Source organism: Pezoporus wallicus, unplaced genomic scaffold (genome assembly GCF_028554395.1).
Source record: "Pezoporus wallicus isolate ANWC-B61680 ecotype Strahan unplaced genomic scaffold, APGP_CSIRO_Pwel_v1 contig_6714, whole genome shotgun sequence".
NCBI classification, from domain to species: Eukaryota; Metazoa; Chordata; class Aves; order Psittaciformes; family Psittacidae; genus Pezoporus; species Pezoporus wallicus.
The window spans coordinates 2461191-2704983 of record NW_026637486.1 but is presented as its reverse complement, the minus strand read 5'-3'; the positions used below and the strand labels follow the sequence as shown (position 1 = coordinate 2704983).

The 243793-nt window shown below is 42.7% G+C and overlaps 5 protein-coding genes and 1 long non-coding RNA gene across 20 annotated transcripts; 3 read left to right on the top strand and 3 right to left on the bottom strand.

Moving 5' to 3' along the window:
* The first annotated feature begins 590 nt into the window (after window positions 1-590).
* Window positions 591-119723, top strand: EML6 (EMAP like 6). Of its 7 annotated transcripts, XM_057405811.1 has the most exons (42): window positions 1456-1682; window positions 37466-37625; window positions 45187-45285; window positions 47341-47409; window positions 50026-50211; window positions 52055-52190; window positions 55554-55755; window positions 61377-61514; window positions 63838-64094; window positions 64752-64964; window positions 65834-66001; window positions 66869-66975; window positions 70859-70977; window positions 71589-71775; window positions 72437-72542; window positions 76686-76779; window positions 80994-81094; window positions 82934-83136; window positions 85253-85364; window positions 86093-86220; window positions 87560-87701; window positions 88860-89012; window positions 89280-89411; window positions 90749-90837; window positions 91535-91711; window positions 91824-92025; window positions 92236-92362; window positions 103652-103730; window positions 104884-105013; window positions 105625-105723; window positions 106942-106962; window positions 107327-107500; window positions 108200-108408; window positions 109890-110047; window positions 111129-111243; window positions 112380-112568; window positions 114215-114387; window positions 114977-115139; window positions 115905-116008; window positions 117133-117286; window positions 117598-117698; window positions 119546-119723. In XM_057405811.1, the coding sequence occupies exons 1-42, from the start codon at window positions 1486-1488 to the stop codon at window positions 119568-119570; spliced, it is 5898 nt and encodes a 1965-aa protein (XP_057261794.1). In that variant the 5' UTR covers window positions 1456-1485; the 3' UTR covers window positions 119571-119723. The 7 variants fall into 7 exon arrangements, 4 of the variants coding, with proteins under 4 accessions (XP_057261796.1, XP_057261797.1, XP_057261794.1 ...); XM_057405812.1 differs by lacking the exon at window positions 106942-106962; XM_057405813.1 differs by lacking the exons at window positions 106942-106962; window positions 107327-107500; window positions 108200-108408; ... (7 more) ...; window positions 117598-117698; window positions 119546-119723 and adding an exon at window positions 106867-106925 and having other exon boundaries at window positions 592-1682.
* A 2420-nt stretch (window positions 119724-122143) lies between these two features.
* On the bottom strand, window positions 122144-170043 carry RTN4 (reticulon 4). 6 transcript variants are annotated; one of them, XM_057405819.1, is made up of 9 exons: window positions 169496-170043; window positions 151680-151736; window positions 148422-150875; window positions 133464-133671; window positions 131119-131257; window positions 125487-125556; window positions 124817-124863; window positions 123588-123646; window positions 122144-123209 (listed from the first exon to the last, which is right to left on the bottom strand). In XM_057405819.1, the coding sequence occupies exons 1-9, from the start codon at window positions 169944-169946 to the stop codon at window positions 123167-123169; spliced, it is 3528 nt and encodes a 1175-aa protein (XP_057261802.1). In that variant the 5' UTR covers window positions 169947-170043; the 3' UTR covers window positions 122144-123166. The 6 variants fall into 6 exon arrangements, with proteins under 6 accessions (XP_057261802.1, XP_057261803.1, XP_057261804.1 ...); XM_057405820.1 differs by having other exon boundaries at window positions 148422-150758; XM_057405821.1 differs by lacking the exon at window positions 169496-170043 and adding an exon at window positions 168588-168606.
* A 1493-nt stretch (window positions 170044-171536) lies between these two features.
* LOC130597367 (uncharacterized) lies at window positions 171537-187934 on the bottom strand. Of its 3 annotated transcripts, XR_008971745.1 has the most exons (7): window positions 187164-187934; window positions 185688-185788; window positions 181363-181481; window positions 180885-180947; window positions 179644-179832; window positions 176339-176395; window positions 171537-171655 (listed from the first exon to the last, which is right to left on the bottom strand). It is a non-coding gene; the product is annotated as an uncharacterized LOC130597367 (long non-coding RNA). The 3 variants fall into 3 exon arrangements; XR_008971747.1 differs by lacking the exon at window positions 185688-185788; XR_008971746.1 differs by lacking the exons at window positions 171537-171655; window positions 176339-176395 and adding an exon at window positions 176927-177748.
* Window positions 187935-224719: 36785 nt separating this feature from the next.
* Window positions 224720-226900, top strand: RPS27A (ribosomal protein S27a). Its single transcript, XM_057405850.1, has 5 exons — window positions 224720-224821; window positions 225110-225164; window positions 225306-225391; window positions 225913-226044; window positions 226722-226900. Exons 1-5 carry the CDS (start codon window positions 224774-224776, stop codon window positions 226869-226871), a joined length of 471 nt encoding a protein of 156 aa, XP_057261833.1. The 5' UTR covers window positions 224720-224773; the 3' UTR covers window positions 226872-226900.
* Window positions 226901-227461: 561 nt separating this feature from the next.
* On the bottom strand, window positions 227462-236834 carry MTIF2 (mitochondrial translational initiation factor 2). 2 transcript variants are annotated; one of them, XM_057405833.1, is made up of 13 exons: window positions 236385-236834; window positions 235746-235851; window positions 235101-235272; window positions 234495-234655; window positions 233762-233938; window positions 233100-233239; window positions 231985-232109; window positions 230871-231075; window positions 230006-230258; window positions 229163-229303; window positions 228211-228375; window positions 227871-228011; window positions 227462-227712 (listed from the first exon to the last, which is right to left on the bottom strand). In XM_057405833.1, exons 1-13 carry the CDS (start codon window positions 236607-236609, stop codon window positions 227543-227545), a joined length of 2181 nt encoding a protein of 726 aa, XP_057261816.1. In that variant the 5' UTR covers window positions 236610-236834; the 3' UTR covers window positions 227462-227542. The 2 variants fall into 2 exon arrangements, with proteins under 2 accessions (XP_057261816.1, XP_057261817.1); XM_057405834.1 differs by having other exon boundaries at window positions 235746-235887; window positions 236385-236513.
* A 4616-nt stretch (window positions 236835-241450) lies between these two features.
* On the top strand, window positions 241451-242956 carry LOC130597361 (prolyl-tRNA synthetase associated domain-containing protein 1-like). The gene is made up of 2 exons (XM_057405849.1): window positions 241451-241563; window positions 242237-242956. Exons 1-2 carry the CDS (start codon window positions 241477-241479, stop codon window positions 242672-242674), a joined length of 525 nt encoding a protein of 174 aa, XP_057261832.1. The 5' UTR covers window positions 241451-241476; the 3' UTR covers window positions 242675-242956.
* The last annotated feature ends 837 nt before the right edge of the window (window positions 242957-243793 follow it).

Sequence of the window (243793 nt, the reverse complement as noted above, 5' to 3'; positions counted from 1 at the left end):
CTGCCGTCCTGCCGTGCGGGGGGAGCGGGCAGCGCCCGGCCCTGAGGCCGGTCCTCCCTCTGCAGCACCGCCCGCTCAGGCGGCTGGGGAGCCAGGCTGAGGGGCGGCGGTAGGGCATGGGGTCATGAGAGGTGGTACTCCCTGTGGAGGCTGGTGATCTGGGTGTGAGGAGAGGTTTTACTCGAAAGCGCGGCGTCTAATCCGTGAATGGCGGGTTGTGTCGCTTGCATGCCGGGCAGTACTGCCGGCACTAAAACCCTTTATGTAAGCCGGTATCAACACACTGCTCCTCAGTCTGGGCACACAGCGAATGTGAGGTGTCTTGTGAGGGGAAAGGTAACGGGATTAGCCTTGTAGCAGGTAGTTCATTCTTCCCTTCCATGTGGCACTATCCTCTGTGAATGAGGCTTTGCGTTTGCTTCTCTGATTTTAGCATTCTCTTCCCTGCGGTTGTGGCCGAGCTTCGGAGGGTTCTGTTCGGTTTCTTGTTGAGTGATACTATAAAGTGGTGGATGTCTTACCACAGACAACAGGCACTGTACTGGTGATACCCATACAAACCGTGCTTTAGAAAAAGGAGAAGATGAGCAAGGATGTGTGTATTCCTTGGGAATATTGTTCCAACGAATGACTAAATAAGCACAAGCCCCCGCTACTTCATGGCAAACTGGAGTGGTTTGTGACTGAGAAATGGGAACGTAAAAGTGTTTTAATTACATCGTTGCTATAGACTCCTAAAGGAGGAAGTTTGGGGTTGCTGGGGGATAAGGAAAGGTGGGGTGATATTGCCATGCTGGATGTTGTATACGAGTCTTCTCTTTTAATAGCATCTCCTGTGAAGACTCAAGGTCTGATGCTGTGAAAGCTTAGAGGACCCTAGAGCCCCCAGAACCGCCACAGCACGGCTCCCAGCAGTGCCTCCCCCGTTCAGAGCAGTCCCTTTACATTTTAAATACGCGTACATTGTGCAACTCAAACGCACGGCTTTTTGTGTGTGTGTTTTTCAGTTCGCACCCAGAGGTAGATAGCTTAAAAAGCAGAGCACCCAGGAAGCCTCTCGCAGCGAACCGGCAAGGTGCAGCCTTCGGCAGGTGCTGACGCACAGAAGTTTCTTTGCTTTCGGAAAGATAAAGCCCCGTCTGCTGCCCCTGAAGGTGCATTTCTGCGATCTCGCCTCTCCCCTAAGAAGTTACCCGGGTGGCAGCGGCGGGGCCGCGGCTGCTGCTCGCCCTGGGCAGCGGCAGCAGCAGATTATGGTGGCAGCGCAGCGGTGAGGAGCGGCGGCAGCGACAGACCTGATCCGCGAATGCGTTTTCCGTTTAAGCTCGCCGCTGGGAAGTGCCACCTGAAGCTCCGCTGGGCAGCGATCGCTAACGTTTTAAAGGGGGAAACCCCGGAGGGGGAAGGAGTTGAGGGAAGGAGGGGCAGCGCTCGGCTCTGTGTGTGCCGGGGGGTGGAGGGAGGGGGGAGAGGGGATTGGTTATCATGGCGGATCGGACGGCTCCTGGATGCCAGCTCCGTCTGGAGTGGGTTTACGGGTACAGGGGTCACCAGTGCCGCAACAACCTGTACTACACGGCAGGCAAAGAGGTGGTGTACTTCGTGGCTGGAGTCGGCGTGGTTTACAACACCAGAGAGCACAGCCAGAAATTCTTCCTCGGGCACAACGATGATATTATCAGGTAAGGGGGCTGACTTTGCTGCTGGTGGGGTGGGGTGGGGTTTAAAGGGAAGGGAGGAGAATGCAGGGCTGGCAGAATACCCCCTCCTCGCTTCCCACAGCTCAGCTTGTACCTGCCGTTTTAAAGCAGCTCAGATCTCTTAGCAGCAGCCTGTGTGAAAGCTTTATTTCTAGATACCGTTCATGATCGTTATTTTTGTACCAAAGCTTCAAAATGTTGCAATAATAAGAGAGAAGGTAAGTTTTCTCCATTGCACTGCACCAAAAGCAAAGCACTTCGTTTCGGTAAGGAAATGCCCTGGGAAGCTCTTAGTGCAACAGTGCTGCAAAATCGTGGTTCCAGCACCTTGGTCTTCCCAGAACCGGGACTCTAGCTCGCCAATTTTGATGTCTAGAGAGAGCAAGTGTAGCTCTGCTTATGCTCCACAAATCCCAGCACAAGAGTGCCATAAATCTGGCACATGGGGCAAACTAATCTTTTTTTAATATCCGGAAAAATTCAATCAAAATCAAGTTTAGCTGTTTCTACCCCAGCCAAAGAGCCCCAAGTGTGCTGGTGCAAGATGGCTACAGAAGGACAGGTCTTGAGCCTGGTCTAATCGGGTTTTGTCTCTTTCTTTCAAATTTTGCCTGAGAAAGAAGTGGATTTGGTTGATGATGTTGTCCTGCAGGAATACTGATTTTACTGCATCTCACAAAATAACACACTAAAAACGTGGTTGCAGAGTTCAAGGTGGTCTTTTAAGAACTCTGTCCAAAATGCACAAATTGACATCATAGGAAATTAATGTTTTATCTGCTACTTTATGGCAGAAATCAGAACGTAGCGTATCCTTACGAAGGACGTTGCGTGGTGACGGCACTCCTCCAAGCACAGCTAACTGCTGCCCTCCCTATTCACCTAATACAGCATGAATGAAGTCTTGCCTTGATGATGTGAAACCAGAACAGCCCCGGGTGACTCATGGTGCAGGAGTAGCGTGGAAACATCTGCTGAAGTCACAGCTTTGACACTCGGCAGCAAAACCGCATAAATGTCATGTAATCATTCTGGAGTTCACAGAAAGCCATCCACATTTCCCAGTGAGAGCTTTTCCCTGCCGTGTATCCTGGCAGCATTCTTCTCCTCCTCTTTGTAACATGTTATAGCAGTAGTATTTTGTGAAGTACAATGTGTACAGTGTGTGAAAGTTTATTCTGGTTTCAAAGGTATTACCAGTTCTAAAAGGGTATTTTAAATAGACACATGGCTTCTCAGGTCCTTCAGGGGAATGAGTACTTCAGATGCATTTGCATTGTTGTGAGATGAAAGTTTTTCTTGTATGCACGTAAGTTTTGGTACTCTGTGGAATATGAAGTGCAATATACAGAGTTATATTTCTGAGTTCTGATTGAACTCTCATTAGATAGTAGAAATACAATTTGTCAAGACACAGCTGAGTATCTAGAGTAGCCCACTGGTGTTTGGCTGGACAGCAATGCTTTGGTTCTCTCACCTCTTTCTTCTTTCTTTTTGCCTTTCTTCATTTCTTTCTCCATTTCTTCTTTCTTCTTTCTCTCTTTTTCTAATATAGCGTCAGCTGAGTTGGAAGTGATTCTGTTACACTTGACAACACTCCCCCTCCCCCCAAAAATTGCATTGTACAGATTCTGTGGCAACAGCCTGTTGAAATCAGTGGGTGATTTGAGGGAATCCTATACATCCAGCTAATGTCTTGGAAAGATGAGTCTTGGTTTTGATCTGCAACAAGATCCCAATTTTGTGGGATAACTGTAGTTTCAACAAGGGATGAAACATTTAGGTCCATAAAGCACAAGCCGGACACAAATAGCAGTTAATTTCAGCTTTTAGTGGCCAAGAAGTGTTGCTGTTACATGGGCTTTAAGGAAGTGGAGAATCTCCAAACTGTTGCTAGAATGTTCTGTTGTTTGCACCTCAGAGTGGTTGCCTCTTTTGCTGTTGATGCACTGTGCGGTTGTTATCAGTGTAATACCCCATCAATGTATGTACTTTTAACTAGGTGGTTCCTTGTATGGTTATCACTGATATGGCTCATAAATAAGGGAATTTAAATACTCATGTTTTAGGCTTCACAGCTATCATTCAATCGAGATAAATGGGGTGAATGTACTTGACCCAATCTTCTGGTTCTGTTGGTATTTACTTGCTGAGACGAGGTTCTAAGCAGCAGTGATACATGTGCAGTCCAGCAGGGTGTAATTCCTAAAGAGAGTTGAATCATGATTTAAAAAAAGAAAACATGCAGATTTGGGGAAATACTGTGAAATCATTAAGACTAGACGATCTTGAAGGGGGAAGATCTGCTTCCAAGCACTGCCATTAATTCCTCCTGTGTGGAAAATAATTTCCTCCTGTGTGGAAAATAATTTATGAATTCATGATGCAGGGTGGTGGGAACCTGTGTATGACCTTGAAGTGTTTATTAAAGTCACAAAAGTGGATATTTGTCCTTGGAGAAAAAGTTCAGGTGTTCAAAAGTGTATGTTTAATGTGTTTTTACAGCTTTAATAGTTCTGCCTCTTGTTTTGTATCAAGATAATGCAGTTGGACATAATTTAGTTTGGGCTACAGTAATCTAGACTGTATTGGATTAATGGAGAAATGCTATTTCTCCCAAGATTCATATTTGAAAAGTTCTATTTGCCTAAGGAACATACAGCACTCGGCTAATAAGGTAGATGTGCAGAGTATGAGCAAGTGAGCTCTGAAGTGTTCTGCTTCCTGTGCAAAGCCCCTGCAAGGTGCTGTGCTTCCAGACTCTTCCTCTTTATAACATCATGATGAAATAAGGTCTTGTACAACTTCATTTAACTTGGAAGTGAGCTCTGTTTTGTGAAGGGGTTGCACTGAGTAACCTCCAGAGCTCTCCTTCTAACCTGAAGGGTTGTAAGCCCTATGGTTTACCCAAAGATCTGTGCTTCAGACCACAAAGCAGTCATGAAGTGTCTTGCATGATAGCTCTGTGTTTGATTGTTCTTGAAGTGTGATCTAGCTGAAGCATTATAGCCAACATGTAACAGCTGTGTGAAAGCTATTGCAACATCTTAATGCAGAAAGTGTCATGTAGACACATCATTACATGTGTAGCTGATTTTCACTGAATTCAGTCATTGGTGCTTTGCAGGATTAGGTTTCAGGAGCTGTAATGTTGACATAAGGGTATTGTTTTCCTTCATAACTAATTGCAAAGTGGGCTTCTGCAGCAGCTCGTTCTGCCGGCTGCAAATTCATGTATTAATGAGAATCATGCGATTCATGCAGCACCACTGCCATCAGTGGAATTCATGCACATGTGGGATTTATGTTTATTATAACCACTTACAAGACTGAATCATTAGTTTTGACAGCAATTAAACATTTTCAAAGGAACAGAAGGTTTTCTTACTTTTATATTGTGCATTACCTGTGTTGCAGCAAGCAATTAGATCACTCCTCTTTTTTCTCTTGATGAAGTGTTAAATAGAGGCAGTTCTTCCCTAGAATTTTTCTGCAATTTATGCATGCAAAAGCCAAAAAAGCTTTTCACAGAAAACAGCAAAAATCAAAATATAACCTGTTGAGATACTTATTATAATTTAAAAATAGTTGATTTTGTTTATTTTTACTGAATTCATTTGTTAACAGAAGTTCGTAACTTCAGAAAGGTTTTCTGATAGTGTAGTTGGTATGTCTCCCTGCTCTTGTAGTTCCAAGAATGTCTGCAGTATTGAACAGCTTTCTTCACCATGTCAAAAGTTAGTGAGAGAACACCTTTGACAGCATGTTAAAGACTTCACCTGCACTTTTTAAATATGCCAGTTTCTTGTGATATCTGATATGTTGTGGTATTGAGCACAGGACACTTCATCAGGAACTGCAGTGATAGGACAAGGGCTGATGGGCTTAAACAGAGGAAATTCAAGTTAGATATAAGAAAGAAGCTCTTTACTGTGAGGGTGGTGAGGCAGTGGAACAGGTTGCCCAAAGAAGTGGTAAATGCCCCATCCATGGTAGTGTTCAAGGCCAGGCTGGACAGAGCAACGTGGTCTGGCAGGGGGTTGTAACTGGGTGATCTTAAGGTACTTTCCAACCCAACCATTCTATGATTCTGTAATTCTGTCATTTACAAAAGCACATTTTGCCCTCCAGTAGCCTCCAAGGGAGTCACTTGTGAGACGGTGCTGCAAGAGAACGACCCCTTTCTCAGGTCTCTCTGCAGTGCTTGCTGCTTGGCTCAGTCCCTGGGAAGCCATCCCATTATCTATGGATGCCAAAGCATGTCGTTTCTGAAAGGCTGCTTATAGTGTAATAGCAATGTCGGATTTATCAGAATATTGCTGTAAGTACTCTGGCGTGTGTGTTCCACTGTGCTGACAGATTGAGATTAGAAATGCGGATGTGCCAGGGGTGATGAGATTTGCTGGGCTGCGAGAGTGACTGGAGGCCTGGTTTGTTCTTTAGAGTGATGGTTTCAGGAGACAGGGTGCATATTGGAACATGATTGCAGGTTTTCTTGTCTTTCTGCAGTGAGGAAAAAAGAAATATGAGGCTTGAAACAATGCTGCTGACTGTAGTAAATGTAATTTTGGAACAATTAAATTGACAGCAGAGGTATTCAAATCAAAACCTCAGAGTTAAAATAGCCAATTTATACTTTAAGTTTCTATTTAACGCTAGGTGTTGTAATAATATTTCTGTTCATAAGGTATTGCTTACATGAAAGGTTCTACAATACGTTATGTTTAGTTGCCACCATTTGGGTGGTAAGCAAAAGCTCTTGTTTGCTGTAGAATGATGTTCAAGTTACTGTGGTTATTACTTAGTATAAGTGCGTGGAAGACTGTTCTGTCCATAGCTTGTGCTAAACCTTGATTTCTATCTCGGAAGGTACATGTACAGTACAGCTGAAATGTAGTGACCCAAAACACAGCAAAGTAGCAACAAAGCTGTCTGTGTCTTTCAACAACAGAATTTCCAGGCCTGTTTTTGGTTTTTTTTTTTTTTTTTTACACATTGACATGCAAGTTCCTATGTCAAAAGACATGACTTTGGAACAGCTAGAATGAAGTAGAACCTGAGATCATGTGTACTAACCTGCTTCGGAAACTGTTTTGAGACTGTAGGTTGTTAAAGGAGTTTCATATTAAAGAAATTAATCCCCTGTAAAAACTCCTTTAATCAGCTTACTGCTTCTTTGGCTTTCAATCTCATAAAACCTAGGGAAAGTGCCATTTATTTCATGGGGTCCTGGTGGCTACTTCTTTTGCTCTGCTGGATTGCTGTGCTGCATTTAGATTTTAAGTCTCCGCTAGGGCATGAGCTCTTCTAATTTTTTCTCCAATACCTATATTAATGCATGAAACATTAGAATATATAGTTACAGTATGATATTGAACGGGATGTTGAAAACACATAGATCAGTTAAAAATGTAGAGAAACTCCAGAGGCATTTGTAGCAACCTGTCTATGAGGACAGTTATCACTTAGCTGCACTATTTGAAGAGTGGGGTCTGTGTACACCCTAGTGATACATCAGGTATGGTAGCAGAGGAATATGTAAACTTTATTGCTTGTCCAGTCACAGCTCACTTGTCTGGACAAGTGAAAAGATGTTTTCTATTACAAATCACAAATGGAGTTTTGAGCGTTTAAATCATCAGATTGATGTAACTCCTTTTCAAAATGGAAAAGAAATAAACATGTCCAACAAAACAGGAAGCCCTTTTATACCTCAGTAGAGTAAGTTTGCATCTTTACAATGTTTTTATCTTTTACAGCTGAAAGACAGACAAGTGTTTTAAGTCTGTATCAGCTAGCATATTACATTTTCATTGGATTTGTGTGAAGCAGAACCTAATATGCAGCTTATTAAGTATCAAGATTTATCACACAAAACTGAGTATCCAGTTTATTAAATATCCAGATTTTCACAAGCATTAGTCTAATATTGGAATTTTGCAGTTAGAGAGTTCTGTCACATTATTTTGCCTTTATTTCTCCACTCCTTACAGTATCTTAAACTTAAATCAACCCTATTTTCTACATTTGCTCTGTGTTAACTTTCTGCAACTCTTTTACTTGTTACACTTCAATTTGATTGAAGATGACTAGGGATCATCAAGTAGTGCTGTGCAACTGATGTTCAGCAGGATGAAAACTCATAGAAAATGTTTGATATGAGAACCTTAATTTCAAATTATCTTCTTAGTTAGAAGAAGGGAGGAAATTATGGGTTTGTATTACCATTTTCTGCTAGAAAACTTCCTGTCAAAGTCTACAAATTTATTTTTTACTGACGTTTATAAACTGTACCTTGTAGCACAGAAGAGATCAACCTCCATGAACTATTATTCCTATCTTTCTTAATGACTAAATGGATGTCAGAGGCATTTATCTAGGCAATTTCCAAATAGTTACTTTCTTTCTTCTAAGTCTCGGTTAGGTTTTTGCAGGAAGATTCATATCTTCCATTTAACACTTTGTGGAAAAATAATACTGTGTATTTCAGCAATGAGCATTAAAAATTCAGACTTTTGCCCATGGTTACTTGTTCATAACTGAGTATTGCAAGGAAGAATTGTGTCTGGTGGTGGCTACAAACATCCTTCCAACATTTTCACCACTCAAACTGAGACTTTTCAGGTAAGCAAGTGCAAGTTGCTGTAGTCTGTGCTTTGGGCTTTTCCTCAAGGATGCAAATGCTATTTGGTGAAAGTGGATGAGAGTTGTTGGAGTTTGTACTGCATTGCAGAAGAAAGCTCCTTTGCTGTAGTATCTGTTTGGGAGTAGAAGCAGGGGTTTCAGTTTGAGGGAGATTGGTATTTAATTTTAAACCCCAAAGTCCTGGCGAAGAAACTGCATCAATATTTGTGGCAATATTCCCCATGTGCTTCTGTAGAAGGAAAAACTGCTGAAACTGGTTTTGGGTACCATAAGTACTTCTGTGAAGTGTCCTCAATGACTTTAGCACTATGCTTGCACCTAGCATCCATATGCTTTCTACAGCTCCAAGTGTTTGAATGCTTCTCTGCGCAAGTAGGAGGGGGTTTAAGGTCTTTTAAAGAGTATTCTGCTTACTTGCCTACCACTCCGTTCTTTAGGAACCCTGATAAATGGCAAAAGTGCCTACTTTTTTTCCCACTTAAAGCCTCTTCTTTGGAATAGCAGTTTGTTTTTCATGAGATGCATGTCTACCTCAAGAACATTTAGTTTTCTGGAGTTTCTGTCTCGGAGACATTTTGAATTTTAATTCTTTTTTCGAGGTGGTATTTATAATGGACTTGGAATGAGACTTCCAAAGCTTAAAGCCAAATAGAGACCATGTGTTTGTATCTGTCTTGAAGCCTGACATGATGAACCAACCTAAGAGATCCCTAAAAGAAACATTGTTCAACCCTGATGTGTCTTCAGGTACACTGGATGCATCCAGGGAAGAACATTAATAGCACTTCTGTCTGGAGTCATTGGTATTGCAGGAAAAGGGTTAGATGCGTTGTGCAGATATGCTGGAAATAAGTTACTAATGTAGGTTTCACCTAATTTCTAACTCACATTCTGAACAGAACTGTACAAGTTGTTAAGAACAGCTTAATGAAGTATTATTCAAACAAAACACAAAACTATTGCTATTTGTGTGACTGTGTAGTGGTGATGTTCTGGGTTGCACGTTTGCTTTTGCAAGTTCATGAGCTTTTTGCACTTACCAGACATGACTAACAGCATAGTGACTCAACTCTGGTCAGAGATGGGCTTGATGACTCCAGATTTCAATGAGTGTGGTGTGTTGCTGTACACATTCAGATTTCAGGATCATTGCTGAGGTGTTTTGAGTGTACTCATGAGTTTCTGTTATAAAACACATCAAGTTTCTTTCAGCAGTCTAACAGTACAATGAACTTTGGTACACTGTATCTTACTGATATAATTAATGTTGATGCTGGCATTGAAGTCTGTTCTATCTTTTGTGACAGATGGATTAGAATACACTGAAACTATGGTAATAAAAATAGAATATGAAATAAATTATAATCAGAGAGATACAACAGGATTCTGGTTGCCTAATACTCCTTGTTACCAAAGATTTAACTGAATTTTCATTGGGAATTTTGCGTGCCTTCATTATTTTTAGCAGACCTGAACATTCAAGGGATAATCCTACATGGAAGTTGCTGACTAGTAATACATTTTATAGATCATCATACTAATATTGATGAATCCACATCAAAATTGGACATGTTTTTATGCAGAACGTCTGCTTCCTCATCTTGAGAAATTGTCTTCCATATGCAGAGATAAAAATTGCAAGTGGCATTTACTCTTACACTATTTTTAGTAGTCAATTATTACTTGCAAATATTAATTGCAAATTAAGGGTATTTATAACAGCTTTGAGCAAGAACTGAACTTGTTACACTGTATCCTGAATTCTTCACATTTCCCTCTTTTAAAAAAGAACTGTTTTTTATTCTAGAAACCATTGTTAACTCTAGTAAAAAAAAGACAATCAATAAAATATGCCTTCCGTTTATTACAGCTCTACTTGCAGTTAAGGTTAGAGCATGTGTTTCCTTTCACCCTGACTAGTCAGATCACACTTCGTTCTTTTATGTATCTTATGACATGCTTAACAACAGTAACCTGTTGTCACAGTCAGCTTCTCTCTGACCAGAAAACATAACTTGAATGTAAATTTCCTTAATTTTTCTTTCATATCTCCAGTTTTTGAACATTATTCATAAGGTACCTAAAGAAATTTCTGGCTTAGTTCTCCAAATGCTGGAATCTGTGTTTAGCTGGAAGTTGAGTTTTCTCTTCATCTTTCTGTCTGTCAGAATATGGGAAAGATTATTATGTGTATGTGACAAATGACAGTAACAGGACCAACAGTTTGGCCCTGTTTTTACTGATGTTGAATATGTATTTGTGTGGCTGCATTTAAACTGGATTTTAGCAGTAAGTCTAGAGCAGATACCTGATCCCTCCAGGATTCTGAGATGACATTCTCATCCGTATAGAAGTGATATATGCATTGTTTCCTAAACACCTATTGAATACTGTTTAGTGGAACTACCCTTTCTGTTAGCAGCTCTAAACCAAGTTTGTAATATGCAATTATAGTGTTATGCAGATACAGTGATTACTACATGTGGGCTGACTCCACTACTTGTAGAGTAGTTCAATATTATACAATTACTACTTTTTTCCAAGTGAAACTTGCTTTATCTACCCAGTAACAAAACTCTTGCTGGTGCACTGTTCACAGCTCAGAAGACATCATCTAAGCAGCAGCTCTGGCAGGTGCTGGATTATTTTAAACTGGAAACTTAAAAGCAAGCTACTTTTAGGTCACGCTGCACATCTGTGTAAATAGGTTTGCTATTCACTGTGGTGGTCTTCTAGACATTACCTTCTCTTTTTGTCATGGTTGGGGGTTGGTGCACTCAAGACAGTGACAGTGAAAGCCGATGTTTGAGGAAGAGACAGTAGCTGCAGAATATGGTGAAGGGTAGGCTTCTGCTGGCAATGGAGCTCTGGAAAAACTGATTTAGTTGTAGTTGCAGCATTGAAAAATACATTACTTTATAACCTATGAGTAGTCGTGATGAGTAGTGTATTAGATGCATGCATTTATTAGTGGTGGTGGTAAACCACTGCTTTGAACCCAGCTAGAAGTGTGAAAGCTTTTACATTTCGGCTATCAAATGTATTTTGATAAGTAGATGAAAGAAGGTAGAATTGTTTAATCCACACTATATAACTATAGCCATGAACTGTAGATAACAAGATTAATCCATGCAATTAGCTTCCATAGCCTCTAATGTAAACGTGTACTAAACATGAAAGTACTTTATTCCTTGCTAAGGTAGACTTGAGTAGGTCTTTAAAACTTAGACTTTTCTAAGCTAAGGATCATAATCTTAAATTCACTTGGCTAATTGTTGGGGTGTTTTTTAGTTGCTGTGATGCTAGTATTTCTGGTTGAGAGAAATTATTGACTCAGAAATAGAACTAAGGTGACAAAATGTTCAGGGACCTCAGCCATAAATCCCTGTAAAGCAAAAGACAAAACTGACAGTCATAAAACTTGTGTAAATGTGCAGGCATAAGGAGTAACTACAGTTTTAAGAAAAACCTGAGGTGTTAAAGAATATTGCTATGATAAACGCCAGATACTGACATTTTAATGGAGTTTGTATTTCATTAAATCTCTCATATTCTATCTAGAGATAGAATGGCATCAAAACATGCTGTTTCTGATTTTGTTTGTGGGTTGTGCTGTGCCTGGAATTTTACCGGTGTCTGTAGCCAACTACAAGGGAGATGTTAATTACAGGAAGGAGTACAGAGGCACTGAATTTTCACAGTTGCACTCTATTTAATTGAGGAGCAAATTTATATCCCTGTTCACTTTATATGACTACTATACAGGTTTTTGGACTACTCTGGTATTCTTAAAGCTTATAGATTGCAAACTGTTTGGCTGTTCTTGTACAGAGCTTCTCCCATCAATTTTATTTTAGCTGAAGAGGAGCTGCTAGCAAAATCACTTTTGATATGAAAATGATTCTCATATGATTAATGTCCTAGTCTGTATGGCAGCCTCAAATTACTTACAGCCTTTAAAAATAATTCTTTGAGCTTTTTAAATGATCCTTATACCATTTTTAAAATTACCTTTCATAAATTCAAGTCATTCCTGTCAGAACCCTAGGAGTTTTATCAAAAAAAACAAGAAAATAGACCCAAAATACTTTCTTCGTTTGAAATAGAACTTAAGAGTTTTGAAGGTTTGCAGTTTGCTTTGCTTTGGTTTCATACTTACTTTTCTCTGGGCTTCTATCAAATTTTCAGGTTTATACATTTTTATCCTTTTTCTCCTTGAAAAGAGATTAATTTCTTGGAGAGAGAAATAAAATACAGCATGAAAGTTATCATCTTATTTCAGTTTTGTTTACAGAGTGAGTGGAGTGCATGCTACTCGTTATGCTAGAGGAGGTCTCACACTGATTTCTGGCTACTCACCTCTAAGGCATTGCTTCTGTATCTCAGTGCCAAGAAGGAGGCAATAAAGAGCTGTTCTGAGCAGCCAGCAGTATCCTTATAGCAGAACCTATGGAAAATAATTCCTCAGCAGCAAGAAAATACCAAAGTTATAAATGTTGGTACTTTTTAAGGCTTTTAGCAGAATATGCCCTATTGTTTGAATGTCTGCTCTGTAGATGTATTCTAGAATAATAAATCTTCAAAAGCACATATGGCAAAAGCTGACAGGTTTCAACTCTTGCACCAAACCGGTTATGTCAGTGTATATTTTAACACTTTCTTTTGCAGTGAGGTTAATGAATTACCAGAGAAATCATAAATAATAATATCATGCATGTACAGAAAATTCATGGCTTGAATTAACCATGAAAACCAGAACTGGGTAAGTTTTTGGAAAGCTTGCCCACTGGGTTTGTGGGTAGGTATATACAGAAGCATTAGGTATGATACCTCTTGCTGTAATAGGTAACTTGCACAGGTGCAGTTTCATCCTCAAAATACTTTCATGAAGAGTAGGTATTTTGTTCAGGAAACCTGTAGGAGAACATAAGAGCAAGTATGTATCTGAACTGTATACAAGGACACAGGAAATCTTTAGAAGCTTGTGTATTTTTAAAGCTCTGAAAGAAACTAATATCTTAGTAATGCAGAGACCTGTTTCTTTTCCGTATGTCCCTGCACAAAGGCCACTGCTATTTCCCACTCCTGGCTGTCTGCCATCATATGGTTAAATCTGGAAGTCTGATAAGCCAAACTGAATGCAGTTGATTAGCTCTTTCATTGAAACAGCACTTCCCTAGTATTACATTGGGTTTATGCTCAAATATTCTGTTCAGTTTTAGCCTCCAAATACCAGATAAGCTATCAGTAGACCCCACTTTCTTTGTGTAAGGGGAGAGTGCAATGCTTTGATTGCTGAGGCAGAAGTAAATGGAAAAGATGCTGTCGAGAGAAAGATACATTTTGTTCTTCAGATGAACCTGGCAGTTGTGGTATGGAGCCTGCTTTCTCTCCTGCTGTGATGGAGAAGGCAAAACTCCCTGTAACACCCATGGTACCATAAGCTGGAGAAAAACCACAGTATTAGAAAATGGCAAGCAGTAAACCAGATTATTACTGCTGGAAACTGCATGCTGCCAGGCACGTGAGTAATTGCATGAAACTCTTCAGTCTCTGAACCTAAAATTCAGCAAAAAAGGTCTTGGATGAGACCTGCTCCCCGAGATTTCACAGGAGGCACAACTCCAGGTTCAGAGTCTCTGCTTTGAATAAGTTGTGAAGAAATCAAGAGGAAAACAGAAATAATAACAGACAAGGGAGTGAGTCATAGTGCTTACATAAAAACATCAGAAGTCATAATTCCATGTTTGTTAATATAATTCCTGGTATCGGTCTCACCAGGACATGTTTAAAAGGCATCCTTTGGATGACTGTAATCTCTCTCGAATGCAGCATTTCATGGAGTTTGGTAGTGAAATTACTTCAAAACACCAGCTCTTTCCTATTTGTGCTTGTGACTGGCTGCACATCCAGTAAACCCCAAGCAAAATTAATAACTATATGGAGAATTAATAACTTCATGTTTCATAAAAGGATACATGTGTTTTGAATAATGGGACTCTGTATTATGGGGGTGGTAGTGCTGCCAGTTCTACTGAGCTAAAAATAAGCTGAGGCTTTTTTGTGAGTATCTTCTCAAAGTGTCTGATCAGTTGTTCACCAGAATGTGAGGATTAATGGTTCCAGTGACCATAATATAACGGTCAGAAACTTAATACGGAAAAATTTATCTACTTCTGTAAAATATTAACTTAACTACATGGTATTATTTTGTATTTGAAACTTACTGTACTTACATTTTATATCAATTAATTTTTAAGGCAATCCCATCAACATTGCTTAACTCAATATAGGTCAATGTCAAGTCAGATTGTGCATTTAGCCTGTGGGATTTGAACAGAGTGTCAAGTGTTTATATAGTTTCTTTTTGTTATCAACCTTAGGTGCTGCTTGAGAAACTAAAGTCAGGAGCCTGTTTATTCAGTTGTCAAAGGAGAGCTGCTTCCAGGCAGGCAATTCAAACCTCTACCAACCTGTTGCCTAAAAAATCCTTAAAAGAGATACTGCACGATCTCCCTTCATGTGTTTTTTTTCCAGCTATCCATTTGTATCCAGCACAGAAGTGATCTGATTCAAAGACCGTGCGAAGTTTCCAAACTCTGTCTTCATTTCCTGCTATCTCTCTTATCTTTCTGTGCAGTTACCACAGACATAATTTGCTTCTCAGCTATCACGGTGCCTCTGTGGGCTCTACCTTATGTGCTAACATATGAACGGCTCTGTTAACACAGATGGATCTTTTAAAGCATTTGGAAGTAACTTCATCCGCAGTATCTAAAATTTCTAGAAAATACTTGAATTTGCAGCGGCAGGAGTCGTGGTGTATGTCAATCTTGTGGCTTAACTGTCTGTATGTTATGTGTTATCACACACAGTGTGATAGTGCTGACTGCAGTTACCTCTGCCGTTTGTACAGTAGACTGGTTAGATGGAGTTTAGAACAAATAAAAGACTTCCAGTTGTATAAATGGACATGCTAGGTTTTACATCCTCTTTTACATGGAGTTTGTTTGCCCAGGATTGATCTTACGTACTTTTCTGTGCAGTGTTGTTGGTCTTTATTTTTATTACATTAAACAAACCAACCTCTTTATTGTCTGTCTTGTCAGACTTTTCTTGCTCCAGTCATATGAGGAATTCTCTGTTGTTCACGTTGTGTAAATGAGGATTTCTATTCTTTGCAGTATTATTGGGGAGGGACTCTTCATTAGGGACTGTAGTGACAGGACAAGGGGTAACGGGTTCAAACTTAAACAGGGGAAGTTTAGATTGGATATAAGGAGGAAGTTCTTTACTGTAAGGGTGGTGAGGCACTGGAATGGGTTGCCCAGGGAGGTTGTGAATGCTCCATCCCTGGCAGTGTTCAAGGCCAGGTTGGACAGAGCCTTGGGTGCCCTGGTTTAGTGTGAGGTGTCCGTGCCCATGGCAGGGGGGTTGGAACTGGATGATCTTAAGGTCCTTTCCAACCCTAACTATTCTATAATTCTATGATTTTGGGTGAGAAAAAGAGATTCACTTTCCAAAACGTGGTGAATACATGAGTGTGCCCAGTCACCTGAGGAGATCTTAGATCTGCATACATGGCTGACACTATTGTTTTGGTAAATGCCTGTCTTGAAGAGTATCTGAAATCTGGATAGATAGTATTTTTCTCTGAGAGCTGGCATCATGTGAGAGATGTTTTTTTGTAAGAATGCTGAGAGAGCAGTGTCCATGTATCTGAGCAAGGAATGTTTTGGCACTTGTGTCTTCTTCAGTATAATTCTATGATGATATTTCAGTAAACAGTTAGACCTGGGGGTTGGTCATAAGACAGTTTAAATCAGGAATAAACATGGTATGTTGTTTTTCAGCACAGGACACATTAAATCCAGTATGAATACACTGTTGTTTAAATAAGACAGCTTTTTAGAATGCACTGTTTCTTGCTGTATTAAGCAGTTCCTTGATGGAATTACTCTGGCTGTCCGCTGTACACAGTGTATTGCATTTCACTTTTCCCCTGCAGTATCTGTTATTTTTCATTCTGAACCTATGGGACTCCCACTGCCTAGAGGTGAATGTTCTTTTACCTCATCATTTAGTCTGGTATAAATTACTTTATACATGATGACAGCTCAGTGCACTGCACAATCTGCCTTCTTCCTCCCTATGAAATGGAACTGTTTAATCAGCCTCACCCCCTGGAAGCTGAGCATTTTCTGCAGTTGTCACACTTTACTTACTACCAGTTGAGTAGTAAGTATATAGTTTCTTTGTACTGATCCACCTCATTCTGCTGTCAGGATTGTGTTCTGGGGGTTTAATATTATTTTTTAAATATACTCACACACTATATATATATATGTATGTATACACATAGATTATTATACTAATATATATAATATATATGTTTGGCTTTCAAATGAATTCTTGACTAAATGTTTTACATAAATGTTCAGTATTAACAAAGCCCCACACCCCTATTCCATGTTATAGCATCCTGTGTGCTTTGGATTTATGGGCAATTGAGCTGATGACAGCCACAGTATGCAATGTCAGTTATCTCTAGATAAGCAGGAGTATGTCTCTCTCAGAAAGATGTCCATACAGCAATAAATTTGGGAACAAGCCTCCCTTCAGCTTTCCAAAAAGTCGATTTCACTGTAAATTCAAATCAATAGTGTTAGAACTCTTGCCAATGAATTACAGTGATTGTGGCCACATCTGCTTTACTCCTTTGGCTTCTAGACGCTCTCCTCTGCACTGCTGATAGCAGTGATGAGTGATGCTGTCCCTGCCTTCAGTTTATGGATGTGCTGGACTTAACCCTGGAGTTGCTAAGCAGTTGGAACTAGAGATGTTCAGTACTGGCAAACCTGAGATCTTTCCTAGTTGTGATGGAATTTTAGGCTCCTTGGAAACATCACCAATGAAACAGAAGCTCTTGCATCGTGTCAGGATGGCGGTTTTTGGCACTGGTATGTGGTAGAAATTAGGAAAAAGAAAAAAAGTGATAGTCACCCAAAAAAGTGATAGTCACAACTACAACTTGTTCTTTGTGGACTGATCTGCTGGCTTTATAACATGTCCAAATCTAGTGCACTGGTAATAACATACACCCCCTGAAATCACCAACAGAAGAGCTTTGCTATATTTACACATAAATCTAAGGCATGAGCACAAGATATTACATTCTGCTCAGAAGCTCTTGGGCATTTTTAGCTCTTCATTGCTTTCTGCAGACGGATCATGGCATTTCACATGTCATTTCCAGTTAACTTCTGTACTGATTATTCCTGTAAGAATGTTAGCATACTCTTTCCAACATGTATTTCAGTTTATCTTCTGGCTCCCCTTGAGCCAGTTAGGTAGAACTAGTTTCCCGTTACCTTTGGCATCCACCACACCAAATGGAACAGCTTCAGTGGAACTGAAATGAAAGTACGTTTGTGTCTCTCCTATTTTGCTCTTGGATTGCTCCCTGCTGTGGGGCTTCCCAGGCTCAGCTGTTCGTACAATGTGACAACATATTTCACCTATGTTATTTTGAACCCTTTAGTGGGTGTCCTTAATCAGCTTTTCCAGAAACTGATAAAAATCCCTGAGGTACTTAGTTCATAGGAAAAGTTGGCAGCCTCTCATAAGTTTTGAATGTCATTCTGTTGTTAGACATTCAGTCTTTATTTTTATTAATTAGAATCTTCATTTATATCCTAAAGCGTACTCCTGATTTAGTAATTTTCCTTTTTTCTCAAACTTATTGCACTTCTTGTACTGTTGTAAAATGAAAGCTCAGCTGACACAGTCAATAAAATGAGTGCTTCTCAGGAGCCTTTGGGGAGATAACTTCAGAGTTATCAATTAATCTCCCACACAGCTGCAGCAGTCCGCTTTGAGTGATGACCCAGTGGTCACCTCCCTAAAGGCTTGCTGAAGGTCTCTTCCGTGCCCTGACTCAGAGACATTCTTTGACTAATATGTGGAAAGTTTCCTTGCTGTCTTATCTTCTCTTAATTCTGTTCAGCTTCCATCCTTTTTTTTTAGGGGATCTATTTTCACTCTTCTATGTTAATCTAGATATTAATTTCATAGTTCCTTGCAGTCAACATAAGATGATATCCCTTGGGTAAAACAGTCATTTGTCATGAATCTGCATCGTTCATCAAATCTTTAAGAGTTAGATGTGACTCACATAGCTGAGAGATTTATTTCTCGGAAATGAGCTTCAGTTGTTTGCAACCTTTCAATACTGGGAGTACTGTTGGGCCAAGGGACAACTGATTTCTTCTAAAAAAAAAGCAGTGAAGGCACATGGTTCTCCAGCCATAAGAATAAATAGCATGGGACAGCTTGCATCCATGCACTTGCCTGGTTTTCCCTCTCAAAAGGAAATAACACCATGCATGTCATCATAAGAAAATGTCCATGTCATGTTTTGTCTTTCAAACCTTGTCCTGGGTTTGGGAAAGAGCTAAAGGCCTCAGGCTAAAACCGCTGCTGTTTCAGTAGCACAGATAGTAGTAGGTCAGTGCTGACCCCATGTTTCGACAATAGTTTCTTTGCTAGTATAGATGTAGCTATTAACAGAGTTTATGATGAATGCTTGGGAATTTAATATCCAACTCCGAATAACTAAAGTCAATCAGGAAATTGGTAACAGATGTATCTGAGAGTTTGAAGACCCTCTCCTGTTGGAATGCTGGGATGATAGCAGATTCACATCAAGCCACAGTGACATATATACACACACGCACACACACATATATATATATGTATAGGTCCTGGAGGTATGGCAAGGGAAGCTGTATACAGAATGGACAATCAGCCACTCCAGAGCTCCATCACTTGTAGAAGCTCTCAGGATCATGCTATGCTTCTCTATTTTCATATTTGTAAGAGTAGAATCACAGGATCATAGAATAGTTAGGGTTGGAAAGGACCTTAAGATCATCCAGTTGCAACCCCTCTGCCATGGGCAGGGAAAATAAAGCCCATTACATCTTTCCTCTTCTCTGCTGCCATATGAACTGAATTCAAACACGGATAGATCTGAAAATAATTTCTGTGGAAGCTGTGTGTGTACAGTACTATTACCCAGACCCAGAAAAGATGGCTTTCCCAGAGGAGCAGAGAAAACATCGGCATTAATATTTCCCACACTTCAGTGGCTGAACTGTTTAGTACAAACTATTCAGACTAGCATAAACCACAAAGAAATAATGGAACATCTTCCCTAGGTGTTGATATTTTTATTTCCTATACATGTCCATAGTCTTGATGTTTCAGTGGATGTCGCTCATATTCAGCTGTACATCAGAAACAGGTGAAATTGGCATCATCAATGGAAGTGTTTCTCCTGAAGAAAGGACGGTTTCCTTTGGGGATTGTTTCCAAAATACTCAACTGAGACCTAAGAGAGATCATCTTTATACATAACAAGCTATTGCCACCTGCATGGGAGGAATGTGTGTATTATCTGTCAAGAGATTAAATGAAAATGTAAAAGCAGTCCTCTTCCTAGACCTACTAGAGAGATGGGAAGGTGGGTTTGAAATGAGGAATTGTTGGAAAAATGTATGGCAATCTTCAGTTTTGGTGGCTTTGTTTAACACTGTTGAACTGCACCTGGTGGGGTATTTAGGTTTCTTAATGAATATAAAATAACTGAACATACAGATTTATTCTGTTGCATTCAAGAAACCAACAAGGGGTGACACCCTGTAGGACCCTGTATTCGCCGACAAGAACGGGTCAGGGATGTCAAGGTCAGGAGCAGGCTTGCTTGCAGTGGCCATTGAGGTAGTGAAACTCAGGATCCTGAGGGGCAGCAGTGAGGAAATTGAGATTGCAGACCTGGATTTCAGGAGAGCAGACTTGGGGCTTTTCAGGGGCTGCTTCACACGTGCTGAATCTTGCTATTGCTACTCTGGCTTTTAGTCTCATTAATCTTAGTTTCAAATCTTTCTTCAACGTGGAACACCTGCTTGCTTTAACATTGATAGACTGTCACATATAGTTCATAAAATAACAAAAAAAAGCAGAGTGAGCCAACTTTTCAGCCACATAACTTGAATGTTATTAAACTTAAACACAATCGTTTCCAATGAAATAAAAAAGAGTATTACCTAATGCCATGTAAAGAAGAAAACACCACTTTTATTTTTCTTTGTTAAGGTGTGTTCCAGTCAGGTTATGAGGCTCATTTCCAAAGTAAAAATACAAATGTTTCTAAATATATTTATGACTTCATTATGAGATCATAAAAGCCAAAGTATAGAATTTTACTATTTTAATATTTAAATCATGAATCTGAAAAGGAAACTCTGGCTTTCAGTGTTTTTTTAGGCCTGGGAAGATCTGCAGATCTTTTTTTACTTATTCCAGCTGCCCGCATAATACCAAAATAAGAGCAAATTTATGCAAAACGCAGTGTACAAATCAACATATATTAAAATTCTAGTTGTTTCTCCACTAGTCTGGTATTTTTGCCAGTGAGAAGAGAAGAATGTGGATAGTGTGTCTCACATCAGTCGGATGTATTAATATTCTGCTTTCAGAAACACAAAAGTAATCAGGCAATGCTGATGGCTGAGCTGCAGGTGTCTGAGTGCTGCAGACTGTAATGGTCCTGGGCATATTTTCAGCTAGCCAGCTTAGGTGCCACTTGCATGGAATCCCAAAGGACAAATAGCCTTAGTTTTATTATTCCTTCTATGGCAAATCTGGGAATTCCTCCAATGCACTGTCACTTAAAATATGTCTGCTTCCCATTTGATCTATTTGATCTACACTGAGAGCACAGCACAAGATGTGAATACCCAAATCAGTTCAGAAGCTGTTTTGTAGCACATTTTAGAAGCCATGCCTGGGTATGCCAAATGTATGCAACATCCCATAGACCCTGTAGATGCAGTAATTTGAATTAGGCAGATTTATTGCGTTCAAATCTTAAATTGCATTTTAATGAACACTTAAAACATTATGATAGTGTAAGCAATTATTGAGAAAACAGCATATTGATTTATTTAACTCCTAGTAGTTGTATTTGCTCTCATATGCTTCTATTCTGAGACCAATGAAGAATGAAATATGTATATAGTTGCTCTAGCTTTGCAGCCAAAGCCTGAAACATATTAAGTGAGACAGCCTTGTTGTGTTTCCTTCTTCTGCTTTATGGAATGTCACATTTATGAATGTGGTGCCAAATAATACATTTGGCTTGCTTCTTGAGAAGAAAATATAATGATTCTGTGATTCTAGGCACTCTCATCCTATTCTTTGAGTTGTCCTGGTGGATTTTAGCTGGCATTAAGGTAGACAGCTTGAAACTCTTTGAACATTCTTATCTATCATTTCTATTGCTTTTAGCAATACTAATTCATGAGTCTTCCCTTTGTAGGTTAGAGACTCCTGGGAGAAGTAGATTCTGCTGTCATCTGCAGCCGAGGAGCTGGTGAATCTCAGTGGAGAGCAGGGGCAAGGGATGCCTGAGGCACCCACATCTTGCCTTTCATACAGTACCCAGGGTACATACCCTGGGCTTCCTTAGATTCAAACTATATACTAGCCTGTGTGTGCGTGCTCTTTACGTTGTATATACATTGTTATGCACATATGTATAGTCTTAATATGCTTTCAGTTATCACAAAGATCAAAGGAAGTCTGCATATTCTTCCTAAATATCGTTAAAATGCTATGTTGGTATTAACAGCTGATTCTTGGGATTATAATCGCAAGAATAAGATTTTATATCTTAGATGTCTAAGAAGTAATTTGATTTTTCTAGTCCTGATGAACTGCAGTTTCTTATCTGAAAGTACTGCTCATGCCCCCATTAACCTCAAAAAAAAATATATTTTTAGAGCATATATATCCTTATACAGATTCCAAAAGGAAAAAAAAAATCAAAGAAAGAATTTACTTTGGCTTGTGTAATTAGTAATAACATTTACATTTGAAGCTGCTTCTTTCTTTTACTTTGTTAAACAATAAATTATCCCTTTTGTGGCAGGTTGATGGAAAAATCTAGTCAAACTTTCTAATGGGCTTTCTGCCTCCTCAGGCAGTCTGCTTTTGTATGGAGCACCAGAGCAAGGTGAACTTGATGTACTCAGTAGCTAACAAAGCCATCTACCTCTTTATCCTTTTTATTATTACTATTGGGGGCTATAGGGATACTGGGGATGGACACTTCATTAGGGACTGTGGTGGCAGGACAAGGGGTAATGGGTTAAAACTTAAACAGGGGAAGTTTAGATTGGATATAAGGAGGAAATTCTTTCCTGTGAGAGTGGTGAGGCACTGGAATGGGTTGCCCAGGGAGGTTGTGAATGCTCCATCCCTGGCAGTGTTCAAGGCCAGGCTGGACAGAGCCTTCGGTGCCCTGGTTTAGTGTGAGGTGTCCCTGCCCATGGCAGTGGTGGCTGGAACTGGATGATCTTAAGGTCCTTTCCGACCCTAACTATTCTAGGATTCTATGATTGTATGATTAGAAAAGCATTAAAAGTACTAGCATAACATGGCATTAGTAACGTAACATTCAGTAATATCACAGGAAATTAACCTTTTGCTGATAAAAATTTTTATATATAGTTCAGTTCTAAAAATGACCAGTGTGAATTTCTGTCTTTCAACAGATATGGGTGGGAGAAACTTGTTTAATACACATGGTTTGGGCTTTTACACTTCTGTGGCAAAGGGTTATATCTTCATATTCTTAGAGTCATTTCTGTAAAGATAAACTTAACAGTACTTGTATGTGTTGAGTGAAGGGAGATTTTTAAGGGCATTCATGTATTTGTCTGGGTCTTACAGCAGTTTCAGTAGTTTTAATAGGAAATGTAGGTGTCTCATTGAAGTATAGCAGCGTTAGGCTGAGTTTTGTTAGCCAGTATCCTAAAACATCACTCTTGTAGAAACTTGGCAGAATTTGACTCTTACAACACTTTGGTAAAATGACAGTTTCTTGAGATTCTTTGAGTTATGGTTCTCAGATTGCTTAAGGCCACAGATGGTATGGCCCAGATGTGGTCACCATTTACCTGCAGTTTGTGAAGAAATAACTCCAGGTTTCCTTCACAGATCTCTGTGGCATCTGCCCTTGTTTGTAGTGGATGTTTTTCTATACTGCCTTCAGGAAGAAAAGGTAATTCCTTTGTTATCGTGATGAAAGGGGAGGCACTAAACTAACTGTACATATAGTTTATGGTTTACATAAGCTCTTAAAGTCCTTTAACCTTTACATTTCCTCTGTGTGAATAACAGCTAGAAGGAGGTGAGATAAATCCTTTGCTAGTAAACTTCCATCTAGCAACAGTGAGGAGCTGGGGAGATTTTGAGCTCACAATTTCTGAAAAGAAGCAGATCTTGCTAGTCCCACACACTTCTGTTGCTGCAGGATTCAGGAACTCTGATGTCTTTAGACATTCTCACCTCCAGTCCTCCCATTCCCAGTTTCTGCATTTAGTGTAATAGAGATGGAGTCCTGATGCCTGTGTTTGGGATCTTCAGAGGATTCCACTAGCAAATAGATACATCATCATGGAGACTTTCTGAGATGTGTGTTGGCCTTATTTAGGCTTATTTTCACAAGTGAAGCTTCTTCAGCTTGAGCACCTGATTTAGAAACATTTTAAATAACTGCAGATAGTGCCATGAGCCAGATTCCAGTTAAAATGGTGTCCTTTCATTACCTTTGATTAATAAGGAATTGATTTCAGTATAAGGTTTCAAAATGAGATGCCTTTTCCCAGACATCTGAAAACTTCCACTTGACAAGGTGAACACCTTAACTGATGATCAGAGAGCTGAGAGCTGGGCTTGTTCAGCCTGGAGAAGAGAAGGCTCTCGGGAGACCTTATAAAAGCCTTCCAGTACCTAAAGAGGGTCTGCAGGAAATCTGGAGAGGGGCTTTGGACAAGGGCCTGTAGGGACAGGCCAAGGGGAATGGCTTGAACCTGGCAGAGGGGAGACTGAGCTGAGCTCTTAGGCAGAAGCTCTTCCCTGTGAGGGTGCTGAGGCGCTGGCACAGGGTGCCCAGAGAAGCTGTGGCTGCCCCATCCCTGGCAGTGTTCAAGGGCAGGTTGGACACAGGGGCTTGGAGCAAGCTGCTCTAGTGGAAGGGGTCCCTGCCCGTGGCAGAAGTTGCTTTAAGGTCCCTTCAACACAAACCATTCCAGCATTCTGTACATGTGGTGTTTAGTGTAATGCCTGTGCCTTGGACACTAGTGATTCCACTGTGAAAAAGATCTGGACTGTAGAATCAATTCCGTGATTCCAAACCAGTGTGCACTTGAATTTTAGCTTTTCCTGGTAACATCCAGCTCTGTCTGTGAGGACTTTCTGGTGTCTACCATTGGCTAAGCCCACATTTTTCTCAAATGAGTCTTTCACCTCTACTTGACCACCTGAACTTGAGAAACCAAAAGTTAGAAGGGGCAAAAAGCAATTAAATACCTGCACCTGGGCTTGCCGGGGCTTTCAATTTGGAGCATTTGTGGAGCAGCTGGAAGAGGGAGGGAGCAATAGATGTGGGTTATATGCAGAATTCAGTTGTTAAACTGGACTCAAAGAAGGTGCTCCAAGACCTGGTAAGCATTTGTTTTGCTTATTCCTGCTTTTCCAAACAAACCCCAAACCTTAAAACATTTTCTAGTTTTGTTTGATGAAGAAACTGGAAAATAATTCCTCACATCTTTCAGTATTTTTCCCCTTTCAGTGGCAGATCTTTCACTATTTAGTGATTCAAATCAGCAGTAGGTTAAATCACCTGAGTTGCAATGACTGACAAAGGCTGTGGTGGAAAGAAGGTTAAAAGGTGTAAGCAGTGGAACATTCTGGTCATCATTAATTTCTAAGTGTGTTTTGCTGCTTTACCTGTCTGAATTTTCTGCGCAGGGTATTGGTGTGTTATTGGTGAACCGAGCTGTCGGGTTCTCCATGATGCTGCTTAACTTCACCATCAGAAGTACAGCAGAGTATGGTGTAACCAAGGCTTTGGTTTTAGTACTTACTTATTTTCTGTTATGGTCTTAAAAGATAATGATATTCAGCTGCTGTTTGTTTAATAATAGGCTATAGCTGGGTGACATGCTTTTGGTGCAGGGCAGCAAGAATAGGCTCTGGGAAACCAGATAAACTCTGTTAGGTAAGAAGGTTTGTGCCATCCCTTCAAACACTCCAGGCCAGGCTGGATGTGGTTCTGAGCAACTTGATCTAATTGAAGATGTCCCTGCTCATTGCAAGGTGGTTGGACTGGTGAGCTTTAGCTCATCCCTTCCAACCCATGATTCTATAAGGTTAAAATTTAAGTCTAATGCTGGGTGGGCTGTAGTAGCTTCTTGTCATTGTAGTTGGCAACTGAGATACAGAACCTTTGTGTATATCTCATATAAAGCAGACACCTAATACTTAAAATCTTCAGGGTATGTAGACAATATAAAGCAAGATAACAATGGTAATTTATTTTAGTAAGTGCACTTCCTGACAAATAAAATTGCTTCATGGATTTTTGTATAGAAACTTTTATTGGTTTAACTGCTAGGAAAAGGGAAAAGGGATTTATAACATGTATGTGTTAAAAACAGTCTCTGAGTTTTCAGGAACAGTGTTTGCATCTTTGTTTTCCGCAATTACATGGTGAAACAGGATTTCAGAAGCCTGGTAAGAGGCCTCATAAAACTGGTATTCACAACCATGCTACTGACACACTGTAACTAGAAATTTGTAGTATGGACCCATTTAATGTTAAATATGGCTTCTGCATGCTCTGCAGTGCTGTCTGCTCTGATCCTTCTTGTTATTCACTTCATGCCAAAAAGAGCAGGATTTCTCTGCAATCATACAAAATTTGCTTTCCTATTTCTGCTATTTTTCACCCTCTAAAATACAAGGTAAGATAGTTTCTCTAAGAACCAAAAGGAACATGAGCTTTCAGCTGACTACAACGAAATGGCATTAACAGTTCTGTCCTTTTTGCAGTTCTTAAGGGAGCAAAATAATTCAGTTTACACAAAGCAGAACTACAACTCATAATTACAACACAGTGTAGCTGAATCTCAGGCACTCCACCATGATGACTTAGAAGTTTGACGACGTTTTATTGCTGCCTAGCAGCAGTCCTAAAACTGGGCCACATCCATATATATACAGCCAATGTGTCAGTGTTACACGTCTTCTACTACAGCATGCTCAACAAAGAGAAACTGCTAGTTACCAAATTACCACTTGGTAGTGGAGATACTTCCAGTTCCTCCGCACTGTGGGAGATTCTGCCCTTCATTATACCTAGAGGTCTGTGACCCTATGGAGGTGTAACTGGCTGCAGAATATGGACTGCTGTCATTCAGAAAGTACAAAAGCAAACTGAAGTGCAATTCCTTCTTCAGCGCAGGAAGGTTGTTTTATCTCCCTCGGTCTGACCTGATGATCATCCAGTGTAACAATACCCTATTTTTGAACAGGGACAAAATTGCAGGTCTTGTCTTCACATTTGTGTGAGATAATGAGAAATGTGATGTTCAAAAGAGGCAAAAGCATCCTCAGGAGCACTGAAAACTCCCCATAGGCTAGGGCACCTAAAAGTTAATGTTTTTCTCCAGCCACATTTAGTATTGCCACATTTATTCTGTGTAAGAAGAGTCATCATCTGCTTCTGACTGATCAAGTGCAGCTCGATGTGTGTTTGTTTGCTGGATTATTGAATCAAGTGCTTGCTTTTCTATACTTCTTTCCATTAAAGTGCTTAAACTCAAAACGTTGTGTGTCAGGATTATCATGAGAAGAATACCAGAGTAGGATGCAGCTCTAACCCTATGCAGTCATGGCACTTGAAGTAAGAATAGTTTCCCTCAGCTTAAAACCCTTCTCCCTGCTGACCAGTTAAAGGCAAACCTTTGCAAGCAGTATTATCCCCCCAGTGTGAATCTTTTAAAAGCTGATGGGATGTCAGATCATACAACTTGTCATAGGTGCAAACAGACCCAGGGATTTTAACAGGATGAGATGAAATCTCTTAAACTAAAAATGAAAGTAGGAGTAATCCGGTAAAGTTATGACAGGGGCTGGGTGCTTTTCCTTGTTCTCTCCAATACTTCCAGTTTCTCTTTAACTGCTCTTCTCTGGGCTTTTTGGTTATTTTGGTCACATCTTCTATGTTTTATTCATTTTGAACTCCATCTTGGTGCCTCTTTCTATTAGCTGTGTCTATGTCTGTCCTGTTTCCATGATTTTCCTCCCATTTCCTCTCTTCTCTTTCTCAGATGTTTCTGCAAGTATTTTGACTTGGCTTGTGTCTTGAGTGATCTGCATATTTGAGTTACAGCTGCATTCACTGATGACTGTTAGCTGTAGAAAAAGCAGAGTAGATCCAGGAAATCCCAAAGCAGCTAATTACCAAATCAGCCTGTGGAAAGAATACCTTCAGCTGTGCTGTCAAGCATAGTACCCATCTGCAGCAACACTGGTACAGCTTGATTGACATCATCATGCTGTGGGCTATTAATCAGCTATTTGCTGTTCATCGTGACCACCAGCTTTAGAGATGTTGGCTTAATCTTTGCCTCAGTTATGATCACATCTCTGCACTGGGAGAAAAGGCACAGCTACATCAAGTCCATTTTTAGTTGTTTCAGCCCTGGAGTGTGATGGAATCACAAAGATAAACAGTTTGATTACCAGCAACCATGCACAGTTCATGTCATCTGTTTGGACTGCACTTTGGAGCTGGTATTTCAACAGAGTCATACTGAAATTGGGTGAAATAAAGGAGGCTACAACATGTGACAGTGGCCTTGATTTCTTAACTTACAGGTTTTATCTGCTGTATAAATTGCATTTTCAATCCCAGTGCTCACACTGGCCTTGAAATTCTTTCTACCAGATGAACGTGAACGTTTTGCTGGTTTCTATTGAGCAATACTAAATTTGCAGCAGTTCATAATCAGTTTTCTGTGCACTGTGTTAACCTGATACCATTTATGTTGCTGGTTTTATCTCAACTTCATAGACCGAGAATCTACTTGATGTTTTGTTGTGCATTATATTTCAAAATATCTTACGTTGTCCATTTAACTTTCATAAATATAGAATAAGGAAGGGGGCAAATATAATGCTAAACTAAAAAGCTCTTTCCTGCCCTTGTTTTTAGTCTCAATTCTAGTATGATTTTCTTTAGAGTGATTGATCCAGCTCCGTCTTCCTGATTTTGCCAGATCATGATGGTTAAATCCAGAGATATCTGTCATAGTATTTATTTACATGTCTTTTGGCCAGAGTCTTTACAGTCTTTTTCAGTGGTCGCTATGATGTTCACACTTACATACCTGTAATATTCAAGCAGGCCATGACTGAGGCCATGCAGCAAAAGGTTATCCAGAAATGCTTCAGGTATCTGAAAAGTCTATTCCCTCTTCTTTCTAATGTACAGCTTTGGTACCTTCCTGCTCTGTTTCTACACAAAACCAGCCCCACTAAGTTTTCTTCCAGACCAGAAGTACTATCACTGTCCTGGCTAAACTCCACACATCAACACAACTTTATCCAGCTGTTTGCTTAGCAGCACCACCATAGTTCTCTCAGCATGGGCCAGCACCCTCTCTTTCCAGTATGTCCTAGAACAGTTTGGGTTGGAAGGAGCCTTCAAAGCTCACCCAGTCCAATCCCCCTGCAATGAGCAGGGACACCATCAGGATCAGGATGCCCAGAACCACCTCCAGCCTGGCCTTGAATGTCTCCAGGGATGGGGCATCCACGACCATTCTGTGCCACTGTTTCACCACCCTCATTGTAAAGAGTTTATCCTTCATACCCAGCCTGAATCTCCCCTATCTTCAGGTCTTTCTAGAAGAAATAGCCATACCGTGCTACATTTGAAAATTCCCAGAAATTTCACAGTTGTGTCATTTGGGGGATTATTTTGAGATATTGCAGCATGCTGCAGTCATCATCATGAATGCAAAATGTAATTAGACCCAGATGACAACTCTGTGCATGCATGTAAAAGATGAAGGGCAAAACTGGCATATGGTAGTTTAACCTCAGCATTACCCAGTAGGGTCAGTTTGATGTAGGGCAGCTGATAAACACTGCATGTTTTCCCCTGGTCACTCACTTGTTGCTCAAAAACCACGATTCATGAGGCTACCAACAGTTGTTTCTCCTTACCTTTCCATGTCATTAAATGGGCTTTGGATAACATCTCCTTGGACTTCTTTTCACTGGCAGAAGCTCAGAGTTGCAAAATATCCATGAGATACATATGGAATAAATATGCATGAGGAGAATATATCACTAGAGAACTGTGTGACCTTTGTGCTACCTTAGCCATGTGTGATGAGGAGCCACAGTGCTGCAGTGCCCTTTTATTAAACCTGCCAAATGTTTCTCTGTGTACTGATGCATGGGTGTAAATCAGGGCTGGCCCTGATTAAAATGCAGAAGGCTTTTGCTCAGAACATTAAATTTTAAGAGTTTGGGGATTTTTTTTCTCTTGCTTCTTTTTCCCTTCTGTCATTGGGGAAATTTTAATCCCTTGATCAAAAGCAATTTAGTCTTTAAATCTGGCCTGACTCTGTGACCCCCCTGTAGCTCCATGGTGCAACCACAAATCCCATGTTCTGCTAGGCTGCCTACACAGCCTTATGGGCCTGGTCTGTTAGGGCTTCTAATAAGCACTGAGCAGCTGAACAAACCCTATTGAAGTGTGGTGGAATAACTCCATAGGCTTGAACAACAAACGCTGGCACAGGGAGCGGGTCGGCAGTGATTTCTCAAGGACAGTTTTAGAGTGGCAGGAATGATTATGCTTCTGTCACCATTCCACCCACCATGAGAAGTAAAATCCTTGTCAAAATGCCCCTTGCAGTCCCAGGACACCTTAAGTATACTTTAGCATAACAACAGCTATTAATGTGTGTGCTTTAAAGACCTCTATTAAGCCCTGAGCTGCACATCCTCTTCATAAATGATTAATCTTAGACTCAGTCGGTGGCCAAGACCAGTCAGGAGTGCCAAGCCTAACACAGTGATTTCCAATCCCAGGCTGCATTGGCTTCATTCTGAGCTGGAGGTGTTCACTTCCTCTGACAAGCAGATTAGTCTGCGGCAGGCCACCCAATTCAGAAACTGCTGCTGAGCAGGTGAGCCAGCACTGGCTTGTTCTAGGTGGGAAGGCAGTGCTGAAGGGTGACTAAATGCTAGGACCTCTAGCTCTATCACTTTTGTTCTTGCACCAGGAATATGGAGGGGAAAAGCAAGCAGCGGAATAGTTAATAAAAGCTTCGACCTGAAAAATGCCTTATTTGCCAGATGGTCTTAAAAACATATTTCTTTAAAAACATATGCTGTTCTGTGTTATAAAAAGCAAGATATTACTATATAAATATCAAGCCAGTAAATAAATTGTCATTGCCCTTACCCAGTGGTGTTCCCATCAAGGTTTATAGTCTAATTTTTTCAGGAGAAATATGTTCTGTCCTTGAGTTTGCAAGAAGTTTGTGGCAACATTTCTATATTTTCTGTATAGAAATGTCTGTATTTCAATGTATTATTGCAGCTATATGTTCACATGTATAAAAAGTAATTCAGTTGTATGAGTGTGCGCATTAATTGTATTGTAGATGCATACACACACACACACAGAGTCTCTGCACGTATCAGAGCCACCAGAGCAGACCTCTGTTCTCCCAGACTGGTTTCCTCTGTCTGCACTGTGGTACATGCCAAATAGAATTGGTTATCCTGGCGTGTGATGTGCCTGCCAGCTCCTCACAGCATGTCGGGTCACAGGCTTGCCCTGGAAGAGCAAAAGGTTGGGAGCTGTGTACACGCATAGCAGACTCCATAATTAAGACCCTGATTTTGTGGTGTTTGTGTTTTGGAAGTAATCTCTAAGGAGAACATACACAGAATAAGCATGTCAAATTCCTGGCGTTTCCTTCTCAACGCTCCTCTCCATTTTAACAGCATGATCTAGTGGGGTTTGTGCAGGTCGCTTTGTTCTTACCTTGTTCCTCTTCCCTTTTCCTCCCTCCCCTTTCCTGCTGCAGTCCCCCACATTTCCAGTTTAACTGCTGGTCTTTATTCCCATGCTTCCTTTAGAACTCAGGCTGCATCTTGCCTTATTTTGCTGATGATAGTGCTCTGCCTGTGCAGTCTTCCCTTTTGACCCCACCACTGAGGAAGAAACTCATTTTGTTCTGTGAAGTGAGGACTTCCTGAAGAGTGTTTGTGTTCTTTGCTGATAGGTGAAGACAGCTCTGTCCTTAGCGCTGTGTGAGCAGTAAAATGCAGCCGGAAAGCTCCCTGGTCTTTAAACATGCCCATGGTCTGTCAGCCTCTTGAAAGTGTCACTTCCTTCTGCACAGAGAGCTCACAGCGCAGAGCAGAAGGAGACAACAAAGAACATACCTGCTGGCGCATAATGGCCTATTTCAGGGCAGGCTTGGAGCGCCTTGGAAACATGTTTTCTTCAGAGGTATTTTTTGCTACAAAGTCTTAAGAAAAACCCGGAGTTGTGTAATTTATCTGTCCGCCATCCAAGCGTGGCACTGTCAGTGCCCTGAGTGCTCAGCAAGAAGTTTGACCTGAATTCTGAGGAAAAACCCACTTTGTTCTCTGTTGTGCTGAAATGTAGGGGTTTAGCAGATTTTGAGCACAAAACCAAATGATTTCATTTGTTTCTGAAGAGAACAACACAGATACAGACAGTAGCTGCATCTCCCCAAGTCTTCATTGTCACTGTAGCATTGAGTTACATAAAACTGCATAATTCATAGAATTATAGAATGCTTTGGGTTGGACCTTAATCCTGTAAAGGTCTGTCTAAACATGAAAGTTATGGCAAATTTAAACCAGGGTGGATTTGAAGTAGAGAATGATTTATCAGTGTCTAACAGTCTAGAGCTATTTTAGAATAGCATCAAATCTGCTTTAGGTGGAAAACAGCCCTAGCACTGAGGGTGAATCGAATTGTCAAGAGATGGGGAAATCCAGAATCCACATTGATTTCATTCAGAACTGGAGGTGTTTACTTCCTCTTTCAAAGAGCAGTCCTTGTTTGTCAGGTGGGATGTTCTGGAAACTAGTTTTAGTTTGTATGAGAGGTGTATGTACTTGATTCATGTTAATCAAACGAGTAAATAGGATGGTTATAAAAAGGTTCATATTAATGTGACATTTATGAATAGAAAACATACCTTGAAAAATTACACACTCTATAAAAGCAAATGTTCTGCCTTTGGCTGCTGCAGTGAAAAAGTGTTTTGGCTGTCTGATAAATAGGATAATGTAATGATATATTTAAAAGACTTAGAATGGTGAGTTTTTAACTTCTGTCTCTTCTCTGATCCACCCATTTCAGCATCTCCACAAACCTATCAATTCCATGTGTATGTATTAAAGATAACAGCGTTGCTTGCTTTCTGCAGCATCAAGGAGCAATTATCTAATGCAAGTAAACTGCTGTGAGTCAAAATGTGGTTTTACTTTGATTACTTCAGACTTTTTGGATGTATTTCAGTATTGAGAGTAACAGCAAAGTCTAATTTAGAATGGGCCTCTGGAGATCATCCAGCACAACTTTCTCTTGGGAGTATGACCTTGGATTAGGTTATCCAAGGTCTTTTCAGGCCAAGTAAGTCTTGAATCATTTCTAGCAAGGGGCGTTCTTACTGCTTCTCTAGGCAACCTATCCCAATCTTTAGTTGTTCTTATGGTGGAGAACATTTTCTTGTATCCAGACAATTTCCCGTGAAGCAACTTGTGTCTCTTGCCTTTTGTCCTCTCACCCTGCATCCTCATGAAAAGAGCACCTCCACCTTCTCTATAACTGCTTTGGATGTTCTGGAAGGCTGTCATTAAATCCATCCTGAGCCTTCTCTTCCTCAACCATCATCAATTCCTTCATCCCTTCATTGTTCTTCCCAGGCATCCATTCTTTTTAGCACGTGCAATTCTCTGTTTCCTTGACTGTGTGCTTTGTGAAGAAAAAAGTGTTTTATCCACAGTTTGGGAACAATTTCAATACACAAATTACAGTTGAATATTCAATTCAACTACTTGAAGTAGATCACGTTCCATACGTAAACTGTTCTACTTAGTTCCATCTCGGTTTAAACTCAGTGTGTATTGTATGTACTTAAGTGTATGGAACCTGTTACAGAAAACCAAAAAAAAATTAAACACAGGCAAGAAACAGATATTTTCAGTCCCTTCAATTTCCAAAGTGGTTACAAAAGAAGAAGAAAAACCTGGAGCGGGGTATTATTGCACCAGAAATTGCAGAGGAAGCAGGAGTTTACCATCTGGCAGGGCCTCCAGACCAGATGGATCCACTAATGACTTTGATAAAGCATTTCATCAGACCCTGCTGGAACACGACTGGCATCTTTAATCATCCTACATTAATGGGGTTCCAGCCTTGGATGCTGCTGATCTTGGAAGGGGAGGATAAGGCAAAGTTCCCCGAAATCTCTTCTTCCTAATAGACCATTCTATTAATAAGGTGTAATGTTAAAATATTACCTTGGTTCATCTTAAATGGATTGTTTGCTTAAAAGAAGTACCCATTGAGGCACTTTTATTAAAGCCCTTTTTTGCAAACACATCAGAGTGCTGTAGGAATTCACTGTTAGCTCTATGCACACACAAAAACATTCAGCTGCTCACAAGAGCAGACTGCCAGGAATCCTTTACTTGCTTTGCCTTCCAGAAGAAAGGGAACATGCACTTCCAAAGAAGTTGATCTCAGCATCTTACCCTATGTGTGCCGCTGCCCCTGTTACTCTGCCCACTGAGAGACGGTCGAGTTGTGCGAGGAAATAACTGCCACTACCAGTAAGCAGTACCAGCAGTAATTGTGCTACTTTTATCCTATCTCTTTCTTCTAACAAGAGAGTGTCCGCTTCTTTTTCCCTTTTCTTCTGAGATTTCTTCTGCCTGCCCTGCTTGGATCTTGTGGGAATACAGCCTGGTCAGTGTGGCACTGCATGTGCTGCCATGGCTGTCCTTGGTGCCCTGCTGATCTTTCCTCGTAGAGCAACCCTGCTCTCACTGCTCATTCATAGTAAAGCCATTGCTACTGTAATGTGTATAGTGTGCCTATGGGAAAAGCATGGGAATTATGTGAATTATGTCTAAGAGAAATGCTCCTGGTTTTAAGATCATAGAATTATAGTGTATCAGGTTGGAAGGGACCTCAGTGATCCCGTGTCCCAGCACCCTGTCCAGCCAAATCTTATATATTTCCAACACTGGGAAATCCTGGGGACATTATTCCAATGGCTGATGTTCTCATTGTGGAAAATTTTGGTGAAAAAGTTGTGTGGTGGGACTGTGGGAGGGGAGAAATTAGGACTTGCTTGCAGATGTGAAGCCTACAGTGGTCCAGCCATTCCCTTTAGCTGAACAGCTCTGTTGTACACTGATGTGTCTCCCACAGGTACCTGCAGAGCTGTTGCCTGTGACTTGAGTTGCATAAGAATTGTGTTTCTAGATGCTCTTCCTGTTGAAAGGAATAGAAAGTGATTCCCTAATAATTTTTTTCTCTGCCACGAATTGCTGTTGTTTGATTCCCTAATCTATTCTAATCATATTTTCATGTTGCACTGATATCATAGTAGTTTGGTATTTTCCAGTGGTGCAAATAGTGAGGTTATATCATTATAAATGGTGTAGATACAGGATATTTCCTTAGAAAGGTTGAATAAATGCACCTAAATGCAAAACACAAGCAATGAAGTTCATACTCATCTTAAAAGGCAGGGAAGGTTGTGGAACCTGTTCCAGCAGATATCTTACAACATGAAGACGGGAAGTGATCCATACAATAGATACAAGGTATAGCTGGACATACTATTTTAATATTTTAATACATAACAAAGATGTAAATCTTACATACAGGTATCTGAGATTTGTTCTTGAAATTGGACTCATGTAACCCACTGTTCTGTCTGCCAAAAATAAGCACTTGGTTATCTAAGAGCCAGACTGAATGTAGGCGGTCGTAGTGCATTGTAAAGGCTGTTAGCAGGAGATGAATGTCCTCAGTAGTTCTGAAAGACCAGACTGCTTATTTAGGTGCCAAAAATTGGTATTAGTTCCTAATTTTAGCTCCCCCACTAGTTGACTTCATGCATCAGAAAGGATAAAACAAATAACAGATATGTTCAGTACAGACATGTTTATGTTGTAGGAGATGTTCTTGTTCTTAACTTTATACGCAGGAATGGGAATGTAAAATGTAGAATAGGTTAAGTATATAAGTTCTAGTATGTGAAAACTTAACTGTACAAAGCAGGGGTAGGTGTAATTAAGCTGCAGTTCTGCTCTAGCAGTGAGATAGAAGAGCCCAATTAATCTGTTCAATCTGGTTCTTAATGAAGAAAAGTATTCTAACGTAATTATAGGTATCACGGCTTAAGTATGGTGGAGTCATCCTTTATTCCCCTTCTGGGTTTAGAATTGAGGTGAGCTACTTGACACACAGTATAATGTAGAATCCAAGCCTGTGAAGGAGAAGAGGAATGAGCAAGTGCAGGAGCAGATCAAGCAGTTTTACCGGGCATTGTGTTCTTTCTGCGTGAATTGTTCTTTAACATGAAAAATTGAATACATGCATTTGTGAAATGTCCTCAAGTTTTTTGATATATTCTTAGTAATTAGTACTGTCTACTCCTGGGATAGCAGAAATCCTCAGCTTCCCTAAGCCATCTGTTGAATGTCAGTTTATTGATAGGATATTTTTCCTTGCGCCATCTGTAGCTCGCTCAGATATTGTTCAGATTTCTTTCCTGGCTAACAGTGTCAAAGTGTCTTTGTGTTCAGATTTCCTTAGGATGGGGTTTTATTATTAACATCCCCAAGCTACATTTTCAAATGAGATCCTCTGGGGTTTGTGAGAAAACACCGCAAGGGCTGAAGAGCAGCTTGACAATAGCTGAGAGTAATTGCAAAGAGGAGCTGTTGGTACGGTGCCACCAGCCATAGCCTGTACTCCTCTTGTTAATGTGGGATGAAGTTTGCTAAATGGCAGCCTTTTGTCTTCTGTGCTCCAATGAAAATCTGTTATTTGGGACGAGGAAAACAGAATGTTATGGTTTATTTTGAAATGATGCTGCTGCTTCGTTCCAGAAAATGTTTGACATCCAAGAGAAATGCTCCCGACACAACAAAATGGAAGTAAATGTTAGTGTTCACACTTGAATGGGGTGTGAGAAGGTTTGCAGATCTCTGAAGGATTGTGAACAGACGTACAGTTGGATTCTGCTAATATTGCCTCCATCAGAGTGCAGCTTGCAGTAACACAGCTCTGTGCAAATGCCACAGAGAATGTTTAATAAATGTCATTTTCATTGTCAAAGCAAGCTTTCTGGATGCTTGTGAAGTTAATAGCTGAAAACCAGAAACAGTGTTTGCAACTCTGGCACCTTTCTGGGATTTAAGCAGTAGAAATACTGCTCGATGTGACAGTTGTTGTGCAAAGTACCATTTCTAACTGGCTGTTAGAGAAAATGGGGTAAACTGATAAAGGTACAGTCAATTTTACCTCTCCTTAGGCAGCAGTAACTAAAAGATCTGAAAATACATATGTCATTGTTCAAGTATAGAAGAAACAGTATATTTCTCTGTCTCTTCTGAGGTTACTGTCTTTAAACATGTGAAGATGAGTGTTTCTTGCATGTACTTTTCAGAGTGAAATATATCCATTATTTAGGCACTGGGCCTTATTTCAGAATGTTCAAGCTGATGTATAAAAGAGGAATAAATTGTAGAAACTCATCCACTGACTTTATAAAGCTATGAAAGACTAACATAAAAGCCTGTGTTTACTCAGCTTCTTAACCAGTATTCAGAAATTCTCTGGCTATGTTTTCCTTCAGTTTTCCAGTTAAAATATTATTACATGAAAGTTGTACCCTGCACTAGCCATGTTGGTCTCAGTAAAACATTATTTGAAGTAAACAATGGGATAAACTGAGTTTGGAAGATGGGTTTGATCATCATTCCAATGAACCAAAAGGAACTGAAGTTTTTGAGAATTCAAACATATGAAGTTATATTGTAATTGATTTTTTTTTATATTTTATACTATTTTACTGACCCAGAAAGTGTATTATAACTTCACCTGTGTTCTATTTCAGCCTTGCAGTTCACCCGGATAAAACCTTAGTAGCTACAGGGCAGGTGGGGAAGGACCCCTACATCTGCATCTGGGACTCCTACCGTGTACAGACTGTGTCTGTCCTCAAGGATGCACATACACATGGAGTTGCCTGCTTAGCTTTTGATTCAGATGGCCAGGTTTGTATATCTTCTTTCTCTATGTTGTGAATTTAGTTTGATTTCTGATTCTGGAAGATACACATAGTATTTTATGTTTCGGAAGCTGTATGGCTGTAATGCTGAAACCTCTATTACAGTTAAATTGTTAATCATAGAATCCCAGGCTGGTTTGGGTTGGAAGGGACCTTAAAGCTCATCCAGTTCCACCCTCCTACCATGGGCAGGGACACCTTCCACTAGACCAGGTTGCTCCAAGCCCTATCCAAACAATTCCAGGGATGGGGAATGCAAGGTCTGCAAATACAGCTCTTTCAAAGAAGGTGTTTTTGAGATTAAAATCACCACCTAACACACAAGTCAAATGGAAGCATTGGGTGATGGACAAATACCCATAGAAGAAATGGCCTGCTGTGGCTCAAATGTCAGAGCTTCACCACATTCTTGTCACGTGCTGCTCAAGGAGATCGGTTCCTGGCAAAAGCCTCACAATAGTGCAGCATTTTTGGCACAGGAACTCCAGCAGTCTCACTGCTGGGAGAGTCTCCTTGGCTGGGGTGCACAGGCAATTGTATAATGGGGTTAGGGCACAGAGCGTCTGGCTTTGTACAATGTGATTAAATTATATTGTAATATGAGGCAATATTTAAAATATAAGTTAATGATGAGGTATTCACAGCTAAACACATTGATTTTTCTATTTTCCTCCCTGGAGGCAAACCATTAAAATCCCTCAGTTGTCAGTGAAGTAGGAGGAAAATAGATCTACAGTCCACATACACCTGAGAAATAGCTCCCATTCATAGTTTTATAAATATCTATCTGTACGGTTTTGTCCTTACTGTGGTCATACTTCATAGCTGGTTGCTGAAGTTATTTCTAGGAATGCTTAGAGCTGATACCTGGATCCTTATTGGATCCACACAGATCCTTATGGGGGTTTGTATTTACTTATGTGTCTCAATTGCATCCCAAGAGGGCAAACTGCCTTTAGGTGGTGTTCTTAAAATCATGTGCTAGATAGGTAGCTGTCTATTGAGAGTGCTTTATTGTAATTCCCAGCTACTCTTCACTGACCACACAGTGCTTTTATTACTCTTTTTGAGATCAGAACTGGCCATACAATTAGTAAAATGTATTCTCAGATGAAGCAAAAGTACTTTTTGTTGCACATTATCTAAAGATTAGTCTGAAATTAAGGACATCAACGTAAGCAATTGCCTTTAACACATTTAAAAAGCATTGGGTAACTTGAATTGCTAACAGCACTATGGATGATATTTCCCCATTAAAAACTGGAACTAGCTTTCTATTTTAAGCCTAGTTTTTAACCTTTTTCCTCCACTTTTCTTAAAGTAAAGACATTTCCTCTGAAATCTCTTGTGCCAATTCTAATTAAAGGAAAAGGTGCTCCTGGGAATTGTGAAATGAAAAACATCAGATGAGAAAACCCTCAAATCAACAGAACAAAATTGCTATTGCTATAATATTTTTTAGAATCATAGAATCCCAGACTGCTTTGGGTTGGAAAGGACCTTAAGATCATCCAGTTCCAACCCCTGCCATGGTCAGGGACACCTTCCACTGGACCAGGTTGCTCCAAGCCCCTCACTGCTCTCGTTTCCCAGGTCTTCAACTTTTCCCTTCTTGAAAATGGGGGTTATATTCCTTTTCTCTCCTGATTGCCATGATTTTTCAGATAGGATGCACATTGGCTTAGCAGGTACATCTGCCAGTCTCCTCAGGACCCACAGATGGATTTCATCAGGTCCTATGGACTAGAGCACATTCAGGTTCCTCAGATGATCTCGAACCTGATCCTCTCCTACAGTGGACCTAAGGTCTTCGTTTTCACAGTCCTTACGTGTGGCCTTTTTGACTTGAGCAGCGTGGTCAGAGCATTTGCCAGTGAAGACTGCGGCAAAAAAGTCATTGAGAACTTCAGCTTTCTCCAAACCCAGGGTAGCCAGCTCTCCCATTTCCTTCCAGAGAGGGCCCACATTATCCTTAGTCTTTCTTTTGACAGCAAAAGATATTGTTCATTCAGACCTCACTTGGAGCATTGTGTGCAGTTCTGGTGTCCTCAACATAAAAAGGACATGGAACTGTTGGGACAAGTCCAGAGGAGGCCACGAGGATGATCAGGGGGCTGGAGCACCTCCTGTATGAAGACAGGCTGAGAAAGTTGGGGCTGTTCAGCCTTGGAGAAGAGAAGCTGCGTGGAGACCTCAGAGCAGCTTCCAGTGTCTGAAGGGGGCCTATAGGGATGCTGGGGGGGGAATTCTTCATTAGGGACTGGAGTGATAGGACAAGGGCTAACGGGTTCAAACTGAAACAGGGGAAGTTCAGGTTGGAGATAAGGAGGAAATTCTTTCCTGTGAGGGTGGTGAGGCACTGGAATGGGTTGCCCAGGGAGGCTGTGAATGCTCCATCCCTGGCAGTGTTGAAGGCCAGGTTGGACGAAGCCTTGGGTGAGATGGTTTAGTGTGAGGTGTCCCTGCCCATGGCTGGGGGGTTGGAACTGGATGATCTTAAGGTCCTTTCCAACCCTAACTATTCTGTGATTTTATGATTCTATAAATACCTGTTCTTAATTTTTTCCTCATTTTTAACTTCATAAGACTGATGAATAAACTTTTTTATTTTTTAAACATCTTTAAGCACCAAGTGCGAATAAAGACGCCCTGAAGAGCCCAGTCAGTGTGAGGTAAAGGTGAAGGCTCTTCTGCAAATCCTTGCTGTAATGAAAACCTGAACTCATTCCTATGTTGACCCTGCAGAACAGCAAAGTTCTGCTTCTGGATGTGCTGGAGAAGTTGCTGTTTATTCTGGAAATACAAATTTGCACAGATCTGGAGAAAGCCCAAGACTGGAAAACATAAATATGGATGATGTATCTTGGCTTTTTGCTGCTCTTTCTGGCTTTGCAGAAGAAGCTGCTGTGCTGCACCAGAATTAAAGGGCATTGTAGAAAGACTGAGTATTTGGAATTCATTGCTGCTAGCAGGTCCAGTTTCTTTAGTCGGCACACCCAAGGGAGCTGGCATCTTGTGACAGGACAAACCAGACTTCACATACATTGTGTGCATCTTGCCTTCCAAAGCATACCTGTCATTCTTTTATACTGAATGTCTGTTAAAACCCAAGAAAGGGTTTTATTTTAGCCCCAAATCATGAATAAATTCAACAAGTATGTGATGTATAGATGCTGTAAGAAATGTATTTCCTCTGCTCACTCTGTCAGCTCTCCACTTTCTAAACGTAAGCAGCCTGAGGAAAAGCCTGGCTAACCCTGCTTCTCTACCTGAGCTGGATCCCATGCAGTCAGTGGGCTTCGTCCCCCTCCAGTGTGCCCAGCTCTGGTTCCAAGGGTTGCTACTGTGCTGGGTGCTGCGCAGCTCCAGTCCGTGCATTTAGTGTGGCTCAAACACTGACACTGCCTCTGTATTTTAGCCAATTTAACCATCTCCTCTTGTGCTGGGATCTCTGGGTGTCTGTCTGAGGCATTCAGATGAATTAGTTCTGAAGTATTACTCCCTGCTGTACTTCAGCTGACACTGCATTGAGATAGCTTAGTTGTTTCTGCAGTGCTTCTCTGGAATGGTTTACCACAGACTGGGTAATGGAGAGTAGACAGGATTTGTTATCTTTTATAATACAGGAGAAGATCAGTATGCATCTTAAACGAGGGAATAGCTTATAGCTTCCTTGAGTTCATAGAATCATAGAATGGTTTGTGTTGGAAAGGACCTGATTAAAGCTCCTCCAGCTCCAACCCCTGCCATGGGCAGGGACCCCTTCCACTAGAGCAGCTTGCTCCAAGCCCCTGTGTCCAACCTGCCCTTGAACACTTCCAGGGATGGGGCAGCCACAGCTTCTCTGGGCACCCTGTGCCAGCGCCTCAGCACCCTCACAGGGAAGAGCTTCTGCCTAAGATTTAACCTAAATCTCCCCTGTTTAAGTTTGAACTCATCACTCCTTGTCCTATCGCTGTGTACATTCATTTATGTACCTTCAATGCAGATTTAAATTTGGAGGCAAATACATTTTGAGTAAATTTCCTATTTTGTACATTATCTGTATTTTAATAGTACAGGTGGGAGCTACATATCCTGCAGACTTGTTGCTATTTAAAACCAGGCATTTCACTTTGGTGTTTTTGTGTATGACCAGGAGATCACATTTGGCAGGAGAGAAGCTGCACTTAGTTCAAATGTTTAGCAAAGAGCTGTCAGTTTGCCTGGAATTAAAAATATTTTTTGTTGAATTAACCATTAACTGCAGTTTCTCCTTAAAAGGACCAATGTCCACCCTTTGTGGAATTACCTACAGAGCTGATGTCTTCCTTATTGTAGTATTTCACCAGTATTGTAAGCTTCAGTTTATTTTCTGAGTTATTTTCGATGAACTCTTTGGTATGCTTCCTAAAAATACAACTTTTTCAATGGAACGAGGAGGGCACTGCCACAATACTCAGATTCATTTCTAAGTTTGGCCTTAGGTAGCAGTTGGCTTCTTTATCCAGATCTTCCAAGTCTGTGTAGATTTAAAAAGAATTGTTTCATTTCCATGTGCATAAACTACTTGGCAGATATTTTCTTCTGTGAATTCTCTGAACAGAATTCTGTCAAATTCTCCTCCAGAAGGAGGACTAAAAGTGTCAGTGTTCAACCAAAAAGGAAATCCAGCATTTAGCACTTTTCTGCCACCTTCCTCAGCAGACATATGTGGAAAGAGAATCTCAAATATTCCCTCATTTCCCCATGGACTTTCACTGTCCATCTCCCCCACTAATGGTAATTTCCTGACTGACAGCTGCAGTTCAGGTCTGATGATGTTCACACCATGAATCTGAAAGATGCTGGAAGCGCTGCCATGGTTTCCATGGTGAAGAGTATAAAAGAGGTGAGAAAAAGTTGGAATTGGTGAAGGCTCCGTGAAAAATATCTTGTGTTTTGATCATTACATCCAAGCCCCTGGGTGGGTGTAGATTGCTCAGGGCAAAGCAAACTTCCTTTTCTACAATAATAGGCCTTTCTGGAAAGTAAGATTTTTATGCTGGTAACTGGCAGGAGCAAGATTATTCTTTCCTATATTTGATTTCTTTTTCATTCTTTACCATATGGCTAATAACCAAGCGTGTTGTCCAAGGTTAAATGCAGATATTCAGGACACATCTGAGAGAGAAAAACTTGGGGGTTCATTCGCATCTAGTGATAGAACATCAAATTTTGAACCTACCTTTACCTACCATTGCAGAGACTCACATATGAAGAGTCTTCAGACAGTCTGTGCTCAGGCATTGGAACAGGCTGTCCAGGGCAGGGCTGCAGTCACCGTCCCTACAAGGGTTCACACCCCATGGAGACGAGGCCTCAGTGCCATGGGTTAGTGGTGGCCTTGGCACTGCTGGGAATGGTTGGACTGGGTGAGCTTAAAGGGCTTTTCCAACCTGGTTGATTCTGTGATTCTATATTGTAATAAAGTCTTCTGACTACTTGGTGCCTAGTGGGTTCCTGCAGCATATTCTCATGCAGTCTGATTTAATAAGACCTGAGACATTTTTATTCCAGTGAAAGACAATATAAAAGTAGACTGGGCTCAGAGGAACTTGTGGAATAAGTCTGTAAATAGGGTTTTGGCTTGTTGTTTGGTTTGTTGGTTTGGTTTTTTATTGTTTGGGGTTTGTTGGTTTTGGTTTTCATTAATACCATATTGCTTAGTACATTTGCTGGTAGGATATTGGTTGGTTTATACATTACTCACTAGGCAGAGTTCAAATATTGCCTTCGACATAATGCCTGCTGTCAGCTCTCATACAACCAAAGTCTGAGAAGATCTCTTTCATTGCTCTGAAATAAAAGAATTATAACTACTGAGGGGACAGTGAAGGGTGCTTGTAATATCCACTGCATTTAGACCAGGGGCTTTTGATAGTGGCTCCCTTAAGAAGGAAGATGTATTCTCTGTTTTTACACTTAGAAATGGTGTGAAAAGGCATGGAGTACCTGGTGTCTGAATTATTTTGCTACAGAGTGAAAACTGGAACCTTGTGTTTCTTTATGAATGATGATCTTTTCTCTCAGTTGTGCAGTAGTTGTTGGCCTTATTGCAGTGAGCGTTTCTTCTAATACAGCATTTTAGGGCAGTCTCTAGTGATTGTACCTGTTTTCTTTGCTGGCTCAGTCCTTTTGTATTATCAAATATGCCTCCAGACTTTAAACAATTTGCCTATTGAAAATTTGAGCCAAAAACAGTGGACATTCAGTTGAAGGAAATCCAGTTGAAGGGATGAAGTTTGCAAGTCATCTTCTTGAAGCAAATCTTCAAGGAAAAGATCTGGTTGGTGTTATCTCTGAAACATAGATCCATCTGGACCAGAAGGTTCATCTGCTTATCTTTGAGGCAAAAAGAAAGGTTTCATCTATTGCATGGTCTTGAATTGCAGGATTTCCTATAACTGAGCAAAATGCTGTGGAGCTTCAGTTGGACTGATACTTCCTTGTGAGATGAAGTTATTAGGCAGGACAGTGAGAAGAACAAGGGACAGGCAACACAGACACCACAGATACAACTCTGTTTAAGAAGTCCCGTTGCTGAGCTACTACATTGTTTCCCATGAAAATAGTCTCTTGTCTTCCCAGTCACTCAGGCACATTCTTTTTACTAATATATGTCGAACATACGTTATATATCCCTATACAACACACCTTGGCATCACATCCAGTATGTACAGATGAAGTACATTTGGCACTAGCTTAGTCTTTGCACTGGTACATATAATGAACCCAGTTCTACCATCTCTGGGCTGCAAAGCCCAGGTGAGCCCTCTCACCTCTTAGGAAGCTCTAGGGGAAATCATGTAATGCTGGACATAGTGTGCACAGTCGCTGGAAGAGAACCTACAACCTCTGTGATAACCACTGATCTTTGGGTGCTTTGCTAGTGCATGCAGCCCACCTCCTCCCCTCCAGATTTTCCCTTCCATTTTATTCTGCTCTTTTTTTTTTTTCTTGTATTACTGAGATATGAAAGTATTAAAATAATTAGTTACTTTAATTGCTGAATAATTAATAATAATTTTAATTAATAACTTTAATTTGGCAAGTAATAATTTTAATTACTTTAATTGGTATTTTGCGATACTAAGCTATGGAGAAGGCAATCAGTAAAAGTGTATCTAATTGTGATTCTAAAGCTCCACAAAATGAGCACAATGAACAAAACTGTAGTCGGAAATAGCAAGTGCTTTTATTCCCCATTCACTTTCATTATCAGATTAAGAAATCAAAATGCTACCATGGTGTGCACCTGAAACAAGCACATCAAGTGTTTCCTGGTAAGAATTGTACTTGAGACATCAGTAACCCAAGATTAAAACCTGACTTTTTGGACTAGATTTGACATTTTGGCACTTTCTGCAGTGAGTAAATGTTAAATATGAGTATCTCGAAGGTTCCCATTTAGTTCACCCCAAGTCACATGTTGGGAAAATCAATTTGTATGCATAATCATCGGAACTACAGTAAAGAGATCTTTGAGCTGGTTTTCTGCTAACTGGATTACTGTTGTTTTTCCTTAGCGTTTAGCTTCAGTGGGACTGGATGCCAAAAACACAGTGTGTATTTGGGACTGGAAGAGAGGAAAACTACTGGCGACAGCTACAGGCCATTCAGACAGGGTAATTGTATGAATTGAATTGTGCCTTGTGTTTTAAAAAGCATTTTTCTTTGTATCAGGTTAATGCAAAGATAATTTGGGTCATTCTGCCTGGCTTTTAAAATCCTGACCAAGGTATTTATTTCTTCTCATTATGCCAGAAGTAGCATAAAGCACTGTGTTAGTAAAAGAGGCAGACGACGGATTCTTGGGCTGTTTACTAAGCTTAGGGAGGAAACACTTTGCAACTATACACTGATTAGGATGATTTATAGCTCTCTACATGAGATGTGAAGTGCTAGTTCAATGGACGAAGATCATCTTCTTTCTGAATATGTCCAAAAGACAGTTTATCCTGAGGGAAAGTTTAATTAGCTCTGGTTTCTTTTTGCTTTAGACAGTTACCTGTAGGAGAAACGTAATTTAGATAAATAGTCCTTTTCTGTCTATTAACCTCAGATAAAGGATCTTAACTTCAATATGTATGAGACCTGAAGAGGTTTGAGTTTTGAACATTATTCAGGATTAGGAAATGTTTTAACAGGTTTAGCATAAGCAAAATACCACCTCAACATATAAAAGCACAAGGATGTGTACCTTAAAATAAATTAATGACACATTCTGACAAATTCTAACCTTGTTATGATATTATAACGTGCTTGAATCTTATAATATTGAGCTTTATGATGTTTTATTACACATGACGGAGTACCCATAAATGCAAAGCAGCAGACTAAATCCTTCCTTGCAGTCTGTGTATGCATACAGTCTACCTGCATCTTGTGTGTCATCTGAATAGATCTGGTGGTTCATTTTTACTTAAAAAGTTAATAACACGACAGAATCTTAGTCCTCATTCAAATTTCTGTTTCAGAACTGATTAATTACCCAGTCACATCAGTGGAAGTTTTGCTACTGAGCTCAGTAGGTCCAAGATCAGGTTCTGAATTAGCAGAAGACCCAGGACAGGCAAGAAACACTAAAATCTTAGTATCCTAGTAGACTTTCACAACCAGCAAAGAGGTATTTTGCACTGAAGAGGGAGTGGGGAAGAATGCATCTCTAATTGGGCCACAGATTCCAATGATTTAGTGTACAGGAGTCGTAAGACATTTCTGAGGGTGAAATATCTTGTGTGTTCTAAAACTTCTAAACAAATAATACTTGAACTAGCGTGAATCCTGATGAAAAAGAAGATAAATATTCCATAGGAAGACAGTGCTTCCTGGTGTATAAAATGGTTGATGAGTAAGCTTAAAACAATATGTTTGTGTAAACTGATGAGAATTCTCTCATGATTTATACTTAATAGCTGAAGAGCTACAAGCAGCAAAAAGTCCCATTGTCTTTCTGTACAGGCCTACATTTCCTGAAGTAACTAATGGTTGTGGAACCTCGTGGGTTTTCAGCTTGGACATTGAAAAGCTGAATGCCAGAGGTACAAAGTCTAAAACCGACAAGCTGTTGGAAATGTGGGCCAAAATACAGCCTTTTTGTTTCCATACCTTATAGAGTCATTCTCAGTTGGCATAATCCCATAGCCACAGAATACACTGTGAGTTTGTTCTGGTAAGCTACACAGGACCTTTTACTTCATTTTTTAGTGCATGCTCTTATAAATACAAATGTGAGACTAATCAAAATAAAGAATTCAATTTTAACTCTGTAGATCAAGTCAGATGAACATTATTCACCCATTTTGTCACCGGGGTCTTTAGTAATCAGGTTAAATTAGATACTGTACCTTCTACCTAAATTAATGTATAAAGATAAATGCACCAGTTTTTCATCCCTAATCACACCATTAATTCCCACTTTACTTGACACAGTGAATAGTGTTTATTCAATAACATCTTGGAGCTGGAATACATTGGTATACAAAGGCAGAAATGAGGTGTGCTGACAGGACTCTGTGAGGAAGCCTACATATTTGCTTTAATCTTTACCTAAATGGTGTTCTTTTATTGTTAGTAATATGTTGGAGCAGAAATGATGCCTAAATATTGGCAAAAGCAAACTGAGCCTAGATGCAATTACTCTATAATTTGAATTATCAGCTTACTGTGTTTCTTAACAGATATTTGATATCTCCTGGGATCAATATCAACCAAATAGAATTGTCAGCTGTGGAGTAAAACACATAAAGGTAAACACTTTTTACTGTTTAATCATTAAAAGGAAAATAAATGCCACAAAAGAAATTTGTTCTATTATATGATCAGGGTTTTAAACATAAAAAACTATCATATATATATTTTTCTGTCTTTACTCTGTGAACTTTTAGCAACACTTTCTTTGAAGCCAGTTTAGGCACTCAGCAGAGGCTGAGGTGCAGATCCACTTAACAAGATCATTTGAGGTCATTTTCCTCATTACATACTTGTCATTTTGGGGTTCTCTGCCCTCTCCATTCCACTTCAGTTGGCTCAGAATTGTCTCAGCCTGTAGCGATTTCTCTCACTGAGCATCACAAAGGGTCACCGAGCAGGTACAGGAAGAATGAAGTTAAAGTATGGATTAAACGAACTGCTGTTTGGCCTGTCATGCTGCTGGTACTTGTAGGAATACCACAGGGAAGGTAAGCAAGACCTGAGAGATGAACAGACAAGTAGTGTCCACTTTTTGCTCACTCTAAGTCACTTGTCCTGGCAATTTAAATATGAACCTAGGTATATACTGTAAATTTAGGATAAAACATCCTCGTGCCTGTGAAAGAAATCCTTCTGTTTGCCAATATTCCCTGCAGGTTTCTATTTTTCTCCTGTCTCATCAAAAGCTTTCCTAACAGATGGCAATTATTTCACATGACTGGGGTGGGAAGAGCTTAACTAGAAGTTTAGGAAACCAGTTAATATCTCTAGCTCTGGTTAGTGAGAAGCTCGTGCCCTTAAAACCACCACTGCTTTCAAACTGTGGGTGGGCTTGGCAGCAGTGATACCATCTGTTGTATTCTGCAAGCTGTTTTCCAAAACCTGCCTTTGTTTGGCACCTGTATTCTGTTTAAAACGGCCATAATTGCCGTGAAATGCATCACACCAGGCAAAGTAAATACATATAGATAGAGGCATGCAAAACCCCAGTAAATAACTGTGGATGGGAAATGATTCGATGTTCCCCTCCAGTGATGCTCAAACAGTAGTCTGTATACTCGCCATTCATTGTAAGACTGTGAGAACATGATAATTAACTTGCAACAAAGGAAAAGAACAGCTCTGAAGTAATTGTGTCACTGTGAGAATGGCACTAGGACTTGGGAATAGTGCCATTTATTCCTTTAGCATTTCAGTTCTGTTGGCTCCTTTGGCTGAGCAGGTATTAGGTGTGGTAAAGCCTGGGAGCTAAGGGTGCTAAGGAATCACACGCTGAGCCCAAGATCCTCCCTCCACCCCTTTCCTAACACGGCTATCTGCTCTCTTGTTCTGCTGCAGCTAACCAGAAGTGAGGAGAGCATATGTTTTGCTCACAGAAAGCAAGCCATAGAGGAAGTATTCCCACTGACTTCTCATAAACTGGCTTATTAAGAGGCAAAAGGAAAATGTAGGTGAATTAGAAATAAAGAAAGATCTGAAATAAGAATGCGTCATCCAAGGATTTTATGGAATTCTGCTTTATAGGAATTTTATAGAAGGACAAAGAGAAAGACCTAAAAATTCATCTTAAAGCCATGAAAAGATGTAGGCATATAAAGTGGGAATGAGACAGGCATTATGCATCTGTGTCAGGCACTTCAATATTCCTGTCCAGTCCCTGACTGTATCTCTTCAGTGCAATGGACCACAGAGCATAGATCTCAGCTATAAAGAGCTGAGCTGGCAAGTCCAGACAGGACTGTGCTACACCACATAGATTTCCTCTGTCTCTGCGTGTGTCCAGAACACCCCAGTGCCTGCAGGCCTGGGTATTTCAGCACTTCTCTTACACATCTAATTGACATTCTCTTTACTCTGCCTTCCCTGGAAGCTCTCATCCTTGGGGGGAACAGAGAGCACAAACCACTGTCTCTGCTTGCTAAATTGTGTTTTTACAACAAAAAGGGGCACTCTGATTCAGAAAGAAATAATGTGGTATTTATAGCTTACCACTAAAGACACCCTTCTAAGGCAAACTGTGTATTCTCTTGTCTCTTACGGTCAGTCTTACATTCTTTTCTGCAGGATCTATGTCTGTGGAGAAGTCAAGAAAGTCACCATTCCACACTTAGAGAACGTAGTACACTTGTCAGAGAGAGGTGTTTCACGTACAAGCATTTGCAGTCTCCATCCAACAGATGGTTTCTTCGTAAATGTGACTATATTTGAAGGACCTATCTCAGCGCACCGGAAAAGGGCAGAAATGTCTGCTTCAGGCACATAAGTTCTTTAAAATAAAGTATTTTATCACTTCAGAGCCGTAGCTGTATGTTGAGTTTTGCAGACCAGAGAAGCGGCACATTCCTGGCTTTAAAAAGTGTGCATTGACAGATGCCCCCAGCAAAACATGATAAAAGGTAGTGAGGTAATGAGAAGGGAAGTGTAGCAAGAGTGAGTCAGAACTGTGCCTCACTTGCTCAGTTTGATCATTTTGCTCTCTTCTTGGACTTACTGCACTCGCCTGGGGGCGTCCATGGTAGGTGGGAAGGTTTTGGAGTAATGGGAATTATGATGGGACTGCAGGAGTCATGTAAGTGTCCGTCCAGGATGTACGTCTGTGAGATCTGCACATTAATATGAGCAAACAGATATTCTGAAGAAGTTTTTCCTAATCTGCCATTTCTATTTCACAGTTTTGGACGTTGTGCGGAAATGCACTGACAGCAAAGAGAGGAATATTTGGTAAAACAGGAGATCTCCAAACTATCCTTTGTTTGGCATGTGCAAAAGAAGATATCACATACTCTGGTGCTTTAAATGGAGACATCTATGTTTGGAAAGGGCTAAACTTAGTCCGCACAATTCAAGGAGCACATAGTGTAAGTCATGGTTTTAACATCATTTCCTGAAGTGAACTGTTTGTTGAATGGCAAAACTTCTTGAAGGCTCATCTGCAAAGATGATCTTCTGTTTCAGGCCAGAAGAATGTCTTAAAACTGCTCATCAATTAAGAACTTATATGTAATGTTATACTTCATGTATTGTCAACAGATGCTAGGGCTGAAACTGATATTGGCAGAACTGCTGATATTTATAGCATTGATTTAACCGAGCAGACTAAATCTGAAGGGACGTTTCTAAATCTAAAGTTTCACAGATTGAGTAGCTTTAGTTACGATCAGTTTACTTAAAAATAGTTGGTAAGCAAATGATCTGATTTTAAATAGAATTTTACTCCTAAAATTCCCAGCGCTGAAGACTGACTCTACATAAAAGCTTCAATGTGAAGTAAATCTGTTTAATCTGCAAATTGCACTCCAGTCACATTCCAAAGGCTGTTTACTCCAACTGGCTTCATTCCACGCCCCCCCCCCCCAGTTTGGAGCATTTGTAATTACTAAGAAAGGGGGATGTGTAGAATCATGTTAGGTTCCTAACCAGTCTAATATAGCAAATTGATGTCTTTGCTGCTGCAGCAAAGGCACAGCAGGATTTTCAAATCTTGTTTCAAATGTATTTGAGGGCTACCCCTGTTTTAAACATGATTGTGGCTAACTGCATTCCAGCATGGGGGTTTGGAACAAAAGGAAAAGTGATGTGAAATCTAACGGTTGTCACTATAGTTTGCCTCTAAAATCTTTCTAGAAAGAGGACTGCAAACTTAACAGTTTGTTCTGACCTCCCAAATCAGTTATGCTGACAGTGCATCAAGATTCATAGTAGCTCTTCAAATCAGATCTAAGTGTTCAGGAGAGTAGTTGCTATTTATAGACATAATCCCTCATCTAGGAAAGCAGTCAGTGGGACATCCTACCTGCAGAACTGTTGTGTAATTGCCAGGTTGTGGTAATGTGCAACTGCAGTAACATGGAAATACCTTTGGCAAACAGTATATTTGTATGTTCTGTAGTATATTTGCAGAACTTTTGTTTGCAGAACTTCATTTAGATCCGTTAGAATGATTAAATAGAATCTCTTTGTATATAGTGTCCAGTTTCATTCTTATAAATTATGGCTAATATGCATTCTCTTGCCCAATTTCCAATACTAATTTATTAAGACATTGAACAAAAACACTTTGAAAACACAGGTGTTCTTGTCATTTTATTAATTTCCATGCAGTTCAGCTTGTCTCCTAACCAAGAGGCTTTCCTAATAGAGCACTGAATCAGCATTCATTCCATGAGCTATTACAGTGTAGTACAGCGCAGTCATCAATCACAAGGCCTTGTCACTAGTGAGGAAGAAATTCAGACTGTAACAGAAACTTGCCTTTCAGAGAAGAGAATGAATTGACACTCTTTCAGTTCCTGTCAGATTCCAGCTGATGTCTGAACTGAAATCATGAAAGAATATCTCAGTCACCTCCACACCTGTAAGAATATTTGTGTGGCCTGTTTGCTTGGTTTTGCTTATTCTGGGTAACTATTTATTTTAAGTGTTCCATTATTTATTTAATGCTCCTCGTAGCAATATTAACTAAATCAGATTTAAAGTTCTATGTCTCTGCTGTTTGTACAAAAATCCCTACATCAGCCACTGAAGTGGGAGCGCTTGAAAGAAAAGCATCCCCCTGTGTTTGCTGTTTGGCTTTCTGGATGAACACCATTTTGCTGCCTAGCAGTTTCTAGCCTTGAACAAGAGTCTGTCCATAAACATTTGCTTTGTGTGTTTATTTTGATTGTAAAGAGCATTAAAACTTGTTATACTATTGGTTAACAGGCTGGAATTTTTAGTATGTATGCTTGTGAGGAAGGTTTTGCCACTGGAGGGAGAGATGGTTGCATTCGGTTATGGGACACTGATTTCAAACCAATTACTAAAATTGATCTCAGGGAGACTGAACAAGGATACAAAGGTAACAAGCTATTACTTTAATGGTTTTCACACATCTTGATAATGGGTACAATTTAATTTGAAGCATAAATGTCTGCATACTGCTGGGTTTTTACTTAATGACTGCATTAACTTTTGAGATCCCTCTTTTCTCTGACAATGTTGTGGCCTGAAGAGTTATCCATGTGCCATAGAATAAACAGGAGGATGCTTATAGGTGCTGCTCCCCACCATGCACATACAAGAAGATAAACAAAAACTAATTAAACACAAGAAGATAAGATAATGAAATTAGCCAATCTTTAACTTAATTAATTGCAATTCATTTAACTAATTGAGATTTCTGGAACCTGATAAGTCAAAGCTGCTGACCATCTGAGCACTCCATTAGGTCCGTCTGGAATTGTAGCACTTGGAATATTAATACATAGAAAGTTACTACTTCTTGACCATCATATTTGTTGTACCTACTCATGCTTCCTATGAGCTTAGTAATCACTTGGTTTTATGATTAGACTCTCAGAGCATTTATAATCTCTATAGGTTGTAGAGCATGCTTTAACAAGATCTTAGTCTTCTGGGAATTCTACACATCTGTCTGGATTGAAAATAGAGCAGTCTGTCTGCTGGTTTGCACTAGGCTTTATACACTTTTGGTAGCTAACTTTGCAATGGTAATTGTTAATTTCCCCTGCTTCTCCACTTATGTTTTTAGACCTAGTTTTCATATGAAAATTACCATTGAAATAGTCAAGATGCCACTAAAAAGGGTAAAATCTACTCTGTCAATTATGGACATTTTGGCTGTGATCTGGTAACAAGCTCATTCTGTTTATTTTTTTGCTGTAAACCAAATGAGCTGATGATCCTAATGCTTGTAAAATGCATAGGTTTGCAAGGTCTAGGCTCATCCAGCAAGCAAACTGCACAGCCTTAGCTGGCTGCTGCTCCACCAGTTTGCCTTGTGCAGTGTAAACCGGAATTTAGCCCTCCAGAACGTTGTTGGAGGCACCAGGCTGGTACTCCCTTTGTAGTTCTGGCTTGATGTCATTTTTTGTGGCCCGAATCATAGAGTAGTTAGAATCATAATGTCTAACACTCATTTCTAGGAAACAGTGGCAGTACCTTATGATCTACAGCAGGTTTGATCAGTTTAGAAATGCCTTGTAAAAATTGAGGAGAAATAAGCCTGTACACGTGGGTGAGACAGGTCATTCTGGATAACGCCAGTCTTGCAAGCAGTCTGTTCCTAATAGAAGTCAGAATAACATATATGAAGGGAAGCATAGGGAAAGCAGTGCTCACACATGATACATGCATCTTCAACATCCTCAGGTCTTTGTGAAGAGATTCTGAAAGGGAGAATCGCTTTGTCCCCTGCATTTGTGAGACCACAGTAGAAGCAATCTTACTGCTCTCGCCATTGCTTGGGATGTGTCCACACACAGCACAAAGCAGACTTTAGCTGCTATCAGTTACTTTTAATGGACTGTAGTTATCTTCTGTGGCAAGTTATTACTTCAAACTTATAACTTACATTACAGAGCTTTAATGTATTCATAAAGGTGTCATCTTCTAGCACATTGTCATCAGAAAACACCTAGCTATCCCTCTACAGGTTGCCTAAGAAGTGATTTTGGTCTTGATGGAAGTTAAACGAAGGAATGGCTTATTGAAGGTGAATCCTAATGCTATGGAGTGATTCTAACTTAATGCCGTTATTTCTACCATCTCCTAAATGCTACAGAATACAGAATATACAGATGAGAGCAGATGGGTAGAAGCAGGCACTGTGACAGCAGCTATATTGCTGAGAGACAATCAATAGAGGCTTTTGCTTTCTTACATGGCAAAAGTAGTAAAGAATTTAGTTTAAGCACATTTGTAACTTTAAGCAATAGAGTCGGCCTTAACTGCTTACCTATGACCTTATGTCAGAATCACAGACTGGTTTGGGTTGAAGGGAACCTTAAAGCTCTGCCAGTTCCAACCCCCTGCAATGGGCAGGGACACCTTCTGCTACAGCAGGTTGCAAAGGCATCAGCTTTCAAACTTAAAATGTCTTTCTAGGGTACCAGGAAGACTTCACAGCCTCCCATGTACTCATTCATCAGTCATCCCATACTGAAGGATACTAACCACTTTTTAAATGGGCTGCATCAGCAGTAACAATCTGACCATAGGCTTGGCTTTTATATGTAAAATATACATGTATTAGTAAAAAATTCCGACAATAGATATCTTTATGTGCAGTATGTCACATTAAACATTACCTTTTCCACATAAAAGATGTACTTTGTATTCTCAAACTTAACAATACCCATTTCCCACTTAACATCTAAACTTCATTGTGTGTGTAACCTTTCGTATGTCTCAAGAACATACAAGTCATAACTTCAATGTAAATTTAGCTAAGTCACAAAATGACTATCAAAAGGTCAATGGACCTTTTGGAAACGGACAAGACAGTAAGTGAAGATTAATTTGTCTTTCTCGAGAGATGACACAAAATGCCTACAATGAATATATTTTATTTGTGACCATCAGTTAATTGCATTGTGCATTTGGTTCCAAAAGATGTTCAAATGATGATGTGGTTGACCTTGCCTACATGACTAATGGGGTTGTTATTCATTCACATCTCACAGCATCCAGAGCCATTACCCAGACTTTAATTTTCATATCCTGGAACAGAAAAGAAACCCTGCAGGGAGTCAACCAGAGGATGCTGTCAAACTGCTCAGCCTGCTAAGAGGCTGTTTCTAAGCCTAAGTTAGTAACATTCCACCTGCAAAGTTAGGATCAGATTTGTGGAATAAGATCAAGTTGTAAAAGTTATGCAAAGCAAGATTCTGTTGGCCAGGGGCTTTTTGGGGTGTTTTGGTTTATTTTTTAACAGTCAGCTGGGACTAAAGTGTGGTAGCACAGGCACGAACCATTTAGATTCACCACTAAAATGTATTCAACATTGTATTTAAATGTGAAAAAAGGAAAGTAGTGAGGAAAGGAACAAAACCAGCTTCAGTCACAGGAACCTTGCCTCATCTAAACTTTACAGTTTTAAATCATGTGAAATTGAATTGCTATTTAAAGTAAATTCCCAAGGTTTACACAAAGCATGAGAGCTTGATCCTTTGAGGAGCTGACAGCAGCAATATTAGGTGCTCAGCACCTTCCTAGGACTGAGATTTTCTCTTCCTCTGTAAATTAGGATGATTTAACAGAACTGGTTTGAGACTTTAATCAGCTGTGATGTGTTATAAGACTTCAGTGTGAAAACATAACAGTGGCTGTAAATTAACTCTTGAAGTCTCAATGATCTTCACTGTACTACCGCTTTGTCTTGTCATTGCTATTAATCTAAGACTGTTCTGTCCCCTGTCAGGTCTGTCCATCCGAAGTGTCTGTTGGAAAGCAGACAGGCTTTTAGCAGGGACACAGGACAGTGAGATATTTGAGGTGCTAGTAAGAGAGAGAGATAAACCCATGCTGATCATGCAGGGCCATTGTGAAGGGGAACTCTGGGCCTTGGCAGTCCATCCAAAGAAGCCTTTAGCAGTCACAGGCAGCGATGATCGATCTGTACGGTAAGGCTGGATCTTATTTATTGTCTTATTCATTCATGGTCACATTGATTAGTCATCTCTTTATTTTAGGACCCCATTAAGCTTTTTTCCCCATGTTTTTCATGAGGGAAAAAGCAGCTTTGCTTTTTCTCTTCAGCCCTCATATGTGGGTTCTGCACATGGTATAAAAGTAATCAGAATTGATGTTCAAAACATGCTGGATTTATTTACTCTGCTCTAAGTACTGTTCTGAACAGCAGGGATAGGTATCTCAGTAGAGAATGGTCACCTCCCACTTCTGCCAATAAACTTAAAACCTAAATACCTTTTACCAGTGGTTTACACAGCAGGAGTCTGCCTCAGCCTAGAGTGTTAGAAAATCTGATCTAAACCAAATTCAGTTAAAACGCCACAAAATGAGATTAGTGAAAAGGTGCTGATGTGCCCCAATGAAGATCTTTGAGGTGTTTAGTTGTAGCACTTGTGCCTCAGGGCTTTGTAGCAGAGAGCTGAAATCTTGTGCACAGATTTTGTGGATGTATTTGTGGAAATTGTCACCAAGTCAAGGCTGGCTTTTTCCTGTGCCTGTTAAAATCTAAGCCTTTTTAATAAAGTAAGGCTTTATGGTGAAGTTTGGAGATTAGACTAAGATTCCCACTGTAATGATGTCCTCCCATACCCACACAGCTGCTGTGTGTTATCTCAAGTGGGCAGAGCCACTGCCCTTCATGACTAATTATTTACTTGTGATTTAAGAGACTGAGATTTTCGTGGCTGCTAAAACTACCCATGGGGACTGGAGAGATTTGTGGGAGACCTGGCTTTATTGTGGTGGTCTCCCAAGTCTTTCCTCAAGTTGTGGGTCTTCCTTTACCCTACAGCACAGTGCATACAGTGGGGTTCATGGCAGCTTGGTATCTCAAGCTCTGGTACCCATGATGTCCTCATTAGTGTTTTCTCCTATCCCACTATCCTAGTTTCTAAGCCCTCCATCAGGTTTTTCTCCAACCCTATGCCAGATGGGTGATGGCAGCTTTTCATCTGATCTAGATAATTTGATTGCATCTTTTCAAATCAAGCCCAGGCAGCTTCCAAAGGGTTCTTCAGTTTTATAGACAACCAGGCAACCTATTTCAGAAACACACCTGGATTCTACCACTTGGGAAAAATCAATTCCCTGCCATATATACAGCTTCTAATTTATGCTCTTTCAGATTCCACGTTATGATTCCCCTCTGCTTTGAGGCTGGTCAGCTGGAATTTCTTTTTCCCTTTCCTTTCATTTTACTTGCACTGATTTCCTGTTCCTGCCATCCCTCATCTCTTTTTAACCATAATTAAAACGCAGAGTGTGAAACTAATGGAACTGCCAGTTGTTCGCCACAGTCATGTTATCTCCCTGCTTCCTACACCTTAGTATGATTTCTTTCAGTTCATAAAACACATGAGTAGTCTCTTCTGGTTGAGTTTATCTGCACAGATGTATAGACAGACAGAAGTTCATATTGCCTGCGTTCTGGTGGGATGGAAGCCAGTTCTGAAACAAGCTGCAAAGCTGGGATTAGCATTGTGCTGCCCTCAAGCTAATAAGCCTTGCTAAGACTTTGGATCTCTTTTCTTGGGCTCATCTCTGGGTTAGTGATAACATAGCTCTGGCTTGGAGCTGGGAGATGCACTGCTGGCTCAAATCATGCCAGAACAAACTTGTGCCCCTCTGTGAAAGACTCTGCAGGCAAGCTCTTTGTGCTCATACAGACTTCATTAGTGGTGTTCTTATGATTATTATCATTGTTATAGTTATTGTGTTACTGCTGCCTTTGGACATTGCCATTCTATCAAGTATCTAAAGGCAGCAGTAATGTGCAAGCATAAAATACCTGGTTTTGTTAACATTGCAGGTTATTTTACTGTGCTACATCACACATTCATTTAGCAGTTGAGGCACTAGAGAGTGTAGGGTTTGAATTCGAGTTCAGACAGAGGTATTTTTTACATACTGTGGCTTCATGTGAGGAATAAAAAAAAGTCCATAAAAGGATTATGGATCTTACTTCTCTCTCCCTCTCCAATAACAAAATTGCATTGACAGGAATGTTTCTATAGTGCTGTGTCAGTTTTCTTAGTATTTGGTTATCCCATTATTTTGAGAAGTGTTGCTATATAATATAAATCTAAATTGTTTTACAAATAAAAATATTTATTGGGCCAGATTATTTTCATGTCTGAGATGTCTCAATGGAAAGAACCTCTGTAAGTTAAAGGGAATTACTCTAGCCTTTCCCTCATGCAGCTGAGAGAAGGCTCTAGCCAAATACAGCGTTTTAAACTTCACAAGTATACCAACTAGGAAAGCTGCCTGCTTCCCACCTCTTCCAACAGGAAAAAACCACCATTCTCATCTGAAAGCAAAGAGCCACACAGAATCAGTCATTACATTTGTTCAGTGGACCTCACATAGGTCTTTTTGTAATGTGGTGCTAAAACACCTACCTGAAGGGTCTCAGGTAGCAGCTGCTCTTCTGGCAGAACCTCTCTGCTGCACTGTCTTCTGGAATGGTCTCCTTCTCTATTCCTGCATTTGTAAGAAGACTGATTAGAAACCTGGCTTTATATGAATGCATTTGAATATTTATACCTCTGACTTCTGTGTGGAGCCTTGCTCTGCCAGTTGAATGGAACAGCAGCAGTGAAGCTCCTGTCCTCAGCTATGGCTTTTTCTGCAGATGAAGAGGGTACGAGTAATCCTCCTGGGAGGCTGTAGTCTGTGCTCCAGTAAATAAACTCACCCACCAGAGAGGTGGCAGGAAAGTCTGGAATGCTGGCTAATAAAATGATGCTTCGTGAGCCCATCTGGGTTTTATAAAGTCAGTTATTTAAACAACGCAGAGGAAAATTGTCATAGAGTGGCAGAAACACCTTATTTGAAAAAGCAAACACTTCTCACATGGCAATAGTTTACCTCTCTGACTCTTCCAAAAACAGTGTGCAGAAGTGTATTGCCAGAATAGATACTTCTGCTGTTTTCATAAGGCTCTTACTTTGTCAGATGTTTATACAAATGGGTGCACGTGTGCAAAATGCTTTTATTTTTCTTTATAAAACTAAATAGCTCATGTTTGGAATTACCCTTCCATTGATTCAAAAAGTGGCTTCTTTGGTTTTTGAGACACTGGAATTATTCTCCTTGTGCTGCCATGTATTGCAGTTACGCTTCTAATGCATCGGACAAAGTGATTCATGGGAAAGCAACAGTTTGGAGGCAGATTTTAGCCTGACATATCCTTTGAAATCTTTCCAAATCCTCTCTGGTTTGTTCCTCATTGTGTTGGGCTCACAGCTTCTGCCTCGCAAGGCTGCTGAGATTCTTGCATCTGATCCTACTTCTGTTCTGTCTTTGAAAACAGTTTCAGCATCCCACATCCGTTTTGTTCCCCAGGAAGAACAGAGAAGCCTTTTCAAGTTCTTTCTCATCCTTTTCAAGTTCTTTCTTACCCTTGAATTCTCTCGGCCTAAGAGGAAACAGGCATCGTTCAGGGTAGTTGATTCTAGACTGATCCTAAAACTTTACCATGACAAGGCCCACAGGGTTTCTGCTTGAAAGGAAATGCTCAGGTCACAGATTTCCATCCTTTCTCAGTGCAGGCAGTCAAGTTCTATAATCCTTTCACTAAATTTATCAAACTCTAGCTTTACTTTTTTCTCCTGTTTCTCTTACTTCAAGGCCGTTACTGCTGGGGTGGACAGAAACTTCCTTTGCTCAGGCTATATTCACATTCTGTTGATGCTGTTTGTTCCAGTGCCACCATGGTCCCTCAGCTGAACTGTTTCTCCTTTGACATTTATCTTACTGATGTGTTTTTTGGAAGCAATCCTACCCCCTCCCAGCCTTTGTTTCATTAAGGTATAAAAATTAAACTCCTTTGTTCATCTTTGATGTGATACAATCTTCATTCTCTTAATCATCCCATTAATCCTTTGCTGCATCTGTTCCTGGTTTTATTCCAGTTTCTTTGGATAATTCATAAGGAACATGCCAGATGTGTGCTATTGTTTTTGGTGTACCTCCTGGAAGAGCACCCAGGATTTCCCTTCTCCTGTCTGCAGCTCTGTCAGTGATCATAAAAACAGCAAGAGATCTTCCTCCTTTTTGCCGGTTCCACTGAGCATACAGCATAGTGCTAGACATAAGGCTCTGAAAGTGTGGGCTTTGCTTAAGTTTCATTCCATGTCTGTTTGTTTCATCATCAGGAAACCTCTGTTTCTTCCAGCAGGATAAATCCATCTCCAGGCTCACAGTGCCTCCCAGCATGCTGTCCATAGCAGATCCCATCAGCATTCTCATCTCCTGTGCCGGTGTCTAGCGAGAATATTAAATGTCACTATTCCAAAGCTTGTGCCTAGAAATGTCAGCGCTATCTTCCAGCCAGCCTGACTGTCTCTTTCTGTAAAGCTTGCTGTAAAACTTCATCCAGTGTCACATTGCACTTCTGGGACAAACCGTCATCTTCTTGAGTTCAGCCAATGATCACATATGCTACTGTTCAAATAATTCATACATCTTTTACAAACACATCAGATGTACAGTGCTGTCCTCAAAATATTGCTATTAGTGACTTAATTTTTCTACCTCAAAAGGGGTTTTATGCAATTTCTTCCATACTTCTAATATTCTTTTCTTTAATTCTACATCTTCCATTCTACAGAGATCGGATTAACCAGCTTGTAGTGATCAGGGGAACTCCCTCTATTCCTTAAAACTACAGGGATATGGTTTGCCTTTCTCTATCTTATAGCATAATTTATTGGTTGATTCTCTCTATTTACGATGATGTAAATGAGTGAATCAGCAAAGTTTTGTCTGCTGCTTCACCCAGGGTTATGACGTTGTGTTCCAAGATGTTCCCCATGGCTGGAATGTTTTGTTCTCTGAGTGTTGCCTTCACTTTCAGTGAAGATTTCAGTCTGGTCTGAACTGACCCTTTCTGTCTACAGAAACTGCATTTTTTGTTATATTCTTTGTTATATTTTGTTATTTTGTTTATAAGTAAAGTCCAGAGGTAGCACCAAATGATAATGTGATTTAGCTTCACCCTGTTTTCTCTTTCTCTGTCACAGGTACACAGAATCATAGAATCCCAGACTGGTTTGGACTGGGAGGGACCTTAAAGGTCATGCAGTTCCAAACCCCTGTCATGGGCAGGGACACCTTCCAGTAGACCAGGCTGCATGTTCAAGTCTGAGGTGCCATTCCTGCTAGAACTGGGACCAGTAGAGAATCTGAAGCTGGTGCTTCACTTGAACGTGTCTGTGGAAGCTTCATTTGATATTATTTGCCCAGACATTCAGTGCCAGTGTTAGAGAATGCTGTGTCCATGTATTGACTCAGGCACTCATTCTGCACCCCCTTTCTCTTCTCGATCAATAGAGTTTTGAGGTTTTAAAAACTACATTTTAGTAGGTGTATATGCTCAAGTCATATGTTCCATGCTTGGAAAGGAACTCATTATAAAGTCTTAATACAAGGTGTGCATGCAAATGAGCCCTTACCAACTGACTTAGACTTTGTGTTTTTACTCTGGATGCTATTGAAATATTGTGCAGTCAGGAAAAATGTGCTCTGCTTCCAATTTGCTTTGATGCAGATTATGGAGTCTGGCTGACCATGCCTTGATAGCCCGTTGTAACATGGAAGAAGCGGTGCGGAGCGTCTCTTTCAGTCCAGATGGATCCCAGTTAGCACTCGGAATGAAGGATGGCTCCTTCATTGTTCTTCGAGTAAGGTACAAGGAGAAAATCTTACATTACTTTCTCATATTAGTAGTTTTAGTAGTACATAACTGAGATAACAGTTTTGAGACAGATCTCCTTGATCATACAGTTCATTTCCTGTCATACACAAGAATGGATACCAGGCAAACTAACTGGTGATAGAAAGACATTTTTAATCAGTTGTAAGATACATGTGAATTCTCCTTTTCCCAGAAGATGACAAACCTCTTTTTGTATGAATGCATCTTACTCAGTAGGCATTTTCTGTCTGGAATACTATTATGGAAGACACACAAGAGTAGGTAAAACACAAAGTTGTCCATAAGAGTGAAACAGCCAAACAAAACAGTGTGATTTCCTAACACACAAGCTATTTTAATTGATTCTTGGAAGAGATTACTGCTTCCTTAACATCACTTCATATGTTTGGTGAGCATATATTGTAAACATTCCGAACTACTAGTGATAGGAGAGAAAGCCTGTAGCTGATGGAGGATCTGTGAAATCTCCTGTAAATTTACTGCTTAATGTCTTTAGCAAAACTTAAATGATCTGTTCATGTTAATACAAAATCCTTTTCAAAGACTACTATTTTTTCTGCAGAGGTTAATCTTCTTTGTCTCACGGTAATCTTGTCTTTGCTAATTTGTGTGATAGCTAACATTATTAATCACTCAGCTTGTGGAGAGTGTTAATGATAAAACCAGCATTATTGCTTGTATAAGGCCCTCAATGCAATTGCTTTTCCATCTGCTCCTTCCCTGTGACAGACCTTCTGATGGGGTGACAAATCAGCAGCACAGGATCCAGTAAGACTGGGTGATGCCAATGTGTTTTGTTGTCATTTTCTTTGAATCATGAACTCAGCCATATGAATCTGTATTCACTTTTTTCTTGGCCAGGAATGATCTGGATCTATGGAATGATCCAGAGAATGAGCTGCTCTTCTCAGTAGCAATATTGACTAATGGAATAGTTATGTTACCAGTTTTTGGTAATAACTGGTAGCTCTGAGCAGGGCTAAGAGCTGATTTGGGTTTTTTTCTCCCAAGACATTTTTTGAAGTTAAAAATAGCTATGAATAAATAAGAATTTTCCTAACAAAATTTCTGCTGTTATTGACATTCTGGAATGTCACCATTTTAAGAGAAATTTCTAACAAACCTAGTCTATTAGGTCTTTTTAAGATCCTGATCATCTGTAACACTAACCTTTCCATTCATATTGGCATCTCTCCGAAATCTCAGTCTTCAGTTATGGATAATTCTCCTTTCAGGACTCTGCTTTTAGCAGTGCTATGTATCAGCATTTTTAAGCAATATTAACAAAATTTATTAGGTTTTAAACAGATTTGAGTCTTTTCACAAAGTTTATGTTTCTACCAACAATTAATTAAAGCAGAAATAAGGAAAAGTATTTTAAAAGCTTAAAATACAGAGTAACAGCAGCGTGATATCCCAACATTTTCTTATAGCCCAAATGTGTAACCTGGTGTGGATTGTCTTTTTGAATTAATGGAACTGGGACTTGGCTCATGTTCAGTCAACTCAGGGGAAGATTTTATTTTAATTTAGGTTTAATTCTTTCCTCATAACCTAAGAATTTGGGGAAACCTGCTTGCAAAAATCTGGTCTGTATTCGTTGGCATTACAGGTTTTGGTTCTTTGATTGATAGGGGGTTATATCAAGTGTAATTTGATAGGGAAAGGTGAATATTTATATAAACAGACTATGTAACTGTTGGATTTTTTGTCAAAGACACATGCAAGGTGTTGTCACTTCTCTGTTTTTCCATTGGTGGGTGATGGCAGTGGTGATGCTGCAACCCCAAACCCACACACCATGACCAGCTAACTAGTCATGGTGTGTGGGATTAATGGTATCTAACTTTGCCAGTCTATTTGTTAGCCTCTAATCTAAACTGTTTGCCTGTCTTCCCAGAATGTGGGAGTCAATGTGGAGAAATGGGTGTCTTCCAACATGGTCCTTCTAAATAAGAAGGAACTCGTTTTCCGACACCTGTGCAAAAACCCCCAAATTAAGTCTGGTCTAGTTTAGACTAGACAGCTAACTATGTTACAGGTAAAATTAGGTGAATAGACTTAAGAACATCATTGACAGGTAAAGCTGTTTCTATCTTGTGCTGTAAAAGTATGCTTATAGCCAATGAAAGCAACAGGAACTTCTCAAAAACCAGGATGATTTTAGTGCAATCTGTTTTTTGTTGTACAAATTATTCAGTGCTTCTATCTTCATTTTTGTCTTAAATATTTATGATTGCCTGTTCCCAAGTCTGCAGTTCACAGTTCACACTTTCACTGTTGGTTCTTGCAGAGACATGACCGAGGTGGTTCACATTAAAGATCGCAAAGAAGTGATCCATGAAATGAAGTTTTCACCAGATGGCTCTTACCTTGCTGTGGGTTCCAATGATGGCCCAGTGGATATCTATGCCGTGGCTCAGCGGTACAAAAAAATTGGAGAATGCAACAAATCTATGAGTTTTATTACTCACATTGACTGGTCTGTGGATAGTAAATTCTTGCAAACCAATGATGGGGCAGGAGAGAGACTGTTCTACAAGATGCCATGTAAGTTTACAAGTGGTTCATGTTATGGAAAAGTAAACTTCAGTATGGCTTTAACGAGGACAACAAAAATGCAATAGAAATAGTACAACCTGCAAGGGGAGTTTCTTGACTAGACTTACATAAGTATCTGCTGTTTGTTTTGAAAATCAGCGTTCACAGAATATATCCACCTTCAGCTTGCGTTAAGTAAAAGCTGTCTCTGCATTTACTTCTGCATAAATTGTATGAGTTTACATAACATGTTTTTATGCTTGTTTATATGCAGCTGCAGTAGAACTTATGTATGATGTCCTCAAATACTACAAATCGTAGAATGGTTTGGGTTGAAGGGACCTTAAAGCTCATCCAGTTCCAGCCCCCTGCCATGGGCAGGGACACCTTCCACTAGAGCAGCTTGCTCCAAGCCCCTGTGTCCAACCTGGCCTTGAACACTGCCAGGGATGAGGCAGCCACACCTTCTCTGGGCACCCTGTGCCAGCGCCCCACCATCCTCAGAATGAAATGTGAATATTATAGTAATTTAAATAAAATTGTGAATATTTTTAACTTATTGAGGTTGAAAGACTAATCACAGTAAGAAGACAAAGAAAAAATAGATTAAATGGAGTTTACTGTAAAATGAATGACTAAACTGATTATTCACTTCTATATTTGCAGCTGGGAAGCACATAGCTAACAAAGATGAGGTCAAAGGAATTCACTGGGCCTCATGGACCTGTGTGTTAGGATCTGAAGTGAGTGGAATTTGGCCAAAATACACTAATGTTACAGACGTCAACTCTGTGGATGGAAATTACAACAGCTCAGTGCTAGTGACTGGAGATGATTTTGGGCTGGTTAAATTGTTCAGATTTCCATGCCTAAAAAAAGGTAAGACAGTGTTTTGTATTTCTGAAGAATGCAGTACTTACCTTGGTACCACATCAGTGTATTTTCTAATGGCAGGTTTAGTGTATAATTCAAGTGACTGTGCACACAATTCGTATTAGTATTTATGGGCATAAAGATGAGACTTTAACCCACTGTGTATCTAGCAATTTCCTACCAGTGTGTATGTGCTGGAGTTTAGAACTGTTGAGAACATACAGTTTAGTGTGCGCTTATTCTCATTTTCCAGAATCTGACTCAGACTTTACATCACATCAAAATTGTATCCACACCAGATGCACTACTATCATCTGTCCACATTTGTGCCACTAACTGTTGCAGAAACTTAGAAGGGTTTCACTGTAGTCGTTTGCTTCACATCAATAGTAGGCTTTTAACATAGATTATTTCCTCAGGGTCTGCACTGTAACGTGCATAAAGGCAACAGAACTAAATAATACAACCTTTTGGCTTTCCATGATCCATGTGGTATCATATCAGTGTATTTTCAGATAGGAAATCTGAATTTATGTTGATAGTACAATATGTAATATGTGTGTATAATTCGCATTAGCAGTAATGGCCATAAAGGTGGCAATTAAACCCAATGTGTATCTGGTACTTCCTGCCAAGATTTAAAGACTTTTCTGAAAACTGAAGTGAATGTATCATTCATGTTATTTTATGCCATTTATTTTTACATTATAGTAACTTTGAGCATCAGAATATCAAAAAGCATTTAAGTATTATTTTGTCTTCAGTTTCCATAAGAGTGTTCAGGCTGTGTTTCCATTAAAAACCAGACTATATTAGTCACAGTGTTGTGGGGTTTTTTCCTTCTTACATACTGAAAGTCCTGGTTTTGGTTTTAGGAGCTAAATTTAGGAAGTACATTGGCCACTCAGCCCATGTAACCAATGTCCGCTGGTCCCATGATTTCCAGTGGGTTTTAAGTACAGGAGGTGCTGATCACTCTGTGTTCCAGTGGCGGTTTATTCCAGAAGGGATAACAAATGGCATCCTTGAAACATCTCCACAAGGTAAACATGATCTCTTCTGAAGGGTTTGTTAAATAAAACCAACATAGAATGCAGCAGTGGTAAAAAAACTCGTATTGAGTGAATTCCTTGGGATTAATCAGCATGTTTGGGATACTTCATTTTTCATAGACAACCGTTATTTCAGGCAAGTCTTCTGCAAGCTGCAGTACTGTATGCCTAGGAATACACAAGTACTATTCATCAATGTGATAAAAGCCATTTAGATGGGAGATTACTAGATCAAGATAAATTCTCAGAATTAGCCATCTAACTTGCCTTAAGAAGTCTGAGGAATTCTTTCTCTTTCCAATGCAATTTCACATATATATGTGATAGCTGCACTTGAGACTGTTTTTCTTGTTCTATTCATGACACTTACAGCATTGTACAATAGCCAGATGAATTGTGGAGTGGCACTTGCTGAAAATTGGATTCCCTGCAGCAAAAGGGCAAAACTTGTGCCTCCACAGTGTGGTAAAATACCTTTGTAAAATGGATTTGTTACTGCAGATCTATTTAAACACAGACAGCGATCACACTGAAAGGTTTTATTTACCACTTCTGTATGTTTTCACTCCAAAACCTATTAAGAAACAGTATTTTCTCAGATGATGGAAATGTACCAGTAACTCCTCAGTTATTGTACTTCTCTCTGCCACCTTCCTGCCCCAGGCATCAAAACAGGAGAAACAGAAATGAAACCTGGCACATTCAGTCAGCCCCATGATATTTATAAGCTGCTTAAGCTTCCAAAGTTCTTGAATGCTGCTTTGCCATAGTTTAAGTTATATAAAACCATCATATACTATTTTCTTGTGATTCTGTGTGTTCAAAGGACTGATTTTTATTTATTTATCTTTAATGTAGAGGGTGGTGTTGACTCCTACAGTGAAGAATCAGATTCAGATTTATCTGATGTGCCAGAGTTAGATTCTGACATTGAGCAGGAAGCTCAAATCAACTATGATCGCCAGGTGAGTAAAAACTAACCCACTGTGCCAAATACCTGACAATTTATCATGACTATTCCATAAAGTAAAAGAAGCTTGCAGCTAGTTCAGCAGACTAAGAAGATTATTTTGACAGTATTCAGCTGATTATGCAACCAATATACATAAAACCAGAGTTTACTTTAGCTGGAGATGAGAATTCAAAAGGGTTTGGAGAAAAAATAGTTTATGTACTACTATATGTTAGAATAAAGAATATCTCTTAAAAAGCACCAAAAATAAACAAGGTTTTGTGAGATCTTATTGCTATTCCCATTTCCATAATAAAAGTTAGAGAATTCTTTTCAGGCCAATTAGTCTTAGAATGCTAGTTTGTAGAATACAGCTGATGGAGTTTTTGTGTGACTTCTGCATATTCAAAGAAGAATACTAATACTGAGTTTGAAACCTGCATAATAGAGTTATTTGTGACAGATTCTTTTTTATTGCCAAGGACAAGAATGTCCAAGAATTAGAATTCCCCTGGTTTACAGGAACCAGTTAAAACTGGTTTCTAATAATCACTTAATGCATTTCTTTTTAGTAGCAGTGTGCTGTGAGCTAAATTAAGATAGATTGCTTCCACACAAGAAGAACACAGATCAGCATTCTTTACTGCATTGTTTTTTTCAGGAATGGTAGTGTGCCTTTTCACTCTTCAACCTGATCCTTTAGGGTTGATTTATGCCTTGTCACTATGGGCTTGGCTGCTGATCAACCCTGAACTTGGTTACGGACACCGAAATCTGCTTTGCTGCTGTCACTGTGGGACTGCTCCCTCTCTGAGAGGCCTTGTGATCAGGCTCAGCTCCTGGCTCCTTCACTCTGCTGCTCCATGACCTGAGGTTTCGCCCAACCTCCATCAGGACAATTACACAATACTATATTAGAAACCATTATTCAAGTCACAAAGTTACATCAAGTTTAGAAAATGCCATAACAAAACATAGTTCTGCCCTTTTTGGGTGCATGGATTATGATTACTCATTGCTGCAGGACTTCTGCTTCATTTGGTGTATGGAACATTTAGTTCTTACCTAACAAGGAATTGTTCAATCTATTTTCATTCATCAGCTGCCTTTATTGCACATTGCTTGAACATGTCTCTGGAGACAGAATTGTTTCCCTTGTGGTTCTTTCCATTCCATTCATGATACTGAGTGCTTCACAAACACTGAACTTTATAACAGTTTGTGGTGTGGAAGGGTGATGTTGTCCTTGTTTTCATAGAATCATAGAATAGTTAGGGTTGGAAAGGACCTTAAGATCATCCAGTCCCAACCCTCCTGCCATGGGCAGGGACACCTCACACTAAACCATCTCACCCAAGGCTCTGTCCAACCTGGCCTTGAACACTGCCAGGGATGGAGCATTCACAACCTCCCTGGGCAACCCATTCCAGTGCCTCACCACCCTCACAGGAAAGAACTTCTTCCTTAGATCCAATCTAAACTTTCCCTCTTTAAGTTTTAACCCGTTACCCCTTGTCCTATCACTCCAGTCCCTGATGAAGAGTCCCTCTCCAGCATCCATATAGCCCTGCTTCAGATACTGGAAGGCTGCTATGAGGTCTCCACGCAGCTTCTCTTCTCCAGGCTGAACAGCCCCAACTTCCTCAGCCTGTCTCCATACAGGAGCTGCTCCAGTCCCTGATCATCCTCGTGGCCTCCTCTGGACTTGTTCCAACAGTTCCATGTCCTTTTTATGTTGAGGACACCAGAACTGCACACAATGCTCCAGGTGAGGTCTCACAAGAGCAGAGCAGAGGGGCAGGATCACCTCCTTCGCCCTGCTGGTCACGCTCCTTTGGATGCAGCCCAGGATACGGTTGCTTTCTGGGCTGCAAGCGCACACTGAAGCCGGCTCATGTTCATTTTCTCATCAACCAACACCCCCAAGTCCTTCTCCTTGGGCTGCTCTGAATCTCTTCTCTGCCCAACCTGTAGCTGTGCCTGGGATTGCTCCGACCCAGGTGTAGGACCTTGCACTTGGCATGGTTAAACCTCATGAGGTTGGCATCAGCCCACCTCACAAGCGTGTCAAGGTCCCTCTGGATGGCATTCCTTCCCTCCAGGGTATCAACCGAACCACACAGCTCGGTGTCATCGGCAAACTTGCTGAGGGTGCACTCAATCCCACTGTTTGAAGGAAAAGAAACATTAACATCAAATTCTGCTGTCATCTGACTTTTGCTTCTACTTAAAAATATCTGGAACCTGATTTTTCAGGACCTCTTGTCATCATGAATAGAATATTGTTTGTCACTTTGTCCTCTTACCTTAGCAGTTGCAATGGTGAAAGTTCAGAATTTCCTCATACCAGAACTGGAATCTTGTACTAAGCATGAAAAATGCACAATAACCTTGGTTCTAGTTGGTTTGAGTGATTTAATATCTGACATAGAGCTGCTTTCTAGAATGTGCAAGGATCGCTTCTAATATCGCATGGTTTAGCCAAGGACATCCTTTATCTTTTCACCTCACTTGCTGGATCCTGCAATCAGTTGCATAGATCCTTCTGATAGAGCTTATTTTGCCTCTTCAGAGATAGATCAGAGATCGTTTCAGGCATGGGTCATATTTGCCAAATGAACAGAACAGAGGTTTTGTCACGTTTTCTTCCTCCCCTTTTCTTTACTGTCAGACTCACAGGAGTCTTTGTTCTATTTTACTCCTCTCCTCCTCCTTCTCCTGATTTTCTCCATCTGTATTCTAATCAGACAGCCCTCTCCTCCATGCTGTCTATGTGTCAAAAAGGATGTCTGGGTTTAAAACCTGAAAGTGCAAAAATAGGTGTAGGAAGTTAAACAGCAAGGTTAATGCATGAAAGAGCTGGAAGCATCTTGAAATAGAATCTTACACAGGAAGTGTGAGACAAGCCCAAGCATAAGCTGCATTTGCATTTTGATGAAGGAAATGATTTACAGAAGGACATGGAAACAAAAACAGACTTATTTTGGGAATTGGTTTGGGTTTGGGGGTTTTTGATGTTATTTATGAAGCAGTATAGAGGATTCTAGATTTTGAGATGCATTTGAAAATGTTTATCATATTCTATTTGATTAGTAGCATACTGAGGGGCAAAAGCAAATGGATGAGAATGCACAGGATAAAGTACACCACATATGAGACACAGACACAAGATGTTAAGACTCTGCCTGCCATTTCAAAAGCTCAGCTCCTTATATCAACACCTTCCTTGTAAAAATTCAATATTCCATCTTTGTAGTCAGGTAGATACATGTGGGAATGGCCATCTCATTGTCCTGCAAAATCCAACAAAGGTAAGCACAGAAGGCAAACAATAAAGTTGTGTTTCAGCATTACAATGGGTTTTGTTTGGTGCCACAGCTCTGAAGATGCTTCAAACGTCTTTAGCAGCTCCACAGAGTTTCAGCATTCCTAAAAGTTTTAAATGTATAGTATTTTATATCTTTAGTGTATCTATAGAGCTGGAATTCAACATCAGGATCCTGGACATGGCAAATCACTTCAGTTCTGTTGGTTACTGTGTATTTCACTGTAATCCCTATATAGAATCAATTCATTATGTCCAGCTTTGAGTATGTACAGGGAAATTAAAAAGCACCAAAGAGTTTCAGTCAGTATTTAAATTGCTTTTCACTAAGTGACACTGGAAACTTCTAGAAAAAGCACATTCTGCTGCTGCTATTGCAGACTCATGTTCTGGGCTACTCAAGGGGCTTCACTGAGTGGAAAAAGTTGATTATCAACTGAAGTTCTGTAGGACACAACTTACTCTATGCTGCAACTACTGAGCATCATATAAAGGAAAGCCACTTTCATCCATATACACAGGTATTTAGCAAACTGGAGATGTGCAATTAACTTTAATCATTATTCTTCAGGTTTACAAAGAAGACCTACCTCAGCTGAAACAGCAAAGTAAAGAGAAAAACCATTCTGTGCCCTTCCTGAAAAGAGAGCGAGCACCTGAGGACAGCTTGAAGTTGCAGTTTATACATGGGTAGAGTAATATTAGATAATATTTGGGTTTCTTTCTGACTGCTTAAACATCCTAGCAATGTTAACTCACATCAGAGCATTTAGCAAAGCATTTGTCAGTGCTTACCTACAATTGATTTGTTATTATTACTGTGGGCAGTTGTTGTGATAGCATAGATTTTCTTTATTCAGTTGTACTTGTTAAGGAGCAAGAGAAGTTTACAGTGCTGTAACCACGTAATAAATAATGCATAAATATTACATTTCAATGCCTGAGTGTTGCATTGGCCTATAAGGGTGCTGGAGAGGGATTCTTCATCGGGGACTGTAGTGATAGGACGAGGGGTGATGGGTTCAAACTGGAACAGGGGAAGTTCAGGTTAGATCTAAGGCAGAAGTTCTTTACTGTGAGGGTGCTGAGGCACTGGCACAGGGTGCCCAGAGAAGCTGTGGCTGCCCCATCCCTGGCAGTGTTCAAGGCCAGGCTGGACACAGGGGCTTGGAGCAAGCTGCTCTAGTGAAAGGTGTCCCTGCCCATGGCAGGGGCTGGAGCTGGATGATCTTAAGGTCCTTTCCAACCCAAGTCATTCTATGGTTCTGATTCTAATATAACTTGGTTTGTATTTACTTCAGTTACAGAGGCTATGACTGTCGAAATAACTTGTTCTACACGCAAACCGGAGAAGTGGTGTATCACATTGCTGCTGTGGCTGTTGTATATAACAGGCAACAACACACTCAGAGGTTGTATCTTGGTCATGATGATGACATCCTCAGCCTAAGCATTCACCCAGTAAAAGACTATGTTGCTACTGGACAGGTGGGTGTTTAGAAATGACCATTAGCAAAACATGGAAATAAATGCCCTTTACAATATGGAGTTAGGAAAAACAGGGCTCTCTTTGTCCTTCAGTATAGTGTTTCCTCCTAAACATAGGTAAGCTGTGTATTGTTTCCTATATCCCTCCCAAACATCTGAGGAGCACTGGAGTGGAAACTATTCAAGGTGATTATTAAATCATTCCTATGTAACAAGAGAACTGCCAATCTTATGCTATGGCCTTGCAAACAATCTTACATTCACTTTGAAACTCTGCTTTCATCCGTAAAATGCAGGAGATTTGGGGGTTTCATTAGGTAGTCTTGGTATTTTTGTACTGTAGTAGCATTCAAAACCTTACTCGGATAAAGGCTGTTTTATGTTGGGCACTCTACAGATAGCTGGTACTGAATCTGGTATGTTCAGTATATTCTTATATGATAATAAATTATGTCATTAACATGATAACCAATGCTGATGATTTAGAGACTGACGAGTGATATTTCTCTAAAAGAGAAAATAGATCTTGAAGAAGATAAAATAAGGCAAGGATGAAAGTAGTTACCTCTGGAGTGTTTCGAAGCTGTGATAGTGCTAATTACTGCTATAGGTGTGCTTTGAACTCCCCTGAGCTGATATTCCAATTAACCCTCTGATTTAGGTTGGAAGAGATGCTGCCATTCACGTCTGGGACACACAGACCCTGAAATGTTTATCACTGCTCAAAGGCCAGCATCAAAGAGGAGTGTGTGCACTGGATTTTTCAGGTAAGCCACCAACCTACATTGATCTAAATGCTTAATTAAAAAGCAATGCTTCTGATGAAATCTTCATTTGAGGAGTCAGCCAGCTTTACAACCACTACAAATTCTACATAGAAATTGTCTTGTTAACAGTTAAAACAGCTGACAGTTTTGATAACACTAGTGTGTGTAGTAAAGTCAGTCATGGGCCTTTTGTCAACTGATTGGTGACTGATGTCCCTGATGGCTAATCCATAATACCAAGTGTACAGATAGGACTCTGGTGGCTGCCTACATGGTGGCATAATAATTTAAAAGCAGGCAGAATGGTGGCATGAAGTGCACACATGAGATGGAAATGTGATCTGTAGGCTCAGACAGTTCTTTGCTAACAATTCCCACATTTTAGTGAGTCTAAAGAAATAAATATGACAAATTCTGCTACTTGTCTTTCTGAGATGGATGGCCTCAGTTGTCTCAGTTCTCAAAGAGTAAATCCTATCCTCAGCATTGAAAAACATCATCCACATGGTGGTGACTTACATATGTCTGCATCTTTATAGAAGGGCTTACAAATCCATTCTCCCTTTTCTATTTTTGTAATTAAATTACTTTACCTGAACTATCCTTTTTCCTATCTGATTTTTTTCAATTAGATGCAGTTTATTTCATATTCTGCTCTCTAGAAATGTGGTAAGGATTCACTAGGACATAGATCACAGCTACGAGACAGGACTTTAAGAAAGAAGTTTTACTTTCACAAAGATAAGTCTGTGGAACCGAGTCTTATTCCATTATCAGAAGAGGAGTCTTGGTGTTCATCCAAGAACTGGAATTCAAATGTTATTGCTGATCCACTGTGGTGTGTAACCAAGCTCTGAAGGTAGATATGGTAGCAGAAGAAGTTAAAATGGGTAAGGATGAGCTAACTGACATAGTGTACAGGGATGTTAAAACAATTCTGATCATGATCCCTAGTTGAACACATGCTCATATATGTAGAAAATACCTTGTGGTTTTTAACCATTAGATTCCTGTACAGATGTACTCCATGTATCAGAATCCATGTCCCTCCATAAAAGCCTAAAGAATAAACTGGCCACATATTCTGTGGACATAAATCCATACAAAAACATTAAAGCTCTCTTTAAAAGTAGCCACTACTGACATCATTACAGCCTTGCTTTAGGACCTGATCCTGAGAATGCACACGTTGCATTCCTAACTGGCTTTAGTTAGGATTCTTTGCATAGAAAGGAGCAGACAGTTGTGCAAATATGCACCTCACTATGGGATCAGAGTGCTGCTTTGGTCTTGTGTAAGCAGTTTTCATTGTGTTAATAATAGCTATTTCTAAATTAGGTTCAGGTCACACTTCTTGAAGTTTAAAGGGAGAAACCTAAAACTCCCAACCATTTTTTGGCTGTACTTGACCTTGTAGGTGACTCTGTACTCCCAGTTCTCTCTGCCCTTATTCACTTGCTAAAACATCTGCTACTGGTCATTACTGAAAGCATGTGCAGGGCTGGACCACTTCTGTAGGACCCTTCTGATGAAGTTATGATTCAAAGATTATGAGTTCATTCATGCAATGTTTGTCTATGCCCTCTGGTGGCTAATTTAACTATAATTGTGGATAGTAATTGGAGTGTATAGTCCATACTAGTGCATAAAACCTCCTGTTTCAGGGGAATAAAGTTAACATTGTATTTTTACCAACAAAATTTTGTCAATTTTGTTCCATTCACATAATTGAGTTACCCCTAAAAATAATTGTCATCAAAACATACAAATATACCTTTCAAATGGTGCACATTATTGCATATTTGCCTCTCATATCAGCTATCATTATAGCATTTTATCTCACTAAAACTGTTACAGAATAGCTGTTCTGTTTCTTTTCTCATTAATTTTGTGTCTCCTTGTTTGTTTCAGTTTAATTTTTAATAAACTCGGTTTTGGTTTCCTGTCCTGTTTTTTTACCTTCCTTCCTCCCTGCCTTCTTACACTCCTTCCATCTAGGCCTACTTCATTCAACTGTGAACTCTTTTCCTCTTTCTGTAATTCCCCTTCTCCTTCTTGACTTGCTTCTCACAGAACTCAGTCACTAAATACAGTGAGCCCAGCCTAGCTGTGAGAACCTGGTTCCAAAGTTCAGCCTGGTGATCTCTGCAGTAGTTCCATGGAATAATTCATAGAATCATAGAATGGTTTGGGTTGGAAAGGACCTTGAGATCATCCAGTCCCAACCCCCTGCCACGGGCAGGGACACCTCACACTAAACCATATCACCCAAGGCTCTGTCCAACCTGGCCTTGAACACTGCCAGGGATGGAGCATTCACAAGCTCCCTGGGCAACCCATTCCAGTGCCTCACCACCCTCACAGTAAAGAACTTCTTCCTTAGATCCAATCTAAACTTCCCCTGTTTAAGTTTGAACCCGTTACCCCTTGTCCTGTCACTCCAGTCCCTAATGAAGAGTCCCTCCCCAGCATCCCTATAGCCCCGCTTCAGACACTGGAAGCTGCTCTGAGGTCTCCACGCAGCCTCTCTTCTCCAGGTTGAACAGCCCCAACTTTCTCAGCCTACCAGGGGCACTCCTTCTACAACCTGTGAAGCTCAGTTGTCTTATCATATACTCCAACAGTTATGGTTTAGCTTTTTAGACTTTTCCAATTTCATGACAGGAGTTTGTCTCTAGAAGTTTGTTAACAGTGATCTTGTTTCTTGTTATGTCATACACGTAGCAAGGATGCCTAGGTAGAGTTGAATTATGTATGATCTTCTGTGCTTGCCTTTCTTCCCCTCATTATCAGTACTGCTGTGTCTTTCCTGCAGTCAAGAGATGATAGCCAGCAGTTATATTTAGCCTTACAATTTTCTATCGTACTTACAGTTTCATTCAGTTGTCTATTAACTTTTAACCACCCATTTCATTACACACTCATAATGCTTGTCACCATCTCAGGCACAAGAAAAGAAGCATCATCTGATCAGAAATGTTTCAAATGTTTTGGAGTACTTGGCCTTTATGAAATTGACTTTCATTGTCTTGCTTGATCCTACCTTCCTTCCTTGTCCTTAAACACAGGGATGTTTTTTATCTGCCTTTGGGAAAGATCAATGGTTTCATAAGGAATAGGAATTATAAAAGAAAATAATTATAATAGAAGATAATAAAGCCAAAATAACACCTTTTATAGATAAGAATAGATCCTTCTAATAATCCAGTTAAAAATCATAGAATCATGGAATGGGTTGGGTTGGAAGGGACCTTAAAGCTCATGCAGTTGCAACCCCCTCCCATGGGCAGGGACACCTTTCACTGGAGCAGGTTGCTCCAAGCTCCATCCAGCCTGGCCTTGAACACAGTGAGGGATGGGGCAGCCACAGCTTCTCTGGGCACCCTGTGCCAGCGCCTCAGCACCCTCACAGGGAAGAGCTTCTGCCTTATATCTAACCCCTCGGCTTAAGTTTGAACCCATTACCCCTTGTCCTATCACTCCAGTCCCTGATGAAGAGTCCCCCTCCAGCATCCTTGTAGCCCCCTTCAGACACTGGAAGCTGCTCTGAGGTCTCCAGGCAGCTTCTCCAGGCTGAACAGACCCATTTTTCCCAGCCTGTCTTAGTACAGGAAGTGCTCCAGCCCTTGATCATCCTTGTGGCTTCCTCTGGACTTGCTCCAACAGCTCCATGTCCTTCTTATAAGAAGAAGGATGTAATTAAGCAGAAAACACTTTTTGTCACCTATAACACAACCTGGTGTGTCTCTGATAAGGGCGATGCCATATTAAAGTCACCTTGGTTAAGAAGAGGAAGGCTGGGTCATGGATTAATAGAGTGCTCTGTGAAATCTTGATGTGTCATCACACAATAGGTATTCAGTTTGGTGCTATCATACTTGTGGATAAAACTGTCTGCAGATAGACTTGGTCATCTTAAGAGGTTGGGCAGGTTGACTGTCTCAGTTCACTTGTCTAATTCTGCATGCAGTCTGCTTTAGGAACTGAAGGCCACCGGTGAATGTGAACCTTAATCTCTCATAGCCTTTTGCTTCATTTACAGTACATCATTTAAGATTCAGCTTATGGTGTATTTGTTTTGTTCATTGCCTGTTTTCAGCTAAAGCTGTAGCACCTTTAATATTACATATTGCTTCTGTACAGCTGATGGAAAATGCTTGGCATCTGTTGGGCTCGATGATAATCATGCCATTGTGTTTTGGGATTGGAAAAAAGGAGAAAAGCTAGCAACAACCAGGTAAGAATACATCTTGCTATGAATGTCCCCCATGATTAGCAACAACCAGGTGTAAGAATACATCTCAGAATGAATGTCCCCCATGGTTACATTTCTCTATGTAGTACCAACCACATTTATTGCTATGTTTATAGGAAAAAACAAAACATCTCTCTGGAAACCAAATGGTGGTTCAGAGCAATATATCCAGATTAGAAACCTTGGGATGTACGGCTTAGGGTTTGGAAATCCTGTGAACTACTTCTGTCGAGAGATCCCTAACATTTCTGTTAGATAGCAGCACTGACATTGTAGCTCATTTAATGGTTTTCAAGTCAAGTTAATCTTTTCTCTCAGTTTTATGTCCTGATTCAGGGCAGAAGTCATCAGAGGTGTGATATATTCCTTTATGCATTGGACAACATGCTGGGTTCCATCAGTGCACATAACCAGATTGCTTTCTAAAAAGCAAAAAGTGTTCCCTCTAATAGAAGCAGATTTTTCAAGGCCTACTGATCTAGTCTTCTTTCTGAATCAGCTGTTTCTGAGACATTTACTCTTTGCAGTTACCAACTGAAGGCTTAGACAGTAACCTGAGAGTGAAGAAGCTTTTGCAGTTACTTGAAGGGACCAGTGTTGGGGAGAGGGTGGGATTACAGTCTACATGTTTGCTTTTTTCCTTCTAAAATATTGAACTACAAAATCTTCTTTATTATGGAATCATAAAACAGTTTGTGTTGGAAGGAACCTTCAAAGCTCATCTAGTCCAAGCCCCGTGCGATGAGCAGGGACATCTTCAACTAGATCAAGTATGAATGTCCCCTGTGATTTATACTAATCTAGTTGTATATGATAGAAGAATCAAAGTGTTTGAGGACCTTCTTTCTGTCTTACCCTTGGGCAAACCAAATGTACCTCTAGAGTTGTGTAGATACCATGTAAGCATGGGCTTGTGTGTCAGAAAGGCAAGGACTTAATTTCATACACTGACAGCAACTATGTAAGGTCTAGCACAGGTCAGTATAAGTTATTCTAATAACTGCAAAAAAGTGCCTGTAAAAGATAATTTACTTTTATTATTATATAGTGACATGTGCCAGAAGAAATAAGGTTTTCTCATTTCAGCACTATCTGTTCGCTGTATACCATTACTGAAGAAAGAAACACTTTGATCCAAGTGTGTGGGTACCATGATCTATATCAGCTATATCATGTTGTCTCAGACATCCCATTTATCAGGCATCAAGATTTCAGATCCTGCTTAAAATCTCTGGTGTGGGGCTTGCTTAGCAACAGTGTTGTCTGTGCTGGAAAACGTGACATTTTCTTTTGCTTTGCAGTCCTGGTTTCACTGTCTGCACACAGACTGTGCTTCAGATGACACAAGTGAAAGAAATACCACATATATTCCCACAGAGGCCTGCTAAGCTTTAAAAACAAGGTGATGATGGGCTGTATGGCTCCCTGTCTCATGCTCCTTACAGGAGAGATAGAAGATCTAGTACGCAGGTTGTTTTCAGTGTATAAAGCTGCATGTACCCAACAGTTCTACTATGGTCACTAACCTGTTATTTTGAAAATACTCAAGAGTCCTGAAAAAGCGGAAAAGAAAGAGTTTATCATCTAAAATGTTCCAATTTATTGTTTGTATTTTTGAAGTGCCTAAAGGCAAGTCCCCCGTTCTGGCAGGCACAGGAAGACATATAAAGAGAGAGACAAAAAGAAAGACAGGAGGGTTTACATCTGAATTTTAGATGTAAGCCTCATGTGACAAGATAGAATAGAATTATAGAATGTATCTCACATGAATAGAGAAGAGATCCAGAGCAGCCCAAGGAGAAGGACTTGGGGGTGTTGGTTGATGAGAAAATGAACATGAGCCGGCTTCAGTGTGCGCTCGCAGCCCAGAAAGCAACCGTATCCTGGGCTGCATCCAAAGGAGCGTGACCAGCAGGGTGAAGGAGGTGATCCTGCCCCTCTGCTCTGCTCTTGTGAGACCTCACCTGGAGCATTGTGTGCAGTTCTGGTGTCCTCAGCATAAAAAGGACATGGAACTGTTGGAACAAGTCCAGAGGAGGCCACGAGGATGATCAGGGGCTGGAGCACCTCCTGTATGAAGACAGGCTGAGAAAGTTGGGGCTGTTCAGCCTGGAGAAGAGAAGCTGCGTGGAGACCTCAGAGCAGCTTCCAGTATCTGAAGGGGGCCTATGGGGATGCTGGAGAGGGACTCTTCATCAGGGACTGGAGTGATAGGACAAGGGGTAACGGGTTCAAACTGAAACAGGGGAAGTTTAGATTGGATCTAAGGAGGAAATCCTTTCCTGTGAGGGTGGTGGGGCACTGGAATGGGTTGCCCAGGGAGGTTGTGAATGCTCCATCCCTGGCAGTGTTCAAGGCCAGGTTGGACAGAACCTCGGGTGAGATGGTTTAGTGTGAGGTTTCCCTGCCCATGGCAGAGGGGTTGGGACTGGATGATCTTAAGGTCCTTTCCAACCCGAACTATTCTATGATTCTGTGATTCTACTCTATGACCTTTGCAGACAAGAAGAATAGGACAACTCCTTACAATCATCTAGACCCACAAGAAGAATTCATCTAAAGGACTAATTCTGAAAAATGAAGTGTGCATTCACTGTATACAAACATCTATTATATTTATTCTGGAGTTATTTGATATTTGTTTCTAATGAATATTCTCTTCGTTTAATCATTTTAGGATAATTTATTTCTGCATGACTTCTGAGTTTTCTTTCCCTGTTGCAATGTTCAGAATATCCTGGGTTTTATTTGTTTTAATCGCGTCCTGGATAAATAATGCAGCTTGTTTCCCTATCTTGCCTCTACAGTCTTCTGTCTAGTTTCCTTAAAATCCTTATTGAGTAAGTGTAGCTTTTAGAATCAAGATGTATCTGAGCTTCCCTCGCCAGCTTCTTGTGCCTCATATGTTGGGGCACTGCTGGTCCAATGTTTTGTGTTAGTAGGCTGCAGTCCCTAAGGGAGCTGAGAGTCAAATGCATTTACAATCTAAATCAATGAACATCATGCTCTGATACTTCTTTCTATAAGAGCAAACTTCCTGTGCCAGCTCCTTAGAACACAAGGACACAAAGGAAATCAGGGTAGAAACGTACTGTCCAGATCTCCTGTGTCAGCACTATTCAGCCTACCACAGATGCAGACATACTCTCATCATCTCACAGGGACTCCTGCACTGGGATGCAATTAGTTTGATTTTGCACTCCGGGCAGTACGTTTTGCCTGTGTGATAGATGCTTCCAGAAGCAGCAGTGTAACTGGCCTGATCTGAAAGGCTGGGCATTATTAGAGCAAAGTAGATGAACAAAAGAAGAAGGAATTGCAAGATGTACTTCAGATGTCAAAGGAGTAAAGGACTGTTTTTCATCTAGCTGATTCACCTAAAGAAAACATTGAATCCAAGGAGGGTATCAGAACCATGTGATTTCCAGAGCTACCGAATCTGATAGATGAAAGTGTCATTGTCACAGTACAAGACCTGGAAATACACGCTGAAAAGCTGGGAAGTGTTGGTTTTGGTATTCTATAAAACGCTGAGATATAAATAATTGCTTCTTTTTGCAGTGCTGAAACTTAAACTACATATACCTGTAAACACATACTCCAACAAGAATAGTTTAATTACCCAAGAACTGAATTAGAAGGTGTATGTGCTGCTGAATGAACTGTTACCTAAACTATAATTATATAATTTGGGTTTTTAGTTCTTGCCTTGAAGCACGGTATTTTAAACACTTCCTTGTTATTCTTGACTATTAACAGTATTTATTGAGTTCTTACCCACTTAAATATTTATGTTGCCCTTTACACCTTCTCTTAATTGCACTGACCTTTGTGTAGCCTGCTTCTTCATCATGACTTAGCTAAACTGGAATTCAGTGGGAGACAATATTTATTCACCAGGTTTCTGAAGGATTCCAAGGCTAAACTCTTGCAGATCAGAAACACAGTGCTCTACTTTCTATTGGATAGGGTAAGGATGGGAGGGATAATGAAGACATAGCCTCTGTGGCTCATCCGCCAATCCTCACTGTGTTGCAGACCCATAACTGCACCAGGAGTAGGACAGTCACGGTGATAAGATTCTCATTGCTAAAGACCATGTCAGTCCATACAATGAAATGCCTGTTTAGAACAAAACAGTTTGAAATGTTAGCTCATCTCTTACCATGTACTTTTATTTTTCATTTTTATTTCAGGGGCCATAAAGATAAAATATTTGTAGTGAAGTGTAATCCACATCATGTAGACAAACTAGTCACGGTTGGGATGAAACACATCAAGTTTTGGCAGCAAACAGGTACTGTATTGAATATTTTATATGTAATTTGTTTGAGACTGTGTATACTTTTAATACAGGAACACTATGTTCTCGGTTTAAGAATTTGTTTTATTTGTAAAGCAATTTTCTTATTACCAAAATAAGAGAGGGATAAGAACCTACCTCTGAATCAGCAAACATCCCAGTAGACCTTTCTCTTTGGAAGACATTTCTAGCTATTTGGTTTTTAGCTCTATTCATACCGTTAAGGATTTCTCCTGAACAAGCATCCTTGGCTCGCAGAAAACACACAATCCTGTAATTCACTTGGGCAGATTATGACCCCTGTGAAAGCACCTGCTGGTAGCTGCAAATCTCAGGTGCCTCTGCCCCGCTGCTGGAAACAGTAGTGTTTGTTCTTCAGGTATTGTTGGGACACTTCTGCAACCCTTCAGTTTCAAGATAGAGCTGGTTTTCAGTCAGCAGAGATGGCTTCCAGAGATGGAAGTACATGTTTCGTGGTGCAGGCAGGTTTGAGGATGGACCTTAAAATGTGTGCCCGGGCAAAACAAAAAAAAAGAAGAGAAAAACAGGGTGTTTTGCAGAAGCTGAGTTATAACAATTTGGGCTAGAATTCATAACACAGTATCACAAGAACCAAGATATCACAGTAATCTATTTTCTGTATGACACAGAAGGTTTGTTTCCTTTTCTAAATAATGAAAAATGAAAGCGTGTTTTCCATTCTTTCAAAACAGGATAAGATTCTGCACACTAATAAGCAAAATATTCAGAATGGGAAGTAGCTGTTGGTCTAGACTTGTGTCAGACTGAGAAAGAGCTGGTTTCTGATTGAGGGTGGTTTTATTCTTCATGATTTTTTGTTCTTCATGACTTTTAATTGCATAGACACTACATGAGCACTCGGTCCAAACATCTTGGAGAGCATCTTTTGTGTGGAAGGTTGGCACGGCAAGGGCAGCTAAAAATAGAGCTCAAGAGAACTCAGAATCAGGTAGCTTTATGAAGCTCCTATACTTACACCATACTTGACAGCATTCAAGTGGTTCAGGTGCTCCCAGATTAAAAAGTACATTTTTCCCTGCGTATTTTATGTTAAGGTTATTTTTGTGATGATTAAATACACTTTCAGTGCTGCTTGCTAAATTCCATTGCAGGAATTCATGTTAAGCAGTATCTTATTCCAAGTACAGTCTCTTTGCAATAAAAATGGTGTATTCTGGATTAAGATTTGCTCCGTGGGACTCTCGGTGTGGTGTTAATCATGAAATACATGATGACTTGGCAAAAGGACACCACTGCTGTTTTATTTTGTACTTATATGTGTATTTTAATCTATAAGTACTCAGTTCATGGGTGCATACAGCTACTCCTGCTTTCGGAACTGAAGTAACACTGTGGCAACTTGGTTCTCTGATGAATAAAACAGGAACAAATCCTGCCATTTATTCTGCAGAACTCCTGCCAAATGGCCAGGTTGTTAGTGGACAAGTAAAATGAACCTCTAGTATCTCATGTAGTTGTGATCACCTGTAAAAGGGAAAATGCTTGGCAGGAGCTTGGCAGGCTGTTTTATGCAAAAGCCCTCCTGCCAGCCATTGTGTTAGTACTTTTTGCACAATTCCTCACTAAATTTACCATTTGCTTGCTGAAAAATAAAGTCTGTGCTGCTTCAAAACTGTCATTACTACATTGATTTTCTTCTGTTATGTTTGTCCCGTGTACTCTGTTTTCAGTATTTCTCTAATCTACTCCATCATAGATAATCAAAGGGGATGATGGGGTCAAGACGTTTGTTTTTACAGCACTATGGCTGCAAACTGGAATCCAGACAGATTCCTTTTGTTCATGGTGCAGGTGGAGGCTTTACATCAAAACGAGGAACGTTTGGAACTACTGGAAAACTGGAAACTATGATGAGTGTCTCATATGGGCGAATAGAAGACCTGGTTTTCTCTGGTGCTGCCACTGGAGACATTTATATCTGGAAGGATACTCTGTTGCTGAAGACAGTGAAAGCCCATGATGGACCTGTATTTGCCATGCATGCATTGGATAAGGTATTTAGCATCTGATGTGACCCATTCATCTTTATTGGTTCTGTTGCATCACTGGATTTTAGAAGTGTGTAACTCACATACCTTCCAGTGAAGTTACTCAGGGTAACTCGATGTGTACATGAGCAATACATTGTCCTACGTTGCATTAACACTGAAAATGTTTTAATAATCAAAACCATAACGGAAAACGAGCTGAACTGTATGAATCTGGATGTGATTAAAATCACAAACCCAATATTAATGCGTTCTATTATTTGATAGACATTTATTTGTAAGCACCATGTCATTATGTCATTTTAACCATGCCAAGTGCAAGGTCCTACACCTGGGTGAGAGCAATCCCAGGCACAGCTACAGGTTGGGCAGAGAAGAGATTAAGAGCAGCCCAAGGAGAAGGACTTGGGGGTGTTGGTTGATGAGAAAATGAACATGAGCCGGCTTCAGTGTGCGCTCGCAGCCCAGAAAGCAACCGTATCCTGGGCTGCATCCAAAGGAGCGTGACCAGCAGGGCGAAGGAGGTGATCCTGCCCCTCTGCTCTGCTCTTGTGAGACCTCACCTGGAGCATTGTGTGCAGTTCTGGTGTCCTCAACATAAAAAGGACATGGAACTGTTGGAACAAGTCCAGAGGAAGCCACGAGGATGCTCAGGGGCTGGAGCAGCTCCTGTATGAAGACAGGCTGAGAAAGTTGGGGCTGTTCAGCCTGGAGAAGAGAAGCTGCGTGGAGACCTCATAGCAGCCTTCCAGTGTCTGAGGGGGGCTATAGGGATGCTGGGGAGGGACTCTTCATTAGGGACTGTAGTGACAGGACAAGGGGTAACGGGTTCAAGCTTAAGCAGGGGAAGTTTAGGTTGGATATAAGAAGGAAATCCTTTCCTGTGAGGGTGGTGAGGCACTGGAATGGGTTGCCCTAGGAGGTTGTGAATGCTCCATCCCTGGCAGTGTTCAAGACCAGGTTGGACGAGGCCTTGGGTGATATGGTTTAGTGCGTAAGGCGGAGGGGTTGGAACTGGATGATCTTAAGCTCCTTTCCAACCCTAACTATTCTATGATTCTATGTCCTTGTGGTCTGACCAATAGCTTTCTGACCTGGGAATATCCATCATTTATTTCTCAGTGAGAGAGAATACACTCAAGCTTGTCATTGTCGTATTTGTAAACCCCAGGAGAGTAACAGGAGCCATTCATTGCCTCTTCAACCTGATCCCCAAAATATGTTTACATTATCAGTTTCCAAAATATGAAACATGAATTTTTAATAGTATTATCGCTGTACCTTAAGCAATTAAGACTTTGAATATCCAAAGCTTTTGTTTCTCTGAGTTATTTATTCCAGATAGCAAAAGTATTTTTCTTAAGCTGCATCAAGACATCTTTAGAAGAAACTATGGCAAAAAATACCATTGGCATCACATGAACAAGGTTGGGACAAATTTTTGCCACTGGCAGTTTGAAGATGCTGATAATGGAACATCCTTTTTGAGGTTATAGTTTCAACTTCAAAAGTATAGCAGGAGGAGAAGAATATTAACGATAAACATTTTATAGATCAAGGTCACTTAAAATCCCTGCAGCTCAGTCCTTTCTGGCCCTAGCTGATTGTTCCCAGCTTTTTCATCAGGTTTTCTGTTTGATCTTGGCACTCCATCTTCTGAACATCCTCTTCCCTTACTTTTTTCTTGGTTAGTTATTTATGCTGTATTTTACACTCACTTGGCACAGATGAAGAGAATCTACCAAGGGTATTAATCAAAGAATTGGTTCCTATGCATTATTAGAACTCAGTTTGAAGCATCTGCTAAGTGAAACTATTTTACTAGCTACTTGTCTGGAGATGAAGCACGTATTTTTCCATAGCTTATTTTCACATGCAGAAAAATGTTATGGTCCAGCAATAGTGTTCGATCTGCAGGGTTATCAGTCTTTATAACCCTAAAAAACCAACCCTCTAATCTTATCACCTTCTGTATTTTTTTTCATAGGTGTAGGCTCCAGCATTTTGAATTCAACACATAAATAAAATGCAGAGGAGAATTTATACTGTCCTTGGACATGTCTTTTTAAATGTTAACTTAGGAGCACTGACATTTGCCTGTTTCCATTCTGTGATCACACAGGGGTTTGTAACTGGTGGGAAAGATGGAATCGTGGCTCTGTGGGATGATATGTTTGAACGATGTCTGAAGACGTACGCTATTAAAAGAGCAGCACTATCTGCTAGTTCTAAAGGTATTATTTTTCAGTGTGTTTTAATAAGAACTATATGCAGGAAGGCTGGTATAGCGGCAGCAATAGATGTCAAAACTTACCAGAAAACAAAGAGAACTGTAATATGTTACTTACTACTCCACACTGTAATTCTCTGTTTGGATTCCTGCAAGTTGCATTTCACACAATCTTTGCCATTTCTAGTTTGCTCTGCTGTTTCCTCCTCTATTCCGTGACATTTGGCTTTGTTTTCACTGAAGAAGTGATTTTGAAAAGGAATGTCACAAGCCTGTGAGTCTGGCTGCTCCAAAGCCTGTTCTTTTTAGCAGCTAGCTGCCTCAGCTGGACACGTTTCATGCAGTGAGACCAAGGTCCCTTTGAGCTGGAAAGCCCTGTTAAATTGTGCTTCCAACAGGCATCAGGTGAAAGCCTGTACATTCACAGCTAATGACAGACTTAACATCCATGGTGCTGGAGCAGCCGAACCCCTGGTACACTGTCACTGTTAAAGCAGTAAAATACCAGCCTTTATATTGCCCCAGGAATATAAAGCACAAGCTCCCCTCCTTTGAACTGTTAATTAAATCCAGGGATTATGCAGTAGTTTGATCAGGCAAATGTATCTCATGTTTCATGATTTTAAAGAGATTTTAGTTTTAGGTAGCATCAGCTGTGTGAACTATGGGTGATATGAGGCTCTCTTTGATTTCACAATAAAAACCTTAAATTAACTTTTTTATATTCTTCAGGTTTACTGCTAGAAGACAATCCCTCAATTCGAGCCATCAGTCTAGGACATGGGCATATACTAGTGGGAACTAAAAATGGAGAGATACTTGAAATTGATAAAAGTGGTCCTATGACTCTTCTTGTCCAGGTACAGTATGGATCTCCCATATCAAAATACTCCCTGTAGAAACAGAAGGCATTATAAGATTTTCCCAGTCCTTTCCTTTCTGTTTTCATTAGCCCTGTTGGCCACCATTCCTTTCCTCACTTAGGCAGAAGTTGATGCTTTCTTATGTAAATGACTTTGAGATTCACTGTGGATTCAGAATTCTGAGGGTGAAATGAACAGTCCAATAGGTCCAAAGGCTGATGGGGCTTTTTATGACTTTTGTAGGTGTTATAGTTTAAAGAAATCTCTTTTTACAAGCCAAAGTGTTTTGCAAAGCTTAGTTAAAATAAATCATATATATGCCCACTGCTGTATTTGATGTTGCATTGGTTTAGTGTCTTAACCCTAATTTCTATATGTAGAAAACCCTATGTATCATTTACTGAGTTATAATCTGTCAAGCTGTTACTTTTTGTTGTCTGTAACTGGCTAAATTAACGTTATTCCTTACGAATACATTGTTTCTTTAGTATTTTTTGTTCTAGTCAGTTCTAATCACACAAAATAATGTTTCAGATTGTCATTGCCTGCATGACAGCCTTGCTAACCTGAACATAAAGTTGTAAATTATTTAACGCATTCACTAATTTGGAATTGCAATCTCATCCTAATATATTTGTCTTCAGATGAATACTAAGGTTGTGAGATAGTAAAATTACCTTGGAATTACCTGATTGCTGTGAGTTTTCTGAGAAAGTGTTAGAATTGTCATCCATCTAAAATGACATCTTTAAATGCATCAGCTTGAGCCAAAATAGAGAATCCATAAGGTGTAATCAAGATGTGATGAGAATTCCTCCCCTTTTCCTGTTATTGGTATCTTTCTATTTCAACAAAACCAGTTACCAAACTGAAATCCAGATTGAGAATAATGAGAAATGATTTCATCTCGAACTGCAGGGCCAGCAAGCTGTGGCAAGTTGAAAACTGAGCTCTGAGGAAAGATTAAAAGAACTGAATATGTGTATGTTGGACAGAGAAGTTCTTTAGGATCTCAAAAATGACAGAAGCCTTGAAGACAGATTAGCCCATGTTAGGATTTCAGGATAAAGTCATATTTGAGGCATCACTATTTCTTGTTCATTTCAAGTCTGGAAGAGAGAGCATTAGAAGCATGGGAGTTACAGCTAGTAACAGTGGAGGAGACTATGGAAAAGTATATTTTAGATGGTTATCAGAGGAAACAGACCAAACAGTCAGGTCTCTTTGACTGTGGAAATTAAGAGGAGATGGTGAAAGCCTTATTGTTTGGGACTTGTAAGGTACTACACAAACCCAAATGCGTTATTTTCTCTTAATATTCAATGTTTTCCTTTAGGGGCACATGGAAGGAGAAGTCTGGGGCTTGGCAGCTCACCCTCTCTTGCCTGTCTGTGCAACAGTGAGTGATGATAAAACACTCCGAATCTGGGAGCTCTCATCCCAGCACCGCATGCTGGCCGTGAGGAAACTCAAGAAAGGTAATTCTCATTTGGCCATACACTGGGATGGTTATGATGCCACTCTGTTCCTGGAACAGTCCCATCCTTGCTTTCATGCTCATCACAGGCATTAATTAGGTAGGAAGAGCACACAGTCATTAAGAAATTGGAAGCATACTAAGTGAATTGTCTTTGGCATGTGTCAAGTCAATGAAAAGGGTAGAAAGAAAAAGGATGATAATCTATTGTAATGAATGATAATAAAATTAACTTTAATATATTTTCAGTGGATTCCAAGTGGAATGACTTGACCTTGGAATTATTTTCCTTCCTAAGAATACTTATTTAAGGCTGGCATATATTTTTGCTGACATTCAAAAGTTTCCTTACAAAGACAAATGTAAAATGTTCTTCATGGTGAGCACAATCAGTGGCAACATGAATGTTATACGTTATTCAAACTTCTCTGAAAATGAGCAGTTTTCCTGCCCTCTCCTCTGTATAAAGTTGGATAAGCTATGCTGAAACGCTGTCTTCCCAAAGTTCCTCTTATTTCATTTATTCATCGATATCCTTTAGGAAGTTTTCTGGTGGAAATTCAACATGCTTCATTTTCAGTGACAGGTCCAGAGCACAGGAACTCTAATTAGATGAGGAAAACCAGAGTCAGGTGAACTCAGGGATGGAGGAGGATATCTGTATGAGAGAGCATGGTCAGAAATAATGGTGAGGCCAAAAGTAAATGGAGGAAGTGTAGCCCGTCTCTGTTTTGAATGTGTTTCACCTGCCAGAAAAACTTATTCAGTCGTGTAACAAAGAAGCTTTCAGTGCAGTATTTCTAAAAGACATATAGTTATGCTGCCTGTAACGAGTCTTGGAATTTTTCATCTGGATATCCTTTCTGTTCTTCTTTTGTTTTGGATTTTTGCCATCATTGGCATGTTTAGAACACAGCTGCAAGGTGGTATTTGCACCTAAACCCATTCCAAGTCTTATCAAATCACAGAAGGTACATTCCCGCTTAGTAAAACATTAATCACAGCCCTCCTATCACGTAATATATTTGTTTTAATAAACAACAAATCTATTTAAAAGGTATGTACTTGATATAAAAACCTTTCAGTTGCAGTTTTTTGATGGTTTTCTCACTCCCAAGTTTGTAAACCTGAAGATACTCCCTCCCCTTTTCTTCTGCAGGTGGACGATGCTGTGCCTTTTCTCCCGATGGGAAAGCCTTGGCTGTAGGCTTGAATGATGGGAGTTTTCTGGTGGTAAATGCTGACACTGTTGAAGACATGGTCTCTTTTCACCACAGAAAGGAAATGATCTCAGATATAAAGTTTTCACGAGGTATAATCAGATGATACAGTGAAAGGGCAGCATTTATCTTGGATTTTGGTTTTCTCCTCTAGACAGAAGAGTGAATGTTCAGAAGGTCGACTGGCTTTATGTGTGCTCCATTGAAATACTTTGCAATTCTGTATGGTTGTATGCAACCCAGTATAATGGGGCCCACCCCAAACTGGTGCATTTGGTTGCTCTACAGTAGTAAAAATGCATAACAATACTAATTATAACATGTACAGCTTTAATAACCTTGGTGTCTCTTCTTTACAGAATCAGGGAAGTACCTGGCTGTGGCTTCCCATGATAATTTTGTAGATATTTACAATGTGCTTACCAGCAAAAGAGTTGGCATTTGTAAAGGTGCATCCAGCTATATCACGCACATTGACTGGGACTCGAGAGGTAAAATGTCTGACCAGAGATACAGATTTAAAATGCCTGTGAAACAGAATAACAGAAAGCTGTTCTCGTACCAGTTATTAGCATAAACTGTCACTACTAATGCAAATGATGTTTCATTATTAAGCACCATATGGGTTCAGTGCAATTACATTTGCTGGTGTCCAATTTGCTTGCTTCTTTGCTGATCATTACATGGCAATCACTGCAATGAAGTTAGAGAGCCTTATTGTCACAGCTAATTACATCTAGCAGGATTGATAATGAACTCTTGCAAATAAGCCTTCCCAGACCTAATATGATTCTGTGTGGAAACACCTGCGTGTCTGAGCCCTGCTCTCCGTGTTGTGCTAGTCCCAAAATGTGGTACAAGCTCACTGCCCACAACAGGAGCTAAATTCCTTGCAGAATTCATTCAGGTCTGGGTGCAATTCTTAAGCTGGAAATAGAAAACCATGCAACAGCTGAGCAGGTACCTGCTTAAAACCCTCATAATCTGGCTACTGACAGTTGTAAAATAATAATAGCAAGTTGTCTAATACTACCTGTAGTAGCCAGTTCTTGGATGTAATGCATGGGCAGTTATAAAGTATAAGAAAACTGAGGATTCTTTGTGTCCTTTATGGTATTTATTGGAAACTAACTGAATTTCTAGATGTAAAGGATTAATATACTAAATTGTATAAACTGCATTATACAGGTCAGGTAGGAAGGGCATGATGCTTCTATAGCATATTGCATTTCTGTTTGTCAGTGACCCCAACAGACTGACTATATATAGCTCACATAACAAAGGGCAAGAAGCCCAGTGAAAATAGAGCATTGCTGGAACTGCACTAGTTCATATCAGTTGATAACCTAATGTACTATCATTTCCATTCAGGATTATCTTTGTAATATCACAGCTTTTGTATGAATATAGTAAACTTCATATGGAAGGACAGTTTGGTGTGTAACTGGACTATATACCAGTCAAGCACTGCAAACCAGGATCTTACAGTGCATTTAGCTTTTGGCAAAGCTGTCTTGCAGAATGATTATGAAAATTAATAGCACACACATTTATAGTTTTTACTTTTCATTATCGTGGTGATGAAAACAAGCGAAATTTTTCTTATGAGAAGAACACGATTTGCTGCAAGACAGTAATTTTTTAGGGATGCTGGATAATATGTAAAGTACTGCTTCTGCAGTGAATCAAGAGTACAGGAGTCTTCTGAGAGTGATTTGAAGCCTCTGCTTTAGCTTACCCCTAGAAATCTCTTCACTCAATCAAAAGAAAGTTCAGAATATTCATGATAATGAATAAGAATCATAATAAACTCTTATTTCATACCCAGGAAAGTTATTGCAAGTCAATTCTGGTGCCAAAGAACAGCTATTTTTTGAAGCACCAAGGGGGAAAAGGCATATTATAAGAATTGCTGAGGTACGAATTATGCTTATTGGATCTTTTTACTGTGAAAGTTATTTTTCAGGACTGTTGAAAATTAGCATTTTTTGTCTTCAAATGGTATAGCTTTTCCTTTTAACATACAATAGAGTTAGATTTAATCATTCTGTATAGCATCTTTCCTAGCCTTTGTAAATGGTAGGACTTGCAACCTTCTGCTTGTATCTCTAAGTTTATTGCTGGTTGTTTAATAGCAGTCATTTTACATAACCCCTTAACTGAAAAGTCGCCTGTTTTCATAGAATCATAGACTTTTAGAATGGTTTGGGTTGGAAAGCACCTTAAGATCATGCAGTTCCAACCCCTGCCATGTTTTTCTGTGTAATGAGTGTTCATCTAGTTTATATGCTCTCTAAAGAGTATGGCCTGAATTTAATGGTATGAATCATTTGTGACACATAATTCTTGTGCAAAACTGCCAGTGTTTAGCACCTCAGAAAAATCTTTCAGGAGATTTGTATCCAAATCATGCTTTACCTTGGAAAAGTGGGAATATCTGAAGTTTTAAGCATTTTGATGAAGATAAGCAGTTTGTATTAATAAGCTGTAAACACCAAACAGTTTCTAAAACCACTAAAATTAAGTTAATATCAAACATAGAGGAATATAGGTGTGAAACCAATGTGCATTTGATGTATTAAGACAATATCTTCTGGGGATATTTTGATTGCAGGTAGAGAAAATAGAGTGGGACACCTGGACATGTGTGCTTGGCTCTACTTGTGAAGGAATTTGGCCCATGCACAGTGACGTGACTGTTGTGAATGCAGCCAGCCTTACAAAAGATGGAACGCTCTTAGCTACAGGAGATGATTTTGGGTTTGTGAAGCTTTTTTCATATCCAGTGAAGGTAATAAATGCATTTATTTCTGTGATTAGACGCTGCAGAAGCAGAGGAATTAAGGAAGGCGCTGTTTGTGGTATGTCAGGCTGCTAACATGGGAATTCTTTGTGCTACACAGGGCCAACATGCAAAATTCAAGAAGTACGTGGGTCACAGTGCACAGGTAACCAACGTGCGGTGGTTGCACAATGATTCTGTGCTGCTGACTGTAGGTGGTGCTGATACAGCTTTGATGATCTGGACCAGAGAATTACTGGGCATTCAGGAGAGTAAGCTGGTTGATAGTGAAGAATCAGACACAGATGCAGAAGAAGATGGAGGTAAAAAGGCTCGTATGAAGCATGGCTTTAATTTAGACTCACATAGGAGTTTAACTTGAAGTGGGGAAGAAACATTCATGTGCTAAAGCTCAGTGTAGGGAGAGCTTGGAAGGATTTCTTTCCTTCCTTTTATTGGTGTAGATCTTGTTTTCTACTCTGCCACTGTGAAACAAGGGTAGTTTGTTTTATTTTATGTTTTACTTTCCTAAGGTTATGACAGTGATGTTGCAAGAGAAAAAGCAATTGACTATACCACTAAGATCTATGCAGTAAGCATCCGAGAAATGGAAGGGACAAAACCACATCAGCAGCTGAAGGAAGTCTCAGTAGAAGAGAGGTATGTCACACAAAGGCATTCGTTTCTAAATGTACATTGCATTCTTTTGAATATCTGTTCATGCAACTAAAATCAGTCCTTAAAAATAAGACAGAAATAGGCAGATTCACAAGATAATATTTAAAATGGTGCTCAAGGTATTAATATGATGGGCAAAATATGTATACATCAGTAAAACACCTGTGAGTGTTGTGTTCTCTGCTACTGTCACATAAGCAGTGATATTCTTTCCTAATTAGTAGGTGTAGCTGTGCATGTGTGTGCAGCAGGGCTTTAGGGACAGGGTGAGCTTGTAAGTGCTTTGTAATTGGGACCTTTGGTGATGTTTTCACTGAAAGCTTTTCAGGTGGTTATAATTGTGTCAGGTTGTTACTGTTAAAGCTGAAATTTCCCATGGCACACATTGGCCTTAGGCTGGAAGGAGGACGGTATTGGAGAGGACAGTATTGGAGAGGACAGTAAAGAAAAGAGGTAAGAGCTGAGCATAGGGAGTGAGGTCCACTGAAACATAGACTCCCCATAGGGGAGTGGGTGAGTAAAAACTGACTGGGATAGGATTGCCAGTAGAGAAGAATCTATAACCAGTAAAGTACATTCCCCTTCCTAGCCTAGACCAGTAAATCTACACCAGTGAATCCAGCTGATTTCTCAGCTGTGAATCCCTGCAGTCTCTTTTATAGGATTTCTTTTTATCAGTGGTCATTCTTTCATCATGAGTTTTCTTGCCTCTGCCCAGCGTTGGGCGCTGACAAAAGGCTGCTGTGGGTTAACCCACAGAAACAATTTAAGCTTGGTTGTTTGCCCTCAGTTTGCCCAGAACACGTGACTAGCAACAACCCAGCAATGGCATATTGTTCTCCCCAGGGATCCTGCCCTAGTTAGAGAGCAGGATACGTGTCCTCAGGGAGTACAGCGGGTGCAGAAGGAGGCACTGGGGCACTGCGGGATCCCTGCTGCAGGTACTGCAGAAGATGAGAGTGCTGGGTGGAGAAAGAGGCTGGGATGGCAAGAAGAGAGCTCTGGAGCCTGTGGAGAGCTGTGTTTTGCTTCTGTCCCAGGGCTCTGGGTGGTGGCTGGCAAACAGAGTATTCTGCAGGCAGCCTCTCACCATGTCCCACCTCAATTCCAGAGTACAGCTGAATTTGCAGGAAAACTGCACACTCATGGCTGCAAGTGGAGATCAGTTAAGCAGTGTGTTGAACAAACATGTAACACATTGAACAGATGAAGGCCTGAGGTTCTCTCACCTGACTATGGAAAGCTAGTGCTATCTCTTGAGATTTTGGGCTTTAAATCTCCTTGGTGTCCTGATTTGCAAGATGTAAAATGGAGTGAGGAATAGTTCCTGATTTCATGCAGACCTTTGAAAAATGAATTTGTTTATGTTTTTAAAGCTCTCAAGGAATGGATAGAAAGTAATCATAACATTTTCACTCAGTATTTGAATAGGACAGCAGAAGTTGGGAGTGAAAAATGAGAAGAAAAACGGTGCACCCCCTTATTTTCATCACATTTTAACAAAAACATGCAATAGGAGGATTAGTCTCTTTTTTTCAATGGAATACTGAGCGTTTCTTTTCCCCTTCTTTTAAGGATCTCTCTTTCCATTTCCTCATTTACTCATATAACATCTTTCTTCCTCCATTTTTCTCTAAAAAGGCATAGGCTATTATCTAGTTTTGAGATTGAATTAAAAAAGGGAAACTATTTTATTTTGGGGTAATAGTGCTAAACTGTCATTACACATGAAATTACAAGTGCCAGTGGTGCACCAGATGTTTTACACCAGAAACCCTTGTAACTTCCAGCTGCTTTATTCTGCTTTGATGATGCAAAAGCAACTGTAGAGCCAGTTTAATTGACCAATTAAGCTGAGCTTAAAATTGTTTTGTACTGGTGAATTACCAGCAATATGAGCATAAGCATCAGTCTCTTCTGCAGTTTGCCAGCACTATTTTCAGTCCAGGAGTGAAAACTATCACAGTCCCTTTGGGTCCAGAGAAAGCTTCCCTTCTTGAAACCTGGCCCTGGATCTGCTCTCTGATGCAAGCAAGTATCCAGCTTCTCTGAGGAGTATCTGTCTGCCACGTACACTTCCTGACTTCTGATTCTGTCCACATCCTCAGTCCTACGATGCATAAGCTGATTCAGCTGATTCAGCAAGACAACTGCTGTGCTGCTGTGGAGGAAGGCATCCTGCAATGAACAAGCAGTTTGCTGTTTTCAGCCTTTTAAACAAAACCAGTGGTACTGCAGAGCAGGCTTCCTGCTTGTCACACTAACTGATAATGCCTAATGCAGGGGAAATGTGCTTTGTGCTATCCAACGCCACAAAGCAACACTGAAGCTGGAAGCTCTTCTAGTGTTTCCACACTACCCACTCTGTTTACAGCGAGTGGGCCTATTTAAATGGGTAGACACCTCCTCTGCAGTGAGGTTGCCTTCAAGTAATAATGCCTTCCATAATAATCTCTTGATAATGATTGTACATGAAAATAGCTTCCTGTGGCCTATCTGAAAGAATAAGCTATCCCATAACAAGTTCTAGGCTTTAAGTCTCCGTATCTTCTTAGTGCCTCTATGTAATCAACAGTTGTGAACTTCATTTTAAAATAGCTTAAAAGCAATCCCTTGTAACTGTCCTTTTCATCTTTTCTGCTGAAAAGTCACAGCTATTCAGTACATGTTTGTATCTTTCAATTACAGCTATTGGAAAGGACCTTAAGATCATCTAGTACCAACACCCCTGCCCATGGTTGGAACTAGATGATCCTAAGGTCCTTTCCAACCCTAACTATTCTGTGGTTTGCAATTTGCTGTTCTGATAAATTTGCCAACAGATCCCATACTTTTCATATATAGCTTGTTAGACAAAGATAAATTTGCATCCCTTTCTTCATCAGATTAATATAAATTACCAGAATTTATAGTCAAATAATTATAAACAGAAATTTCAGGGTAAAATGTAGGAAAAACTGCAGTTTCTGAGGGTGTTGTGCCAAGATAGGGCCTGAAGCTGTGAAAGGTCATTGGTTTTGGATGCAGTAAGCTGAGATTCATGTGTTGGCTACTGCAGTAGTCAGTGACTTCAGGTTTTTGGCCACAGTTTTACCAATATGTGCACAATTTATGCAGAATCTCAACACTCTGAATTATGAGTGTTTCAGGGTAAAGCTGACTTCTCTTGTAAGACATGTGAATTATGAGGCAAAGTTTAGCTGTGCCAGATCCCATCTCTTCTGAGAATACGAAGTAATGAAGCATCCAGTAAAGGTTTGTCTGACCATGTTCAACTCCCAAATCTTTCCTCTTTGTAATTATGCCATATGTCTGTATAAAGACCGCAGGGATTGTGCGTTTGATGGGATTTGCACGCTGTGGATCCTCTGATAACACACTGTCTACGTTTTGAAAACCACGTTGCAAGCTGGAAGGTCCTTTAAGGTAGACATGAGCTCATCACAAGACCTGAAAAACTGCGGAGTACAATGGGGATCTGAGATTTGTCCCCACGTTGTATTTTCATTGCGTGTCTGAGAAAGGAAAGATAGTGAGTTATTCAGAGATACAGAGAGTTATCCATGGGTATAGTGAGTTATTCGTGGGCATAGTAGGTAGAACACCAGAATTAAAGAAAGGAGGTTTAAATTAAGAAAAGAAAGGAGAGAAAACCAACCTTCCAGCCTCCAGCTCGAGCACGAGACAGGAATAGCAGGGGCTGTTGCTCTCAGCTGCTTCTTGGGAACAGGGACTTTAAGCTCACTATGTTTCTTTCTTTAAATAGTTCTATTGAGAAGGTGAACTGGTGCTGAACAACTTATTTCCCTCAGATAATACAAATACGCTTCAAAGGTACTATGTGACACCTAAAAGACAGTTTTGGTTCAAGATGGCTGGTTTATTTTCCTCTTTATTACAGCTGCATTTCCATCTCTTTAATTTTTGTGTTTGCTAGAGCAAGCTTGCAGGAATCTGCTTCCATAATATTAAGAGTGGTAACTCTGAAGAACTCAAAGCCCATTGTCTCTCTAAAAGTAACAGATCATTGTACAACTCAGGAGGAGTTTAACCTTGGGAACTGAGATGTGCAAGCGTCTGTTTGGGAGCTGATACAAGGAGAGAGGGGAAAGCTTTACAACAACCACCACCCTTATGGAAAGGAGTCAACAATTTAGGAAGGACTCCTCCAGCTCATACAAAGACTTACTTTGCTGTCAAAAGAGAGGAGCCAGCAGTTCTTGTCCCTTCTCTCCCCCCATCATGGGAAAGAGAGTAAGAGGACAGATTTGACGTAATAATACACAAGATAAGTGTGACTTTGAGCAGCTGCTGTTATTACCCAGCACGTGCCCTGTGCTTAACACAATCCAGCAATATGAAAAAGAAACCTGTTTTCCACTGGTTTTCTGTGGATCTCCAGAGCATTGAGCCCCTGAGCAAACTGGGCAGAGAAATTTCATTATTATAAAGGGCAAAATACTTATATATGGCAAACTTGGGGATAATATCAAGGTTTTTCCTTAGAAAAGAAAATGAAAGCCCTTTATTAAATGTACTTTTCCTGTCTCGTTTATTTACGTGATGAAAATAATGATGATCCTGCAAGTATCTTGGACGAATGGAGGAGTTACATGGTGGATTTTACTTGCAGCACTTGAAATAAATCACAGTGTGGCATTTGGGGGGGACGGGGGACGGGGATGGGACACTCAAGATTTACTGTCTCCATCAGCAGTTATAGCTATAGGGTGGGAAAATAACAGGAAAGATGAGGCTGAGGTACAGTTCTAAAATGTCTTGGGGGTGCATCTGCTGCATGGAGTTAAGTAATTAATCGACTGTTGTTTCTCTCACCTCTCCCCAACCTTCTCGTTTTATTTCTCCTCCCTCTCCATGTCCTCCTGTCCTTCCCACCCACCCTTACTTTTCTCTTCTATTCTGCTCCTCTGATTGGCATCCTCTTTGCTCTGCCTTTGTGGTTCACAAGTGGGGTGCCCATGGGAGGTGCAGCAGGAACAGTCTCATGGTGTGGGAGCTCCAGGAGCAATGCTCGCACACTATGGGACCACTTGGTCACTTGTGGGGCTGTCCCAGGCAGTCCAGGATAGTTGTAAGCTCTGCTGTGTGTTATGTAGGAGTTGGGCTTCACTTCAGCAAAGGCCTAACTTCTGAATTGGGTTCTGTTTAACTGGCAAAGAATTTCTATGATAAGAAGTAAAACAAGCTTGTGTGAAGACTGTATTTATGTTACTAACACAAAAAGCAAAGATGTATTTGCATTTGCATTCTACTAACTGCTAATACATATCCTATGGCTGCAGCTTCCATTTAGTTTGATTTGCATGACTCTACATAAACTGAAAACTCTTGTAATATACCTGGTGATGGAAAACCCTTTGAAGCAGGTTGAATGCTTAGGAAACCAAAAGCAGCATTGGCATGTTTGTCTAGTTTTCTGGTTTCTTAACATACTGGCTTGTCTCACTCTCCACGAGCTGTCTGTCTCAGAGCCTGTTCCCCAGTGTGTTACTATGCATCATTTGCAATCATATGCTCTGATAAAGGGGGGAAGTTGAAGAAGGTTGAGAACCTGGATCTTCTCTCTTGAAATATTACCCTTTTGATTCTTTATTCCTTTAAAACAACATGAGCTGAATTAAACAGGCTTTCAAAGTAGCCTCACAGGTGGTGAGTACAGACCTTCGTACCATAAACTGGATTATTAGACATATGGTTACACAATTTGCTCATGCATTTTTACATGCACACTTCTGTGGGTGCAGTATAAAAGCTTTGAATGTGAATCTGCTTTGTATTCATGTGTAGGAGGGAACTGTTCAAAATCTATCTGGGAAAACACATCTCTGGGGTGGAGAAAACAACATCGGGCTTATTCCATCAGAAACCTCCCATCTGAGAATGAGCAGCATCCTTTGGGATATTCCCTTTTACTTTCTCAATAGCACCATGTCAAGTTAATGCATCCCAAGTGTATTTGGCAGCATGCTGGTTTTATCACAGTTGTCCCCAAGGCTTGAACACATTGTGAGTGGTATTTTTGCAGTCCCTGCCAACCTACTGACCTCAGCATCAACCTGGCATCTCCCACGGGTCAGCACAAAGCTGGCCCAAAGGTCTGTTCCCTTTGGGGGTATGGAATTGAGGGATGCCAATCCTGTCCCAGGGCACAACACGTCACCAGCGTTTCTCTCTCTGAACTTGAGTGCTCTCTGCCCTGAGGTTGAAGTGAAATATTCAACTATTTTTGAGGGTTGTAGTCCAGGATGGGCTGAAAAAGTGTTGGTTTCGGCTATGTTTTTTTATGCAGGGGAAGGATCTGTCTATTGTGTTTTACCTCCAGCCCATAAAGTTCTCCATATACTGTTGGTGGAATATTTCTACTTATCCAGTAAGCACAGCTTCAAAACATGTCGGAGATTATGGAAAGAACAAAAAAACAGATGGGGAAGGCTCTTCCCCTCAAACATGATCACAAACCCTGAGAGAAGCCTAAGGAAAGAGAGAGACCTTCCAGAACATGCTGAAGTTGGGTTGATTCTGATGCCTTGGTAGTATATGGAAAGAATTCTCCTGCAGTCTCATTACCTGAGGTGATCAAAACCTTTTTAGCTCAAAGACAAAAAGTTAGGTTTTGCCTAAAGCAGGTTACAGTGTGTACCTTGCAGCTGGTTTGGGCAGTTGATGCTGAGGAAACCTCCAGACAGCCCTGTGTCCAGTGTGTTGCCCTCTGTGCAACAGGGCCAGCCCATTTGCAACAGCTGTGTAGATTAACAGCTTTCCAAGATGCTTAGAACAATAAACTTGTTAAAAAATCATTCAGAAGTGATTACCCTCCTTACTAATCTGCTTCCCTGCTTGTTTCACATGTGGGGACTGAACTGGAATGACATGCAAATGTAATGCCTTAACTTCCCCTACAAAACATGACTGCACCACCATGTGCTTTGCAACACCACCTGGGTCTTTTGGTTGTTTTAAAGAGTTCATCAGCATACATGTGAAATCATCAATATTTGTGCCCATGCTGAGGCTTTTTCAGTGCTATCCCCTTAAAAAACAATTTGGATGACAATTGATGTTTCCCTCTAGTTTTGTGTCAGCTTTGCTTTGACCCACTGTATTAGGGCAGGGTGTTTTCATATGCAATACTGTTCTCTTTGGTTGTCTCGTGTTATCCACAAAATGTGATGGGAAAGTAACACCAGGAAAAGGTGTCTGCTTAACTCCTATCTATGTTGTGGTGGCAAAATGCACAGGTTTAAAATGCACAGGATCTTCTAATCCCCTCTTACAGCTTCAGTTTTGCAGCAGTTTTAGGGCACTCCATCAGGACTGCTCGGAGAAATGTACTTTGAAAAGCTGCTTTTGCATTTTCACAAATGAACAGTATATATATATGTATATATATGTATATATATATATAAATCTTGGGGGTTTTGTTCTGTTGTCCAAACACACCTACAGCAGTAGGGTCCTCTTACCTCTCTTTGCACCTTGCTTTCTCTTCCTGGGAGCAGTCCTGCTCAGTTCTGTGTAGCATCCAAATCTGTTCCCTCTCCAGGTAGCTGCCATCTAAATTCACACCTTAGTTCCCATGTTGGACTGTCTTCAGCTTCTTCTGTACCCATTTCTGCTGAGCCCAGCCCATCACCTTCTCTGTGTCCATCTGTCCCTGCCCCAAGGCTCACTATCATTTTCATGCAGTGCTGTCTCTGAAGAGCCCATTCTGTTTCCCATTGGCCTCAGAACAGAATATTCGTGTTCTTGCCAGTTTTATTACTGATGCAGGCAGTGTCTCTCATCAGAGAACAGTTATGCCACGTGCTCTAAAAGCAGGAGCTGGTTATCCCTGTCCCATAGAATTTATCATAACGATTTTGGTCTGCTTTCTCCCCTTTATTGTTTGTCCAAATATATCTGACTTTTTTACCTCCCCTTACTTTGTCCCTGTTTCCTAAGATCACGTCTCTTTCCTCCCTCAAGCTGCTCTACTCCTCCATGCCCTCGTTCCTTCTTCCTCCATTATCCAGCTCTCGCTATGTCTGTCTGTTACTGCCTCTTCACCCTACACATGATTTAGACCCCTCTTCCTACTCATGATTTGTGGTCATTTCAGATCACCTTATAGCTTAGGTGTGAGGGAATGAATTGTCTCTTTCACCCTTCTCTCTGAAGACAGCGGGTGAGGTTTGTTAATGTAAATCTGGAGTAGTTCACTGATTTTTACCCCTGCATACTTGTGGAAGCATATTGTCAAGATGATCATTAGTAACAGGGGTTTTATTTTTATTTGCTGTATTCACAGTATCTAAAGAACTGAAAGCCCTTTAATGTCTGTAAGACTGTGTCTTACCTTTCCTGGAACTCATTCACCCCATAATGTAATATAAGCACATTTATTTCAAATGACTGGAAAGAAACTGTTAATGCTTGTATTATGTTTTAACTTGCTTTCCTTTGGAGGCAGGGAATTGTCAAGTAAGTACTAACACAGAGAAAGCACAGATTGCTGTCCATGTACAACGCAGATTGCATAGACCAAAAGGGGGAAATACATGTCATTTGCTGCTGTGCAAGTTTCTTGTCTTGACACTGCCATCTTCTGTATCAAAATCAAGTAGGCGCAGTCCCAGACTTGTTGAAATGACTTCTTAAACATTGGGTGTTGCTTTACATCTGTTTTATTAACATCACAAGGCAGTGTGTATATATATACATGTATATGTATATATGACTGCACACAACATGGTGTCGGTGTGTACTGTGAAAAGGTATATAGCAAAGTATATGTGTGTGTGTGTATGTTTCCAAATGAAACCTCATGCTTACAGTAGTGATGATCAAGCATGTCACAGTGTAATGTCCTCTTATTTGCATAAAGAATCTTGCCTTGCTCTTGTCATAAACGTTAACTGATGCTAAATCTTGGGGGTTAAAATAATGTAAAGAAATGTACAAATGTCTTGAAGTTCCACTAAAACAGAAAAAAGAGCAGGGAGCATACAAGAAAATGCTTTATTACTTTCATAAGCAAGGCCCAGGTAAATCTGGGCTGCAATGAAATCATGATTTTATTTTGTAAGAGCCTTAAGTTCTGTAAGAGTTTCCCCCCCCTTCTCTGGTGACTGCGCTGCTATTCGGTCCAGTTGCCGCCACCACTTATGTAATGTGATTTGATTGACCACTTTCAGAGAAAATAAAGGTGCTTGTTTCCCTCTGAACAGAAAAGTACAAGCTGTCCCCATGAGCAAGTTGGCCTCCCAAGGAACAATGACGAGGCAAACTCACAGGCTGAACTAGGGGAGAAAACAAGCATCCATTGTGTGACGTTCTCAACTGTGCTTAGGAGGCTGTTGAGTTCCTACCAATTTCCATCCCTGTCAGGAACCTGCAAATAGACGCATGGAATCACGTTCTCCTGCAGTATAAAGTGTGCAGGAAGCAGGGATGTAGCTTCCTTTTTTCCTCCATCCCATAGGATCTTTAGTTCCGAGCATACCCAGGGATGGTGTTCCTGAATTTGTGGACTGGTGCACTCTTTAATTTCTGTTTTAGTTCTTATTGGCATGCTTGAACAGCATGGTTTGTGCCACAGAGGAATGACTGATGGACTCTAAAAGTGCTTGTGCATGAGTAAAGTGGTCAGAAGTACACCTAAACTGTATTAAGTTTCTTACTTGGCTTTATTTGCTGCTTACAAGGGGATCAAGGTAACTCTTTCACTCTTTTGATGTCACAAGATCACCTGCTAATGCACTTTGCTAGTACTTAGTGAGTTTGTTTGTTTGCTTGAGGGGTGGGTTAGTTTGTTCACCTCCAGCTTTGTTCTGTCTTATTGAGAGCTCAGATTTTCAGCTGCTTACTCCTGCAATAAGTATTCTAGCTGTGTAGCAGTGAGTGCTCTAAATGTGTGTTTTGTCACTTGTTGCCTTTAATACCTTCCATACAAAAATACAATTCCAGAAAAAGCAGCTCCCTTTAAGAAAAAGGAATTTCATTCTGCAATTACTTCTTGCAAAACTGAGAATTAACGGGAGTAAAAGCAAAGGCAAGGAAAATGTAGTTTTCATGGCATTTATCATGGATACTGCACACATCTTTTTAAAAATCTTAAAGTGTGGAAATGCTTTCCAAATTGGAATAGTTATTAAATAAATTGAGGGCTTTTCACTTGCAGAACCCCACTGTTGTTTAGCCCTGTCTCCAGAACCTGCAGTTGGAGTTTAAAGGCATGTTGTGAGGTGGGGTTTGTGTTATTAACAGCAGCTATCAAGTGATGTTTTGGAGAAGCATTTAACCATAACATCTGGTTTTATTCTTTTCCCATCATCACTTGTACCCAAGGCCTTTTCTAAGTATCAAACATGATGAAGGATGTGGGCTAATGTTCACCAGTAATCCAGTGCAACCCTCGTGGCTCTGTTCTGCGCAGACAGGGTTAGAATTAACCCTCATGGAGTTGTTACACGAATTAGCCCTCATGAACTTCTATTAACAGAAAGGAGAATCATTATGCTCAAATTAACACAGTGCTCATCTACAGTGGAGCAAGGCCTTTGATTTTGTAAGGTCATGAACTTCCAGAGGCTGAGCTCCTGCTTCTCCTCTTGGGTCTGTGCCTCTTCTTGCTTCCTCAGAAGGATCAATAGTAGCAGCACAGGCTGTCAGTCCTTAAAGACCATTTGCTCAGATCAGATTTTGTTTCAGTGTTCCACATTTGTCTTCTTAGCTACTTCTAGCAACTGTGATTATATAAAAGTGCTTTGCTGGCCTCAGTCCCTGTTAACTTCACACGGATGAATAACTTGTACAGTTCAAAACCTAATCATTTCATCTTTAATATGATTTTGGAGAAGGTTTTCGTAAAGTCATGTCAAGGTTTCATGGTGGGGTTTCTCAGAAGCAGCAAGGTTGGGGAAATGTCAAGTGCCAGCTGTACAATATCTTTTAGCTCATTTCTGAAAGCAATAATTTACTATCCTTTAGTATTCAAGGAATTCCCTATGGATTTATATCATGGGGGTTTTAGAAAACGGCGTAAGGTGTTCTGCCACTCACCCACAAAATCAGTGTTATTTCTGCTCTTTCCATCAACATTCATATGATTGTATTCAGTTTGTTGGTCAACTCTAAAAAAACTAGGCATTAAGCTGATAGAGTTGCAGTTGGCCATTTCTTGTTGCCATACCAAACACATGCTGTGGTTTTGGAGGCTTTATTTTGCTTTCAAGCATATTGATTGTCCTATTTTGTACCTGTTTGTTTCAGGCCACCAGTTAGCAGAGCTGCTCCTCAACCCGAGAAACTGCAAAAGAACAATATCAACAAAAAAAAGAAACTGGTTGAGGTCAGGCTTTATCCTTTTGCATTTGCTTTAGAAGTGCTGGGGGAAATTCATCTCCGTTTTGAGGGCTGCTGAAGTCATGGAGAGGTAGAAGAGAAGAGAAAGAGATTTCTAGGAAGTGCTTTCAAACACCAGGAGATGTGATAGACAGCAGCCTCTGTCAGGAAGAGCCTCAGATTGAGGATGTTAAAGCTCGCATGCAATAGGAAGCTCTCCAAACCCACCATCTGTCTCTCAGTTTGAAGGCAGGTAGACCCAGAGTGTATGTGCATCCACCGCCGAGCCTGTACTCACTACATAATCCCATGGGAAACAGTCAGAAGCTGCATGTTCACACAGGAGAAAATCACATGCAGGACTTTGCATGATGAAGTTTGCTTGTTTACTTTGAAGCACACCTTTTCCCCCAAACAGCCTTTCTGAATTCCCTCACTATATGCTGAACAAGGAATATTCTGTGTTCTGTGTGGGCCGTTCGCAACACTTGCTTGGGCTGCCACTCTCATTTGAATTGTGCCGAGTAAGCTGTGATTGTGTCTGGGACAGGTTCATTAACTCTTGTCTTCTGGGCTACAAAAGCAACTTTAACAACTACCCATTAACCACCATTGTTTTCCTGGAGGAAGTTTCCTCAGCAGTTGCTTATTGTACGCTGAAATTACACCTCTGATTAATGTGTTAATTGTGAAGTTACTTATAGCCTTTGCTTCTTATAAGGACTTTCAGGTCAGAATTAGGTCTATTAAAACTTGGTAGTTTGAAAGAATGATTTTTGAAGGCTCTTAAAGTAGAATTAAAGACACTTGCAAAGATCTGATGTCCTATAGGATTAATAGATCTGGATCTGTTTTATAAGTTGCATATATTTTGAAGGGAAATTTACAGCAGCCAGATGAATTATTAAAGAAATAGTAAAATAAATGCAGTGCCTTAGTTAACCATTAAAGCACTGTATATAGTCTGTGAGAATGTCATGCCCCAACAAATGAGTAAAAGAACAGGGTTAACTGATAAACTATAGTTTAATTATCGCATCACCTCTACAAGGTATTTGTAGCTCATGTGATTACTTTAGAACTGTGCTTATGTGAGGCAAAATCTGTGATCGCTTGTTCTTTCTTTCATTTCACTCTTCCTCTTTGTTTTACTTGACCAGGAGCTGGCTTTAGACCATGTTTTTGGATACAGAGGATTCGACTGTCGCAACAACCTCCATTACCTGAATGATGGTGCTGATATTATTTTCCACACAGCTGCAGCAGGCATAGTCCAAAATCTTTCTACTGGTAATTCAACTTGAAACAACACTTTGAGATGAAAAATGCTTTACAAGTAAAAGGTTTCTGGTTGAAAGCCTGCTGCCTTCAGAAGGAGCAGGGGCAGAGGCAGAAAAGCTGTCACATCTGGTGACCTTTAGGGACTCTGGTCTGAGCATGGCCTCTGACCATGACCCACAGAGCTGGGAAGCTCTGTCCCATCTGCTCTATTTGGGCCCTTGCCCATGGGAGGATAGTGCAAAGCTCAGACTTCACAGGGCTTGCTCTCCACTTTGCTTTGATCTACTGGGGAACTAGGACCCTGCACTTGACAGTTTGGCTTTTCCTTGCAGTTACAGGTTGCTACAGGATGATTCTTGTGCTGATTCCTGGTTCCCTGAAGATAGCTACTTTATTAAATATTGCTCTTATATATAGATATGTGTGTTAATGGTTATGTTCATAGTGCATTTGCTAATGTTGCCTGGGAGAGAGAGCACAGCAGCTGCTGAGGTAGTTCCATCCCCATCCATCCCTGGAAAGCACAGTATCAGTGTAGCAACAGGCCAAGTATTCTTTGCTTCAGTGGTGGTTTTTCCTTCAGTACTGTTGTGATTAAAACCATGTTTGAATTTTATTAGGGAGTCAGAGTTTCTACCTGGAGCATACTGATGACATTCTCTGCCTAACTGTGAATCAGCACCCAAAGTATAAAAACATTGTGGCTACCAGCCAGATCGGTAGGTGACTCTCCATATAGTAATGTTGTACTCACAAATCATCAGGGGCACGGATTCATTTTGGGCTTTTCTGTGTTGGAGTTTTACTAGGACATGCCAGTTCTATTGTCTTCAGTCTTTTTCTTTGATTTTTAAAGACGTAATCAAGCTTCAGGATTTTCCTGTGATTTGAATTTCACCTGTGATTGTGAGTGACTGGATTTTAGAGTTAATTGTAGCACAATCATGTTTCAGAAAGCAAACCTTGATAAACTGTAATCTGTAATCGTGTGATTTATAGAATTCCCATTCCTTCCTGTATCCAAGGCAGTGTTTAGCAGTAAAATGCTTAGCAGTGACAATAAAAGAATCAAAATTTCCTATGCAGGAGTACAGAAGCTGTACAGGAAAGGAAAGAAAAAGAGGGGAATCTCAACAGAAGTTATGGCACATGTAAGGGGCCAGTTGTGAGACCCTATGTATTTATGTGTTTAGTATTTACACAAAGAGTCTTCTTACATTCCCTAGTGCCTTTTGCAGGAGTAAACATTGCATGGGAAATGCAGGATATTTGTCCCAAGCCTTCCAAGGGATCTGTTTGCTTTCACTTAAACCTGCTGAATATAATTAACTGCATGAAAAAGAATGGTGTCATTTGAATTCATCTCATCACAGAAGGAGACCTGAGTCTGTAACTTCTGTAGTGAGTAGCTTCACAAAGGGGCAGGAAAATGGCACCTTGACAAAGCAGCTTTGCCACCTGCACCCAGGGGCTGTCACTTCAATCTGGATGTTGAGGGAACACAAAAGTCTGTGTCTTGTCAGAGCTTCTGTTCAAAGTACTGAGTTAAAAACTGTTACAGCCCCCCTTTTTAGTCTGTCAGCAAGAGCCCATGAAATCAGCACTTCTGGTTATGGTTGAGATTCTGTATAACCACAGATTCATTCCACTTCGAAACGTAACAGTTTGTAAAAGCTGCATGTCTTTAGCATTTCTTTTAAACCTCAAAGTACTAAATATTGTTGCAATATTTGTGTATAAAAGCCAATATACCCAAAGAAGTTCAACAATATTCCTGCTTATTTGCTTTGTTGATTTAATCCATATCCATTTTCAAACTTTTAATTTTGTTTTTCCTTCTGGTGCTGATGCTGGCAGTTCAGCATTAGAAACATGACTTACTTCACCTATTGTTTTCCCTTGATGCTTCCTCATTTGCCATTGCTCTCACAATGCAGGTGATATGACAGAATTCCCAGGTAAGGCTGATTTGTTTGTGGATTTTAGTCCAGCAGAGTTCTGTTGAAGTCTCATGTTTCCTTGTTGTATCTGTGTGAACCGCGGATACAAATGAAACTTCCACAGTTTCTTTTGCATGAGGCTCTTCATGAGTGTTATGTTGTTCTTTCAGACCTTGTCTTACTTCATGAAATCCAATGATTCCCCTTGTGTTTTGCAAACTATTATGATTATTTTCTGGTTTGGGTACTGTTAATCTTAACACAAACCCCCTCAACTTCCAAGTGTCTGTTTAGGTTAAATGTTCTTGAAAAATGCCTCTTTTGCACTGAAGCTTTCCAAATGCTGAATTAATTCTCTTTGATCCCATCTTTTTGCATGTAGGTACAACTCCCACAATTCATATATGGGATGCTATGAGTAAGCAAACGATTTCAATGCTGCGTTGCTTCCATACCAAAGGGGTCAACTATGTTAACTTCAGTGCAACTGGCAAACTTCTGGTTTCTGTGGGAGTTGATCCAGAGCACACCATCACAGTGTGGAGGTGGCAAGAAGGTAACTCTGGAAGAATCATCTTCCTTCGGCCTGACAGAACTGTGTATAGTTGTTTGCTTTTCCTTTCAAGTCTTTGGAATAGATGGGTATTCCAGAGAACAGATTACTCTGAGTATCACAGCTCCTCAAGTCACAAAGCCAGTTAAAGGAGATGGCAGAGTGATAGATAATATGAACAAGAAAATCAGTGTTAAATTTCTACTATAAATAAAAGTTAAGGAAATAATGTTGTTTAATATAAAATTCTGTGAAATTAAGGAGATTATTTTCTTCTTCCTAAAATACTTAAACTTGCAATTCTACGCTGTAGATAGGCCTTGGGAATTCCAAACAGGAATTAGCACCTTTGGAAATGGGAAGATGAGAGGGAAAGTGTCCCAGCTGCACCCCTGTGCGTTTCAGCAGAGGGCAGCTCACTGATGATATCCGAAATTTCTGTGGTGTTATTTCACTGATGAAGGTGACAAATCGTGCTGTGAAGACCTCAATCTGAGCTTCCTAAAACTCTCATCACATCCAGGGTCCTTACGGGTTACATGAATTAAGATCTTGGATGCACCATATGGGGATTTGCTTAGCTTTCAGCATCTGGGACACAGTTCTCTAGTCCAGTCCCAGGTCACTTGATGTTATAAAATCACATCAGAGCTTAACTTTGCAGGTAAATTTAACTTTATTTTTATCCTTCAATTAAAACAGGGGCTAAAGTTGCCAGCAGGGGAGGACACCTGGAGAGGATATTCGTGGTAGAGTTCCGCCCAGACTCAGACACTCAGTTTGTGTCTGTTGGGGTAAAACACATGAAGTTCTGGACATTAGCTGGCAGTGCTTTGCTTTATAAGAAAGGAGTCATTGGTTCCATGGAAGATGCCAAAATGCAAACCATGCTTTCTGTGGCCTTCGGAGCAGTGAGTTCAAGTGACTTGCTACAGACTTTTATCATACATTGTTATTAAAACCACAAGTGTCAGTTTGCTTTGTTGAAATCTTGTGCAGCACACACAGAGCAAGACCATCGACCTCTTGCTTCTTAGTTAAACTTTGCATTTCAAACCTGTACACCTTTGCATCCTCATGGAAGTTTTCTAAGCAGGGTCTGGTTTCTCTGTCAGTGAATGGTTTTCATTCATGTCTGTGCTCACCTGCAGCATCAGCTGCCATGGCTTTTCTGGTTTTACTTTGCTAGTTATGTGGTGCTTCACTAGCTAACCCAGAAGAATGGGATGTTATTTGGTGGGTAGGCTCTGCTACCTTTTTTTCTACTAACAGTATTTGGTACAACATATGCCAGTGATCCCACTAATGGTGCCAGTATATTCTGCTCTCCAGTATGGTCATTAGGGAACCTTGCACTGTGCTTTAGATTTCATCATTAGTAAAACCAGGACATATTAACAGGGGAAAAGCAGCGTTACCATGAGTCTAACTAAGGTCTGAAATAGCTTCTGCTTCATCCAGAAACCCTACAGGAATTACCTTTGCACAGGTTGGGCATACATTACACAAATCACCAATTCAAAGAAACCCCTTACTCCTAATGACCCACCCTGGACAATAGTGCTAATATGTGCAATGCAGGACTATAAAATTAGCCTCCCAAATCCTCATCTTTATGCCCAAAGAAGTGAGTGTGTTGTCAAAAAATGCTTAATACCAAACATTTATTTCTGTTCAGTGGAATTATTCCAGTACAAAATATGAGTAATGTAATGGACACTAAAGACCCCAAAAGTGATTTTAAATAAGAAGCAGAATATAATGACAGAACAAACAAATTGCTTGTCTGTACTTTTCAAAGCCAGCAGATGAGCTCAACTTGATCAGAATACGTCATTCTTCCAGGGTGCTTTTTGCTTCCTCAAGTATGTGTGATTGAATCTCACTGGCTTCCTTTTATCAGGAATTATGCCATTGCTGTGGTGCATAAAGCAGGTACCAGGTTGAGTTAGTTCTGCAGTTAAGTTTATACACTTCATTTTCAACATCTGGAAGATCCTGCTTGCCAGTCACCTGTACTGGGATTCTCCCCGACACGTACTCCAAGAAGAAATCAGCATCACTTAGAATTCAGCAGTGGTCACCTGCTGTCCACCTCACCAGTGGGGCCATGGCACTGCATGAGCACACCAGAAGAAGCACACGCATCTGAAAGTTCGAGATAGATGCATGAGGTGAATGTGTTCCACCCACATGATTAATAACATCCCAAAGAAACACCCTCAAAGTGCAGTCATTAAACTCATTCCCTCAATGCAGATGGTTTTAATTCCTGCAGTCATTGCATAGTTGACTTTTCTCAGAAAATTCAGTAGCTAAAAGAATCTTAACTGAAGCTGAACAAAACTGCTGAGGTATTTATTATATCAGAGATTGTTGCTTTTTGTTGCAGAATAACCTTACATTTACTGGTGCCATAAATGGAGATGTCTACGTGTGGAAGGACCATTTTCTGGTCAGGCTTGTGGCAAAAGCTCACACAGGGCCAGTGTTCACAATGTACACAACCCTTCGAGACGGACTCATTGTTACAGGAGGGAAGGAGAGACCGTAAGATACAAAACCTTCCTACAGTGCACGGCTTTTCTCTCTCTCGTTTTGTTTTCAGCTTATCCAATACCCTAGGCATACACAATGCTTCCCAGAGATAAATGGCATCTCTACTGTGGCAGCTGCTGTCTAAATCTGATGTAATGTGCACAGGTATCTTAGTAAAGGACTAATAAGTAGGATACTCAAGGTCACGGTAATGCATGTTATGTGCAAAGGGTGTACTGAACCTCAAACTAGCAATTGATATGAGCACCTGCATAAGCTCCTGCCAGCCTGGTAGAAGTCAGTTTTCCTTAATTTTTTAATTCTGGCAAATTACAGACAACCTCTCCCAGTGGAGATGCTGATGAGTAAATTCTTTCATTTACTTGAAGTAACAAATATGCCAAGCTTGTCTTGGCAGCAGAGATTTGAGATTAAGTGACAAGAGAACAGTTTGGTTTTTGCAAAGTAGATACTGTTCAAAACATAAAGTGTGATGGCATTTACATTATTTATTTTCCATTACACAATAGTGAGGTGTTTTTATAGAGTCATAGAATCACAGAATGGTTTGGGTTGGAAGGGACCTTACAGCTCGTCCAGCTCCAACCCCTGCCACAGTCAGGGACCCGTTCCACTAGAGCAGCTTGCTCCAAGCCTCTGTGTCCAACCTGGCCTTGAACACTGCCAGGGATGGGGCAGCCACAGCTTCTCTGGGCACCCTGTGTCAGCACCTCAGCACCCTCACAGGGAGGAACTTCTGCCTTATATCCAACCTAAATCTCCCATTTCAGTTTGAACCCATCATCCCTTGTCCTATCACTACAGTCCCTGATGTAGAGTCCCTCTCCTCATCCTTGCAGCCCCCGTCAGACACTGAGGTTTCCATGCAGCTTCTCTTATCCAGGCTGAACAACCCTGATTTTCTCAGCCTGTCTTTGTATGGGAGATGCTCCAGCCCTCTTAAGATACAGCAGGAGGTGATTCAATGTATGTCTTATTTTTCAATCAGAAAAATACAGGTGGGACTTACATATGGGCTTTGTTGTAGCCTGTGCAGAGGGAGACGTGGGTAACACAGCACCCTTCTTTTCAGCACTAAGGAAGGGGGAGCTGTAAAGCTGTGGGACCAGGAGATGAAGAGGTGCCGAGCGTTCCAGCTTGAGACAGGCCAGCTCATCGAGTGCGTGCGCTCCGTCTGCAGGGGCAAAGTGAGTGAGCAGCACCCCTGCACGTTGTTCTTGGTGGAGGCTGATGGGAGACACAGGGGGGGGAGATTTTCGTGGCATTATGTGAGGAGGCTTTGCCTGCCTACTCAGCAATGTGTCCTTATGTGTCTTCCTGAGCTCAGGAAGGGCTTTGAGCTGCTTCTGGCACCTGGGGCCTGCCTTTCCTCTATAGTCATCAAGGAAGCGTATGGACATATTTCACTAAGGCAGGACCCCTGTGTCCCACCTTTCTTTTCAAATGGCAAAAGGAACTTGGGCACCTGCCTTACAAGCTTTGCTTCCCATGCAACACGGGCACAGCTTAGGTGCTTCACTTGGACAGAGAGGATCCTAGCTTTGTTTTTTTCCTGAAGTCACAAATAGAACAAGTTGATGCTGAGAATTACCGGTTGACTTTAAGATTTGGTGAAGTGGAAAATAGAAATAACTGAGTAATATACATGCTAAAGGCACTTTTGCACCCATTTAAATAGCACTTGTAAATGTTGTGAAAGGAGTGTGTGATGATGCAGGAGTGGTATTTTATATGATGAGCAGCTGTCCAACCTAACATCACATGAAATGAACTCTATTTATCGTCATAAATCAAGTCTCAGGAATTTGACATGCTCTTTGGTAACACCACCATTGAGGAATGTTCTATGTTTCTAATCAAGTAGCCACTGACCAATTTCAAACTGTATCTGTTGATGCTTTTTCCATGTATTTACAGTTTAGACGATGACAGAGTGGCTAGAGTAGAAGCAAGGTGCTCTTCAACAGTCTGAGCCTAAACCCCTGTTGTTATTGCCCAGCATTATTTTGTTACCTCAGAGGTATGAGAATCACCCTTTACCAGTTTGTATTTAAACACTCTGCTCTGAATTAAAACCCTTAATAGCAAGGTGCAAATCCACCACAGCACTCACCAGTGACACCAGAACATGATAGCAGACGCTAAGATGTGAAAGTGTCCGTGGTTTAATCTCCTACTTTTAAGATGCTGCATGAACAAGCAGTACAAATCAGGATGAGTTATCACAAGTATTTCTGCAATACATTGGTATTCACTGCTATGGATCTATTCTGTCTCTTACACTGATAACCTGTCTCTTATTCTTCTTTTCACCTATGAACAGGGGAAGATTTTAGTGGGAACAAAAGATGGAGAAATCCTTGAAGTAGGGGAAAAAAATGCTGCTTCAAACTTGTTGATTGACTGTCACATGGAAGGGGAAATCTGGGGCTTAGCAACTCACCCCTCAAAAGACATCTTTATCTCTGCCAGTAATGATGGAACAGCAAGAATCTGGGACCTGTCTGACAAAGTGAGTATTGCTGAATTTACAAGTATATGATAAAATATGATCACTTTATACAACCGTGTGGATTTCCAGCAGTACGTGTGCACCTTTGCACAGCCACATAAAGAGAGCAATGTGTTTTCTCCTGGTTTGGTGTGGTTCCTTTTATGCCCTGCTCTGGGGTGATGTGGAAGGGTGAGTCCTTGCAGAGGTAGCACTGCTGCTCTTTCCAACTGCAAGCAGTCTGCAGAGAAACACAGCTATCTGCAGGGAATCTCAGAACCCCAGCCTGGTTTGGGTTGGAAGGGACCTTAAAGCTCCTCCAGCTTCAACCCCTGCCACGGGCAGGGACCCCTTCCACTAGAGCAGCTTGCTCCAAGCCCCTGTGTCCAACCTGGCCTTGAACACTGCCAGGGATGGGGCAGCCACAGCTTCTCTGGGCACAAGTTTAAACGCCCCCATGCTGATGGAGTGTCTTTTGTTGTGCATGGCCTGTTTTGATCTGAAAGCACAGGCTGGCATGGATTAAGGAACAGTTTTAATTCCATGCCTAGAGACCGGCTGACACAGATTGTCCTGTCACTAATACACAGACCCTGACACGAAGCCTGCCTTGCTGGCCACATGGCTCCCTCCTCCTTGTGGGCTTTCTTTAGAACCAGTCACATTCTTCCAGTCCTCCCAGTATCTGAAGGATGTAGATCTGAAGGATCTACAAGGATGCTGGGAAGCGACTCTTCATCAGGGACTGTAGTGACAGGACAAGAGGTGATGGGTTCAAACTGAAACAGGGGAGATTTAGGTTGGATATAAAGAAGCTCTTCCCTGTGAGGGTGCTGAGCACTGGCCCAGGGTGCCCAGAGGAGCTGTGGCTGCCCCATCCCTGGCAGTGTTCGAGGCCAGGTTGGATGCTGTAGTGTAATCCAGGATATTTATTTTGCCAAGTCAAGTTTTATACCAACAATCAGTTTTAAAAATAACAAATAAATGGAACATTTTAAAAAACTAATAAAAAGATTTCTGCCTGTGGGAGCCTACACAGACCTGTTCAAAATGCAGTTACCTGAACCAACAGGGATCATTTTTAATAGGGGAAAATGAATAGGTCACAAATACAGTTTGGGATCTATTTGGTACAGTTTGTGAACCTCAAGGCCAGGTTGGACAGAGCCTTGGGTGGGATGGTTTAGTGGGAGGTGTCCCTGCCCATGACAGACTGGATGGTCTTAAGGTCTTTTCCAACCCAAACTATTCTATGGTTCTACAGTCAGATAGGTGAAAAATGCAGGAGTGTTCCAGGCTTTTTTCACACAGCGAATCAAATGAAACCCTGCCCTCAGCAGCAGTTGCAGAAGCTGCCAAAATCACTTTCACACAAAACAGGGAATTGATTTTTCTGCCTTTTCTGATAAATAGCGTCCCTTCTGGTGTGAAACATGAAGTCACAAACCCAGAACTCCCATCCGAGTCACATCTCTCCGTTGAAGCCTGCTCTGAGACATATGCCTGGTGGGATGTGATTTCTGATGTGACATTTCAGGTTTAAATTTAGAGGAAACTCCAAGCCATTTGGTTCTCATCAGGGGCTTCCATCCCCTGTGTTTGGAAGCTTTCCCTTCTCTGGGAGCTCTCCCAGGGCAGGTTTGAGCCTCTTGCTTGTGTTAACACAGAAACTGCTGAACAAAGTGAACCTGGGCCACCCCGCGCGCTGCGCCGCGTACAGCCCCGACGGTGACATGGTTGCCATTGGCATGAAGAATGGGGAGTTCGTGGTTTTACTTGTGAACAGCCTCAAGGTCTGGGGCAAGAAGCGAGACAGGAAATCTGCCATCCAGGATATCAGGTAGGCCAGAACTGCAGCTGAAGCTCTCTAAATGCACAGCCCTGACGCAAGAAAAGGGCCACAAGATCCAAGCCGATGTGCAGATTCTCTATAACTCCCTATTGTGTGACAGCATGAAATGCATTTACTGGCCAACCAGTGGCTTGATAAATACCTAAAGCTTGTATTTACATATATGTAAAGTTTATGTGTCTCATATACCGTATCTTGCATACTGCTGGGATTAATTCAGTTATATCTACTTGGGCATAGCCAGGAATTTGTGTGCTGTGGAACTGGGAATATGGGAATGAATATCACAGACCATTTTAAAATTGTAATTCCTGTTGCTTTCTCCCAGAGGAGCAGTTACTCTGCACATCGTGCTGTGTGCTTTATGCATTAACATCAGTTAACTACATACAGTATCCTCCATCCTATTTATCTTTTGAGCATCAAGGTTTGGTTTGAATTCAGTCTTGCTACTTACAGAAGGTTTTTGTTGTTTTCCAGTAGAAGAAATCTCCTCTCTTGTATTAGCATGAGAAGCAAAAGAAAATCTTTTACAGAAAGAGTAAATTCTACCCCCATCCTGTGTTTTATTGTCCAGGATCAGCCCCGATAACAAGTTTTTGGCAGTGGGTTCACAAGAACATACTGTGGATTTCTATGATCTCACTCAAGGTACGACCCTGAACCGAATAGGCTACTGCAAAGACATCGCAAGCTTCGTCATCCAGATGGACTTCTCTGCAGACAGCAGGTACATCCAGGTACGTCTTGTTTGGTTGTATTTACTGTGACTTCCCTGCTACCAGACACAGTAACAATACAGAGGTGAGAAAGGGCAAAGGGAAGCTTTCCAAAGTTGCTCTGAACTTCAAGGTCCCTCTAAGTCTCCCAAGGTAGGGCTGATAACTCGGGTTGCCTTCAGAATGTTCATAGGGCCCTATAGTCCTCTTTCTAAATACTCAGGTCTTCCCCCTGCTTTCTGCATCTCTGCCCATAGCCACAACATAGCTCAGTTCCCTTATAGTGAGGGTCAGCCTGCTACCATGAGCAGGGAATACAATTAACTCTATCCCAGCCCAAACCAGGCTCCTTAGAAGATCATCAGTGTGCTAAAAGCAAAGTGTTGTCTCATTTCAAGGGAGAGGGTGCAACATAGAGAAAGAAATTGTGGACTATGCCAATAAAGAAACGGTTCTGCTCCTCCTCCCCAGGATGGGATGCATGTTATAACAGCTTTAATAGGTGAGGTTTCCTTCTGAAATTCCTGTGATTCAGTAAAATCAGGTTGAGATAAACCAGAGAGTACATATCTGAAAGGAAATCTACCAGCTGTGCAGCGTGTGTATGAGCACCTCGTTCAGTTGTCATCCCGTACAGTTATTACTTCATGCTGCACATAATGAATTGTAGCTAATTAGGGAAAAGGATATTTCACCTGTTGAGACTATTACTGCTGGAAATGATACAAATGTAGACAATGATGTCTTTATGGCAAAGTCATCAGCTTTTTCCTTGCCTGCTCTCAGGTATCAACGGGTGCCTATAAGCGCCAAGTGCACGAGGTGCCGCTGGGGAAGCAGATAACAGATCCTGCTTTAATAGAGAAGATCACATGGGCCACATGGACAAGGTAAAGCACTAAGAGCAGTGTTCTGCCTGGTTGGGGCAGCTCTAATGCAGAATGAAGGTCAGGTTGTGTAAACCAAAGGCTTGAAATGTCCCCAGGGTTTGGCTCACTTGCCAGAGCACACAGACACTCCCTCAGAGCTCTGTCTTCCACACTCACCTCTCTACACACCTTTATAGCTGCTTGGTGTCTGTAGTAACTATGACTGCAGTCGTGCTGAGGGCTGTCAGACACCCACAGGGGCTTGTTGCCCTCGTGGGGCTCAGCACCACTTCACGCTTTGCTTTCACTGGCACACTGGTGTAGGTGCTACCTTATCCCACATCAACAAACACAAGCAGCATGGGAAGCAGGGAGACAGGAGCTGCCTATGAAGGAAGGAGCTGGGGGTATCATTAAAATACATTCACTGCCATAGGTTTATAGGGACCCCTCCCAACAGGATTACAAAACTGTAATCATGTGCAAAGTGGAAGAGGCCAAAGGCAGATCTGAGATCTGAGCGGGTGGTAACAGAGGTGGTTTGAGGAGAAGGTTAAGTGAGAATCCTCTTCCTCCCACTGCTCTGCTACCAAGCATAAGGATCTGCCCCAAATACCTTGTTTCTAAGGACTCCTGACAGATTGTGGGAGTGGGGCCGACACATCTGACAGTAAATGTGCAGGTAAATAGGAATGATTATAAAGAAGCTTAATCTAAGGGAAGAACAGGTATCTTAGGAAGTGTTCCACACCCAAACAAGCATCCCTCATTCAGTAACTTACAGCTAAGAGAACACTGCTGCCAAAAATCCCCTTGGGGGGGTCCCTGTGTGTCCTTGAGGAAAGGAGGGGACTGTAGCTGCTTGTATAAAATGATGAGAGAGGTCCACAGGAGGTAAACCTCAGGATTTATGGACAGAGAGGGGTTAGATTTAGAGGTGATGTTGTGAGTCACACAAAGATGTATTCCAGCGATGGTCTCTGTGATGAGATCGCATTCAGTGCCATGATTTTGAAGGAAAAGACTGTTCTAAAAGGCAGCAGTTATTTATCCCTGGGCTGTGTTGCCTCCCCACGCTGTGGAACAGAGCAGCAGCGAGTGAGCCTTAGGTCTAATGCTCTTTTCTTAACTTGTTTTTGGAACAGCATTCTTGGAGACGAAGTCATTGGAATTTGGCCACGAAACGCAGATAAAGCAGATGTCAACTGTGCATGTGTGACCCATGCTGGCCTAAACATAGTCACAGGAGACGACTTCGGGCTGGTGAAACTGTTTGATTTCCCATGCACAGAAAAGTTTGTAAGTGGATAGTTCACTCTAGTCTGAACAGCCTGACCTTGCTCTGTGGTTTTAAGGCCTCCAAATGCGGGGTCCAGCGGGGCAGCTCCAAGCAGGAATGGCTGCAGGAGCACTGGGAGCTGGGGGTCCCCAGGTGAGCAGCTTGCAGGTGATGGAGCAGCCACCCTCCAGCAGGCAGGGAGGGGGGAGCACACAGGAGGGAGCAGCGAGCTGGGGTTACTGTGGGCTCAGAACACTGGAGCTGCTGGGGTTTGGCTCCACGAGGCAGCTCCGTCGCCCTGCTGCCAACCTGCACGTGTCCTTCCCCACAGGCCAAGCACAAGCGGTATTTCGGGCACTCCGCTCACGTCACCAACATCCGCTTTTCCCACGACGACAAGTACGTGATCAGTACGGGAGGAGACGACTGCAGGTGAGGGACGTGACCCAAGGTGCTGCGTGCTCCCTTCAGCACCAAGCCCCCGGCAGGGCACTGAACACCCCTCTCGGCCCATCCACAGCCTGCCCCTGGGTGGCAGCTTTAGCTTGGTTCTCCGACCCTGGGATCGATGCATTTCATGCTCATTGCACCCAAACCCTGCCTCCTTGGCACCACTCACAAGGTGACCGCTACTGCCTAAAGCATCCCGCATTTGGATTCCTGTGTTGAGCAGCATCTGCTTGTAGCTCCTTGGTTTGCCTCCTCCCCGTGGGCAGAGGCACAGCAGACCTGGCCAGCACCCAGCTCCGAGGCTTCAGGCACCAAGAGGTAGCAAAAGGAGCCCCAGCTGCTGGCACAGGACCCACACGTGTGCCTGAAGAACATTGAGACCACTTAAAGACAGCTGGTGGGGGTGTCAGTCACACAAAAATAACTGAATAGCTCCTGCCCAGCAAAGGGTAGGACAGGAATTCCGGCCAAACACAGGGATGGACAGATTTAGAAAGGCATTTCAAAGAGCAGGAGGTGCAAAAGGTGCCCGAGCTCTGAGGTGGGCTTTTCTTTCTCCTTCAAAGAAAGGGCCAGTAAATGCACACACAGAGATACAGACACAGACACACGTGTGACTGCAGCCGGGTTCCCCTCCACTCTCACTCCCCACGTTTCATTTGAGCTCCCAGTACTGCTCCGAGGACACAACTGCCGAGCAAAACAGGGAGCACAGAGGTGATGAATGAAAACCAAACGTGGTTAAACACAGCCCAAGAGAGACGTGCAAAGAGCACGAAGCAGAACTAGCAAAAGAGCTGGGTTTTGAAGAAAAGTGCTTTTTCTCCCTCAAACCAAGCAGGTAGGAAACGAAAAGGCACAAATCCCGACAGGAGCAAGTACCAGAGAGCTGCGGTCAAGCAGCAGGTATTCATAACTGCTTCCTCAGCAGGAGAACAGCAGCTGGGGACTGCAGGATTGGCTTTGCTGCTTTCCAGAAGCAGAGCCCTAAATGCTGATGGATGTTTGCCCACACCAGGCTCCCCAGCAGGAAGCCTGCAGCAGACACGGGTCTGACACTGCAGTCAATTTAACCCTCACTGCAGGAGCTCTCCCACATTAAAGCATCCACTGTCACTCCTGCAGTGACGCTGGTAATGAAGGACCCCCCCTCACCCCCCATACATTTTCCACTACTTTGGGGGTTAGGGAGGAGAAGGAAGTGTTTTCCTTTGAGAAAGGGGTTGTGCAGTGGGAGCAGGAAGCTCCGTCCCATCACAAAGCAGCTGCAGGGGAACAAAGGCTGCATTCACCTCAGCCCTCACCCTGCAGGACACAAGTTACATAAGCTCAGCAAAGCTCATCAGCTGCCCTGCTTTGGCCAGTGGTTATAGAGGGGATTTCTTGTTTCGGAGGGCAAGAACAGCATAAAACAGTGAGGTTCTCAGGCAGGAGCTGGTTATAGACTCATAGACTCAATTGTTAGGGTTGGAAAGGACCTTAGGATCATCCAGTTCCAACCCCCCTGCCATGGGCAGGGACACCTCCCACTAAACCCATGGCATCCAAGGCTCTGTCCAACCTGGCCTTGAACACCACCAGGGATGGAGCATTCACAACTTCCCTGGGCAACCCATTCCAGTGCCTCACCACCCTAACGGTGGTTGTGGTGCTGCAACTCTCCTGAGAAAGGGAAGCACATTCACATCATTCCTGGCTCCACGTTGCTGTACCTGGCAGCTGGCTGGTAAACCCCCAGTTGGAGCCACTATGGATCCATAATGCCTGTATTTAACACAGCCTCTCTTGGTGCTGCAAGCTAACCCCTCCCTCACTTCCTTCCCCTGCAGTGTCTTTGTGTGGCGCTGCCTTTGACCGGAGCCTCTCCTTGCTGCTGTTACTGCCACCACCCAGTGACTGGGCCAGCCTGGACAGCCACGATGCCTCGAGCCCTGCGGCTGCCGTGACCCCCACCCGAGGCTGCCCCGTGACACCTCCAGATTACTCACAGCATTTACTGAATGTCACCTCGCCCGATAACCCCGAGGAGGAAGGAGACGTCTGAAAGGGAATCCTTTTGTAACCCGGGTAGGCCAGAGTGATGAACGGTTCACTCACAAAGCTGCTTTTGCCTAATACTGTGTTATCTAAACCCTGTCTGGGAAGGGAGCACACGGAGAAAACGCTGGGCCCTTTAATTTGCGTCATTCCAAAATCTATGGCTTGGTTTGTTCAAGAAAAGGGGTGGGTTTTTCACCTCCTGCTTCAAACTCACCTTTGGGGCACTGAGTAAAGCCGCAGGCTTTGAACGGGTGAGCTGGGGTCACACTTCAGCTGTCAGCGAGCGAAGGAGCAAAGTTATCATTTTTTAAGTCCATCTTCTTTTTAAATATATATATTTGGCAAATTTTTCTATCCATGAAGTGCCTTGGAATAGTTTTCTATTAGTATGGGCTACAGCCTTGCCTCCCACCCCTTGCTTTCAACATACGGTGCTATAACGTTCACACAGAGGAGGGCTAATCATCACCACCTTTCCCAGCTGTGTACTTACTTCCACTGTCCCCGGTCTCTGCTTTGGGTTTCAACACCTTCACAAGTGAATTCCAAACTGTTTGTGACACAGAGGCAGCTCTGTGCTGTTCCGAGGACAATTCCCCGATGGCATTACACCCCTCGGTAAGCTGTTCACAACGTGTGCGATGGTAGCGCGACTACAGCCGGAATGCGAAGCTTAAATGGTGAGTAGAGGGGGAGAGGCTTGGTTAAAGATGCCAACAGTGAGGAAGCTGCTCCCCGCATTCATCCACTCCCTGTCTGTGGGAAGCTGTGCTCTAGAGATAACTGCTTCCACAGGCAGGGGCCATCCACTGGTGTGGAAGCCTCTGAGTCACTGCTGCAATTCCTGCAGGGATCCCAAGGACCGCCTGGCACTGCTGCTCATGAGCAGAACAGAACCCCCTCCCCTACCAGAACATTCACCTGTCCTTGGGAAAAGCAGCCCCCTGTGCTCATTTGGACTCCTGTTCCCATCATCACCTCTCCTGTGGGACAGGGTGTGGGATCCAGGAGAGGAGAGCAGAGCAGAGCAGCCCACGAGCAGGGGTTCACACAAGGCAGGTAAAGCCCATCAGTGCTTCTGTCAAAACCAAAAACTCCAGGGACGGGGAAGTGGAGAAAGAAAAAGTTCAACTTTTTCCCATGAAAGTGGCTGGAAAGGAATGGGAAGTGTGGGCAATGGCAAAGGATTTCTGAGATTGCGGGCCTAGAATAATGTGTTTTAAAATTACCTTTCTTGTAAAAAGCCTGTTTGTTGATCAAAGACATAAAGGCCAAAATAAAACCTTGAGACTTGCATTGGGTCTTTGAAAAGAAATGTTTGTTGGTGCTTTAGCCCCAGGTCAGGACCAAACCCTTTTGAACCGGGGGAAGTTCCTGCCAACCCATTTCTGAGCCCACTGCACAAAGAGGAGGCCGTTGGGTGCAATATCCGGTGCAAGGAGTGGATCAGTGCCCAGGTACCACAAAAAGTGCTTCAGCAACCTCAAAGAATCACCTTTTTTACAACTGAATTTATTAATTAATGCCTTGTATCACTACACAGAAGATCAGTTTGTCAGATACACAACACGGCCCTACGCAGTCCTTGTTCTAGCCACACCTCCTTGCTGAGATGATGTAATCCTGGCAGGTGGTGATGTCAGCGAGCACCTTCTCTGCCTTCCTTCTGCATGGATTGTATCCCAGATAGAACCAGAGCGAATTAATCAATGGTGATGTGAAAAGCAGCTTAAAGCAGTAGCGTCTGCCAGGAAACACATTTGTGTGTTTCTAGGGTCTGGCTTTACATACAAAAGGTTCAGAAGTCACCACGTCCAATACTGTAAACTCAAGTCCTAGCACATGGATTGATTTTCTAATGGTCAGGATGCCATTACTTACAAATCCGTGTCCCAAAGAAATCTGGGTACAAGTTTCCAGGGTCCAGCTCTTAAATCGGATCCAACAAATTGATCTGGAAAGATCCCTAGGACTTTTGCTTGCCAATGTCCTCCCCCACGCAGACTACAGCATCACGCATCAACTGTCTCTAAAGCAAACCAGGCACGTTCACTTGGCTGAGTCTGAAATGCCCCTTTCACTGTTTTCAACACCCAACTCACACCGCTTAAGTGGCAGCAACAACCAGAGCCACAGCCAAAGAGCCTGGGTGACAAGAACCACACACCCACTGGAGCCACGGGGAATGAGAGCTCTGGAACTGACCAAACTGCTTCACCCTGCACGGATGGGAAGAACAGGTACTGAGAGAAGCCATCGACTCACACCGCCTACGTCTGACAGACTGTGGCCACCACCATGTACAACGGATACTGAATCACCATGAGCTTCAACAAAATAAACACAAAGAGTTTCAATTTGCCTCAAGAAAGCAAAATGCCACCAGGTTCTGTCTAGAAGCTTTATTGATACTTGGGGTTTGGGTTGGTTGGGGTTTTTTTTTGCCTTTTTGTTGGGTGGTTTTTTTTTTTTTACATTTCACAATGCATTCCACAGACTTGGTTCAATACAGCTTAACCTGCAAGTGGAGGAATTCTCCCTTATTTCTTGCATAACAAGGTTTTAGGGTTCCCAACAACATTTGCAGCATTAGATACTCGGTCCACAGATTATGAGAGTTTGAGAGATCAGAATCAACTACTGTACGTTTGTGTCACAAAGTGTATGCTTGTCTCTTGCTTTAGGTGTATGTGGAGGTTCCTTCCTTCATCCCCCTCTCGCTGCTTGTTTTAACCAGATGCTAGTGTTTACACAGACAGTTTGGGGTCCAAGCTTGTGTGCTGCAGAGCTAGTCCAGCCACCAGTCAATTCTCTGAAGTACAAAGCACTGTGGAGCAGCTGAAAGATCTAAGCTTTGTGAAACACATATATATATATATATATATATTGGCAATTGATAAAACAGTAAAATCACAATACAGCTATACTCATACCAAAAAGGCAAGATTTGCTTTCAAAACTTGCTCAAATGGTATAATTCTTCTAAAACATCTCAGTTTAGAAAATGGGCATCAACCTACACAGACCATACACCGTGCACACACTGCAGTGCCTCCGCTCCACCCGCCCCAGCCGGGAACGCCGCAGGGACTACCGCTGACGAAGCAAAATGTACAGCTTTCAACTCTTGGGTTAGCCAGTGCTGCTGCACACAGGATAGAGGAAGATGATTAGGTTAGATCCATACATAGCAGCTTAACGATACTTAGGATGATGAAAACACATGGCAGTCAAAACAGTTATTTTTGTTTTCCTCAAACACTGCGTTGCTAAAAAATAAAGATCTGTGAAATTGCACTGCAATGTCAAGGGGTTCGCTATTCCCTGACCCTCCCCGTGTCAATCCAAATGAGTAGTTTTTTTTCCCCCTTAAAAGATGAACTTCCTATCGGCACGCTGCTTCAGGCTTTTTACTCAGTTTTGCGCTTCAACCCAGGGATCTTTGCTTGGATCCTGCAAGAGGGAACAGAACAGCATTTGAGTAATGAACAAGAAGCAGGAGGTGTAAAACACAGAGCCGTAAAGCAGCAGCATGGCAAGAGAATGATCACAGCAACGCACAACCCAATGCAACCGCTCAATTCTCCATTCCCTCCTCAGCTGCAACTGCTGAGGGCCCGGGTTTCACTGATGGGTTGAAAGACACAGATTGCTGGTAGAAGTCACACAGGATTAACTCAGCGAGAGCAGAGCTGATTTTGTAACCATTCCAAATTTAAACAGAGGACTTTTTCCTCCTAGGACCAGTGCACATAATGCATTTGTTACATACAGGAATGCCACAGGTACCGAGAACAATAAATGCTATTTATAAAGTGCAAGTTTACTCACTTAGCCATGGCATCTTTGACATTCTTGTTGACGAGTCCCAAATAATGGTCAATTTGGGCCTGAAACGGAAGATGACTGATGTTACCAGCAGCTCTTACACTCACTGTGCTGCAGAATCCCAGCACACAACACGTGCTTCACACAGGAGACGGACTGTAACGTAAGGAAGGCAGGAAGGGGCTCACCCATGTGTCCCAGGTTAGCGCCCATGGCTTCAGCCACAGCACACAGCAGTGTCTGCCCCGGAGCAGCAGGGAGCAGCGGGCAGGAGCCCACATAAACCCACCTCTGGCTTCTGGAGCAGCCACTTGTGGTTCCCCGCCTCAGCTCAAGGCCAACACGAGGGTGCACAACCAGCCCGGGCCCTCGGTGCCTCTGGGCAGCACAGGGAAGGGAAGCGGCTTAGGGGGGCCGGGGCCTGGTAACCAGCTTATGCCCTCGGCGAGCAGCTTCAGCCCCTCAAGAGGATTGCAGAGCCCGGGTTAAGCCACACAACTCGTCCCTCCTCCTCCTGTCCCTGCAGAGCACCCTGCTCCCTCCTCGGAGCTCGGAGAGGAGCCCATGAGGCTCCACCATCTGCTCCGAGCCTTTCTGCTCCCTCCCCACGTCCCAGGTCCCACCCCCCTGCCCCGAGCAGCCTTGTTTGTGAAAGAGGAGAAGGAACTGCTAAGCCGGGGCTGGCTGCCCCCTCCTGCGCTGTGACCTGCGGCAGGCACCCCTGCTCCAGCCCGCCTGGAGCTGAACTCAACCGAACACCTTCGGCTCCTTCTCGTCTCTTCCCTTCACATTTGTCTCCCCGCAGGAGAAGCTCTGGACTGAGCCAAGCGTCTCCCACCTCCCGTTTCTGCCAGGGGTACAGATTCCACAGGGCCTCGTGAACCCTGACCGTCAGCTCCACAGGGTCCTGCAGAAACGTGCTTCCATCAGGATTAACGCACTGTGCTGCCGCTTTGGTCCTGCCCCAAGCTGGATGAGGGCAGAGGAGGCCTCCAGGTTAATCGGGCCTTTGTCCTAACTGTTTCCTGGGGAAGCTTTCCCATGCTACCACTGAAGAGAGCAGGAGGGGAACCGCACACAGCCTGGGCTCCAAAGGGAACGTGGCACTGCCTCCTGGCTCAAGGCCTTTGAAAGGCTTTCAGGATTTTAGCAGATTGAGGTGAGCTCTGGGTGCGTTCGCTTGCGGCGCTGCTTCCACGGAGCCAGTTTTGTGATTCACATCAAACACTCACCTGATGTCTCTCATAAATAACAGGAACACTGAAGAGCGAGATCAAAGCTGGAAGAGAGCACAGCAGAGGTGTTAAGTGTTGACAGAAGGGAGGGTGCTCAGGTAACACAAACCCTGCCTTCCACACCTTGACTCTGCCTCCCAAAAGGTACAAGAAATAACCAAGCCACATGCAGCAACTGCTGGCTGCTAATTTCAGTAACCCCATGAAGCAGAGGCTGGGCTGGTCTCCAGGTCTCAACTGCAGCACCCTAAGGCTGGTCACTGTGGGTTACACACGTTCTTCAAAGGGGATGCCTCAGCTTCGGCCAGGGCCAGGTGGGTTCCAACACCTGAAGCTCTGCTCTGGGATACAAGGAACAAAACTGCTTGGGGTAGGACATGGCCAGAGGCAGCCGGTACCTCCTCCAGAGCCCCAGGCTAACCCCAACAGGGGTGAGCACAACAGAAGGTGCTTTCAAATGATACAAGTCTGAATTGCTCAGCTTGCTGGTTTTTGAACAGCACGGTTCAAAATGACCTGTTCCAGTGTTATCAACGTCCCAGAGAAAGGACACGGAGCTACCGCATCCCGCTACGTGCTCCAGAACACAGGAACAGCCCCCTGGTATCCAGCAGACCTCAGTGCTTCCCCTGGTTATTCCGTATTGAGCATGGTTTCAAACACTTACCCAGAATCAGCAATGTCAGACCATTAAACAAGGCACCAACATAAGTGAACACCCACATCAACACTGCAAACTGGAAAGGAAAGAGAAACAGCATGTGTCAGCCCAAGGCCTTGCCACTACAAGTGCTGAGAGCTTTAACCACACACAGAGAACTGAACCACCCCAAACCCCTTCACCCTTGCATGTCTCATGTAAAGAGAGAGGAGCAACTAGATGGCTGAAGGGCTCACTAACGGGATATGAGGTCCGGGTCATGGGCTGAATTCAGCCCCAGTCTGCAGTGACCACAAGCTGTGAGCTCTTGGTGGCTGCTCCATGCCCTCTGCATCATCCAGTGCTTTCAAACCCACGTTAAACAGCAATGGGCAAACACAGCTCCTACCTCCCACCCTCCAGAGAGATGGCACAAGACAAGGAAGTGACAGGTCTGAGGGCTGCTGTGTGACAGAGCCAGGAAGCCGCTCAGCTGCTGGGGTGGCAGCACAGCAGGATCCGAGCGCACCCAGGCTTGGTACCAACGATCAGTCACACTTTGGCTCAGCAGAGCTCTCAGTGAGCACTGACCAGGGCAGGCAGGGTTCTGTCACCCTGGGACTAAAACCTCTCTGGAGGTACACGGCAAGGCTGCGTTGATTGGCTTTTCCCTTTAAAAACCAGGAGCTTTGGATGCCACAACTTCAGAGAGGAGTCAACAGCGCCAGGCAATGGAAGCTGGCTCCAAGCTGGAAGCAAGCTCAGAAGCAAGCTCTGTTCACAGCCACCCAAACCCCCTCGCTGCTGCAACTGCTCCTTCACCCCCAGCCCAGCTCACACCCAGTCCCTGTTCTTACCCCAGCACCCACTGACTGCACTCACACAGCTCCTCTGCTCACCCTGCACAAAGAAGGGGGCTTTGGGGCCCCGCGCTCAGCCGGGTGGAGCGTGTCCCCAGCACACCTCTGACCTATACGGGGGGAGGCAGCTGGTGCTATTTCTGTGCAGGGTTCCTCCCCAAGGAAAAGCAGCCTGGTTCTTCTAGTGTTGCAGGGCCCACGAGGAGCTGAGCAGCAGCCAGGGGCTGGCTGCCACAAACAGAGCATGGACCAGGGCCTGGCTCCGGCTAAGCACGGCATCGCGTTTTGCTTGTGCAGAGACCCCGGCCCTTTCATCTCCTGAGCACATGGGCTTGGTTCGTGTGCAAGACACTGAACAGGCAGTGGAAGGTGTCCCTGCCCGTGGTAGGGGTTGGAACTGGGTGAGCTTTAAGGTCCCTTCCAACCCAACCCATTCTATGATTCTAATGACTGAAGGTGAAGCACTCTGGTGAGCAGGAGATGAGAGTGAGGAGAAGATGGGTATGAAGGACTGGGAAGAAAAAGCTGCATGCTGAAGGCTTGTGGGAGTGGGTAAGGATCTGCCCTGCAGCTGAGTCACCCTGAAGTTACGTATCCAAACATCCAGTTTTAGCTTATCGTAAGATGTAAAGTATCCAAACCAAACAAAACCAAGTGCCAACAGCAAGATAAGGGCATGACAATCAACACAAGCTTAACTGTGGGACCCCTGTAGCAAACTGAAGTTACTGCAAGAGCTTTGTTCAAAGTAGCTGATCCCATTCAAACCTCAGGAGCATTAACTGCGAGCCATGCACTTCTTATCTCTGGGTTCCTCCTCGGTGTGACACAGGCACCCCCGGTACAGTCACCCCTCAGGCAAGGCTGGTGTTGCCATGGACTGAAGGACTCTGGCAGGGTGACCAAGCCAAACACAGCTCATTGCTCCAGCCTCCCTCATGATTCATTCAAACCTTGGCCCAGTTCTGCTCTGCAGTGCCAGGGCGAGCACTGCCTGCCAGCCTCTGCACAAGGGACTTCAACAGAGCAAATGCTCTCCTTGCACAGCAAGCCTGGACACGCAGCACATCCTCCTGCCCAGCCAAGGGAGGGAAGTTAACTTCTAATGCAGCAAAAGTACCCCCAGCTCCGTGGTCATTCAGGCTGATTTTTCCTGCAGGCTTTGCATGCAGTGAAGTGTAGGTGCCAGCTTCAAGCACACACATCCTGCCAGCCAGCCACCTAACAGTGTGGAGAAGAGGAGGCTCAGGGGGGACCTGATGGCTCCCTACAACTGCCTGACAGGAGGATGGAGCCAGGAGGGGCTGGGCTCTGCTCCCAAGGAACAAGGGATGGGACAAGAGGAACCGGCCTCAAGCTGCACCAGGGCAGGTTTAGATGGAGCTGAGGAACAATTCCTGCCCCAGAGGGTGCTCAGGCATTGGAACAGGCTGCCCAGGGCAGGGCTGCAGTCACCGTCCCTGCAAGGGTTCACACCCCATGGAGACGAGGCCTCAGTGCCATGGGTTAGTGGTGGCCTTGGCAGTGCTGGGGAACGGTTGGACTGGATGAGCTTGAAGGGCTTTTCCAGCCTGGTTGAATCTGTGATTCGATCACCTCCTCTCGTGGGCACCACCTGGCCAGGTGAGCACTGAGTAACGCTGCTGAAGACTATGACCGAGGCAGAAAATGCAAGCTCATGCAAGCAGAAGGTAACAGCTTGACTCAATCCCAAAGTCCAACCTTTATCAGCGCTACCCAATCCTATTCAGTGAGCACTGATTTTATGGCCCAAAGAAGATCAAAATCCAGGAGTTAATGTTTGGCTGGCACAGGCTTTGCTCCTCCCAGAGTCTGTCCTGACCAGCATTGGGCTCTACCAACTGCACGTGCAGTTTGTAATCCCCTTCACTTATTCATACTGGGTGGGAGTAGGAACCCTAAACCCAACGAGACCAACTTCCTCTAGCACATCAGTATGAGACACCAGGGCTACCAAAGCAAATGAAGTGCAGCTGAAACCTCAGACCCTCCTCCCACAGCTCCTCCTCTTCCCTTCGCACACTTTGTCAGTTAAAACACTGCTCTGGGATTAAGTGGAGCTGACCTCAATCCCACATATACACACTGGCCTCTGGTTTTTGTTCTCCTTAGAAAGGAGACGACTCAGCCTCTCAAGTGCAGAAGGGGTTACCTGGGACCCATCTAAGCACTTAAAGCTCCAGATGAAAAAGAAAGCAGAAGGCAACCCAGGACTGACCTACAGAGATAATGCTGCTCTTCCCACACGCTCAGGACCAAGGGAAAGCCCAGACCCAAGCTCAGCCTGAGCACTGGGATGACCCACACACCAGTAAAACCCCAGTGTATCTGATGGGCCTGCAGCGAGGCTTTGCCTCTCTCTTCCCAATGACTCATGACTCCCCAGTACCCAGAGCACACCACAGTTTAATGGCAAATCCAGCAATGTCCATATAGCAATTTCTTTACTATAAAAGAGTTGCAGCAAGGAGCTCTGCTTCTCAAAGCATCGACCGAGCAGAGGCAAAGCCACCATGGCCAGTGCCAGACCGGCTGTGGCAGCACATCGCCGTTGAGCAGGACAAAGTGCAGCTTCCCCTGGGCTCCCTGGCAAGGGCTCCTCTGGAATTGCTCCTCCCGAGCTGTGAGGAGCTTCTTTGAGCTGCATAAATATTTATAGTCCATTTTAAGACCTCCATGTCTGAAGCATTGTTTAATAAAGCAAGAAAATCCTTCACAAGACGGATTTTACAGCCAGGACTATTACACACAATAACCTGACCTCCAGACATCTCCTACATTAAAGCTCTCTAATTATACACAAACATGCTGCTTTCTACAGTGAGGATGTTTAAACTACACGAGCCAAGACATCTCTATTTTGTGTTAAACCAGGGCTGCTGTACTCCCTTAGACCCCAGCATCTCCATCACCTCCTCAGGCACAAGCTCTTCAGATCAGTAACCTGAGCTCATGAACTCTCCTGACATTCACTGGTTTCAGATAAGGTACCATAAATTACACTCATTAACATACATAAAACGTTCTGAATGTCAGAAGAGAAGGGAAATGAATCAGTTGAGCTGAATAAACACATCTTTCCTATAGCCCATAGCGTTTTAGAAGTGACTGGAGTGCCTCGAAGGCATTCTGGCTGGAATTAATTCTGCTTCCTACCTAATCCCTCTGCAAGGCCTGGTTTTCTAAACAGTGTCAACTGAAGCAGCACTTGGCTGCCCACTGCTTCCTTTTCCTTCCCTGCAAGGGATCGGGATCTCTAAACAACCCTTATAACTCAGATGAAGGATCGTATCACAGAGGGCTTAATTATTAAAGAAACACAAGTAACCTTGTGGCTGCAAGTTTCTGTGCTGGCGTTTAGGCAGCTCAAACATGACTCAGCAAAGTTAATTTTTCTTTGAACACTGAAACTCAATGCCCTTAAAAAACCCACAATAGACAAAGGGGATGTCCCTTCCCTCCCTCCCACTCCAAGTTTTAGTTATCAAATGCAATTCTGGCTGTGGAACAGTAATTCTTTTGGCCAAGGCTGTGGCCTTGAGATGCTGCAGAGATGAATCCCAAGTACTCAGTTCTGTGAGACACAGACTTCATACAGCCCAGACTAATGGGCAGTGGCAAGAGGGTTTATTTAGCCATCAAAACACATCAAACCCCAGCCTAGCATCTCCCATCTCCTCTTCCCTTTGGAGAAAATGCATCTTTATCACCAGCAGTAGACCCCAGGTAACAACCCCACTGCCCCATAGAACCATAGAATCACAGAATGGTTTGGGTTGGAAAGGACCTTAAGATCATCCACTTCCAACCCCCCTGCCATGGGCAGGGACACCTCACACTAAACCATCTCACCCAAGGCTCTGTCCAAAATCATCCCTTCGTCCATCATCTCCCCTGTCTCCAGAGGGACAGGACTCACTGCACTCACATCAGGTGCAGCTTTTCCATCACAAACTCCGCTTAAGTTGGATCATAATGAGAAACTGGATCAGAAACTCTGGGTAAGATCCTGAGATCCAACACAGACTTTACAAGCTTCCCTTTTCCTCTCCCTTCCCCCAACCCTACAGCAACTCAAAGGACTTTACAAAGCACTGAGTAAGGGATTTACTTTCTTCCAAGAAGATTAAGCAAACTGAGAAAGAAACGGCCAACACATTGTACTTGGTAAAGGAAACAACTGTTTGAAAAACAAAGGAACACTATTAGCTTGAAAGGAGGGAATGTAATCCTCACAGAGCAGAACTGAAGGGTTTGCAGCCAATTCTAACACTATTATGCACTGTCAATTTTGCTCTGCCACCTTTAATAAATAAAGTGTTACCTGGAGCTATTCAAGGTATCTGCTGGGCAGCACTGCACACTTCAGGTAGAGTAACTTGCAAACCCCGTTTCAGTGATGTGCAGGACTAAAAGCAGCAGATTTCTGCTGTTCAGCACCAAAGAGGAGGTGTAAGGCTGAGCTACATGCAGCCAGGGATTATGTCAGTTTCCCATTGGTTGTTATTATACTGGCAAAATGAAGTGGAGCTAAAGTTATCCACTGTTACTGCAGGCAGCACTTGATGTTCAGCTCAGTGTGGCTAACAGAAAGCTCTACTTGCCAAACAAAAAGGCTCATTACTTCCAACACCCCAACAAAAACTCCTTATTTACTTACACAGCGCCAAAGCTGCTATTGTTCCTCCACGTTCCTGAGGACTAGTGGGCTTTGCAACCCAGGTCAGCAAGGGACCTATTTACACAAGGCTGCTGCTTCTACGCTGGAGCAAACTTACCTTCAGAGAATCAACTAAGTCATCGACTAGGAAGAGACGTCTCAGCTCTTTGACTGTGCCATTAATGTGACCAAGCACAACGTTACTGTACTTCTGAATAAGCTCTTCAGAGACAGCTATATCAGACTCCAAGTAAGCCCTGCAAGAAAGAAGAGCTTATGAAACTTCGCTGTAGGAGTACTGCCAAGCAGTGTCAACATATGTTTTATATATATAACATCAACATGTGTTCCCTTGAATTCTATAAAGGGAAAAACCTCACTGTATAAGGAATGCTAAAAACAGTTCTTACAGTTAGTGATAGCAGTTCTTTTAAGATAAAGATAAAAGCTTCTATCTGGGGAAGTGTTCTTTCCACCATTTTGAGGCTTCTATCTGTAGTTGCAGTGGCCACAGCAATTTAGATTCTTTAATTAGAGATTAATTTAACTAATTTGCCTGTTGGAGGAAGAAGGAGCAATGCAGCACATCTGTAATAGGGCACTCATTTTACAGTTACTGCAGTTGCTGAGCTTTTGTTTAGGGGGGATTCTGATTTGGGGTGGAAAGCTGAAAAATGCACATTGGAGGCTCCCATGGCTGTCATTAAGGCAAAGCCAAGCACAGCCTTGCAGCGAGCCTAAAGCAAATGCAAACACTTCAAACAGTAACTACAGCAGGCAGCCGTTTCAAGGCTGCATTCTGCTATCCATGCTTGGCTCCAATCTGCACACCCTTCTCTCAGCTCATCTGCAAGATACTCAGTACCTGAACCACAAATTAAGCCCCTTTCATACACTCTCTTCACTGTCGAAATTCAAGTAAGAGCAGCCTCGTAGGTGAAGGTATACAGGTAAGAAGCAATCAGGTATGTGGGTCTGGATGCTTCATATGAATATCAATCAGTGGGTTTAGAAATAAACTGCAGTAGGAGCACAGGTTAAACAAGTCTTGCTTGTTCTTGCTAAGATAGAACTGGGAAACCTGGAAATGCTGTTTGGGTTCCCAAGAGCACCATTGGGTAGAGAGAGCCAGCAGGATTTCAGGTGGGAATTACTCACCCTCATGTGGGTGAATAAGGAGAGCCATGCAAGCCCTTGGGGGGGTTAAAGCAAGCAACCAACCAAAGCCCCAAGTTTACAAAAGATACAGTTTCATACTGCTATACTGAATGTTCAGATGTTATTTCTGTATCAGATTTAAGCTCCAAACCAAATACTCCTTCCCCCCCCCCCCCCCCCAAGATTTTTGCCCCATGCTGGTTTTAGGCACAGATTGGCTTCCACTGAGTAAATGAACCACAACACCCAGAGAGAATGGAGGTAAATCCAAGGAAACACTTCACTCTGCCTTACTGAAGATGAGAGGAAGAGAATGAGAACAACTGGAAACAGCACAAAATCAGGGAGAGCTGTAAAGAGGAGGGCACGCAGGAGTTTTGGAAAGGTGCAAGGGCCGGTGAGGTGGACCCAGTTCATTGATTAATGAAGGGAGAGAAGTGAGTCTGAGCAGTGTGGGGCAGGGCTGGTGTGGAAACAGGCACTCTTAGCAGTTAAACACATTAGTTAAGTTTTTGTTTCTCTTCAGATGCAGCCTGGGCACCGCTGTACTCCCCACAGGGAAGCAGGAATACCACGGGTACCACATTCCCACACTGCAGAGATGGGTACACGTGGGAAGCCACAAGGGCTTAGCTCATCACTTAAAGCAAAGAGCTGAGGTCCTCTTCAAGGACCTCAATTAATCCTATGACTCAATTCCTGAAGCCACAGAATACAGAGTCCAAGTTTCTGGATTTCTGATATGGGCAGGCCTCAATGAACCTGGATTCTGCTGGGGAGAAGGCAGCCTTGGGTATGGAGAACACGGCCATGCTGCTACACCCAAACCACAAACTTGAACAGCACTCTTTAAAGGAAAGTCCCCAAAAGATAAAAGGATCCCCTGGTGCATTTCCTCTGAGTTTTGCTAAATATATTGCATAGAAAAAGCGCTGCATCTCCTGGGAATCCTTTACATTTTGTAGCTCATCTGCCACTGGTTCCCATTCTGAAGCCTCTACCATTCTAAAAAGCATCTATTAGTCCATCAGATTGAAGTATTTGGGGGGGGGTTATGTAACTTAAGATACTCCAGCATTCCCAAGGAAATCCCAGGTACCAAGCACACAGTTCTATTTCTTTACTACTGTGTCTGCCTGCTGAGAAAAACTGAAAGAGGAAGAGTCACAGGCTGGGCATGTTCCAGTACAGATAATGTACATTATTAGGCAACATATTATAGCCTCTGTCATCCCCTGCTCCCAACAGCACCAATACTGCTCCCCAGAACAGCACACTTGTTGTTAATGAAAGGAAGGCTCTCACCTGAACGGGTGGCCTTCACTGGACTTCTGGATTGCCTGGATAACTCCCTTGTATATCCTAAAGCTGATCGTCACCGAAAGCAGGGCCAAGGCAATGTAAGCTGTCACGCTCACGATGCTGAACACTGTTAATGAGAGCAGCAGGAACAAGCTGGCACCAAACACCACTCCTGTCTTCTTAATGTCTCGCCAGTAAAGGAGGTCAACAACTAGAATTTGAAGAAGGAAAGAAATTAGAACAAGAAACCTTTTGCATCCATATGGAAACAGTAAAACACGATTCACTTGACTGCTGAGAGTCATCAAGAATGGAAAGTGCCATCTCACTGTGACACCAGAGCTGAAATGACAACTAGGAATAGGTTATTTTAGCACTGGTTCTGCACTGGACTTCAGATTATTGGGATTATTGTTATTAGGATCACCTCAAACGTAATTGTTGCAGCTTAAGAACAACTCTGCCCTTAAGCAATGCCAGAATTAATCTCTTTGACTACTGTTCCGCGCTCTGCACCAGAACCATGGCAGTTTGTGCTTCATTTCATTCTATTTTTGTGCCTTTTGGGGAGGTCACTCACTGAGATTGAGTGCAATTCCCCGTTAGGACAAATGACAGGATGCTAACAGATCTCTAAGCCATTATATCTTTTAAGTCTGGTAGAGGCAAAGACACTGCTCAAAACCTATTAACAGTTCATTTTGTTTCCTTTTGACCAAAGCCGTTCCCATGGGAGTGTTGATTATGGGTGACAGACTGAGCCATCAAGAGAGAATAATCTCACTGCAATTTCCATCCAGGCTAAATCTGCTGCACTCCAATGCCAAATGCTTCATCTGTAAGCCAAGCTTAACGTCTTCCTCAAGCAACCCCCACGAGAGCACACAATATTGAGCCATTCTTAACATCACTGTTTAAACTACACCCTTGCCTAGGTCATAGGCAATGGTTTAATGCACCCACTGCATATTTGTTTGCCTTGAGGTGCTGCTGCATCTGGTCAATTACCCCACTGAACTCATGAGCTCTGGCAAACATCCTCCCCACTGCCAATACAGAAGTAGGCAGGGGCATCTCTTCTGGTTTTACACTTCATAGGGACATACAGAGAAAAACTCCTGCTTCATCATTTCTACTTCCACAGCTGACCAGATTCTCACAAGCACAAATTCCTCTTCTGCATCAAAACTGCTTCTGAACAGCAATAATGTGGTAGCTACAGAACTCAAGATAAATTATATCAAATTACTGCTGCACCACAAGGTTAGTAATCCCATCTCGCCCTAAACACCACCAAAGTCAACTGTCAAGTAGCACATCACAGTTCAGAACACATTCTCACTCTGAATGACTGCATCAGAAAATGAAATGGATCTATTATTGCTTACAGGATGAAAACGTGGTAATGCACCAGCATTAAATACTCAGTAGCCTCTGTAGGGCAAAGTCTGCACAATCCCTTTTGTAGGTACAATGTGAAAACGCCACTGGGGCTGTGGTGCAATTTCACAGTGTTTCAGAAGCTGGAGTCCTTTCCTAATGATTTCCTTAGGGAAAATGTACTGAGCAGCAGGCGCTGGGAAGACAAGAGCCTGGTCAGAAACTTAAAGCTGCTATTTTCATATTGTCCTGGTTTTGGCTGGGATGGAGTCAGTTTTCCTCCTCGTAGCTGGCACAGTGCTGCCTGGATTTAGGATGAGGATAACGCTGATACCCACTGATGTTCTAGCTGTTGCTTACCCTGATTAAGGACGTTTCAATCTCATGCTTTGCCAGTGCGGAAGGGCACAAGAAGCTGGGAGGAAGCAGAGACAGGACACCTGACCTGGACTGGCCAAAGGGGTATTCCATACCACAGCATGTCATGCCCAGTACAGAAACTGGGGGACTTGGCTGGGAGCTGTGGATCAGCGCTTGGGTTGGGCATCAGTCATTGGATGGTGAACAACTGTGCTGTACATCACTTGACTGTCTTGGGTTTTAGTCCTCTCTCTTTTTATCTCCTTTTCATTACAATTGTTATTAGATTTCACTTTAATTCAATTATTAAACTGTTCTTCTCATAACCCATGGCCCTTATGGTATTTCACCCCTCCCCAATTCTCCTTTCTTTCTCCCAAAGCAGAACTGCAGTGGGAGAAGCAAGCCCCAGCCCTCCACCACCACCCTCAGCCCCACTGCTTGCCTGGTTTTCTGCCTCCTGCTGACAACTGCTGCCCCCAGAAAGCAGAATACAAACAAAGCAGCAGCCAGATCAGATGCTGGCTGTGGTTCCCCCATGTGACTCCACCAACATATGGGGTGAGAGATAGAGCAGCCAGCTGAAGGAGGTGACACCCCTGCTCCACCAGCACCCATCTAAAGTCCTTGTCACACAGGCCCAACCCACCCGTGCACCCTGCTGACCTGTTATCCTGCTGGGTGTCATCATGTTACAGAGCTGCTGTTCTCACTGTCAAACCAATGAAGCTCTAAGCAAGAAAACTTGTCTTTAATTTGTAATAATCAAATAAAAAACAAAACTCAAGCAATTGCAACATTCCTTTTGGATGGGCTATAATCCCTAAATGTAACATTTGATTTGGTTTCTTTGGCTTTGCTTCTAACCACCTAAGTGCCTGGTAGTGTTATTGTGCACCTTAATGAAGCAAGTTTAGCAGATAAAAGAAGCTTATGAACCAAACTGTGAGCTTGACCTAAAAATTGCTGTAAACTCTAAACCTAAATTGAGCAGCAAGTACCCCTAACACTGAAGGGGGGGTGTCAGAACCAGTACTGCAAAAAAAAAAAAAAAAAAAGTATAAATGAGTGGATTTCATGCTCCTAAATCATGCAAAAAAGCTTTGAAAACCTCATTTCTTCCCCAAGTATTTGCTGCAAATCCTGAAGCTATATTTAGTTTCAAATGTGCAATTTGAGCATCCATACGGTGATATTTGGGTGCTGCTCCTGTATCGTGTGACATGCCAGGCATGAGCCCCTCTCCTCTCCGTTTGCAGGCAGCTTTAGTTGGATAACGGAGATAACTCCCTCCTCTCTAACACAGTTTCGCAGCCCCTCCACTGCTCTGAGGTTCTGATTGCTTCACACAAGAACTCACTTGCTACAAGCAGGAAGCATTGTACCTGCACCCAGGTGTAAGGAAGGTAAAGAGTCATTCACCTGTATCCTGGTTCCCAAGATAGGAGAAATCAAGGTAAATGGCTGCAATTAAAGCACCCACAAATGGCCTCCAGTGCCCCATCCTCAGCCTGCTGGTCTCAAGTCAACAGCAAGAAAACCCCCGAGCTGGGAGCCCCCAGACCACAGTTAAACTGCACACACAGCACTTCTCAGTGTCTCCTCTCGGCACCATACCAGCCCCAGCGTAACGACACCCAGATCTGGTTTCATTGTGAATTCCTCCACGGGAAAGTCAGCTACAAGACACTGAAAAAGCGAGGTGCAGTTTTAAAGAGAGCAATGAAAATGATTTATAAATGATGGAAGTGATTTATAAACCCCGATCGATCGGAAGCACGTATCTGCATTTCTTTCTAAAGGAAAATGGAGAGTTAAACGCATTACCAGGAGCAGCTTTCTGGCTTTAAATGCAAGATATTCACAGCAGATTAAACACAGCACAGCACAAAAACACCCCCCCCACACCCCAACTCTGAGGAACTGGTGCCAAGCAGCCTCCTTCCTCCTGGAAACCGCTTTAACCTTCATTTTATACCCCCGAACTACAATCTCCCACATTTCAAGCAAGTACCCCTGGCCTATTCTAAAGCAGGAACAGCTGCCTACATTTGGTAAGCACGAACTGTCACTTGGCACGTCTAAAAATAGCTCTGCTAGCATCCGTGCCTTACATGCACAACTCATCCCGTTACATTTTGCCTTTAAAGCGAGTGCCGCCACAGCTTTACCGCTGCATTAGTTGCATTTTAAAGCCTTTTCTCTCTATTCCACAGTTAACGCCGCACAGCCCCCGTTGTGACAAAATGACAACAAGTGGCTCCATCCATTTAACCTGAGAACGCTCTTTCTAAAGAGCGGAACCAAGCGCCCCTCGCTCGTATTGAGGCGGGGATTGAAAGGCTCGAGACCCAAAGCGAGTTCCGCCGGCAGCGGCTAGCGAAAAGCAAGGAAAAGGGACTGACCCATTCTGGCCTCCATCTTGAGCAGCCTGCATGCAGCAGCCCGTGCCCAGCGTCTCCCCGCGCCGTTCCACTTCCTGCAGGGCACGCAGAGGTCGGTGCCTCTACGCAACCGCAGCCAAGCCCGGACCCCGCCAATGGCGCCGCGGCCGCACACGCAGCCGTCAGCGCGGCTTCACCCGCACGCAGGGCACGGCCATGGGGAGCTCAGCCCCATAGGGAGGCTGCTTGCGAGGGTGACTGCAGTACGGGGAGGTTTGCGCCTGGGGAACGATCGCTGCTCGGCGAGAACCTCTCTGTGGGGTGGAAGGTAGGGAGGAATCGATGTTCTGCGAATAAAGAGAGCGCGGAAGCACAAGAAAGGGGCTGCTCTGGGTGGGTTTAACAACGGCCGCACTGTGCTAACACAGGAGTGGTGAGAAAGGGCAGCTTTCACACTGTAAAGCGCGCAGTCACAACTGTCACCGCAGTACAGTGGAGGCTTATTGATAAACCAGCACCCAAGCACAAATCCCTGCTGATCTCCGTTTGGCACTTCACATTAAATAAACTTCCTGTTTACACCTGCGGCGATGCCCACATGCACAGTATCTAGCAGTTTACACCAAAAACCCTCCCTGTTTACACCTGACAGTGATGTCCAGTGCTTCCACTGATCTTTTACACAGATTATCTACCAGGCAAGAGCTGAAGCTTGCAGATTCACTTTCAAAGCCTGGCCCAGCCCGATTCAGACCAACCAGACCAAGCCAACCCCACAGAGAAGCCACCAACCCATCAAGTGGTCAGTCTGTGAAGCACAAACACTATTAGAATGCTGGGGCCTGACATTTCCCAGATTTCCCACATTTTCAAGCTTCCTTACTCAGAACAACCATTTAAAAATCACAGTTGTCACAGACTCATAGAATGGTTTGGGTTGGAAGGGACCTTAAAGCTCATCCAGTTCCAAGCCCTGCCATAGGCAGGGACACCTTCCACTAGAGCAGCTTGCTCCAAGCCTCATCCAACCTGACCTTGGACACTGCCAGGGATGGAGCACCCTAAGCAGGAGCAGTCACAGCCTGAGCCACAAAATTCCAGCCTCCTTTCACCCCAATGAGCCACGCTGGGAGCCAGTTCAGTGCCTCGCTGCCAGTCACTAACAACAGAACAATCCCAGCCTGGTGAACCCGGGTGGCTGTAGCACGACCGCACGTGGTGCCATGCACACGGAGCTGCCTTCAACCAACAGAGCCCTCCCTGTCCTCGGGACAGATGTTCCACAGGGGTGGCACGGCCAGTGGGAATGATGGGCTGGTCTAACCGCAGCCCAAGGGCCAGAAAACAAGTCTGCATCGTGCACGTTCCAGAGCTAGCACATTCTGCCCCGCGGTCCACGGCAAGGAAAAGTGATACAGATTTCCCAAGGACATGCTAGGATGAAAACAAAGTCCCACACTACCAGATTCTCTCCCCCAGATACAAATACTACCTATATATCAATACACTGATGTACCTATAAATAACAATAAATTACCAGTAAGCCAAAACAGTATTTTTCTTTCAATTTCTACTGAAATCATACACCTGTGCATGTATGCACAATGCATAAACAGAGAAAATCATTCCAAAGCCTTGGCTACTCATGATAATGCAACCTTTTCCTCTATTTAACTAATCTGAACCAGAATTCAGATAGATTTTCAGCACATTAATATACGTAATAGCCATCCTGGGATAGCCTGGGTGCACAGCTGTGCTGTTCACCCTGCCATTAGCATTATTCACCCATTAAGACCTGACAATTCATTGAAATAGTGAATAAATAAAAGACGCATTTTGGTCCCAATTTATCCATGGAGACCTGTCTTTAAAAATGCTACAAATAAAAGCCATGTCATCCCAGGGTAAACCTATTTCATCCTGCCTGTCTACATGATCAATAGATCAAATAACAGGTATTAATACCACAGGTTGTACCCCTTTCATTATGCTGGTTCCTCAGATACTGTGGCTGTCAGCACATAGCAAAACCAGGTTTAGGGTTATAGCAATTAGAAAGTGGTGCTTTAGCTGGAAGGTCTAACTAGGAGCCATCCTTTTGGCTCTTCTCTGGCTTTAGATTTGATCACAACATTTTTGAAGGTTATTTTTTAGCATGTGAAGGAGCATGTTGCAATATTTGCTTCTATATTTATTTTGGGGTGAGCTGAACAGTGTAATCAGTCCCTGAACTTTACCCATCATCTTCCATGCCACTGGAGCCTGACCTAACGAAGGAACTACACATGAAACACGGCATTTTCGTCTCGTTACAAACAAATGCTACCACAAACCACAGCAAACCAGGCTGCAAGAGCAGTTGCAAAAGAAGAACCAGGCTCTTCTGCTTCCCCAGAAAACCAGCTTCTCTTTGCTCTGCTTCCATTTGCTTTTAGACCCTACCTCTGCAGGTGAAATGATAATTAACCCTAAAGCAGCAGGGACTTGTTGGAGGGACTGAACCAGCTTCCTGCACCTAAGGGGATACCACTATGTAAGAACAAAGTGAGGAAAGAGGAACTGAAAACTGCTTGAAGCAGTTTTACCAGCACAACGTATGTACAAAGGACCGGTTTAGGTTTGCTTTGTTCATGTGATGACAGCTCCATGACACACCAGTCAGGTCCGCACTTTGCACAGCAGCCAAGAGCACAGACCCCTGGTACTAGGACGGCTTGCTCTGCTTAGTGTATCCCCCTGTGTGTACCATGCAGGCGTGCTCATCACTGGCAATCCATTCATTTTAAACCAGGAAAGACTCCATTATTCCCAAAGCCTCTAATTCCAGGCTCAGAAATGTCTGCTTTCAGTCGCAGCGAGGCACAGGCCACCACCAGCCCTCGGACTGGAAAACACAGCCTGAAAATTGGGCCGGAATACCCAAAGGAAACTTCCCTTTAGACTGTTACAGAATCCTTCTGATCATCCCTCCCACCCCTTTTTTTTTCCTTCTCTTTTTTTTCCCAACCCCAGGAATTTCAGGCCTGACATAAGCAGTGCTGAGCGTTTAAACCAGTGACACATCCAGACCCTATTGCTAAACACTGCAGAATATTTTCTTCCTAGTATTTTACAGCCCTTGCATTAAAGATTAGCATTTTAAGAAACTGTTTTGCAGAGGGATAAAGTTTTTTTTCCCCTACAGGGCTTTTTTCCTGCATATTTAGGTTCTGGTTGAGCATTCCATGGATTCTAGACAGCCGGCAATTTTGTCCAAGGGGAAAATAACCAGAGATTTTGATCAATAGCTATAAAAGAAGAGGAAAATTTCACATGTAACAAGCACAACAGGGCCCTTTAAGAGATACTTAAGTAGCTGGAGATGATGAAAATCTTTCAGAGCTTGTCTTGCTGATAAAATATAATGATTACATATTCAAATCAGGCTTAAACCCTTACACACTGAGCACTAATATAATGATCCACAGAGATTTACACCCGCCATCTCCCATTGGCGGCTCCAGGAACAAAGGTCAGAACCACATTCATTTAAGGTTAGCTACTTATTTACCTAAACCAATTCACTATTATGGCTGCCAGTTCTGAAAAATATCACTCTGTTTTACCTAAAATCCAACAGAATTATGAAAAATCCACAGCAAATGTGATGGAGGGGACAACCTGACCAGTATTAAACAGAAAATCCCCACCCCGCTCTAGTCCGCATAAGATTTCTCCTCATAAAATAATGAAACCACACGAACTGCAGGCACCATATTCTTTCAGGCTAATAGCTAGCCCTGTAAAGACATTAATAATCTAGGAATTTCAAAGGAACATCAAGTAAATTGAGGCTCTGCTGGTATTTGTGCAGTGCGTACGGAAACAAGCCCTGCTTTGATACACTCTGTAGGGCTGAAAAAGATCTGCAGTGTCACACAAGCTATTTCACCTACATAAATAATTTATCCTTCTGCATCGCTCGTATTTACCCATTTTAACCTACAGCTTTTTCCCCTGCAGACAGCACAGATCTCCCACCCTTGGATACATTTCACAATCACACACACGCCACAAACCCCATTTGCTAAACACAACCCGCAGCATCTTTAGCGTTACAAAATGAAAGGGAAGAAAGGTGAAAGAAATACCCTTGTCCTTCCAGCTGCTCAGCTGGCTGTCCATCTCTCCACAAAGGCTCTACCCTCCAGCTGTGGTTATCAATTATGCATTCCAAGAGGGCAGCTGCAGGAGAAGGGATCCACAGCCCGGGATGGGAAGCATGGGCTTGCGCGTCTGCAGTGCGCGGCTGCACTGGTGCTGCAGGAGGCCGGTCAGCTGACGGGGTGTGGAGCACGACTGACGCAGTGCGAGCTCTCTCCAGGCTCCTCATGCTCCAATGCAATCCCGGCCCCGTGCAGCCATTTGCTGCTTCCCTGCGTGCCGACGGAGCCGGGAGAGACGTGAGGCGGAGGGAGAAGGGAAGCGGCACGCAGGGAGATGGCTTCTCCCTGCACAACACCCGTGCGCTGCGTTGTTGCGGTGTCCATGCCATGGACAGGCTCAGCACAGGCTAACAAAAATACTGCCCTAAGAAGCTTTTCACACTGGAGCTAAAAGTAGCCACCGGGCAGGCTTTAAACACATTGCTTTTCAAGCAGTGGTTAAAGCACGTTACAGACCTCCTCGACACACGTCTTCCCCTTGCTTCCTTAAACAAACGCCCGACTGTCTGCAAGGCTAACAGAGGCCTCTTTGTAACACCTCTCCCTTTAAAGAAAAAAGGCTTGAAGGAGGACAGAACAGGACCCTTTCTGTGCGTGTAACAAAAGCAAGAGGCTGGGGAAGAACACAAGAAGTCATTTTGCTGGTATCTTTAGTCCTTATGAAGCGCTCAGCCACATGTATTCATTAAATGGAGGTTTGGGAACAGTTACCTAACCCTTTTCACAATTCCTACAACCAAACACCTTCCCCTTCTTAGTTTACCCTTTGCTGTCTGCTGCGGAAGTAACAATTAAATGTTCCCTTCATTTAAATGAAAAATGAGCACCTGGAAGTTTACACTACTAATGTACAGAAAGCAACACACGGGCATGAGACAAGCCTAAACCAGAAACTCAAGCTGAAAGAGAAGAGCTGTGAGAACGACGTCCTTCTGTTTTCCATCCCTGCTGAAAAGAATCTGACTATTCCTCTGGCTTGGAGTCTGTTCTTAAGATCTGGGGCTGACAATACAGTGCTAAAAACTCCCCAGCACTGCTCCAAAGCCTCTTAAAAACGTGATGGAGGTGGCTGGGATGGAGATCCTGATTCCACACTTACACAGTAGAACAGACACTCCTATATAAAGATACAAAGCTACCTGAAAAACCTGCTATCGCTTCAACTGCTGCACAGATTTAAGGCCTCCTTTGACAGCAAAAGCAGTTACATACATTTTCAACAAACCATGATGTACATTTTGTTGACGGGTTTGACAGGTAAATCAAAGCATACACTATAGGAAGGAAACGGGATGTGTACATGCAAACATCAGAGCGAGAAAATTTGAAGAGCTGCACTATGGAAGAAGCACAGAACACATTTGACAATGTGCTTGTCTTTGAGCTGAAACTCTTAAGATCAACTGGAAAGCACCAAAATCCGTTGTTCTTCCCTCACATTTGTTTGGATGACTGCATTGTCACTAAAATAGCCAGAAACCTGATGCTTTCAGAAAGCTCTTTCCACCAATTACCCAATACACAATTACAGTCTCTTCATTTCTTCTTCATAGTCCTTATATTACATACTTAAAATAGTACATTTATGCAACACATTCCTGAGCAGACATTTTGCTGTATCCACAGCAAATCGGCAGCACCCAGAACATGAACACGCAGCCAACTGCGTTACCAGTCCCCATTCTCCTTACTTGAGAACATTCTCCTTACATCTAACATGAGCCACTAACTCCGGCCACAGGAGTTTCTCCCTGCCCTCAAGATCCTCCTCTTTACTGTGTTCTCTCTTCCCACTCCATGCAAACAATGCCTAAAACAAAGTCTGGATCCCTCCATACTCACATCTCTTATTTCAGGCACTTACGCCCTATTCAACACTCTCTACTCCCTCCTCTTTAAACAAAGCACCAGCAGTGTCAACAAACTTCTGTATGAGCTTTCTTGTTTCATGAGGGAAGTTGCATGCCTGTTTCTACACCAGCGTTTGCACAAAACCTATCCAGCTAACAGGCTGCCTCCAAGATGGCTTTATCAACTCACCCAGACAGCTAAAACAGACACAATCAATTCTAACCATGTTCTTCTGTGGAATGCACCTCCAAAGGGCTGCCTGCTTGCAGGGTGAGTACTTTACTCACTGCATAGATATTAAATCACCCTGAGCAGATGTACAGCAGCCGTTCTGCACTGAAGAGTGTTCCCAGCTTCCCACAGGAGAGCATTGTGGATAACCACCTAACTCTGCTCTTGCCTGAAGGTTCATTCAGTGCTGGCCACCTAACTGTGCCTCTGGGAAAGCTGGAAGCTTACCATAAGTTTCATCTTCTCCCCTAATTTTGCCACTCTGCAAATAACTTCCCAAAGGCCTTGTTTTGTCAGTGGCCTTGGCTGTGCTATACGTGCCTTTGCATCTCAATAGGGTGCCACAAGAGCTCTATTAAAACACAGCAGGTCTTCCCTTCAGCAAAATATGCCTAAGGGTCAGGTTTGGGTTCTTCCTTATTTCTCCTACTCCTCTGCAAACTCTTCGCTCTGGACCAGAAGGCTCCATTTGTTAGTATTTACCTGGTAGCAGAAGAGAAGACCTGAACCATCAAAGAACCTAAGAATATAATCAGAACAAATTAAATCAAGATTTTAGCTTGAATTCCAGGCTATTTTACAAATAATCTGCTCCTGAAAGGACTTCCAGAGGCATTCAAAGGTATTTTTCCCCTCAGTGAAAACCAACTAAAACCAAAGCCTTCCCATCTGGTAATGGCTCTATTTAACTACCTACAAATAAGGAAACTAACAGGAAATAGCCACACGGTGTAAGGAGCATTTCTAACTTCTTTTAAGCTTCACATACCTGCAATGACCTGGTTTGCTGTTACAGAATCACAGGAAGTCTTTTTATTTCTGCCCCCATGTTTCAGGACTAAAAAGAAAAGCTCCATCGTTAGTACCACCCAGCCACCTTCCCAAAGCACATTCCCACTTGGAATTCACCTCTGAATTTGCTCTCTCAAGACAATCCAGGAAGTGTAAGATATTACTAAATAGCTGCATTCCTGTAATTCAATTACAGAGTGCTCTGTAGCTTATGTGAAAACAAGACCAGTAAACCCATAAATTTAATCTAAAATGAATGTCTACAGAGCCTGTTGTTCAAAACCACCATGAAACAAGGGTATCCTGTCAGACTGAGAGCCCTGGTGGGAAAGATCTCAGCATCATTCTCAAATGTCATTGTAATGCTCCAGGTGAACACAGCGAAAGTTACACCGATAATGTGGTTACATTTTGGTACCCAACTTTCTGTCATGGTCAGAGGTTTTGATTTCGGGGAAGGTTCTACAATCTACAAATTTAATTGTAGTATTATTATTCAGTAACATAAAAGCCTCACATCCAGGTTTATGAAAAGCCTGGTTTTCTAGCCTATTTGGGAGAATTAATGGTCTCTATCCAACAGAAATGCATTATCAGGGAAGAAAGTCTGTGCAACAGAAGGGCTCTGATGTGTTTTTAGTTTTCAGTCCTAAGAACACTGAACTGGTTTCAATACTGAGAGGTTCTCAAGACCCAGATGCAATCCCGTGGCAGGCAGAGGATACTCGAGTTACACTCCATTTACAAACACTAGATGGCAACAAAGCCCTTTTGTGAGCACGCCTTAGCACAACTCCCGGCTGCACTGTGCTGGTGCCAGCACAAGCCCTGGCAGAAGCTGTGGCACAGGTCAGCAGCATCCCAAGCATCAGGAAACATCAGCTCTGAAGTCACATCTTAATCTGGAGTATTTTTATGGAGGTCAGAAATGTGTGGTGAGAGTGAAGCAGCAGGAAGCCAAATACAGCATGTACTGAGAAAGCGAATGGGGGAAAAAAGCATCACTGTACCCATGACAATAGGAATTGACGGTGGTGCAGCAGAGGGGTATTTGCTGTTAAATTGTTATCAATAGGAGTTTCTTACAAGGAGAGGGGTTTCTTGACAGTTAACCACAGTTCTGATTTTGCTTTGCTTGGTTTGGTTTTCACATCTGTGCAAGCTATGAAGTACAAGGTGCCTGTAGTCTGATACCACTGCAAAACACATTACTCAAGGGTCTGCCAGGCAGCACTCAACAAACCTCTTTCTAACCCAGGAAGCTGCTCCAAGGTTTAGATTTGCTTTATTGGAGTGGTGGAGTTTTAAAACGTAAAATGTGCAACCCCTCCAGAGGTTTTAGCTCCCTGCAGCTCAGTGGGACTGGTGGAAGTTACACCTTCAGGTACACACTGGCACGCTTGCACTCACATCAGCGATCAAAAATAGCACTGTTAGGTAAGCATTCAAGAACCTTCATTTAAGTGCAGCTGTAAGGCAGTTGAGAGCAATGTTTTAGCAAGCACTATACATACACCAAGCCAACTGATTTCAGAAGTCTTAAGGCACAGGAAGATCTGTTTCAGTTCCACTGATGGAACGAGAGAAAAACCCAAACCAACCTCCCCACACACACACAATAAAGGTAAGACTCAGAAGGGCAAACACATGCAAAGAGCCACTTCTTGGTCTTGTGATGAATTATCCCTCTTTTTAGAGGATGGAAGACCAGTGTACATGTTAGGTTTTTGATGCTACTTTGAAACTGTGCTTAAGTAGTGCGGTAGTAAAACCAGACAACTGATTTTGTTCACGGCTTGTCATTACACTCCTCAGGCAGGTCTCAGAAGTCCTGTTCTGTTTTATAGAATACAGCAGAAGTGAGCAAAAAAGTCAACAGCACAGAGCTGGGACAAAAATCTAGGCCAAAGGGGCCCTGGTTTTGGGTTAGTATTCTCATCTCTTTAGCTTTAAGAAAACGTGTCTCCAGAAACAACAATTTTCCTTCCCAAACAACACAGCACATCAAGAATTAAAACTGCAGCTGCTTTACAGTGATTCCAACACTGACAGACTGCAGACAGTGCCCCAGTTTGCCACACACCCAGGCCAGCCCCATGCCTGTCCCAACTCTGTGCCACTAGATGGGAGAAGGAAGACACCCTTCAAGTTTCTCCTCTCCTGCTATGGGAAATGGGCTCATGTGCAGCTTCTCTGGCAGCCTCCCACAGACAGAAGAGCAGCTGTGTCCTCCTCAGACCCAAAGCAGTGATTTGCCACCCCCAGGCTGCTACATCCACGCAATGATTTAAGACACCCCTGCAAGGCTTCCTGTTACAAGAACCAAGGAAAAAAGCTATTATATTAAGTGCAATGTTATTTTTCCAAGTAGTCTGATCTCTGAACAATTAACCCCTTGACATGAAGGGTTAGATGCACAGCAGCTGTTCTCTAGACAGCACTGTATGCTGGAAGCCTGAGCACAAGGAGAGAAGTCTTCACAGAACACACAGCATTTGAACAGTGCAGGTTATCACTGGTATTTCATCACCAGGGAGAAGAGAAACTGTCCTTTCCACCCACCTGTATGTATGAAGAGGCGAGACAGGAGGAATGGCAACTATGATGCAAACTTAAATGTAAGCATTACATCTTCTACCTTATTTTCCAAACCCTATCTCAAGCACATCAACACCCTGACATTCCCCATAACACAACCTGTGTGTTCCAAAACACATTTGATGTAGTCTACCTACACTAGGAATGTATTTTATGAACTGTGGACTGCAGCTACTGCACAAATACACTAGGGCTGAGGCAAACTAATATTTGGCTTTCTATTTGGAACAGTCATTGTGCTTCCTGCAGTAGCTGCTTTTTAGCAGGAATGCTTCTGGTGTATGACTTAAGTAGCAGCAGAGTGCTGTGGTATCAAAAAGCAAATACTCCTCTAGGCTACAATAGCTGGAGTTTCATGAGGCATTCACTTAGGGAACACAACAATGACCTTATCTCTCCTTCAACTTTTTGTTACCTAAGTACACTTTACTAGAAGAAAAATCACCTACACTGAAGTGCAAGCCCCACCTGAAAAGAAAAATGGAAATTAGTATCTCTGTTGCCTGTAAACCAATTTTAACATCTGCAGGATACTCAACTTCTCAATGACCACTCTCCTAGTAACCTGAGTACTATGGCACTCATTCATGTGCACTGTTTATTTCAAACCACTGGCCCTTGATCTAATCCAAGCTGCAAGTCCTGTGACAGCAGATGTGCAGGTTCTCTTCCAGATTCCAGATGTGTATGCTACACATACAGCAGCAGCAAGGGTATTTTCCTAAGTTTTAAGTCTAATGTCTGAACTGTGTATGAACAGCAATGCGTCTTCAAATCATGTTCACACAGCAGACTGAAACACCATCCCTGGCTTACTGTCACCTATTAAGAGCAAGTTTGTAAGGCCACCTAATGCCCAGCCTGTAGACCACCACAGCAGAGCTTGCAGTGAGTAGTGACTTATTTCTCTCTCAACAGATCAGCAGGAGAACTGAAGGAGAAAACAGGAGACAGTGAGTCCATCCCTGATAAACAGAAGAAAAAAAGTACTAAAGCAATCAGAATATGAGTTAGGTAAAAGTGCAGGCACTAACATTCTGTTACCCTTAGAGAAGTTTACAGAAAGTGACTTAAAAACAGTTAAAGTCATGACATGCTTAAGCTTAGCTATAAAAATAAGCAGACTGGCAAACTGCAAGACAGCACACACAGATTACCTGAAGATTTATTCAGCTTTGCTGAAAATATAGCAGTAGGTTTTTCCTTTTCTTTAACAGAAGCAGCTTCTCGCTCAGGTTCCTTCTCAAAAGCTTCTGGTTTTCCTACACTGACCATCTCTTTTTCAGCAGGTGAAGGTGAGGTATCTGTGGCCGGTAAGGACATCTTGGATACTTCAGGCACTTCTTTGTCCACAGCCTCCAAGGACTTTTTCAAGGCATTGGTATCTTCCTCAGCTTTTACGTCTACATTCTTTACAGACAGGTCACAGGGTAGCTCTGGACAAGGCAACTGCCTCTTCTCACCTCGGATCACCTTACTGATCTCTTCACTTGCATCTTTGCACATTACTTCTCTGTCAATGGCTTCTGCCAAAAACTCAGGAGTTTTGGGATGACCTAACATCACAAAGTCATCTTCCACTGTGACTGGGGAAGACTCCATGGGTGAGAGAGCTTTGTCGTCTCCTGTTTTTGGTTGTGTAGCAACAGGTACATCAGCTGGATAAGCCATAGCATTCAGCTCTTCCATCTGAAGAGGAATCTTCTCTACCTTGGCTGGTTTTGTAGGTGGTGGCTCAGAGGGCAGAGCAGCCACAGTTTTGGAAGAGTCCAGTTCGGGTCGGAAAGACTCCAGATAAGGTTTGCCTGTGGCAGCTCCTGAATCCACCAGCTGTTCCTCGTGTTCCTCATCAGTTCCAATATTCTCAGCTGATTTACTCTTTAGGATGAGAGATGGATCTTCACTCGCTCTCTCTGTGAAGTCAGCTATCACCTGGCTATTGAACAGGTCAGATTTCCCAAACTGTGGAGATGGCTTTTCATCGAGCTCCTTGTCTTCAGGCACGTCCTGAGGAATGCATTCTGTCACCGGTGTCTTTGAGTATTCCGTAAAGGATGGAGCAGTGGGCTCACCAGAGACCTTTGTTTCCTTAATCAGGTCACATGCAATAGAGATATATGGAGTCTCTGTATCTTCAGGACTGGTGCTACTCTCATGCTCAGGTTTCTTAAATGCTAATGCCTCTTTTGTTTCTTGGGCCTGTGTCGGTGGTGCATTCACTGCCTCTTGATACACGGGAGGCTTTTCAGTCTCTTCTTTTACATTCTCATAATTAACAGTAGGAATAAATGTTTCTAATGGGGAAGCTTCAAGCTGTACAGCAGATGTTTCTGCACCAGCAGTCCCAGTGCTTAGTGGGGCTTCCATAACAATATCTGGCAAGACTGGTGATGGAGCGGCTTCTGAGCCTTCAAAGGAGGGACAGAGTTGTGTCACGGGTTTCAGAGTCTCTTGTACAGACTCGGAGGTTTGAACTAAATCAATCTTTGTTTCATAAGCAAGTTTTGTACATGCTGCGTCATGCATCTCACTTTCATATGCTTCTTGTACTAGATCGGGAGTAAGACCTTCAGGCATATTTGCTGCAGTGTCAGATGGCACTGTTGATATACTCTCTGGTTTAGCATAGTCAGCTTCCTGGCCTTCCTGCTTGCCAACTGCTTTAGTGCTAAAATTACCTTGTTCTGTGCTCGTCTGAGCTTTCATTTCTGCAATCTTTTTCTCATCATCGGTTCTATTTTCTGAAGCACCTTCCTCTAGCGGAGAAAGAGATTTGCCTTTGTTCCCATCAGGACTCATAGAGGATTCAAATTCAGTACAAGTGATGTAAGTCTGCGAAGGTTCTGTTACGGCTTCAGGGGTACTTGGGAAAGAGTGATCTTCCATGCTGCCTTCACTGTCTCTTTCATAATCCCTCTGCACATTCAGCTTACCTACACCGTACTTCTCATCTAAACTGCTTTCTAGCTTGGCATCTACCTTACTTCCAACATCCTCTTTCACGCTGCTCAGTCCATGACTAGCACTTTTTAGCTCCCATATTGGCTCGAATGGTTTGAAGTCCGCGTATTCTTCCCTCTTAAGAGGGTCTTCTTTCTGTGCCCCTTTGTCATCCTGCTCACCACCTCTGTATTTGTCTTTGTTATAGAAGAGATCTTCCTCGTTTTTCTCAAACAAATCTTGAGGACTTTCTGGAGACATTTTCAGCTGCTCTGCAGGCATTTTCTCCAGATTAGGTAATTCTTTAGGGCCCTCTAGCTGTGTTTCTTCTTTAGCCTGAGATAAAATGGCTGCTTCTGCTTTAGCAAATGGGGGTTCTGAGGACTTCATCTCTGATGTCTGAATGTCTTTTCCAATTCCCTCTGAAAGAAATGGATTTCTTGCCTTTTCCACAGGTTCTTTATAAACCTCACTTGCATTTTCTTTGCAAGTGCCTCTTGCAGGTAATCCATCTGAGAGCGTATCAAGGGCTGAGTGCTCTTTAAAGGGATCAGCTGAGACAGGAGAGAAGGAGGGAAGAGAAGGAGCAGTATCAAGCGGGACTGCAGTAAAATCCTCTTGACCAAGCGACTTAGTGCTACCTGGCTGCTCCTGCAAGTCCAGAACTTTTTCTGTGACCATGGACAGAAAGGAAAGTTAGAGAATGCAAGTGCTCTTTAAAGTCAATGCAAACGTTCATGACAGGTTCACATGATGTTAGTTATTAAGAGGTTCTTCCAAGTTCTATCATAAACACTATTACCCATTAAAAGCATGGGCTAAAGTGTGCTATTCTAGTTCACTTCCTCTAGCAGAGAAGTATGCAAGAGGCTAGAGAAGCAGCAACTTTATGCAGTGCAGAGATCACAGTAAAGCTGAAGATGCCAGACAAGTACAGAGCATCCAAGTACAGCAGGCAATATTAACACAGTAAGAGAGGGAGGGTGGCAAGGTGAGACAGAGAGAGGGTATGTGTGGATGCTTGCGCACAGACATATGCACAAACGTGCATGAAGTCCGTTTTTGACATCTTAGTGGGAATTTGGCTAACAAAAAAAGCATTAAAATACTACAGGTACATGTTTTACTTACATAAAGTACTGCAGAAAGTTACTATGGATTAAATCCTTCTGCTAAATCAGTAAAGCGACTATCCTTTGATGTGTTAACCTGTTAATAATATCAACTTCTCTCCTACATCAAGGGTCCAAGAATTCAGATGGCTGTGGCTGGTTCACACAACATTTACCATGTCAAGAAACGAATGTGTATTGAAATCTTGAACAGATCAACTGGAAAGTCACAAGATGGAGCAATGTGATGGAGGCTATTCTTGGACCCATGCTGACTTTTAGTAAAGGCAGACTAATTGGAACGGGTTAATGAGGTCAGAAATGCAGGATGTATTCAGACAAAGGTGAGCAGAAAGAACTTGCCTGCAGAGGAGTGCATCAGAGGCGCAGATGTAGCAGGAAGAGCAAAAAGGGTCTCATCTGAAAAACAAACAAATAACCTCAGCAGAAATAAAGGCTAGGTTGAAGAGGGGAGAAAGCACGCAAGGAGTCAGTTCCCAGGAAGTCAAACAGATCCATAGCCAACATCTACACCCACAGAGAACCACAGAACTGGATACAAGCCCTGTGATTTGGGAAAGACAACACTCAGATTTCTCCATTTACAGTGGGATCTTCACTGAGGCAACTGAGGGACCTCCATCCTCCAAGCCAGTGACCACACTTAGGGCAAGATACACCACAGTAGCTACTCTTTACTTGCATTCTCCAAACATTTAAACTACTGAGCAGCTACAGCAGCTCTAGCACCAGAAAAACCACTTGACTTGCCATTGGCAATGACTCCATCAGCTCACTTTGTCAGAGGGATTTCTACACCAACCAGCTTGGGTGAGAACAGCAGCAAAATGGAGATTCGACCAAAACTTGTGAGAAGTGACTAAGGCAGGCTTTGAAACTTCCCAAAACAGCACTGGTCAGGCATGCCGATACTGATCAAACCAGGAATAGTAAAGGACTGTACTGTTTGCTGATTGTTTAGGTCTTCAGTATTTTCATAGAATCAGTGAGGTTGGAAAAGCCCTTCAAGCTCATCCAGTCCAACCCTTACTCCAGCACTGCCAAGGCCACCACTAACCCATGGCACTGAGGCCTCGTCTCCACGGGCTGTGAACCCTTGCAGGGACGGTGACTGCAGCCCTGCCCTGGGCAGCCTGTTCCAACGCCTGAGCACCCTCTGGGGCAGGAATTGTTCCTCAGCTCCATCTAAACCTGCCCTGGTGCAGCTTGAGGCCATTTCCTCTTGTCCCATCCCTTGTTCCTTGGGAGCAGAGCCCAGCCCCTCCTGGCTCCATCCTCCTGTCAGAACCTCCCTGTAGGGAGCGATCAGGTCCCCCCTGAGCCTTCTCTTCTCCACACTGAACCCCCCAGGTCCCTCAGCCCTTCCCCATCACACTTGTGCTCCAGGCTCTGCATCAGCTCCGCTGCCCTTCTCTGGCCCCGCTCCAGCCCCTCAATGTCTCTTGTAGTGTGGGGCCCAGAACTGAACACGCAGCATCACAAGAGCCCGGTACAGGGGAAGTTACAACACAGATAAGCGTCCAAATGAAGGCATTAGTTTTAATGCCTTCTTCAGCATGAGCCCAGGAGCATATTTTGCTTCGCTGTGTTTGTTTTACCCCTAACATTTCACACGACATTCCCAGCTCTCCAATTTCCACTCAGAGAACTAAGTAAATATAAGGCAGGCCACACTTCTAAGCTAAGGAAGTCACCACCCTCCTTCACTACTGCATGGTGGTGAGAAGCTTGACAATGTTAGAGCTTCATATTGCACATTACCCAAAGTAAAAGCATACAAACATGGTATTTTACTATGCTAAATAAAGCATTTGATGAAAAGCCCCTCCAGAAGCAGCAATACCAGCCATCATTAGGAACCAGGCAAATTAAAACCAGCCCTCCTCTGCATTTCTGCAGCAGCAGCGGTGTTTTTCGCAGGTCCATCATGGCCTATCGGCATTAAGTTAATGTAAAACCAGTAACATTTGGGCAAATGCATTTCATTCCGAAGAATGCACAAAGTTTTCAAATTAAGGCTGTTAAAGCCTATTTGCAATTGAGATCAATTGTATTAGCAGCGTGCAGAATTGTATTAAAGCATTTCAATTAGATTTTGAATGTCTACTACAGACATCAATAATCTTTAGGTCTGATGTTTGCATGGGCAAAAATCAAGCACCACAAAAGAACTATCTATTCTTAAAAGCAAAGAAAAATGGAAGCAATTGATTTGACAAGATGCAAGAAGTGAGGAACTTGGCAGAGCCAGCAGCACACATAGCACAGTCCATGCCTTTCCGCAAAAGCAAGGCCACTTCAACACTCATGACCTGTCAGGCTTGAGTCAATCCCACCAGGAGTTTCCCAAAAAGATCAAGTCTCCTCACAACCTACTTTTCCTGTCCCAATATACACCCAGTTGGTTTTGTTTCACAGAACATTGTTAGAATCATAGAATGGTTTGGGTTGGAAAGAACCTTAAGATCATCCAGTTCCAACCCCCTGCCATGGGCAGGGACACCTCACACTAAACCATCTCACCCAAGGCTCTGACCAACCTGGCCTTGAACACTGCCAGGGATGGAGCATTCACAACCTCCCTGGGCAACCCATTCCAGTGCCTCACCACCCTCACAGTAAAGAACTTCCTCCTTAGATCCAATCTAACTCTTATTCCAAGTGATGTTTATAATCCAGAAAATATGGCAAGACAAGAAAACAGTAATAAAGCAGGAGCATAGGACTTGGAATTTAGGAGCTTCCTCAAGTTCTGCTGGGCCAAAGGGATTTCTGTTCAGTTCTCTAGAAATGACATTTTCCTATTAAGGACCACCCAGAGAGAAACCTCAATTCCAAATTTAGAACACATTAAAGCAGTGCTAGAGCTCAGCGGTGGTGAAAGCTTTTAAGGACAAAACCCACACTGGAGGACAAGCGATCGGTGTGTGACACCAGGTCCCAGCACTGCTGTGCTCATCCGCACACTGCCACGTATCACTGCACACCCTTCATTCCAGGGGATGCTCGATTCCCCATGCCCTGCTCATAGGGATCTCTTCCACAAGCAGGCTGCTCCCAAGGGGCCCACAGCCCCAGGTTAGACAGTCATCGGGTGTGGAGTGACATGAGGGCCTTCAGCGAGAGCTCAGCTTGGGACTAACTGCTCCAAAGAGCTGCTCTGCCTTCCTCAAATGATGCTTTCAGCAGGAACACTGGAGTTTTTACTTCAGTTTCTGGTGTGCCTGGTACACCCGGGATTATTGCTGAGCTTTAGACTTTAGGCCTTAGAATCCCAGCCTGGTTTGTGCTGAAGGGACCTTAAAGCTCCTCTAGCTCCAACCCCTGCCACGGGCAGGGACCCCTTCCACTAGAGCAGCTTGCTCCAAGCCCCTGTGTCCAACCTGGCCTTGAACACTGCCAGGGATGGGGCAGCCACAGCTTCTCTGGGCACCCTGTGCCAGCGCCTCAGCACCCTCACAGGGAAGAGCTTCTGCCTAAGAGCTCAGCTCAGTCTCCCCTCGGGCAGGTTCAAGCCATTCCCCTTGTCCCATCCCTGCAGGCCCCTGTCCAAAGCCCCTCTCTGGGTTTCCTGGAGCTTCTTTAGGTATTGGGAAACTGTTTTAAGGTCTTTCCTGAGCCTTGGAGTTTGAATCAAGCAGCTGCACACTCTCCTTTTCTCTCAACATTATGCCTAGATGGATCAAGAAAGCACATACAGAACTGTGTCCCTCTGTGTGTGTACCAAATGCTGATGCAGCCAAAATACCTACTCGTTTAAACAGAGCAGTGGTGTCCACATACTCCATGCTTGAGCCAATGTCAATCCCCCACCTCATCTCTCACTCGCCTGTGGCCCTGCACACACACACAGATCGCATCAAAGCCTCCAGGGAGGTGTGCTGTGGCAATTCACCCTGAAGCTGGTACCAAAGACTACTCCTCAACCTGCAGCTTCCCTGACACCCCACGCTCTCACCTCCTCTGTGCCATGGTATAGCAGCATAGACTTCATTCACTGGAAGGGGTCTGTGCTTTGGAGCAGGACAGAGAAGGCAGGATGGACCTGACAAATGCAGACTGTGCAGCATGAAAACAGAGACCTCTGGCAGCCCAGAAGAAAGGGATCTCGCAGGGAAACCAAGAACAACTCAATTGAGTGGAGGTACTGAGAACGTAGAAATAAAAGATGGGCAAAGAAAGGAGCCCACTGGGGTAAGGTGGCAAAGAGAAAACGCACAACAAACCCTTTAAGGTGTAGTACATTTGGTGTCCAAAGACTAACTGCAACCTCTACCAAAAATTCCAGACTTACAAAGCTTTTGAATACTTCCCAGCCCCAGAGAGAGAGGACTCAAGTTTCTGGTGAGGAACACTGGTTTTACGAGCATGGGCACTGATTTTCCAGGGCTGCATTAGGACAGCACAACACAGCAGCTCCTCCTCAGGTTTGGCTTCCATTTACTCAACACAGAAACACACAATAGCTGTGCTAGTCACTGGATTCCCAGGTTCTCTTAATGGAAGGATATTATGCCCACACCCAAGCTTTATTTTCCACACATAGCTGGAGTGTGAACAGAGATTACATAAACCAGCATTTCCTAACCAGCCAAGGAGAACCACCCACCTTCCCTCCACCCACCACAGAATGGCATTTTCCCTGCTGAAAGGAAGAAGATACAAGGACTTTTTCCTGCTGTGGGACCTGTACAACCCCTCCAGGCAAGGTGGGAGAACAGAGAAGGGCCTGCACAACTCCCACATCAGCATGAGTGTCAACTGAACCAACCATTCCCCTTCAGGCTAATTCAAATAAGGTGAAATGAATGCTCCTTTTGCCAGCCATGATATTCACACTGAAGAATCCTCACCTTCAATGCTGGAGGGAGAAACCTTTCAGAACCAGAAACCTTTCTGCGGTGCTTTGATAAACGAGAGGAATTAAACACAGCATCTCTCGGACGTTGCCTGGCACAAAGCAAGACTGCCCAGGCTCAAAGGGAGACCCTAAGGAGCAGGCAAACCACATCAGCCAGTGCTGGAGAACTCCAGAGAACCACTGCCTCTTCCCACCCATTGCTCCATCCATAAGAGCACGAGTAACAACTGACAACTGGTTGTAAATTTGGTAATAAGGTATTGCACACAGTAGGAAAACTTCATTTGTAAAAGATGAGGAGAACAGACCACTGAGGGTGGCTTTTCCTACTTGCCTACCAATGGCAGAAAATAGGTGATCCAAACAAACAAGTAGGACACCACTACTAGAATCAAGTAAAACTTCACAATCTATATTCTTTAGTAAAGGTGCATATTCAAAACTCCCTTCTTGACCTACAAAGCAGGCCTTTGCTACAGCAGAGCTACACTCAAAGACAGAAAGAAAATAGAAAGACAGAAAGCAGCCTTCAGTGTCATAAGAATTCATATTTTCATAAGAATTAACTCAGCAAGATGAACTGTTCAATGTCTGTTTCCACCAGAAGACAGATTTTGATTCCTGAAACACAGAAGAATGAGAGTTCAAAATGAACACTGAATCTCCAGGAGAAAACAGGCTTTACTCCAAATTTGAACTGCCAAAAATACACAATGGTACAGGTTAGTAACCTGCCTTCAGTGTTACAGTTAAGAGAGCTCCAATCTGGAAATGCTGTTACTTTGTATTAGTTAGGGATCACTTTATATTAGTTACTGGAGTAGTCCAATCCATGGTTATTAAAGAGAAGCCTATGGACAGACTCAACCTTGCCCAGGTGATGCTGCCACATGCAGTAAATCACTAATACTGTATTCAGACGCATACACCCATGCTTCACCAGACCAATGCCGCATGACTGCTGCTTGCCTAACAAGAGAGGAAGTTCAGTTTTGCTCATTAGCACACGCTCCTCTGGCTTTTTATTTTAATATCCATGTACACAAACATATCCCCCCTATTGAGAAAGGAAAAGCATTCACGGAACAGCAGAACAAAGGGAAGCACAAAGTGGTTCATACCGACTGAATTCCCTTTTTAACCAAAAGCGTTCTGCAGGTTTTCCCTTGGATTTCTGCAAATTAAATATTCCCTGAAATAAACTAAGAGGTCACCCACAAGCAACTCTGTACAGGCTGAGAAAGCTGGGGCTGTTCAGCCTGGAGAAGAGAAGCTGCGTGGAGACCTCATAGCAGCTTCCAGTATCTGAAGGGGGGCTACAGGGATGCTGGGGAGAGACTCTTCATTAGGGACTGTAGTGACAGGACAAGGGGTAACGGGTTCAAACTTAAACAGGGGAAGTTTAGATTGGATATAAGGAAGAAATTCTTCCCTGTGAGGGTGCTGAGGCGCTGGCACAGGGTGCCCAGAGAAGCTGTGGCTGCCCCATCCCTGGCAGTGTTCAAGGCCAGGTTGGACAGAGCCTTGGGTGACATGGTTTAGTGTGAGGTGTCCCTGCCCATGGCAGGGGGGTTGGAACTGGATGATCTTAAGGTCCTTTCCAACCCAAACTATTCTAGGATTAGCACAAACTCTCATACTTTAAAACTTTTGGTTTCAACTAAAACTTCAGCTTCACCAAGAGATTTCAGGTTTGTTTAAAAACAAGATCCCTGACAACAAGAAGACAAAGAGTTGTCTCTTTAAGCTCATATTAACTTTTGCTCACTGACCACTAACTGGTGGTGTTAAAAGATATTACCAGCATCAATCTTTGATATCAAAGTTTTAGAGAAAAAGCAGAGAAATGGAGATAGATTTCCCAGACAAGAAAGAAAAAGGAAGTGAAGTGAGCTGCAAAGATTTCTGGAGAAATAGAGAATGTTTAAATGAAGAAGTAGTAAACTGACAACTCCAAAAAAAAGCAATTTATGGAAAAACTGCCTTTCCACCCCCAAAACAGACTTGCCAACAGAAAGCAGAGGACTGAAGTCTCGTCACTGAAAACAGGAACTCAGCAAGAACATGTTCTATCCCTCATCACTGTATTCTGGATAACTGATGGATCCTCCCATCTGCTCTCATGTGTGACTCTTTTCATGTACGAGCAGCAGGTCTGTGGTAAGGCAGGTTTATCATAAAATCATAGAAGGGTTTGGGTGGGAAAGGACCTTAACATCATCCAGTTCCAAATCCCCTGCCACAGGCAGGGACACTTCACACTAAACCATCTCACCCAAGGCTCTGTCCAACCTGGCCTTGAACACTGCCAGGGATGGAGCATTTACTACTTCTTTTGGCACCCTGTGAGGGTGCTGAGGCACTGGCACAGTAAAGAACTTCCTTGTATCTAACCTGAACTTCCCCTGTTTCAGTTTGAACCCATCACCCTTGTCCTATCACTCCAGTCCCTGCTGAAGCATCCCTCTCCAGCATCCTTGTAGGCCCCCTTCAGATACTGTAAGGCTGCTCTGAAGTTTATTGTTCTGATACTTTCCTTATTCTTACTTATGAGCTCAGAATTAGGAAAAGATCTAAATATATTATTTTCTGCATATAAACTGAGTAGACTTCACCCTGATGCCCAGCTGAACTGTGGTAGGAGACTGTATAAAGCTGCTAAATGGCAGTTTCAGTCTTCAGAAACCAAACCCCCATTTCCTGGATTAGTTTGCTGGAGAACGGATGCTATTCTTAAGCCAAAAACCCTCACCAGTTTACAAGAATCAAGTTTTTAAGGATCCACTTCACCTTTGCATGTTTAGAACATGAGAAAAATACCAAACTAACAAGACAGGGGCTGCTTTCATCTTACAGACCTACCACGACAGGACATGGATTCTGAGGGGCCTCTCCTGTTGATACAAATATTTAACACCAAAGAAAACAAGCTGAAATTAATACTCAAAGCAATGGCATCTGTGACATGACTCATCTGCAGCCCGAAAGTTGCATTTGCAGCAAGCCCTCCGGGGCAGATATGAAAGAGAAATTGTCTCCTTCTTCAATGCACCGAGTTGTTCTTCTGTGGACAGCAAAGACTGCCCCAAGCAGCATTTCTAATCTCAAACTGTTATCTAAGCAAAACACATATGTAGCATCACCATGAAGTTAGGCTCTTTTACAGATTAAAGAGCTTCAAAAAGCTCAAAAGGCTTTTGCACTGTCACTCTAAAGCTTTTGCTGCACCAGTGCAGCACTCTCACACTTCATAACCATAGGGAGGAAATGCCATGTTGGGTTTTTCCCCCTCCTGTGTGTGTTGATGTCAAATTATTATGAGTAAATTGTTACCTCTCGGCATAAAGTGTCAAAAACAACATATGTGGGGATTTAAAAGTTAAATGACTTCAAGGAGAGTCGAGTTCTTGGATGCCTAATTTCCTACTGCAGTAGGAAACAAGGGCACCCAAGTTCACAAGAATTCCCTGAGAAAAGCAGCTGCCTACACAAACTCCATTTAAATCACCTCCCTTTATGATGCAATTGTTCCAAATACGCTATTTCACCAAATATTTAAGGCATTCAAGTTAAAGAACAGTAACTATTAATAGCATCTTTTCACATCATTAGGTCAGGCTGCAGAGCCACAGCAACTAATTAGCTGCTTTTTAGTTTTATGTGTAAATTTATAAGGAGAAGTTCTCAATTTAGGAACTCAGACTGCAAACTGTTTGGAAGTCTTTGAGGACAGCATAGGACCTGCTGCAGAAGATGGAGACTGCTGGAGACTGAAGTGAAAAAGGAGCCGTTTTTAACATCTGGACACCCTTATCTCAGCTAAGATCATAAAAGGATCCAAGAGGTTTGATTAACAAACAAGGGGAGCTGTAGGTCATCCCAGGGCTTCATGGAAATTATCACAAAGTGGTGTCACACATCACGTGCAGAGCAAGTCGTGCTGCCCAGATTTCCCTCGTTGTGTTACTTGAAGTAAAGAAAACAAGTTCAAAAGAAGCATTTCAAACAATGCTGCTTTCAATATTCTGTTTATGGAATCACAAGTGTCCAGCAAGAAGCAAAGTGTTTTCTTACTGTCTTAAGCAGAAATCTATAAACAAACTGGATTAAGTAAGGTTGATTTGACTGGGGGCTTTTTTTCCTCCCCAATATCATATTTACATGTTCCAACTTGCAGCAACTTCTCTTTTGGAAAAGCTACACCTGAGGCAGGCTGCCAGCAATGCAGATCCTGTGGAGTGCACAAGGACACAGGTAAGGTATATGCCATTTCCTCTTCTGAGCAGCTATAGAGAAGCAAGACAGTACCACTGCCCTGCAACTGCTAACCAAATCGAGAAGGCACATTAGTTCTGGTTCTTTCCATTACAATTCCCACATTGCCAAACTAAGTACCCACTACAAGGGTGTTTTGAAAGGTCATTAAATGCTTCAGACACCTCACTGCCAGCCTCACTTCACTCTTGCATCAAACGTTTTGATCAGTAACAGTCTGGACAGGATCCAAGCAGCATTCCAGAGGATGGTTCTATCACACCATTTCCTATTAAAAGTCCCTCACCCATACGAGGGCCAGTATATCTCCTCAGAGCAGGGACAGAATCTTATCTGGCACATTTTGTTATTAAAAGTAAATAAACAAAGAAAAAAGTCACACAGGTCAGCTCCAAAGGAGCTTTTCATTATTCTTGTATTAAGTACTACAAGAGAACAAGGGATTCTCAGAACCAGGATGCATGTACCTATCACAGACCAGCAATCCACAGCGGCTGGCCACAAGGCAAGTTAAATCCTCTGAAGAACAAAGATAAGCTCTTTGGCTTCTGAGCTCCCAGAGGAGCGGCACTGTTTGCAGACTAACTGTGCCCTGAGGGCCTGTGCCTTCTCCCCCAAGTAAATCAACTGACCTGGTCGTGCCAGTTCTGCCTCCTGAGTCAGCATCAGGTGGTGGGTTAGGATCTCCCTTCCTTCAAGCCAGGTGGCCACAATAATCAACTTCATCTGTTCACAGCCCAGCTCTGATGGCTTGGAATACCCACTTCACAATCACAGCCACGTTTAATATATCAATCACAAACATATTCAATAGCAACGCTTAGAATGAATTTAGAACCATCTCAGATGTGAACATCCACAGATCCAATTTCATAGAGTTAATTAAAAAGAAAGAAGGAGAAAGAAACAATCTGCCCAACTGCAAACACATGTGTCCAGCTCCATATAGCTTTAAAGTATTCAGTCCTTGGCAATATTTGGAACTAAAGAAATACCAGCTAATTCCTCTAAAAACGGAGTAACTCTTCCTGAATGCCCAGACTCTTTCATTTTGTTGAAGTAACAAATTTGGGTTCTGGCAGAGCCACAAAGCAGAAAAATCTAATAATTACAGCAGAAGTTATTTAAAGGCAGGAGGTCTGAAGAGCCATGCAAATCCTATCATTATGCAGACATTATCCAATTTCATTTTAGAGATTATACCAATCATAAGATTCCCTTTCACTGATTTGTACAGATGGAATTTTTCCCTTTCCCCACAATTAAGCAAATTAAGCAGTATTTAGATTAGCAACTTTATCACTGCGGAAGAATGTATTGATTAGCTAAATTAATCTTTAAAGAATGGAGAAGAGCTGCTACTGATTTCTTTTAGCATCTCTTCCCAGCACATTACCTTGCCTGAGAAGCCTCTGATATAAGAGCTTATAGTCTGTAAAATAAAAACAGATTGATGCATAAGATATCTTCACCTCAAAAGAACAAGGACATTCATCAGAGGATTCACTACAGCCATTAGCAGTTGTAAAAGAGTATCTTTTAATAACAGATAAAGCAGTGTGAAGATGATACACACTGTCCTCATGTCCTCCTCCTCAACAAAGGCTATCACTTGTCAAGCAGCGCTGCATTTCCTGGGTTGCAATAGCTTTTTGATCAATATGGGGTTTAGCAATCCCCTTTAGTTTTTGGCACTTAGATACAATTCATATACAAAAGAAAACCGACTTTCTTGTCCATCAATGTGATTCTTAAAGAAAATGTGGGTTTGACACTAGAAATTCATCCTTTTGCCCTCTGAGCAGCATTTTTCAAGCTGAACACATGAATACTTGAAGACCTGGCTGAAGATCAAGAAAGAAGCAACCTTTCTTCCACAACTACCACATATGTTTTTCTACTTGCTCCAGACCTTCCTTGTTCCTTTCAGTTCTACAGCTACAACTTGCTTCTGAAAGGCCTTGCACATGCTTTTTCATCTGTTTAAGTTGGCATTCATTTCCTTATCCCACACAAATGACAGGCATTAAGGAAATTTCATCTTCTGTCAGAAAAGAGGGAATAGTGCTCAAGAAAAACCCTTACAAACCAGTAACAACTGGAGGAGCAGCAGGATTCTAACATTAGACCAACAGCATCTAATAGACTGAGATCATTTTTAACTGGCAACAGAAAGTTTATATTTATCTCAGCCTTGTGTCTTATTTAAAGACACCATAATTAACACAGGCTTCCTGGCTGATGAAGTTGATGATATGATTGCCCAGTTCATTAAGAAGCTGCAACTAAGAGTTCACAGTACATTCCTTAAGACACAAAGGAAGCCTTCCAGCAAAAGCAGGGAGGGTCAACCTGGTATTCCTAATGCTTCCCCATGAAAGGGGAGGAAATACAAATATTCTTTCTTTATACATCAGAAAGCAGTAAATGGAGACAAACCCACTAAAAACCATGGGGAAAAGCAGTCATTTGAAAGCATCTCTAAATTAAAATCTTTGTGTTTTGATAGCTACAGTTAGCAGCAGATGATTTCCATTTGAAACATAAAAACATGCTCCTGTGATAATTTGATTTTCTCAGGCTTTGTGAATATTAATAAGTCCATTATTTTACTGCTTTTGTAGTAGCTTTTATTGATGGAAATACCAATTTCAAAAGCCATCCACCAAACCTCTGTCACATGGCTGCAGTCTGGTGATCTCGGGGCTGGCTTTGCTGAGCTGCCCTAAAAACAGTCTTAACAAGTCGAAAATAACATATGTTTTCAAAACGTAACAGGAGTAATTCCTGGTTTAGATCATAAGACAAGAACTTAAATAACCACATGGAAACACACTTGATTGTTCTACTTGGAATAAGTCTCAGATCACTATTTTTTACTTGGTAATAATAGCTTTTTTCTTTTGTCTCTAATGAAGCTTGATAGTTACACAATTTTCCTCCTACTTCATGCATAAGCATTTCTGAATACCTAAGGACAATTTATCTGTAAGCTATACACAGCTTTCTATTCTCTAGCCCAAAAACTATTTCCTCGCTCAGAGAATATCCAGAGCCTAAAGGCCATGTTTAGATTGAACTATGCACTGCTAATTTCTGCACGAGTTTCACAGTTACTATAGTAACAGGGCGCAAAAAAAAAGGCTTTTTTCGTTCAGTATAAACAGAAAACAAAGAAACATAACTCAAGCCCACCAAGACATGCCTCAAGTTATAGGTTAACTGCCTTTGTTATTCAAATACCTTCTTCCCAGCACACAAAGGCTGGACTAATCTGATGAGAGCCACCAAGCAGTTGGGTGTGGTAAAACAGACACTGGAACAGTCAAAGCCATCACCCACCCTCAAAATCGGGTGGCAAACAGTAAAGGCCCCAGGGAATGACAACAGCACAAGAATGTGAATCTCCTGGGTTAGAAGAATAATGCCTATATGCCTTCAGGCTTCAGACTGTGATCTCCAAAACCACAGAATCCCAGCCTGGTTTGGGTTGGAAGGGACATCCAGCTCCAACCCCTGCCATGGGCAGGGACCCCTTCCACTAGAGCAGCTTGCTTCAAGCCCCTGTGTCCAACCTGCCCTTGAACACTGCCAGGGATGGGGCAGCCACAGCTTCTCTGGGCACCCTGTGCCAGCGCCTCAGCACCCTCACAGGGAAGAGCTTCTGCCTAAGAGCTCAGCTCAGTCTCCCCTCGGGCAGGTTCAAGCCATTCCCCTTGGCCTGTCCCTACATCCCTTGTCCCAAGCCCCTCTCCAGGTTTCCTGCAGCCCCTTCAGGCACTGGAGCTGCTCTCAGGTCTCCCCTTCAGGAGCCTTCTCTTCTCCAGGCTGCCCCAGCCCAGCTCCCTCAGCCTGGCTCCAGAGCAGAGCTGCTCCAGCCCTCACAGCATCTCCATGGCCTCCTCTGGCCTCGCTCCAACAGCTCCACGTCCCTCTTGTGCTGTTGCCCCAGAGCTGGATCAGTACTGCAGGGGGTCTCCCCAGAGCACAGCAGAGGGGGAGAATCCCCTCCCTCAACTGCTGCTCACACTCCTTTTGCATCAGCCCAGCACACAATTGGCTAAAATCCTCCTCCTCTTCCCCTGGGCACTGAAGGAAGAGGAAGGAAAAGCAAAGATAACATCCTCACAATACCATAGTAAAATGTATCAAGTTTCTGCAATAACACAAGATGCATCTGCAAGCCACTTAGAAATCATGTTTTTCCAATCACGTATCTACTTTTAAACTGTCATTTCACCATGCCAATTGCCTTCAACCACAGCTTATTTCTCTCCTTGTGAGCTGCAATGTTTGAGTCTTTTGGCTTCTATATTCCAAAGAACACAACCCATCTGTAGATCAGCGTTGCAAAAGGATATGACACTTTCCTAGCACCTTTTCACCAGTCAGCAGGAGAAAACCACTGACCAGGAAGCTTTAATGCTCAGCTTACAAGAGTGCTGTCTTTAGTGCTTTTCTTACGTTGTTAAACATTCTAATCTATGAGATATGAAAGAATTTCAGTGTTCACCACCAACGTGATACAATAGGGTGGACAAGATAGTAGCTACTTTGTAGACATGCTGCAAATTTCCTTAAGTACAGATAAGGAAGAAGAGGGGGAAGAAGGGCAAACAAACAGTACTTCTTCACTGTCTCCTGCCTTGTGGTTTGTAGGATTTCATCTCCAAGGGGAAAACTCCCAGTGCAATTCAAGACTTCGCCGAGGGCTACATCATTATATGGTAGGTGGAAGCTGTGTGGTTTTCTCCTGGAAAACAACTCAGAGGATACACACAAAAAGCAAATATACAACCAGACTTGGCAGTATCTTTGCACATACCTCTGGTTAATAGAGGAAATAGCTATTTGGCTTTAGAAACCCTCATCAGCTCAATTACAGAAGCAGGCCCCACTGGGCCAGACACTGTACATGACAACAAATAAAAACAAATAAATAGTGATGCCCTTGTTGAACTCGCCTAGATGGGAACATGAAATACAGAATGCAGATAGCAGCTTTACTAATCAGTCAAATTGCTGGTTACTCTCCTTCTCCTAAGTCACTAGGATGGAAAATGTGTAATAGGAAAAATATCCCATTCTACCTTTGCTATACCTAGCTTGTAACCACCTCCCTTGCAACTTCCCTGACTGCATTTGGCAAGAGAAAGGGCCTTGCACCTCAAAGAAACACTGAGGATCAGTGAGAACATAATGAAGGGTGCAAATGGAAGTCATTAATGGTAGTTTCCAAGGACAGCCGTATTTTTCCCAAGTCATGCTGCATTCTGTCCTCAAAATCCACATAACTGCTGGGTTTGTGCCTGTGCATACACAGCAGCTCACCAGAAAACTCAGCAACGCAGTAAAAAGCCGGGGAGTGGAGATGCTGCTTTAGAATTCGTATAAAATACAAATGACAGGACTTGAATACCCCACTATAGAGTGGGCAGAAGCAGGTATAGATCCCTCCATCTAACCCCCACCTACCGCAGCTGGGGTCAGCTCGGTGAGGGCGAACTCCAACAGAGAACAGTGTGTGTGCTCCTGGTACAGCCTGCGGCATCCTCATCCCTGCTGACCTCTGCTTGACACTGTCTGGCACAGAAGCAAACTGCTCACGAAACCTCTCCTCAGCACTGAGGAATTACAAACAAGCCCTATAAAACTAAATGGAAAAACAAGACTAATTACTAACTGGCCCTCCACAACATTTGCCTATGTACTGAACCGTGGCCAAGCTGCAGGCAGCTGACTTGCAGGGAAACGTCTTTATTCACATTGGATGCTGATCTGGTGGATTTAGCATAGGGGCTTCTTCTAAGTGCAGTTGAATTTCAAAACACCATGGTCTGTTCCAGAAGAGTGATGTGTGACCTCCCTTTAAAAGCAGGAGCTGGTGCTGCAGGATCTAGGGCTTTAAAGATAGAAAGCGCTATATTCTTATTGTTATTTACTGGTTAATCTTACTTTGGACAAGGAAAAAAAGCCAAAGTGTAATACTTTTACCAGATATGTATAACTACCTCAAATTTACTTTTCACTAATTTCGGTAACCAAAAGATTTAAGTGTTCTTCTCGAGATTACTTGTGTTTTCTGCTACCCACAGAACAAGGAGTAGCAAAAACCCCCAGAAAGTATCAAGGAGAGCCTAAGTTTCACTGCAGTCCTCTTGCTTGTTTTCTTCTCCAGCAAGTATATGATTAGCTCTTCAGAAGACTGCTGCTGATGCACAGCCAGAGGCTTGCATTACACAGAATTATGTCACAGTCTCTTACAACAATGATACTGAACACTCCCAAGTCTGTAACTAACAGTAATTGCGAAGATTTACTTTTAATACACATCCAGATGTATAAATAACACATTTTAATGGGCCATCAAGTAGTCCATACATTTTTTTTCTATTGTTGCACCGACAAAAAGCAGCACCACGACCTACTGTGGTAGATGAAAGAATCCCTGCTATTCTTCGCATGCTTGCTACAGGCAGTATGACTTGCTCATTCTCTGGGGAATTGAAGTTCAAAGTTACTTGCCTCAAATCCTCACTAAATCAAAGAGCCAGGCTGCCAAACTGAGTGCTCTCCAGAATCACAGAATCCCACACTGGTTTGGGTTGGAAGGGACCTTAAAGCCCATCCAGCTCCAAGCCCTGCCATGGGCAGGGGGCACCTTCCACTAGAGCAGCTTGCTCCAAGCCCCTGTGTCCAACCTGGCCTTGAGCACTGCCAGGGATGGGGCAGCCACAGCTTCTCTGGGCACCCTGTGCCAGTGCCTCAGCACCCTCACAGGGAAGAGCTTCTGCCTAAGAGCTCATCTCAGTCTCCCCTCTGGCAGGTTCAAGCCATTCCCCTTGGCCTGTCCCTACAGGCCCTTGTCCAAAGCCCCTTTCCAGCTTTCTTGTAGCCCCTTTAGGTATTGCAAGACTGTTGTATGTTACATTCTGTTGACTGAGATAGCTGCTAGAGGCAAAACTAAAAAATACATAACATTTAAATGGATACTTAGCATGCTCAAAACTAAGTACCCCTGCATGCGAGAGGACCAAAGTACTCATGACATCACTAGACAAAGCTTTTGTCCAAAAAAGTTGTTCTCAGCAAGTATTTCAGACAGCATCTAATACTCCAACCCCTCATTAGATGAGCATTATGCTCATCATACAACTTGTCTTTGGAAACCAGGCCTCCTACTGACGCCAGGCCTCACTTCAGGGTTCTAAATTAATCATCCCTGATAAATGAAAGTAACTTTTTGACACCTCTGCTCAGCTACACTACCCAATTCTCACAGCTAGGTCTCCTCTACTCTAATAAAGAAGAAATATTTCAGCAATTACTCTGCTCTTTACCTTATCCTTCAGGGGTCAGAGAGTAGAAAGACAAATCAGCTCTAGAAATCACACTTATAGCCCTACTTTTCAAAGTAACATCAAGATTTGGTTGATCCTATTCCTTGCATTCTGTTCTGTTCAAACCTTCCAGAGCTCCACTCAAAAGAAAAGATTCTGCTCAGCCATCATGCAGGGTCCCTCCTCTTAAGTCTGTTGCAAGCTTTTGTCTTCATCTGTCCTCCAAATGGTGGAAACAGAAACAGTCTCCTCCGCATATTGCTACACAGCTACCAGAAGAACAAAAAAAAGTAGGCTTCATGAAAGACAACAGCACAACTAACCATGAAGTCCTGCCACATATGCAAATAAAATGCATTGTGAAACTCCCTCACCAACGAGATCTAGTTCAGGTTTAACAACAGGCCCTTTTTATTATTGTTCCAGACGCCCTTTTTAATGAAGTCTTGAGTATTATGCCCACTCATGCCATGACATCAAATCCTTCTTGAAATCATCCCCCTTTAAAACCCATGCATCGTACCAATATAACAATAGCCGTGAATAAGAATGCACCATCATGATCGTAAGGCACTTTGGTTTGTTCATTTTCTGTTTTAATGGCCTCATTTCGCTGTTTTAATGGGTTCACGTTAGCTCTCGTACTCTGAACTAAGCAAAAGCAGAGCCAAGGCACAAGCCGCATGCAACACATTAGTCATGCTCCTGGATCAGACCTTCAAGAAAGGGTTTAGCACTTCGGCAGCACTAACAGTTGTTCGGGGAGCAGCACACCCATCACTGCAGCGGATCTGAGCTCCGGAGAACCCCAACATCAAGGGATGAAGCCCCTCAATGATACCTGCGGCCATCCATAGGCATCTGCAGGACGCGAGGCCGGCGTTCCCCTCCCAGCGCTGCCACACCTACAGCAGCCAGCACGCCTTTTGTGCTTCCACACGTACTTCACTAGTTTACATTCCCTCTCGGGGCTTAGGATTCATTGTCTGGGGCCGGAGCGCGACGCTTCCCACACGGGCCGGCGGCTGTGTCAGCCCCGCAGCCGCCCATCCCCGCACCTCCCGCCTGGCTCCCTGCCCCGCCAGGCGGGCTCGGGAAGGAGGTAGGCAGCGCTGCTGCTCAATTCCTCCCCCGCGCCCCTCCCGGCGAGGCGATTTGGTTAAAATGAGTAAGATTTAAAGTAGCCGGATCCCCTCCTCCCCTCGGCTGCCCGCCGCAGGGCTGCCCGCCCCTCCCCGCCGCGTCGGGCCGGGCCAGCGGACGGGAATGCAGTAGCCGCCTTAGACAAGCAGGTTTGGCACCGGGGGAAGAACCGGCGGGACACGGGCGGCCCCTTCATGCCCGCATCCCCCCCCACCTCACCGCGGCCGTTGCCTGGCCCATGTGCGGGGCGGCGCTTCCCCCTCCCGCCATTAGCATAACAGAGAGGGGAAGAGGGGGAAAGAGGAGAAATTACAGAAAACAAATAAAAATAGCGAAGGGGAGGGGGGGCCTTTTCTCCCGCATAAGCTGCGGCGGGGCCGCGCCCCGGCGCGGCGGAGGGGAGGGAGCGATGCCGCAGGAGGCGGCCGCGGGCCGGCAGACAAAGGGAACCTCCCGTCGGGGCAGCGGGCAGCCAAAGCGGGGCGATTCGGGCGAGGACCGGCCGCCGCCCTCCCCGGCCCCGGCGCGGAGGCACTCACCAGCCGAGCCGGAGGAGGACCCTCTTCTCCGAGGAACGACAGCAGCGGCGGGCTCGGGCTTGGGCGGCTGTGGCTGAGCGGGGGCCGAGGGCTGCTCCTGCGCGGGGGACGGTGTGGTGGCGGACGAGGAGGAGGAGGACACGGCTCCCAAGGGACTCCAGTCGGGCTGCGGTGGCTCCGGAGCGGAGGGGCGCGGCGGCTCCGCGGGGCCGCCGAGGTCCAGCAGCTGCGGCGGCCGGTCCTGCACGGTTGCGGCGGGAGCTGGGGCGGGCTTCCTCTCCATCACCTCCAGCTGCTCGTCGAAGTCTTCGTCCTCTTCTTCTTCCTCCTCCTCCTCCTCTTCCTCCTCCTTCTCGTCGTCGAGCACGAACTGGTAATTAAACTGGGGCTGCTGCGGCCGCGCTGGCCCGGAGGAGGAGGAGACCAGAGGAGACTGGTCCAGCTCGTCCATGGTGCCTGGAGGTGGCGGAACAATGAGAGCGGGCCGCTGGGCTGTGCCTGTGCCGGCTGCGCCGCTGCGGGACCGGCCTCCCCGCCCCGGTGAGTCACCGCCGGGCGCGGCCGCCTGCCCCGCCCCGCGGCGCTGAGCGACAGCGGCGCTGGCCAATAGGAACGGGAGGGGAGATCGGAACAGCCAATAAGGCGCGGCGCTAGGTGCGGCCTCATGAATATGCAGCGTGGGAGGCGGGGCGTGCGGGGTGGTGGAGCGGGGATGGAGAAGTCGGGTAAAGTTCAGCGGCGAGAATGCGGGGTGGGGCCGGGTGGAGAGGGCGGCACCTCACGGTAACGGGGCGCTGGGGAGGTGCCCCCATCCCTCTATCCCCCCCTTCCCAACATCTCCCTATCCCTCATCCCCCAGTCCCTTTATCTCCCCACGGGCCGTGCTCCGGCAGCGCCGTGACAGACGCGCTGTGGGTGCGCACCGGGGTCCATCGCCTCCCCTCCAGCACTAGGGTTACTTTTAGCTCCCTTAGCCGGGAGCGATGCCGCAGGGACCGGTCACCGCGCCCCGGTGCCTCTCACCGCTAAGAGCCAAGCGTCCCGGGTGGCTCCGCACTGCGGGGTGGGGGGAGGCTCCTTCTCCGGCCCCGCAGGCAAGGAGCCGTCAGCGCCTTCCTCGGAGGAGAGCGGAAGGTTTAACCACAACATGATGCATAAAGCGGGCTGGGCCTGAAAAACACACAGGAGGGAGACGTGTTTAGAAGAGACAAACTTGTCCGGTCGCTCGTGTTAGTTTGGGTGAGCCAGCTGAGCAGATCCAGCCATCTCTGGTTGAATCCCAGCTTGTGCTGGGGAAAATGGCAGCAGTTCACAGAGCAGAACTTGGCCTGTGCCTGCATTGGGCCCCGGTGCGGTTTCTTGCTTTCTGTGCAGAGATGGAGCATTGCCCAAAGCCCTCAGGGTAACAATTTAACTGAAATGGTGTTTATTTGGACATAATGTCCACCCACAAAGTTATCACAATAAGACCAAAAGGACTTAGAACTCTGCGTTCAAGGATGCTGGAGAGGGACTCTTCATCAGGGACTGTAGTGATAGGACAAGGGGTGATGGTTCAAACTGAAACAGGGGAAGTTCAGGTTAGATACAAGGAAGAAGTTCTTTACTGTGAGGGTGCTGAGGCACTGGCACAGGGTGCCCAACGAAGTGGTAAATGCTCCATCCCTGGCAGTGTTCAAGGCCAAGTTGGACAGAGCCTGGGATGACATTGTCTAGTGTGAGGCATCCTTGCCCATGGCAGGGGGTTGGAACTGGATGATCTTAAGGTCTTTAACAATCCAAACCAGTCTATGATTCTGTGATTTAATCTTATTCCAGCATTATTATGGATTTTTAACTCACAGATGAGTTATTCTCCCACATATGCCTGTAAAATTAGCTCTTAGAAATGTTTGGAGCATGCAATGGCAAGTTCCATGAGACATGAGAAGTTAAGGAATAAAAGCACCAGCTCTTCTGTTACCTCTGCTGTACCATGGAGGGTGGGATGTCTGCAGAGATGGATGTTCCAATGAGCTGCCCTGTTATGCAGAAGGGCTGTTCCCAAGTGGGCTCTCTTCAGTGTATCTGAACACAGTGAGGGGGCAGCTGTGTTTCTTCTGCATAGGGAAAAGCCTCTGGCATGGAACTGGGGTTGGATCTCCAGCATTCAGTCACATTCTGAAAAACAGGATGGCAACACACGAATCAGGGACTCGAAGGGCTCCCAAAATTGAGTCTGCTTTTGCTTCAGGAAAACATGACCATATATTCTTTGCATGAACTGTCTGAGCCCAGACCATACAGGAGAGCTGGAGCAGCTCTGCTCTGGAGTCAGGCTGAGAGAGCTGGGCTGGGGCAGTCTGGAGAAGAGAAGGCTCCTGAAGGGGAGACCTGAGAGCAGCTCCAGTGCCTGAAGGGGCTGCAGGAAACCTGGAGAGGCGCCTGGGACAAGGGCCTGCAGGGACAGGCCAAGGGGAATGGCTTGAACCTGCCAGAGGGGAGACTGAGCTGAGCTCTTAGGCAGAAGCTCTTCCCTGTGAGGGTGCTGAGGCGCTGGCACAGGGTGCCCAGAGAAGCTGTGGCTGCCCCATCCCTGGCAGTGCTCAAGGCCAGGTTGGACACAGGGTTTGGAGCAGCCTGGTCTAAATATTTGAGTTATTGCTGCTATTTGTATTCTAAAAATACCTAAATAACTAGAGATCTCCTCCTAACATACAGTTTTAATTTGCCCAAGGCCAATGTACATCCCTTAACTATTTTTCCCTTTGTTTTTTTCTCTGAACTTTAATTTCTAACCTGCTTAAAAGAATACCCTTTGTCCAGCCCTTGCTGTCTTAAGCTAAAGCTAGAGAATCTCCACTGTCTCCTCTCCCTTGCAGCCTTTCCTTGCACCCGATTCAGCCTCAGTTTGGCCACAAGAGGATCCAGATGAGATTTTTTCCAGCATGTGCAAAGACATCAATATTCCTGATCTCCATCAGGAAGGACCAGAAGGAATGTGAGAAGTATTTTTATAAATACACTAAAGGCAACATGCTTATCCTGACTGAGATGGTGGGTCCTGATGTGGAGGATCATAGCCCTACATCTTTGCTGGAACTCCAGCACCAGCACTTGTGTTTCACTGAGCCAGGAACTAATTTGATTCATGATTGAAAATACAAACTGATACCTTCAGTCTTTGTTTTACTTCCCAGATAATGCATCTACAGCAGCTGCCTCAGTGTAAATGCACGCAAAGGAAACCTCCCCAATACCTCCTCTTTTCATACCAGGCAATCACTTCGGAGAGAGCTCAGTTCTGGGTAATGTGAATTCTCAGAACAGTTATACTCTTTGAAGAAGCTTAGTATATTAAATTGCATTAAGAAAGGAGTAACATTCTGGTGATGGCTTTTAGCTGAAGAAAACAAACCCAACAGGGCACATTTAATGACCTCATTGATGAATAGCAGTCTGTAGTCTGCAGTGGCATTCATCCTACCCCATGCACAGTGGATGTCTGGGCTTCAAATACTTTATAAAATGGAAAATAAGCTTTTCTGTGTACTCATTTACTACATACTGGGAAAGTAAATGGAGTTTTATTTTTGTATTGTGAATCTGCGCTCTTTGTAAAGCAAAGAAAACCATTCTGATTGAATAAAGTCTTCATAATTTCACCAGCCAATCTATTTTCCATGTTTCCTGGTTAAACAAGAAAATGGAATTTTAACACTCCATTAAAATATGCCCTAAGGCAACAAGGTCCTTTGAAAAACTTAAAAAGTTCTGAGTACAGACGCAGTGCTGAACCTGATTTTAACAGCTCTAACTGCAGGGGTTTGGTCACCTACAAGTAAGGAAAAATCTAGATATAATTCAGCTGATTTTATCAGAAAGCTTGAAAGTGAATCCATCATCAGTTAAGGACAAATGAAAGGGGGTTTTATTTAGGGAACGGAAGTGACTAAAGGTCTTGGAGGGAAACAGGAAGGGAGTTCCAGATAGCCTGGGCAAGGCAAACTAACAAGTGAGGGGAAAATAACAGCTGTCCAGTACTGAAACTACACTGCAAAGCAGACTTTCTTCTAGCCCTTTAGAAAAATACTTTACCATTCTTATATGAAGATTATCAGGAAGCAGGAGTATGCAGCAGGTATTCAGCAAGTTCATTTACTTAGTTTCCATGAGGTGTTTCTGTATGGCAAACTTGGGAAGAAAAGGATTCATCACGTGAAGGAGGAACATCAATCAGTGTGTTTCCAAACTTCCTGAGCAGTGCTAATGATGGCCATGGACTGACTGGAGTTTTTCTGTCCACTGTGACCTGTTAGATCTTACACGGATGTTACATAATATCACAGCATGTCATGGACTAGGAAAATAATGATGATGGGACAAATGCAGTATTATCACTTCACAGCAGGACCAAACAGAAAAAACCACATTTGGGCTCAGATAGCAGTTAAAAATACGGAGTTAAAGTCACAAGGGGCTGGGTTTCTGTCCCTCCTTTTAAGCTTGAAGTACAATTCTTCAGGTTTCAGGCATTGTGTCTTTATCTCTGGAGAGATAAAACTCTGAGATTCTTTAGTTTTCAGATTATGCCCGTGCTGCAGCACCTTGGGCATCACGAGTGAAGACAACTGAACATCTGCTGCAGCTATTTTCAAGATGTTTTTGAGATCACAAGGACATTGTGACAAAATCACTGCTTAGTTCATTAATACAAATGCAGCATATGGAGGGAACAGGTGGTAAAGCAATAATACAGAGGGATTACCATCTCCCGATAGTAACTGAGTTGGGTTCAGCTCTAGCAGTACCTTCTCTGGGGCTGCCTTTTAGCCTCATCCGCCACAATCATTAATGTTTTCTTGACAGTAGTTTTGAAATCTTTTATGTGCTTTAGTGTTCCCGGCACTTCCTATTCTGGAATCGTTTCTACCGTCCCATAGGCTGACTTAGATGGATCCAATTTTTCCACTTTTTTTATGCTCTCAAAATCATCTTGCTAAGCCAAAGCAGTCAATTTCTACAGCCAGTGTCCTAGTGACCTTGTCCATAGGCAGTATTCTGATTCAGACCTGTCACAAAACTTCCTTCAGCCAGTCTATCTGCATGAATCAGAGTGGTTTAAGGACAGTCCTAAATTATACCAACTGTCATGAGTGAAAAGTTGCCATTAGCCCTAGCTTTGAATTCCTACACCCAGGTATTTTCCTCCTAGGCCATAACTTGGTCTGTTCAAGCTTTCATTCAGAGGAACCAAAGTTGAGGTATAACATTAAAAATGATGGTACAACAGTGAACACAACGATATATTTGCTTGATCTTAAAATACACCAGCATTTGAAGTGAATCAAAGCAATGACAATGCTCTCCAGCAAATGAGGCTGTGACATAAGAAATTCACCTCACTAAAATTGCACAGGAATTCACTATTAAGTGGATTTGGGTCTCATTCCTCTTTTCCTTGGAAAGAACCATTAGGTCTTAAAAGACAATACATAGTTAAGACACTAGTTTTGTCTTACTGACATGTAGGACCTGAAGCAGTGGGGTCCTTCCACACCCAAAGATGACACTGCAGAGAGGTGAGACCTCTGCAAAAACCTCAAACATTTCTGATACAAGCCAGGATCACAGAATCAACCAGGTTGGAAAAGACCTTTAAGCTCATCCAGTCCAACCATTCCCCAGCACTGCCGAGGCCACCACTAACCCATGGCACTGAGGCCTCGTCTCCACGGGCTGTGAACCCTTGCAGGGACGGTGACTGCAGCCCTGCCCTGGGCAGCCTGTTCCAATGCCTGAGCACCCTCTGGGGCAGGAATTGTTCCTCAGCTCCATCTAAACCTGCCCTGGTGCAGCTTGAGGCCGTTTCCTCTTGTCCCATCCCTTGTTCCTTGGGAGCAGAGCCCAGCCCCTCCTGGCTCCATCCTCCTGTCAGGCACTTGTAGGGAGCCATCAGGTCCCCCCTGAGCCTTCTCTTCTCCACACTGAATCCCCCAGGTCCCTCAGCCCTTCCCCATCACACTTGTGCTCCAGGCCCTGCACCAGCTCCGTTGCCCTTCTCTGGCTCCGCTCCAGCACCTCAATGTCTCTCTCGTAGTGAGGGGCCCAGAACTGAACACAGGATTCGAGGTGCAGCCTCAGCAGAGCCCAGTGCAGGGGACAATCACTTCCTTAGTCCTGCTGGCTATGCTGTTACTGATACAAGCCAGGAAGCCATTTCCTGTAGCACTTCCGTGTTGTTCCTGGATAACCTTCTACCTAAATAATAAGCCCAGTGAAAGCCATTTGACTTGTAGGACAGACAAGTTCCCAACAAGCAGATAGTGTGGATTTAAGATAAATATTTTCCTTGAAGTCTTTTCCTCTCTGCCCAGCCAGGGAGATGAGGGTTGGACCCTCTGAGGGACCATGCAGTCAATCAGGAAAGTCCTTAAGTGAAAAGAAAGCCTAGAGGTTTACCTTCCATTATTACAACTATGCAATATATTAATAACAAAATTCAATCAAATGTGTCCATTCACACGTTAATAAGAGTGTATTAGGAAAACAAAACCATGGGAATGTGGCAGAATGATGTACACTAAACAATTGCTAATGCCACTTGCTAAACTCACCAGGGCACTGTAGAAATTTTAAACCTACAAGCACGTGAAGTGTTCTGAGACTCTCTGTGAGCATTCCTGAAGTTTCTAAGGCATTAGAATGAATGGTGAAGATTCTGATTTCTCTAATTCTGAGTTTCCAGATTACCCAGAACACAGGTAATTCCCTACTGCAGGTTTACCGTTTCCTGTTGAGTAAACCAGTAAATCTGCTTCAGCCCTCCTACTTTTAGGAAATACAATGAAATCATTCACTTACCAGTTTGGCCATAGTACTTTACACTCCTGAGGAACATAAGGACCAACTTCATTGGACCTAGACACAAAAAAAATCCATTCTCTGTTATTCCCTGCTGCAGACTAAGGTAGTATCACAACTACTTTTTCCAGTTCATGTTCTCCCGTCCCACTTTTCATTTAAACATGAATGCTTAAAATCAATGTTAAGTTTAGATCTTGGCATCCCTAAATCAATACTCATGGACATGTCTGAATCCAAACTTTTCAGACTTTAAACTTAATGATTCTTTCTAATGGTTTTATTATGGTTTTCCTCAGTTTTATGTGAACATCCCACACACTGTAATTAAAAGTAATGAATGAGCAGTGTTTGCTCCCTGTGTGCCCGGGGGTTCAATGGAGAGGAAAAAGCCCACTGACTCCCAGTACCTTTTGGGTCATTTGGACTGACATATCTGTGACATTCAGTTCCTGGAGATGGAGGAGAGGAGGGGTCTACTCATCACATCACAAATTAGAGCATGGACAGAACAGTTTTACAAGTTACAGGTGTAGCTTTAGAGCAGGACCAGAATGTGGATGGTATGTTCTGGGCTCAGAATATCCAACCTCTCTAAATCAGGGATGCTCAAATCTCTGATTTCTTAACTTGGAATGTACAAGTGACTGAGCTGAATTAGCTGAACAAACTGACTGAGGGAAGCACATGAAGGGGGAGATGCAGGTGGCAAAAGCCTCTCTGGCAGCTCCACCATTCTGGTTCCGGATGTTGAACTAGTGATGCTGCTGGCTCAGTGTCTAGAATTTACAACTCCAACAGCAAGAATGAACCATCTGAAATCATGGTACTGTATCTACATCATTTTAAGAGCTTTTTTAAAACTTTGGAATTCATACAAGTTGTAATCGTTTGGAATTTAAATTGGTTTGCTTTTTTAAAGAAAAAGTGTGTATAATTGAAATTGGAAATCAGTTTTTGCTCTTTTCAGCACTGGTATTTACCCATTTAGGAAAAAAACAGCCTGGTAACCAACATCCAGGGTTACTCCCCTGGCTGCTAAATAGGTCTGAGGAGTAAACAGATTGATGGTAGCAACAATTTCAGCATTATTACAGCCAAGGTTGATAGCATTGCTACTGGGACTATAAAACTTGTACAAGCAAAGCTTGCACTGGAAGCAGCAGTACTGGTTTTAAATGGCTCACATTTGAAAGGTACCAGCCCACCATCTTCTAGCACTTTGATCGCTGCTTAATAACATGTCCCTTGTAACTGCTTTTATCAGACTACAGCAGCTGGAGTTATGGTGGTGCTTGGGGGTTGCATTTTTGACTTCCAAAGCAGAAGGTGTGGCAGCTTTGGAAAACACCACCAAGCCTGTGACTGTGGGTTCTTTCTTACAAGCATTTAGGGAGCTCTTCCTCTTATCTGGGTCAGACAAAGATAGGACACCTAAAAAGATCTTCGACATCACTACCCCGCTTTCTCGGTATCACATCAAGCTGATCATACACTGAAGTCCTTTATCTCCCTCAACTTTGCCCACATAAACCATTCCAGCTTTAGAACACTTGGGATGATTTCAGTTAACTATGGCAATGGCAGAAGACTCAAGGATATTAAATTCCTGATAGTTTAGTAACAATCAGCAGCTGGCTCAATTACAGAGAGCTGAGGAGAACTTGGTTTTACCCCTTCCATTTGGGAGCCATCAGCTTGTATGTAGCTTTTACAGATGTGTCTGTATTTTACCCAGATGGCAAAAGCAAAAAGAAGGATAAGAGAGATGTGAGAACAACTGAAGCTATACCAGATGCAAACAATGTAAGGCCTGGAGCTGTAGGAAACCTGAATTTGCTAGTTTTACTGGTTTTGGAACTAGTTTGTGACTGCTGTAGACAGGGATGTACTTTAGGTGAGTCATGCCAATGGTGAAGACTATGTAGGTGCAGCCACAGTTTTTGGCAAGGATGGAAAAAAAAGGAGATTAATCTTGTAGGCTGAATTCTCTGATGTATCCTGTGAAAAGGAGCAGAAGCAAAAAGAAGTCGCATAGGGCTACTTTATTCCCCAAAATAAGGGTTCTTCAGACTTTCTAGGCCAAGATATTTGGTAGGTATCACTTATTCTAAGCAATTTTCAAGTGCACTTTTTTCCTTGAAAATACAGTTTTTACTCTTCTCATTATAACTTGTAAAAGCTAACATATTTCAGTAAAATCTGACTTCTTGAATACCATGTAACAGCTGCTTAAATTATTACTTCAGCACAGGCCGTTGGCTAAGATTAACTGGTTTTATTCCATCAGGTAGAATCAGGTTGCTGAACAGTGCAAGTTTTAATGTATGAGCCTATAACCTGACCATACCCTGGGCAGAAATGCTTGGGTCAACTGAAAGACATAAACTCAGTGTGGTTTCAGAGGTCGCGAGCTCTGTGTTGTTTCTCATTCAAATCTTACCCACTTCAAGCTTTAGAAAATAAAATCACAATTTATATCTATCAGTGTTGAAGATTTACCTCACAAAATTGATTCAACAGAGTTCCTGTATGTTTCGCATTGTGCTATTTAATGTTGAACAGATCCCTCTGATGGAGCACATTACAACCTTCCTGAAGCCAATACAGATGAACTAAGATAGCAGGCAGTGTCTGCCCTCAGAAACCGATCTCATTCTCCATCTCTCTTTACATGCAATCTTTATTTTTACCTAATCCCTGTTCACTCAGATTTTTTTATGAGAATAATTATTTCCTTAAAACTTCTCTTTTTTCCCCAAATGTCACCTGGCAAATCAGTTTCAAATGACGGCTGCTAAGAGAATAAAATCATATAATGCTTCAACTGTGTAGTCTGCTGTAAAGCCAGCCTCATTGAGTGATGACAAGCAGCTTTCTGGCACACTAGTAGTAATTCCTTTTACCTAGACTATAATCTAGAGGAGGAACAAGTTAATAAGGCATACAAATATGTGAATACCTAGAGGCTGCTGTTAAATTCATGTCAATTTATTTCTTCTTTCAGCACAGTGCCTTTCATACACTTACAATTACAGTGTAAAACTGTTTTGTAAGTATTCTAATAAAGAATGAACTCAAAATCACAGGCCTATTGATTGCCATTCTAAATAAATTCTTCTGATGGGGAGAAGACAGCCTCCTTGCTCCTATTAGTAAGCCTTTCTCTATTCCACTCAATAGCGTGTGATCACAGACCATACACAGGCAGTTTCTTTGTACTTGGCCATGGATGTGATGGTAAATTATAACTCTGGTCACCCACTTGGTCTCTTTTCAGCACTTAAGGAAGTGCCATGGCTTACCTTCTCCTCTTGTCTCAGAGGAATCCTCAAACTCAGCCCACTTTCAGACAAATCCCCTCACCAGATCATCACTGTCATCCCGTTGCTGCTCATCTCACCTGGTTTAGCCTTTCTCATAGCTTAAAGTTTGTACAGGTATTCAATAGTTGTTCTGAACTTCTTCTTTGAAGCAATGTATCCTTTATTTTTCTTCAAGAATATAACAAGAAGAAAGGTTCTGAAACACCAAGATGTATATGCGCTTTATATTAACTAAGTATAATACTTCATCAAAACTTCTCTCCTGGCTTTTCCTCTACAGAGTCAGCCTCTCTGCACAGATCTGAGGCACTGCCCCCCTCCAAATCCATTTCTGTGGCTGCCCCAGGATGCTGAACTTGTAAAAGTAATTTATGTATCCCACTGTGGGACAAGAGGAAAGACAGCTGGGAGCAGACAAAAACAGATGCTAAAATGGACTAGACCTCCAGCTGCTGACCTACAGAACAGAAAGATCAGCACTGGCAACTGGCACAGTCTAAAACTGTTAACTTGAGTTCCCCCAGACTAAAGCAGCCTGCTTAATTCTTACTTCTTCACATAGCATCCATCGAACTGCAACCAAAAAAAGATAAACATATTGTTTCTAAAACCAGTAAAGGATATTATTTCCCGTATTCTTCAGAAATAGCAAGTGCTATTTGAACTGCTTCAACAATGAAATCAGGTGCCCCCATATAAATACATGGTATATGATACATTGGTTCCATTTCAGACCATTTTATGGCAACATTTAGATTTTTATTGCATTCCTACCAATATGTCATTTTTAAACACACTATATTAGGGATTTTGTCTTCCTCCCCACTTGGAAACTTCAGTTCTAAGTATGGATATTCCTTCAGCCTAAGTATTTATGCATTTATAGTTGTGTGGGGCATGTATATATATGTATGTATAAATGCATATGCAAAATGTGAACCAAAAAAGCAGAATATACTGTCTCTGGCCGAAGTGGCTGTTTGGCTTTAGTTAGGTTCATGTTTGCCCTATGGAGTACTCAGGCTTACAGCTGAGTACTGAGGCTCACTGCCTTACGCAATGCACTGGCATGTCAAGAAGCTGATCCCTCCTACACACAGTTCATAAAACACAATGCAGCAGGTGGATGAAAGACATGCTGCGTGGGGGTGTTTTGGAAAAAGGAGGTAACAACAAACCAAAGAGGTCAGTGGAAAAAGAGCAGTTAGTTTGCTATCTACCACTATTGGCGAGCTGATTTCTCTTGCAGATGTTTGGGATTTCCTTGGATTTGAAAGATGGATCTAGAAGTAAGCAAGTAATTATACATGTGGATTGGAAAAAAAAGAGTAAAAAAAGATCTTCAGTGAGCAAAGAACATCATCCCCTGCTACTAAATTTAGCTACATAAGCAGACTAGAATATAGATAGAACACAGAATCATAGAATCAACCAGGTTGGAAAAGACCATTAAGATCATCAAGTCCAACCATTACCCCAGCACTGCCAAGGCCACCACTAACCCATGTCACTGAGGGCCTTGTCTACATGGTTTGCAGACACTTCAGGCACTATATATTATATTGTAGCACACACTTCTGATCTCCTCAGTTGCAAGCTTCTAAGACAAAGACTGCATCATCTCCTATCTACAGAGTGTAACACAACGAACCCACAATCCTGATCACAACCCCTATGGTACATGGCTACTATAAATACCTCCTGCCAAGATGGGCTTGTCTTTTCTTTCTTCTTCCATCAGATTTCTCTGACAACTCTGCTGACAGGGCAAACACATCAGCTGGAAGCGCTGCTGAACCAGGTGCTGGTAACCCACACTGCAGAAGTTCAGAAGAATCATTATGCCAATGAAGTTAATGGCACAACATACAGAACAGTTTGATTTCTACTTGTTCTCCTTCATGTCAGCACATGACTTATCTGTTTTAAAACCCCTTCTGAGTATTTGCAACATGCACACTCTAACGTGTGGGATATGTGTATGCAATGTTTGTAGCCCTGTCACCTGGGGCAACATCACATGGGATTTGACAAGATAGGTGGGTTTGGCAATACTTGGATAAGGAACCCACGAGATTACTGCAAGAGAGAAAGCTGGGTATTGGTGTTTTCAGTGCTGTTGCACAGAAACTCTGACACTGCCATGAGCTGTGTGATGCTCTTCCAAAAATAATGGCCATTTAATAGGGTAAGCATGAAGAACGGCTGCCTGGTCCTGCCCCTGTGTCTGAATGAAGTCACTTGCTCAGGAAGAACAACCAACACTGAAGCCAGGAGTTTGGGGGCTTCTCAGTGATGGTTATGAGGGGGAGAGATTCAAGTGGCAAAGGAAAAAGGTGGGAATTTATGCACAGAACCTGTGATGACAGTTGAGCAAACTCAAGGTGCTTTGCAGCCTGGATGGGGGAACAAGCCAAGCAGTGTCAGGCAGCAGCAGCTGGAGGAGAAAGCAAATAGGCAGAACAAAATGGAATCTGCATCCCAAAGTTTTCGAGCCAGGCATGGGAGGGTTAGGAGAAAAAGAGTGAAATGAATCATGAGCTCAACACAGAAATTGTAAAAGATGAAGGCAAAAAGGAATGGGCAAGAAATTTTCTAGCACAGAAATAGATGAGGTAGAGAACTGGTGAAGTGTAATTTCAGGTTACCTTGCTGCATGGAATGTATTAATACTTTGATACGGTTCTGTTATGTGAAATGAAGACAGAAGAAAGGAAAGGGCGTAAAATGCTCCTTACAAGCAGAAAACCAGATGAGGCAGAAAACCAACAAAAACTGTGATTTCAAGTTACTTTGCTGCACTGAATGTAGTTAGCGCTTGACTCAGTTCTGTTATTTTAAATGCACATTTAAGCCTGTATTATTCTCTACTCTCCCTTCTCATTCAAAACTTACTGCTAAGGACCAGCTTTCCTCTCAGGCGTGTGCATGTGAGTGTCACTACAGTAAAATGCAGTTGTTTGAAGGCAAAAGGACTAAAGTCTGGTGCAAGAGAGCTCAAGAGGCAGTTGTTGCAGGGCTTTTAGTATGATGAGGACCAACTTTACAGCCTGACTTTCCCTTCTGCTTATTCAATTGTATAAATAATTAAAATAGGAAGGTGTTACCCTAAGTTAGACAATGTTCTGAAACAATCATCCATTCATTTAATGAATAATAACAAATCTGAGTCTCTGCATTTATGAACACCACTCAGATTAAATGTCTTGTAGTCTAAGAATTTACCCTCAAATGACTATTAAGCAAGAAAAACCCAAACCCACCCACAAAGAAAAGCTGAAAAGGCATTTGAATGTATAATAATAAGCAAACCTGTTACAATGATTAAACTTTTAATGTGATTAAAGTGTTTTGGGAGGATTACACCTAAAACCTAGAAAGCACAATAAAGCTGGGGGAAAATAGAAAGGTATTCAAACTTAGAAGTGAGCAGTTCAAGAGATGCAGCTATTTAACTCATCCCTTCTTCAGCTGAAGGAAGTATGACTCCAGTACAGCCACTTCAAACCAGAGACTGGGTGATGAAGTGAGAAACACAAGTTAGCTGAACCAACAAGGGTTTGGGAAAGCAACTTGAACCACAGCTAGATGGGGAAAAAAGACACTTAAAAAGGTCGGTGTTGTCCTAACATAAAACTACCAATATTATATAATCCTCAGTGCTTGTGAGGGTTTGAAGTCCCACGAGAGTCGATCTGAAGTCCTGATGCATCAGTTTGAGGGCTGGATTGTGGACCACTTTCTGAGGATGCAGCAGCCCCGTGGAAATCATCTCCCCCTTGTTTCTCCAGAGGGAGTTTTTCTTCTACACAGCTCTGCAGTGTAAGGAGCACAACCTCACTCCAAGAAGACCACAGCACCCTGCCACAGCTTGACATGTTAATGACATTGGTAGACTATGTTTTCAAAAGATAACTCCAGAAATGTGTGGAATCATGCAGATCTATGTTTCCTTCTGGGATAAATGGAGTGATCCTTAATTGTTGCCAACCTGGGTAAAGATGAGCTCTAGAGAGTTCATGTTATGTATTTAAGAGATTTGTCACTACAATCACATCCAACCTTCTTATGCAAAGAGTTATTGGATTAGATCCTCAGCTTGTATAAAATTCAGGCTGCTTCATTGAAATCAACACACTGTTGGGAATTAGTGTTGGCTGAGAATCTGGCTTGCTGCAGTTAGGCTCATAAGGCTCAAAACTAACTACATGAAACGCGGGCTATATGAAAAGCATGGCATCAGGACATATCTCTGTGCAGAATAACACTCCAAGCTGAAATCATACCAAAGTCACCATACATCACAGAAGCATTGGAGTGGATGGAACCATCTGACTCCTGTCCTGGGTTCGCCCAAAGGCTGCCTCCCCAGTGTTTAGTCCAAAAGAAAGGTCAAAAGTCATGTACTCTTCACATACCCATATACCACCAGCTAAACCCCACTTCCTAATACCCTACTACAAGCTTTTAGCCCACAGCAAAGACCGAAAATGACAGCAGGTCTCTTCAAAGATAAACTTTACAAATACTCGACCTCCAAGATCAGTTACATGCTGTTTCCTGTTACTGTCTCCAATGCCCTACAACAATCTTCCTCTGTATATGTGAAAAAAGCAGAACCAATACTGCTATTGTTCAAACTTGAGCCCATATTCCCACTACTTTAGTAATACAGTTTCTATATGGGATGGTATGCAACACTGACACCAAAGACATCAAGAGACGGATTTAGTAGGACCATGCTGTGATCTCAGGCTGACAAAGAACAAGCCATATAAAGGGCTCTGCAAAGTCTAAAAGATCAAGAAAATCAATCTTTAAAGCAACTGTTGTTTAGAATCTCTCTTTCAGAGCTGTATAATGGGTTTAATGATACCTGGCTTCGGTGTCAACTGTGTCTGAAAATGAGTGAATGTGGCCACTTCCTGTATTTTTCAGAAATGAATGGATGTATCCATAAAATGATGTTTAACTGCACCTATTTTCTTGTATCTATCTGCAGATTTCATCTAATCTTTGTGCTTGATTCTAAGCTGAAGATTCCCCTGAATAAAGTCCACATATTTCTAAGAACAAGCAGTTCAGATATTTCTATTCTAGTTCCCACCATACCACAAGAACTGAAATAGCATCAATTAAAATTGTCATTGACCTCTCACAGAGCACTGATATAAAAGCCATTCTCCCCGTGTCCCAGCTGCTTTTTATACAACAGGGTATTTGATTTCCTCTGAACATCTGATAGAAAGATTAAGCCATCCAGTGTTCCCAATTAAAACCAGTTTGTGTTCTACAGTGGAGTTAACTACTTCATTAAATCACTCATTATGGATCTTCTCAGAGCACTGTGTTCAGTTCTTCAGTCTGTAGGTTTTTTTCACTTACGGATCTAATAAAATCATCAGGAAGCTTAAATTTCATTCAGATGCCAACTATCACAAAGATGTAATTAAAAATCATTACCACTATTCCATCTGCCACTTCTGTGTGTTGTCAGTGCACCTGACTCCTCTGTGTCTCTGCTGTTAAGAGTCTGCAAATGAATGCAGGATGAACAGAGAAAATATCTGTGTTATCTGGACACTATATATTTCTTTCACACCATCCCTCACTGCTCTTTCTCAACCCCAGGAGTCTCTGGTCCAGCACCCAGCCAGTGCTCCTTCATGGGAGCGAAATGCTTCTCCTTTCTCTTTGGGAATACTGCCAGTACACTTCCTTGCCTCTGCTGGATGAGACTGTCCTTCTTCATGTCTGTGCTTTGTTCCATTTAGACCAGCGTAATGTTAGACCCTTTCTGCTGATGTGTATGCATGCAGAATTAATAGACTTCATCTACTACAAAAAGATGTTGGCAGGAGTTTTGTTGGCAGCAGACAGAGTAAGCACATAACTCCCTTCGTAGCTTAGTTACCCTGGTTGCCAGCCACATTCAATATTGGCCTCAAGGTGCTTCCTCTTGACCTTTAAAGCCTGATGGAATCTCAACCCGGGTGCTTCCTCCAAGGCAGCAATTCCCTCACCTTTCTGAGTGCCAGCCAGGCCCATCTGAGTCTTCCCGCTACCAGCAGTTATACAGATGTGCCCACCTCACCAGCAACTTGACTGTGCTACAATCATTCTCCTGCAGAAAGGTCCAACATACTGTGATCACCAAAGTTACACAGAGATTGTAGTCGAGATTTTTTTGCCCTTCTTTCCTCCAAAATGCAGGTTTGGTGCCTAAAGTTACACTGAAATCCCTTATTTTTATGTAAATGCTATATCTGGTTGTTATACATTAAAACAAAAATTGAAGTTGTTACTCTTGGTCATATTCTTCCCTTAACAAAATAACACAGAGCTTTAAGAAATAAGTGATCCTGATGGCAATTCATCTTACTGGATAAAAGTATTAAAGATAGGGAGCTCTCTTTAGCATATATCAATCCACCTTTATTTCAATCCAGTAAAAGTTGCAATAAGCCAATAACACAATTCAAGGACACCAAATTCCAATTTTTTTGGTCCTCACATAAATGAATAAAACCATAGGCACTCTCATTTGCTTCTATATCAACAAACAAGTCTTGATTCTGCAGTACTTGTATTCATGTGTCCCTCTTTGTCGTCACAGCTTGCTCTATCTAGCATACAAAACTGTGCTTTGTAGTAAATTATTTGATGGACTGGATCTAAGAGTAGGATTTCTATTAAAAAAAGGTTTTACTTTAAGAAAATTAGGTTATACTCTGAAAATAAAACACAATTTAAAACAGTTTATAGCCAGCTTTTCAGGGGGAGAGGTCTAGATTCTGTTAAAGATGCAGATTCAGTAACCTGAATATCCTTTCTGCACTATGAGCCCTTCGGCCTTTATGGCACTTGCCTCAATACTGCCAATAGGAACAGAACATAACAAGCAGCAGAGTTTGCACCTATGGTCATAAATGCAGCTGCAAGACAATTGTATGCAAATATGTAGTCACAGTTCATTTCAAAATACTATTTTAAGCACCAAATTCAAACTGACAAAACTGTTTAAACAATTGTCAATAAATATGTTCACTAAAATAGGAATATTTTTCCCTTTTTTATTTACTTTGCAGTGGATTTGCACATCAGTCCTCTCATAAAAAATTATTTTAATAGATAAAGAAATCTAAGCTTCTTTTTAAGGAGTCCATGCTTCAGCTTCCCAGTCAAAGTTCAGCTTTTGCAGCTATCACCTCTTGGGAAAAAACTTACACTGTTTCCAGAGAAACACATAGTTGTGTTTGAACAGAGGGCATAGCCTGTGGTTTTAAAACCTGGCTGTACTTAACAAAGCACTGACGCAGGCCTGCATTGCAGAAGGCTTATTTCCGAGCAATAAAAGACAGCATAAAATAAGAAAGCTGATCCTGGCCTCTTTTTATCTTACTGGAGAGTTTGGCTCAACTCCAGTCTTCCCTCAGTGTAGGAAGCGGTTAACAAACTACTTGTCAGTATAAGAAAACAAAATTATTCAGCCACTTTACCTTTCTGGTATCATTCTCCTCAGGTTCTGTTTCCTAGTCTTATTCCAGAGCCTTCTTTGACATGAAGTGAGTATGATGAAAGCCGCAAGCGATGCCTCCACTGTAATTGCTGCTACAGGTACACTGTAATTGGTACAAATAAGTTGTCATTTTTTATCATAGTAAAAGAAGGTGTGGTTTGGTTTGTGCTTGTCAGAGGGTCTGGAGGAGTTTTCACAACAGAGAAGCAACGCTGCTTTTATTTTAGCAACAAGAGCTGTTCAAGTGATGGTATTTAAGGAATGAGGTCACATATTCAAGCTGTTTAGATACAACAGTGTTCAAAGATGTCAGTCAGGCTCCAGAGGAGATAAAAAGTGCATCAGCTTATCAGCCAGGCATTTCTAGCGCTGGTGTGCTTCCCCCGTTTAATAAAGCAAGGCATGCAAAGTGAACTCCAGCCTGGCACAGGGAGCTGCTTTTGAAGCCCTTTATACAGCATGGCTAGAAAATACGAATTACAAGGCTTGATGCATCTACCCTTCAGTGGTTCGAGACGATCAATCCATGTCCTTACCTAGATCAGTAGTTTTCCCATGTGTTAGGAAAGATTTCAGTAAGATGGATGTTCTAGCAGGAAATCCCAGGCAACCAAATATTCCAATTACTATGTTGGTGAACTTTAGCAGTGGAAAGTACTAATCTGACTTTATAACTTCATCCAGATATATTTAATTAACATGGAAGATTTAGTCCAAGATTTTTGGCCAATGGCAGAATATATTGGGGTGTTCCCATGAATCCATTGAAAGGCCAAAATCTACTCCTTTAAGTACACCCATTATGTAAAAAATGATAGAACAACGGGTAATGGGTTCAAACTTAAACAGGGGAAGTTTAGATGGGATATAAGGAGGAAGTTCTTTACTGTAAGGGTGGTGAGGCACTGGAATGGGTTGCCCAGGGAGGTTGTGAATGCTCCATCCCTGGCAGTGTTCAAAGCCAAGTTGGACAAAGCCTTGGGTGACACGGTTTAGTGTGAGGTGTCCCTGCCCAAGGCAGGGGGGTTAGAACTGGATGATCTTAAGGTCCTTTCCAACCCTAATTATTCTCTGAGTCTATGATTCTATAATGACTGACATGGCCTGAAATCAGTTGCTATGACTGTAACGTCAGTGGAAATTTCCTTGACCACAACTAGACTTCAACTTGATCCTATGTAAAAAACATCAACAAATCGTGGTTTCTTAATGGCTAGTGAGTGACATGGCCTTTCTCAAAACAGGCTTTAGAAAGAGTATTTGCCACTTACATTTTCACAAATATCTTTTTGATATGTGTTTAAATTATAATTTCTGTTACTATAGAGCCAAAAATTAGGTATTACAATCACTTCTCTGAAGAATTTACACTGACCAAGGCTCCACGTTGAAAATATTTGCATGGATGAGTCAATAAAAGTATTCACATAAATGATTCACGTGTATAAATGTTGCAGACTTTAGCCAAGAAAGATGATAACGCTCAGTCCAAAACCACTGGCACGGTCTTTACCACAGGCAGGATAAACAAGGCTGTCAGGCAGTGATCTCTATTAAGCTTTTATGAAACAGTTTATGCCAAATATATTTCCTCTGACTTCACAGATGCAAAACAATTTATTTCCAGGCCTCAAACATCTAGCAGATACTCACATCAGGCTTTAGTAATTTACATCATTACAAAGAGAGCAAGATCGGGCCTTTGCACTGGTAAATATTTCATCTTATTCAGTTTCTACCTTCCCCTAAATTGTGTTTTACTGCTTGTGTATTGAAGCAACAAGATTGCAGCAGTGATGAAAAGTATTTACAGCCCAGTTTGATTTACATTGCTTCATGCTTATACAGAAGCCAAATATATTCAACAAGCCTCACCCATACATGTGAATTTTGCTGGAAGAAATGAGCCTGTGTTGCTTAATAGCAATACTCTGGGGCATAAAGAACTAGCTCCAAAGAGAGGACCCGAATTTCAGGAATTAACCCTGAGAACTTGCTGAAAGGCCTCTCCCATTATATTCCTACTTCAGGGACTAGTATGATACCAGAAACCCAAGAATACATAAGGATAATCGAGAGATATCACAACTTCAGACTCTTCCAAATGTGATCTTGCTTAATATTTATGTTGACGAAGAACAGAAGATGGGTGGGTAAAAACCTTTAACAGCGACTTGATTACTGCAGTCATGTGCTCTAATCCTTCAATTCAAAATACTTCTCAGGCATAAGAAATATCAAGCAGTGAGTTAAGCAGACAATTATTCTGACCAAATACAATGAACAACTCAGTAACTATTGCATTCCCACTTTTAGCCTGGACACAGCAGCCAGAAGGTATTCACTATTCATCTCTAGGCAGACAAAAGAAATGTGGAATATCCAGCTGTAGAAACCATCAATGAAAGCACTGTCATAGAAAATGAAAGTACTGAAGGGAGCAGCCAGTGAGTAAACTGAGACAGTTAAAACAGGTATTTTCTATGACATGACTACAATTATTCTTGTTCATTTCCATTCTGTATCAGTTCTTCTTTTCTTTCCCCCCTTCCACCAATACAGATATGTAGAAAATATAGATCATAGAATCACAGAATCTCAGACTGTTTTGGGTTGGAAGGGAGCTTAAAGCTCATCCAGTTCCAACCCTCTGCCATGGGCAGGGCCACCTCACACTACAGCAGCTTGCTCCAAGCCCCTGTGTCCAACCTGGCCTTGAACACTGCCAGGGATGGGGCAGCCACAGCTTCTCTGGGCACCCTGTGCCAGCACCTCAGCACCCTCACAGGGAAGAGCTTCTGCCTTATCTCCAACCTGAACTTCCCCTGTTTCAGTCTGAACCCATCACCCCTTGTCCTGTCACTAAAGCCCCTGATGAAGAGTCCCTCTCCAGCACCCTTGTAGCCCCCTTCAGACACTGGAAGCTGCTCTGAGGTCTCCACGCAACTTCTCCAGGCTGAACAGCCCCAGTGTTCTCAGCCTGTCTCCATACAGGAGGTGCTCCAGCCCCTGAGCATCCTTGTGGCCTCCTCTGGACTTGCTCCAACAGCTCCATGTCCTTCTTACAGCATCAAGCTTTCATTAAAAAGATTCTGATGAGCATTATATTTTTAACTTTTTAACCAAAATTCCCTTGGCTCTACAATACAGCAAACATCCCAATAACCTCCCAGACAAATGAAACCTCTCCTAGGCTGGCCATCAAGCAATTTTCAACCAAAGTAATTTACTTCCATTATAACCAATTAGCAGGGCACTAACAGCATTTTACCACTTCATTATTCCCTGTTTTCAAAATGTGGGTGATCCACCGTGTTCCAATGTCTCATTTCATGGCTGAATAAAAGCTCTCACAGTCACTTTATGCATCTGATTCAGAAAATCTGCCATTGCTGCTTAGAGATGGAGTTCAAATAGAAATGAATGATTGAGCCCATGTTAGTTATTTACCAGATATAAAGCAATTACAAGTGGTTCTAATTGAGGTACACTGCAGTTGTGTTAGATGCTGTATTTACTTTGGCCAGATCCTCAGCTACAATAAGCCAGCAAACCTCAATTACATCCATTAACCTGTGTAATTTAGGCCAATATAACATAACTGCTCCTGGATTTTTCCCTATCGTTATGCTTGCCCCTGCTAATACACTTGTTTCTTGTGGAGAAGCAGAATTACTGACTGTAAAAGCAAAGTCCAGATGAGGAAGCCTGGAGCAGCCTTTTCATTTCTCTACTATTATTGGGTAGACATCACACAAGAGCTTTAAAAAGAAATCCCCCCAAACTGGAACGTGCTGTCATCTTCCCATCAGCTATAATATACATATCTATATCCTCACAGACCCTTCTTCCCTTTGACAGCCCCATCAGAGCCTTCTCCAGCTGCAGCCTTCACCAGCAGATCTCTGGAAATGGTGTCAGGGACTGATTTAGCCCCGTCACACAATGCTGCTGAGTAACTCTGCTCCTCACCCCAGTCAGCTCTGCTGCTGTCACTTCTGAGTCACTGCACTTGCTGAGGAAGCAGCCTGCTCTTCAGACTTTCTTTGCTACATCCAGGCTGAGTTCAAAGTATGCTTGGCAATGTCCCACAGTAAACCAAAAGGTCCAAATGGGCTCCTCTGGGGAAGGAACAACAGGCAATCCCTAGCCATGACTTACTAAAAACTTGTTTTGTAGCTTCTTTTTTTTACTCAGGAGTCAAGTCCTTTCCTAAAATCATACATACAAATCCTCAGAACGAAAACCTTTTACAAGGAACTTCTGAGCTCACTTCAACACCCTCTGCCTTCATTCCCTTTGGTCCACATCAGTTTCTTCTTTTCCCCTATAGTCATTTCTATCTTTCTGTGCTTGTTTCTTTTGAACACCTTCTAACTTTCTTATGGTTTTTAAACAAAAACCTATTTTAAGTGTTTACTTTGTGAAACAGTGATTAAATTAGTAATAGACAATAAAGAGGACACTCAGCCTTAGACTCCAGAGAACCCCAACTCCTTAATCTTTCCACTGAGTTCAACAGACATTAAATCTTCATGTCTTGACTTCTTCATCTTAGAGACCAACAAAATCTTCAAACCATAATCATCAGCACCTGAATCCTTTCAGAAAGGATGTGTAAGTATAAACCAATGAAGAAGCAGTCATAAGAAGCTGTTTTCAGCTCTGAAAATACTAAGTCATGTTCTGTAGTGTGCTGAAATGACTTTTCTTTCTCAGCCAACCTATGTAAAGCCTTCACACATTTGTGAGAGTCCAAGTCACTGATCGGTGTTGATCCACTGCAAGCTTTGGAGGGGAAACTCTCTCAGTTGAGTGTGCTCAGGGTTAATCACTTCCTCACAAAACAAACCCTGTTTCTTTGGACTGAGCTTCAACCTGACAATAAGCTTATCACACAGTGGTAATAAACGTAATGGGTTTTGTTGAGAAAACAGTCACAAACGCCAGGATATCACTCAGCTCTAAGAAACATGCCATGTAAAGTTCTCTGGACTAAATCAGATGCACTGAGCCAAAAACGATAGCTTAAATTGTCTATACATTTACCTTTGTGTGAATTAGGTTTCTCTTTTCCATCCCCCATTGTCCTTCACACATTTTCACCTGCCAAAGCACAGATTTAAAACGAGAACTGGGGCAATTTCTTCCCTTTGACACCCAGCAGGAATCCCCAGTTAATCTCTGCATTCCCTCTGGCACCACGGTGTAGTGGCATAACCATACTGGGCTTTTGCAAGAAGCTGATGGCTGCATCTCTTTGGGGACTCCATATACTTTGCAACAAGCCCAAATCTTCTCAGGTTCTTCAGCTTTGAAATCGGCTTGTCTATATTAAAAGGTTCTCCTTTCCTGCTTTACAGCCTCATATTATCAATATGGACATATCATATCAAACAGGACATATCATCAATATGGACAGCATTTTCTTTCTATCTGAATTATAAAGCTTTCTCTTTTTCCCCTCCCCTGTAGACAGCAGTATTGACAGTTCATGAATCCCCCTCCTTCTTTTTTGAGACTTCAAAAGGGAAATATTGACCCAACACACTCCCTACAAACACTGTGACATAGCATATGCCAAGCTCTCTGCAAATCCAGTGCAAACACAGGACAGCGGGGAGCTTACTCCACAGTTTTCCTTGAAGTTGGAATTACTAAGCCTGAAGGATTAACTAAACTTTTACATTAAACTTTATCAACAAAAAAGCTGCTTGTTGTACATATTCTAAATCATGACATCACAGCCTGGTTTGGTTTGGAAAGGACCTTAAGCTCATCTGCCTCCAACCCCCTGCCACGGGCAGGGCCACCTAACACTAGAGCAGCTTGCTCCAAGCCCCTGTGTCCAACCTGGCCTTGAACACTGCCAGGGATGGGGCAGCCACAGCTTCTCTGGGCACCCTGTGCCAGCGCCTCAGCACCCTCACAGGGAAGAGCTTCTTCCTTATATCTAACCTAAATCTCCCTTCTAAAATGCTAAAACAGTGTAGAAAATGTGAGAGTGGTGGTTGCAGAAACTCAGTTTCCAGAGCGTGGTGGTCACAAGCAATGAGGCCACATCTTGTTATACCTTGGGGATGAACAGCACTGGGGCAACCTTTTCCCATAGACACCCCAGGAGGAATTCACACTTGGGAACTGAAAGGTCTCCTTGTTACCTCTTGGTCTCACAGTTACAGTGCAAGAGCTGAGCACAAACCCTATAGATAATGACTAATCATTTAAAACCACACCATGCTGATTTTCCCAGTGCAATGTAGCAGCTCCAGAAAATCCATTTACAGCCTGTCAAGGATGGGTGAAAGAAAGAAAGGGAAATCACAAAGGAGCTAATTCTTCACCTTTTTTTTCCTTTTTAGTCATTAGTCAGAGCCCATTAAGCCCAGCTCCGAGTCCCCCTATTAAGGACAGAAGACCCCTGCAGATATAATGGGGAATCTGAATGTGAGGAGACCCCTCGCAGCAGCCTGTGCACTGCCATCTGCCTACCACCAGCTTACTGTTGACAATGCTTCATTACCGGGAATATCTTCCACTAGGGATCCTGGGCCAGCTGTGCCCTGTTGGTTTGAGTCTTGCAATGTGTCACTGCAGCAATACAGCCAGTCCATTGCTCTCAGGTTGTCTGACTAAGCAGCTTTTGGCTGAGAAACTGTTCTGTTATTTCACCACTGGGACCACGTTTTTATTTCAGACATAATCCTGCAGTCTTGGCATTTCCTATGCAGTTAGGGCTACACTTCCAAAAACCCAAGGACAGACTCGGTCCTTCCTGGGTAAACACTGGTGAGCAGCTCAGAAAGGAATCCACCACTAAGACTCTTTGTTTCATCCTGAGAGTTAATAAAGGGATGACAGGGCACACAAAAATGGACAGAAAACAAAGCGTTAGATACTACAGGCTCAAATTCTATGACCAGTAAAATATTACCTACAGATATTCTGCAATAACTTACTAAATCTAGTACTAAGACTACTTGTCTTTTCAACGGTACAGAGAAATAGTCCATAACCTTGAATCAGATGTTCCTAGTTAAAAGACTATATCCTATATAAAGATTATATATCCTACGTAAAAGACTATGTAGCAGGAAACCCACATACTGTAATTTTAATCTAATACTGACTGATGCTTTGGAACATAATTCACAACTTTTTATTCACTACTTAAGAATACAGAAGTCAAGTCTTCAGAGAAACTTCCCAACCTAAAATCCATTAACTGCAGAGAGATGGCCTCTCAGGATGGTAAATCTGGTGCCAAGAAGTAACTTTTTGTGTGCATGGAAATAACGTGACAAGCTCTTGTGGGCTGGCTACAGATACCTCCCTCTTTACATTCTGCACACATGCAGCTCCATACCGCATGAGCTGGTTTTGTTTGCAGATGACAGGGTTTCTCAGCAACGTAAGAATGTGAAGTAGAAACAGCATGTGTCAATAAGAACAAAGCAGAAAGTCACTCTTGGTTGCCTTTCACAATCTGGTAGTTTTCCTTTCATGCGTTTCCCCTCCTATGCTTTTCGCCTGCAGATCACCCAACAATTTTCAGAGTTCATCTCACGTGCACTCCTGCTGCATACACAAAAATGCCCCAAAAGACAAGGGGAAATAAAGGCCATAAATCTAAACACATAGATGAAATAGTTCTGCTTCACATGCAACTACACAACACACATAAACGCGTCTAGGTCCTACCCTATATTACTGGGACAAATCTCACACCTAACCCAGGTTTAGATCTGTTGATAAGCAGAATTGCAACTTCTTGGCTCTTATATTCATCCCACCTGTATATTATGAGTGCTTCTGTCTAATCACACTAGTTTTATCTGACCCAAAAGCAGGTAAGTGAAAAAGGCCTCTAGTGAACAATTTAATGTTCTGGGGACATACATACTAGACAGCCATTTAAAGCTTGTTTTTCTTAATGGTTATATCTTGGAGTAGAACCCTTGGTCTCTCTGGTCACATTTAACTGCAAGTAACATTCCTCAGTACTGATGTCACTGTATTAATTAGCTTTTAAATGCAGCCCCTTAAGTGTCACTGAGAGCTGCTTCTTCACCAGCACTGAAATTATCTTTCACATCAAGGCCCGAACTGATAGGCAATGAGGTGAACTTCAAAAGAAGAGGCCTGATGTAGCCAACACCAAAGTGCTCTCTGTCATTTATGCAGCCTAGAAGCAAGAGCAGCCTTGAGACTCAGCACTTTGGGGGGGGGGGCAGCAAGCTCTCTAACCCATATTCATTTACCAGCTCTAGCTTTGCCTGCAGAAGTTGAAACCAAGTGAAAAACAATACCAGCAACTCCTCGCAGCTCAGTTCTACTTGTCCTTATCTTGGGGAAAGAAAGAAACCTGTTGCTGGCCACCCTTCATGCCTTCCCAAAAGGAGCACAAAAGGAGGAAAGAAGTCACGTCTCGATTTCACTATTCCCAGCAGACTTATGTCCTGCATACTGTCAATCCAGTCCTGAATATTTATATCACTACCAGTCAACAGACTCTGTTCTTTCACAAACTGCCAGCCAAAGTGATGTCTCACAGCCAAGCTGCTGCTATTCTTCTCTGTCCTTTCCAAGGGCTCAACTTCACAGTCACTAGACAGAGAAAGATCAGGCTAAACAAGGGCAAAATTCACATGTTCCTAAGTCTCAAAACAAGAGAGCAAACAGATTTATCCACAGTCACAAGGATCAAGGGCACAAGCAGCAACCAGTTTTTGATCCAAGATCATTTGCAAAGAGCTGCATTAGGAGGCTATAGAAATAACATTAGCATTTTGTCAGCTAAGGCTGTGAAGAGGGTGGTTTGAGCATCACAGCAGAAAAGACATTTAGCTGGCCACATGCTTGCCAGCCTGAAGGGATCAAACACTGCCTGGTAGAGGAGGTGATGGATTTCAGAGCACAACAGGAACTCAGCCCTTCCAACACACTGGATGTCGCCCTGGTTGTTCATCTAACATGTCTGCAACATGACTAAAGAAACTGGGATAGAAATTCTTTCTGTCAGTGTCATTCCTCTATTTTGACATCTCTTAAAGTACCATTTGACCAGATGGGATAACTGTCAAAGATTTAAATGTGCAGCATCTGTCCCACTCTTCCTTAGCAGGATGTGGGGAATATAACATTTTACTAGTAATACTTACAGAAGTTATCTTGTGAAGAGAGTCACAGACCTATTCTGTGATTCATTCACCAGACCAGGGCTGCTTTACAGTATGGGGCTGTCTAACTGAGGCAATTTACTTATCCAGGATAGTTCCATTTTATTTTGATAAACTGCCTTCCGAAGTTATTATGGAATTTCGTGATGCTCTGCAGAAATAACATCCCAAATACAAATCTTGGGATGTCAAGAGTTACTCTTCTCCTAAGTTGTCCATTGGTTTTGACAGTAGGAGAGACACAAGCACATTATCACTCAAAGAAAATAAGTTTTTAGATAGCACATCCATTTTCCTATTCTTTAGCACATTCACAGACTCATGACAGTGTGATTCCAAAATGAAGATGGGATCATCTTTGAAATGTGATCTTTAAACAAATACAGATTATTATATATACTCTTAATTGTTCCCTGGAGATTGAAACATCACTTTGTTAAAACTGAATTACTAACACGAATTTGAATGAGTAATTTGAAATGCCTGTACCATCCAGTTCAGAGGAGGCTTCCTGGAGTTCCATTAAAATGACGAATGAAAACCATGTCTCCTAGTATTTTTGTCTCTACTGATCAAGCCTGGCTCCAGCTAAGCACACTGATGTACACCTGGGAGCCAGCATTTCCTGCTGCACCAGCTACAACCCTCTTCCAAGACATAACAGAGAACTTCCTACAAGAGGGAAGACTCGTGGTCCCCTCTGCACTGTGCACATTCCAGGACTCAGAGGCCATGTGCTTGGCATTCAAAGTATTTCTGTCTGGTGGAGCCAGCTGCAATTCAGATGCTGCCAGGTAACACCACCACTATGGTCTGGGAGGACTGGAGGTTTGTTCTTGTACAGCATTTAACTTTTTGGCTGTCATCTTCTGTTAGGAGGCCAAATATTTGCTAAGCTCCAACCCCAACCCAGGCCTGTGATAGGCTACTTTGACAGCATGTGCATACACTCACTACCTAAGAGCCGTACCACTGCATGTGTATCTCAGCTCTTTGTTTGTCTAGAACAAAAAAAAATGTTGAGGAAATGAGAAAAGTACTTTTTCACTCTCTTTTTAAAGCCAAGATTAAGTTACCTGTGTTGGAATAGGCCTTAGGACCATGTTTAGATCAAACAGCTGTAATAAAAATTGGGAAAGATAAAGCTACCAACCATAGAGCAAACTGAGAGCCCTGTTCAAAGGTGGTAAAAAGAAAAGTCTAGAATATGAATCTTACTCTTTTTCCTGCTTCTGAAGAAAAACGCAGAATGAGAATGAGTTCACCCTACTCCAGTCACTGCTGGATGATGGATGACTTCATTCATTCAAGTTGTAGCATTCCCTGAGGTTGCCAAGACTCAGAGGAGACAGAAATTGCTGCTGCAATTGGTGTTTCATTACTTGGTATTTCTTCACTTGGGAAGCTCTCTGGTTCACAGAAGATGGATATTACAGCCAGGTGGACCTTAACAGAATTGGAAACTTGGTTTGAAAAAGCACCACAGCTGTAAAGATGCTTTACCAAATCTGGCCAACTTCAGATTTGGTGGTTAAAGCCCCAAACAAACAGATCCCAGCAATACCATGTTTTTCCAGCTCCCAGTGCTTTTAGCATGAACAGCAATGCAGTTTCAGGCTTCTGGTTCTTTTTATTCATGGGTAACCTCTGTTAGTGTGGTGCTACTGAGACGGAGACCAGTTTCTGCAAGTGAAAGAGGAAGAGAGCTGTAGTCACATGCAGTGTCACACCAATGGAGTCATACACTGGCATAGCAGCAAGTGTTGTCAGTTGTCAAAGGCCATCTGTAGCCAGCAGACTTAAACTGTCATCCTGGAAAAAGATGCAGACGAGCCTAATGGGAGATTGCATTATCCTCTCCCTGGCATTCAATCAAATGAAGCTTGTTCCCTGGACAGATATAGAACACAAAGGTCCACATTCTTTCATTTTCTTAAAAGAAAACAATTATTCTGGGGGAGTTGATACATTTTCAAAATGACAGGAAAAACAGGAAGGACCAAAGAACTCCAGATCTGAAGAGTCACTCATCAAATGTGGGTCGCGTATCCTCAGTTGTGGCTATGGGCAGAGAGGGATTGCTCCAGTGTTTGCTCTGCAGAACTGCCTCAACACTTTTGATTTGAATTATTTAGGGGTTAGCTATGTAAGCAATTTGACACTCTCTGTACCTTCTCTGGGTTTGGGGTGGGGGGAATTAGTTTTACTGTGCCAAACACACTGTGGGAACTGCTGGAAAAGGATACTAAAGAAGAGATCCATTCCTTGGAGCAGGAAATGGCTCCACACTTAGAGATGATGCATTAATCATTCCAGAGGGACAGTACAGGGATGGCTCCCAGTGCACTTTGTGTATCCTCCAGCTGGTGTGAGATTTCCAAATCAACCTGCAACAGAAGAGGGGAGATGTGCTTGGGGAGAGGTCCACATTCCATCATGAGTAGGCCCCACCGATGCAAGAAGGAAAATGCTCCTATTCTGTGTCCTAGGAGGCAAAGATAAATGTGCTGCTTTCGTTGGTTCTGGTGTAGGCAGGGGGCAAAGAAGAGCAGCACTGAAAACTGAAAAATGAGTCTTGGGATCTGTGCCTGGTACTGATGCAAATGAAGGTGAAACTATACAAACAGCAACACAATCAGACCATTCATCACTCCTTCATTAGCAGCTTTTCTTTGCACCACCACCACCAAAGAAAAGCCCTCCTCTCTTTTTATGAAGGCCCAAAGAGGACGGAAAAGAAAGCCTAATTGGTGAGTGTACAGTATGCACACTGTAAGGCCATTTGTGATGCTAATCACATAGCCTGGAATCCATAGGTGATGTTAGTGTGGTTCAATTTACACAACCTTTGTAATACAGAAACTCACTGAGGGTGTGATACGGAATCTCAGCTTACAGCTACGAACAGAAAAGCTTCCAGCCCCTGTGCTAAGCAGACAGAAACTCTACACTGATGAAATCAAAGCCATGTTATCCTGCTCAGATTTATGGGAAAGGTCAGATTTCCATAATACTTGCACACCTAATACCCTAGCCTTGCCTACCCACAGGAACACAGTTACTATTAATGAGAAATCATTACATTGTTTTCAAACACTTTATGTTCCTTTAACACAATAAGTGTCTTTCATGTTCTATTCACTTGGAGGATCTAACATTAAGGTTGTGGCTTTATAAGTGTGTATGATACTCTAGGCTCACACACTTCCATACTGCACAACTCCCTGCCACTCCCCATTCAAACAGCTTGACTTCAGCTCCTTAGAAACCTTTGCATCAAAATTTTCCATGCCATTGGCTGAAAATTTTGGAGCGCTTTGCAGCAAGAAATGATTCAGCTGTTTCAGAGCAATGAGCCAAGGAGAGAAACACACTGTCATGGTGATATCGAAAAAAGAAATCTTAAGGGGGTTGGGTTTTGGTCTGTGGGTTTTTTACCTTGAAGAGCACATAACTGGTAAGCTGCACATCTTATTGTCCCTGAAATAAACCTACATATAGAATCACAGACTCCCAGACTCATGGAATGGCTTGTGTTGGAAGGGAGCTTAAAGATCCTCCAGCTCCAACCCCTGCCACGGGTGGGGACACCTCCCACTAGAGCAGCTTGCTCCAAGCCCCTGTGTCCAACCTGGCCTTGAGCACTGCCAGGGATGGGGCAGCCACAGCTTCTCAGGGCACCCTGTGCCAGCGCCTCAGCACCCTCACAGGGAAGAGCTTCTGCCTTATCTCCAACCTGAACTTCCCCTGTTTCAGTCTGAACCCATCACCCCTTGTCCTGTCACTACAGTCCCTGATGAAGAGTCCCTCTCCAGCACCCTTGTAGCCCCCTTCAGACATTGGAAGCTGCTCTGAGGTCTCCACGCAGCTTCTCTTCTCCAGGCTGAACAGCCCCAATGTTCTCAGCCTGTCTCTATACAGGAGCTGCTCCAGCCCCTGAGCATTCTCGTGGCCTCCTCTGGACTTGCTCCAACAGCTCCATGTCTATACAATCCTCAGAAAAATTCTAACTTATATGTACTGTGTAGAGTTCCTTGAATTTGAAGCTACTAAATTTCTAGAGATCCCAATTTACAGCTTCCTATGTAGTCAGACTGTGCAAGCACTTGCCACTTGCAGAGTGTGAGCTCCAGAGACTCACAAGGACTTCCATCCATAATTGCTGAACCAGGTGCAGAGCACTGAAAATGAGGTCAGGAACCTCCCTGTCCTCCGCACAGGAACCTCCTCAGTACAGTCAGCCTGCAGAAGGTAGATGCTTTCTTCAGGGTGCACATGAGACACAGATTGACACAAGGATGCTATGAAGGAAATAAGCAGAATGGGTAAGATGTCTTGCCTGCACAGCAACAGACACCTGACTGTACCTGTTAAAGAGCATACCTATTAAAATAAACAAAGCATTGCCAGGTTACCTATAAAGATCACAGATGGGTACTTTGGGCAGCACAGCTTGTTTCTTAATTTCCCCTTTTTGTTCCAGCTCTAATATTTGTAACATTAATGCATCATATTCAGCTGTTGGTCTGTGCTATGATGGTGCCAGAAAGATTTCTGTGCTCAGTTTCCAATTGCTAACCACAGGGCAAAGAGTGGAGGCTCCATGTCCAGCTCTGACCCTTTGGAGCGGCGCCTTGTACCACACTGGGGTACTGCCTCTGGCCTGACAAAGCAGCACTGGTGCAATTCAAAGTGTGTTTGCATGTCAGCTGAAACAGAATGCTGCAGAAGGGGATTAAATGAAGTTAATACTCAAAAAAACAAGTGCAAAAATACCAATAATCCACGAGCAATGTGAAGGACTGTTTCAGGACAAATAAAAGAGCAGCAAAAATACCATTCCATTCTGCAGAGGCATAAGGAGGAACAGAAGAAACTCAAGGCAAAAAGGGATTAAGCCTTTGGACACAGACCAACAGCCAAGGATTCTTTGGATTTAAGGTCAGCCTTAGCCACTGGCTGCAGTGCAGAAATCGTATCTGAACAGATTAGAATAAATGCAGATTTCAGCATTGTGGTGCCTGAGCCTGAACATTTGCCAGGCCTGTCCTTGATTTGACTTATGCTTAACTCTAGGCCAAGTCTGAACAGCACATCTCCAACTCGCAGCTGATCAATACGGATCTTTAATGCATGAGCTGCTCTATTATAAAATATACAACCCAGATAACTGACTGTAGGAACAGATGATTTCATAGAAGAAAGCTGAATCTGAACATATGATGCACTATTAGCTTATGCACCACGTGCTTGTATGCCTGAGGCTTACAGACAGCTGGTAATATGGATATGCATGTGGTTTCCCAGAATCAAGAACTAGTAGGTAGAAAGCTTGGTTATAGCTGGAGGTTATCTGAAACATCTGTGCCAGGCATAGAAGACACAGTACCTCTATAAAGATAGCAGGTCCAGAAATTCACAGGTTGTTCTTCCAAAACATCTTGCCAGTTTGGAAGGAACTAACTCCTTTCACTCAAAAGCTGGGGATACAAAGCAACAGGAATCTAACTGGAGAAACCAGTTCATATGAACTGTCCATGAGGTTCCCAAAACACACAGGTTCAAGTGGGAAGTTTTAATTCTAGCTACAGTTAACACAGCTGATACTTGTCAACCTGGATTATTTCAGACCTTGGCTTTGCATCTACTTTCACATGAAAATAACATGCCTTTAGACCAATTTAAATGCACAGCTGCTCAACCTGTTTAAGCATGACTCAGAATGAAACATGAACTGCACAGTAGGAGAACATAGCTCCTGCACTGGGATTTTACAGTCTCAGACCTTGATTTTCTATTATCCACACAACTCTCATTTGACTTCAGAATGACTATGCTTGGGCAATGGCCACTGTGGAAGTGGCCTAAAAGGACACAAACCAGGATCAGGAGCAGAGCAGGGTGAATGCTGTGACAGTTCCATTGACTTCCTTTACAATTTAAGTCCTTACAAATTGGAATTATACAGAAGGTGCAACATCTCTTTTGTAAAGAGAGGAGACAGGAGAGATGATGAAGCCCTTGACCACCCTTAGGTGCAGTTCAGAGAAAGAGGAACAGTAACCAGCTGACACAAGGCTTCAGATGGCCTGGATGAGTGAGAGCATGAGGGAAAAAAAAGAGGCCTTTTGGCCATCTTTATTCTGAATGCATGTTTTCTTCTTAAACACCCCAAGCCCTAAGCAAAGGGAATAGGACCTTGCACACTGCTGGAGGATCTGCTCACCACCTTGTAGAGTGTGGCACACACGCAGTGACCAAGGGTCACCAGAAGCATGTCTTTATATTCCATATTGTTTCTATATGTAAACTAGTCCAAACCTCAGGAGTTGTGAGATTTATTTATTTAAGTGAAACTTACCCACATTTTGCACATTATTAACAAGCAAACTTGCAAGAATAAAACAAAAAAGGTCACAGAGAAAACTAATGAATATTTCTGACATGCATTTACAGAGAAGTCTGTGAGAGAATAACATGGTCACATTTGCTCTTTGAATTAAGAGGCAGGGTTAAACCACATGCAAACATGACTGGATGCAAAATGGATACCTAATTAAACTCCACATATTGGTTCTAAAGAACCAGATGCATTTTTTTCCTCATTCACAGGAATTTAGTTTAGTAGTACAAAGAGAGAGATATTGCTCTTTTGATGCAGTTTCAACACCTCTTTTAGAAGGAGAATGGATACAAGACATGACCCCTTCCACCTCAGCATGCTTTCTTGCCTAGCTGCTGATGCTAGTGCAGCCCTTAAAGCATTAAAGGTATTCTACAAAAACTACTGGCCCCACCTCACATTTGCTATTCACAGCTGGTAAAGCTTTTCCTATAGCACACATCACATTCCCTACATTAAAGAGGGAAAACCAGAACAGTGCCTAGAAACCAGAACAAGTTTTAAACAAGCCTGGCTTGTTTGTCTGAGACCCAACAGCTGCAGCAGTCCTGAAGGGAGTTTGCCATGGGCTCATTTCCCTGTTTCTGGACAGTCTAGTTCAGGGTCAGGTTGGATGCCTTTAAGCTACACTGCAGTCTCCAGTGCAGACATGTCCTGAAGGAGGACAACAGTGACTTGCTAAAGCACATACACTCAGTCTACAGTCATCAGGACTTTACCATTAGGATTATATCACCCCCTGGTTTCCTTTTCCTTTTGAAAAACAGTCTTTTCAGATGCTACAGCTGAGATATAAAGCAAAAGAACAGCAACAGAAGGACACTGTTGTTTAGTGACACCAACTGTGGTGAAACGTCAACAGTTCTTATGATACTCCTATTTCTATATCCTTGAAAAGAAAGTTGGTTATTTTTCAAAAGCCTTTGTGGAGGAACTAATAGTGAGTACTAGTGGATAGGTTTTATCACCCTTATATGGTTGGGAAGCTCCTAGACAATAGCCAAGATGATCTGCAGACAAGAAGTCCTTTTGACTGGATGTTGATCTGCAAGAAGAAACTGATTTTAAAGCAAAGGCATAAAATTACAGTCATATTGATGCACTGAAAAAGAAGGGAAAAAGAGAGTATTACCTCAGGTGCCTGAAAGCTTGCTGTATGTGTTAGCAATGCAACAGGAAAGCTAATAACTCAGGTGCAGCATGAGATACTTCCATGTACTCAAATCCCCCATTTCCCTGGATAAGGAGTAACTTATTACATGAGGTCTAGTCTTTCTATATTCATAACAAAAGTTTTTATCACACAATAGAAATGGAAATTCCATTAATGGGGAAAATGAAAGGTTTTCCGTTCTATCAAGAAGTCTGCCAGCAGTGATATCAAAAGATATACCAGACATCCAGACTGAAACAAAATTCTCCTTATTGGTAGCCCAGGGAAAATTCAGAACTAGAACTGAGCTTCAGAAATTAAGCTTATAATGGGATTCACACAGCCCTTCACACAGCCCCTGGATGTGAGGAAAGTGAAGATCTAAATTAAAGCTTCCCTTTCAGGTCCACCTCTCTGCCTGAAGATATCTGCTGTGATATAGAACTATCCTATCCTGAACGGGGGTAGTTCAAAAAGAAGCACAAACGTCTCCCAGGAGCACATCTGAAGCAATTGAGAGTGGGTCTTCTATTTCTGGTGTTGGCAGACATTGAATTCACTTCCCAGTCTCACACACAGGCAGAACTACAGAAGCAACTATTGGAATTATGTTCCTTTTATTCAACTTTCACATAAAAAACTACTAATAGGTGGTAAGATTACTTGTGACTGAAAATGAGAGTAAGCCAAATGAGTAAAAGCAGCAAAATGTCAAACAGATTTTCATTTGCAGGTAAATTATTTTAGAAATTTCAGGTTAAATGAACCACAGATGCAATTTTATGGCCTCGTTGTAAATTATGGGAAGCTGGAAGAGAAGATCCCAGGATTCACCTGTTCATCTTGAATGAACACAGTCTGCCAACAGAAGAGGATGCCTTTGCCACTCTATGTACAAGGACACCTTAGCCAGGTACTCTTATTCTACCCTAAGAAAGATTAACACATTTCTACTGGATCAACGCTGTCTCAGCACTAGGAAAACATTTTGTTTTCCTGTTTCTTCCAAGATAGGAGCAATTACTGTTCTAATGCTGCACAGCGGAGAATGGCAACAGGGACAAACCAGGTCACTCCATTAGCATCCACAGGAATCTTGGCAGCGTAGTTCCAGGTTAAAACTCTGTAACTAAATGTTTTTATGCTGTGTTTATCTCTCTCTTTATCCCAGGAGACATGCGCAGCTCAACAGGTATGTTTGGAAATTGCTGCTTCTCTGCATTGGAGGCGTCAGCTACTGCAAACTGATGCACCCACCCAGGCAATGCAGAGCTGTGGCAGCCAGAGCTCTTACACTGTCAGTGTGGCTTGGACAAGGACATTTTCAGTCATAAGGGACAGCACCAATTCCACTAGGAATGGATAGTCCTTTATAGACTTTATGGAAAGTCCAAGGAGCATTTATATCCATGGACTTCAGGAGGAGCCACACTTACCCCCTCAGGGTGTCATGCCTAGAAACTAAGTTTCATTTTCTCTAGCAGCAAATCAAGATTGGTATTTGCTGCAGAGAGCTATTACAAGGCTTGCATAATGTTAGCAGAGTGCTGCGAGCATGAAATATGCCTCATATCATTAAATATGTGACAGATGTACCTGCAGAGAACTCATTAAATCTCATTTCTATTCCTGTTAGTCTAGAAATATTAGCATATAATTGTTAGTTTCTAAAATATTCTGGCAAACTTTTTTTAACTGAAAAACTGTGTCAGCATTTATTTTGGAATCTCAGATGGAGCCTGTTCTCTTGCATGCCCCTCAAGTAACGTGTTACAATAACCTCAATTACCTAACAGGAAATGTCAGAGCCTCAGCGAGGCTCTCTGCAAGCCTTTAAGTAGGAGCTGTGAAATTTCTTCCCTATAAACCTAAATGAAGAAGCATTCAGCATGGCAAGAAAATTCAGAAGGGACTGTTCTGGAAATGAAAACCAAACCCAGCGCATGTGTGGGACACAAAGAGGCTGTGTGGCAACACCACATGTATTTTGTGACTGTATTGCAGTGCCCATCACGGAGGAAATGGCTGAGTGAAGAAGCAGCCAGCAGTAACAGGCTGTAAGCAACTGCAGTCTGATATGAAGAAATCCAAAGGAATTTACGTATCTCCTTTCCTTATAGTATGCTACTTAAAGAAATCATGAATTCCTCTCTTCTGGTGTTTTCTTTTCCTCCTGGAAGTCTCTAGATCATTTAATTCCACACAAAATCAAAGCCTGGAAGTAATATCAGGCTGATAGCTGTGTACAAAAGCCCTGCAAGAACGAATACATCCATCTTAGTGACAGAAGCAGCTCGCATTCACAAACACTGCTCCCCCAGTAAGGATGGCATAAGACCGCATGTTGTTCTGTACAATAGCATATGGGGACCAAAAATTTATTGTAAGTTACCCCCAAGTACAGCTTTGGGGATAAAAATCTTGTGTCAGCTTAGATTTCTCAGCCTCCTCTTTAGCACCGGGTGGTTTCAAAAGGCTGACAAAGGGAAACTTCATTTATCCAGAAAGATACCAGAAGATGGGTGTGCAAACAAAGCACAGCAGTATCTCTGCAAACACTGTGTAAGGATACCAACTGTGTATGAGAAACTACACTGTGACAAAGAAACATAGCTTCAACTCTGTCATAATGCTTAAAACAGGGAGATTTGCAGCAATTACAAAGTGGACAGTAAATACACTGGCCAATAGGCCTTTGCAGGAAATAAGATGTTTAATTACATAACTATTAGTGTTTGGGAAGAAGCCAAAGAGAAGGGAAATGCATGGAATAAACCTGTGGGAATGCAAACACTTGCCTGGGATGATATCACAAGTGTGGACAAGACAGATCACAATGTGGTTCTGCTGAGCTGTTTCCCACAGTATGCCATTACCTGATTAAAGGCTCTATAACCCATGTACACAGAGGGGGCGAACTACATTTACATAGGTAAATCAGGGCAGATTTTTCTCTCTGCTCACTCCTGCCTACCTCATTTCTGATGCTTTATTTTCTATGTCATTAGTCTGTCTTGCTGAAGCTGAGGGCTGTCCTTGTTTATGGACTATGCTAAAACACTACGCAGCAGAATGCCTCTTCTAGTTACTCCAAGAGCATCTGCTATTCAAAGTATCTCACAAGGATTTTCCTCGAAGTATGCACAGTGAGTTGCAACACCCCACAGAGTATCTGACATGTTTGACTGCTTCAGTTTTTCCTTTAATTCTTACTAAATATTCACAGACCACATACCTACCTCTGACTTGGTGTTGTTTGATTGGGGTTTTCAATCAGCACAGTGTGGCACCTTACCATGAATGAGAGTTCACTGCCTGCTTAAGCTTCTCAGGCAGATTCCTCAATATCTTGCACTCTGCAATTTCATAGCAATTCAGAATCCCAGCTGAGAAGGACAGAAGTCTTTGAGATCTGTTTCTAAGTGATGCCATAACTCTTAAGCCTCTAATAATATTTGTACTATGAGAAATCAAACTATTTTTGGTTTCTTGACTAGTATCTGTGGAAGGGGGAAGAAAAAAGAGGCATTTTCTGTGAAAAAAATCATGGTGCATAAGCAAATGGCATACTGCAGTTCTGAGCAGCTGCTAAGTAAGGAAGAAGCAAGCCTTAAGAAAGGACACTGCATTGCATTAAAGTGTAGCATGGCTCAGAAGATGGTTTTGACAAGTCTGCATGATGAAATTCTGATCAGTTTGGCACATTTCCTTTGTGCCATCCTGAACTACAGTGAGGATTATACACTTTTAAAGCAGTACACATGGAAGAAAAGAGACAAAGGGGCTGGTAAAGGGTCAACTAGTTTGACAGAAGCCATGGAATAAATGGAAATTATATGCAGCAATTTTATGCTTTCAATCCAGTGTGGAACCTCAGTAGAACAGTGATACACAATTTGACTACCCATGTATGTTTAACAGATAGTGTAACACATGACATGCTACACTATATTGAGAACAACATGTTTTAAGCACCTTATGTTGCACGTACTACGCAGGGTTTTATCTGTAGGACTAATGAAGGGTATTCATGCTACTCTCTCCCAGTAAAGCTATTAGTGTAAATGGGAGCAACTCCTAGTGTCACAGACAGCATAATGCTAAAAGGTTTAATAGCCTATTTGGCAGGAGCCAGACAGAATAGCTTCAGCTGCTGAAATCCTGACCCTCATATTTTGCCCTTCATTACCAGTGTTCTTATCTTTCCCCACAGAACAAGAGGTGCTGGATGGTGCTGTCAGTCTCTGGGGTTCCAGTTAAGCTGCACTATAACAGCCCTACAGCACAAAGAGAAATGTGTTTTCCAGGAATATTTGTAATCTGTTGCTATTAAAGGTTTAATTAAATGTAGCTTTAGGGCAGTATTTAACACATAAGAATGACATGCTTTGAGTATCCTCCACAACATCAGCTAGAAAATATACAAGAATAAAGAAAAAGGGGTGCACAACGTATATACATGTTATGGCCTCACTTCCTTCCCATTGAATTCAACAGTAAAGTTCTAAAATAGTCCAGCACTGCCTTAAGAGAATAAATTGCCTAAAAGTTCAATTTTGTATCTTGACAAGTTGGAATTTCACAAGAATTTTAGTATTAATGTATGGGTCACAGTTTTATTTCCAGTCCTACTGACATTTTAAGGCAGACGGGATACATCAGGGAAAGAACACATCAATAGAATTGTGAAGACACACTGAATACCCTGAAACAGTTAAAAAGAAAGACTAGAGGAGGAAAATAACAAGAAAGCTGTAAATAGGATAAACCCCAATATAAATACTATGCTTTCCCCAACCAGAAAGGGCCAGGCAGCTTTTTGCATCCTTCACAATTAATAGGCCAGAGCACTGTTCCCAGAGTTCTCTCAAGAACTCCCTCAAGAATCCTTATCTAATCCATTTTTAATCCCTCTGTGTGTTTCACCTGAGAGCTGAAAGCAAGAGCAGAAAGCTCCCACATGCAGGCATCCCATCTTATTCTCTCCAATATTTATGAGAGCAAAGAGATGCTTGAACATATGTTGCGAAGTATGACTAAGCAAAAAACTTCATTCCTGCCATACCATCCCTATTACACCCACCCGAGCAATTATTTGCAATTAAGTTGCCTTCTGCAGGGCTTTATAAGGATTTTATTTACCACAAGCATTTATTGCAGACAAGTCACTACTCCTGAAGTGAGGCCACACCTGGAAGAAGGGGCTTTTCTCCTCCTGCCATGGGCATTACCCTCTGGAATCCTGCAGTGCGGCTCTTCCCCTGTCACTGACACTGCAACCAACCTCCAGAGAGTTTCAGTTCTTACACGCAGCAACAGCTGATTGTGCATTTGATGTGTTACTTGCTGTTCTACAAATTAATTCAGGCAGAGAGGCTACGTGGAGCTTAAGAGCAGCATGTTCAGGTAGCAAATACACCCGAGCAAAGACTCCGGCCTTGACACTCCACATTCGTGGGCGCCATCTGCCGGCATTTGATTAATTATTGACACCTCTAATGACATCCCATGCCCAGGTCAGTGTGGAATGTTTTCTCCTGAAAGGCATTTTCTTTTCCAGAGGCTCACCCACAACTTCCAGCAAAGCTCTGGAGCACAGAGCTTTCAGGTCTTCCTCTGCTCCCACTCGTGGCAGCTAAAGGAGGGGAAGGAAAGCCCACCCAGTATGGGACACAACTCTTCCCATGGCACCTCAGCCTTTCATCACAAGCCTGTCATCTGCAGCCAACCACCCCATCTCCTACCCCACTGTCCTAGATGACAAGACTCAGCAGTGCCAATCTCCGTGCTATGAAGCATCCTGCTACTACCAGCAAATCATCACAGCAGGTGATGGTGACTTTCCACCCAGGCTACCAAAACCTCTACCACATATTCTATTTATACTGCTGTTGTTAACCCACTGTATGCCTCACACACTTAGGCAACAGCTGATTCTAAGCTGCAAAGTCTTGGCCTTGGCTATGAATATGACCCTAAGTCTGCACTCATTCTTACCAGTGGTGAAGACTGTGATTCATCTTCTTAGTAAGAGCTAAAAGCATGCATTGTGTCAAGGTCTGGACTCAAAACTATGACTCCCCATTTCCCTGCAACTCACAGGACATAAGTTCCAGATCATGCCTATTCCTAGTATAGACATATTCTCTCTTTGCAGACAATGGCACCACACACTGTTCTAGAAAGAACAAAGTGTTGTTTGTACAGGTCTCTGTCATTCAAAACCCAAGAGAATACAGAAATACCTCTAAGAGTCAGATATTCCCACCAGGCTCAAGAGAATTAGGCATTATTCATGTGTGACAAACAGAATCTAAATTTACAAGTGCATGACTCAAGAAGGGAATTTCCAGAAGCACTTTACAATAAGAAGGCCATTTCTCTGTCCCTCTTCAAACAAACCTCCTGCCACATGCAGGCTTTGGAATGAGGAAGAAATTCAGCTCTCAGATTCTCTGCCAATGACACAACACTCAATTTGGAAACATTAGCTAATGAAAAATACAAGCTTGCTCCTACAACCACAGCTATGAAGACAAATTGAGTATACTCACTGAATGGAAATTAGAAGCATTTTTAATAGCTGGGCTTAGCAGCAGCAAGTGTACAACTACTGAACCTTGTCATACATACTTCTGCAGAAGGATCAACCCTAAGAATAACTAAAACCACCACTGTAAGTATCTCAGTGTAAAGAGGATTTAGTGCAACTAATGAGGGGTGTACAAACCCTTATGCATAAGAATATTTATGTGCATAGATCATAGAAAAGATCACAGAATAGTTAGGGTTGGAAAAGACCTTAATCTAGTTGCAACCCCCCTGCCATGGGCAGGGACACCTCACACTAAACCATTTCACCCAAGGCTTTGTCCAGCCTGGCCTTGAACACCACCAGGGATGGAGCATTCACAACTTCCCTGGGCAACCCATTCCAGTGCCTCACCACCCTAACAGGAAAGAATTTCTTCCTTATATCCAATCTAAACTTCCCCTGTTTAAGTTTGAACCTGTTACCCCTTGTCCTATCACTACAGTCCCTGATGAAGAGTCCCTCCCCAGCATCCCTATAGCCCCCTTCAGACACTGGAAGCTGCTCTGAGGTCTCCACGCAGCTTCTCTTCTCCAGGCTGAACAGCCCCAACTTCCTCAGCCTGTCTTCATACAGGAGGTGCTCCAGCCCCTGATCATCCTTGTGACCCTCCTTTGGACTTGTTCCAACAGTTCCATGTCCTTTTTATGTTGAGGACACCAGAACTGTACACAATGCTCCAGGTGAGGTCTCACTAGAGCAAAGTCCTGAAGGAAAATCCTGAATATAATTCAAGTATTTCATGAGCAGCCGCCAGTTCCCAATGGCACTTCAAATCCCAGCTTGGAATACAACCGTTGAGATGCAAATTCATGCAGCATTACTTGTCTGTGAGCCTAATTAAAGATAAAGACCTGCTGCAAGTGTAGGGAAAGCAATGGTGGTTCAGCATGCCAATTCTGCATCATCCATGCTCACAAACAGAACATTTAGGAAGTCACCAATCACCTTTCAGGTCTTCTGTCCAATCTAGTTTCAAATATTCCAAATAACGCTTCTGTAATATTCACACTGTTAAGAGGTACCTTCCCATAATGACAATAATTTAAGCTTTCTGGATTTTCAGTTCATTTCAATACTGATATGACTGTAAACCATTAAATTCATTCTTTGGGCTTCGGTATCTCCTTCTAGTGAAAAGCTCAGTGAAAAGGAAGTAGGAAAAAAAGACAGACTCCCCTACAGCAATTAAAAATGAAAGGTATCAAAGCTATACATCCATCAAGCAAAGGGCCATGGGATGACAGTCTTTCCTGCATCAGAAATAAAGATATGCCTGTCTTCTGACATTCCTTCAATCTTTTTTTATGAATTACTGGTTGCTTTCCTGATCATTCCCTTGAAGAGAAGAACTTCAAATGAGGAGGTAAGTATAAAACCTTGAATGACTTTTGTTCTGAAGCAGGGGCAAACCCACTTGTGTCAGCACACTGCAGCCTTTGTGAGTGCCACGAAGCCCAGCCCAAACAGCATTAACTTGTCTGTTAACAGCATTGTTCTGCTGCTGCCACCTCTACCTAGATTAATGGAACAACATACAGGAGGAGATTAAGATTTCTCTTCCACGGTGCACAGGAGCCCAAGTCATAAACAAGACTTCATCTGCAAGGTGCTATATATAGTACAAAAGACAATCAGTGCTCTGAAGGATTTACTATTTGAGACACAACACGTGTAAATTATCTACAAGGGAAGTAATGAGATAATGATATTGGCCAACATGAGAAGTACTAATCATACAGTTGTGATCAAGATTTTCTAGACATCATTGTAAGAATTCATATCAGAACTTTCCAAAAGCAACTGCAAAAACAAACAGGTTGATCCAAAAAAATGACATTCACTGCAATTAAAAAGAACAATCCAGCTGTCAATAGAGACTGACTGCAATGCAGCTTTTAAAGATTAAAATGCTTCTTTTTCATATGGACTGTGTCGGACAATGGCAGCTTTTTGGCACATAATAGCTAAGAGAGAACAGCAGTAAAACATCTGTGAAGGAAAACCTGAATACTTCATATTCTTCATAAGATATGTTAAAAATAAATGTGTTAAAAATTAAATAATAATGATTGTTAGCTTGGCTGATCAATATTAATTCATTGGAAATCAGAATTGCAGTAAAGGCTACAGAGTACTCCTGTAACTGATGAACTGTAATAGTTATTGAAACAAATGATAATGAAGAGGTAATGTTTAGAACTGAAGCTCATTTTTCATGTGTTAAGTTTAAAGAAGTTTCAGTAACAATTCCTCACCTTTAACAGCTTTGATAATGGCATCAATACTGCAAACACATACGTAGAAACACTGATGGAGAGTTATGGGGTTGCTGTTCTACTTTTTAAAATGCTTTCTCTACCCCTAAGAGAGGATGGTCATAGACACCATTTTCCCCTAGTTAGTAGTTACCAGAAGGGTAACTACCTTTATATGCCTTCATATGGCAAGAGCCCTAAAATACACACCATGATCTCCTGAGAGCCAAAGGGAGATGCCCTGAGGGCCGTCAACAGCCTAAAGGTCCTATTGCTCCTCTGAGAGATGCAAGTGTGCACCAGAAGAACTTTGCTGCTGGCTCAACACAAACCTCAGCTTGCATTTGATTAGACAAGATCCCTCATGCCAAGTTTACCAGGTATAGGCACCTAAATGACTCCTAAAAAATACCGTTCCAGTATACAGCAGGATATTAACACTATCCAACACCAGGAACCTCATTCGATCTTCTCCCCTCTTTCAACAGCCAAGACAGAGGAAGAAGCTACTCCAAATGGGAAATTTAGAAAGAAGCTTAACTGAAGCGCTCTGAAGCAGCCTCTGGCACCGTTGTCAGTGCAACAAGAAGGGCAAGCGTTTTCCCTGAGACAGGCACCAATATTCTCTCACTTCTTTCCTCCACCCTTTCTATAGCCCCCAGAAAATCTCTCTCCTCCCACTCCTTACAGTTTCCTTCTGTGCTTTTCTGCTGCTGAATGATCTTGTTGCCTGAGCAACAGCAGCTGAGGAGGGGAGTGGGGAAATGTTCTGGCCCAGTTGTGTGCTACCGGCAGCAGCGCTGCTTTCTGACCCTGCAGTGCATGACAGCAATGGCTGCAGCCTCAGGAAACGAACCTTCTGCTGAGTTTGGTGCCTTGAGTTGGGGGTAACCTCCCTGCTACATGCTGGGGATACTGCAGCACCTTACAGTTTTGTTCAAGGATGAATAAAATGACAGAACACTCAAGACTGCCAAATAAGCAGTTGTTTAGCTTATCCACACGCCCAGATTCTATTCACAAAGCAGCCACATTTGTTACACTTCAATTCTGGTCCTGATAGAACTCAGAAATACAAATTAACTGGTAATGAATCTTTAGAATAACATGCTCGAGAAATATCAGGTTATTACAGGGTCTCCTTCTCCCTTTGCTCTTTTCATTGTGTGTTTTAGACTTCAGAGAAGTACCCACAGCAAACATAGCTACTAATGACCTTTCCAGACCCACCTCAGTGTTTGTACTTTGCTTTCCTTTCACCTTTGCTGTCTGCCTGCTGGTATTTGAACAATACCTGGTAAAATGAGACTGTAGCTCGGTGCTAGCACTGTATAAGAAACAATAATCTCTGCAAGATAGCCAGCAGAGATTCCTTTTCTATTATTGTTTTACTGAAAGAAAGCCTTTTATTGTTTTAAAAAATAGGATTCTGCTTATAAGGTTTTGTGTTCCTACAGCACGTGAAACACTGTGGGTTGCCTCCCCTCTTCCTTGATGGCTTATCATCAAAATGACTGTAATTGCTGCTCTGCTGATTGCAGGAGGGAGGGCTGCGCAGTTTGCCCTGCATTTGAGCAATATGCACTCTGAACATAAATCATGGGATTGTCTGTGTTGATGCTTCTTAATAGATATTAGGAACAGTCTCGTTAAACTGAAACAAAACCCATCAGGGACTGCAGACCTAAATGAGTGTAGCTGCTATGACGTATCACTCTTTTTTATTACAATGTAGTTGTTACTTCTGAAGTAGAAACATAGCTAGTTAGAAGTTCCAGTTACACCTGGGGTTAATGGTGACTTACTGGGAAATTACTGGACCTTTTAAATTTCATATCAATGTGAGCTTCATTCAAAACTCATTTACTCCATCTTAGCAAATCTGCTGTCAGCAGCTGCATACTTGCTAATTCTGTCTCCTGCACTGTATTTGTAGCACTTCTTAAACCTAGTTTTTGGACTATGGTTATTTTTTGTTGAGCATAAAATAGAGAACAACTGGAGCTTAAGCTTGACAGAACCCAACCACAAAAGCTCAGCAACTAATACTTGTTTTTTTGCTCTGTTATCTTCAGAGATAACCTACTTCCATTTTCAGCTCTCCAGCAGAACAGTCACAGTGACTATCACTGGAGGAAAACACAGTCCAGAATTTATAGCTTACTAAATCCAGTGAGAAGCTTTAATTAATGAATTCTGGAGCACTGTGAGTTGATAGCAGATTCCATCAATTCATTTGGAATAAAACTATCAGGATTTCTCAATGAATCTGGAAGTTTCAAAAGCATTTGTCAAAGCAATGCTAATACATCTAAGACATAAGTAATTACACTTGGGAGAGCTGAGATAACTGGTGAGGTATCTCCAGTGCTGCCTCTTCAATAGCTCTTTCTGACTAATGGCTTCAGCAATGAAGTGACTTTCAAAATACAGCTTTCAAAATCAGAAAGGAGGCCCATAGGGTCATAAAACTGACTGAAGGAAAAGGTGTGAAGCCAGACATCCTTATTGTGACTCATGGATTTCAATGGGATTCCAGAAGGATGGAAACAGACCACATAAATGTGTGTGCTAGGTCACCATTAATCTTCCACCAGTGAAAGATTGCTCCTCACCATTCTGTGGTTTCAAGTATAATTGGTCTCTGGAGATACAAGAAAACTAGAAGGAAAAAAGTTAAATAGTGGGAAAAACCTGAAGAAACAACATAAAAAATGTTTAAAAATTGAGTATCTTAATTTTAAAAGGGCCTCATGAATATCACTGATGGACTCTTATCAACGTAAACCCTTATCAGTATCTTTATCATTTACCTAGTTATTAATACAAACTCTTTATAATGACAACCCTCTCCCTGTGATTTGCATTTGGTGAAAACTATATCACAAAATCTTACTTGTTTTTGATAACCCCAGGAAACCTCTCACATTACACAGGAGTTTGGGGATTAAACCATGCATAAAGCTAAGTTATGGTCATCTCCTTTTAATAAAACTTGCCAGAGTAACATAAAACCCCATCTCACAAAGACAAGAATGCAATAAAAATACTACTATCACTTCTTTAAGCTCTACTGAAATTTCTTGGGGGCTGGAAAAAACCCATCTCATATGTGGTAAGGGCACTCACCTGGGAAGTGGATCTTGGAGGGAATTTGTACTTTTTCCAGTGGTTAATTAAAGACAAAAGATGAATAATGAATTAATTCTAAGACAGAAGAATTCCACAAAGCAGGAAGCACAGCTTATGATTCCTCCTTTGGGTATATGTCCCAGGCACTAGGCTACATAACTAACCTCACAACATTTCCTCTCATTCCAGTATCTTTAACCCCTCCATAGCACTTATCTTGTAAGAACCTAATTTCTTCATTAGATCAAGGTATAAATCTATGGCTGACCTCTGTGAAGTCTGCATTGGAAGGAGGTAAGTGCAGCACACAAGTCAAGTAGAGATGGGAATTAAGTCAGCCAGAGCTTGGCAGTAATAAACTGCACAGCACCATGATGCTGTGCACTTGTGTATCTGTACAGTTTGTTCAGTCTTGAAGTATTTTAAAGCTCACCACCACTTTATTATATTTTGACCAGACTCTTTTATCCAAGTCAAAGTCTGTCAAACACTGGGAAAATTATAAATTCTGAGTTTGATTAATAAATAAGAGGAAAAAGAAATGTGAGCACTGACAGTAGCCAAATGTTTCAAAATCTCTCTTAGCAGCGAGGTAACAAGACAGCTCTTCTACTTCACTGCTGTGAAACTGGGTAAATCTTCTTCAAAATAATATCTGAGATGGGGAACATAAAGATTTGTAAGGAATGGATTTTTAACCTGCAAATGTCTCTATCTTGTTGAAATTCCATCTCTTCTTTACATGTAATGTTGGGCATTTGAATATTTCTAAAACACTACTTGGCTTTCATGGACACTTGGGGTAAAAGTAAACTGTCACCTTGCTAAATAGAATGCTCAAAACAGTTCTTGTTTTTCTCAAGATGAGGTGACTGAAAATTCTTGAGGTTGCTGAACAAAACACAGGTCTAAACTGCTTTAAATCCCAGCAGATGATTAGCAACTGATTCCTGGACTGGGAGACACCAAATTCTGAAGGAAAATAAGGCATATAATGCAACAGCACACAATCCTCCCCTGTAACAGTTGTGTTTGCTCCAGGGGGCACATTGGACACTGCACTTGCGTTGTTTTTCTTATGTAGCATGATTTCTAGAGCTTCCAGAGAACACTAAGTACAAAACAGCTAGCAAGCAGGCCAACTAAAGAAGCACTTACCTCAGGTCTGCCATTTGATCTTGTATCCCTGCTAGAAACCACTTCTGCACAGCAAAAACGGCTATAAGGAAAAAGAATAAAACTTTGTGGTTTTGCCCATCACTGTCTTGATCAATTTAACAAGGACTTTCATTTTGAGCTGCTGCAAATATTAAACAAACATTAAACAATCCCCATGAAATCACTCTGGGAACTATCAGTTACAGCTGCACTGCTTTCCTGTATGATGTCAGCTTCAGTGCAGAAAGAATGTCAGTAATCTTTCATTCACTGTTTTCATCCTTTTGGTCAAAATCCAATGTATGTTACACTGTAAATCGAGTTACAATATATACAGTGAATCTAAGGTCAAACACCACATCTTAGAATCAGTGTGGCAACTAATCAGATGATGACCTTTTGTCACTCATTACATATTGAGAAACAGCACCATTAAAATGAATATATATCCACCAGCATAACATGAAATGCGAAAATGGAACCTGAGGTTTCAGTAGGCACAGCAATGGCTAAGAATAAATCCATTTTCATCTAGCATGGACTATTTTTTTCCATGAAGGTGTTTTACTACTTCTGAGAGTTTATACCTGCTCTCTTTTGCTAGCATACAAAAGATATTTGGCTGTTCTTTCTGATCCCTTGCTTATGTCTGGTTTTCAGATATACTTGAGATTTGAACTTCACAATACAACCTGGTCATAAGTAGAATTCCATAACTTTATAATTGAATTATATAAATGGGAAAAGAAATGGCTGTTGAGCTGTGTATTCATCGTGTGTGATGACACCGGGCTGTGGAACTCTCTTCTATGGAATTCATCTGCTCTGCATTTCACAATCGGGAAGTGCAGAAGTCTGCAGTCACTCAGGTGGTGTCAAGCTGAGCTATAAGGAAAAGATCAAGTGTCAGCAATGAATGCTCTACTGTTACAGAAATAACAGTACTTTTTTCACCCAATCATAAGCACTTGCTCAGAGCTCTGCTTTATAGATGGGCTGTGTTCAGAAATCTCACTGAAGCTGCCAGCATTGACCTTTTCATCTGACTGCTCCTGGAGCATCTACATCAGCACAGACATTCATAATGGCAGGACTGCATTCATTTCAGTTACATGAATAGCAACAAGCACTAAAAGGGAAAACACCATTCCTAATTTGTAGTCCATTCTCAGAATTCTGGGAAAAATGGAATTGAACATCAGACAATATTCAACTGCAATATGTAAAGTAGACATTGCACAAGTCGCTTATTCCTATGTTCATTAAACTGAGACTTTAATAAATAGTTCAAATCTCTCTGCTCACATTCTTTTGACAGTATCAGCTCTTTTTCACCCCTCTCCTGCAAAAAGGATTGTATCAACTGCCCTTTAAATATTAGAAATTCCTTCTCAGCATAGCAGATAGAGTACAGAAAACACCACATCAGATTAAAAAGACCCAAGCTAGGAAAAGAAGTGATCAGCTAGACAACTTTGAAAGCATCCTGGCAAGGCCCTGCTTCCCATGGTCACAGAACTTACCTTTCTCTGCAGCACTGAATACACTTCAAGCACCTCTGAACTGGACAGCCTTTGATAGAACTGAACCACTCTTGAGGCAGAAGTTCTAATGCTCGTAACAAAGAGTGTATCACTAAAAAATGGCATCAATTGCAAGCTCTGCAGAGTGGTAATAATTCACAAGCCTTCGGAAACACATTACTAAGGGTCAGGCATTACTAGGAAAAATATTTAATACTAATTTATTTCAGAAATATTAATTAATTAATTATAAGCAGGATTACCTGGGATAGGTGATGAGGCCAACTTTTAACTTCAGTGGGTGCAGAACCACCATGTGGAATGGGGCATTGCCCTTTTACCACCATTAGCTGTGCTCTCTCTTGCTGAAAGATTCCTCAGGTCTATATCTCTACATTTATATATTAACTTGGGGGTTATATTTACATGAGATATTATTCTATGTGTTGAAAACTGAACTCGCATACCTTTCCCTGCTCCTCACCCACACAATACTTACAGTATCTGGAGACTTGTAATTCTCTTTTAAAGGAAGTTCTCTTGTGAATCCTAACCCTGCAGATTTACCCATATAATAAAAAGTATGGTCCAGCAGCTTTTATATCTAGCCAAAGCCCATTAAAACTGACACAAACCAGCAGCAGTTATATCTAGCTTAATTATAGAGATATCTCTTATTTGGGAACATGTAGCACAGTGACAACAGCAAATGACATTCAGCATGTTTCCTGTTTATGCGGGTTGTGGGCTGAGAGCTATCAAGAGGCTCTGCCAACATGCACCCAGTGCATCTGCTGGTGTATGACTGCAGTGGCATCTGCCTTCCCACAAAGACTGAATTACCCCCTTTTACTAATCAGTCAAAGCCAAATTCCTTCACTGGCTCTGACACTGTAATATAGTCCTCAAATCCCACAGCAATACAAGGAGGAGAGGGATGCATATAACTGAAGCCTAAATTTGAACTAAGTAAACATTTGTTATATTTTGGTAGGATTTGTTGGATTATCTTGATAATCTAACTTGTACTATGACTCCAGTGATGGTCTAGCAGGAAAAAAACAAAAGGACCAAAGCAACAGGGTACGTGTACACCACACTCTCTTTGTCCATCTCTTTGTCCATAGTGATGATCCACTCTTAGTGTCTCTTAACCATGCTGGTTCTAAACCCCATGTGGTATCTCCCTCCAGCACTATATTAAAGGACAGACAAGATTTACTAAAGCTGAGAACTGGATGGAAAGCACATGCATGCCATTACCATACTATTCCAGAGTACAAGTCCACTTCCTTCTACAGTGAGAATACATTTTCAGTTAAACAAAGTGAAAACATCCACACATTCTCACACGGACATATTAAAAGGGATAAAAAAGTGGTATTTTATAGTAAAATAATTCTTAGCACTGTTTTTTTTTTCATGCTTAGTGTTTACTCCAGATCATAAAAGAGCAAAAAGGATTTGTCGCTTGCCTGCTGTAAGAGCTCCCTCTGTTGTTACACCCTAAAACTACTGGAAAACATGTTCCATTATCCCCGCATGCTGTTCAAGCAGCGAGGTTTCAAACACTCCATCCTTTGAGAGGGGAGAATCGATACGATTCCCTGAGATAACATTTCAGCCTTATTTTCTGCACAAGCAACTGCTATTTTATTCCAGTCTTACAAAGTACAGAGGGTATCATTTAGAATAACCTGTTCAATGCATCTAAGAAAAAATCCAACTGCATTTAAAGATGCCATATTTGCCCTAAAAAGCTTCCTACTATTCATATTAAACATACTGCACAAACCATTCACCGTTTTTCCTGATGGATTATAAATCCTAAAGCTGAGTTAAAATAAAAAGAAAAAGCTGATGAAATTAAAGGCCCATAGGAAAAACAGTGCTTGTTTTAATGTAAAAAGCCTAAAGGCCAAAATACCTTGCACTCAAAATACCTTTGATTCCAATCAAGATCACTTCTGAAACCCATAAGAGCAATAGAATGACAGGGGAGCTGCAGGCAGCTCAAGTTAAAGGCAGTTTATTGGAGCAAGACACAAAAAGCACAGTAGATGCAAAGCTATGGAAGCATAAATCCTAATTTTCAGAAATAGTATCTTTAAATCTAAGCACCTCTCTTAACCTAGCCCAGGCATTGTGAAGAAAAAGAGTGGGCTGTGGAAGCAGATCTGCTCAGTACTGGTTATGTGCCACAGTTACAGTAATGATAGTGTAACAACTACAGGGATTTCAACTGTCAAGTGCTATGTAATGTCTGCTGTAGGCATTGCTACCAATTCTGCTACAATCTAAGTGGTTTAGGATTAATTTATGTTTAGAATTTGTGAAAGACTGTTTTAAAATCAGCACAGAACTTATAGCCTTGGAACAGGAGGTGAAGCTCACATGGAGCTACACAAACAAGGCATCACCATGTTTCAGTAACTGACTATTTTTCAACAGGCTTCTCCAGCAATTAAAAGCCATTTGCAGCTCCCTGACTACTGTAAACATCTGGAATGCTTGAAAGTAGAAACTACAGCTGCTTTTCACTCTTTCACCCCAGAGGAACTAAGCTGTTGGCTACTCACATTGTGTTTTGTAATACTTTGTGATTCCCAAGGTGGCCATAAAGCATGGCTTGAGAAAGAGTTTCAGTGTGATGATGTAAGTAGTGAGGTCTTACTACTCCAAGAACAAGGATGACTGCAGCATGCCAAAAGAGCATGCTAAAGTAGGACAGGTTATGGGTTAGGACTTAAAGAAGTGGTATTTTGACACAGGCACAAGGTAGTTCAGAATCTGAATTTAAAACTAAAATACAAGCTAGCATTCAAAAAAGCTGTTGCTTTTCACAGGAGTCTTCACCTAAGAGGCACCCGTTACAGTTCATTTAATACCAGACTGTACTACAGCTGCTCACCATTTCAAACAAATCTACTCTGAATTAGGAAAACACATCGCTGTCACTTTAATGTCTTCTCCAAATCAAACACTCAGAAACAGACGCATTTCTAGAAATTCAAATACGATTGCATCCTATCCTTATAAAGGGAAAAACAAAGGTCAAGTGCAGATATTGGGTTTACAGCTTAAGCATGGTTTTAGTGTGTGTCTGAAACTGTGGATCTGGTACTGACATCAACAATAAAATGGAAGAAATTAATATCCTAGTAATTATTTTTTAATCCACAGAAGGCTGTGACAAATCTTATGTCCATTGTTAGTGTAAGAGAAGAAAAGTCTCAAGCAAAACTGGAGCCTACAGTGCTGTAAGAAAGGCTGAGAGCAACCAAACCAAAATGTGTCCTTCAGAAGGAGCTGTTGGCATTGCTTGTCTGGGCTATGCTTACACTGAATTTGGGATTTAATAAAAGAATAGAAAAAATAGACAACAGCACATACTGTCTCAACCTCAGACAGTGCACTTTAGGAATACAACAGCCTCATTTTCAGGCTATGATATTTCTATAGGTGGAAAGAATCTGTGTGTGTTTAACTTCTGAGACTGATCCTCCAGCTTTTCCGCAAGCAAAGCCTTTGCTGATTACACCTCAAGTTTGAATGCACAATGATCAGCACCAGGATGTGAGGAGCAGAAATCTAACACCATGTGTTAGCAAGGTTTTACACAACCAGTGGCAGTTTGCATATAAAAATAAAACAAGAATTGAAACATTGAAAAAAATAAGAGAAATCAGCGACAACTAAATTATTAATGTCCTAATTAAAACAACTGTCGTGGTTTAAACCCAGTCAGGTAACTCATTCACTCACTCCCCCCCTTCTTTCCCTCCCCATACTCCTGGAGGGACGGAGAGGAAAATCGAAAAGAATGCAACTCCCACGGGTTGAGATAAAAACAGTTTAGTAACTAAGGTATAACACAAATCACTGCTGCTACTACCAATAATAACAATGATAAAGGAAATAACAAGGGAAGAGAATACAACACCTCACCACCAACCAACCGATAACTCGGCCCCCCGGCCCGACCAAGCACCAACCGATACCTCCTCCAACCCCGCAGTCCCAGCCCTTCCGGCTAACTCCCAGTTACCTCCTGGGCATGACGTGCTGTGGTATGGAATACCTCTTTGGTCAGTTCGGGTCAGGTGTCCTGTCTCTGCTTCCTCCTGGCTTCCCCTCCTCCCTGGCAGAGCATGAGGCTCACAAAGTCTTAGGCCAAACCAAAACATTGCTATCAGCTCTGTTCCCAGGCCGAAAGTCGAAACACTGCACTGCACCAGCTACCAAGAAGGAGAAACATGACTGCTGCTGCTGAACCCAGGACAACAATGTATTTTGCTTTAAACATTATTAGAGATAATTTGTCCTCAAATTCCATTGCTCTTTTATTACAGCATGGGGGCTGGAACTAGACGATCTTAAGGGCCTTTCCATACCTAGCTATTCTATGATCTCAGAGTTACGGGCTCTGATTCCAGAGCTTTCAGTATCTCCTGAAGACAAAAGATGTTCCTTTGGCCACTCTTTATTCTGGCACTAAAGGCCTCACGTTCCTGTTTGACTGAAGTCAGGATATTTTTGTACATGGTAACATACTTTCTTACATGTGAATGTCTCTTTAACATAATACTTAAAGAGAATGAATAGTAAAGCAGCTTTCTGGAACATTCTAATAAGCATAATAGGTTTAAAATGAAATGAAGGGACAAAATAATACTCCTTAGATAGCCTTTGGATCAAGTTCTGTGGCACTGATCTAAAATAATAAGAAACAGTCCCAGAAGCAAGTAACAAGGCACTGAATGAATTTAGCACTTACAGGTGTAGAAAACCAAAGGAGAGGGTACTGTGCACTTTAGTATCTTAAAATGGCAGTCCAAGTCAAGATTTAAAAGCAGATTCAATAATCTTTATTCCTATCTATCCTGAAAAGTAAGAATATCTATTCTTGGTTTATCACTGCCACAAAGTTATGAAAAGTGGTTTCCAAGCATGAACACTGCTGTAACTTTTGGTAATACGAATTTATTGGAGAGGATTCTATTTGACCACAGTGCACACAGGGGCGCAAACCAGCTGAAAGCATACCTACCCTTGACCAACAAGTCCCAGTTGGTCTGCTAATACACTTTTTCCTCAGAAGACAAAGCAGGAGCAAACCAATTTTCACTGATTATCAGTCACTTCTCATGTACATGAAAAATATTACCCTGTGAAATGTTTTACTGTCTATAATGTAACACTCCTCAGGTGTGTGTGCTCGTCACAACCTGCTTGCTCAATTCCTGTCCGTATATATGCTCCTATGGACATCTCCTACTCTTCTTAAGGGCAGGAGTGAAGGCAGAACATTGCTCTGCTCCCATCCAATGGTCTTCATTATACAACAGCAAGTTCTCACACAAAGTCTAAACCTCTTTCCTCCCTTGTCCAACAACTGCCTCAGATCAAACCCTAAAGTAGGTGAAATGGTTACAAGAGCATCAGATGATACTTCATTATTCAAGCAATTCCTTCAGCTTAACCCTTCCCATATTCAATTCATATGCATCAGCCCACCTAACAAGTTATTTCCAAATTAACATGGCCCGCATTGCTCCTCCTCACTTAGCTACAACTTTTCTAATTCTAAAGAGAGAAGCCCTGATAAACTCGACATTGATCTTGGGGAATCCACATTTACCAAGCCGGCCATAAGGCGGTTTTAAGCTGCCTGCACCGAGGCCAGCGCACCGATTTCTGGCACTTCAGGCCTCAGCACAGACCTATGGAGACACAAGTACCAGACACACCCTCAGTCCCCACACAACACCCTCCCCCGGCACGGCTCTGACGAGCACATCAACACCACCCGCTCTCCTCCCCTCACCGCCGCCCGCCTCCTCCCCTCACGGCCGCGATGCACTGTGGGAGCTGCGGTCCCCCCGCCCCGCCGCGCCCAGCCCCGCCTACCACTCCCATGATGCCCCTCGGCCTGGACTGCGGCTCCCGGCAGCCCATGGCGCGGCTGGCGGCGGCGGGGCATGCTGGGACATGTAGTCCTGCCCCTTGGCCCGGGCCGGGGAAACCCCGTGCGTGCCGGCGCCGCGCTCTCTTGGAGCCGCCATTCCGGCAGGAAGCCGCGGGTGAGGCCTTGCTCCGCCGCCGCACGCGTGGCCGCGGGCCCCCCCTTTCCTGTCAGCCGCCCCTCACCGCCTCTCCCCCTTCTGCCCCGCCGCAGGTGCCGGCCTCGCCATGCAGATCTTCGTGAAGACCCTCACGGGGAAAACCATCACCCTCGAGGTGAGCCGCGGCGGCTCCTTAGCAGGGTTTGCCTTAGCCGAGGGAGGCCCCTCCGCATTCCGGCCCCGCCGTCGTCCTCGGGCCCTGCCCCGGGACGGGCCGGCCGGGGCATTTGTGGTGCGGGGTGCCCGGAGCAGCGCCTGCCCTGCCGCTGCCCGTGGTGGGGAGGCGAAATGGCCGTGACAGCATAGGCGGCGTGCTTGGAGCTCCTCGTGGCTCTGCTGCATCTCTGGGCTAACAACAAGGCAAAATGTGTTTTGAGTCCGTTGTTTCGTTTTCTTTTAATAGGTTGAGCCTTCTGATACAATAGAAAATGTCAAAGCTAAGATTCAGGATAAGGAAGGTAAGCTCAGGGTGCACTTACTGTTCTCGGTTTGGTTGATGTGTATCGTATGCATGTGTAATCATCTGCAGCAAGCTCATACATTACTCTGAATGTCCTAGACTGTACTCTTCACCTAATCTTGATCCATGTCCCCATCAGGCATTCCTCCTGACCAGCAGCGACTGATCTTTGCTGGAAAGCAGCTTGAAGATGGACGCACGCTGTCTGACTACAACATCCAAAAAGTGAGTGGGAGAGTCTGCACAGAGCATTGTAGAACCTACAAGCTGGCACTGTGGGAGCAGACTGGCCTTTGAAGCGGAACCTAAGAAATGTTGCAGATAGATTTAACCAAATCAGTTGATTTAGGGTTGGGTGGCACTTCTGACTGGGGAAGTGTAAAGATTCTGCTTCCAGCGTCTCCCTTCTGTTAGCCTGGGCATATGGCACACGGGGATGAGCTGTGTTAGGGGGCTGATGTGAAAAGTCCTGCTCACTTCTGCCAGATTAACCCGACAGGGCAGTGAGCACCACTGGGAAGGAGGAGCTACAAAAAGCTGTCAGTTTGGTGTAGTTATATCAGGAAATGATTCTGCAATTCCAGTTAGAATTGAGAATATAGGCACAGCAATTGAACCTTCTGGGGTTTGGGATGCAGGAGCCACTGTTCTCTGGAGCCTGTATATTGAATAATGCTTTTGGAGCTCTTGTAGATAAAAGCCTGCTTAAATGCGTTTTTAATCTATTTCATGTGCTTTCCAAACAGGAGTCAACTCTTCACCTTGTGCTGAGACTTCGTGGTGGTGCCAAGAAAAGGAAGAAGAAGTCTTACACAACCCCCAAGAAGAACAAGCATAAGAGAAAGAAGGTTAAGCTTGCAGTGCTGAAGTACTACAAGGTATGTAGAACTAACTCTTCTCACCAGGAAGGACACGAAGCCTGTAACTAGTCTGTGGGTAGCCTGGTGTATTTAAAGTCCTTCTATTTGCACGCATCCCACCTGTTAAATAGAAAAGAAACTAACTGTTGCAACTGGGCACTTCTGAACTTTGCTTCAAGAAGTTTGATGTACTGTCACAAAAACTACTTTGCTAAAAAAAAAACCCAACTCAAATTTATCATTGGTGCTAAAAGGTGGTGAGTGCATTTATGAGATGTTGCTTCTTTGCCCTCCCATATGAAGACAGGCTTAGAAAATTGGGGCTGTTGAAGAGAAGCTGTGTGGAGACCTCAGCACAGCCTTCTAGTATCTGAAGGGGACCTATGGGGGTCTCTTCATCAGGGAATCGGGGACTATAGTTATAGGACAAGGAGTGATGAGTTTAAACTTAAATCGGGGAGATTTAGGTTAGATATAAGGACGAAGCTCTTCAGTTTGAGGGCAGTAAGGTACTGGAACAGATTGCCCAAGAACTTGTGAATGCTCCATCCCTGGCAGCTTTCAAGGCCAGGCTGGATGGGGCTTGGAGCGTCCTACTCTCGTGGAAAGCGCCCATGCCTGTGGCAGGGGGTTGGAACTCTGGATGATCTTATGGTCCCTTCCAACACAAACCATTCTGATTCCATGATTCCCAGGTGGATGAGAACGGCAAGATCAGCCGTCTGCGCCGGGAGTGCCCCTCTGAGGAGTGTGGAGCCGGAGTCTTCATGGCAAGTCACTTTGACAGACATTACTGTGGCAAGTGCTGTCTGACGTACTGCTTCAATAAACCAGAAGACAAGTAAATGTACTAGACAATAAAAATCTGAACTTCTGTACGGTTTAAGTAGTTACTTTTGGTTCCTGTGGTACTGTATTTCCTCTCTGATAAGTGAGGAAAGGCTTTGAAACTTTAGATGCTGAGTGTCAGCTAGGATGGAATAGTTTGTTTCTAGATTGAAGCAGCAGCTTCTTTAAGGAGTGGCCTTGGTTATGTCTCCTTGAAAGGAGATAACTAGTAGCAATGGCAGAGGGAAAAAAATGATACTGGCTAACTTTGGAAATGGTCTCTTTAAACATGAAAGTAGTAAACTGTACACGTAATCTGGAAAAACAGAGATCTGAAGTTATGTCTACAGTGCTCAATGTTAGAGAGAAGGGTAGTAGAGTCCGACTACGTACTGAGGAATTTTATCACAGCACTGAGGAGGGGGAGAAAGAAGATGGTCTGGCTATTTGGAACCAATAGACATCGTAAATAGAGGGTGATGGTTTCAATGCCTTAGCTGCTTGCTATCAATTGTTACAGTTTATCTCATGTTCCAGTGAGGTAAGGTGGCTGCTGACATTTAAAAGCAGAACATTGTCACATAAACATCAGAGAGGAAGAAGCTCATGTGCATCTTTGAAAGTCCATTTAATGTTAAGAGTTGAAGGCCAGCCAGGAACAATACATGTCCTTTAGTGTTAATGCCTTTTAAAATCCTGGATCCCAGGAAGTTGTCTGTGGAACTTCTTTTTCCTCATAACAAATAATTTCATCTCCAATAATGAATTCTATATTCCTGTCCAAACTCAATCCACAATCCATGCCTGCTTTTATTACCTGGACATCATCTTTAAGATGCTTCAGTGATGATAAAGATCCTACAAAGACAAAAGCGCATTAAAGAGAGTCACCAATATCAGAGGGGGTGTTTTGGTTTGCCCTTCTGTCGTGAATATGGCATGTACATTTTGCACTAACTTCACAGGGCTCCAGCAGCGCTTGGACACAATTCCTGTTTTGTGGCAATGCCACTTACCTTTCCAAATAACATCCCTCTTGCGGATTAACTTGAACTTCATTTTCTTGTCCAGCAGCCCCTTCTGTACCCTGCATCCAGCAACTGGAACTTTGTTTTTTCCTACTGTTACAGAGAAGATGTTGAGAACAGAAGCTTCCCCTGAAAGGAAAAAGTTGTATGAGGGAGATGAGAACAGCAAACTGGCAATGAGCAGAAGCAAGCTCCACTCTTCCACTGACCAAGCTTTATAACAGATGTAGGACAATATGAAATACTTGATTTAATAGGAACACTGCATTGGAGAATAAACCTTAGGCCACATTAGGGAGCAAGAATTTCTCAGCCCATGAAAACTCACCTATTGTGTTCTCCACCACGGAGGGGGGCAGCCTGCTATTCAACTCCTCTTTCAAGTCATCAACAAGTTTGTAGATGATATTGTGAAGTTTAATTTTTATTCCCTTTTTAGTAGCCAGCTGTTTAATGCTTTCATTGGCTTTCACGCTGAATCCAAATATAACACCTGGTAAATAAAACAATCAGCAAGCCGTGACTACAGGGGATCACGCTTTAACTAATAAATATTCTGTAACATTGCATTTGCAATGACAGGGTAGAATTAGTGGTTAGCAAAACAAAAACCAGCATTTTACTACTTCCCTTTTAAGGAGAGACCATTTACTTCTACCACTATTGCACATGGACTGCTACTAACCTTGAATCAAAGCTAATGGCTAAAAAAGCCTTAAGAGAACATTTGCCTATGACAGAACTGGATGTATCAAAGCAGAAACTACTGCTTACAACTCACCCAAGCTCATGTGAAGGATAAGGACCTCCCATTCTGGGGCTGGAAAAACAGCTTGGTTGTCAAATCAAGTTGGAAGTGAGCTTCTAAATCATTCTTGTCTATCTGTGGACTATCACAGGTGCAATGACCCTACAGCAGGCAAGCATTAGGGAGTATATATGGGAACAACTACCAACACAGTCTTTCCAATTACCTCCCTGAGCAAAAGGGAATTCTTTTGTAACCAACTTTTCCAGCTTTGCCCTGTTTGAGCATCATAAAAACCTGAGTGAAGAGTCAGAGTTTAACCTTAACAAGTCAACTTGCCAAAAGTCCTTCTGGTTTGTGGTATTTCTAGTCTCCCCTCCCTGCACTGTCTGATGTTAAAGGAAACATTTTTAAGATACAAGTTTACCTTACTGATGCTGGTAATTATTATTGAGAGAACAAAACCAGAATGAGTCCTACCCATTTCAATAAAGAGCTGGTGCTAATTGTAAATCCATTTTTAAACACGCACCATTAAATGCTTCAGCAAGACTTATATCAGTTTCACTGATATCTCCCATTCCAAAGTGAATGATCTCCAATTTACATTCACTGTCAGCATCGTAGCTGTCCAGAATGTTCAGAATAGCTTCAACAGATCCATCCACGTCGCCTGTGTGTATAAACAGAAGCACTGCTCACTTTGTACACATCAGAGAAACACTGAAGTAGAACTTCTGCTAAAACTAGCACTTGGCAACTCCACACTATGCAACAGGAAATCTTTTGACATCTATCATTCTTACTGTATTTTCAGCAGAATGTTAAAACACATCTAACAAATTTATTAATTCCAAAAATTAATTCAATAAATACAGTAGGATAGAGGATCTACATCTGCAGTCATTTTCAGGTCAGGTTTGCGTGGTTTATCAGCTACTACTGTCACTGTGTATCACTAAATGTGAGGTCAAATCAAGTTCTCCCTGTCCCACTTTAACTAATACATAATTGTTCTTGTCCTCCATTTTGCTGATGCGGTACTACTGCTCATATAGCTTGTACTTAATTCTTTTAATATACATATTTTTAATATATATTTGTATCTAGAGACACTTATATGGGTTTTACTCAGGAGTTTCTGGGTAAGGGGTTCAGGCTTGTAATTTTCCTGTTTCTCTGTACCTGCTGTACCATTCTTCTGACCACTGGGTGTTTTTTGATGCCTGCCCTCTGAATGAGAGGTTCAGTAACCTGTTCAGGTTTGCACTGATCAAACTGCTGGTAACAGAATGTTCTTACTAGTTCAGTGCTACGCTTCAAACTGAGCATTTGAGAAACGCAGAACCAATGTTTAAACAGAATGGAGCAGCACCTTTAACAATTACCGAAAGCACGTTTTTGTCCATCTCTGTTTTCTCTTTAGGCTTTAAAAACATGACGTGCTTGTTCTCCTTGTACAGCACTGCCTTCCTCTGCCTCCAGGTCAGATGGGCTAGCTGCTGGTGCTTCTTCTGATATTCCATCCTGTGCTCCTTTTGCTTTGCCTCAATAACTTCCACATCCTTTTTCAGCTTCTCCTGTTGTTCAACATAGGTTCTCCAAGCCACAACTTCATGCGCCCTTTGCTGGGCAGGAAGACAGAAACATTATCTTTCACAGCACTGCACCAGAAAACTCTACAGTAATGCAGCTTCAGCATTTTGCATCTTCTCTACAGGCTCACTCATTTACTTTCACATTTAACAGCAGATTTTGCTGCAAGTATGGCAGAGAATGAGCACAATAGCTTCTTTCCCGGGTTACAACATGACTCAGGGCTTATTCTTACGATAAATCTGCGCTGCAGAAAAGAATTATTGTTCATTATTCCATGTGGTGTTTGGCCAGCTCTCACCGCACCTATTTCAAGCTGTACTTTATGCATGTTCTTAACAGAAACTAGTTCTCTCATTCTAAAATTAAAACAGATATAATTAAGCAGTGGATTGTTCCTCTGGTAGGATGATAGTAAGATCATATAAAAGTCTTCTGTGCCTTTAGGAAGGGAACACAGAACATATCCTGGATATTCCTCTTTCAGAGCACCTAGTTCGGGTCTCAATACCCATGCTCATCCTTCATCTTTCACCAAATTATCCAGGTTATTTACAATGAAAGCTATCACCTGTTTCTCACTCAGCTCCTTCCCCTCCACCTCACTGCAGTGTGAGTTTTCCATTAAAGAGGTCTTTCTGTACCTCAGATTCTACTTCAAGGACCTCATCTCCTGCTGAAGGGACATCCTTCCAGCCCATGATTTCCACTGGGATGCCTGGAGACGCTGCATCTACAGCTTTGCCATTCTCATCAAACATGACACGCACTTTTGCCCATGTCTTCCCAGCAACCAGAACACAGCCTTTTCGCAGAGTTCCTCTTTGGATGATGGCTGTGGTAACTGGACTAGTGAAGAGCAGAGGAGAGAAACAGGCAAAATTAAAGTGACTCTTCTTCCGTTTTTTTTGCAGTTAGCTTTAGTAAGAAAACACATTTAACACATTAAGTGTTAACTTTCTAGAATTCAGTTCATTTTTAGAGGGCAAAACACACCTTGTGACCAGAGAATCTGCAAAGGAACAACAATATTTAAAAGAGCACAATGTCATGTTACACATAATTCACCAAAAATTATGTATGTATTATGAATATTAAACTTCATCATCCCTAATTTTAATGAAACTTTAAAAAATTGCATCTGTTGTAGCATTTTAAGCTATTTTATATTCCAGTATCTGAAGGGGGCCTATAGGGATGCTGGGGAGGGACTCTTCATTAGGGACTGTAGTGACAGGACAAGGGGTAATGGGTTCAAACTTAAACAGGGGAAGTTTAGATTGGAGATAAGGAGGAAATTCTTTCCTGTGAGGGTGGTGAGGCACTGGAATGGGTTGCCCAGGGAGGTTCTGAATGCTCCATCCCTGGCAGTGTTCAAAGCCAGGTTGAATGAAGCCTTGGATGGCATGGTTCAGTGTGAGGTGTCACTGCCCATGGCAGGGGGGTTGGAACTAGATGATCTTAAGGTCCTTTCCAACCCTAACTTTTCTATGATTCTATTTCCTGTGCTTGCAGGATTTAACTTCAGTGAGATGATGAGTTTTGCCCTATCACTTTATAACTTCTTTTTCTGCCTCTCATGCTGTACAATAACAGTTCAATGCTTCAGTCACAAACACTGCAAAGAAACTGTTACAGTTTAACAACAACAGAAAGTTCAATGTTAAACATAAATCCTCAGGGACAAACCAGCTGAACAGTATCTCTGCGCTGTTACAAGCTGCTTCATGAAAGCTGAAAAGGCAGCAGGTTACTTACCCCTTCCCTTTGTCTTTGCGAGACTCTATTACAGTCCCCTCTACCAGACCTGTGGCATCTGCCTTCAGCTCTAACATCTCTGCTAAAGCAACAGTTGCTTCTGCTAAAACCATCAAGTTTTCACCCTGTATAAAACCATATACAAACAAATATATATAGTAATTATAAAACTTGCAATAATTTGCTACAAGTGTATTAGGAATGCACATTGAAAAACAAAGCCAAAACACAACCAAACAACCCCCAAAAACCCCAACTAGCCAAACCACCCAAACTGAAACTTGATGACAGCTACCACCCAGTCAGGACTCCAGGACACCATAGAGACAAAACTGTTGGTCTGTTTTCTTCTCTTTTCCCCCCAATTTGTTCTAATTACATTTTGGTTTTGAGAACAGATAACACGAGCCAGCTGTCAGTCAGCAGATCCAGATCTACATGAATCAGGGCAACAATGTGTGCTACAGAAGTGAATGAAGAAACCATTTTTATGTATGGCTATTTTAAAGTCTAAGGACATGGCTTCAAAAGGTCTTGAACTTGCCTGAAAACTTAGAAAATTCCTTGGGATACATTTGGAAAGCCAGCAATAAGGATGCTGCTGCAATAAGATGCTGCAGCAGTTTGGACAAAGCTGCTCTGTCCACCACAAAACTAAAGTCCTGATTTTACTTGAGTTTTCACTTTCTAGCTCTCAGTTGTTTGCCAGGATGATGGTAAATCCTGTAAGACCACTACAGAACTACATTCCTATGATAAGGCAAGTGTCAGGAAAATACTCATTCACCCTTGTCTGAATTTTCCTCTTCCTGCATAGCATCATCAACAACCTTGATTCTGATTTCACACAGTGAGCAAATATATGAGGAAACAGCAATTAGCATTAACCTGAAAAAATAACCAGAAGAAAACTGGTATATTATTGCTGACTGAAGGTCTGAGCTTCAATGTATGACAGGAGGATGTTTTAAATGATTCTGGTGAGAGCCAGCAGCACTTAGCTCATAGTAAGGGGTGAAATACCAGGACGATTAGCATTTTGTTTTCCAGCTGACAAATAAAAATGCAGCTGCATGCACCCATGAACACCATCATTCTTTCCACCAAAACTTTACCTTGAGTGCAGAAATATTTACAGCTTGAACATCACCTCCAAACTCTTCACAGACCACATCATAGGCCAGCAATTCCTTCTTTACTCTTTCAGGATCAGCTTCAGGTTTGTCACATTTATTAATGGCGAGGATAAGAGGAACTAAAAGGAGAACAAACTCTTTATCAAGCTAACCATATATTTTTGCTAGTAACACAACTGCAACAAAAGGTTAGAGCAGGTTATGGCCACTCAGAGCACATGACCTCACTTTGTGCCTATTCCCTGAGTAGGCATTGAGATCTGAACTACCACGAGTAAGCTGGAGGAGTTATCTTACTCTGGAAGAGGAAAACCAGCCCCAATAACCTCCACAGACACACCCTATAAGGGGGTTCTCACAAACGTGCAAGTCCTGCAAAACCCTTAGTATTTTAATATCTTTATGTATTACTGCAACATTCAGTACATTTTCAAACACCTTCCCGAGAGAGAAGGAAGGGGACTACAACAGTTATTTCCCAAGTGTGTGGATTCCAGTCCAAGGAGCTTCTTTTGAGAAGTAAATAAACATTTGCAAAGTATTAACTGTTCGATCTGCACAGTAACATACACCTTGTACATTTACTTTGAGTACTGGACTTGCCACTCCAAAGTGTAATATTAACAAGGTGAACACCTTACCTCCTGCATTTTTAGCATGCTGAATGGATTCTATAGTTTGTTGCATTACTCCATCTTCTGCTGCTATGACCAGTATGACGATGTCAGTAACATGGGTACCTCTTGCTCTCATGGCTGAAAACGCTGCATGTCCAGGAGTATCCAGAAAAGTTATCTTTTCCCCAGAAGGCAAATGCACTGTGAACAAATGGATATGGTACATTTAAAATCAGCATTTCTCAGAACCTTATTTGACCTACTGTAAATCAAGTATCACTCTTTTAAGAACTCTTTTTAATAGTAATGACATATTTGAGGCAAATGGATAACTATTGGCATGGAGTGAAACCTGCTTTTAAATCCTCAGGGAGGAAAAAGTGTCCTGGAATCTTCAATAATCCAAAGTAGAATCATAGTAGAATCAAAATTTGTGTTGGAAGGGACCATAAAGCTCATTCCGTTCCAACCTCCTCCCACCAGAAGGGACACCTTCCACTATAGCAGGTTGCTCCAAGCCCCGTCCAACCTGTCCTTGAACACTTAAGTCTAATATCAGCTGTGCAGACAATCCACTTCTAAGTTCCATCCACACAGTTATGACAGTTTTCACAATTGATGATTTCCTTTTTCACTGCTTACATATACACTGTTTACGTTGCCAGATTTTTCCCCACTGAACTGGCAGAAAGTCAGCCCGCGATGCGAGATGGAGAGTAAGCTGGTTTCTACACAAGCATGTAGACATGAGTCATACCAAGGAAAGCACCAATGTGCTGGGTGATGCCTCCTGCTTCCATTGCTGCCACCTGAGTTTTTCGCAGGCTGTCAAGCAAGGTTGTTTTCCCATGATCTACGTGGCCCAAGATGGTAACAACAGGGGGTCTGGGGCTTAGTACTGCTGGGTCTGCAGGAGGCCTACAATTACAGCAATGAGGTGGTTTGTAAATACCAAAGAAGTTCATTGAGTGATATTGCACACCCACTATGGCTAAGGAAGAGCCATTTACCAGAACTCAGTGATGAATGGGTGAGGCTCCCCACTGAGATCACAACTCCCAGCTATACCCCCCAGTTAGCTCTGTTAGTATTCAGTCTTACTGCAGCAATTCCGTAAGGCAAAGAATTGGCTTTTCCCCGGGAAACAGCACAGAAAAACCTCACCTAAACAAAATCGAATCCGAGTATCAACTTTATGGCCAAAGAAATCAAAACAGTAAAACTTCCCTATTAAATATTACCAGATCATGACTGTATCAGATATTACCAACATATCATCAGAACAAAGGAAATACAGTGTACAAAAAACACCTGCAGGAGCAAGTAGGATAAAAAGAACCAAAAAGAGCAGTTCACAACTTGCCTCTTGACAGCATCTGTGTTTTCTCTTTCTTTTTCCTCTTTCAGTTTTGCCGATTTATACTTCATTCCTGATTTTTTAACAATCATCTTGATATGGTCTTCATACAAGATGGAATCTGGTTCTAGTGAATCAAGGTCAATGTCTGTGTACAGCAGCACTTCATAAATATGATCTATAAAAAGATAAAGACATTTAACAATTATATCCACAAACACATGTGGCACAAAAACATCCCACTTCATACAATTTAAGACTTTTTCATTAGTCGTTTATATCATGCTAATAAATTTCATTTACAAAGCATTTTGCCTTTAGCGTGATCTGCAAGTCCCTGTTATGCTACAGACTTGCAGAGGAGAACTTGACTGAAAAGCATCTACTGAAAATGACTGTCTTATTAGATGCTGCAATCTTATTTTTCACTCAGATTTTCAGAGCTTGCTTTTCCATTAACCCCTAAGAAGGAAACAACTAAAACTCACCTAAACCTTTGGTATGGGTGCAATTTACCTTGCTAAGGGAGGGATTAGCAACCACTGACTAATGCCATCATAAACATCCTTCCCTTTGCCACTCTTGAAAGTGGCATGACAGATTTTAACTGCTGTGTTTCATCTGATCTCAAACAACAGAGCAGGGTCTCACCTATGTCTTTACCCATAGCTCGTGCAAGTTCCTCAACAGTCATCTTCTGCTTTATCTCCACTTCACCTTTTGTTAGCAGTACTTTCTTTTTCTTCTTTTTTGTCTCCTACATGGAATTAGACACATATATAGGAACACACAGCTGGCATAAAGTAAGAAATAATAAAAACAATATTAAAAAGACAATTATGTAAATCACTGATGTAAAAAAATCAAGCCACATGATGTAAATATGTATTTTTACTATGATAGTAATGAACTACGATAAACGAATGACTTAACACACCATGGTGAATATTTACATGAATATCCTGTAGTACAGGATACTACATTTAATCTTTTTCATTCTGAATATTTCAAAACCAGGGGAAAAATTAACAAAATAATTTTAATTTCTGTTTGTAATAACTAACTTCCTTCTGCCTCTGCAGGATTCATGATGCTGCTGGTATAAGCACTTTAGCATTTGAGAGGAAGTCACAGTGTAGTCATATATTAAGTACATTCTGTCTTATACATTTATAAAAGCTCCTCTATATTCATTAATAAAGCTCTTCTTTCTGTAATTAAAACCTTCAAACTGAGCTCTTGCACTTTCCACATAAGAAAGTGCAGAGATCACTGGATGTTGTTAGTCACCTCCTTTGTAGCTAGATGTCTGCGCTGCGATAAGGCGATACTGATTGATTTGTCTTCTTGCCAGAAGTGTGGATACAGAAAGACAGATCCCACGGGATGTGCAGATGACTGCACAGGCTTCCATTGTGCCCTGGAAACTTTTCTGTAGGACAGAGCCCGCAGCTGCCGACAAGCACCACGTAACTGCAACAGATTCTCAAACTTCAGTATCAACCCCCGATTCATTTCCTCACTGCAAATACAAAGGACACATTGAAATCAAACTCAAAGCTGAAAGATACTCTTCCCTGTGATAATACAGGCAGGAACACAAGGCACGAGTGTTGGGTTTCAAAACAGGCCTTTTAATGCTGAAAAAGTTGATCTGTTCAGTAACTGCTCCAGTTTTTTCAGTTCCCTTCAGTGCTTCACTTCCCTCCACTATTCCACTGTGGACACACAGATCTACTAATACTGCCACAGCTTACAAATCTTACACCTTCCTCCACTGATCTTTAATATAAACTATTACATTTTGGGTTGACATTACCTAGAAAAAAAGAGACATTTGCATGCCTTGTTCTATACCAGTAGTACCCAGGTGCAACAAACCTCTCTGTAAGCCACATCTGCAGTATGCTTCTTACAAGAGCGCAACAACCACTACAACTCTGTAGCTCTGTAGGAACAAAAGTGCTGTCACATGGACAAAGATGTCCTTTGAGGCTAAGCCCTGCCTCGGCAACTAAGCTTTCCAAGATGCTTCTGTCAGATCATCCCACCTCTTGTTTTACCCATCTTAACGTTGGCTTGGGTCATTTTGTGAACTACCCTATACAACAGTCTCCTATTTGAACTTCTTTTCCTGTTCAGAGCTATTTAAGTCCCTGTGCTCAGCGATGCCATGCTCTGCACCCTCTATCTCTTCCCTCAGAGGTGGCTTTGTATGGTCTTCCAAGCAGCTCCGAATGAGTGAAATGCTATCGGGTCCTCCCAAAACAACTGCAGTCACTTCATCAACCCTCCTGTATCCAGATACCTGCAGAAGTGAGAAGATGACAACTAACCAACAAAAACCGACCAAACCGAACTGCTTGGGTGGGTTTTTTCTCCCTAATGAGAACTTTAAAGGGACAGAACCGGTAAAGCCAAGGAACACCACAAGACTGCATACACAGAAAACTAACACAAGCTCGGGATGAGACAGGAGAAGCTCACGGAGCAGAACCCCACGGGAGGTTGCTAACAGCAAGGAAACCACTCCCGGCTCTCAGGGTCAGCAGTGCCGGGACGGGCGCTGTCCGACAGCAGCTCCGCTCATCGGTTTGGCTGGCACTGCACAGAAGCCACCCGGCTCCTCAGACCCTGAGGGCAAGGCGCGAGCAGCCGCCTCACAACACCCTCACCCCGCTGCCAGGGGGACGGCACCGCAGACCCGGCAGCTGCAGCCTTCCCCGCAGTCACGGCCCCCCTCATCCCCTTCCCCTGGGCTCCGGCCCCGGGGCCAGCCCGCACCCCATCCCGCCAGGGGAGCCCCCAGAACCACCCTCCCCTCCTCACCCCTCTGCAGGACGCCGGCCTCAGCCGCTCTACTGCGCAGGCGCCCGGCGGCGCGACGGTTTTTGCGCATGCGCAGAGGCGACTGCCGGTGCGCGGTGCCTCTCCTCAGGGAAGGCGGGAAAAGGCCTGACAGGACGGAGGGAAGTGTGGCGTTGTTGGGAAGGCTGGATGGTGTTTGAGGTGTTTCCGCGTCCTGCGGCTCTGTATTTACATACACACACGCATGCTTAAATTTGGGGTTCTTCTGCCTGGGGGGAGATGTTATTTTTTCTTTGCAATGTCCAACAACAGGAGAGGGACGTGGAGCTGATGGAGCAAGCCCAGAGGAGGCCACAGAGCTGCTGGAGCAGCTCTGCTCTGGAGCCAGGCTGAGAGAGCTGGGCTGGGGCAGCCTGGAGAAGAGAAGGCTCTTGAAGGGGAGACCTGAGAGCAGCTCCAGTGCCTGAAGGGGCTGCAGGAAAGCTGGAGAGGGGCTTGGGACAAGGGATGTAGGGACAGGCCAAGGGGAATGGCTTGAACCTGACAGAGGGGAGACTGAGATGAGCTCTCAGGCAGAAGCTCTTCCCTGTGAGGGTGCTGAGGCGCTGGCACAGGGTGCCCAGAGAAGCTGTGGCTGCCCCATCCCTGGCAGTGTTCAAGGCCAGGTTGGACACAGGGGCTTGGAGCAAGCTGCTCCAGTGGAAGGGGTCCCTGCCTCTGGTAGGGGGTTGGAGCTGGAGGAGCTTTAAGGTCCTTTCAACACAAACTGGTCTGCGGTTCTGTGTCCTCCCACGCCACCTCCAAAGCTTTAACATGGCTGATTGTGTTTAAAGTTCTAATTTGGCATCTCTAAAATAATATCACCTAACAGACTAGGGGAAAAAGATACCTAAGAGGAAGCTCTGTAAATGTTTTTTTCGTAAAATCCTTACTATTCCATTATTCCATCAATGTTGTTTGTAAAACCCGGAGATAATCCCAAATTACCTCTATAACAACCTTCAGCCTTGGGACAGCACTGCTTGAACAATGATCTCCCATGAAGTGGTTGCAAATTGTGTGTTACGAGTAATAACCGTAACTTTATATATGTTTGAGCTGTTCATTTTACACACTTTGCCCTTAATGTGGGACTGACAGTAGCTCACATAGGTGGTTTTCCACACAAGAATAGGTGGCATCTACGTGTTGTTCGGCCCTCAGTATCTCACTATGGTGAGTATTTGCTCATTTATGATGCAGGGTATTGACCAAAAACCTTGTTCTGTATTTCAAAGAGACCACCTGCTGATGAATCTGTCTGATACCTTGACAATGCACAGGGCCCTCGAGTGTTTCTCCAAAGGTAAAATGGGAAAAAAACATCTAAAACATAAAGCAGTTAAAAACCCCTCAGACTTAAACACCAAAGGTTGTACAAAGGTGTTCAGTGCAGTCTGTGTTCCTGCACAGGGACGTGAATTGGGCACAAAGACCGCACAAGCACATGGACTCAAACATGGGTCATGCACATGGATTTTTACAGAAGAGATTCAGAGCAGCCCTGTGGAGAAGGACTTGGGGGTGTTGGTCAGTGAGAAAATGAACATGAGCCGGCTTCAGTGTGCGCTCACAGCCCAGAAAGCAACCGTATCCTGGGCTGCATCCAAAGGAGCGTGACCAGCAGGGCGAAGGAGGTGATCCTGCCCCTCTGCTCTGCCCTCGCGAGACCTCACTTGGAGCATTGTGTGCAGTTCCGGTGTCCTCAACATAAAAAGGACATGGAACTGTTGGAACAAGTCCAGAGGAGGCCACGAGGATGATCAGGGGCTGGAGCACCTCCTGTATGAAGATGGGCTGAGAAGGTAGGGGCTGTTCAGCCTGGAGAAGAGAAGCTGCGTGGAGACCTCAGAGCAGCTTCCAGTATCTGAAGGGGCTATAGGGATGCTGGGGAGGGACTCTTCATTAGGGACTGTAGTGATAGGACAAGGGGTAACGGGTTCAAACTTAAACAGGGGAAGTTTAGATTGGATATAAGGAGGAAGTTCTTTCCTGTTAGGGTGGTGAGGCACTGGAATGGGTTGCCCAGGGAGGTTGTGAATGCTCCATCCCTGGCAGTGTTCAAGGCCAGGTTGGACAGAGCCTTGGGTGAGATGGTTTAGTGTGAGGTGTCCCTGCCCATGGCAGGGGGGTTGGAACTGGATGATCTTAAGGTCCTTTCCAACCCTAACTAATCTATGATTCTATGACCCACAGAGCTGCCAGCTCTCATCCTGAGGGCAGTGTGTCCTTCACATGAGCCTGGGATACACCTGGGAAACTCTATTTAAAAGGTAAATTTATCAGACAAAACAGTCACCAGAGCTTGCTGAAAATCTGCTTTTTGGGTTGATCTTCCACTGGGGGCTGCCTGAAAGTCTTTGCGTGCTACTCTAAGGCTCTGAGAATTAGCGTGGGTCATACTGTATCCACGTGTCTCTTAACCACAGATTCATGCTGTTCTAATTTAAAGCTTCATTACAGATCGCCTGTTTTCCTGCAGGCAAACTGAAAACAAACAATTACTGATGTCACAAGTCAGGACCATGGTTTGGGTTGTAGAAATAGTTTCCACTTAACTGTGGCCATTAGTGCTTCCCTTTGTCCCTTAGTGGCAGCTCTTCGTTTTTACTGGCTGCCTTTAAAAAAACACAAACATATGATTCTGCAGTTCTCCTTTTCAATGTGTCTCATTGGCTAGCGTTTATTTTGTTTTTTTCTAGCTTTGATTCTTTCCTAAACTTCCTGCTTTAGCAGCAACGTTTCAGCAAAACTAAGCTGGCACCTGAAATTACAGTGAGCACAGGCAGGTGAGTATATATACAATGAATACCTGTTCTGAAACCGGTGTTTGAACCAAATACAGTTCATGTTGGATGGGGAAACCTAGTGACCTAGTGTGTGTCAAACATTGTTCTAATGCCACTGTGTGACAAAGACACAGAATGTCTTAGGAAACACGGAATGTATTGAGCTGCATGGGAGGGGAGGTATGTGGAGATGTATGGAAGAGTGTTATGGATAACTGCTTTCCAGCCAGGAGGGGCCGAAGGGGGATGGCACGAAGCTCCTGGAGCTGTATGACAGGAGGGACAGACAGATTCTGGTCTCCTGTGTGGTGGGATCACAGAGCAGTGGAGTTGGGAATACACCTCTGGATATGCTCTCAAACCCTGGCTTGAGCAAGGTCGGATCCCAGACTGACCAGGATCACGTCCCCATGGGTTTTGAGTGTCTCCACAGCTGGAGACCGCACATTCTGATCCAGTCTTACCAGCTCCAAACTGCCCTGCTTCCATTTCAACCGGATGGCCCAGACCGCACTTCCCATCTGACCGACTGCGCTGCCGAGGGCTTACCGCCGCCGCCGATCCCCGCAACGGAGCTCAAGCTGAGGGACCCAACTCCGGTTCCTGCAAGCCGAGGGACCCGGCTCCGATCCCGATCCCCGTGCGAGAGGCAGGGAAGGCCGCCGCCCCGTTAACAGCGCGGAAGGCGGGCGCTGCCCGGCGGAAGGGGGGGAAGCGCGGCCCGGCCCCGCCTGAGCGGGGCGGCGATGGCGGCGGCGCCGGAGCTGCGGGAGGCGTTGGAGCAGCGGCTGCGGGACTTGGGCATCGCCACGGTCACCGCCGAGCACCCCGAGGTAGGGACCGCGTCAGGACCGCTGCTCTGCCCCCTCCGAGCGCGCCTCTCTCGGCGTCCTCCGCATCTTTCTTAATTAGGGGAATACAGTTACACACACAAAGAGGGCAGAGCGAGCTGCAGGGCAGCTTTATGCTCTGTAGATGATTTGGCAGCATAATTAAGAATCGATACGGAATTTCTGACCTACTGGACTTGCAGCCATTGGCTTGGCAGAATGTTTTTTGGGGGGGCTGGGTTGATCCCTCTCTGCATTTCTGTTGCCCACATCCCCTTTTCCCCCTCCAGTTTCAGGAGCTGCAGCTCACCCACTTCTTCACTTAGAAGTTGAGGGCATCTAAAGCTTTCCAAAGTGTTTCTCACTCCCATTTAAAAGCACGCATGCCACGTCACCCCCGTCTGCCTGGAAAAGCCATGCTGTCAGCGCTGCCTGTCTGTATCTTTAAAGTGTAATTCTTGCTGTATACGAGACGGAAATGAATCAGGAAGTGAGCAGGCGCAGTATGTCACATTTTATTTGTGTTCTGTTAAAACTCCTTCATAAAAGGGTACAGTTTTTAGGCTGAGTGTAACATTCAGTCATTTTCCAAGTATTTAACAAAAGATACTGCCAGTACACAACCAAAAGTCTAACAGGATACAGTGTCTTACACTGCACTGATGGCATTTTCCAGGTGTTCACTGTTGAAGAAATGATGCCTCATGTCCAACACATGAAAGGAGGTCACAGTAAAAACCTTTTCCTTAAAGACAAGAAGAAGAAAGGCTTCTGGCTGGTGACTCTCCTGCACAACAGGCAGATCAATTTAACTGACCTCGCGAGAAAACTGGGCCTTGGAAGTGGGAACCTGAGGTTTGCTGATGAAAACTCCATGCTGGAAAAGCTGAAGGTGGGCCAGGGCTGTGCCACACCGTTGGCGCTCTTCTGTGACCAGGGGGAGGTGAGGCTGGTGCTGGACGCTGCCTTCCTGGAGGGTGGCCACGAGAAGCTGTATTTCCACCCAATGACAAACTGTGCAACCATGGGTTTGAGCCCTGATGACTTCTTGAGGTTTGTGAGATCGACAGGGCACGATCCCATCATCATACATTTTGATGAGGACACAAAGTAGATGAAGTTCACTTTTTTATGACGAGGCATAGGTTTTGTAAAGAAAAACTGGCAAAAGTCTCATTACAAATAAAACTGGAAAACCCAGGCTCAATCCTTTTTATTCTTTCAATTGTGTAAGTTTATAATCTGGTGAGAAAAAATTCTGTCTTTGGATCATTAGAAGTTGAACAGAATATTCTTAAAAAGACAAGACATGTTTGCAGTCCATCACTGAGTAACCAGAAAAGGTGTTACTTAAATAATGTTACAGTCTTTATTAACGGAACAGGTAAAACTGGAACTTCCCATGTGTGGTACTGGCCCTGAAGGGTTAAACTTAAAACACCATTAGGATCTAAGAAATTAAAGTTCCACAGTATTTGTCAGTACACACAGGACAGAGGTTTCTCTGCTGTGTACCTGTACCCACTCATCCTCTACTACACATTGCTTTCTTTTTAATTATTTTCACCTAGAAAGAAACAGTTTGCCTACACTACCAAAACCACATTTGATTGTCTATGTTTTTACCTGCATTTTCACTTTCACAGTATCCTCCCCCTTGGGAAGTTACCTTGTGCTTGCCCCATGAGCACAGACATGCACCTTTCTCATTTCTAGAGCTTCTCAGCAATTGGGATGCAAACCCCAGTACCAGCCTCCCTAATGGATGAGCTCGAAGGAGTAACGTTACTGTGGGTTCCTGATCTGTGTTGGTGATGCTTGGGAGGAAAGTTAATACAATCGGGAGCCGTACCAATGTTTGTGTGTGGTTTTGTTGTGTCTGTGCTCCAGTGTACTTTAACCAGCACCTACAGAAGTGGAGAGAAGGATACAACAAGGGGCTGTACTTGAGCTTCTCCCATTGGGAGAAGGACACTGCCTTCTACTGACAAACATCCACGCGTCCCTAGAGATAGAGGGGAGGCTGATTTGGCTTTCAATAGGTAATACTTTGTACAGAGAAACATCTGCTGCCCTACGACCAGTACACACTCAACACGCAATCTCTCAATTCCTTCTCCTCCTCTCTTGCCTAAATGAATAAACCCCCTTCAAACAGAATGTGTGTTGAAGACAGAAGCAGCAAGAAATTCCATGAAGTCCAGTAAACGTGCTGTGGCAACAGGTACCCTTC

Coding starts and splice junctions, on each gene's coding strand:
- EML6 (XM_057405811.1), top strand. CDS start 1,486: ATGGCGGATCGGACGGCTCCTGGATGCCAGCTCCGTCTGGAGTGGGTT. Junction 64,965..65,833: donor ATTTCCATGCCTAAAAAAAG/GTAAGACAGTGT, acceptor TTTTGGTTTTAG/GAGCTAAATTTAGGAAGTAC. Junction 66,976..70,858: donor AAATCAACTATGATCGCCAG/GTGAGTAAAAAC, acceptor ATTATTCTTCAG/GTTTACAAAGAAGACCTACC.
- RTN4 (XM_057405819.1), bottom strand. CDS start 169,946: ATGGACGAGCTGGACCAGTCTCCTCTGGTCTCCTCCTCCTCCGGGCCA. Junction 131,258..133,463: donor AGTGAAGGCCACCCGTTCAG/GTGAGAGCCTTC, acceptor TCTTTCTTGCAG/GGCTTACTTGGAGTCTGATA. Junction 125,557..131,118: donor ACTTAGTTGATTCTCTGAAG/GTAAGTTTGCTC, acceptor TTTCCTTTCCAG/TTTGCAGTGTTGATGTGGGT.
- RPS27A (XM_057405850.1), top strand. CDS start 224,774: ATGCAGATCTTCGTGAAGACCCTCACGGGGAAAACCATCACCCTCGAG. Junction 225,392..225,912: donor CTGACTACAACATCCAAAAA/GTGAGTGGGAGA, acceptor CTTTCCAAACAG/GAGTCAACTCTTCACCTTGT. Junction 226,045..226,721: donor CAGTGCTGAAGTACTACAAG/GTATGTAGAACT, acceptor CATGATTCCCAG/GTGGATGAGAACGGCAAGAT.
- MTIF2 (XM_057405833.1), bottom strand. CDS start 236,609: ATGAATCGGGGGTTGATACTGAAGTTTGAGAATCTGTTGCAGTTACGT. Junction 232,110..233,099: donor TAAATATTTCTGCACTCAAG/GTAAAGTTTTGG, acceptor GGTTTTATACAG/GGTGAAAACTTGATGGTTTT. Junction 227,713..227,870: donor GAGGGATGTTATTTGGAAAG/GTAAGTGGCATT, acceptor TTGTCTTTGTAG/GATCTTTATCATCACTGAAG.
- LOC130597361 (XM_057405849.1), top strand. CDS start 241,477: ATGGCGGCGGCGCCGGAGCTGCGGGAGGCGTTGGAGCAGCGGCTGCGG. Junction 241,564..242,236: donor TCACCGCCGAGCACCCCGAG/GTAGGGACCGCG, acceptor GGCATTTTCCAG/GTGTTCACTGTTGAAGAAAT.